Source organism: Colletotrichum aenigma, assembly GCF_013390185.1.
Source record: "Colletotrichum aenigma strain Cg56 chromosome Unknown KSG_Cg56_contig06, whole genome shotgun sequence".
NCBI lineage: Eukaryota > Fungi > Ascomycota > Sordariomycetes > Glomerellales > Glomerellaceae > Colletotrichum > Colletotrichum aenigma.
In genome coordinates this window covers 2,766,206-3,034,572 of record NW_023500912.1, presented here as the reverse complement: position 1 = coordinate 3,034,572, position 268,367 = coordinate 2,766,206, and the positions used below count along the sequence as shown (strand labels likewise).

Here is a 268,367-nt window from a genome sequence, read left to right as displayed (position 1 = left end):
GTCCGTCGGGCTCGCCAGATCGCCCACTCAGGGCAGGCACCCACCCAACACCCACCCCCCGAGGCGGAACCTAACCCAACTCTCTAATTTTAGAAACGACCCGTGGACGCCTTTTTCTTCCTTTGCCCACCCGCAGGGCCACCACCACCAACGCCGTTATGATTAAGCTATCCTTGAAAGCCCAGAACACCACTTTCCGCAGCGGCCCCGAACCGCAATCGCAAGGCTCAACTCCAAAGATGGGGCCAACCCGAGGGGCCTTCAATTGATTAAGGTTGCCGACATGCCCAAACTGGCCATCTTGGAATCCTCGCCATTGGCTGGAGAGCCCACAGACGACCGACGACGCCATCACCGCCACAACAGACGAGCTCAAAGTCCACGTCAGGCCCCGGACCCGGATCCGGACCCGTGAGCTAATTCACCATCTGCCGTCCAGCCTCGGAGGCAGGTCACCCTGACGGGTAACGCGACCCAGCAGCTTATCGATCTTCGGAGAGTGGCACCCATTGTTCTCTCTTCCCGTTCGCGCGCGCAGGGTTCCAACCTCAAGAGGGGGGCGATGACTGTCGACACAGACGAGCCGATTTTCAGGGTCCTGTCATGTCGGCAGGCTCTTCCCGCAGTGGCTTGACTTGACAGCTTCCCCCACGAGTTACGCAACTTGCATCTCGGCCGCGAACGCCATCGTGGCTCGGTGACCCAAGCTTGCTGTCACAATCGGCATCGTGGAGCTGACTGGCCAACCTCACTTTTGGCTCGTGGATGTGTGGAGAGATGGACCAGGCTCTCGTAGCTTCGAGATGCCCTCTGGTTCGTCGCAACGGAGCCTGCCCAGACGTCTTCGAGAAAACACGAAGAAAAAGTTTCCGTCAGCGGGCCCTGTGAGCCTTTTCGAATATCTTGGCGAGGCTATTTCGGCAGCCGCGCTATTTGCGTTCTATAGCCTACGAACCCCTCGTTTTTATTCATCTCATGGGTGTTTTGCTTCCTTCCACATTTGGCAGTTCTCAGGCGACTGAGTGAGGCGTCAAGCTTGGCTGCAACTCTGGTTTCTACCCAGCGAAAGCGACAGCCCACCTGCCACGGAGATGAATGTTTCCTGGGGGCAAAAGCATCAAACAATTCGCTGGGCCCCGTCCCACTCACCTCACGCCGCGACTGCAAGAGCCTCGACTGAAAAAAGTCAACCTGGGTTGAGACTCAAAATCCGTTTCAGCGGACACGGCGAAATGAGATTCGAAGGAGACCCCTCGTCGACAAACAGGCAAGGGAGGCCTGTAATAGGCCGCCCCGAATATAGCGCTGCCATTCTGTGCCGGCCCTCATCCCACTGCTCAAGCACTTAGAAGAGACAGGCTGAGCCGAGTCGCCGGCGGGGCTAAGATCAATGCCCCCGATGCGGCGAAGCCGGGTGGACGCGCGGTAGACGGCAATCGCATTGCAAAATGTGTGCCCATCCGCAAAGTCTCATCGTCGCTCTCGCGCGCCGACTAGTGGCGTGGTCCTCGGAACACCGACTTCTGAGCGTGATGGGGCCGAACCCGAAAGGCGGCGTTTGTCGGTCTTAGCCAGGAGGTGATCCCCCTTGAGACCGAGTAAGAGGGCAACTCGTCCTGGCTTAGGCTGTATGTGTGCGCCGGACTGCATCTCAATACGCACTTGTGGCCCCCGACAGCTGCAGTTGCAATCCATCATCGCCGATACATGGTGCGCCGCCGGCCACTCCCGTTGACTGATTTGAGCAACGTGTGCATTATAGGAAGTACAAACCCCCACCTTTTGGAGATTGAGGCCCTCGATGGTTGCACGGCAGCCAGTTACAGCACGTGCTCGTGTGGACGCGGGGACAACGCACTGCACACGAGGAATGTAAGAACGTTGGGAATGCGCACGCCGCAAGAGCGGTCGGTGTCTGGGTCTGCATAGGCGAACAGGAAGTTTGTCACAGGCGCCACGACTGTTGAAAACAGGCGGCGTTGCGGGGTTGTCGCGACCGGTCTTATCGTCGTCTGGCGTCGTCTCTGGTTAAACGGGGGTTGGCGAGGATCTCCTTCAGAGAAGTCGGACGAGAGTTGACGCGTCTATGTGGAACTGGAGACTGGAGACCTCGACATCCGATGCCGATTCCGAATATTCGTTCCACTGAGATTCATCCCGCTCACACATGCTCACCAGATTCACATAGCAACTCAGTGCTGTGTGGCGGCCATGTTCGTGGCCGTGGCGTGTGGGGCGGCCAGTGCACCTCGTACCGCTGTACCGGACCCAGCTGGAGCTGGAGACGAGAGATCGAAAACACCGAGTGAGAGAGGCAACTGGCGATTTGAGTACTGACTTAAGTGGTAGTAGGCGGCCCTTCATAAGCTGCATACTAGACATCCCTACACAAGCGTGTATGAGCTTTCGGTGTGTTTGATCTGGCGGATCTCTCGGAGCATCTCATGTCAGCAGAGGTTTAAACATGATTATCAAACCCCGGGCTGAACACTAGGCCATCGCAGGATTGTAGCGGGATGCGGGATAAGGGGAAGCACTGGATGTTGCCAGCCGTTCCTCGCCTGCATCTGCACTGACGGAGAGGCGGTAGGTTTTCCCCTCCTCTCCATCCTTCCGTCTCCTCCTCGCCGTCTCGTCTTGTTCCTCCCCTCCCCTCCCCTCTCCGCCCAGCTGCCACACACCCACACACATACCTCTAACTCAAAGACACCTTCACAACCGGGAAGACCCAGCGAACCCCGCGTGCAATGCCATCGGTGGCCACGAGTCGACAGTGTCGAACCTGTGTGAGCTTACAAGTTGGAGGCCGGCGGTTTTCCAGGAGCGGACAGGCGGCGCTAAAAACCGGTGACGAGAACTACTCGACGCCAAGTGTCGTCACTGGGGGTTTTCTCGAATCCATATTTGACCCAGTGGGTGGTGGAGGAGAATGAGGGGATTGGTGGCATGCGCAAGAACGCGTGTAATTATGTATTGTGACAGCAATAAAACAGAGAAGAATACTTCCAACACGTCTTGTGTCTCTGCGGGCAGCAAATCGGCTCAGTTGCAAAACCATGCGACAGGCCATGTCCAGGCCCAGACCCTACGTTGAGGCACCTCACCTTCACTACGGCGGAGTCTGTCTGTAGAGCCCACGCTCTTCCCGACCGAGTTGACGTCCTAATTGGCACCTGGCTAGTCCTGTTATGTGTTCGTGGTGACTCCCAAAGCAGCACGAACTGCATCAATCACCATTGCGCTGCATGTCGGAGTGGGCATGGAATGGTCCAATCCGCTTGCATAGCTTCGCGGTGCACCTGGTCGAGTTGCACTGCATCCGCCCGTTCCCATCTGGTTTCCCTTATTTCCCATTGGGCGCAGGGCAACATTGGCCCAAGGGTGCTTCAAAGGCCTGGACCAGGTGAGCACGAGGATTGAACGTGACAGGAGCCAGCTTGGCCGACAACCACCTACAACGAACGGCTGCAGGACGACACATTATGCTGCTGTTGCGGCGGCAGCGTAAAGAATGGCTGTTCAGTGTGCCCCTTTCCCACATAACTGTACGCAGAAGCTGTGGATTGGGCACGCGAGAGAGAAAAGGGAGGAAAACGACTTGGAGCTCCTTCTTACACGCCATGTGTTTATTCGCAAGTCCCTGATCTACAGCTGCTACGTTGGTCCGGTGTTCCGCTTACGCCCATCTTTTGTCTCCGTCGCAACCTTGTTTGCTCTGGCGTTCACATCCACCGCATCCACATTCGACATTCCACATCCACCTCGTCCAACGTCGACACAGGGGTCAAGCGCCCGAAGCATCTTCCAAGCACCTCTGGACTTTATCTACATTACCCACGATCTCTGGACTGGTTGTCAACGCATAAAACCGACGGACGACAGCCAGCCGTTAGGCTTCCATGTCTTCCAAATAAGCACCAGAGCTGTAATAGCATCTCGACTCGACCACTTTACATCCCACCTCCTCCCTTGTCGTCGGTAAGGAAGAGCCCCACTGGCCCCCCGGCAAGCAAGGCCGTCGAGTTGCAGCCCAAGCAATACAAGGCAAGGCAAGGCCGAGCAGCCAGCCAAGACAGTGTCGCCGGCTCAACGACGAGGAAGCAAGAGCCCAAGACGACCAGGGCAGACGATAATTACATAGCACACCAGACACAAGACAAGACAAGACAAGCCAACTCCCAAGCGCGCACCGAAAACAACAAGCCTGGTCAGGTCAGCCCAGGACAGTGGACCAGGACGGGTTTCAGGCGGCGTCAACAGGGAAAACAGCGACAGGAAAATAGCGAGACAGTCGCAGCACGGCTCCTCCTTGAGACCTTGAGACCTTGGGACCACGACCCAAGACCCAGGTGCTCCAACTCCATCTTTGGATCCTTGGCGACGGGAAGCCAAGGCAGGCCAGTGACACTGGAGCGTGTAAGGTAGGTCTGTACATACGTAGGCATGTAGGTAGACAGGTAGCGTGTATCCGTAGCCCAGGCCAGAGAGAGCCAGTGCAGCCGCCGCCAACCACCACCTTGGGACACTACACCGGCCGACCGCTCTCGCCTGCCTGAGGTGGGTTGAATGAATTCCATTGGGTTGAATTTGGGTCGGGGGATTGACTGCACTTCCTCTTTGCAGAATCTGATCGGCCAACTTAACTTTCTCACCACCATCTTCCGCCACGCACCTACCTACTTTGCGTACGGATACCTACCTACCTTACACCTCACCCACGCTCTGGACCTACAGTACTGCACCGGGACCTACGCACCACACACACACGTCGGGTCGACCTTTATCCCAAACCCCATATCCAATCCTCAGCGCCTCGACCAACTCTACTTTCCCCCGTCTGAATTGCCTTTTCGCAGCACATACACCGCCGCACGACTGCCAACCACCGACCACCAACTCGCTCTCCGCCGGTCAATATTCTCCGCAGCCCTCTGCTCTGCTCTGCTTTACTCTGCTCGCTTGCCTGCCTCACGTCACCTCCTCTCCATTCGTCGTCCCCCCGCATTCCATTGAACTTGCGTCTGCATCCGCAACCTGCATCCTACCTGACCCGCAAAGGTATCGACTTACGAGATAGTCTCCTTTCCATCGAGGTACGAATCCGAACCTAAACTCCACTGGCTTATCCCGTGCCTTTCGCCTAAGCACCCGCCGCCCGCTGCATTCATCCCTCCTCACCAACGGCAACTCGGCCCTTTCGCCTTATCTCCCGTCCATGCGATCCGAACGAGGCTGACTCTTGAATTCTTTGCACCACAGTCCTTGACGAATACCTCAATAGCTTCATTACATCCTCGCCGCCGTTTCGTACCCATCTCCTCTCGCTTATCCCCGGAAAACTCCCGCCCGCCGCGAGCCGCGTCGACGTCACCCGCCCGCTTCTTCGCTTACAGACCAACCGACACATCCTCAGCAATCGATCAAAGGCCGTCGCCTTAACGCGCCCAAAACGGACAATTCAAGTGGACGCCGCTCTCCCTCCCGCATCCGCTTCCTGTCCATCCTCGGTCGTTTATTCCATCCTCCCTAAGACTGTCATTGCAACGCAGCATCGCCTTTCATTCCATTCCGAGCCCCCTGCCAGACCACGGGTGTAGCGGCGAGACGAGCAGGCTAGCCATACATCAGACGAAGACGAGGCCAGCCCACGCTCGCACCCGATCGACAACAGCTTCGACCGCCGTTCCCTCCATCGCGGCCAACACAGCTACATCATGGGAAACCAGCCATCCAAGGAAGGCGGCCATGCTTCTGGCAAGGGTGCCGGCGGTGAGCGCACTGCCGAGGATCTCAAGTCATACCCTTCGTTCGGCAGATCCGATACCAAGGATTCATCCCGCTCCTTCAAGGCCTTGCGATCCAAAATCCCCGGTTCCAGCAACAAGACTGACAGCCCGAGGAACTCTGTGATTGCTTCTCCCGCTGACGAAAAGGCCGACGCTTCTTCGGGTAAGTCCCGAGGCCGCAATGACTCCGCCACTTCTCCCACGTCGCCATCAGGCGACATCGAATCCCCGCTTGACGACTCCCAGCCGCCCCCGTCTCCAACCCAGTCTAGCACTATCAAGAGCGGGCATCACGACGTGAGCGCTGCTCAGGCATCCGGCGAGGTCGACCATGTATCTGACCAACCGCCTTGTGCCGGAGGCAGCCTCAACACACACATGCAGCAGCCCGGCAAGTCCATCTTGGCTAAGGGCGGTGACGGTGCCGCCACCCCTGTTGCCAAAACCTCGTCGACAAACTCTGGCGATAGGCACGAGGGCGGCGTGGCCATGAGCGACATCAAGGACATTGATCTCGACGACTTTATCAAGCGACTTCTCGACGCAGGTTACGCCGGCAAGGTTACCAAGAGCGTGTGCCTCAAGAACGCCGAGATCGTTGCCATCTGCCAGCGCGCCCGCGAGGTTTTCCTCTCCCAGCCTGCCCTTTTGGAACTCGACGCGCCGGTCAAGATTGTCGGCGATGTTCACGGCCAGTACACGGATCTGATTCGCATGTTCGAAATGTGCGGCTTCCCTCCTTCGTCCAACTACCTTTTCCTAGGCGACTATGTCGACCGCGGCAAGCAATCCCTCGAGACGATTCTCCTCCTTCTGTGCTACAAGCTGAAGTTCCCTGAGAACTTCTTTCTCCTTCGAGGCAACCACGAGTGCGCCAACGTCACCAGAGTCTACGGGTTCTACGATGAGTGCAAGCGTCGATGCAACGTCAAGATCTGGAAGACCTTCATCGACTGCTTCAACACGCTGCCAATCGCCGCCATTGTTGCGGGCAAGATTTTCTGCGTGCACGGCGGTCTTTCCCCTGCTCTGAGCCACATGGACGATATTCGCAACATCGCTCGACCCACCGATGTACCCGACTACGGACTCTTGAACGATCTCTTGTGGTCCGACCCGGCCGATATGGAGCAGGACTGGGAGGCCAACGAACGAGGTGTCAGCTACTGCTTCGGCAAAAAGGTCATTCTTGACTTCCTTGCAACGCACGATTTCGACTTGATTTGCAGAGCTCATATGGTGGTTGAGGACGGGTACGAATTCTTCAATGATAGGGTCCTTGTTACAGTTTTCAGTGCTCCCAACGTAAGTTTGCCGGCTTCAGATCAGCTTTGACTACATGCTAATGCCAGAAATAGTACTGCGGCGAATTCGACAACTGGGGCGCCGTGATGTCTGTCTCTAACGAGTTGCTCTGCAGCTTCGAGCTGCTCAAGCCGCTTGACTCCAGCGCGCTGAAGAGCCACATCAAGAAGGGCAGGAACAAGAGACAGAGCATGCTCAACAGTCCGGTATGTTGGAGAAATATCCAAGTTGGTACAACAGAAGCTGACTATTCTACAGCCTGCGCACGTCGAGCCGCGAAGCGTTTGATGAGCTAGCGTGAAGGGGAGAAGGACAGCGTTTATTCCATCATAAGTTGGATCATGTTGAATCAAAAGTAACGGGCAACCGGGCAAAGACTCAAACCAGAAATATTACGGCGGCATGTGCCGCTCCGGCGACATCTCGAACATCCTCGGCAGGTGGAACTCCCCGAAGGAAATAGACGCCAACCCGAGTCCGGAGAGACGAATGACGCCTACCGAGGCGTAAAAGCCGAGTCGAGGGATGGCCAGGTTGGGATACCTGGCAGGGTCAACCTCTTGTAGGCGCCGTTCGTCGGTTCAGGCCCCATCATGGCTTGGACAAGATTGGGAGGCAGCTGGAGACGGGACGGATTTCTTCGATAAGACAAAAGGGGGCAGGTAGCGCCCGCTGTGATCAAAGTCTGCAAAGCGACAACCTCAACCAAGGTTGTCTTGGACAGTCACGAGCTAGCGATACTGTGTACAATCAGGTCATTTTGTGGATTTTGGTCGATGAGGGGCATCGACCAGCTGGCTATCATCATTAAATAGTTAGGGATATGGGACTGACTTTCACCTCCATCTATTCACGCTCGTCACGCCTGTGTGAGATTTTGGCTAATTTGTGAATCGTCGGCATAAACTCTACAGTGGCTCTAGGGGCATCCTGAGTGACACGAACCTCCATTGTCAAGAAACAGTCTAGATATCTATGGGATTGGTGATAAGACACGCGGGATGGAAGTGAGGCAACTGCTGAGACTTTACGTAGATGCCTATTTCAATGTTCGACCTAGGCAGGAAGGTATCTTTGGGGGGAGTACCCCTTTTGGCTGTGGTATCTGGGCCGTGGCTCCTGTGCTTCTGTCGTCGTCGTCTTTGTCGTCTAGCTTCTTCCCGCGGCAGGCAGGTGCCCCTCCAAGCCGCACGTAGGCAGCCCCACCTTCCGCCCGCAGCTTAGGTACCGGGCCAGTGACATCAACCTCTTTTTTTTGCGCGACCCGCTTGATACCTTCCCTTTTCTGACCTCGCCTCCAAATACCACTGGTCCCGCCGTCGTTCCGACTTTTACCCATCACCAAAAAAACTTACAACAGGTCAATCGGCGGAGGGTTCAAGCAGCACAAAAATGGAGAGCCACGACGAGTCCGACCAGCGCGCTTCGAAGCGTCTTAAGGTGGACGACTCCTCGGCGCAGGTCGGCGGGACCCAGGATGCATCTGCCGCCGTCGTGACTGAGGCGCAGGCCCCGAGTGAGGAGCGTGTCGCTGTCGATGAGGCTACGAAGCGTGTGGAGCCAATTGCCGCAAAGGAGAACGGTGAGAAGGCGGCGGAGGTGAGCAATGGTGATGTCGCTATGACCGATGCGCCTGCCGAGAAGAAGACGGACGGCAAGACGGACGACAAGAAGACCGACGACAGGGACAGGTCACGTGGCACTGCTCCCATTAAGGCTGAGTGAGTTTTACCATCAACGGAGTCCTGAGTACCATTAACCCGAAGACAGGTTTCTGATCCACAAGGAGAACCAGTCAAGAGATCAGGATGAGGTCGTTGATGATGACGACGCCGCTGAGGGCCGTGGTGAGGGTAACGAGCAGAAGGGAGACGCTCGCGACAACCGCGACAAGAAGAAGAAGCGCGAGAAGCGTGAGAAGGGTCAGAACAAGGAGCGTAGTTTCGGCCACTTTGACGATGCCCTCCGTCTCTGCAACAGCCGTGCCTACACCTCTGAGTTCTCTCCGCGCGAGTGCAGATTCGGTGACAGATGCAACCTCGTCCACGACCTGCGCAAGTACCTTGGGGAGGGTCGCCGCGAGGATCTCGACACCTTCGAAGGCAATTGCCCTGTCTTCGAGGAATGGGGCATCTGCCCTTCCGGCTGGAAGTGCCGTTTCGTCAAGAGCCACATGAAGGAAGTCGAGCACGAAGACGGCCGCAAGGAACTTGTTCTGGTGGAGGAACCCAAGAAGACTACTGGCGATGCTCCCGTTGAGGCTGGACGTGAAGATCTCAGGCCAGGTGTTTATAACAACACCGAGAACCAGCTCAAGATTGACCTCAGCCGCAAGCGGATTGACTTCACCGAGACGGACAAGTACATCACTTGGATGAACAAGGACACGAGGTTGGGCGATGAGTTCCACCAGCGCCGCAAGGATCAGAGGATTGGCAACAATGACGACCTGCGTGCGCAGTACGTCGAGCCGCCCCTGAAGCCGTCTGAGAAACGCAGGCTTTACTTCGGCAAGGAGACACCCGCACTCGCTCCCCTGACTACCCAGGGCAACCTTCCTTTCCGTCGACTCTGTGTCGATCTTGGTGCTCAACTGACCTACTCCGAGATGGCTCTGGGCATGCCCCTTGTCCAAGGAGTAAAGAACGACTGGGCCCTCATGAAGGCTCACGAAAGCGAGATCAGCCCGCCCAAGGTCAACCCCGAGAGCTCCAGCATTGTGAAGGGCTACGACAACTCCCGCGATCTCAAGTTCGGTGCCCAGATCTCTGGTAACCAGGCCTGGCATTGCGTCAAGTCTGCCGACCTCCTCAGCAGATTTGTCCCTCACCTGCGCCTCATTGATCTGAACTGCGGCTGCCCTATTGACATGATCTACAAGTCTGGTGGTGGTTCTGCTCTTCTGGAGTCCCACGGCAAGCTCGAGCGCATGGTCCGCGGCATGAACACGGTCTCTGGAGAGATCCCCATCACGGTCAAGCTCCGCACCGGCGTCAAATCCAACCGCCCGACGGCCTCTTCCATCATCGGCAAGCTCGCCTTTGGCTCCCGCGAGAACCGCGAACGCGCAGGTGCTCCCGGCTGCGCCGCTATCACCCTCCACGGCCGCAGTCGCGAGCAGCGCTACACCAAAAAGGCCGATTGGAGCTACATCGCCGAGTGTGCTGTGATGATCAAGGATTATAACGAGCAGAAGGACAAGCTCACCGACACGGCTCGGGAGCCTGACGAATCCACCCTTCCCAACTCCAAGGACGGCCGCATGTTCTTCCTCGGTAACGGTGACTGCTACTCCCACATTGAGTACTATGAGCACATCGAGAAGGCCAAGGTCGATACTATCATGATCGGTCGCGGCGCCCTCGTCAAGCCGTGGCTGTTTGAGGAGATCGAGAAGGGCCAGTACCTCGACAAGTCGGCCACGGAGCGTCTCGCCTACGTCGAGAAGTTTTGTAGATTCGGCATGGAGGCCTGGGGCACGGATGAGCTGGGCATAGGATTCACCCGCCGCTTCCTGCTCGAGTGGCTCTCCTTCGCGCACCGCTACGTTCCTCTCGGTCTGCTGGAGCACCTCCCTCCCGATCTCAACGACCGCCCGCCTGCGTACCACGGACGCAACGATCTGGAGACTCTTCTTGCCAGCAAGAATTACCGCGACTGGATCAAGATCAGGTATGTTGTCCCAAGAGAGGTCTATGTTTATATCTGCTAACGACCGTAACAGTGAAATGTTCCTTGGACCTGCTCACCCCAACTTCACCTTCCAGCCCAAGCACAAGTCCCACGCCTACGAGGCCGAGGGTTAAGGTGGTGATGCCATGAGAAGATGATGTAGACACGGGGATAGGCACAAATGGAAAAGAGAGACCTTGCTACCTTTGGCTTTTTTTTTAACGAAGACGACGCATGTTCGAGGGCATTGCCAGATTGGGGAACATCACAAAAGCAGAAGTTGATGTACCCCAGAATTAAAATGGGCTAGACAAAATCAAAAGTCATTTCACGATCACAAATGCGGCGTTAAAATGAGGTGTTCTTTTTGACTTAGTAGCGACCCTACTTTTCGTCCCTCGCCCCTGTCGATCACATCCATGACGTCCTTAATGTTCCTATCGTTGTTGTCGGCCTTGTTGTCCTAGTCAGTCTTATTCAGTCATTCGCTGAGCAGTGGAAGGGTTCCGGTCGGGTCACGAACTTCTGGTCAAACATCGAATAACGCAGGTTCTATCCATCTTGGGCATAACATGGCAAATTGCTGCTTCCAGACGTATCTAAAGGCCCTGAAGGAAAGATCTTACGAACAGCCCACCGCAATTCGAGTCGGTGTAGGGGGTGTAGTTCTCGTCGTGCGCTCAACCTGCGTTCAACAGCTTACGAAACATTTGACCTTCCTCCGGACGAAGCTCATTTGAACCTTGCAGCCGACACCGTCTAGTGTTTCTAGTATCCAGAGTGAGTCTTAAATTATTCATTGTAGTATTCGTACAGGAGATGTTATCCACGTTTCCGAGCACTTTTAGCTTGGGGGAGTTGGAGAGGGATGCCAGGACCTTTGGCGATTTAATGAACCTCCAAGCAGCCGCAAATTAAGTACTAATTGGCTGCCTTTGGCTTAAAGAAATTAATCGGTCATATGTGAGTGATCCTGATATAGAGATTGAGAACCATCGCCACCTAGGGTGGTCAATCATGAAGTTTTCCACGTCACGCAGCCCACCAGGCTGAAACTCCTGAGTCTCCCATTCTTCGTCGGCGTCTATCAACAATGACCGTTAGCCACTCAGTGAATTCGGGATCGATTTATTTGCTATTTCCGTCGGCACATTGGGAAACCTTTCGACGAATCAGTCCCAAGCCTGCAGTTAAGGACTGAGACTTGAAGGCAGTCGCGTCACCTCTGCGCCTTCTTACGTACCCAGCTTCTGGCTGCTGACATTGTTCTGCGTGTCACCCTCATAGGATTTTTTAGTGTCTCACACGGCCTTGTGCTTATGTATTGGTATCAATACTGGCATTTTTTGGGGACGATTGACCGTTTTCCTGTCCCTTTCTTCATGGTAAAACTGCAGAAGTTTGGCCCTGGCGATGAATCTTGACCACAACCAAGGCTGAAGGATCCATGCCTCAGACATTGTTCACCGGAATCCAGTTGAGCAGTGGCTAGGTAACATTTGGTTGCGATACATGACCCCTTTAGACTTATATTTATATGCCCGTCAAACACTAGGGCTTAATAGAGATGCAACACATCTCGCTGTGTCAAATCGTCCCCAGGCCTCTATATTTAAGGATTACACGGCAGCTATCGAATTCAGTCATCAATGTCTTTGGACTCTGGATCACTTCTACATAACAGTGGCTACGTGAGGCACAAGTGATAATGACCAATTTCACTTGCCCAACCACCGTTGCTCAATCGCAACTTCCCAATATGCTTCATCGCTCTTCAGTGCCGGTGCTAGCTAAGTAAACTGACTGAATACGCGCGAAAGAGGGCTAAGCAATAATGACTTGACGATTATATCTTTGACTGCTGTTTCCGAGGTGTGACGGTGGAATTTCACACAGAATTCTGATATAGAAGGGATCAGATACTCGCTCTTGCTCGAAGGATTTGCTGCGTCTTTCTACAGGTGCATTTCCTACTCGATTGTTTTAATTGTTGTTGTTCCTTACACGCCTATTGTATCTTGGCTCAAAGCCTAGTGATTATTTCCAATTTTCAAGAGATGTTTATCTAAAGCCACATAGCCTTCTCGTTTTCTCTCTCTTTGATGGCAACAATCATCTCTTCGGACGAGTCATTCTACTATAACATGTATCGACTGGCAGTTTGCTAAAGTCATCTAAGTATATTGCCTAGCATACTAGTTTCCTGCTCCTCTAGTTCCCTCGAAGTATTCCTCAGGCACATTAACGATGGAAAAGGCCCCTCATGTTCAATAAACCATGCGGCTGCTATTGTCCTCATGATGACTTCGACCTTCTGGTAGCTTTGATCTGAGTTGCTGAAGACGAAGCACATTAAGACGCATGATTTCTTCGGTTCTGAGTTTTCACTTACGTTCTAGATGGGTGGGTTTATATGTCTCAGCCGTTCTTGATTTTCAGGCAGTAGACGGACACTCACGCGCACAGTTTATAGCAGTTATCCTTACACTTCTATGATGTGAGCGTCTCCTAACCAACGTCCAAGAGATGATTTCTGGAACGGAGATCTCACTGAATAGTCGGGTTCTGCATGCCGACATGATCCGTTCCCATCGTGGAGTCGACTTTTGTGATCCTGGTTGTGACCGCCCTCCATCTCTGTCCATATCTGCGCTAAATACAAGCAAGCCTCCAATGTGGCGTGGAAGACCCAGGTACAGCCAACTGCCAAGGTGTGGCTATCAGGGTGAGCCTTTAAAGTTCCTGTGATATACAAACTCTACCGCGAAGAACTTCTTTTCGGAACAGAATACACAACACAAACAGGATACGAAGATCAAGGCCAACAACCTTAACGCACCTTTCGATCATTAATGATGTGGCCAACAGGATACCCCCCTTCCTCCAAGGAGTATTTCGAAAGCTTCCTTTTGACTGAACCCGGCTCATTCACCGCCTCCGGGATCGAACCTTGCTTCAACGAGTATACCGAACGCTACATGCACCCTGGATTCGGCCAGCACGTGGTGAGCAGTCCGTCGTCATACATCGCCTACGAGATGGAGTATGGCCAAGAGCCGTACACAAACCAGACGTACCCTCTGCGATCCCAATCGACAAGCTACAAGCTCGCCTCGAACGAGGACAACAAAGATTTGGACTGGCCCGAGGGCGTCAACATTGACCCCTTGATAGCTGCGATATATCGCAACGCAACGAAGAGCCCGCTTTGCGGGCTCCCTGACCACATCTTGGTCAATATCATGCAGCAAACTGATCTGACCACCGCCTGCCAACTCCGCCGCGCCTCGCGAACATTCATGAGGATCTTCTCTTCGAGGCTCTTCTCCAAATGGCATAAGAACGGCGACGGGTACGGCTTTTAATGGAAATCGCCTTTCCAAGCCAAGGGCTGGGTGAAAGCCCTTTCTTTCGCGGCACCAAAGACAAGAGGATTTTGCAGAGGCTGCAAAACCAACCGCTTGCCTAGACGTTGGTCGTCTGATCGCGCCAGAGCTTTCCTGTACTGTTCTGGCTGTGACCGACTCCATCCGACAAGTGTCTTCTCCGTTGCGGAGCGCCAGAAGAGGTCACGTTCGAGAGTCTGTATCGGTCGAGAAGGGCACATACGCTTGTGCGAACACAAGACCTTCACATGGGACGATTTCGTGAGAGTATCTTCGAATACGTCACTTCCGGCCTCGATAAGAAAGAGTGTTTCCACCATCACTTGCGATCATGCTAGTCACAAAGAACGGTTTGAAGAGGTGAAGGCGGAATTTCAACACACGAAGGGCAACGCTCCCTGGGCTAGTCAAGTGGCTCTTCTGAAGAGAAGAAGACATTGCGTTTCCCCAATAGAAAATGCCCGGTCACTGCTGTCGAATTTCGACGCCGGATTGCTGAGCTGCGAGAACTATCACCTTGTTCATGGTACCCTGAAGAAGGCCCCCGACGGTTAGATCCTATGCTATGTTTTGAGCCCAATTCTTGTCACTGTCTCCATTACGAAGGTATCGAGAGATACGGGATTCCAGTCCATGACCGAGTGGCGACCAAGAGTGATGCGGAGCGCCCCCGTAAGTTGTCTAGATATGATATGGGTACCAATGCTAACGGCAGGCTAGATAGTCACAAGTTCTACCGATGGACAACGGACGAAACTGCCTACTTTCAAGCTAGTTTCCGGAACTGCGGATCCCATAAACACTGCTGGGAATTCACCCTTGATCGCACGTTCGGCGCTTCGGAGGACTCGGGCCAGTTGAGTCCGTCTAGTCCCCAGTGGTACCTTGCGTTGGATCCTGCGTCCTACAACCTGAAAGACGACACTGAATTCAAAGAGATAACTTGGTGCAAAGATCAGGCTTGCCGCAATTATTATGGTCTCCGAGAACATTCTAGCCTTGGAACCACATGCTTGAAGGACCGGGAACTCGTTTAATACAATAAGAAATCCCGACCCAGGGGGTCTGCTTTTAACGTATGTGAAGATCTAGTAACGGAATGAAGGCCGGATGGCATCTAGCACACGGCCGACAAGTTCGACGAGAATTCCAAATGGATTGGTATGGCAGATCTCTTACCCCGTACTGACCGGACTTACGGCTGTGAAGGATGTTCGCAGGTTCTCGGCATCAACTGGGTCGAACAATACAACTGCATGTGAACATCAAATCCTGCTGTTCAACCGGATGATTATGTTGATCACCTCTGTTGTGTCAAGGCGAATGGATCTTCCTTTCCGCTCGTCGTCGTTTGTGGTCTCCGCTGGTCCATGTCGTCCGTATTCGTCCATAGCGTTGTCGTCTTCGTCGTCTTCGTCTTTCGGGCACTCGCTTGAAAATTTGCGGCAAGTCAGGGCCAAGAACAGTCAAGATCGAAATTGCGTCGATCGTGGTCGGGATAACTCTCGAGGGCGACCAGAGAACCTCATAACAGCATGAGCATTCGGAAAGTGGAAGTAGTTTTACACTACTTGCTGTGAAGACGGTATGGAACCCGCGATGGGAGGGTCATGCCCGCAAGTGTGCCTTCGTGATAGAATGTTCCCAGCCGCATAACGCCAGTCGCAGTTTGCCCTAAGTGCGAGAATATCATCGACTTGAACAAGATGAGCCCGTTTTACAACGACCACAAAGGCGACCACCGTCTTCTCTGTGACATCAGTAATTTGACCTGATATATAGGTTGCCGACGTCAAGGTTGCCTGGGTACTCATACTGCCGAGACAGTGACGGCCCTGGTCAGGCGTCAACTACGCATTTCGTTCAAGTAATCATATCATGGCACTGACATAATGGACGAGAACATTTCATCTTGGACTGGATCCAATTGCGTCGAAACTCAAAGCTGATATATAGCTAAAACGCCTCGCCGTGCCGGCGAACCCTCCCAACCTTTAACTTGTTGGATCCTCAGAGCTGTCCAGCTCCCGGCCATCCCTCACCTCATCACCACCGCGTATCAGATTTTATTCCGCAGTCGTCTTCCACTTAGAAAAAAGTCGTCAAGTCGATTTACATCAAGGCCTTTTACTGTGCCTTCTTGTCGCCCTTGGGCTGCGTCTGACCGTACTGCTCGGAGAGCTCGTCGTAGCTCTTGTGCAGGCCGGCGCTCTGCTTCTTCAGGGTCTCGATGTCGCGGTCCTTCCTCTCGAGCTCCTTCTTGAGCTTGGCAATCTCGCCAGCGTCACCGGCAACGGCGAGCTTCTCGCTCTGCTTGGTGTTGCCCTGGGTGCCCTCGTAGCTGCGGACCTTGTCCTCAAGACGCATGACCTCGAGGATCATGACGTAGGTGCGGTTGAGAATCAAGGACAGGAAGAGGGTGAAACCGCAGAGGTACATGTTACGCTGGGAGTAGAACTTGCGGGCTTGCACCTCGAGGCGCTCGTGGCCCATGACGGCGGCTCTGTTTGGAGAAATTGTTAGTGAGTCGATTGTCCTGAGGGGCACCGCTTTGAAGGTGGGTATTCCAGGGGACAGATTGTGGGAGGGGGGCAATGATGTACGCACCCGCTGTTCTGCTTCTCGGTAGCAAGCGCCAGCTCGACCTGGACGCGGTAGACGCGGTTGACGCTGTCGATAAAGAGAATGAGGATGAAGACAAACGTGATCTTCATCCAGTACTGGACCTTGGCGACGACGGGGCTCTCGGAGATGAAGCTGCGGAAAGACCGGACGGTTAGCTTCGAGCTCTTTGGGAACGCAGCATGCAGAGAAAGCGGAGGGAAATCACGTACGTAAAGAGTCTACGCTTGATGGCGAAGGGAAGGGGCACGATCAGGAGCATGAACAGGCCCATCTCTGCCATGAGCAGCATAAACACCTAGATCCAGTCAGCGGCGGCTCTCCTCAATTGCCCCTCCCCGATTGCAGGAGAGGCACGACGCCAGTGTTATGCACGGTCAAGACGTACGAGAGTGTAGTAGAGAGTCATCTTGACGATGCGGGGAAAGCTTCAGCTTGTGAAAGGTTGGTCGTGTGCTTCCGGTCGAAGTAGGAATTGGTGGTTGTGGGAAAGAAACACTCGGAAGCCCAAACTGACTTGACCGACGGTGTTTTTGTGTGTTGAGCTGACGAAAAAGTTGCGTGGGTATTGGAGATTCGGAGTGCTGTGATTTGTTGCGAGGGAAGCGGCAGGCGGACTTGGGAGGAGCTGGCCTTTTGTACAATGTGCGTGAAAGGTGACGATGGTGGGACTGGATCCGTAAGGTAGAGGTGGCAGGACCACAAAGCGTGCCTGTGTCTGCCAGCAGGTAAGGTACCTGTCTACTTTCCCTACCTACGTGCCTGTCTGCCTATCTTCGTGCGGACGAATACCTACGTAAACGTTACGGGGAGAGCTGAGCAACTGAACCTGGGCGGGTCCCCTCCCTCTGGCTGCGCGGTGCTCCTGTGTGAGGGACCTACTGCAGCTGGGAGGAAGCTACCGGGTACAGCAAAAAAGACGTAAGTCAACAACGTCATCGGTGGCTCGTGCGTCGACTGGACGGAAGCTGAGGGAAAGCTAAGAGTGCAGTCTGCCTGATGCGGGTGTTGCGGCAGCTGCCGCCAGATGGATCCGGGCCTTGCCAGGCTATGTTGTGCCGCCGTCCGTAGGAGGACACCCGAATTGACTCCAGTCATCCAATCTGACGTCAATGTCGACATGGCACGAGGAATGGGATAGGACACACGAATCAGGTTTGGGCACCAAGCCACATCCTGTGGAGCCGCGTTGGCGCTGGTCTGGCCATGTCTGTTCTTCATCCACGCGGAGCGTGTGCCTCATCATGGTCTATGTTTTCATGATCAACTTGTGCAAACATATTGTATGCATTCTCTTCGCTATAGACAAAGACTGCTTCGTAGGCATTACCTTGGGTATTCATAGCATACTGAGACCAAAGTAGCCAACCAGCAGCAAACCGCTCCCAATGCCACGGGATCCAATCGTCAACCTGAACGCCCAGCTTTTAAAGTCCTCAAGGACAAACAACGGCCCCTAAACTGAATGCCAGAATCGTACACTCTTTACAAAGAAAATGGATGGTTTTATAGACGGGCTTTGCGGAGGAACTTGCGAAAGCCCGGTGAGAGGCTCTCTGGCACATGCTCAGATGAGCAGCACTCGCAGCACTCCGGCGCGAAATCAGATGAGGAACTGTCTGGCGCCTACTCAGATGAGCAGCTCTCTGGCGCCTAGTTATAGAACACGCTCTTCTGGAAGCTCTCGGGCGACACGTCACCAATCTTGGTCTTGATTTCCGGGGCCTTCTCTGGCACGGGGGCAGCCTTGATCGCGGCCAAAGGCTGTCCGGGTCGCTTAATAACCTCGAGGTAGGTCGAAGGAAGGTAGCCCATGCGGCCATCGCGAGCGCGGCATCTCCACCACTCACTGGGGTTGCCCATGGGGTCGCTCTTGGACAGAACGGCGATAAGTTCGCCCTTACGCACCTCCATGTCCACATCCTTGACGGCGTTGCCGGCTTGGGGCGTGAAATCGTACATTACGCGGCAGTAGTCAAGCTTGGAGGGGTCCAAGGCTTGTTGCTCGCCGGCAAGCGCCATGCGACGGCGTTCTTCTTCCTCCGCAGATTGGGCCATGGTGTTGATCATCTTGCGCATCAGGTACGGGAGGCCGAACGCAGCAAGAATGAAGAAGAAGAGGGGCTTGCGAGAAGCCTTGGGAGGTCCTAGGGGAGCGCCATCGGGGCCGATGGGCGATCGGCCTTCAAACTTAGCAAAGGCAGCCGGTGTGAGAGCCGTCGCATCGGCTGGGGGTGGACGGCCGGTAATCTTGGCGATGAGGGTACGGATCCAGCGCATCAGAGTGAAGATGCCCAGAATCGAGCCCAGGGTATCTCTGAGGTTACTAAACTGTTCCGCTACTGAAACCATGGCTGTTTTCTTGTCAGTGACGTGTGCTGTAAACGATCCGATGCTGAAACTTACCGAAAAAGCTGGAGTGTGTAGCCATATACGTGCTCTCCAACATCTGAGCAAAACCGCCAAAGGCGCCGACAATGCCCTCCAACATCTGGAACGTAGCCTGAGTGCTGTTGTTGAATCGGTTCGTCAAGCTGTTCGGATCGTTGGGGTTTCCGGGCATGCCTCCCATGCCCATTCCCCCCATGCCGCCGTACATGCCTCCTCCGTACATGCCGCCACCATATCCGCCATAACCTCCGTACATGCCGCCACCGTAGCCGCCGTAGGAACCCATCCTTGAGTACGGGCTGCCGTAAGGCGAAGAGTATCCGCCGCCGTAAGGGCTTGCTGCACCAATACCGGCTCCGAGTCCGGTCCGGCTGTATGCCGAGGCGTTCTGGTTGACCGCGGAGGCGAGGGAAGCTGGCCGTTCAGGGACAGTGGGCGCCGACGATGGTGAGGTCGTCGAGGCGATCGAGGCCGCCGGTGTCGGGGTCGCGATGGAAGCGGCGGTAGGAGCTATTGATGAAACCGTTAATAATCTCGATCTAGAGGCTGGATTGGCAATGTTGGTGCTGGTAGACGCACTTGACGCAGCGGTAGTTGCGCCGGCCCGTTCCCAAGGCTTTGGTGGTGATGCCATTTTCTTGTTTCACGATAAGGAAGAAGTTTTCCTTACAGTCGTTGGTGTCGCTCGGCGTTATCTCGCAATCTACCGGTCGGGGTTGGCTGGTGGCGACGTTGCCGTCTGCTGCTTTGTTTTCCTCTATATCGAGCACCGGAAATGCGACGGAGGATGGCTTTTCGCAGCCAGGTCGGATGGAAGATGGCAATCGACCTCGATCAGCTGCGATGTCGAAAGACGATCCGACGACGTTGGCGATGGTAGGAGCGGAGGAGAGGGGAAGGCAAAGTCGGGGTAGAGGAGAGGAAGAGCGTCGCTGGGATGACGGACGCGGATTGGGCTGATAGTGCAGCAGACCTGAGTAATGGGGGTCAGTCGGCGGACGGGGTCGGGGACGCAGCCGTGCGTGCAGTTGCCAGTCGCAAATGCTGGCGGCAAGTGACCCGGAGCCTGTGCTTGGCGTTTACACTGAAAAATGTGGAGAGGAAATGCGAAGGGCGAGGGTACTAAAAGGTAAAAAAACATGGGGTCGGGGGTTCAGGTGCCATTTGCCTCGGTATGTCGGCCGGCGGCCGGCGGCCTGGCTTACGCTGCTTCGTTGCCGCTGCTGCGCCGCCCCAAGAACCAGGCCTCGGCATCTTTCATCAGATCGCAAACATTGTCATTCAGGGTCTCAAACCGTTCTGGCGGTTTCGGACTTATGTCGTCTTTATTTGCACCGAAGGCTATTCGCGAGACCACCAAGTTTTTGTGCTAGAGTACCCAACTGCTTTTCCTCGCTATCGTCGTTCCCGCCGCCGTCGTCCGCTGCCGTCGTCTCTAATCGTCTCGCTTGATGTCACTCTCGTCGCTTCGACTACCGTTGTCGTCGTCTCTAATCACTATGATTTGTGATCGTTCTTGATCGAGCTAAAGCTTCAAATTCACGGGTATTGACTGCATCGGAAACATAGCCGTGCAGACACAGAAAATTGTGGTCCTCTGCTCGGTGACTTGCAGCGAGATCCCCAGATCCGCATCAGCTACACGCAGCCACCAATGACGCTGCAAAAGCGTGTCGTGCGTCCCCAGCAAACCGACCCTCTTTGCAACGAAGCACAACACAGCACGCTTGTCACGATTTAAAGTGTCTAGACCATCTGAGTCATCAAGGGTTCAAAATCACAAACTTCAATTTCTATCGTCCTATCACGTTTCTTCTCTCCCACCTCCACGCTCACTGCAGCCCGGCAAAAGCCTTGGCGTTCTTCACATGCTCTTCCCACGTGGTCAGCTTGTCCTCGACAATGGCGTGCGACTCGTCCAGCTTCTCGCCGCCGTAGTATCCAAACTCATCCAACAGCCTCATGTTCTGCAGCATCTCCTCCGCCACGAAGTCGGGCATGCCCTGGCCCTTGAGCGCCCCGCGGAACTGGTCGTGCGTGAGCTGGTTGTACTTGGCCGTCTTGCCGGCCTCGGGGTACACCTTCTTGAACACCTGGACCATCTCGCCGGCGGTGACGTACGCCGTCGCACCGAGCACGCGCTTGCCGAGGACCTTGTCGCGGTTCAGCACGATGCCCTTGACGAACTTTCCGGTGTCGGCCACCGTGTCGAAGAGCGGGATCGGCGCGGACGCCGGGATGGGCAGGTTCACGGCCCACGCGTTGTCCGGAGGCGTCTGGCGGAACATGCCGCCGGGGAAGTTGGACATGTAGAGGCCGGGGAGGAAGAAGGTCGAGGGGAGGGAGAGGGTCCGGATGTATTCCTCAACAGCGGCCTTGCTATCAAAGTGGTACACGTCTGGAAGGACGCCCTTGGAGACTGTGAAGGTTTTGTTAGTGAGTTGCGTTATGCCATAATGTGGAAGCTAACAAACTTACGCTTGTTGATGTCGAGCAGAGAGCTGAAGATGAAGTGCTGGACGCCAGCCTCCTGCGCAGTGTCCGCAATATTCTTGCCCTGCTGGATTTCCAAGTCTGCCTTCTTGTTAGAAAGTGTTGTCTCGCAAGCCGATTTGATAAACCCACCCTTGTCCAGCTTATCCCAGTAGTTGGTCACCGCGAAGACGGCAGTGGCACCCTTGACAGCAGCTGCCAACGACGCCTTGTCTCCAAGATCGGCCTGAGTGGAAGAGGGTTAGCTTTTTGCCTCGTATACCGTTGGGTGAGGTAACAATAGTCGAAACAACTTACACTGACAACCTCGACGCCCTTGGACACCAAAGCCTTGGAAGAGTCCTTGGTGGTGTCACGGGTGACACCGCGGACTGCCCACTCTGCCTTGAGCTTAGGATCGTTGAGGAAGATGTTGACGACGCTGCCACCCTGGGCACCAGTCGCTCCGAAAACTGTGATGATCTTCTTGGACATTGTTGATTCTGATTTGCGTAACTGCTATGCGCGGGTTTGTTTTCGTAGTTGGAATAGGTTGGATCGAAGCTTGTGCTAGCTGCGTTATCAAGTCAGGATGGGGAACCTCCGGTACTTGTACGACGATGGAGTTCGGACGGACCTGAGTGCTTCTATGCGTGGAACGTCTCACAATTCAATATCTGAGTGCCGATTGGGAACAAAATTGTAAGACAATGGTATTTGGATTGCTGATGCTCTTCTGCTTCGTCGTCATTGAGGGGCAGCGTCGTCCAAGCTTAATATACCCCTCGTCCAAGCACTCCAGCCTGCTTGCTTGCCAAGCACACACAGTCTAAGACATCGCGGTGCCACAACCGCAGTAGACGCATCTCGACATGAACTACCGAATCAGGCAAAGACACTGGCGCAAGAGAGGCCACTCACGCTCCATCGCCCAGTAGAAATTTCCGTCCAATTCCGCAGACCCCGCGCCGCAGAGGTGCTGCGTGGCTGTTGCCCGCGAGCTTACTTACATGGAGGAGGTTGACCTAAGCAGACACTAAGCAGCGCCGGACTGCCCTCCGACATCCGAAAAGTCCGTCCGTCTCGAGCTGCAACTCGACATTCCCGCACTTGGTCGGGCACCGGGGGACTCGTGGTGCTTACTCATGGCGCATACTCTGTACAATGGTGAAATCAACCAGTGGCCCTGCTGGAGAAGTCTTATCAACGCGCGCTACGCTGTTTGGCTTGCCGCTGATCTTGGTCCAAGTAGAGCTTACCAATCGAACCAACATTAAACAACGAGCTTCCCGCCGTCTCCACCTGTACAGACGCGAGGCGCGAAACCCCGAATACAACACCATGGAAAGTTAGCAATCATTGAAACAATTTCTCGACGAAAACTTCAGAAGCTGGAACTTTCTTTGCGTCGCAAGCCGATGATGTGAACTTCTATCTTGACGATGTCATTTGTCACAGTCGGGTAATTGGTTGGCTCGGACTTCCGATCACGTCCGCAGTCTCCAGCGCGAACCGCCTCTTGGCCTCGACCAAGAAGAAATGCTCCAACATCGATAGAACATTCATCAACATATGTGCATTCTTTGCAGTAGGTGGAAGTGCTTGGGGAAAACCTGGTTTGCAATCCTCCGCAACCTACGGCGTGTGCCCTCGGGAGAGCAGGCTGGCCGTAGGATCAAGAGGCGCTTCAGCCTGCACATACTACACCATGCAAAGGCATCTTCCGACGTCTCGCGTCTGACGTGGTTGTTTGGTGAAAAGCCACAAAGCTTGTGCCCTTGTAGCACCAAGATAGACGGCTTCTTCGACAGAGGGAATTGCCAATATCGTCGCGTTAGTATAGGAACAACGGCTTTCCCTCACCCGAGACTTCACAACGAGGGGCAACACATCACACGAACTGAACTTATTTGAACTTTCGTATCGATTCCAAATCATCCTAACTGCTTGCAGAGAAGGACAAAAATGCATTACTTCTCTAACCATGCCCCATTCCTGAAATCAAAAAGGCGCACTTTTCCGGGGCCGGGTATCATCTTGGACGCCGTCTAAGAGTCATTTCGTTTTGCAATCCCCGCCTGCCTCCCAATGCGAGGCATCTTTGCTGTTCATCCCCGAATAAGGTATCAAAAGAAGTGAAAAAAAAAGGCGTCGTTGAGTCATCAGATACCATGATCCAATGCAAGCAAGACTTGCTCGACTCGGCGAGCCAGAAGAAGAGAAATTTCGTCAAAAAGGGGTGTCGAAAAAACAAGGCCGTCCCAGTCCCATATATGCAATCGTTGACCTCCCAAAATCTCATTCAAATAAATCTTGGCGCTTTCCGCTTAGCTGGAGAGAGCGAAGAAGCTGACCTTGTTGTTGCCGCTCGTGGAGGCGATGGAGGTAGTTGAGAGCCAGCCCTCAACCTGCTCGCGTGTGAGACCGGCAGAGAAGTCGACGCTGCTGTCGAGGACCTTGACAGAGACCTGACCGGAGTCGCCGTCGAGAACAGTCGCAACCTTGATAGGCTCGCCGGTGGGACGGTCAAAGTAGTCGGAAGAGCCACCAGGGACGTTGGAGTGGAAGGTGGACTTGCACTTGGTGTCGCCAGCAGCGAGAACCTCGAAGATGTCAAGCTCACCGCACGCGGGCCAGCAAGAGCAAGAGTTGTACTGGGCGGTGCGGGGAATCTTGGCGTTCAGGAACCAGAGGGCCGGCATGTCAGCGTTGAAACCGGCGGTACCGTCCATGGGCATGTTGAACTCGAAGAGCCAGACAGAGTCCTCGCCCTTGAAGCCGTGGTAGGCAACAGAGCCCGGGCGGTAGTACCCGCAGCTGCCGTCGGTGCACTCCTTGTCGCTGTAGATGGCGAACTCCTTGTTGGAGGGGAGGTATACGGGGTTCAGGACCTCAGGAGAAGCAGCGCCACCGCTGGCATCAGAGTTGAGGTACGACAGAGAGTTACCGAAGACGTTGTCGAACTTGCCAGAGCCCTGACCACCGTAGTTGCCGAGGAAGACGAGGCCGTCAGCGACACCCTGGTCGGCGTTGTAGTAGGCAACACGGCTGTATTCGCCGCTGGAGCTTCCAGTGGAGGTGCTGGCCTTGCTGGGGCTGGCCTTGCTGGAGCTGGAGGGCTTGGAGGCGGCGGCGGCAGCAACAACAGGAGGCTGAGAGACAGCAGCAGGAGTAGGGGTGGGCGCCACGATGGGAGCAACAGCCGGAGTGTTAGCCACAGGGGCAACGTTCGGAGTGGCGGCTGGGTTCCAGTTGTTGATCCAAGACTGGACAATGCCGTCGATGGTAGCAGTGACCCAGACATCGCGCTTCTCCTCCTTGTTGTCATGAGCCTCAGCATGCTTCTTGTGCAAGTGATGGTGACCGTGGCGGCGGGCGTGAGTATGAGACACGGCGGGAGAACGCTTGGCGCTGGACTTGAGGTTGTACACAGCAACTTGCTTGAGGTTCATGGGACCACGGAAGAGAGGGGTGAGCTGCGGCGATGTTAGTACCTTTGTGCAATAAATCCTTTTGAAAGGTTGGAAAGAAACTCACCTCCTCATTGAAGGGGGCCAACGGACCAGAGAAGGCAACATCTTCGAAGCTGCAAGAGCCATCGTCGCCCATGTTAGACACAGCCTTGTAAGTGCCAGGGTGGCCGACGTTGGAGTAGAGGATCTGTTCCACAACGCCGCACCACCAGTTACCACCCTCCTCGGTGGCAGTACCAGAGGAGCACTGCTGGAGAGCCTGCGCAACAGAGGCCGAAGCCAGGAAGACGGCAGTAGAAGGCTTCATGGCTGTTTGTAAGACGTTCTTTGGAATGAGTGTTGGATGCTGAGATTGCTGGGAAATTGCGTTCGTTCCTTGAGTATTTGACCGGCCTCAAAGAGAATCGCAACTGGCGGGTAAGAATGTTTCTGGAATCTTTTGAGGGTTGTTCGACGGCCCAGGCTGTTCTTTGACTCAACCAGGAGGCTTGTGACTGGGTGATGTTGGAATGTAAAGTACTCAGTGAACCCTGTTCAACGGTGTGGTGTGGGATGTGAATCAACGAAGCGTTGGTGCGTCGGAAAAAGGAATGTCTGGTGACTGAGTAAGTCTCCAAAAAAGGAAGGGCGATGCTATTCAGTGTCCGGCAGGTCGGAACAGTGCACCAACTTTGTTGTTGATCGTGAGGATGGAAGAAGGGGAAGCAAGGGGAGGTGGGTGAGGGCAGGCGGGAAGGTTAAGTAAATAAATTGGCCGAAGGAGAGGAGGAAGAGAGAAGGATTATCTCGGGGGACAAGGTTGATGGAGGTGTGGGATGGAGTGCTCCATCTGGGAAGGCAGGCAAAGAGGAGACCGGTCCCGTAAGGCAGGAAGCAAGAAGCAACGACCAGGTGGACTTGCCCCAGTGGAAAGCAGGAACCAACAGGGGCAGGAGCGAGGCAGGAGCAGGAGTCAAGAAGCACCTTCCCAAGTGAATGGAGTGCAGCTCTACGGATACGGATATTGCCACCCCCTCCTTCCCTCCTTCCTTCCTCTCGAGTGAATTCAACTGCGAGGTGTGGGTTGCTTCCTGCAAAAGAAGGGGCCAAGAACACGAACAGAGAGGCAAAAAAGCCGTTGGATAATTGGACGAACAGGGAAACAGAACAGAGTTGGCCAATCCACTTGTCAGGTTCAGTTGAAACAACGGCTCGGCCGCTCATGGGGGTTGTACCTTGCAGCGCCTGGAGGTCTGGGCAGGGGGGGGGGCTGAGTTGATTGCACCTCTCCCACTCACCGTGTCACCCAACTCGCTCGCGAAGCGGCCACCACACTCGGCCTCCAGAGGTGAGCGAGTCGAGAGCAGCCCACCGGCTGCGCCAAGAGCCAAGTCAACTCGCCCTGCTCTCATCGTCCAGGTCCCAATAGCATGGCCAACCACCGACTGGCACGAAACCTGGGCTTCCTCGGCGTTCTGGGCTCTAATCTCAACCTAAATGAGAGACCACCTGGCTTTCCTGCACCACCGTGACTACGTTTCTGTCATTGCTTCGCTGCCCTTGGGAAAAAGTGCAGCCTCGAAAACGACATCCGGGGCAACCAAGAGACCAGCTGGCTGTCCAACACAGCAACGAGACGAACCGCCGCTGACCCAAAAATATAGGGCGAGACCGGTCGAGCTGGATCGGCGGACCAAAGTGCAAAACGGTCTACAGCAACAGCTTCACTGGCTCTTGCCTAGGGTCAAACTGCGCTCGCGAATCGCACACTGCTCAGACAACGGCCTCCGCATCTATCCTGGTGGCTGGTGGGATTCTGCACCAGAAGAACTTGGGGTCCGGCGCGGATCTATTCTTGATATCGACACAAAGAAGATTGCGACAGAGCAGAACTACTGGAAACCACAGTCTGGCGCCTTGGCTTGCCGTCTTCTTCAGGCGGTCCAAGAAATGAGCCAGCGCCAGAATAAGGCCTGTGAGGTGACAAACAGCGCTCTCGGGCCCTCTGTTCTCGCTGCCAGGGAATATCGATCTCCGCCCATTTCGGGGAATTTGGGGGTGGCAGTGTGACAGCCTTGGGCCTCCAGCTCTGCGCTGAGCTCGCACCCGGCAAATCAAGCTTACCGTGGTATGAGCCGGCCGAGTCCACGGTGTGCGCCCATCCGGAGTCTGTGGGGTGCCTCTCTCACCTTGGTTCATCTCAATCCCGGTGACAATGTCGAGCTTCCATCCCATCCCTCAATCTCGACCATCAGATGTGCCAATCATCTCGCTCGGCCACTGTCAACAACCCACAGCACGGCCCATTTCATCCGATGTTTAATCGCGCAGCGCCCTCACCTGCCGGCCACATCCCAACTCACCGTGCCGTCGAGCCATGTGCTGATACCGCGGAAGATACGGGTTGGACTTTTTTGCTTTTGCCCTTTCCCCGTTCACACGCGGCAGAGCAAATGACGATCACTCCGCTCCTGCTCATTAACCCGCAATGTCACTCAGACCAGCTAGAGCGTTCGAGATCCGCTCTGGTGACGGATGCTTTGGTTGCCGGCCCAGCATGGGAAGCAACAAAAAACAAAACCCTTGGACGAGCGGCCCGGGGTCGAAACAAAATTCCAAGCGAGAAGCAAAAAAGTCAATTATTCAGAGGCAACGAGAAAACCGCTCAAACGGCCCCATGGCCCCCGCGTTGTAACGTCTCGCGGTGGACGGGATTGGTTCTCCCCGCGACCACGTCGACGTCGTTGGTCCGCAAACCCCGTCGTGGGACTCGGGGCAATATGCTGTAGCCTGTGTGGCAGGGCAGAAGGAACAGTGAAAACAAAGTCAAACGAGACCCAGTCTATTGAGGACGGAATCTGACATGAGACGGCGAGTAAGAATTATTTCCAGACGTCAGCCGGCAGCGCCTATTTTACCCAGAGAGCAAGTCGAAGCGGGAGCTGAGAATCCTCGACGAAGGACCTTATCATCACAACATTTGGGTTGGCTGTTCCTGCATTAGCGGAACCGCTCACCCGCGACGATTTGGTTGGCTGTTTTCCAACTCTGCCTGCAGTGATGCACTCTATTCTTACCGTGGCGACTCCTTATTCGACGACATCTGCCCGTCGCGCCTGCGACCTCGGGGTGCACGACCTTCACATGCCGGCATATCAACCGGGGTTCCGTCGACTCTCGAGGCACAGGAACTCTGAGAACGACAGCAGCACGTTTGCGCCTCGTCCACGAAGACATCACCGAGTCGTGAGCGTCACCTCTTGGCCTTGTGGACCGACCCAACCCAAAAAATCTTGTACTTCTCCACGTTACATGCGGTGCAAGCGGAATGCTTCTCAGTCATCACCCGTCAACTCGCACGTCGACCCAGAATGATCTTCGCCTCGCAACTGACACCCCGCCACGTGGAAACGCAAGAGAATTTCAACGTCCCTCGTCCTCCGATTGGGGAAACTTTTGTGTGTCCCAGCTGCTGTACTTTTGGGCCTCGCACACGTGCAGGTCAGGAATGTTCAACGGCGTACCTGAAAATCACTCTTTCCCACCCTCCTTCTAGGAAAAGAGCGGCCTGGATTGACGTATGGTTCAGCCCTGGCGGACCCTCCATCCACAACACTAATTGCCCCGCGGGACAAGCAGCTGGAGAGCAAAAAGTCCTCTCGGCCAAACCAATGCAACTTGCATGGAAACCACCGAATTTTCTCTCTTTTCTTTTCTCATGATGGTGCTTCGGCCAACTGCCGTCTGGAACGTGACTCACATAATTCTCAACTTTTTCCCACCCGTGGTCTTTTGCACAAACATCGCCACCGCAAAAGCCATGATATCATCTCCAAGACAGGGATGCTGAGTCGCAAAGGACTTCTCAAGACATACCGCCACTTCCCAGCCCTCGTCGCAAGGCTCGGAACAGCCACGCGAGTCCTCGGGATCGGGGGATGTCCTGGATCGGGCGGCCCCTTGAGCATGTTCTCTGATGTCCACTTCACTGACCGCCAGCAAAGAACTGCATGCAGTGACCGGGCACGACTTTCAGAAATCACAATCACACTCGTAAGACGAGAACGGAACGACGATGAACACAATAGTGACACATGGTATACATCTATAACATCTAAGCAGAAGCCTTGGCCTTCTTTCCCCTCCTCGGTCTAGCACCGCGAGAGCTCTGTTCCTCGTCAACCTCCTCCTCACCGTCGTCGTCCACAAAGTCATCTTCTTCCGCAGCCACCGTCTTGGCCCTCGACTTTCTCTTCCCTGTGGTCTGGGCCGGTGCAGCAGGCGCCTCAGCCGCAGCCTCGCCATTCATATTGGCCCTTAACCTACTGACAGCGTTCGCCATCCTCTTGCTCGTCGTAGTCTTCTGTCTCGGCGCGAAGGCATCTCTCGCGCCCACGCCCACAGATCCCTCGAAATACCGCGTGATGTTCGCCTGCGTACCCTCCATGTCGCGTTTATTCATGTCCCGAATGACAGGGACGAGAACCTCGTCGGTGCGCTCTTTGCTCCATCCAATGGTCGCCATCAAGAATTGTCTGAGGCCCTCAAGATCTGGAACGCCCCATTGGAACTGCTCCGGGCTGCTATCAACCTCTGGGCGGAGATAGGCGTCGGTCACGGCAGGGTTGGGGAAGCCCGTCGGCAGGAATAGTTTCGTCGCCTGTGACTTGCGGAATTTTCGACGGAAGGGATTAGTTGCGTCCGCTTCTTTGGGGCGGCTGTTCATCTGCACCTCTTGCCACCAGTCCCGGAACTTGGCCAGCCCGTCCTTTCCGGGAAACTCGGACAGAATCTCCACTGCCGTGACCGGGCCGACACCCGGCAGTCCTTCCGTGTAATCAGATCCAAGAAGCTGGGCGATGGCAATCAACTGGTCCCGCGATAGCGAAAGCTCCTTCTCCAAGTCAGAGCCAAGGTAGCACTCGACGAACTTGTTGCTGTTGAACATGTTCTTGTACACGCGGGTGCCCCCAAAGAGAAAGGTATCGGAATCGTCGGTGACAATACCATCGACGAGACCGAGGTGCACGAGTTCCGCGCACTGCGCTTCGGCCTCCATCGGCGCTGTGATGTACGGAATACCGAACAGGCGGAGAAGGGCCTGGCATTCGGTGACCATGACCTGAGTAACCTCGTCTGCGTCACGGCGGTCCTTCTTCTGCTGTGTGCGGAGAGCCTTGAGCTCCCTTTCGTATGCTTCCCTGTTCTCAAGTTCGGACTTGTTGTTGAGCTCGCTGGCGAAACGAGCGTGCTCTTCGGCTTCCTGAGCCAGGTTGGCGTAGAGTTCTTCATCCTCGGGGTCACTGAACTCGTCGTCGCTGTTAGCGAAGACATCCGCTTCAATGTCCTGCACAGGGTCGCCGGCAGTGTTAGGGTCATCCAACGTAGGGCCGTCCATTAGTTCCTCAAAAGTAAGTTCGATCTCCTCGGCAGGCTTTGGCTCTTCTACGGCCGTCGTGACGTCTTCCATCTCTGGCTCCGGGGAGTCTGAAAGTTCTCTGACGGTGACTTGGATGTCCTCGTCGGCGTCATCCACCTGGACATCCTCAAAGTCAGGCTCGGGTGATAGTGAAGGCTTCGGAGACGGCGCAGCAACCTTGCTGGTGGTGAGCGCTGGTTGTGCCATATCTTCTGGCAACGCAGCTGTTTCGGCAACAGGGCTCTTTGTTGTGGCGTCCCCAGCTGGAGACAGTACCTCTGGAGCCGCGGTCTGCTTGAGGGTTGGAGGAGCATCGAGAATCTCAACATCACTATCCTCGCTGTCAGAGGACTGAATCTCGATAAGCTGGTTCTGTCGCTGGCGTTCAAAGCGGCGCTCTTCTTCCAGCGCTGCATCTCTATCTTCGGTATTGATATCCCTCTCAACCTGTCGCTGTTGTTTGATGGATTCACGAATGTCTGAGTCATCGACCATCCAGGGTGGCAGCGGCCTAGGCCCCTCTTCCTGCGGTTCTCTTTGGAAATCGCCTTCGTCATCGTCGTCCACGTGCTCGTCATCAGCAGCCTCAATGATGAAACCGCCGCCAAGGTCTGCGTTCTCAATCTCCTGACTTGGTTTCTTCAAATTCAGCGGAACCTGCGTAGTCGGAGCTGGCTCCGCTGGCTTTTTCGCTGGCTGGGCCTTCTTGGAAAACATAGAGAATCCCAAGTCAAGCTTCGGGAACGGCAAGGGCCCATCAAACGGGTTCTTGACGTTGGGCACTGCCGGCTTTGGTTGAGCTTTCTTGGCCTTGCGAGACGCTTTAAGAGCAGCTTGCAAGTCCATCTCATCGTCGCTGCTGCTGGCATTGCTTTGCCTTCGTTTGGGCACGGCGGCGGTAGATCTGTTGTTGACTATGTGAGCAACCATTCGTCCGCTTGTGGCAGTGATGCGCTTGGGAGCTTCGACAGCCTTTTGCTTCCATTCGGGCATTTCGACGTCCTCGAATTGCTCCTCTTCTTCTAGGTCTTCGGCATTTTGCCCGTGCTGGGATTGCAAAGACATAGCAATGGCACGGTTGATGTCGTCTTCCTCCTCCGGGTGCAGCCGCTCTTCGCGTTTCTCGCCATTCAACCTCTCGTGTTGTTCAGGCAAGTCTCCACCGACAAAGAGAGTATCTTCTTCCTCAAACAGACCGTTGACTTCAGCTTCTCTTCGGCCGTCATAGAATTGCTGTCTCCTGAGTGCTGCATCCCTCGATGGGTGTGAGGCGGCCGTCGGCAACCGGTTGAGACCCTCAACAGGAACGTCTTCGAAGTCATCATCGTCATCGGATGCTTCGGCCTTCTCCTTTTTCTGAAATTGAAAGTCCAGAGCATCGACATCAATAGGCTTGTGAGCTTCACCCAGATCTTTCTCCTTGCTCACGACACCCAAAGCCCAACCGCCCTCTGCTCCTTCGTTCCTGACCAGGATGTATTCCCTATCCTTCTCGCCAGCGATACGCCCACCCCCATTGAGGGTAAGATCGAGGCCTGTCATGCCGGCTTCCTTCATGAGTCGCTGAGTGAGATTGTTTCTTTCTTGTACACGTTCAATCTGGAACCGAGAGAAGTCCATCCTGTTCGGGAACATTTCGTCCAGCTGCTCCTTACTGAGACCCATTCTCAGACGACTGCGTAGCCTTGCCGCATTCAAAATGTTGTATCTGTCCGCCGGCGGCAGACTCTTGAAAAACTCGCCGTCAAAGTCGATCTTGCTGAAGTCATAAAAGTTGATATCCTCGCCGTTGTGAAACTGCCTTGCATATTCCTCCAATTCCTCGATGCTCATGATCCTAGGATCATCCGCCTTCGCCATTGAAGCAATGTCGCCATCGAGTTCCGGCAGGTGGTACGCGTCTTGCTTGAAGAACTTCCTTCCACGCTGGCGTTCCTGCTGCGACATGCCCACCTCGTCAACGTACACAATCTTATCCACATCAGGAATCTCCTCCTGCGGCTCCTCGCGCTCCCGACGGATTCCCCTCTCAGCATCACGTCGCCTCTTGTCTTCCTCTTCCTCAGCAATCCTTTGCATCTGCACGGCAAGAAGCTTACCCGCCGTGCGGACAGCATCTTCCCTGCGCCCCTCACGCCGTCGCTTACGGCCCTGTATCGTCTGTCGCTTGAGAACAGGGGCACCGCCATCGAAGACGAAGACGGGCTTGATTCCGAACCAGAGCAGCTTGCAGATACGACGAAAGAAGCCGACAACGTGAGAGTTGCGCAGCGCATTGCCTTCCTTGTCGCGCACGGCTTTCAGGAATTGGTATATCCAGATGGAAGCATCGACAGCGAGTCGCTTGCGGTTGAGTGTTGCGAGGTTCGTCGGTCGCGCGCATGGCTGAACGACCGTCCAGAGGCCGTTCACACCCATGGCTGTGAAGGGGGTTGTCGGACGAGGGTAGGTTCGGTCTGTTCGGGATTCACGGGGGTGTTCGGCTCAGCGAGGTGCGAAAGGGCACGAGAAGCGGTCTTCTCATCCACCGAGTGAATATGGCATTGTCGTTGATAGGCGCAAAGTCCCGGTCTACTCAAGAAGAGGCAGCTCTCGAGTGTTGGATTGTAAAAGTGTTCTGAAGTTGTGACTCTGTGAAAGAGGTGGGAGGCCGTGGCTGCCTGCAGACAGCATTTGACATGGAGGAGCTCAGGTAATGACGCGCTTTCCTCCACTAGAGGCGTCGTTATCGGTTCTTATCTAGTGGCCCCGCAGTCGGAAGTACCACTGCGAGCAGACTTGGGAACCGCCTTGACGACCTAGCAAGCCTGGGTCGGCATGAATGACAACCTGCGAACCAATCTCTCTTCTTCTCACCATCTGACCTAGAGACTCAGCACGGAGGCTGGGAAAGGCGATGAATACAGTCGTTACTGCTTCGCTGCAATGGACAAAGAGGAGGCAAGAGACTTCTTGACCTCGCTTCTCAACAAGAACTTGCGCATCTTGGCCACTGATGGTCGCATGTTTCTGGGGATTTTCAAATGCACCGACCCTGTGAGCGACGCCCTCTGCTCATGCGTTCGAAAGTTTTCTGACCCTCTTGGCCATGTCTAGGACCGAAATGTCGTGTTAGCCCATACATACGAGTATCGCCAACCGTCAGCGCAGCAGCGGGCGGAGGCAGCGAAGAATGCCGCCGCAGGCACCGGGTCGGTCTCGATGGACATGACTTCCCGTTACCTGGGTTTGGTTGTAGTACCTGGCCAATACATTGCAAAGATCGAGGTGGAAGAGTTTTCTAGCCAGCTACGAGGACACAACCCATATGCCGACGCAGCAGTTGTCTAGGGCCCTGCACATTAGAAGACGGCAGGTCAAGGGATAAGAAGTGACGACTAAAGATAATAATGCCGATAATGATAAACTACGCAATTATTGGACATTACAACTAGGAGAACCAATGTTTTTGCCTTGATTACCTTTCCTTCCACGTTCGCCGTAGCAAACCTATCATAACCTCAATTCGTTACCGAGGCACCAAACCCCTAACACCAGAACCAAGCGCTGTCCATGAACGTGGAAGGAATATTATCGCGACCATGAGCTACATGCTCGCTGCCTTCAAAACGAATATGATTGAGAGAATCCGGGCGAAATCGGCATGACAAGATGCTGCATCTATGCGACAACGCTCTCGTGCTGGCGTCCTCGGGTTTCACCGTTCAACCCGTCATCAGTTCCAGCAACGGAATGGTGGATATCATCCTCATCGTCTTCCTCATCATCGTAGTCCGTCTCCTTGTTATGGGCGGGCATCCAAGAGGAGTCGTCGTTCAAAGGGGCATCTTGTCCAGACAGATCATGGCCTCCCTCAGCGCGTGCCTTGATGTTGTTTCTACGACGAGTTGACAGAGTGCGAGCGCGAGTTGACAGCTTTGAGGACACAGCGGCGTTGGAGGTCACCCAGTTGGTGAGGGCATCCTCGCAGTCCTGGATAATGGCCTTGCTGGCCTCGTAACCATCATATGCAGCACGGGTCTCGCCAGGGGTGACGGGGGTATCATCGATGAGCTCCAAGAGGTGCTTTCCGTAGCCGGCGATAATCGCCACCTTCTCGCAATGCTCTCTTAGAGCATCAAATTGATAGGTGTAGGCGGCTTTGATCTTCTCGCGCGTGATGTTTGACAGTTGAGCCTCAGCGACCAGTGACTCCGCCTCAGCTCTCACAAGTTCCTGTTCGAGAACGACAATCTTTGGCGAGTTGGGCTCCTTGTACTTGAGCTGAGCGATCTGATCGGTAATCTTCTGTTTGCCTGTGAACGCTGTCAGAATAGGCATGGCATGGGAGGCTTCGATTGTTTCTTACGGTCTCGGCTTGGCTGGACTGAAGCCTCAATGTTGCGAATGCTCTTGATGGTGACGCGGTATTGGTCATATCGATCGACGTATTGGTCCTCAAGCTCTCCAATTTCGTAGAGCAGGACGCCGAGCTTGTCGGTGACATCGGAAACATCTTCGTCACATGCCTCTCCCCAGATGGAAAGTTGTTGCTGAGAGGTAAAAATTAGTATACACATTTCGGAATGCCCTCGGTGCGGGTTGACCTACTGCGACCTCCATACGCTCTCTCGCGACTGTCTCGAGGCTGCGCATAACATTCTTCTCCATCTTCACCAGCTGAGACAGCTTTTTAGCAAGGTCTGGCCCGAAGGCACCGGCAGACTTGTGACGAAGGGCATGACCTGATGTGAACTGTCAGTCGCCGTAAAGATGACAGTGGCCGCATTTCGAACGATAGACAGGACGGCGCAAGCCTTGGAGGGTGCTACATACCGAAGCCACCGCGGAAGAGGCGGCCAGACTTAGTGGTTGACGGCGGCGGGGGCGGGTTCTGCAACAAGAGTCAGCATCTATCTTTTGTTCTTGGCGACGATTGGTGAGAAGACAGGCTCGCGGTGTTCGTACCTGGAGTTGAGAGGCCGTGGGCGCCCTCGTTTGGCGCATAGAATAGGTGCGGTGCATGATGGCAGTGGTGTCAACGACGACAATGTCAGTTAGGTTATCAACGTGTGTACTGTCGCAATAATCAATCAGGCGACAGAGTGCGTGTCAATATGCCAGTCAAGGGAGGAGGGCGGTTCGCAAAGAGGGTATCGCGGGGTGGAACAAGGGACTTGTAGAGGATCGAATGACGGTCGAGGCGTCCGGACTGGGATGATGCGGACTCGAGTGTTTATATGTATGCGCCGGAAAGGGTCCAGAAGACATGCGTGGATGTTGCGGAGGAGACGGGACTCGAAGTGGGCGGCCTGTTGGGCTGGACATGCATGGGTAGTAGAAAGGTCAGGCAGGTGAAGCGGCAGCACCCAGCACCTCTCAGCGCAGTCCCCCAGGCCCCCCTCTGTGCCTCATTCGCCCTGGCGACGTCATCTGTTTCTTTAGCTCGTGTTTTTGGCGTTGTTCGCAGCGTCACCCAGCTAACCACCCACCCAGGTGCCTGCATCAATAACTTACGCGGGTACAAGCCGGAAGCCCCACATTCTAGGTACCTTGTGGCGCCATCTTGAGCTGAATCCGTCGCAAAGTCACCCTTGAAAGCTACAACCCCGGAAGCTCTGGCCAGTGTCACTCCTCATCTCTTCGACCTCGACCTACCATGATCAAAAGGAGGCTACGGTTATGCAATGAGGAGGCAGGCCTCACACAGCCAGGACGATCGCCATCCGGGATGGCGCCGGCTCTTCGAGACCCTTCGCCCAATGTGGGCTCATGAAACAGACGGCCGGGACTCTTGGGGCCGACTTGGGACGAAGAAACAGGAGGAACCAGCAAGCTTCGATGCAAGCTGCAAGAAAACCCCATCACCCCACGCCTTTATGTTCCCTTCCGCAGCTGCAGGTCCAGACGGAACTGGGCTCTGGGATGATGGAGAGAGTGGGCGATTGGTTTATGATATAGCCTCCTACGTTGTCCGTCAAAAATTCAGGGTTGTCACTCCTTCATTATCTTCCTTCGCAAACTGGTGGGCGAAGGATCTTTAATTTGCCAGCGGATGACATATCTGCATTCCTAGCCACCGGCCTCTCAATTTAGGTCAGTATTCGAATCGAACCTGCCCATCTTTGATGCCAAGGAACAGGACCGTATTTTTCTTCTCTAGCGCTGGATACATATTCGTACTGTCGAGCGCATATCGGCATGTCCAGATTCTTTGAAGCTAAGGGTCGTCTACTAGTCCCAGAAGATGAGCGATGATTTCATAGACTGCCTCTATCTGTCAACTCGCCAACTAGCGCAATCTGTGCCCTGCGTCCTGGCGGAACACTTGATTAGTCCAAACAGCGGCCGCCAGAGTGTCGGTGCAGCCGGCTGTCGGATTAAGCACGGTAGGCTCTGCCAATTGACTTTCTGCTCGTTGCTTTGCGGGCATCTCCAGACACTCCCTCATGTTACTTGCTGCATATAATGTCGACTATGGCCATGTCCTTGACGCAACACCACTGTTGACTTGCTACATTCTCGTTAGAACGTCGACTGTAGACATCTAATTCAAGGCTTACGAGGATTTTTTTTTTTTTTTGGCAATGTCGGGGTGTGATGCATAGCTGGACGTATTGAATCAAGAGACTTTCTCTAGTACCTGGGCCGCTCAACTCCAGACGGCCATGCAACCCTAACCCTGGCCCTGGCCGAGTCACGTCGACCGCTACTGCGCTGAGTTGAGCTTAAATGACTGTTATACTATTTTTTTTTCCCCCGAGGAACTCGAACATCTGGCAACGTTCAACGCAAGGCAATGGAATATGGCCGCCTTGGCTGAAAGTCCCTTGCGAAAATTTGTGATGCGCGCTGGATTGCGTTTGTAGCGTCCAAAGCGAGACTTGCCTCATTTTGGGGTACAAAGTCCGAGCGCAAGCCAAATGTCGAGTTTCCTTGCCCTGGCTTATTGTTTGCCATTCTCTCTTGGGAAGAAGTGTGGTGGGAGACATATGGCAGCGTGGTATCCTCAAAGACGCCTGAATATAAAACAAGGAGACGCCGGCCGGGAGAGTATTCCGTAAGGAGACAGCACCGAATAAATCGAATGGATAGAAAGACATTGTTCTCAGAGTGCGCTCCATCATGACAAAGCCCAAAGTGTAACATGAATCAATTGCAAGCCCGCCACCACCACCCGCTAAAACGAGAGAGAGAGAGGGGGGCAAAAAAAATGTACTGCAGAAAATAGCCATAGAAGGCATGATGTCTTTGTGCATCTCTTGTGTGTTTACCCAGACTGCCTGAAATGCATCGGAACCAACGGGCAACTGATACACTGGGCCGTGAGGTGCTTGGTGGGTTATTGTGGATAGGTGCGTTGGTTGCCTGAGTCCTGAGTGCAGTTCCTGAAGCGCAGCCCCTGCTCCCCCGGTCTCGTTTGGGACTAGCGCATTGCAATCTCTCCCTCGATGTCCTTCCGCCCATGAACGCGCTTAGCCTCGCAATTCACCAACGCGTCTCACATATCTCATCTCTTCTCTCATCATCAACCTCATCCAAGAGAGCGTGCTTAAGCGGGAAAGTGACCCATTCGCCATCTCGACTGTTGCGTCGCATTTTTTTTTCGACTGCGCAACGTCACCGGGCGCTTCTTCCTGGCCGCCTGGCATGAGACTTCCGTAGTCAATGTTTACAGGCTTTGCTGACGCTGATCTCGGGGAAGAGGACATGAGCAGCGACCGTGTCTGTGTTTGCGCCTGCAGCAAGTGAGGAGGCTCGAGGCCAGAACCGCCGCCAGACAAGCTCCCGACAGAAAGCCACCGCCTTTGCGCCTTCTTCCTGTCGCTTTTCGCCTCGTCATTTACCGTCATGTCCTTCTTTGCTGGGTCCGATCGGGACGCAGCTGCTCAAAGAGGTCCCTACGTCGACGAGTGCGCCAAGTTCCACCTGAACCAAGAACACGATCCTTCAAACCATCACCCTCACCACCACCACCACCACTCTCATTCTCAACACGATCAACGCGCCTACCAGAAGCCCCCGCTCCGTCAAAGCTCGGGAAACGCTTCTAACAACTTCATCGACCTGACAGGCGACAGCGACAGTCCTCCCATCTCCCCTCGCCCTAAGCACTTTCCTCATCTTGATGCCGATCGCGCGACCCCCTCCAGCTGGAAATCCAAGCCTGAGACCAGCCAACCCCCCAGTTCAGCGTCGCGTATCCCACTAGGTCTAGGTCCTGCCCATAACAGTAGTGTCCTCTCCGACCCAAGCGGCGCCTCAACCGCTGTTTCCAGCAATGCAGCCTCGGTCTTGGATCCTTCGCCGCCGCCTGTCTCAATCCAAACGTCAGTCGATCTCGACGACAGTTACGATGCCGAGATGCCACGACTCGCGCGACCAGACGCTCCTCTAGAGACTGCCCAGCAAGTCACTCCGCCATCTTCTACCCGCCTTTCGAGCAACCAGTCTCCCAAGGTTGCTAAGCATGTCTCCAACTCCAAGAAACAGACCCCGAACAAGGGCATCTCCGACTTCAATCACATCACCTCGTCACTCACTAAGTACTCTCATGATATCCGCAAAAATCATGTAGAAATGGTTCTCTACGCACTCAAATCTACCAAGCCCAGGGAAACACGTGTTTCTACCGGTCACGATTGGTTCGCTGACGTCGGCATCTCACCTACGACTGAGGAGAAGGGAACGACCATGAAGATTCGGGTCAAGGTAAGTACACATCGATGGCGAGACGTCTGTCTTCATCATTCTGCCGCATCTCAACATCCAAAGTATGGATATGAATGCTGACTTCGCCTCAGCAACACTTTCGCGGGAGAAAAGCGGATCAGGGCCGAGATGCTCATTACCTGCCAGTTTGCGTCAAGTCAACCAAGGACGCCGTGCCTAAGTACCGATTTCATCACACGGAAATCGTCAAAAACGTCCTTTCTCCCAACTCCATGCTCAAATTTGTCCCTGTCATCCGCGATCTGGAACCGGAAGAGGAGCGAGACTACCTTCTATGGCTGAACGAGCTTGAGAGGATGGATGCAAGCTGCGGGTTCAAGACGTTAGGCAATCGCGAAGACCGAGTCAACAGGACTTTTCGCAAAGAGCGCACCGCCACCCTGTCACTGTTCCTGGATTCTTGGCTCAAGAAGCTCAACATCGACAATTGTAACCGGACGACACTCATCCGTCATATGGCTAGTTCAGAGTCTGATGACGCCATCACGCCGCAACAAAAAACGAGTCTGGTCAATCTGCACAGCGATGACAATTTAGCCGCCACACCGAGAGCTTTGAAGGCAGCAAGAGTTTTCACTGAGGCTTTCGATTACGTTTTCTATCAAGAGGTGCCAAAAGACCGGGGAGTTCTGTTGCGCGACGTGCTGAAGCTCGATAAGTCTGTTGACGAGATTGTCGAGTCCAAGAAGGCGGCTAAAGGCGACAATGAGAAAGCTTCATCTCTTGAGCACTGGATCGAAACCCATACAGTCATGGGTTGTCTCATCTGTTACAGCAACTCTTGCGAACATGGAGACTACAGCATTGAGAATCACAAGCGCAACTTCTCCATGGATTGCATCGGGATGTACGGACGGATGTTCTCGGCGAACCGCGTTATCTCCTCTAAAGAAGACACCGAACATTCGGATCCCCCGCCCCCATGTCAGCGGGGATGCTTCCAGATCAACATCAATACTCCTGATGCATCTTCGCGGCCTTGGACGGAAGACGAGACGAACTTGCTGCGAAGCCTGTTCACAATCTTGGATCACAACAAGGTCAGGGTCAAGGCTCAGTGCGCGACTGCTGAGATTCTGAACAGGTCCTGCTGGGACGTCAACCACCATTTACAATCTCTGGGCATTACTCTTCCCCCCTTGGAGACCTTTGAACCGGCAAGGGTCAAAAATCTTCCCTGGTATGATCGGAAGAAGAAGATGCTCATCGGCGACTGGCAAGATCACACAAATTCCCACGACACCAAGGTTCGCCCTTCGAACGACCCATGCCACCACGACGGGCCCTGCACTGCAGAAAATTGCACCTGTATAATGAACGACATCCTCTGCGAGAAATTCTGCCGCTGTACCGAGGACTGCTGCGCGTATAAGTTCACCGGCTGTGCTTGCCATGCCAGCGGCAAGACTTGCTTGCAGAAACAGAAGGAAGGCCGCCCCTGCATCTGCGTGCAACTCAACCGCGAGTGTGATCCCGACCTGTGCGGGACTTGCGGCGCTGTGGAACGCGCTGACCCTGCAAATCGGCATGATGATGCCCTGTTCCAAACGGGCTGCCAGAACATTGCCATTCAACGAGGTGTCAGCAAGGCTGTTGTCTTGGGAAAGAGTCAATTAGAGGGCTGTGGCTACGGCCTCTTCACAGCGGAAGACATTGCTCAAGACGAGTTCGTCATCGAGTACACTGGAGAGCTGATCGTTGCGGACGAGGGTGTCAGGAGAGAAGCAAGACGCGGAGAGGCTTTTGCTGTTGAGAAGAGTACTTCTTACGTGTTCAGTCTCTTGGATTATGAGGGTATTTGGGTCGATGCCGCTATTTATGGCAACCTCAGCCGCTATATTAATCATGCTGTGGAAGCAGCCAACGTCCAGCCTGGTATTCTCTACGTCAACGGAGAATACCGCATCCGCTTCTCGGCCACGCGCAGTATCAAGGCGGGCGAGGAGCTGTTCTTTAATTATGGCGAGAACTTCCCCAACCTGACTAAGAAGATGATTAAGGAGAAGGCAGACAACGAAGATGGCGAAGTGGGCGGGGAGGAGAAGGCAGCACCGGTCAAAAGAGGCCGGGGCGGGAGACGTCGAACAGAAAAAGCTGCAGTCAAGCAGACTACACAGAAGTTTGCCAAAGCCAAAATTGCCAAGGGTGTTCGCACTGGAGCCCGCAAAGAGGCGCCCAAGCTGACAGCCGACGATTACGAGGCATTGGCTGATTTTGAAGTCGTGTCGGGCCCAGGGCGGAAAAGAAAACGGGCTGCCAGGAGTGACGATGAGGAGGAGGAATACCACCCGTCCCTTGAGTCTGAGGATGCGCAAGACGCTAGCAAGCGCAGCATTCCTGCTCAACGAAAGCATCGTCGTATGAAATCCAAGAATCTACACACGGATTCAGAAGCGGATGATTCCACGCAGGCATCTCCACGCATCAAACTTGGACGAGGACGCGGACGTCCTGGTGCCTCCAGAACTGCGAGTAGGGCCAGATCAGTTGCGAAGACACAGACAGCTGCCGGGAAGTCAGAGGCGGGCTCGCCCGTTCAGAAGAAACGTCGCGGGCGGCCACCCAAGAACCCTCGACCAACGAGCCCGGTCGAGAACGATGAGGCTTACATGGGTGACGTTAAGAACGAAATCCACGCAAGTTTCACTGCGTCCTCCAGGAGCCAGGAGGTCGAGGGTGATTCGATTTCGGTCGGCCTTGACCCTCCGAGATCCGCCCGTGGACGTAAGCTTACCACGCGCGGCCTCAGCCCTGAGATCCATCACATGGATATTGACGAGGAGCTTGATGTCATCGCAACCCCGTCTCGCTCAAGGGGTCGAAAACGGAACGACGCGAACACGATCACAGCCAGGGGACCGTCGCGGTCTAGACGTGCCTCAACATCGCAAGCTCGCTTAGCTTTGATCGATACGGATGATGACGTTGTGGTTCGCGCACCGGGTTCGCAGCGCAAGGGGCGACTCGCTCCCTTCTTTGAAGTGAACGATAGCGAATCCAGTTATCAGAACAACGGCGTCGAATTCGACTCGGAGGACGATGATGACGAGGATGACATTGTCGATCCCTCTTTGCGGCGTGCCGCTAGGGCTAGGAAGAAACCAGCTCGCTTTCGCGTGTCGGATGACGATGAGTCTTGAGGTGACGGATACGTGGCCGGTTCACCGCGGCTATTACGAAAAGCATCATAGGAGTCAAGAGACATGAGGCGTAGTTCTTTTCTGGGGAGCTGCAAGAACTTCACGACACCAATGGATGGCGGAGGGTAATTCGATTTTCATATTTTTGCATCAAAGTTGGCATCCAGCTGGTTAAACTCACGGAGCCTTCCCAAAGGGCTGGGAGTTCTGAGTGAAATCAGCTAGTTGGTGGGGAACATTCTGCTTGGCGCTTCAGGAAAATCCAGGGAGTATAAAGCATACATAGTTAGTCCGTGGATACTGGATTCTGTGACGCAGCATCACAAAGCCCTTTGCATTAGTCGCCAAATATAAGTAGTTGCATTCGGTTCTTCGGGAATGTCTGAGACGATGACTGGTGCTGAGATATGTACAGGTCAGTTTAAGTAGCAGTCAAGCTTTGGCGGGATAGCTCCCAGATCTTTTCAATGTCGAAGATTACGAATACTGTGATGGGCAAAACTCTGGTGTTCCAATGAGAGTTTGAACAGGTGGGGCCAACCCTCTCGGGATGATGAGACGAAATCTACCCGTTACTTGAACAATGTCTCTATTCCAAACAAACACTGACGCATCTTGAAGTAACGGAAGCTTAGATGAAGTCTTGATTGATGTTGTGCTTTTCCCCCCTTCTTCTGGACCTTGCTTTAGTTATATCTTGAACAATCTTTAGTATAATGATAAACGTTCAGGAGGTTAGCTCAGAATGTTATGAGCTCTTTCTATCACATTAAAATTGTAGACTTCTTTAACATAGATAGAAGAAACATCACAATAGGTAGAAGGTCTTATACAAGAAAGGTTAGAATAGAGTAAGAAGTAAACCGTCAAATGCAGAAATAAAAAGGAAAACAGTATGTTATCATAATATATACTAACAACATATTTTACTAAATTAAGGTGACTATTTAACATCTTAGCTTAGACTAAGATTGAGAACCACTTTCACTCAGTTACAATAGATTCAATAAACGTGAATAAGGCAACTGTTCGACTTGATTTGCCGCACTAATAGCGTAAAATCTGTCCAGCAGCCCACACGTAAAGATCAAGAAGACGCAGATAAAAATGACAATCTTCGACATTGCATATATTTATGCATTATAGGAAGAAATGAGTATCTTGAGAGCAGTTTTTCTTTCCAATGTGACAATGTGATTTAGAACCGTTTAGTACTTTCAACCATTTACTATGATTTAATAACGTTAGTATTATCTTCTTCAATGGCTAAAACCTCATTTGGAAGAGATGTAGCGCTAACGACATGTTATTTGTCAAGTTGTGCTTGTTATATCCTTCGCCCAGCAACATGAAAGCGGCACTCAACTTACGTGTACGGAACGTAGCAGAGACTCAATCTCAAGAGGATTGATTATTTTAACATTCACATATGGGGCCTCGCGGTGCGAGCAAAATGTAGTCGAGGCTTAGGTGCTGAACGCGTCGATGCTGCTGCGTGTCAACAACTACACAGACTTGAATTAGTAACGGAATGTTGGAAAGGGACACTCTAAACACTTATAAGAGTTACGGTCATAGCGTTAAGCGATCAAGGAGGGAGACATAAATAGTTGTGGTTGAACATTGCAATCGGAGTCAAAGCCCACGTTGGTTTTTGCAATTTTCAATCGGCTCGCTGGTATACTTTTATCTAAGCTAAATTATTCAGAAGTAGATTCGGTCCGCCATGCAAGTGCTAGACAAATAATGAGCGACGTGCCCAGCTCATGTACTGAAAGTCGGAACCCAAAATGACCCAGAGCTTTCTTTCCCTGTATCGACGCCCAACACCGTAGACGCCACAGACCTTTAATGTGTACAACGCATCTTTATCATACAAATCATCCCACACATGCCGCCTGACATGACAACAACTACCTCTTGAAGAATTTCTTCTCGACGACTCTCAACCCGGCGTATGAAACCGCCGCAAAAGAGAAGGCAAGCTCGAAACCAATGTCGCCGCCAAACGCGCCGCCAGCAAGCTTGCCGATCGGGCCGGTGAACCACGTCTGCGACATGCCGAGCACGGCGCCCATGACGCCCATGAGGAAGGCCACGAAGGCGGCAATACCGGGCGGCAGGCGCGAGGGGTCGTCGTAGTCCTCGATGTCGTAGCCGCCGAGGCCGCGGCGGAAGACGACGTGGTCGGTGATGCTGATGCCCTCGTAGATGGCGAGCCAGTAGGCGATGATGAGCATGAAGTTCTCGAGCCAGGCCTCGAAGCGGTCGTAGCCGGGGATGCTGATGGCGATGTAGACGCCGGTGCCGGCGAAGACCCAGATCCAGCGGGGCACGCGGGCGGTGTGGCGGGAGAGGACCTGCAGGGAGAGGGAGACGGAGTAGATGTTGGGGCAGTTGTTGGCGATGATGGAGAGGGCGAGGATGACGAGGCAGAACTGGCCGAAGCCGCCGAGCTTGGGGACGAGAACGGCGGCGAGCAGGCCGCCGATGCCCGAGTCGGCGTAGGCGGCGCTGAAGGTGGGGTCGTTGACGCTGGCGGTCATGACGGCGGCGCCGAGGAGCTCGGTGAAGCAGAGGGTGAGGAAGAGGCCGGAGAAGGTGACGAGGAAGACGCGCATGCGGGAGGTGGACGGCGGGTAGTAGCAGGTGTAGTCGGCGGCGTACGAGGTCCAGCCGGTGGCGAAGCCGAAGACGCTGGCGGCGAAGGAGAGGACGGAGCCGGCCTCGGAGGGTCCCGTGTTCAGGGGCAGCATGTTGTTGAAGTTACCCGAGTGGGCGAAGACGCCGAGGACGATGAGGAAGATGATGAAGCAGGGGATCCAGGAGAAGCGCTCGTAGGTGTGGACGATGCGGTAGCCGAACGTGCAGATGACGAGGGTCGACAGCGCAATGATGATGATGCCGGCCCATCCTGGCATGTCGTGGTTCACGGCGTTAAAGAGCTGGGCGCCGACGATGGAGTTGACGGCGGACCAGCCCAGGCATGCGAGGATATTGAAGACGGCAACTTTGGGCATGTGTTAGTGGCGCCCACCCTGGAGAAGAGAGGTAGTGTGCGACATACCAAGCTTGACGACGTAGTAGCCGTACCAATACCGGGACAGAACCATCTGTCGAAGACCAAACTTGGGACCAAAGGTAGAGAAGAAGCACACGGGAAGGACACCGAGGAAGTTGATGAAGACGATGGTCAGAGCCGTGTCAGCGAAGCCGAGACTGAAAACCGGAATAGCAAGAACGCCGATGGCAAAGGACGAAACGACCATGTTGGCGGAGCACCACTATGAAGACTTTCGTCAGAACCACCGTATCTCTTGGTTTTTGCGCACACATTCACCAGCGAAACTCACCATCGTTCCAACGTTCATGATGGCGTCGTCGGTACGCTCATCTTCCGGGACTCTTTCGATACCTCTCTGTTCCACGCCAAACTTGCCCGCCAACCTTTGAAGTTTCGCATACGTGCTGGTGCCCGCCTCGAAGTCCTCTTGGTGGACGCCGTCGGCCCCCACGAAACCGCGGGCCACATCTTTCTTCTCCCCGTTCGACTCGACGTCGCTTTTGGTCTCGAATATCGCCATGGTCGGTATCCCGGTCTCTCTCGTTGGTTTCTTTTGGAGTTTGTGTAAGCGGTCACCGGAAGTTCATAGCTTGGCTTGGCTCGGCACAACGAAGTAAGGCGGGATGACGGAGGACGGTGGTGTCTTGTCGACGATGGGCAAACTCAATTCAAGGCGCTTTGAAGCTACCGATCACCAGTGAGGGGGAGGGAAAGGTCCGCGACGGAAGATTGGACGATGAGCAACAGCAGCAACATGGTGGCGGACCCGGGGGCAGTAATATCCCAATTCCGTCGACGGAAAGTGGAGGAGCCCTTATCAGGGCGATGGCGACGCGCGCGAATTCTACGGGATCTTTCGTACCCAGATTTCGGGGCCTCGAAAGACGGCAATGACCATTTTTGCGCAGAGGTGCAGCAGAGCACACACCACGTCCTAGCCTTTCTGACGCGAAACTGGTGGGGGAGCAAAAGATAAGGAACCGCGGCATTGAAGAATCAATCGACATATCCCCACCAGCGCGTCCCTGGAGTATGAGTAGCGGGTACTTGGTGTGGCTCGGAAGTCAGCCGGCAACTGGGAGCCGTTTGGGATAGGTCCGGTAAAGGGGGGCTGCGCTGGAGTCTGAAGGCAGAGCTAGAAGACGCAAAGAGGCGAATTCGGGAATCCCGGGTTGCCTTTCGTCCAATGGCGAATTTCGAAGGAGGAAAAATTCGGTGAAAATGGAGGTCGTCAGGCGAGAGTTGCGGAACTGAGCAGATCGTCTCGTCTGTCAAGTACTCGGTACATTGCACTCTGTATGCGCAGCAGCAGCCTGGACAGTGGCATCACGAGACAGGGCAAAGAGAGTAAGGCGAGGTGAGGTGGCTCGAAACTTGGCGATGCGATGGTGAGGGAGCTGGCTGTGTGGCATTCGCGCGCATCGCTGCCATCCGCAGACACACACTACCTTACCCCAGGTTCTCCCCGTCGGAGCCAAGAGACAGATGCAGAAGATAAGGCGGGATTGCCCACGCATCGTTCAAGCGCACCACGGCCATGTCCGCGAAGCTGCAAACGACGTGGGAGGTTGTCAAAGACGAAAGAGAGAGTGTACGTAAGGGCAAAGAGTCGAGGGTTTCCTGCTGAATGACTTCCTTATCTTCAGGCTTCAGAACCCCCCGTTGGATCGTCGCGATTAGATAGGGTATTGCGAGTGTTGCAATTGGTCGTGCGAGCAGTCAGGGTTCCCGCAATGGAGACCAAATCTTGCTGGCGCTGCCGCAATGCCGATGCCGAATGCATGGAAGCAGGAGATTGGTGACGACGGGGCAATTTTGCTTCAATCCTGCAGCGGGAAGCAATCAACGAAGGGCTGGGGTGCCAAGAAGACGAATTGTCCGAACTCTGGAGCTAGATGCGAATGGGAGTCCTGATCCATTAGTCGTGACTTCAAATCAGCGCGCAATACGAACTATTGGTGATAGGAAGCCGCCGCAAGATTCGGAGTGTGTCGAGAGGCTCTTTATGGGCGCGAACCCTGACCTTGCGACCGCGGGTAGTAAAGCTTAGCTTTCCTGGGCAACGGGCCTCTTGAACTTTTACTTCAACATATTCCATTCGTCTAGGGAGTTGCAGCCACACTTGTATCGGCGTGGCGGTGCGAGACGGCGGTTCTTTCCGCACATCGTTCCGCGGTCTTGTATTATGTAAGGCACGGCTCCCCTCTTGTGTTATGTGAGGTTGGAGAAGACGCATCTTGCTTCCTCTCGCATCAAAGAAGGTCACCACCATCATATGCCAGCTTGCCTTGGCGGCCAAACGCAAACGCACGTCATACTGTCGCGAGGAATTCCTCCAGCCCGCCATTGCTCCCATTCAAATACGAGGACGCCGCGAATCTCGATAGCCCCGCAAAGTTCCAAGCCTGGCTTCGATCATCGGACGCGAAATTGCTTGGCATTCCTCGGTGAAGCTGGTTTGCCATTGTCGTCAACCGCGAGGCTTTGGGACCTCCACCACAAGCAATGAAGACCCAAATGAAGCCAGCGAGGGGAACGGGTCAGCCATTTTCTATCAATGTCTTCCAATACTCCTCACATGGCAGAAACCCGGCGGGCGCGTGATGATAAACCCTCGCAGTGATCGACAACTTAATCACCTGCTGGTTCTGTCTTGCTGTTTCTTATTCCCTACTTACCACGCTCCCTGGACGTTGCGACAGACGCAGTCTTCCAAGACTTGACGGCAAGAAAGACCTCACTGGACCGGCTTCCAAGAACCAAGACTACACGCCCAATCACACCCACTCCAAGGCCGGTTGCGAGCACTAAGCTGAAAACTAACCGCATTCTGCGCCATGTCTCGCAAGCACGGAACAGCTCAACGAAGTCAATTGCACGAACAGTACCTCGCACAAACGGTGCACGGCATGGTCGTTGGCAATGTTACGGCGGGGAAATCGGCAGCGTCCATGTCTCCAACACGACAGCAGCCGGGCCAGATCTCGAGCAGACAGATCCTGTCGGAAGCCAAGTCCAGTCTAGACCTGCCGTCCTTCCGTGCAGTCGTCGTTGCACAGGTCCATCTTCATCCTGAAACTACGTCAACGCAGGGAAGTAGGACACAATCTACCGTCTGATAACACGAAAGCTCCCTTCAAAAACTCATGGCAGCCAAAAAGCAATTTGAAAGACAACCACTCGAGCTGCCCATGTTAGTTCGCACTACCTCTCCTTGCACCGGCGTCGCTGCCATTGGCTCGGCCGCTCAGGGCAACGTTGCTGTGCTCTCCCCCAACACGTTGGACGACGCCGTTTGCGGTCGGCCTGATGCATGGACTCGAACCATGTTAGCAAGGCACCCCGCCTGACGGCTGAAGAAGCGCAAACCTCCTCCGCGGTGGTGCCGTACGGATACGTTGTTTTGATGATCGCAGAATAACACTTGACGATCACGAACGTGAGAGGTTTTTGAGTTTCTGGACAGGCAAAACCCACGAGCCCATGATGTCCCAAAAGCGCGCAATCTTAAAAAGGCGTGCTTCGGGCGTAGCCACAACTAATGTTTCGTTTTGCGGTCGTCTGATGTTTAGTACACGCAGAAGCGACTACCTTAATCCATGCAAAAGAAACGAAAGAAATGGCACACTATCTGGAAGCTTTTCACCTGTCCATTCTGCAGTAGGGCTGAGATTCGGGCTCCCTGGCCGCGGCTCTCGATCTGCACAGTCTATTACCCAATCGTCCACCACGACTGAGCCGTACATCATCTTTTGCCCACCTTCAGCCACAGTTTCTATTCTTATTTTACTTTTTCCAACGCTTCGGTCGGCCCTGCCGCGCCTCATTTCCTCGTCACGGTTTTTGCGTGGCCTCAGCTTCCCTCCACCAAATCTGCGCTAAGCCGAAGACCACCCTAGTCTCTCCTCGTACCTGATAGCACACACACACACACACACACACAGGGCGCGGGCACCACCAGGCCAATATGTCTCCAGCATTCTCGGTCCCTGCCGAATTGCTAGCCATTCCCAAGAACCTGTTGAAGACGGACTGGCATTAGCGTCTGGTTCCCTTTTCTCGGGGTCTCGGTGCGGGCGAATCAATGTTTTCATATGACTGAATCGTCACCCGTCTCCGTACTCACCCTACGCACCCATAGTCCCTCGATGGCAGATCATCGGCGCCTTGGCAAGAACACAATCACATACATGCACACAACCCCCCGGACAAGCTCTCTATCCCGCGCCCGTATAACGGGCGCACATGTCTGCTTCCGCAGGTGCGAACCCGTCGGAGGCAGCTGTCATTGATGATGACTCCGCAACAGCAGGGAACATCAACCACCCCGCTGCGGTGTCTCAGTAACGCACGTTAGAATTGACGAGATTTGAGATTCGAGGGGAGCCAGAGGGAAGCCTCCCCCAGTCATTACTGTACCCAGCAGCATATGGCGCGATGAGAACGCCCCTCACCCCTTGCTCTAGTCTATTGTTTCCTTCCGGAACCCCTCGACTCTGGACGTTCCGTTGGTCTAAACCCAAGCTGATCGATCGCGCTGCCAGAGCGGGAGATGGGCGTTGGCCCAAAGTCGTAGCCCCATACCCAAGGAGCAATTAAGCTGCGAGAGGTGGCGCGGGCTAACGCCGTCACCCATGGCTTCCCGTCGGGCTTTCCTCAACAGCCTGCTCGCCCCATGTGGATGTATCGTATGCATGTGTGCGTGTGCCTGTGTGCGTGGTGGGTGTGTACGAATATGTGCTTACTCGCAAAATATGTACATGTTGTTTGTTTGGCCCCGTATTGATAAAGGCCAGCCCTTCCCGCCGGGCCTTCGTCCGAGTTACTACCCATCCGACATCAGCAACATTCCAGCAACGACCTGGGCCGTACCAGAGGGCTTCACTGCAGAAAGGAAAGGAAGAAAAAGACCGTTTCGTCCCGTCCTCTTTCACTCGCTTTCGGCCTAATCATATAATAATCCTGTCTCTCGCTCAACGCCAACATTCCGCACGCCTCTCGCTCTGCTTCAACTCTGAGAGCTCCTTCGCTTATCGCAGCCGTCCTCGATCACCAATCAGCCAAACATTTCCTTTACCTGCCTTGCCGTCCGCCACACGCGCACACACACACACACACACTCTCTCTCTCTCTCCCAACATCAGCGACCATGCAGTTCAACACCATCGTCTCCGCGGCCGTTGCCGTCTTTTCCCTCGGCGCCGTCATCCGAGCCAGACCTCTGCCTTGCACAGATGTTCGTATCCCAACTACTCATATATTATCTGCGGATGCATATCTAACATCGTTCACCAGCTTAAGCGTGACCTCATCCTCAGCGGACAGGCCAGCCCCGAGATATGCTGCACATACGGCATCTGCAAGGGCGACGTCAACATCATCAGCGGATGAAAAGTTGACGTCTTGCCCTGCGGAAAACAAACAAACTCGAGAACACTCGCCGGCGCTCGTCATGACGGAGACGTCCGGTCACACCAAAACAAGCGAGCACATATTCATCAAAGAATCACTCGCGCGTACAAATGCATACGTTGGCGTTCATCAATAAGGAGATACGGATGTTCAAACGGTGTTTGGGGGGCGCAACAGGGCGTTACACAACTTGAGAACCTCTCTCTTTTTTCCTGCTTTGTGTGAGAATTTGGTGTGTCAGGGTGGGATGGGAAAGAGGTCAGCCCCGATGCACAAATCGGCATCTCCAGATCTCAATGGGGAGTTTCTTGGTCGAATAGGATGCCTAGGTCGGAGTTCCGCTGCTGTCATCGTCAGCAGCGCCCGCCCCATAGGCAAGTGTGTATTGTCGTGCATAAGCTGCCACGGCGGCGCCGCTGAGGGGGGGAGAAATGACTGATGAGAGGTTTCCAACGGTGAGATAGCTCTGGACGACGAATTGAAGCTCATGAATACACATAATTCCATCCTCAGTTGCGTCTTTGGGAGAATGAACTGTTAGCCAGGTCGACCCCCAAAAACATCGTGAGAGGCAACGCAAAACCAGGACGCCGTTGCCTTTCCAGGTTTCCCTAAACCTTTTGCACTCACAACTACACTAGAACTCGGAACAAGGTGAGCAATACCCGACGCCTGAAGACGCCCTCGTGGTGCTGACGGGGCGGTTTCTCTCTCTGTCTCTCTCTCTCTCGCGGAGACAATTCATCCACCCCACGTGGTCATCGATTGGTCGCCGTCTCGTATTGCAGCCGCATGCGGCCATGCGCCGCCGTTCGTAAAAGATAAGCCGTTGCCCTAGTAGAGTGTTTACAACCAAAATGAGCGCTATTATCCACGATAATAAGACGTAATAGTAAAGTCACTTTTACGAGGTAGTAAGTTTAAATAAATACTATAAGCTATCTTATAGCTAAGTAAGTAGTTTAATACTTATAAGAAAGTTATGTAGAAAGATATTTATACTCTTATTTAGTAAAATATAAAATTAGTTTAATTTTTCTTAGTTCCTATTTTAAATACTCCTTTTAAATAGTAAGATAATTTAAACTAGTTTCTAGTTTTAATATATTTTTCTATATTTAGTATATCTAAATAATAAAGTAATTAAATATTTCTTATTAAGTTTTTCTTTATTATATTTTAGAGTTTTAACCCTAAATATATACTTATTATTAAAAAAGCTTTATATAATCTTTCTAAGTATAATTATAGCTTTTAAAACTTCTAATTATTTTAAATAGTTAAAATATTATCTTATTAAATATATTTTAATTTATAATATTATTAAAATTATAAATTAAACTTTAAATATAGTAATTATAATAATCAACTAAAACAGTATATTATTATGCTTTGTCACGGGCTAGAGCCCGGATTGATATCTCCGGCTTCGCCGGAGCAGTTACCGAGATCCGGCTCCGTTGGACCCACTATTCTGCCGCAGTACGCCGCCTAACCCGGCCTGCTTCACCGCTGTTAGGTGCCTACTCTTGTAAAGTCCTTTCTTCCTTCTTCAGCTTAGAATAGTCAATCGACGGCACCTCTACGTTGAACAAGCCTAGGGGCCAGCCCCTTACATGCTTACATATAAAAAAAATAAAAAATAAAAATAAGATAGCTTTAATTAAAAAGTATAGAAAATATAATATATAATATATATTAATTAACTTTATTATTACTTTTAATTTATAGCTTATTATTTACCTCTTTTTTAACTAATAAATAAAAAAATTAGTATTTTTTTTAATAAAATATGAAAAAACTATTTATTAAGAAGCTTTTTATAGTTATTATTATTAGTTAAATTACTATTTAAGCTAGTTTTATAGTTAGTTAAAATTAATATATGTATTATATATAAGATATAAAAATAAATAACTATATAATAAATCTTTTTTAAATATATATAAGAATAACTAATAGCTTATATATAAGGAGTTATAAAGATAAAAATAGAGAGGTTTTATAATATTAAAGAATTAATATATACTATTATATTAATTAGAAATTAATTTTATGAATATATATAGTAAAATAAAACAGATAAATATTTAATAACTTTAGATATATTTCTATTGAAATTGATAAATTTAAACTTAATACTAAACTATTTTACTTAATAAATATTATTTAGTTCTTAACTTTTATATTAAATTATTATAGCTTTATTACTTTTACTTAATAGTTAATATAGTAAATATATTCACCTTTATTCTCTTATTTTTATTATACTTTAAATTCTTTTAAAGTTAATATAAGTTAACTTAATCAGAAAAGAGCAAGACTATTCTTCTCTTAGTCTGACTTACTGTAGGCTAAATTTATCGGTGTAGCTAAGATCAATATGGTGGTCAGGTCATCCATTGGTCGTCATCTCGTGCCGCAGCCATGCACCGCCGTTCATAGAAGATAAGCCATCCCATGTTTCCTCCCTGCTTGACCTGATCTACCCAGTTACTCATTCATTCGCTCGCTAATTCACATTCCCGTCGGGCAAAAGTTGTAGAATCACAAGGCGGCGGGAGGGAGGGCTGGCAGCGCATCATGTGAATAACGTCTCGCAGAATCCTCTCATCACGAACTCGTGCCCGCAAGAAACGTATCGCTGTTGATAACAAACCCATACGAGCCCTGACAAAAAGTCTTAATAAGCGACTCATAGTCCCATGAGAGCATCTCGTAGTCGCAACCACTGACTCAAATCCAAACGGAGGGGAGCGGTGACTTACAGCGACGTTGTAAAGACACACCTCCGGCGCCCCATGCGTCTTCGTCCCGCAGCAGTCCTCGACCATCACGCAATCCCAGCCGCCGTTATACGCATCAGTGAGGGTCCCGAGCACGCACTGGTCCGTATTGACCCCGGCGAACAACAGTGTCCGCACCCCGGCCCCGCCGCCGTCCAGATACCTCCGGAGCGGCTGCTCCGGGCTCCACATGCCGGACATCCTATTCTTGTCGCAGTGCACGTCCCCGGGACGGGCGAACCGCTTCAGCGGCTCGTAGATGTCGGCGTTCCAGCTGCCCTTGACGAGACACCGCCCCTTGCCGTCGCCTAGGTCTCCGCCGAGACCGAGACGTGCGACCTTGTCGTCGGCGGAGGCGCCGTGGATGAGTGTGCGGGAGAAGCCCCGCTGGACGCTGGCAGGCATCACGGCGAGATCATCGTCGGTTAAGCCCCAATTCAGCCAGATTACCTGCCCGATTCAAATCAATGAATGACTTGCGTGCAAAGAACAAAAACACGAAGCCAACGTTACGCCCTGCTGTGTAAGCCGCTGCCGTCCAGCTTACCTTACCCTACCTTGCCTCTCCGATGCAATGCGGGTGCAGCAGCAGCTCTCCCACTCTCTGCCGGGCACAGAGAAACCCCGGCGTCGAGTCCGACTGGCGGGGAAAATGGAGAAAAGACAAAAAAAGCGCGGCCGCCGTACCTGGACGCCTAATTCGCGGCATTTCTCAATGACCTTCTCGGTCTTATCGACCGCGGCCAGCCTGGCGGGATGGTCGCGACAGTCTGGGTGCAGAAAGTAATTCTGCATGTCGACAATCACGAGCGCCGTGCTGTGGGGGTTCACGGATATGAAGGTCTCCGTGGGGCCCTGGGAGGTGCCGACCGTCCAAGCCGGAGACCGGCCCCGGGTGAGATCATAGGTTCGCGACGATGTCTCGTAGCGCCATTCGTCGCCCGGCGGGCCAAAGACCAAGTCTGGGCGGCGCATGACGAACATGGCGAGAGGGTACAAAAGGTCCGAGTTTTCTCCTCGGATATTCTAGTCCCGAATGCGCTGCGCTGCGGGCGGGTATACTCTAGGTCTTTCCCCGATTGCGGGTAACACGATGCGGTCAAGGTGAGAGGAAGTTGGGTCAATCGTGGGCCTCACGTCAGGTGAAGGAAGAAAGACGACGACTACCATTCATGCGACGCCTGAGAGTCGCGGTAGATAACCAACCGTGCAGCGGTGTTATCGGGCGTAGGTCTAAACGTCAAGGCCGCTGTCAATCTTTTCTCTCTAAGCGACTTTGAGCGCCCTATTTGGCAGGCCGTAGAGACCGGAGCGGCTATCGCCCGATCCCGGCGTGTCAATGTAACAGACGGGGTATCATAATTCGAACGCATGCTGCAGCAAAATTTGGGGGTTAAAAAACAACAAACCAAAAGCCAAAGCACTTAAACTCCAGCTGCGTGTGCTGGCGGTTGAGATGACCACAGGCGCATCCATGCAAGCGATATCAAACAGGTAGGTGACCGACCGAGGTAGGTACGCTGTCGCATTCGATGCACCCGGACTCCAGTGTTGAGGACGAACGGAAAACAAGTCAGGGCCAACGCCCACGAGTTCGGTTTGTTTGGTTCACACTAGGCACGGCGGATCTGGTGGTAGGAGGGGCCAGTAAGTGTCGGGGAGACCAAGGGATCTCGCGTCGGGCACCGTCGCGATTCGTGGAGCGAGATGCGCTTCCCCCTCCCTCAACAAGAAGCGACGATGTTACGGGATAAAGGCAGGGGAAAAAGCAGAAGGCCCAACGACGTCCCCGGCTCTCCCACCACGTGAACGCACTCAGAAAAATCTCCGCGGGACGAGTGAGCAGTTCAATGCGGCCAATGCCCCTCCCGGCGCGCCTGGACCTGCAAGGCGAAAGGGTTGGCGCTCCTAGAGACTTGCGGCAGACCAAAGGAAACAATCGGACTGGGCAACGCTGGGCGACTATCGTCAAAGGTGTCGCGGGGGGGATGGTCGTCGTCGGGTGAGGATCGGCGTCGTGATTGGAGCGGGAAGTCGCAAAGAGAAAAAATCGGTCTTACAGCGACCGAACAATTCCCACACAGCGGCGGCGCCCCACCCCCTGCCAACAAGCTTCGACCCTGCGTGACGTTGCGACGTGGGGAACTGGGGTTGACTATTCGCCTCGACCCCTCGAGAAAGGAGGGGCTGTTAAAACATCGAGGGGCGCGGGAGAAGCTCGTCGTCAGTAGACCATACACTTGTCAACAAGTTATATATCCAGCCGAGCCCAGAGACTGTAGACCAGACCCCGTCCGGCTCGATTGACCCTTTGCTTCGCTTCGTCCGTTCTGTCCTGTCCTGTCCCTCCCTAGCCTTTACACACTGCTCTCGTTGCTGCCAGCCGTCTGGTCTCGTCGCCGCTGAACCATTTGGAGCCCTACCGGAGCACACACACAAACACACGCGCACAGCTTCCACAATGTCTCCCTCGGCTGTTGATCCTCCCGCGTCCGTTGGCGCCGTCAAACCGTCCAAGGCTAACATCGGTGTCTTCACCAACCCCGCACACGATCTCTGGATCACCGAGGCCGAGCCCAAGTTGGAGGCTGTCCAGGCCGGAGAGGGACTGCAGAATGGCGAAGTCACCATTGCCATCCGAAGCACCGGCATTTGCGGGTAAGTCACCAGCTCGAAAACCGGAGAGACTTTGAACAAGGCTGACCAGACGCATAGGTCCGACGTTCATTTCTGGAAGCACGGATGCATCGGACCCATGATCGTCGATGGCGACCACATCCTCGGCCACGAGTCCGCCGGTGAAATCATTGCCGTCCACCCCAGCGTCACCCACCTCAAGCCTGGCGACCGAGTTGCCGTCGAGCCGAACGTCATCTGCAACGAATGCGAGCCGTGCCTCACTGGTCGCTACAACGGTTGCGAGAAGGTGCAGTTCCTGTCCACCCCGCCGGTCCCGGGCCTTTTGCGGCGATATGTCAACCACCCGGCCGTGTGGTGCCACAAGATCGGTAACATGACATACGAGAACGGTGCGATGTTGGAGCCGCTGAGTGTGGCGCTGGCTGGTATGCAGCGTGCCGGTGTGCGTCTCGGTGACCCGGTGCTCGTCTGCGGTGCGGGACCCATCGGTCTCATCACCCTCCTCTGCGCCAAGGCTGCCGGTGCCTGCCCGCTGGTTGTCACCGACATCGACGACGGCCGTCTGGCTTTTGCCAAGGAGCTGGTGCCGACGGCCATTACCCACAAGGTTGGGCGCGGCACTGCTGAGGAGGAGGCGAAGCGTATTGTCGAGTCCTTCGGCGGCATTGAGCCCGCTGTGGCCATGGAGTGCACCGGCGTTGAGAGCAGTATCGCTTCGGCCGTGTGGGCGTGCAAGTTCGGCGGCAAGGTCTTCATCATTGGTGTTGGACGCAACGAGATCAGCTTCCCCTTCATGCGTGCCAGCGTGCGCGAGGTAGACATTCAGCTGCAGTACCGCTACTGCAACACCTGGCCCAGAGCGATTCGTCTGGTGGAGAGCGGCGTAATTGACCTCAGCAAGCTGGTCACGCACAAGTTCAAGCTGGAGAATGCGCTCGATGCGTTCGAGACGGCCAGAGACCCCAAGACGGGCGCCATCAAGGTCATGATCCAGAGCTTGGAGGACTAAGCTGCGGGTAGGGAATGGTTGGTGTTCTGGGCATAATACGGCGGTGCTGGCGATCTGGTGTCATGGATGGTCATTTGATATATTTATAGAGACAATTTTCCAATGATTCGTAATCTGCCGTTATGTGAATGTTTTGCTTGTAATTGTTTTGGTTGGGTGATGGTGGTGGTGGTGCTTGCATAGCATTGGCGTGGAAGACGTTCGTGAAAGTTGGAAGACCATAATGATGTGAAGCCACCAAGAGTGAGCTGTGGAATAAAATCACGAGGAAATCAACTTTTGGCAAGCGCATCATGATAGAACCCCGTTCTTGCCCGTTGCCCTGCGTGTCCTTCAAGGGTAACTCCCTTTGGTGCGCAACTTCCGCCCAAGGAGAACCCCCACATCCGGGCTAGTCTCGCAATCTCATTGGCTATGTGCCCTCAAAGCGGCATAGCCCGTTGTACCGGCCGGCGCGCCTGTTCCTGCCCTTGCGGAAAAGGCAAGGTACATGGAAGGAGTGGCGCACCGGGAGCTCAGTGTGGTAATTGAACCATTTTTTTTTCCTTGTCTTTTCAGGGTTGGTGCAACTGGACAGCCACAACTTGGGCAGCAGCACAGCACCAACGACACCGCGGCGACAGCAGCAACAGCAATAGCAACAGCACCTCAGCGAGTCGTACCTTATAACGCACGGGCCACCTGTCCGGCTCGCAACAACAGCACAAGCGAAATCTTCCGAGAGGTCGGAGGCAGAGACTGACAGTTTGTGAGGGAAAGAGCTCTTTTTTTCCTCACGCAAAATTACCCATCACCACCAACTCCCCTCCTCCATCAATTGGCCGCCAACGAAGCTCCCCCCTCACCCCCGGAGCCGTTCAATTCGATCCATCCCCGACCGACTTCAGATCCACCGGTTTTGTTCCTCCAGATTTTCGATCCCTTCCCTCGGCCAAAATGTCTTCCGCCCTCGCTCGTCCGTTGATGCGGACCACCGCCCGCACTCTCCCTTCCCGCGCTGCCGTCCGCTTCGAGTCAACCGCCTCCAAGAAGGCCACCGATGCCACCAAGGATGCTGCCGCGAAGGCCAGCGAGTACTCCGCCAAGGCTGCTCAGGGCCTGAGCCGCGCCGCCAGCGCTGCTGGTCCCGCCATCTCTGGTGCCGTTAATGCCCTCGGCAAGGTCGGCGGCCGTACCGGCAAGGTTATCGGCTTCATCGAGAGTACGTGACATCTGGGATATGAACAGGAATACGCTCCGAGGAAGCGTTGCCATGCGTATCCCGAGCGTTGTGACAGGATCAAGTGCTGACCCAATTGCGCTTACAGAGCAGGTCCCCTGGGTCGTCTACTACTCCCGTGTCGGTCTCGAGCTCTCCAAGATTGTCTTCCACGGCCAGAAGATGGCTCCTCCGTAAGCTTCCGTGAATACGCGATATCAAGGCTTTCCAGCGTCTGACTGTCGTCCGCAGCCCCGTCTCCACCTTCCAGACCTACTTCCAGACTGCCGTGAACTCCCTCAAGAACCCCAGCGGCCTTCTCAGCTCCGCCTCCGCGACCGCCAGCTCCGCCGCGTCGGCCGCTGCCGCTGCGAAGCCCGCCAACCTGGCCTCGCGCATCAACACCGCTACCGTCGCCACCGGTGCCGTGGTCGCCGCCGAGTGCCTCGGTTTCTTCACCGTCGGCGAGATGATTGGCCGCTTCAAGATCGTCGGCTACCACGGCGAGACCCACGCTGCCCACCACTAGACGAAGCAACCGTCGGAACTCGCCCATTCTCGAAAACGAACCTGTGTAAAAGAAAGGGATGGAGGAGATGTGTTTCTAATTAATTCACCAGCATCTAAAGAAGGAGCGGAAATTGGTGATATCGGGATATAGACACCGGGGTTAGGGGGTGTTATGGAACCAAATACGCATGAATGCTCAATGACCCGTGTAGGAGGTTCATGTAACCCAGAAAGCCGCGCCCCCTAGGTAACTAGGGGGCGGACATGTCTGGGAGCGCGAGACGAGGAATTACGCTTCGTTGGGACCTTGGATCTGGTTCCTTTGAGCGTCCTCAACAGGCACCTTTTTATTTTCCTTATGTAGAATCTGTACATCACGTCAACGCAGCCACCCAAGCTGCGAAACCCGCCTCCTGTGGGTAAATATCAGGAAACCCTTCAACAACGCCTGTTTGAAAGTGCGCCCCCCTGAATTTTGCAATATCGAATCGGACATGGTCGCAGAGGCACGACTTGAGCGGGCGAAGAGAAAGTCCATGGTCTCTCCGAGTATTCTATGGCTACTGCTACGACATTCCCATGGCTTCTGCTCATGTTGTAACTCACAATGTCGTAAGACGTTCTATGTTCACTGTTAATCGTCTGAAACCCGACAAAGGGGATACGTTGAGCCAGCTCTTCTTCACATGGATGGAGCACTTGGGTGAAACTATTTTGCTCATGAACAGCTTGTCCACAAGATATTCCACAGAGCTAAGTACCGGTTTTGGATGGAACGCCCAGGCAATCCGAAGATATTAAGCCTCTAGAACGTGGTTTTCTTATCGGTAAAGACTGAAACTTCCATGTGGCATGTTGATGCCATTTCAGAAGTCCTTCCTTAGCACGTTATGCCTCCTTTCTTGGAGACGCCTTCTGGTTGACGAACAGAATGGGGCACCTGACGGATAGATCATCTACAAGTAGAGTGATCGAAGAGAATGAAATCCTCTGCCCGCAGGATACGACGCGGAGACGGACTCATGATGACCATGCTAGCTTGGCCCTTCACCCAATCGAAGTCCCCTGTGTATTTACATAATTTGTCGACAAGCCTCAGAAGTGTCTGAGAAGCATAACGAAGCCCGCATTCTATATGTAGTAAACGGAAATCGTATGATACTGCAAAATGCCAGCTCCGTTCTGAACCTATCTCACCCACTGTCTTTGTCTCTCATTCCCTAAACTTCTGCACGTACTTCAAAGCTTGCAGGTTTTCATGCGTAGCTGTTACGGCTTCTTCGAAGGAGACTTAGGTTAACTATCAGTGTAACAGGTCCTATGGTTTCTTGATGAGTTTTGTTGGCCGGGCAGTGTTAGTTGGCTATTCACGCAGTATCCACACACACGGACACGATTTCCAAGCGACTATATTTCCTTTGTTCTCGCTGTCGTCGTCATCTATCGTCGTTAACATTATTACTACCCTATTTGTTTTCTACTATGATCAGCTTTATAGAAGTGTTGGATGTGCCCGGCTAGCAAAACTCTTCTTGATACCTAGACGTGCTGCGAAGGAAACCCGGTAACAGTAAACATCCCCGTGAGACCTACATCATTTCACTTCAATAACCGTCTAACAGAATGAAGTCGTCTCCAAGATGACTAGAACAACAACGAGAAACCAGCAGAGGGCTACGGTGAGTGTATATAGACGTTGTAGCCGAGGCTGCCGCTATCTCCACGGTAACTTTTACATCAGCAATACCAAATTTAGTAACACAAACCATCTCCATCTCCAGATTTCAGGATGCACACTCTCAAGTACAGGGTGGACTATGGAAGTTCATCAAGATGCACATTATCACCTGCTTATCGAACTTATATTCGCAACTGGTTATACGACGGGCTCAGTCCTTGAACAATACGGGTTGCATTGGAAAGTCTCTCGTTTTTCACTCTATAGGGAACGAAGCACACGGTCTACGAGAGTGCTACCTTGGCCTTTTCAGATGTATCGTGAGTAGAGGCTAGATCTTTTTGTGAAGAGGAAACTAGATTTGCCCACCGTTTGGCACAGACACTTGGAAGATTCTCAATCTGCAGAACATGTCTACCTCATATCTTTCTCCGTCACGGCTTTTCTGACGTCGAACAAACCATCTGGAGAGGGACCGTAAGTTGTCAAACGAAGACTCGAAATGTTGCAAAGCCACTTCATCCCCATCCAGATAAAAGCTATGCTGGTCGCCGCCGGTTAAGGGTTTTCTGGGATGTGCTGTGTGACTTTATGTGCCGTTTTTTGAGGCATTCCAGTTCCACTGACAAGTTGAACTAACTGAGGTAGGAGGAACGAGATGCCATTCGCGGACATCCATCATCCGTAGAATGAGGATTTTGACTCGGGGCACCCCGGAACGTCACTGCATTCTTAACCTACAACGTGTGACAGCAAACTGACCTTTGTAAGTTTTGCTGAAGTTCTATGCTGGCGAAGACAACGCCGGCAGTAGCCACATGTTGCGACATCACAAAAGCATTCAAAGCTATTCACTGCGTACACAACTCGGTGTCAATCTTATGTGACAACGCCAAAGCTTTGAGGGAGGCTTTTTTATGCCGACTCGAAGGTATTGGCGACAGTTACCTGCCTGATTCTCCTCTTCAACCTCACACTCTCTGATACTCTGGGCTATGTCCGGGTTCGGGACCGAGATGCCCGAGAGGAATGTGATGCCTGCTTGGGCGAGATGCGTAACTGAGAACACGGCACTCTTGACATTAACCGTTCAACCGCTTATCTTAACGGTATGGCCTTGGCCGCTTCCTCACCGACGGCCATCAGAAGACCTGATATCGTCTTTTGACGGCAGGTCACAGCTTCCGCAGAGCATGCTCTATCAAAGTCATCAACCGCGTACCTCCCATCAACACGGGACGGGAGCGATATCACACGTCCATATAGGGGGAGTAAACGTATACGCAAAACGACCTTCCGCAAGATCCCAGGATGCCGCTGGGCATCAGTATCAGGGGTGAGCGAGATGAGTGTCGACGTGTAGTCGACTTCTCACGTTACACAAAAGGAAAGCCCCCCTGGACCCGCGACGCCTCCGCTCTCCTGGGCAGCGGCCGCCGATCGATGCTCCCATGTTCGCGGGTGGATGATGAATGATAACCTGGCCCGCGGGCCTGGTACATGAGCAACCAGGAGGATCCTCTCCCCTTCCCTCCCCGTGCCCACTTCTCACCAACGTCCCTAATGACTTTGACAGCCACAACGGCAAGGCTCCTTCGCTACGAAACAACGAAGTATCAACAAGCCTGTGCCGCAGACTCGCCGACGGAATCTCGACGACCGGGGCCAGCTGGGGGCCAGCTGGGGGAAGAAGAAGAGGACAGGGAGAGTACTTCGTAAGACTGCGTGCCCAGTCCGAGGTGCCCGGCCCCGCCTCATCAACTACATCCCGTTGTCTTCCCCATGCCAGCCCAGACTTGCGGCGCGCAAGGCGCCTTTCATTGTCTATCCTAACCTAATGAGGTAGACGTTGAGTCGGCCGCGCTCGAAACATGCCCGTCAACAGACCAGGGGTTAGGCTTGCATCTTTACCAAAGTCCCAAACGAACCAACAGACAAGAAGACCACCGGCAGGGGGGCTGGGAGAAGAGGAAGTATCAAGGCAGATGAGATGGGAGGGGATAGGGGGGCCGATGTCCAGGTACAGACCAACACCGCCAGCCAACGCACCAACAACACACCACCAGCCACCAACGAACAACACACACACACACGCAAACGCACAACACCCTCCTCCTCTCATCCACCCGGCCAACTTCACGTGTCTCCTCCGCTTCCCCTAACCAGGTTTACCCTCCTCCCCCAAATTCGCATGCCACGAGGGGCAACCCCTGACTTACATCGCCCCCCCTCCCCGAGGTGGCGTCCGCCGACCAATGCCTCTCCTCCGTCCGCACCCCGGTCGCCCGACGTTGCCAAACCGTTCCGCCGGGCTGCCTAACCAGCAAAGTGGGTACCTTTTACCATCCTGGCGGGTTTCTCGTTCCAACGATGTCGACGACCACCCGTCCGCCGAGGCAAACAGAAAACGTACGTACGTGCCGTGCGTGTGTGTGTATGTCTCCGTATATGTGCCTCGCCTGTATGTAAGCCACACCCCAATGCGGGCTGTCGGTTCGGACCAGCAACAGGACGACAAGGGGCGGCGGCGGCGGGGGGTCGTTGGTCTTTTGGGCTTGCATGGGACATGTCAGCGAGAAACGACGGAAAGAAAGGGCCTAGATTTTCGTGTCCGAATAGGGCAGGGAAAGCGCTAGCGTCTCCACGACCTCCCTGGTCGTGATTTTGAACGTTCGTTTGGTGTCTCTCCTGCGGGTCGTCATCGCAGGCTTCTCGAGGCTTCCTTAGGTTTCAGGTGGGTGATGTAGTTGGGCCTTTTTGCTCCCCTGATGCAGGATCGTGGCTGGGCTGCCCGCGATGGATCTTCGCCGTATCAAGTATGATGTTTCTGTGAATCGTTACCCGTGCCATGCATAGGCCTGAGCCTTGCGAGTCTCGTCAAGTAGGAGAATGTGCAGGCCGAAGGAACACCATGAGAAAGACAAGGAAGATCTGGGCAACCGATACCAAGCACCATTACGTCCAAGATGTCCCTTATCCCGAAACTTGTGACTGATTGAGAACTTTTGTGTGTTTTGACTGCTTCCAGAACAGACGGGAGTAGGGCATACTCATTGACCCATACGTCACTTTCGCTCCACACTCATCCAACGGAGGTGATGGCGGCACTGGAGACCCGGGAAGTAGGAAACCAACCAAACTTGCGCGGGCGTATCGGCTCAAGCGCACGTTTTCAACCGCTCTGGAAGGGCGGGGTGGGCAGGCGCAGATCATCGGGGGACCTCCCGTATCATTCGGCATCGTGGTCCAACAACTGCAAGAGTTCTCCGTCGACCGAGGACGGATACGAGATAATGAATGGCAGAGAGATACGGCCGGAATGCACACATGCGTCGTCTTCAAAGTGCCAGCCGGTGCTGCTGCTGCTGCTGCTGCGCTCCTTGCCTTGCCCGCAATGGAAAAAACACCACAAATCACATATATTGATGTGATAATATGACAGAAAGGGACGAGGTTGGGCGGCCGTTTTGGAGAGGAGATGGGTTAGGATGGATGCACATGCATGTACGTGAGTGCGGTTTGAGCACACCGATCCGGGTTCTTTCTTTGTACCTCCCCCCTCCCACCCCAGCCGGTCCAGTTAGCTCGGGTTCCGTGTTCCTGGAACTCGGCCCAGCTAGTAGGAAATTGTCGGAAAGTACTGGTACAACGGGACATCAAGGGGGGAAGGAGGGGAGGGGACGAGATGCTGCTGGCAGCGGGCGGCGGGCAGGCGGGCGTGATGGAGGGTATGGTGTGGAGACGGAGCAGTTCCATTCGAAAAAAAAACCAAGGTTTGGCTCCGCGAATGAGCTGGGCGAGTTGGACCGCCCCTCACCCTCCCAGGACCGCATCTCGGAGGTGGAGGTCGTTTTCCGCGGATGCAAGGTTGAGAAAGAAAAGAGGGAAAAAAAAAAAAAGGAAAAAAAAAAAAAAAGGAATTGTCGGTCAGCCTTGCAACCGGCCCCCAGCCGATGGCAACGTTGTCACGGTTGACGGGAGTCGCAGCACGGGAGAGGAAGAGAGAGAGAGAGAGAGAGCCAACATCGGTGCTGGACTCGAGCATGGGAGGAGGCAGGGGGACGGTTCAACCAGCTTGTCGGAGACGTGTGTTGGCTACGTGGGCAGAGTGAGAAAGAGTTGCTGTATGTTTGGGCTGGGGCGTGATGCGCATGAGAACGCACCCGTGACCTGTTCTGTCATATGCAGGAGGGACCAACGGCGTCGTCAAAAGTGTTGGTGGTTGTGGTTGTTGTTGCTGTTGTTGCGTACTCCCTAATGCGATGCATGGCACTGCCTTCATCGCCCATCGTGTTAGGAGATGTTGATCGATGATCTACGCGAACGCCTTGCGGTCGTTGCCCGACACAGCAGGCAGGGGAGAACGGGGTGCCATGGCATGGCATGGCATGGCATGGCAATTAAAAACACCACGTTGCATGGGGGCCTGAGAGAGAGCACAAAGGGGACAGAACCAACAGGCGACGGGGCTTGCGATGGTCGAGTGCGGTGCGGGTGAGCATGCGGGAGTAATGTGCTCCTGCAGGGTGAGGTGGAGATGGATGAACGAGCTGTTGGCAATGAGAAAGAGACAAAAGAAAAAGAAAACGATAAACGGGAGTTTCTAGGCAATATTTCTCACCGATGTTCGGATCGAGAACGCCAGTTTGCTTTCCAAAGCCTCAATATGAAGAAGAGCGCCTGGCTACATGGCTCCAATGTTACCCACCATCCAGCCGTGCAGATGCCTCCGTGCCCGGCGCGAGCCTAACGAGCCTTGGATATGGTGTCATTCGTTTTGGTAATGCTCGAGTCACCGGGTCTGGAAATGCAATGATGGACGAAGGTCGTCATTAGGCCAGAGGGTCGGCCTTGCTTTATGCGGCCGTGACTTTGGGTCGCTCATATGGCTCTATTTACACGACTCCATCGGGGAACGAGGAGGGAAAACAAACGGAGGCCGTGAAGACCAGCCAGGCGCGGCCCGAAACGAGTAGCCAAGATCACGCTTTCATGCCGAGAAAAAACATGCCATTTTTTTCCCTGCCTGCTTGCTTGCTGCCCAAGAAACCACCAGCGAGCTCATTGATGCGCCCGTCCACACCACACACATGCATGTTGATACACAATTGATACCTCGGGGAAAGATCCTCCCAATGTGAAGATAATTCAAGATACGAAGATTGTTCGAGCTGTAGGTAGAAAGTGCTTGAATTCCCCAAAACTTTTGCCAGACACAGAGGAAGTCCCCAGAATCGGCCGTGTACAAATGAAAGAGGGAAAGTAAAGTGGGCAGAAAATGCAACTGTCAGCCTTCTTCCATCCGCAACTCTGCAAGGCGAGGCTTCAGTGGCTCTCGTTGTGGCATGTGTTGGGATAATTGCAATGGCTCAGGGTATATTGGTGAAGTAAGGAAGCCAGTGACGACGAGAGGGAAATAAGGCGGATGTTGACTGCTCGCGGGGCCCTGTGCTGCAGGAGACGTCTTGGCGAAAGCTCAGATCAAGTCATGTGGTTGAGCTGGAACGGCCGACAATCACGGCCGACTCAGTACCATCTTCCGCGCCCTCAGAAGAAAACGCCCGTCTGCATCGGACGAGTGGGCATCCGGCGAGTCCAGTTTTGGGTGACGTGCAGTGGCCAGTGTTCAACCACGGAAGGCCATCCGATGCCTTTTTTCTGAATATGCGAATTAGGTGTGATGCCAGCCGTCGTCGGCATGAGAGTGAAGAACAAAATGACTCGACGTAATTTGGCTCTGTCGTCTTCGAAGAGGAGAATTCGGCGCGTGGGCACTGCCTGGCCTCGTCCGTTTGCCCAGCCCCATTGAATGAATGCAGGCCCCCCGGAGAACTGAAGTCCCTAGACTGAGCCCATCTTCGGCCCCCTGTCTGTAACGCCCTGTAGACACCAGGAAGGGCACCAAGGCCTCGGATCGATGCGTTTGGTGTGCACAGGAAAGTGTTCGCCATAGTTGTCCAATTGAGCGGCGTCGCTTTGAAAGATATCAAACGTGGCAGTTTTTGCTCGTCCCATTGCGGGCCAACATAGGTTTTGACGGGAGGGTGACAACAGGAGAGAGCTGCTAACGAGAGCCTGCCGCGACGTAACCAGCGAGGCCCAATCTGCGAGGAGGGATGGTTGGAGCCATCGGCAATCTGGTTTCCTCCATCTTGAAATCATTGGATCGGCTTTTGTGCCGTCCACACGTACCTGTGATAGACAATCAGTACTTGAATATCCATACACACGATTGGCCGTTGCAGTCACCGCAACGGCAATTTGCATGCGGAAACTCACATTCTGCAGTAGGCGTGGACGCTGAGTCGGCAGAGCTCCTGCTTAAGCACTTCCACGAACTGGTTTATTTGATTGGCAGTCCAGGGTTCTGGCGCGTACCGGGTGAATGGTGCCATTGTCATCGCTTGGAGGCCGTGGGTAAGCCCGAGATTGAACCAGCGGCCGAGTTCCTCCTCATGTTCATCAGGGCGCACCCATGGGTTGATTGGCAGGTTGATCACCTGCTGGCTGAAGTTTGTGAAACCCATGGATTCAAGGGCGGCCTTCGTGTCGAAGATGTCGATGGGAGCACCGAACCTTCTCATCGCCTGAGACAGCACGACGCCCCATTGGCGGAGAGGTGAATTCGGCGAAAGGGTATTGTCGTCACAACGGAAAACCCATTCGATTTCCACCTGCTCAATGAAGCCTCCAGGCTTCAGGTGCCTGAAACTTCTGTTGTACAGTTGTTGCCAGTCTCGCACGGAGCCGAGCATCATTTGCATGTGGACGAAGTCAAAGTATTGCTCAGGATACTGCCACGGATCTTCGACGTCGGCACGCACGAACTTGACAGTCGGGGGGATGCTAATGGCGAAAGGTGAGCCCACGCCATGGCTACGTTGAGCACCGCAAAACACATACCTGCCGGGTTGAATTAAGGAAAGATCGAGTCCGATGATGCTCTCGGGGGCCTTTTGGGCCCAATGAAGCTTGCTGAGATGGTCCTTGTCAGCTATTTCAGTCGTTTGAGCGTGGGAGGTGTATCACGCAATGGGTGTCTTACTCGGCAACCTCGATCGCCCAAAACCCAGTGCCTGCTCCGAGATCGATAATGCGAGAGCCTGCTGGTGGGTCGGGAATGCTGTAGAGTGCCTTGTTCCTTGCAATAGAGATCATGTTGTGGAAAATGTCAAGTCTGTCTTGTTCCTCCTGCTCATCTTGTCAGCTTGAAGACCTCACGGAAAGGAATCATTGGAAACGCACGTCATCCACGGGAAGCAGGTATTTACCACTACGATATCCGCCATAAGTGCGCCCATTTTCAGCATAGTCGCCTGGCACCTCTGAAGTCCCACTATTGCGCATCAGAGTCAGCGTCTTGGTACTCAGTACGAAGCACGCATGCTGCGGCCTGCCATTGAGGAGCTACATACCTTTGTTGAGACATGGCTACCATGCGTGTGGATTTTGGACAGACGGATGGCGGTGACGAATGGCGTAGCGTTGTATGACCGTACAGCCTGAAGGGTGTCTAAGAGCAGATGTTGAGCAGCAAATACTGGACCAGACTCTGCGCAAGTTATTGGGTTAGCGTCGTTTGAAGCTAGAGCTGCGAGGACTTGGAGAAGGGCTGGTGTATGATGTGACACTGGCGATTCTGAAACATGGAGAAAGGGGAATTGGGCTGAAGAGGTGGGAATGAGACAGCAAAGCAATTTAAAGTAGGTGCAGTAGTGAGTCTGAGAGGGAAACGAAACGAGATGACGGTGGTAGCGCGGCAAGGCGAAGACAGCTGCAGCAGCAACCTAAAGTTAATGGGATGGGAGCAGCACGCACACACGCACAGAGCCAGGCTGGATGTCATTCATCCAGGGGGAAATGGCCACCGAGGGGCAGGCTTTTTATGGGGAATGCGACCCAAACGAGGGCGGGCTCGAGTGAGGGTGTCGAGAGTGACGGGGAGAGAGAGGCAATAACCCACGACAGATGTAACAGCGAACAGCAAGAAAAGGGGCCGATGGCTCTGGGAACGATGTAGCGGAATTGGTTGCTGCGAAGAAGAAGCTGGGTAACTCGACTTCTTGTATTCCAAGAGCCATGGTACCTTACACTGACACCGCCCTCCCTCTCACTCACACAGACACACCTCGACAACAATACACGATAGAACACTCCCGATTAGGCAAGGATTCCACCACAACTATGGCAGGGGAAAGCAAGTTGCTGTCTGTCTGTTGCTGGCATGACCAGAACAAAATTGGACGGGCAAGACAACGCCATACTCCTGCATTTGGCAGTGCACTTGCACTGATGGCCGGACGACACGCGCAGGCGCGGACGGACGCGCGCGTATACACAATCTCTCTGCTCTCGCCATTACAGCGGCCTCTTTGACAAGGTTGCTGGCGCGGGACCACGACAACTCATGGCCCAGCCAACAGGTCGGCTGAGAAGGATGCGACCAAAGAAAGAAAGTCAGAGGAGAGGCAAAAAAAAAAAAAAAAAAAAAAAAAAACCCATCAAGTCTCGTTCCGCTTTCGAATGATGGGGAGGGTGGGTGACATGGGGTCGAGGTGGTGGTAACTCGCATGCTAGGGCAGGGAGAAAAGGGCCGCGTGCTTAAAGGCTGGCCAGCGTGCGAGTACATGTACCTGCATGGGAGAGGTCGCAATCATGGCCGCCAACATGGCATAGGAGATGAAGAGTGGGAAATTGGTGCAGGTTGCATATGTATGCGTTTGTGTGTTTGTCTCCGTGAGACGGAAGCTCGTCTTGAGATTTGAGATGGACAGACAGCGATTGAGGCGGGTGGGTTGGGCTGGGATGGGATGGGATGCAAGGCAAGACAAGACAACGAAGGTTGAAAGCAAGTAGTTGTTGACATACCTTTGCACAGAGACTAGTTGGTCGAGATGCTGGTGAAGTAAGAGAAGACCGGGGGTTCGTTTGGGATTGCACAAGTCGAGGAGGTCGTACAGACGGGGACCGGTGCTGCGGTAATCGGCCTTTTTCGCCCTCGTCGTGTGCAGGTTGGCTCGAGGCGATAGGTTGCGAAACGATGGGCAGCGTCGCAAGAGGCGAGAACCGTTGGTCGGGTCGGGCTGGGCTGGGCTGAGTCTGAGTGATTGATTGTTGGGGTCGAGTTCTCGAAAACGGCTATGTCAAGAAGCCTTGGCACAAGTCGTGTGTAAGCCAGCCTATGAGTAGGGCCAAGTTTGTGATGAGCTGGACTCGAGACAAGGTCGTTCAACGGGCCCAAGTTTGCGATGATGAGGTGAGGGTGGTGCGGCAGAAGCAAAGAAAGAATGGCAGAAACCAAGGGCAGAAGCTGAATGGTGGTTGAGATTCGGGGGCCGTGTTTGAGGTCGAAGTTGAGGCCGGTCGAGGTCGCGGTCACGGTCCAGGTCGAGGTCGAGTTCGAGGTCAGGGTCGAGTTGAAGGTCAAGGCCGACGCAAGGTGATGTGATGAGGCGTGTGTGATGCGAGGTAAGGTAAGGTAAGGCGGGGAGGTTAAGGTGTGGTGATGTAGGTAAGGTATGGAGATGCAAGGTGTGTGAGCTACGCTACGGTCGTTTCGGCGACGGGCGGGAGCGGGAGGAACAGCGATCTGGCGGGATGGGATGCACCGAGTATTAAAAGGAAGGGGGAAAATGTCCAGGCCCCAGGTTCTTGTACAGGATCTGTCTGTAAGTGACGGGACGGGGAGGGTAGGGGAGGTGTCGGTCGGTAAGTGGAATCCAGGGCAGCATAAAAGCAACAGCAGCACCACCACCACCACTACTACTACTACCACGACCAGACGGCACCACTACTAAGGTACTAGGTAAGGCACTGACGGGATGTTGTTAGATCCAGAAGGCAGGTAACTATCCGTTAAGGCAAGGTACCTCAAGGTAAAGAGAGGTACACCAGAGAAAAGGTACCGTACCAGGTAGTAAGTAGAGTAGCTCCAACCTGGAAGTCGGTCTGTGTCTGTGAGCGAGCTGCTGCACTGCACCACGCCCGGCAGGTCCCCGTCTGTCCACAATTGTTATATGTATGCGCCTGGGCTTGCCCCTCTCTCCCCTGTGTGGTGTTGGTGCAAAGACAAGACGCGGGAAAGGATTGGCGCTGCGTGCTGCGTAGTATTATCTGTCTCTGTATTGTATCTGTCTCTGTCTGTCGTCTCGTCGGTGTGGTCTGGTTGGTATTGTCGATGGTGCCAAAGACAGCAAAAGTGTACTGCCTCAGTATGTTAAAGACAGATTGCTCAGCCTAATAGTCTGTCGTCGTATGATGTTCTAGAAGAGAGGAGGAAGAACGAGAGAGGTAAAACTAGACTGCGGACGCCTCCTCTCCGCGTCTCATCGTTCGGGGGACTTCCCACTGTTAAGTACAATTAGTGGGCATGTTTTTTTCTTTTCAAATTGTCCATCTTCGATTCCAATGCCTTTCTTTCTCTCCCCTGTCCCCTGCCCACAATCGCTCGCTGCGGTTGCCATTTCAATCATGTCTGTCCTGTCACCGCCCCGGGGCTTGGGTGGGAAGGGGAGGGGGGACAAGACTCTCCCGAGTCTGCCTCCCACCCCTGGTGGCCCTGTGGGTGTCGATGTGATTGATGATGGATGGATGGAGCTTGGACACGACCAGGCTTGTAAATATGCAATGCCTCCAAGTCGTAGTGGTGCAAGACAGGCAAGGTCCAAGGTAGTCGATGGCCTCTCCTCCTCTCTTGTCTCCCCAGTCCTGCAGTCCTTGTCTCTCTTTTCTTCTGCCCCAGAATACCATCATGGCAGCCCCGTTCAGGCCCGGAAATACGCAAGACGTGTGCGGTAAGGGCTAGTCATCTCAACCTCGCTTGCAATCTCACCTGACCCCGGACTAGAGGTCACGACTATGACACAGCGGCCGACAATTCTACTTGGTCGAGAAACGCGAGTACGCAGATGGATAGACAGGGTCGTTATAGGTAAGGAACGGGACGGAGACTTCAACAATATTGATTAGGACGGACGAGGTCGAGGAGGGCAAAGTCGTTCACGGAGGGGGGAGCCATGACATGGGGCCGAATCCACCAACAGGATCGGAGGGGCGTAGTGTAATTCAATTCGTTCGTTCGATTGCGGTAAGGGTGGTGTGTGTCCTGCCCTGCCCTGGAGACTGGAGGAGTCCAGTCCAGGAGTCAGGGTATGACGACGGCAACATGCAAAGGGGGATGGACGGATGGATGGATGGATGCTGGTAACCCGTCTCCCGGGGCGTTGATTTTTATTTAGCACTGGAAGATTGTGTGCATTCTGCCATGTTCCGTCCAATCCGCCAGCCCTCCTCTCGTCGTCCCCTCTCTCCATCCCACCCACCCTACTTCTCCTTCTACTACTTCGTTCGCAGTACCTTGGGTACGGAAAGTACAGTTCCTGAACATATCCTTCTCCTGCCTCGGAGCTCTGCCCTAAGCCATCCCGCGGCGGTAGAAGGTACAGTCGGTACGCAGGTACCGTACACTGCGTCTGTCTGCACCTTGCTAGAACTTGCCTTGCCTTCCGCAGTAGTGATGGCTTGGCCCCCGCTGAGTGCGAGCCTTTTGGCCCTGTGTGGCGTGTCATGCCTGAACCGTCTTAGTGCGCGGCACCCTCGAATCCTGTCTTTTCCCTCTCTGTCTAGGTCTCTCAAAGTCCGTTGATGTCAAGGCAAGGCGAGGCAAGGCAGACCGAGGACGCACATGGCTCGCTCTTTGTGTGTCATACGGGGCCATCCGCCTCTCAGTCTCTGTTTGTCTGGTGCACTCATTTCCTTCCTGCGTCCAGACTCCAGCCTCCCCTCCAGAAGCCCGGTTGGGATCAACTGCATAGCCATGCAGACCACCGCACTACGCAGTACTCCGCGCTACTGTACGTCTACCAGTAGGGTAGTTTGGTGGAGAGGGCCAGGGGAGGGTATCCGCCTGCAGATTTCAGATTCCCACTCTTCATGTTCCGTCACCTCACCTCCTTGGGCTAGTTTACCAGACAAGACCAGCTGCATAGGGCAAGGAAGGCAATGAAGACATGGCCTGGCTGGGGGTTTCAATCATTTGCTCTTCTCTGGTCTTCTCTGGTCTTCTCTGGTCTGCTCTGGTCTGCCCTGCTGTGCCCTGCCATGTCCATGGTATATCGAACCCGTGTTTGCGTCAGCAATTGACTGACCCCTCTGTCGCCTTTCCCAACGTAAGGTAAGTAGTAGCAGCCGACAAGCCTTACGATGGACTCAAAATCACTCGGGACCCGACGCCTGGCTGTGGACGACGGTTTTTAGTGCCCGTTCAGACTGTCTTGGTCCTCCCTGGCAAGGTCAAGGTCCCAGAACCCGCGGCTAGAAACGACCAGGAGCCCCGGCAAGCCCTCTTTGCCCCGGCTGGTTTCTTTTCCTCCCCCCTTCTCGAGAAGTTCTTTCATAAGATTCCCTGTAAGCCATCTTGGGTCGTCCACTAGGGGGGCCCTTGCAACTCTTCCCGCGCCTCCATACCAATCGTGCGTCCCTTCTCTCGACCCTGATTCGGTGAAACATCCTGGATTCCCTTGAGAAGCCAGTGTCACAGCATGACATGGGATAGGTGGGGAGGGGAAGCAAATGCAGACTGCAGACTGTAAACTGCAAGGCGAGAGAGACTACGGATACCTACCTTAGGTGACCTTGCGCTACCTTACTATGTATGTCTCCGTAGGTGTTATTCACTTGCCCATCCCGCTGGACTCCTCCCCTTACGCGTGACTCGGGCTCGTCCGGCTACCACTACCTAGGTTAACTTTATGGAATTCCTGGGTTGCCCTCCTCCACATGAGTAGCTTCCCAAGACTTTTGTTACTGATGCCAAGCATTGGGAAAGGGAAGTGGGATGAGGCAGGCGCGCTTGCGACTCACTCAACAGCGCAACAGCGACCTGGCCGTGGTTACTAGGAAGGCAGAGACGGAGCTTCCGACTTGCAGTGGGAAGAGTTTCGGACCGCAGTTGCATGTGTTAGGTTGGATGACTGCCGTCAGGCTCGATGTCTTGCCTCTGCCAACCCAACCGGACCAACCCGTCGTCTCTGCCAGGTTCGACTCTGCAGGCGCGCGCTAGAATGCCTTACGGATTGAGATGATTTCACTCTAATTTTGGAGTGGTTGCCCTTCCTGTCTCTGCCTAAGTCGTCCTATCACAGTTGACGGGCAGTCTACCGTAGCGAATGAGAGAGCAGTCGGGCAGGTAAGGTATCCGTAATTAGGTAGGTTGGTTCAGCCAGCAATGCTCTCCAGCAAAGACATGTCTCTTACTCCTTCCATCAACCACCACTTGACCGATGCACCTCTCAGACAACATCACATCACGCCGCACATGGCTGCGCACTCCGGTCCACGGTCCAGCTCACGTCGTTGTCTCCGGTTTTCCTTGGCCCCTCAATGTCAAGGCTGCAGTGCAGTGCAGTGCAGTGCAGTGCAGCAGCGCGAACACACCGCATCCACGTCACCAATAATGATAGACGCTGCCGCCGCCGCCTCCATGCGCATTGCGGATACAAACTTTGCCATTACATTAGACATGGACCTGGACGCCGCTCTGCTTCTCCAGACCAGCGGGACACCCTGGGAGTCGAGTCTGGATCGACCACCCTCCCGGCAGGCGACGGCCGGATCAAGCAGAAATGCCGCCTCATTCAACCAGACAAAATAGCTCATCGATGCGCGCCATTCCAGGACAGTCGCCCGAGAGCCCAACAGGTGCTGTCCTGAGTTAAGTTGCCGATCTCGTCCAACAGATGCGACGCCGCAGAAGCCGTGCATCATGCCAGTCGGTGGTGTTGTGATGGTTGGTGGCTTGCTTGCCCTGGCCAATCGAGTGGAACGTCGACTACGAAACGAACGAGGCACATCCCGTCAATTTGCATCCCGCGGTACCGACTCACCGACCCGGTCGCTTCCCTGATGCCACCTCGGCCCATTCGACCTGTCGAGCCTGACTGGCTCACCACCGTCATCCTTGTGCCTTGTCTCTCGCGGAAGGCCATGAAGGCTTTCCGTCGAGAAAAGCAAGCTGGCGGGAGACGAGGATCAAGAAACGGCCCATGCCCAAGGGACTTCCTTGGTGCAGAAATTGGCAAAGTACTTCGCCATCACCCAGTGTCTCGGGACGAACATTTGTAGAGGCACTTTGCAGAAACAACAGCGACAAAGACCAGCCAAACCCAACCATCGCTCTGTCAACTTTTACGTATCGTTCTGCCTCGGCCACGACAACATCCCAGTCATTACTTCCGCTGCGTATAGGCTGCGCCGCCGAGTTTCACCAAATTCTGCCGGCATTCGCATCCTTATCTGTGCTGATGGAGAGTCATCACAATCTCCAACCGTATACCACACCCTCAAGATGACGTTCCAAGCGAGTCTCATGCTCGTGCCAATCGCTGATGGGCATGTCTAGACTGAACTGATTGTCATATCGAACGGCGTCCCTCTGTCACGACATGAATCCCGACACCGCGACATGCCCGGCCCGACTTGGGTAGTAGCCTCCAGGACAAAGCGAGGTTCGCCTACGAACACAAACCAACGGACAAGCCCATTCAACAACACCTCGTACACCTCGGCCTCGTCTACCGCGAGGCGAGGACGAGGTACCTCGCCTTGGGCAATACGTACCTCTTCTGCTCTGCAGGGGTGACGTCGGAGCACCCAGGTTCTCGGAATTCCCACCCACCAATGCCCCACGAGGTGCGATTCGGATTTCCAGGGACACTGACGACTATTGCATCGAGCCCAGCCACTTAGCTTGCGACATCACGCGGAAAACGCGCCGACAAGTTCATTACATGATAACCAACCTCCCTAGGGAGGTCTGAGACCTACATCACAGTCGCTCCATTGCAGTACGAATCTGGAAGATCACTGAGACAGTTCGGAAACCGCCGTAGCAAGGCCTCCAAGGGGGTGTTCCCCGTGCAAGCTGCAAGGCCGGAGAGAGATCTTCTCCTCATACCCGTCAACATCCGTATCGGGGCGTCGCTGGGTCCACGAGATCCTGCCAGGTTTTGTTCCTTCGCGGACATTTGCTGTGACAGTCGATGTTACCCATCCACAGAAACGCATGCACCGCTGTTCGTTGGTACCCCCCTCGGATCCTTGACACGGGTCCTTGACGCCAGAAACAGAGTGTTGGGGAGATGGATCGGAGCTCAATGACACCGAGCTGTGTTCCCAAGAGCCTGGCACGCCTCGGTGCATTGCATCACATCATGCAGCCACTTGTTTCTGCAGCACGGCAGGCACCTCGTTCGCAGCGACATTCGCGTCCTGTCTGTCTGCGTGGCGCAAGCCACCGAGTTTGCAATGGCCGAGACGAAGATCATGCTCACAAATTGTTGTACTGCGGTATTGCTTCGCTACCAAGTAAATCAAATGGCAAAATCACGTCCGTTGACGACCACCGGCGACGCCTGGAAGTCACGCGTCCCAGCTAGTTGGCGTCGATCAGCGGGAGCGGTAATGCTCCCGCGAGGGGGCGAGCAAGTCCTTAAGCGGTCAATGTACATTTATCACGGTCTACGCCATTCGACGTCCCCTTGTCCTTTGTTTAAGCTAGCCTCGGACCCGGAGAGTGTTCGATGAGGATGGCCCCTCCTTTGTCCCAAGTTGACCCTCGGCTTCCAAGATTGAAATTGAAGTCGCGATCCTTCCCAGCATGCTGGACCGAAGGGGTGGGTGGTGGCTGTCTAGGGCACCTCCGGATGATTGGCCTTTGCTGGCGACTATTCCACGCCTTTACTCGTTCTGGTCGGCGGTGCATACAAATACAACCCAGGGTCCGTAGGCGTGTCTGAGGCTGACGTCGGGGTTAGATGAGCTGGCAGCGGTGATGATTCTCGTCGACCCTTGACCCCTGAGCCTACGGACCCGACAATCTGGTTCAGGCGCTACCGGACTTTGCACTTGGAGCAGCCAACGACACCCCGGACACCGCCACTAGCCCGTCACCTGAGTCACCTACCTGGGCGGAAAGGAAGATGAGCAGAACGATGTGGGCCTTGCTTGGGGGCCTTACAACAGGCTTACGAACCCGAGGCACCGCGGACGACGCGCATCGAAGCACCTCCTTTAGACTCCTCCTTTCTATCCGTACCTCATCCATCCCCTTGCCCGGAATAAGACATCATCACACCTCCTTCTCGTCTGCTGCGCCGTGATTGCGGCTTGCAGAACCGACACCGTACCGTAGCGACGGGACAGCCAAGTTACGCTCAGGTCGGATACAAAGCTCTACTACGAGAGACATTGGATGGCATAGACGGCGCCAAACTTTAATCGAACATAACCGGTGTCAAGGGACTTTTGCTTGGACCGCAGCTACCTAGGTCTGGTCTGGGGGCACCTTTGCCGGCCACACAGACGGTCGATGTTTTTTCGAGTCATCTTGGTTTCCCCGCAAACCGAGCGAGCCACCGTTGTAAACCCACGGTCGCGATTCGCGGCTGAGTGTCATCGTCACGCGCTGTTAGATTCACAAAGTCACTTTTCGAGCCGTGCTTGCTCGCCTCCTGACTCATCTGTCCAAGGACTACAGCTGGACACCTCGTTCTGCCAGCCAGTGGTTCCAAATAGCTGTCTATGCAACACAATAATGGTGTTGGTTACATCGTCCGAGAGGCCAGGCCTTTCAGCTTGACACGCAGCTTACAGCCTTTCCGGGGTGTTGGCAAAACCCTGGCTGCCACAGGGGCTTTCGCGTTGGAAAGCAGCCATACCGCCAGTCTGGCCGAATTCGCTACATGCCGTTCTACACCCGTGGTTGGCTCTCAAGACATTGCGAAATGAGCAGGCACGAATGGGTCATTTGTTGCACCGTATTGGAGTAGTGGTTGGCCAATTGCTGGGGCCGAATGAAAAACCCAGTCGAAGTCTCCCGTGGAAGCAGGACACTTGGCCGTGCGAACATGGACTAACCCTGTGATGCTTCCAACAACGTTCGGCAATTACTATTTCCTCATCCCATGGCTGCAAAGGGACATAGGCCAGGGAAAACAATTGTCGCAGCCAGAGGTTGGAAAGAAGCAATTCGAACGGATCTCACTGCTTTGCACTTTGGGAATACTCCCCGCCAACTAAACTTTTCCGGAACCTGCCAAGGGAATGTCACATTCTGCCAGTCACCCGGTTCTTCTATCAACATACAGAGTACATACTTACTAAGTAACAAGTCAAGGCCCGGCAGCTCTGCTTCAGGTGCGGCAAAGCAACGCCGGCGGTGCCTTCTTGTTAGCCTCGACCGCCGATCGCAATGCAGCCAACGTCCATCTCGTTGTTACCCCAACGTGAGACCGAGAATCTAGGCCAAAGTCCTCTGAACTACCGAATTCTTTCGCGATGTCCTAGCCCCCCAGGACCCCGGCTTGGATGACACTAAACATGGCGCAAATTCACCTTCTACCAAACACCGAGTGGCCTTAGACACGATTGCAATCTGCAAGTGTTGTTGATCATACATAGGTTTGGGAAAAGGGTGGACAACAGAAGAAGGAATGCGGCACAGCATGGTCATCCGTCTTACGACCGGGTGAAGTTCCATCACCCAAACCCACAGTTGATTACATTAATTACACTGTTTCCATTTCAAGCAGCTTACAGCCGGCGCAACGAACAGTGAAGAGCAAAATCTCCGACCGAAGCTGGGAAACAAGGCACAGGATCCTGGACGGAATCCTGCAATAGCGGTTCCAAACTCCCGGGTCCAAGTTCGCACTCTGGCGCAACTCCAACATTGACAGGCAGCCGCGAGAACGTGTTGCCAAGCCCAATTGGCTCGTCCGTTTGCTGTGCCTCTTCGCTTAACCCGCTCAATCTCCCTAGGACTTTTGACTCGGCTTCGGAACCTTGGGCCAAACTGTATCGGTCGATGCTGAAGACCACGGGAACAGGGTTAGTATGAGGACAATACAAACGGTGATGTTGGTCGTAGGCGCTGACACATCAGATTGCCAACGGGCGGTCGGCCGCCCATGGTCCACGCCGGCCCCTCGTGAGGGCGATTTGCCGCCGCCGCCGCCGCCGCCGTGTGTGTTTAAAACAGAACCGGCCTCGTCACGCAAAGTCGGGGCGGCGGATTTTAGCGCCTAAACCACGCCGGGGTTACCACTTGTTGGAGAGAGTGGCAGAGTTGCAGGAAGAGCATGTCGGTGTGATCCATGATCCGGGACCAGGCGTCTCGCCCACCACTGGGCAAGCATGTGGGACAGGGCTCTCGTCTGCGAGTCTCCCGTCGAGACCTTCCCTGTCCTGCAGTGGTTCCTCTGCGCTGCACGCGCATCAAGGCCCCTCAACGGGCCGTACCAGTGTCAGTGTGCTTTTTGCACGATACATGGCTCAGAGGCTGGAGACAAAGTTGTGCGCGACGCGCGCTCGATGAAACGATAGCCATGGCATTGTCCACTTGGGTCGATTCCAGCCTGTCCATCGATCGATACGTGCTTGTACGGATACCGTTGAGCAATCGGACACGAGCATGGGGTGCGGAATTTGAAGTCGGTGGGCCATCATGCTCTCCTCCAAAGAAAGGTGAGATGGGGTTGGGACGGGGTTTCGCGCATTCAGCCATGGTCAAGCCCTTGATGAAGCGCTCTTCAAACAGCCATACAATTTAAATGAAACCCTGTCCTCGCGGAACAGCGGCCCCGGTGCAACTATATCGCTGTCCTTCTGCACAAATACCTGCTGCGGGCTGTCATCACAGCGACGAGGATCTTTGAGCACGCGGAATAAAGCACGCGGTTGGGTCTGGAGATCAAGTGGGCACCGCTCGACGACAATGCTTGTCCATCAGATTATGTACGTATGTGCAGAACCAGCCCCTTCGAGACTGGAGCAAGAAGGCTCGCGGTTCGCCATTTCAACATCCCAACCTCCTCGACTTTACATTGGCCCCCCGGTAATTGCTCGGTGGTCACAACCGAACTTCATCGGGGGACAGCCGCTGTTTCTTACTCTTTTTAACATTGCAAAGTAGCAGTTTCCTTACGGCCTGTGTGTGTAGCCCGTAATGCAGGATGCAACGTCGGTACTTGGTTGCGTTCCCCACCGCATTCGGAATGAGGCCGAAATAGACGCGTGCCTTTCGACTCTGGCCACGACACATGTGTACGGCTCGCCTGCTTCTTCGAAGCAAGCGGGGAAGGAAAGAGGCTCTCTGGTTTGTCGTCGGTTCGTTTGTGGTAGTCTCTCCCGGCTTTGCTTCGGTAACGACGACGGCAACGCGCGAATCTTTCTGCCCGCAATCTGGCTGCCCACCGGCTAGTTTCTTGGGAGGGGTAGTCTCTTACTCGGTTGATGGGGATGGAAAGAGGTTACCAAGCGAGGTTTCGTGGGCGTCGCCATCGAGTTTAGGGGTGTGTGAGAGGCGGTGGGAAAATTCGATGATCAGGCTGTGGTGATCGACGTTGCGTTCCGGTGCGGGACCCTCGCCAAAATGCCTTTCGTGGCTTGCTGGCAGCTCTGGTTTTTGCCACGGGGTGAGAAGGGGGGCTTGCTGCTCCGCGGAGCTATCGCTTGTACAATTCACGCAGTCGTAAAACCGTTTTCCGCGGGATCAAATGTCCGTTTCGTGACATCGTGGCATTTCTTGGCGGCTGCGAAGAGGGCGGTGCCTCGAAAAGAGACCTAAGCATCATGGGAGGAAGACGACGTGCCTCGGTGACGGCTGGAATGAATCAAACTCATGCGAGCAGCAGTGAAGCGTTTCTTTGAGTGTGCCATTGAAAGCTGTCCATGGTAGCTAATTCTCGGTTTGGTATAAAAGCGGCACATATCACGCGGTGTCTAAAGCGGAGTGGAAATCTGAGCTTTCACACATCAGGATGCTCAAGCGTGTCAATGATGGGTCAAAATGCCTTTGGTATTGAAGGACAGTGCTGCAAATTGTCTTGGTCATCTTGTCACTTGCTTCGCACATACACTGGTGACGGAATAGGTTCGATTCAGCCTGTGTTGCAGGTATTCGTAACGTTCAAGGACGGTGAAGCCCATCTTCTTATCGACTCTGTCTCGTCCAACTTCAACAACTATAGAAGACAGCAGAACCGTGATCTGGGTACGGGCTTACGTAGTCGCTCCAAGCAGGCGTCGACCGATGGACTGGAACGACGCGGTGCGGAGCGCTATGCCATTTTCCCTTGATAATCGTTGCTATCATCTACACCGAGCACGGAGTTCACACATGGTTAGGACAGCACAATACCATGCCGTACGGCCTGTAGATTAGCAGCAGGAGATGTATAATGTGCATCGTCATCGGGTCGCGACAGAACGCCGTTCCTCGCACCTGGTTCGAGACGCACGACTAGCGAGAAAGCTTCCCGTGAGAAGAGATTTCTGACGGCATTCAGATATCCAGGCAAGACCACGGAAAGGAAGACAACGCTTGAGGGCCGCAGCGTATGCTGGTTTCGACATTGCTATCACCGTCGTGTGAGATACCGTGCAGCTTTTTGTGAAAGGCCCAACTCCCCGAGACAGCAGCCATCCCTCACCAGTCTCAAGATACCAAGGCCTCTCGAGCCTCAACTATACCAGGGATATATCCCACTCAGTGTTCCATTCCTTGGTCAAGAAGACTGTGAGCGACTGAATTCTGTAAGTGAACGAGGATCGACGTGCCCCTAAGAGCTAGTAGGACATTGGGTGCTGTCTGATGCTCGATCGTGGCATCTGCAGCCTGCTTATTTTTGATCCAGATACACGGCCAGTATTTGACCTCCGAGCAGCTGCCCGCGATAGTTCCAAGACCAAACATAATCACGTTTCCACATCTGCTGGCATCATCTATCCATACTCCCCCGTCTTCTCTTGGCCCCATCACCAAGACGGACACGGAGATTTCAGAGGACCGAAGCGCACCCTGATAGCAAAAACACCCAGAAAAGAAGAAAAAGCAAGCAAGCAGACTCGAGCTGGCACCCGAAAAGCTCTTAGCGATGCCACATGTTTCAAACTCACGTTCAGATAGCGCCCACCACGACGGCACTGAGGGGGCCGCCCGCGCGGGCCCTCCCCGGCCTCTTTCTTCCCATGATGATTCAGAAGGACAGCATCTCGCGTTCCACAAGACTCACCTTCCAAGAAGCGGTGACGGGTTGAAGCGAGAGCGTGAGGCATGTCTCGGCTTCAATGGAAGGGCGGGGGGGGATTGGAAAGAAGGCCCGACGGGCGTTTGTTCGCTTCAACACACCACCACCATCAGCAAGAGAGGGAGAGAGAGAGAGAGAGGGGGGGCTACCTCCGCAGGATGGGATGTGTCGTTGGCTAGACCTGTCTCTTGTCTTAAACCTTAACAGAGTGATGGAATCATATGTGCCAGAAAAGAAAAGAATCGCTAGCCTTTGGAAAACGTCGGTGGGGACTCGCGGGCTCCCTTTCTGAAATGTCACATTCGAACAAAAGCTTGAACAGCTTAGCCGCCTGCTAAAGACGGACCGGTCTCACACCGAGGCACGCGAGGAATGTTGTGGCAGCAGTTCTATTCTAGAGAAAACCCATGGGTGCTGTTGTACACTTTTTTTGGTTGTTGTGTTGTCGTAAAAAGGAGGCCCGCATTCCATAGAAAAGCCTCCCTAACGCGAACGAAGAAGGAAAAGAAAACTCTGTGTCCCTTGCACCTCTCCCTAAATGGACGGACCAAACTGCCAGACTGCGTTGCTCGTCGTCCCTTTCCGCGGTTAAGAAAACTTTTAATCATACTCTCGCCTTCTCGCCGCTCGTGACTACGCACCCTTGACCACTTCGTACTTCGTAACGCAAAAATTTTGAAGAGCGAAGGAAGAGGCTGTGGCCAAGTCGAAGGTGCTGATCGCGAGGTGCAGTCTTTTCCACATTTCTCGTTTCCCATGCCTGCGCTGTGACGAAGCGAGAACCGCATAGATGATGAAATTGATATGGGCAACTGTCGCAAAAAGAGACCAGAACTATAGCGACGAGGCTCTGGCGGGCGAGCCATTTTGGCTTCGTGCCAGTCTATAGAATCGCAATTTCCAGCTCGAGATTCGACATACCCGAGGAAGCAAGTCGGTTTGCCTAGGTGTGTATCTAGGGTGTGTGCGGAAGGGCCGCTTTACCACTCGTACTCGCCGGTAGCCTTGTGGAAAACGTACTCCTTGCCGTTCACCGTAAGGACACCGTCCTTGAGGATACACTTCCACTTGTTCTTGACGCGCTGGACCTTGTCGTACATGCAGAGCATGATGTGGCCCAGACCCTCGTCGTCGACTTCGTCATCATCCTTATCCTCATCAGGGTCGTCGAGATCCGAGTTGATTGCATCTTCGTCAAGCTCATCATCGTCATAGCCATCGTAGGGGGCAACGCCATGTTCCTTGCCCTTGGAGCGCGAGGTGGCCGCGGCCTTGTGTTTCGTAGCCTCTTGGAGAGGCAGCATAAGACCGCCACCCTCCATGCTCTTTGCGTTGGCAGCAATTCGCGCATGGATCATGCGATCAATGTCGACGCGGCCGAGCTCACGCTGAGTGCCGTCAGCGTTGCGCTGCATCAGGACGCCTTCGAAGTCGAATTCATCATCGGCGCCATCAGTCTGCGAGGGGTTCACGCCAGGCTGACCGTTGCTTGCAGGCCGCTGTTGTTGGCCCTGCGGCTGGGGTGGGCGATATTGTTGCTGGGCAGGCTGGCCGGGCATTTGCGGCATGGGAGGCTGGCCGGCGGGTCTGTTTGTAGCAGAGGACTGAATCGCGTTGATTGAGCCGGCACCCTTCTCGCCGAACTGACCTCTGATGTGCTGGGCAGCGCGGAAGGCAGCCTGGTTGCTACCTTCCTGTTGAGACGGGTTCAAGGCAACATTCTGAACGCCAGGCTCGGGCTTGATGTATGGTTCCTCCTTAATAGCAGGGTTTCCGGGGGCAGGACCAGGAAGCGGAACGCCTTGCAGAGGCAGCTGAGGACTCAACTGGGCCTGCGAGTACTGGGCGGCTTGCGGTGGGGGTGCGGCAGGTGCGGGTGCCGGAGCAGCGGGGGGTGCAGCATCTGGTTTGGGATCCCATGGGAAGCTTGCGACCTCGAGTTGCGATAACTTCTCCTGCCAGCCCTTCTTAAGTTCCTCCAACACGTTCTCGTCTACACCGCCCTCCTCGAAATCGACGCGCGATGAGTTGATTACCTCATTGATAATCTGCTCGTAGACGTTGCCAACGGCGTTGTTGGACATGTTGGCGTTGGTGGGCGGGTTATCACTCGGCTAGCGGAGGAACGTCCGGTGGTGTCTCGGTGAAGGTTGCTGATGCTATAGCGAACTGATGGATGACTGCGGTGTCACGGGTACCGGATCGGAGTTCCTTCTCGATTCTTGTTTCTCGGTTGAATCGATGTCGCAATTGATAAGCACCAAACTGGCTGGGTGTGCTTCCTAGATTCCAGGTTTTGGTTGATTTGCCGATGGAGGATCGCTTGCCTGGTCCACCACTCTCACTGCCCAGAATGGCACGCGCACGCAGGGAAAGGAAACTGCAAGCCTGGTATTTGTTTTTGTGCGATACGCTCTCGTCGGAAATGTGAGGCTCGGGTCGGGGCAGGACGTCTTGTTGGGGCCCTGTTTTCGGCGGTGGTTGTGTATGGGTCTAGGTTGCCTTTGTTCGGTAGATTTCCTTTCGACGTTGAGAGAACGGGCGCTTGATATTAGTCAGCCTCAGCACGTTAGGCGGCAGCGGCAGCGGAAAGGCTGAGGATCACCCGAGCCCCACTAAACCGATTATCTTGGGTGAATTGGATAGAAGCTGATAACGCGATAAGATGGCATCTGCATGGATTATCGGGAACGCGGGGGAGAAGGAGGGACCCTCCACTTGAGCCCCTGCCTTCTAAGGTATTTTCACTGCAAGGTACCACGACCCAAAAATTGAAGCCTTCACGACACTTTCAATGATGCATATTGAAAAAAACCCCGAGTGTTTTTTTTTATTTTTTATAGTATTTGTTGCGAGAGGCATCTTGTTACTTAACCGATGCTGCAATCTCGAATACGTGAAGCACGTAGCTGTAAACCGCACAATTCCATTCCCCAAGCAAAAAATTACAAATCCCCGTTCTCCAAAGCCGAAACAGCTATCAGTGGTGGTATCGTGTGCCGCAATTCATGACCAAGCAATTTCATTTCCCGTCGTGGAGAAGCTCTTTCGTGCCACGTAGAGTCGGATGCAAAAAATCCCAAACTCCTCGCTGAAGATGAACCCCAACCCGCTAGGAACCCATGACCGACAAATGCCAGAGGGAGATATACCTACATTTGTTGACGTCGTTGTACCGACATTCGCCAGGCTTGGTCAATGAGACGTTTACCGGATGGTCATCTGCTTGACCATGTCTGCCTTGGCAGAGGAGCCGCTGCTACCCACGCCAGCGCCAGCTCCGGCCTTCTTCTCGAACACCTTCCAGAACTTCAAGCTCTCGTCGGCAGCTGCGGTAGCAAGCATCTGACCGTCGGGGCTGAGGCAGCTGTGCAAGACCCTACTCTCATGCGCAGGGATCTCAACGTTGCGAACCAAAGTGGGGTAGCTCCAGATGCTGAGAGAGTTGTCAGGGAAACCACTGGAGCTGACAATCTCACGGTAGTGAGGGCTCCAGCGGAGGCTGGTGACCTGGGAGCCCGTGTCGATGCTGTTGACGCGAGCACCGGAGGTGGAGTTCCAGAAGTGGATGTGGCGATCGTACGAACCACCACCAGTGGCCAGAAGGTTCATGTTCCACGGGCACCAGGCGAGAGCCTTGACGGCGGCCTTGTGGTTGGTCTTGGTGAACTTGGGGACCGACAGAGAACGGGCATCCCAGATGGACACGAGGTTGTCGTTGCCGCCGGTGGCGAGCTGAGCACCATCGGAACGCCACTCGAGACCACAGACTTCAGAGGTGTGCGAGACGAGCTCCGCAACCTTGTGCTCCGCAATACGGACATCGTGGTTGAAGACGAGGCCACTGCGGGCGCCAGTAGAGAGAAGGTGCTTGTTCCAGCCCATGACGCCAACGCGTGTGTCATGGCCAAACATGCTGCGGACCTTCTGACCCTCAGCAACGTCCCAGATCTGGACCTCACCAGTGCCGAGGCCGACGCCAACGTATGCGCCATCGCCAGACCACTTGACGCTGCTAACGTAAGTGTCAGCGCTGGTCTCAAGAAGACAGCTAACGCTTCCCTCGTCGGCAGACCAAACATAGACATTGCGCTCAAGACCGATGGCGACCTGGTTGCCGGAGCTCCAGTCGAGCAGGTTGAGGTAGTAGTCATCGATAAGTCCGGGGGCGTCGAGAACACGCTCAGGGGCTGTAGCGACACGACGACGGAACTGAGCAGAGGTTGCAGTTGCAGGCTTGAGAGGGCGATTGTACTGCTGGCGAAGGTCGATGGGCTTCGAAGATTCAGGGGGCGCGGGCTTGAACTGAAGAATGCGAGTGTTGAGGCTGACACCACAAGCGTTGGCGAGGGAGTCTTGGTAGGCGACGGTGTTGGGAGAAGGGCGGGAGTAAGTGACAGGCTCTTCCTCGTCGATATTCAGACCTTCCAAGGCGGCGATGGCGTCATCCGTAGCGGATGAAAGGACATTGGAGGCCTCGTTGGCGCTCGACTTGGACTTCTTGTCAGGCCTGTCGAGCTTGCTGCTTCCGGCGTTGGCAATGGCAGAGCTGGCGCCGCGGTTGGGAATAAATCTGTCGGCACCGTAGTTGACGGTGGTCTTGGCGGTCTTTTGCCTCAGAGAGCCCTTCTTGGCCTTGGAGCTGGAAGGAGTCTTGATTCCGGTACCGGTCAACGTGAAGTCAGAGACGCCAAGCTCAAGGGCTTTGCGGGGGGTGGAGACGCCTCTGGCAATGTTGGACTTGGGGGAGTCGCGGTGAGACGACTTGTTGGTGGTGGATCTTGCGAGGTGTGCGGTGAGGTTGCCACTGTAGGTGGGCTTGCCAGTTGCCCGGTAGGTGTCATTGCTCGACTGCTTCTCAGGGGTGAACGGGGAAGAGTTCAGGTTTGCTGAGATGGAGGTGGTGGAGTGCTGACGGGGAGAGGGGGTCAAAGGCATGCGTCCGCCAGCGGTACGGGAAGAGAAGAGCCCCTTGTGGGACTTGATAGGAGTCGATACTGATGCAGTGGCCATGTTGGATACTGTATGCGTGTGTGGTGTGTGGGATATCGTAGCAACGATGTGTAAGTCTCCAACGAGGACAACGAAGTCCGTCGAAGGAAGAGGTATGAGTGTGAGAGCTCCGAATGTCGAACGAGCTCCAAGAGACTCTAGCTAAAGGTTCCTGGATTTGTGTTGTTTGTTAGTATTTTGTCGTTGTTTTAATTGTTCGAAAAGTCGAAGTGGTGCAGTCGCAAGAAGTGCTCGAAGTCGATGGGGCGATCAAATGGCCGATGACAGCGATGAGATCTAGCGGACTTGATTGTTCTTGGAAACAGAGGTTTGATGGAGAGAATCACCAAGCTCAAGAGCTTGGATCGAGAGCGATTGAGGAGGTTTGAGGAGGTTTGCGAAGTGATGAGGTTGGGTACAGAGAAGAGATGTCTTCAAGCTGGTCAGGAGCTCTCGACCTCTTTTATTTACTTTGTGCCCCACCATTGTTGCGGCCGGGCAACGACGCTCGGGCCATGTTCACCTAGAGGACGGTGGTGGATGTCACGACTGACAGAGTGGAGCCTCTGACGCCACCAATGACAGACTGCACCAGCGGTGGACGGGCAGTCAGTCACGAGCAGCAAATTTTTGAGGGCCGGCTGCTGCCGTCAACCGGGCTACCCAATTAGAGGAGGGGCCCCTTCCCTGGCAGTTGCCACGACAGAGGTGCAGCGCCTGCGCAATTGTGCAGGGTGCGGCATTGGTGCAAACGTGCCCAAAATTAATAGAGGCCTCGGATTGTCAATGCAGGAACATTTGACCTCCACCATCGCAGCGTGCGACGGCAGCGCCATCTCGTTATCGCCTGTCCACTATCTCTATCGAGATTGCACTCGCGCCTGCACCCTCCATCCGAGTCCCCCATCCGCATCTGCTCTTGCCTCGTCTCTGCGAATCCGCAACCTCGAACAGAGACGACGACAAAACACGACACGACACGACACCAGGCGACACTGCACTACCCACTGTGGTGTCAACCTCCTCCAAGACTCCTCTTCCTCGCTGTCGGCCCTCCACCTTCGTACCCGCAGACTTCAAGGCCTGCGAATCCTCGTTGCGACCTCGGCCACGATTGGGATGATTTTATAGCACTCGAGAACTCTACCCTGTCCGCTCACCATGGCTCAGCCGCAGCCTCAACCAGGAACTCCAGTGCCCTCTTCACAGTCTCTTTTTGGCGTCCCGACGAACCAGGCTCTACCAGCGTCGTCCTCTTCTTCGACGCCATCGCAGCAGCCGACGCCGTCGCCGATGGACCAGACTCCAGGTTCTGCGGCATCAAGCAACAATACCTACATCATGCCCAACTCCCCTATTAAAAACAGAGGAACGCTAGATGGATACCGACCTCGAATCACGAGGACCCTAGGCCAGCGCCCTGCCTGTCTCGTCAATGCCTCCGTCACCTACTGCGGCAACAATCAGATATACGCTTTTGGAGGCTTTGACCAATACACCGATGAGGTGTACAACCATGTTCTCAAGCTGGATTTGATCAGCCATCAATGGAGCCTGGTAGACAACTACGGCGATATCCCCGGTGTGCGTATGGGTAAGTAATTGCAGCTTTCATCCCGCTGCCTCGTCGTCGCCTAACAATTAACTGCAGGCCACACGGCTACCTTGTACCAAGGCGACAAATTGCTTGTCTTTGGCGGCGAGAACGAGCACAGGACGTATCTTTCAGACCTGATAATGTTCGACTTGAAGACGGCACATTGGACACAACCGCAGGTGACGGGCCCCGTTCCAAAAGGACGAGCTAGGCATGCCGCTGTTCTCCACGAAGACAAGTTGTTCATAGTCGGCGGCATAACTGGCCATGACAATTACGTGCTCGATGATATATGCTACCTCGACTTGAAGACCTTCACATGGTCTCGTTCCTGGCGGTTCGTGGGGCGCTTCGACCACTCCGCTTACATCTGGGGCGACCGAGTCTGGGTCTTCGGCGGCCTCTCCGAGGACATGGACAAGATTGGAGATTTGTGGTGGTTAGATCTGAAAGGCAGTCCAGCCTTCGAATCTTCTCCTCATGTCGGCATCTTCGACCGACAAACAGGCACAAGTCGAACAGTCGGCTCCCCGAGACAGCCATACACACTATCCCATCCTCCCCCAGCCGTCGGAGCCTCTGGTTATGCCGCCAACTCTCGCACCCAACAGGTCAACCCGCCATCTTTTCAACTCAAGACGTTCGCCCCGATGGCACCTGGAACGATCTCGTCTTTAAAGTTTGTGTCCGGCCCCAACATACCCTCTCAGGGTTCTGGGATTCACTTTCATGTCTACTCGTCAGGTGCACTACTTGATTTCGTCACGCCATCGACAATCATCACATCTAAGGAATGCTCACTGTCGGCCTTAGATCTCCCAACACTAAGGTGGCAAAAGCTCGCCGAAGGTCGTGAAATATTCAAAAACGGGTACCGCTGGCACTACTGCACGATGAATGAGGATGGCACGAAGGCGTGGCTCCTCGGATGTCCCACCGATCCTGCCGCAGCCGACCTTGGCCCTAATGGTTTCGAGGAATATCTAAGGTGAGCTGCACCGCTCCTCATGAGCCGGATACCATACTGACTGTGACTAGTGATATTATGGAGATGGATCTTCGTCGGTACGGCTTTCTTGGAAGTAATATCTCTTCCGAGCCGCGCACAGAATCCAGGCCAACTACGAGAGTCATAGACCAGCCGTCCAAAGGCCTTGGTGCCGACCTAGCCAAACTTTTTGACCAGCCTCCAGAGACAGGCAGCGGGACCGACTTTAGTATCACCGCGTCAGAGGGCGATTATGAGGACGACGATATGATGAGCCGAAATGTCAACGCTTCAGCAGATCAGAACTGGCTCGCCCCTGATGCACCCACCTCACAGCCTATTCACGTTCACAAGCTTATTCTTCAGGCTCGCTGGCCACACTTTGCCCGCCTCTATAACTCTCAAATGGCTGAGTTTCACACGAAGAGAATGCATATTCCGGAGCCCTACACTGTTGTGAAAGCATTTCTCTACTATCTCTACACAGACAGCATTCACGGTACATCGGTGAATGAAAGTGGCGCCACCACCGAATTGTCTGATGTGGCCGGGCTACTCGTCATGTCTAACATCTACGGAATACCACATTTGCGGTTACTCTGTGTGAACCGGCTGTCGAAGGAGCTGGATGTCGACCATGCCTGCATCATCTGGCACTGTGCTGGACTTGCCAATGAGGATTGGCTGCGGAAACGTGCGGCACAATTCTGCCTCCTACACTGGGGCCGGATAGTTCGAACTCAGGGTTTCCTTCGCTTGCCGCGTGCGGCACTGGTCGAGCTATCACAGGAGATAGACATGGAGGGGCGTGTTGTTGGTGGCGATGAGCTTGAGTACGTTGGTGGTTTGGCTGGCACCCGCTTCGGCGATGGATGCTCTATTGTCAGCCGAAAGGAGAGCATCAGTAGCAACCACACGCAGCTTCTGGACAGCGAGGCCGATGACGAAGACGGGATGGAGATGACATGAGTTTTGCCATGAAGCCAAGTCGATGGATTTACACCAACATGGGGTGGTTCTCATCGGGAAATATGAGAACATGCGTCTAGCTAGGCACTGCCTGTGCTGCGGTTCGACGGCTTGCAATTGACGACGGAGCGGTTCACGTGGGATCACCAATGGGGCGCATGGGTAGTTGTTTATCGCATATGCTGGTGTTGGGTTTGCTTGCCTTGTTCATTCTTTATTCAAGCTGCTTTACAGGAGGGACACGCGCTGGAGTTGAGGACCTGTAGACGAGATATCCCATACATCAATGTCAGCACTAGATACGATTATTGTTCTCTTTTGCGAGAGCTCAATCCATTCAGTCTATTTTTTTGATAAAAAAAACTTCGCAACATACAACTTCAACTTTTCCCAACCAGTACCCGTCGTACAACGCCCGCATAATCACATTCATCAACCAACTATCCTTGCCCTAGCTACAAACGCTGTCGAGGGGAGATCGCCATCCCAGAAAAGGAGGCCAGGCCGCTTAATGACCCAAGTTCTTTGTAAAAACAACCATCCAGCCCTTTTTTCTCCTCGTCATAGTCCAAACTCGTAAAGACCCGTCAGGCCAATGTTCGTTCTGCACTTCATGCAATTCTTTTCTTCCCTTTTGCTTATCCTTCTTTCCTTCGTTCGTATTCCTGGACAACATTCTGTGCTTCCGGGAAATTGGGGGTTACCAGTAGCAACCACAACAGTGGGAAAAGGTCAAAAAGACACCCCGACATGAGGTTGTCAACTATTGACAAAGAAGACTGAAGCGCTGGGAAGTCGAGCAGCACTGGTGTCCTTCCATTGCCCGTAGCTGTCTGTCCCCAGTCGTCTCCGAGGCTCGTATTAATTCTAGAGGAGGGTGTATCGTGGTCGGTCGCAAAACGTCACTGGTAAGTCTATGAGGGTATAAAACGGATAAGAGCAGACTTGGTCGAGCTGATAATCGACCGAAAATAAAATGTCCGCGAAAGCAATCAAACGCCGCACGATATGCTGCAAACCGACTCCGTGGGAACGGGTTTCTGGTTGGACGCTTCCAGGCCCCAAGCCGGGATGTTGCTGAGAATTCAATAAATCCCCTTGACCGTGGCAAAGTTCAGTACCACGTGGGGGATGAATCGATCGGGGAAATCCCGCCAAAACGACGTTGCCGCTGTGCGCCTACATCATCTGGTCCTCGCCGATCCCAGGAAGGTTTGACATGGAATTCTCCATGAGACCCGGTAGGCTAGTGAGGTTCTGGAGCCCCGCAGCCAGGAACTTGAAGTCGGGGTTGCACGGTGCGGAATGTCCTTTGTGCTGTGCTTCGGGTCAGCCTCGGCGTCTTGCCAGTGCGATAATAGGGCACAACTAACGTATTTGAGACCGTTCAGGTTCTTGTAGCGCTTGCCACACACATCGCAGGAAAACGGCTTCTCCTTCTCCATGCCCAAAGTGCCAGGGTAGGGTGCACTGGTTTCGGGGTTGACGATAGAGAAGGTTCCGTCGCCGTTTTCGTGCAATTGTTGTGTTTGGTGGCCGTGAGTTTTGTGGTACCTGTTTGAGTCATGGTCAGGCACAAGTTCCACACCAATAGAGTCATTACAAACTTACTTGAGGCCATTCTGGTTCTTGTACGCCTTTTCGCAGCCGATGACGGGACATTTGAATGGCTTGTGCTCCTCGGGAACCATCATTGCGCCAAACTTCTGGATAAGGGCCTTGTTGGCAGGGCTGTTGGGCTGGCTTGGATCGAAACCCATTCCAATAAGGTGCTGCTGAATAGCCCGTTGCTGGTTGCTAAGTGCGCCGCCAGGACTATAGAGGTGCTTGGCAGGATCATTGATGCAGAACTCGGGGTTCGTGCTGGAGTTGCCAAAGTTCACATCCCCAAAGTTTGACCCATTCAGCTCCATGTTGCCGCCCATTGGCATGCCGGGCAGATCCTCGTCCATGTCATCCATAGACTGCATCTGAGAGTTCTGGAGAAAACCGTTGTTCGATCGTTGCTGCTGAGGCGTTTGCTGCGTGGTGAGCGTGGGCGTGTTTACGGAGGAAACGGTGGGGTTGTGCTGCAGGCCAAAGCTCGCGGCTGCAGGCGTCGCTGGCTGAGATGTCCGCAATCCTTGAGTGAGGCCCGAGGCGTTGACATGCAACTGCGGTCTTTGCTGTTGACCGAACATTGTGCGAGTTTGGGACATTGTTCGCTGCTGGGTCTGGCTGTCGTCCATTTCCATGTGCCCAAGCGCGTCATCCATCTCCATGTCGCCGACGGTCTCCATCTCATCCAAATGTGACATTTGGCTCTGCTGGCCCGACATGTTTTGCTGGCCTAATTGCATGCCGATGCCTCCGATGCCGCCACCCAGGTTCGAACCCGGACGGCTCTGTTGGCCGAGTTGAGACAAGGAAGCCGTATTTTGTTGCTGAGTCTGCGGTCTTACACTGCTTGCTCTGGAAGACGGTTGTGTAGACATGACCGAGAAGGGCGCATTGCGCGCAGTATTCGGGCTCGGCTGAGTATGCGACTCCTCATAATGCTGAAGAAGATCGTGCAGGTTGGGTAGGTTGAGGCCGCAGCAGGTGAAGTCCTTCATGAAGCTGGCCTCCAGCTTAGGCAAGTACGAGCCGGAGTGGAAAGATGGCGATGCCTGGTGAGCGAAGGGCGAGGTGCCGGCCATGGCAATACTAGCGCAACAAAATCAGCGATCTATTGTTCTGTAGGAGGTGAGGGGATATTGTATTGCCCGAGTCTCACGAAATTTGTGGTTTTGGCGACGCCGAGGAGGCGCGTCTCTTGAGGAGTAGACAGGATTAAACTTACTCGTCGCGAATGAAGCTACCGAAGGACATGGGGGCCCAGCTGGAATTGCCACCCATCAGGCTGCCAGCAAGACCGAGACTCTCACGTCTTTGGCGGTTGACATGATCGCGATTGGGGTTGGCCATAGAAATGGGCTTGGGGCCAGCACTGACAAAGGAGTCCTGACGACTCCGACCCATGGCCGAATCCATGGCGGGGCCAGTGGTCATATCGATGCTCTTGGTCGGGATGGGAGGAAAGTTGAGGAGTTCGTCGGGCAGCTGGAAGGGATTTCTTTCGAAGCTGGATTTGGCGGGGACAGCTGAGGGGGAGCGTGAGAGATCGCGAGTGGGCGTGGCGATGGTGATTGGCTTGCACGACCACACGCTTGGACGGGAATCAGGCACGTCAAAAGAGTCGGTGGGTGTGAGGGGTTGAGGGGAAGGCGAGTTGGGGGTAAGAGAGGTTGAGTTGGAGGAGCCTGGTGAAGGAGAAGCGAAGGCGTTGTCAGAAGCAGACGAGGACGCCGACGCACGATAACTAATATTATCGGCGCTGGCGCAGTCACTTGTAATGGGCGTGCGCCTGTCTTGTCTGTTGTGGGCGGCGGCGGTGGACCGGTTGGACGGGTCCTCGGTACTTGTTGGGTTTAACCAGCGAAAGGCGCTCCTCATGTCAGCTGGGAAGTAGCCGTTGTATTGGGTTAGGTAGGGGACCGTGGCACCCAGAACGTTTCTCGACCCTTTTTGTGGGTAGTTATTAAATCGGGCTACCTGCTGCAGCCGGCGGATGCGCCCCGAAAAAGGAGATCGAGTCCGGTCTCGACTAGCAGTGAGTGTGATGCAGATGGGAGGGGTTTATTCCGTGTGTGAGGAGCTGGTGTTCCTGGTTCTTGCGTTGCCGAGTAACTTTTTTTTTTTTTTTTTGGTTACTCTCTCGATCTTTTTGTTGTCGCTGCAGTCGCAAAAGGTCAACTGCGTTTTGTGAGGAGGACTCGACAAAAGGTATATGGCCGTTGTGTACCTGGTCGGCTGCTGGAGAGTTTGGGCCAATAAAATAGTATGCGTACCAGAAGCACTGGGCTGCTGGCAATTCACCGTGGGTGACCGGGGAGGCAAATAAAGGTGGGCTGGGGGGCCGATGGGGGCGACAACGGGAACGTCGACGACACGACGACGACGGACACGACGGAAGAGAGACGGCTCGGTATTGGTAATGACCAGTAGATTCGGATCGAAGGCCGGCAGAGGCGATTTCTTAACCAAGGGGCAACACGTAATGGAGGCACGCAAAGCCCTACGGTTCTTAGCGTCCGGTGTTCGAGGAACTAAATCCGACCGGCGGCGGCAGTGTTGGTGACAGCGGAATTGTTCCTTTGCAAAGGTGCTGCGACTCGACGGTAGGTCCGATTCTTTGATTGTGTCTTGTTGAGGAAGAAGAGAGGGCCCATCGATAGTTTGAGATGCTATTCGACCAGGTCGCAGCGGTCCAAGGAGAGGATGATGTATGAGGTTGCGTGGACGACGACGCTGTTTGTTGTGATTATAAGTGGTCGTCTTATAACCGGTTCGTTGCAAGGCGGTAACGAAGATATGCTGCTCGTACGTGGGGTAGAATGATCGTAATAACAACAAAGATGTATGTGCAGTCTGTCAAAGCTACGAGGGGGCCAGTCCAAGTATATATGATTTGGAAAAAGCAAACCTCGGGGTAGGTAGGAGTGGAATGCGAGAAGGGTAGGGGCGACGGGATGGGGAAGGGGTTAAGAATAAGAAGGCTTGCAGTATGGGGGAGCTGGAGATGCGCATGCGAGTGTTGACTCGACTCAAGATTAGATCCAGGTTGACCCAGTGTCGAGGTACCTGCACCTGTGTAGCCAGTCCGGGCTCAAGGTTCCATAGATCGGCCCAAGATGAAGGAGGTGAGGACCACGCGCGGAGGGTATCCGTAAGGCAGAGCTCGGCCGACGTTTGGGGGCGTTGGACGGAGGGGACACTACGAAGGAGAGGAGAAGGGCAGCAGGGGAGTGACATGTACTCTGTACGGAGCAGGAGGACTGTTTGTATGTAAATGTCTAGCAAGCCATACGGGCACTACGGTGGTTTAGACTCGGAAGGCAGGCGATGGTGATGCGGGAAGGGGCATCGTAGTGAACCTGGTTGAGCCGGCTGGGCCTTAGGTTTCCATTGCTCTCCAGGTAAAAGTGAAGGCTCCCTTTTGGCTTACATCGGGGCACGGCCAAAGAAAGCCAATGCAAGGCAGGCAACCAAACAACCAACTGGAGGACGACGACGACGGGAACAAGATGCGGACGAATGGCAGCCGCCGCCGCCACACAGACACACACCTTAACGGTCAGTGACTCTTCGACGGACCATAGTGTGACTCGACAACAGCAAACGGTGGGCGACTAGGGACTAGATTGGCAGAGTAAGGTTCACGGCGTTTGGTGTCTGTTCTGGCTGCCGTCCATTCCCTCTTTTGCCTTCAATACCTAGCCACCTACCTAGCCTACATCGAGACAGGTGTGGCAGGTAGTTGGGAGGGAAAAAGAAAAAGGACGAGAGAGAGAGAGAGAGAGAGAGGGACGGACCAGACACACCACGTACTCGGACGAGGCAGGAGTGACAGTGCTGCGTGGGTAGGAGGTAGCTGCGACATCCGAAAAAGTGAAGTAGCAAGTACACTACCATGGAGCACCTCTCCATTGCCCCTGCCCGCCCGTGTTGCTCCAGTTCCAGCTCCAGCTCCTGCTCTGCTTCGGCTCCGCATGAACGACGGAGGCGTCAACATCAGGAAAGAGGCGCGGGAAGCCAGCAGGAAGGAAGGAAAGAGTTGGCAGGCAAGCGCGTCCTCAAGTCCCCCAGTGCAAAGAGCCCAACCTCGACGAATGATAACACGCGAGAAGGTAAGGTAAGGCAAGCAGAACAGGCGTGACAGGGTATCTCAGTCGACAACAAGCATGGCACGCCCCACCAGCGGAGGAACAACAGACGAGAAAGAAGCAACGACTCGAACTCGCTGGCGGCTCTACCAGGGGCGCCAGGGCATCCAAAGGGAAAGGGACCTTTTTTCTCCCACGGCCGGAAAAGAAGCAATTCTGACGGACCACCCATTGGTCTCTAAGCACCACACTGCGCATGCTCATTAATCGAGACGTGGACCTGCCTGCGACCACTGCCGTCCTCACCGCGCGGCGGATGTGCCTCTTTTCCTAGCACCCATCAATCCATCCACCTCCATGCTGCAGCTTGCAAGAGAGAGTCGACACTCCTCCATTGCCCGAGTGTCCATAACCTCAACCACCTCACCACCATCAGCATCATCGCCCTCTGCCGCTGCACCACGCTAGGTATCCGTACACCGCATCGAACCCGTTCCTGGATCTGCTTCTCGCCACATATCCAGCCGCCAGCGGCACCCGTTCCCAAGTACCGGCACCATCCCAGACGGCCCCCAAAAAAAAGGTCCCCTGGGCCCTCTTTCGAGACGGCGCGCAAGCGAGGGTGTGCCTACACATCCTCTGTCACTGTCCATCCACCGCAACCACTTACACGCATCACCGTCCAATGCAATCTCAACCACCACCTGCTACTTTCCGTCACAACTCTTCAACTCCGAGAAAATTACCAGCAGACGGCTAAGGAGGGGCTCTGAGGCCAAATTCCCATGTTCAACCAGCTCTCAGGCACAGGGGACGGAGCGGGATCCAGCCCGTTACGTGATTGACCCAGTATCTTGGAGACCTTCCCTGGCCAGAGACAAGGTCAAGGTCCTTGTGTTTACTGGAACCCGTCGATTTGCAAGGCAGCTCCAGGCTTTGCCATCCCTCGCCCACCGCCTACGACACAATGCTATGCGGATGGATACGTACCTGGGACAGCGGGACCATTCCTGATTTCATCACCTCTCAAGTTCAAGACCAACATTTCGCGCACAGGCCCGATCCACGTTGCCCATCATGGCCATGCGAACCCGCCCCTTCGAGTAACCCGGTACGCTGGGCTATGCGAAAAGCAGCAAGGCAATTCGAAGAGGCTGGCTCGGCGCCTGTGCCGCTGTTGTCTGAGATATCCGCTGTGCCTGAACCGCTCCAAGCTGGGCTGGGAGGGAGGGAGAGAGGGAAGGAGGGAGGGAGGCTGGTGGGCGCTGTCTTGCAAACGATCGTCGTCCTGCCTTACCAGCTGAGACGTCACCACGCGCAAGCCAATTGCTGGCGTCAATCGTCCGATCGGCCATGACCCCACGATGAAGGGTATCTTGGAAAGCACTCTCTCTAGTACTATGCGTACTGCGCAGCGAGCTCATGCCAAGCCCAAGTTTCATGGCAGGCGATTTCCACAAAACTTTGAACGAGAGCTCCGGCTGGCAGTAAAGGTCGTGGCGGTCACCAAAGGAAATCAACGTCAAGAGCTACGAAATTGCCCAGTCTTTTTACTGCGTTGGTGGATCTTACGGTACCGACGGATGAATATTCTACGACGTGAATGGACAAGGCTGCCGCACAACCGCATTTACGCTGCCATGCTTGACTCATAACCAGACGTTTAGTGTCGGGGGGAGGCCTGTTGTTTAGCCACCCCATGCTCCATGACTGTCTCTCGTGCATACACCAGCCGCTATCCGTCTTCGGTGATTGACCGTCTAGAACGACTGCAACAACTTTTTGGCCAAGGCACACAGAAGAGAATGTCACTGAGGAGCAGGCGCAAGACGACCGAGGCTTCTAGTGTATACGAGATGGGGGGCTCGAAGCCTCCGGCAAAACCGAAGTCTACTACTCAGACAACGACAGATGCTGATATACGCACTTCGGAGACAAGCTCAAGATATTGCACCCACCAAAAACCCCCGAGACGTCGGCAAGCATGTCACAGAGGGTTAAAAAAAAAAATTAAAAAAAAATTGTGGCAGAAACGCGATCTCATACTTCACCACTACAGTGAGGAAGGCGGTCTGTCGGTCGAAGGCTGGGCTTAGGGTCCTGGTACAGGCGGGAGCGCGCTGTGGGTTGGCAATGTCGAGCACCCTGCCTCGCCTTACCAGTTACCGTCATTCCTCACGGATACGGTGGAGGCAATGGAACGCTGGGAACACGGTGCATCGAAGACCTGCAGAAGCAGAGCAGAAGGACAACCCCCCACCCTCCCATGGCGGTCCACGCCGGGCACGACGAATGACAGCTTCGATAATGGCACCCCAAAAGCGCAGCCAAGCCCAACTTCGGGACGCCAGGCCTCTGCCTGGCTGCTCCATCCCTGCTAGCCGCTACAACTAAAACGAGCCTAACGCTCGCCGTGCACACCCTGCTGCCTTTCCCAGAGTTCGCTCCCGCTCCGGATGAATTCACCGTCGCATGGGTGGGCTGCGCGAGGCACTTGACACTTTGCTCCTCAGGGACGATATGGCCCCTGGCGCTGCTGGCTGGCAGAAACTGGCAACTTGGCACGCCGCCTACCAAGTCAACACTAAGCGCTGCAGGCCCGAATCCCAATTTCGCCGACGGTTCTGCCATGTCTCAGAGCCAAAGAGCAGGAGCGGAACCAGAGCTGGAGCAACGAGGAGGAGGAGGAGAAGCAGCAGTAGCAGCAGCAGCAGCAGCGTGCATTGGCCTCCAGGGCATGCAGCATCTACAGCGTGGAAATGTTTCGTCGCTGAGGTGCCACGGTGCGTATGCTTGAAAAGCGGTGTGGGACATTTCTCCCGGAGATGGACGCATTACCTACCGTGGTAGACACTACCTATGATCGACAACATGTTGAGGTGGTAGACGGATATGCATACTCCTCCGGCCCATCAGCTACAGAGCGTGGGTTGTTTGGAGAGTCCGAGGCATTTTTATCGTTCTTTCAAAACTAGAGGCCCAGGAAGCCATGGGTTATGGATTATGGAGCAGTCCGCGAGAGATGTCGTCTTTGCTCCTCAGCCGCGCAAAGCGAGCAATTACAAACAGAAGTCTGCCGACCCTTGACGGGACGTGGATAGCTGCTGCACCGCTGCAAACGACCCTCGTTTTCGGCACATCATTTCCTCGTCCAACAAGCTTTGGATCGGTTACCATGTTGGCATGCATGCGCATCGTCTAGGCGTAACTAACGGTCACTGTTCTTGATCCAATGATGCTCAACGCCGTCGGTTATGGCACACTCCTCCTGCCATGATTCTTCCACGAGTCCTAGCTCACCAAGAATCATGGTGCATGGTGGGGGCTCCAAAGAGCTGTAGATCTCCAGGGGACTCTCTCGCTTATTGTCCTCAAGTGAGTTGCAACAAGGGCTTTCAACGTCGTGCCCGCAAGACACCGGATCTCTATGCGATCTTGGTATGAGCTTCGATCTCAAACCCCTCCACCGGACCTCTGTCCAGTTCAGACTTGCAACGTCGAACTCCACAACTGACTGCATCCTGCATGTGATGGCCACGCCTGGATGCAAACGTTGGATCATGCCTTTGAGGCGATCATGTCTATCATCGATATCGGTTTCCCTTAATCGTCTCCCCGACCCAGTCGACCGTTACGACGCACACCTTGACTGACGCCCACGCACGCGTGGCTGACGAGCCACTGACACTGACACCACCATCCACGCAGCACCCCGCAGGCACGGAGCCCCCAACGTTCGTGTTACATCTTATCAACTTCCCGGCCGAGATCGCGGAGACGGCAACGGCAATGTCAGCGTTTGCCCACCGTTCGGCCGTCCTTCAAGACGTTGAGAGCCAGGCGCCGCAGCGGGGTTTGGCTTGAAATGCCGCAATCTCGATACTGCATGGCACGCCGCTCATCACTCTTCACCAATACACGTGTGGATACTAAGGGTCCCGCCGTACGAGACGATCGGTCTCTTCTTGGCAGGAGATTATTGTATGCATGCAGACTTTGTGTCTCGATGCTGCAGAGCCATTTGGCCCTCTGACTTCTCGGCCATGCACACGTCTGAATACCCTACAAGCAGGCATCTGATATTGTTAGGATACCCTGGGAAGTAAAGACTTGACTTGCGACTTCGGTGCAGACGACCGATCCCTGAGTATGACTTCACAGGAGGAACGGACTCGCTTCGATAATTCGTCTGCAGGCAGCTGGATGCTACCTCGGTTTCAACGTTCTTCGTTGATCATCCTCAGCTGTTCAAACATTTGATGTGCAGGGTGAAATGGGTCCTTGGCCCTCGGGATTTGTGCGACTGGCTCCCTTCCACAGCACTAGAACCAGAGCAGAGAGACAGATACGTAATGTCTTCAACGCCGGACGCGCTCCGGTCGAATGACTCGGCGCCAGCCGATCTAATGAGGCTTGGTCCAGGTTCACCCAAGATGGAGCTCCGGAACGCGGCGTATTGGGTAGAAAGGACACTGCGCCCAATAATTCAAGACAAGCAAGCAGCAGCCTGTGCGCACGACTCCCACGGTGCATGAGACATGAATCAAACAAGAGGAAGTCTGGTCTGGAGGGCCAACGGTTCGGATGATTGAACGAATAGAGCAACGCTCGAGGCTGAAGAGGCAAGACTTAAGGTATCGGCGAGCTCCAGAGGTGGCGCACAAAACAGAGCCACCGATGAAGCCGCAATTTAGTTGCAAGAAACAGCAACAGCCTTCTCGGAAAGCCTTCTAGATGCGTCAAGATGAAATGCCAGGACATTGTTGACTGCACGGGCAAAGGCTACCAGTCGGTGTGAAGGGTCCGTATTCTTCTTCGGGCTTTGCTGTGGGCGAACGTGGCAGGGCGGAGGCGCACAGAGGACCCTGACCCTAGCAAGGATTGTGGAAGGTTTCTAGAAGACGGTTCGGGCTGAAGAATGAGGCGGCGCAACCAGATTGGACTGCCCCTCACCTCATCAACAATACTCCGTGCGACGGGTTTACGAATACACTAATCACATTCGTAGGGGACCTGGACCTTGCGCGTGGGCGTTCTCGCTGCTACCAAAGTAGACTCGTCGGACGCGGCAGCATGCTCTGCCACGCCATGCCATGCGTACCTCGGAGAGAGCCAGAAGGCTTCATCCAACCAGCGGTGAGCACGGGGTGCAGACTGCGGATGGATGCACCGCATGAGGACGAGGACCCTGAATCGGAAGTGTGGAAGTGCTGTGGGATCATGGACGTGGACTGCATGACTAGGTCCCTGAGTATCTAGATGGTCTGAAACGCAAGGACTTTCGAAACTCGTCGAGGGTTAACCTAAGGTAAAGTCACCTCCTATTTCCGCACCGACCCCAACTGTGCACACACGATGCCACGCTGGAGAGTTTGGGCTCGGGCAGTTTGAAGTTGCACTGGACGGCGACGGGACGAGTTTCGTTCACCGCCCTTGCATTCTGACTTAGCGACCGCCAAGAACAATGTTTAGAGCTTCTTGGTTTTTTTTGACGCCCAAATGGTCACCATCTGGTTGACGTTGCGAAATACGGTCTTGGTCCTGAATACGTTGGCATCTCCAAGCGCCGACATTGACACCCTCGGAAAGACAGACCACAGCTGCAGTTCCATTACAACGGAAATACGAGGAGGTGAGATACAGGATTTGCATTATCCGTCAATTTCAACGACTGAAATCGGGCTCTTGGTCCGACAGAGTCGCATTCAATCCCTTCCTATGGATATTTACCTGAGAAATTTCAACTTTTGCAATTTCCGCCGAACATGGCCGAACCCGGCGGTTTGGCCAGCAATTGTGAGACAAAGAACCAATGTTATCAACCTTCAAGGGGGGGGGGGGGGGGGGGGGAAACAAAAACTACAGATTACCGACACATGTCAACACCACGTTCCTGGATGACATCTGGGGTACACCAAGCAATTGCACCAACCTGCAGAGTGGTGTCAAAAGGAAAGAATGTCAGAAAGCCCAGGCTGAACATCAGCCCATTTGCATCCTGACTGATCGCACCTGACGAACAGGCTTCTAGAAGAGTGATGGAGGCGGCTAGAAGCCGGCGAATACTGCCGAAGACCAGGCGCATGCTCTCGGCCTCGCCCGATCAGACGGGCTGGTTTACTCAGCAAGTGCTGGGGCTTCACCTGAGCCAACAATGATGATTCACGAATAGCTTCAGTGGTCACAGGACTGGGACCAGCGCCAGCAAGCCGAAGAAAGTCATTGTAATCCACAGCCTCAAAGGACAAAAGTCGGCGAGCAGAATGGTCCCCGGCCCAGAGGTTAGTGAAGTTACGGACTCCCCGCGGCATGGTTTGGCTTTCGGCATTTGAATTACATAACGCTCTTCAGCTGCAGCAAACGGCGAAAATAGGAAGCGCCGCCAAAGTGGCCAGACTGCCAGCCTGATGGGAATTGGAGGCCGGGCGCCTTGTGTCTTTCGAGGCAGTGGGTTTTTTGGTGTCTAGGCCAATCAGAAGCATCTGTTGGCTGCTTACTCAGACGACGGAAATTTCTCGGTGTCTGCTGGGAAAGTTCGCCTTTCGCAGAGTCCACTGAAGGCGGCTGCAGAACCGCTACAGTTCTACCCGTACTGCGCCGTAGGGCGCTGAACTCAACGACGGCCGGGCGGCAAAGACCGGGCAGCTAGGGCCCATTACATCATGCCGGAGCTCAACCTCATGGCACGATTCTGGGTCCTGTGCGAGGTTTTTCGTCCCCGCGGCGTGGATTTTAATCGCCGTTCGGCGTGTCACCAGCAATTTTTTTTGCCTTCCAGCATTGAATGCCAGATATAAGGACCATTGGGTGTCGACTTCAGCCTCGTTTGCTTCATCCGCCTCAGTCACAACATCCACTGAAGAAGAGAATCAGTACCTGTACCTGCGATACCGAGAAACCAACTCAGCACACAAACACGGGACCAACCAAGAGCTATATTCCCAGCTAATCCCCGATCTGTCATCGATCCGTCACCGGCGCTATCGTACGACATCATCTTCCCCACGACCAACAATCCAAATCCCGACGACACCAAAACCCTCAGTCGCGCACACCTAGAACCACTTGCGCGCAACTTTTTGCAACCACCTAACGATCAGCATTTCTGTGCATATCAGTCTCCCAACCAACGCACATTACCAAACGCAATCATGAAGGTCCTCAGCAAGGAAGAGGAGGAAGCCCACTACAAGGTCGTCGTCAAGGGCGGCCTCATTGGCGGTTCCCTCGGTCTGGGTGTCGGTCTCGCGGGTGTCATGATCGCCTCGAGGCGCTACCAGTCCTTCCGCTCGTTGACCCTTCCCTTCCGTTCCTTCCTTGTCACGTCGTCGGCGACCTTTGGAGCCATTGTCAACGCCGACCGCGCATCCATCCGCTTCGGCCACGAGAAGGACCCCATGTTCGGTTACCAGGACGCGACGGCGCGGGCTGTCGCCGAGGCCAGAGCCAACGAGACGTCGATGCAGAAGTTCACCGCGTGGGGCCGCGAGAACAGATACTCCATCGTCTTCACCTCGTGGCTCGCCTCCATGGGTGTCGCCCTCGCCCTCGTCAACCGTAACAAGTACCTGACCGGCGCTCAGAAGCTCGTCCAGGCTCGTGTCTACGCCCAGGCTCTGGCCCTCGTGATGCTCGTCGTCACCGCCGCCTTTGAGATGAACGACGTCAAGACCGGCTCCGGCCGCTGGGAGACGGTCATGATCATCGACCCCGAGGACCCGGAGCACAAGCACCTGATCGAGAAGAAGATCCACAAGGAGGAGTACGAGGGTCAGGACCTGTGGAAGGGTAAGTTCACCTACGTCATACCCCCCAACACCAAGCTATCTCTCCCACGTCGAAACCCATGCTAACGTATGTCGCCAACAGACATGGTCGCTGCCGAGGAGCGTCGTATCGCTGCCCGCAAGGCTGCGGAGCAGAAGTAAACGCCTCAGATATCAGCACCGTTACGATATGGCCAACCTACGCATCTACCCTTAACCGACATTCATCTTGTACGATGGCGAGCCTTTGAATTTTGTTTTTATTCCCTTATTTGTCGTCACCGCGTTAAAGCAGCTCTTCATGAGCTGTAAACGAAAACGTCTCCTCTCCTGGAAAGTCAGAGGAGTAGAGAGCTGGACTGGAGGCTTGCGTTGCATTGCTGGCGTTAACGGAAAGGGCGGGCGACTGCGCAGGCTGTGAACCTCACCATGATGCAATACCCCGTCATGAGTGAAGCCGATTTCAGATTAGAAGAGATAGTCGACTTAGACGGTCCGGGGTTACTACAACCTGACGATTCCAAAAACGGTCAGAAAAGGAGCTCTGTAATGCAATCCCTGTTTTAATGTTATCTATTCTGCTATCCTGCCTCTGTTGTCTTCTTTTGATACGCGGGTGCGTGGTTGATGCTTGAGCTGCCTCGAGAGCTGGGGTGGTAACGAATCGAACTTGGCGAGCCCCTCGCACTCTGTCCCTCGTTTCCGTGAGCCGTGAATAGAACATGCAGTATGGTAGATCGCTGTAATGTGTAACCAGGTATCCTTTTGGAGAGCATTCTCCAACTCTCGAGTTCCCCGTCGTACACAGGAACCCCAAACCGGTGACAACGGCAAGCCAGGCGCACCACCCCCGCCGTCGATCATCCAGTCTCTGAGTCGCGTTCACTTCAACCCCAACCAACCCCTCCCCTCCTCCGGCCTACGGATGGATAGCTGCTGCAGACATCTTCCCCGCTCACCTCCCCCTAGGTCAATATCCTCCCGCGACGAGACAGTTAACAATCTCCTGGGAAGTTCAGCCTTTTTTTCTTCATGTTCTTCGCCTGAAACATATTCGGTGATACCGAAAGAGAAAACGAAAAAGGGACAAAGTTTGATAGACATTGTATTTCTCTCTTCATGTGCGTACACTCTGCAGTACGAAAGGCCAGAGACAGCTTGCTAGGTTGTCCTGATATCCTGCAGTGCCAACTACCAATACCTCAAGGTGAAAGACAACACCCCACCATCTCAGTGTATGTCACGATGGACCCATGTCGCCTGGAGTAACCTATCTCTCCGTCTCCCTCCTCACCGGATAACCACTTCGAGCTGGAGCAAGTGAACCGGCCCGGTGGCACGCTTCTCAGATGACGTACCTGCCATTCAACCTCAATGTAGACTGACTCGTTTCCTAGAGATATGATGATATGATATGCAAGTCACGTTTGATCTGCCCAGCGGGCCAAATTAGACAGCATTGTCACGTCTTTTTTGTCGCAAATTACAACATCACTTCTAAACGGAGTTTTTGGAGTGTTTTTGTATTGGTTTACAGTATTCCAACCGAGAGATAAAGAAAAATGCATGCCTGCCTGCCGCCCACCGGGGTTTTATGAAGCCGTTCCGTCATCAAACATAAATACTGTAGTAACTCGGAGGGTTTGTAACGATACAGAGTAGAACAGGATACGAAACACCACACACACGCACGCACGTTTAGTTGAGACAAAGAGAACAACTAGCTAGTATAGATAGCAGCAATAATTAGACGCGCGCGCGGGGAGGGAATGGCCTCAAACCTCGATGGTGAAATGGCTGATTTGGGAATAATATGCATGCACGGCCAGCTCCAACATCCATACGTCCGAGAACACCTCGCTCCCGTCGAAGCCACCAATGATGAACAAGCGGCTATCATAGAGGACTGTCCCATGGTACCCACGGCCGCTGGGCGGCAGACCATAGACGCGGCGGCGGTCCCAGGTCATGGTCACGAGGTTGAGGAGTAAGACGTCGTTGGAGTACTCATTGCCATCGTGGCCTCCGATGACGAACAGATAGGAGCCGACGAGGGTGGCCGTGTGCGATAGGCGGCGGAAGGTGACGGGGATGGTGACGGCCTTCCAGATGTGGGCATCGACGTCGTAGACCCACACGTCGTTGAAGCACTCACCGCCGTCGGAACCGCCAAAGATGATGAGCTTGCTGCCCACCATGTTGGCTGTGTGATAGCCGCGGGGCTTTGGGCGGGTTTCTCGGACCCCAGGAGGCGGGGCCCGCTCAGGGGGGGAAACGAGCTTCCACGACATCTTGTTCATATCGCTGACGTCTAGGCGCCAGACGTCGTTGAGGGCGCGAACACCATCGCCGCCGCCAAATATATAGATGCCGTTCTTGTACAGACAGGCGGTGTGGGCGCGGCGCTTGGATGGAACACGTTCGCCTATAATCTTGGGCCGATGCCATCTGAAATTTGTCGTGTCGAGTACGTAGATATCATTGTAGTACGCAGGCCCGTCGCCGCCGCCAAAGATTACCAGCTTCTTGCCAACGGCGGTACAAGTCATGGCGCGTAGAGGAACGGGTATCTCGCCGGTGACGTGGGGGACAGACCAGTAGAAAGCATCGGCATCAAAGACGTATAGCTCGTTGAAGCAAGCTCTGGAATCGCAGCCGCCAAAGACAAAGATGTTGGATCCGACAAGCGTTGTGGTATGGGCGCGGAGGGAGGTGTGCGGAGCACCCGATACGGGTGCGCGAGACCAGTACATGCCCGACGATGGAGCTGGAGGCACGTCTGGCGCCGTATTGGGGTCCTGGAGAGGTGGAAAGGGGACATGTGCCCCCCTCGCGGCGACTCGTGCGGCGGCGGCGGCGGTTGATAGCTGACGTGTCGTTGTTGAGGAGGAGGGTATTGAAGCCTTTCCGGCTATGGCGGATGTAGAGCGCATGGCGACAGGACGGCGGCCGTCACGGTCTGAGCCGGGGCCGCCGGCAGACTCGGAGCCGTCGTTGGTGTTGCTGGAGTTGGGAGCATCGACGCCAGTTGGTCGATATGAGGTCGGCGGGGGTTTAGGGGGGTTCGCGCTCGTTGGGGTTGTGCGTGTCGGGGGGACTTGAGAGGGTGCTTGCGAGGCGGATTGGGAGCGTTGGCGGATGGAGAGCTCGGAGTGCTTGCGACGGCGATCTTGACTCTTGGAGGAGAGATGGCCTGGGGTGTGGGAACGGGGGAGGGTGCCACCCGGAACGGAGGGTAGGCGGCGGTGGTGCTCGACGTCACGGTCGCTCAGCTCCTCGAGGTCGTCAGGCAGGCCACCGATGACGCCCGGCGGGGGAGTCTGTGCCGGGCCGGAGATCCTTTGCGAGCGGACGACCTTCGCCTTGGAGGGGGACCGGGGAATCTTGTCCGATGACCTGGCCGAATCAGCCATGGTTCGGCGGGGGAATGGTCATTGCCCCCCTCTCACGAGAATGTGGATTGTCGATGGCGAGCGATTGCGGGCTCAAGGAAGGAGAGGTGGTAGCAGCAGAGGGAGAGCGAGGGAGTAGGCTCGGCTCGTCGTCAGGGACAATTGGTCGGGATCGGTGGTGCAGAGTCGAGGTAGACGCACGTGAGTCGTGAAGGAATTGTTTGCCTGTCGTTGTTGCAGTTGAGATAACTCGGGGGTCGAGTGCTTCTGGTTGTGGTTTTTGGCTGCAGAATGCTGGAGGACTGGAGCCCACCTTTGGTTGCGGCTGCTGCTGCTGCTCGCTTCCCAGTGTTCCCGCCCTCAGCTTCAGGTCTGGTTCGTCTAAGGGAGGTTGATTAGGTCGCGGGTCCATTCATTGCCCACTTCCACAGCTGGAGATTTGCAAGGAGGTGTCTGACGGGGGTGGACCACTGGGTGCTGAGTGTGATCGTTGGTGCTGAAGGAGGTGGTGCTTAGTGGCAGCGCAGCCCGACGAAGTTGCCAGGTGCTAGGTCATGGTAAGGTAAGGCAGGTTGGCAGGGCCGGGTAAGGCCAGCCCGGGCAAGGAAGGCAAAGAAGGAATGGAAGGCACCGGGCTGGCTGGCTGGGCTCAGGTGGGCTGGCCTCGGTGACGGGCCCTTGTTAGTGCGGTCCCATGTCGGCTCAGTTCACCACTCACTTGGGCAGCCTCCATGGGGGGCATTTTAGCTGTCTTGGTCCCTAATTCTATCCACGTATCAAATCTCCAGGTCAGGTAACCCCCTCGCCAAACCCAAGCTCGGACCACCACGGCCCCTGCATTGGCCTGTCGTGTTCCCCGACCCTTCTGTTCCGCGCCGCTGTCACCGGTCGGCCGGGGTCCCTCTGATTGGTCGCGTGCGCTGTCGACAGTGTGCACTTTGGCGCATCAAGTCTTGGTTATTCAAACTTCAGATGGAAGTTGTTCGGGGGCTGCTCGTGCTTGGCGCTCAATGTCATGTAGCCACAGCAGTCTGGTACGCTGTCAACCTGCCTTTGCATGCAGTTAGCTAGTTGGCATGGGGACTGGCCTTAAACAAGAAAAGCAATCTTCAAATTGATTGCAGAGGGTCCAATATTACCCCACGTCTTAAGTGAAGTACCTACCACGTCGCGTCTCGGCGCGTCTGAGTGGTGACATTCGCCAAATAATTGTTGAAGTTGCCTTCGAGACACCTTTGCACGGAATGTCGGCTACAGTTTATCACCAAAATCATCTAGATTCCTTCAACATCCTCCTCACTCACAATGGCCGGCACCAGAAGACCCATAGGCGTCTCCAAGAGACCAATGATACCAATGAAGAGACCTATCGACACTTTCGACTTTGCAGAGACATCCCCAAAACGTCATCACCCGGACCCGCATTCGACGGAGGGCATTCTGTCACGTATCGCGCTATCCGAACTCAAGTCATGTTTCCAGGAAATGCTCTCTGATCCCCTCTGCGGGCAGGCCGTTGAAGCACATCTCCAGGCCTACGCCAGCAAGGCCTTGAAGGCGGAGAGCGAGCGAACCAAACGGCGAGCAGACGAGATTCGCAAGAAAGCGTCCAGGGCTGTAGCCAAAGCCACAGAGGATGCATACGACCCCCAGAACCGCACATTTCATATTGAACATATAGGGAAGGCAGTCGTTCCCTTTGTGAGGCATGCTCTCGATCTTTGGCGCTCTGGCTCCAGGGCAAATGCGCCATCTTTGGTTTTTGACCTGTTGATGGACTTCGCCGACCGGCTTATCTGGAAAGAATGGGACTTCAGCGTTTGTGGGGACAATGAGGATAACGACTATGTTCATCTCGATATCGAGGACATTTTTGTAGGCATCGTCCGGGAAGAGCTTGAAAGGTGTGAAGATCCCAAGCAGTGGCTCCAGCGTGATAAAACGAAAGACTGGGCGTCAAAGGTCAACAGACTGAACACGAGCATCGACGAGAACAACATCAATAAAAGTTCTTGCCACAAGTATGTGCGTCTCAAGCGATTGCTTGAGACCGGCACTGAGAAGGACTAGGCATTGCCCCTCAATGCGGAGCGTCTCGGTCGAAAATTGTGGCCGGATTTGGGGAAACGATGTGTAGGTAAATCTACGTTCGGGAGTACGCTTGTCCAACGACGATGACCTGGTCGGATCAGTGGTTATCAAGATACTTAGGATGAGAGAGCAAAATCTTCGTGTAAATGCGGTGGGCATGATAGTATCTGTATACCTCTGAAGTTTTCACCAGCGTGACCCACTGCTCTTACAACTCTCGCAATGAAATTCACTGGCTCCCTGAAAATACGCATGGGCTGTACGCCTATCACTTGGCACTATTTGCGGCCGGGACGCACGCTCAAGTAACAAAAGCCTTTGGTAGGCTGTTTCTTTCCGTCCAACCGGACTCATAATCATCTAATTATATCCAGCCTGGCCTATGACAATTCATCAGTAATCCCACGCTGTATTTCCAGTAGCTCTTAGACTCATTCAAATCGCGGAATGAATAAATCTGGTTATTCTCTATACCAACAAATGAGAGTCGCCCCAAGAATCAGATGAATCATCATGAAAGCGCCAACCGCCCACGCAAGTAGAACTTCTGCCCCCCCACTCTGACGATACTAGCATTGGTCAAACCCCACATCATCAATCCGGGGTAGTTCAACCAGAGATACACTTCCAACGCCCTTCAAAAGACGCCCATCGGCTATCTGGCTTGTGTAACCTAGCCTCATCTCCGAAAGTAACTCCTCCACCAGACAGCTCATGAACGTCATCTCAGGTTTGACGTTACACCAACTTAACCTCCGAAGCCTTTCCCCATCGGAATAAGAGGGCAACCCGTGCCGCCCGTCGGAGTTTCATCATATTTGCAGCGCAGAAACTATGATAAGCTGGCAACTCATTCTGCCCTACCGACATTGGATGACGTAAATGCTCTCCACGCTAGTCTGGGTGCTGGCCAAGGAAGTTGGGGAGTCTCGACTCAGTGAGGGTTGGTTGCTGGGCAGTGCCGCGGGTGCTCGCTCTATCACGACATCGTCCACCGTTATATGCGAGTTGTCGACTGCAAACGCTATCCAAACGGTGAATATTAGAGGTTAGATCCGGGTCATGTCCCCAAAGCAGATCCCCTCGGATTCGGGACCCCTGGAAATAGCACATCGTACGTGCTCCAACCAGGGTCCTGGAGACACACGCAACCTGGTCCCACGTCCGGAGCTTTTTAGGAGGTCTTGGAGAGAAGTCTTGGAGCGGAGCCCCGGAGGTTGGATATGGGAAAACAGTCCGCAGTCGGGGGACTGAAGATGCCGCCGAAGCACGGAACATGATTCAGTCCCAGCTTCCTGCCAAGGCCCGGGGCGGGTTCTAGACACAACGTGTATTGGATGGGGCACAGGAATAATAAACCGCACCGGAAGGAATTCCCCATACAACGTTGATCACCTCCGTGCAGCCCACGCGGGCTCCGATATGATATCTGACTTGCGTCATAATCTTGCCAACTCTGACGAGTCTGACGAGCACACGATGGGTCGGCTAACGGTGCCGTGCAACTTCCACGACTCAAGCCACGACACACTCATGAGAGCATGAAGCAGCTGATGTACGCACGTTGCAAAGTCTCCAGCGTTATCATCCAAACTCGGAGCGTCCCGCTGACTATCGATGGGGAGACGAGATTAACAACAGTTCAGACAAGGTACGAAGCGAGGCCTAGCCAAGAAACGAACATCCCCTTTACCAAGATGAGAGACAAATGTATCGTATACAACACCCTCCCAAAGCCGGAAGTACCATCTACATTCGCCCTCGCTTGAGCTGAATCCTGGGAGAACATCACCACCTTTCTCCGATGAACTGCAGAAAGATCGATCTACGTCACTCGTCCCCACCAATATACAACCCACCGGCACCGGTTTCTGCTTCTGGTCTCTCCCCAAGAGCCCCGGGGGCGGCGGGTGTCCATTCGCTGGAGGGTGGTGGGCAAATCCCACCTCTCGAAATATCCGGATGTTGGTGTGAGAACCGACGGCTCGGATGCGTTTGCGAGAATGGCACGGATACGTTCCGGCAGGCAACGGGATTTGTGGACAGACGGTCTGACATGGGATGTGAACTGGTCCATGACTCGTTTGCACCGAAAATCCGGTCCACGTACGACCGGCGGAGGTCGTCGACGCTTGGGGTTTCCCTGGAAGGGTTACACAAACTCCCCGCTAGCGCGGAGTGGGGCCGACAGCACCAGGTCCTTAGAAGTTTCTGTCGCTGGTTTTTTCATCGCTCTCCGATATGGTGTAGTGGCCAACATGATGCCCTCTCAACCTGATGAGAGGTTAGGCATAGCCCCGAGTTCGATTCTCGGTTTCGGAACGTTTGCTTTTGCTTTTTGAATTTATTGCGTCAAGCGTCCCGTTGGCGATCATTTGCCATCGTCCGAAGTCCCTCCTCCAAGTGAAGGCAGCAGGTATTGACTTGGCACTCGTTATACCTCTTGCCTTTGGTCGGCCTGAGTCCATCAGGCCACCTCTCATGACGGTCTGTGATTTTCAGAGAAAGACCCTCTCCGCTAACTTTCCTCAGCCCATTATCTTGACGTGTTCCAAGACGTGCGGGAACATCTATCCGAGAGGGGCATGATGGAAGCCAACGCTACCTTGGTAAACGAAACCAGCATCTTTCATCTACGCAAACGTATCGTTGCTGTTCCTATCGATGTATGGAACGGTGAAGCAGCGAGCTCCCTCGGACTGGTCATATTTGTAAAAGCAGAGAGCGTGAACTTTCTAGCTGGAACAACCAACCTCCTTACCTGCTCCATCGACGCATGCTGGGTAAAGGCCAAAACGTTCATCGAGATGTCGCCGTCGAGTGGCGTGATCGAGCACGACTTCAATAACGGGAGGGTCTATAGCAACATCGAAGTTGAGCTAGACACAAGACTGAATAGGCCTTTGTGGCGTGTTCCACTAAAGGCCCCTTCGGCCAACTCAACTCGGGAAGGTATAATCCGCCTGAAGCCTAGCTGGTACGAGTCGCTCCATCCACCAGTTTACGATACTCCCAACGGACTTGCTGGAAACATTTCAGAAGGTCGACACAGGACCACCCTAGAGAGAATTCTGGACTTAGGCTTTCACAACGATGTGATGGATCCGGTCTCCATTCAGGAGAGGATCGTCACAACCATCGTGGAAGCCCTATCGAGATGCGGCAGTACTCCTAACAGCGATTCAAGCAGGTTTCTGGAACCTTTGCAAAGATGGCGTGTCGGAGATATTCTCAGCCCTCCGGATGAAACCGCTGCGAGAGCTCTGGTTAAGAGAGGTAAGCCTGCAGAGAATTTTCTTCTTCCCAAATCTGTGGCAGGTTCGAACGAGTTCGGCTCAGCACGAATGATTGTAGAGGCTCACTACGGAGGGTATGCCATGATGACGTCTGGCTGGTTTGGGTACTTTTGCATTTTCATTCTCATGGCCCATGCGGTTATGGCGATAACCCATCTGCTAGTCTGTATTTACTCGCGACGGACGGGACACGCCTGGAGCAGCATTCTCGAATTCATCGCCTTGTCGTACAAATCGAACCCCCCGCCGGAGCACATTCTCAGCAATACTTGCGCTGGTGTCACATCCTTCAAGACAGTTGAGTCAATGGCATGGGTGGAAGAGACACAAGAGACCGTAAACATCGTCCATGCCTGGATGTTTCCATAGACCGCTGTCATTATCAGGCCTCCTGGCGCGATCGGAGACTGATAGATCCAAGAACGGTAACGTAAGGTTGCCAGGGACTCCATAATCGACCACACCATTCGATACACACACAGTTCTAGCTGCGGGTATCTGGGTCTCGAGAGTGTATCTCTGCTTCGAAGAGAATTTAAGATTCGTCAGGCCGAAAGGAGTTCGCGCCTGGCGGCGATCTAGGAAGTCAAGAGACCTCAGGTGCAGAAACCGCATGAGATCGTGAACACGGGCTGATGAGCCGTCAATGCCCATGTGTCAGACATGTAAGCTGCGGATGGTTGGACGTAAATGCTTTTGCTGATAAGCCCAGTCGTGATTTGATAGTCAACATGTGTCCTGGGGCGCGCGGTACTGGCGAGATAATGGCTGTGAAGAGTCGAGAATCCAGGTACCTGACTGAATCTTGGCAGCAAGCTGTATAACGCCAGATTTGACATCGTCCTGATCTTTATTTCCCTGCAGCTCTGAACCGATGAAGTATCCTTGTAGGTTGAAGGAAGTCAGAAAAAGGGAGACGGCGGTCGGCAGTATATGTATAGCGCATCGAGATACAGCAACAGCCCTAGACTGGCTTATGAGAACCTTTGGGGGCTCCGGCTTGTCTTTGCCGATGAATGCGACGATGCCGAGACCAACGGCTCGTAGAATTGGTCGCCAGCGCCCCCGGAAACCGTCAAATACCCTCACGACGAGCCTCCAGACGATCTATAATGCAAGCGTCAAGTAGAATCGAGCCGAAGAAGATGACATGGCCGGAATTTGTGCAGGGTAAGGCTGCGAGAAGACATTGCGCTACTCTTCTGAAGAGGCTGGCTTCATATATAAGCTTGTGCGTGGAGCCTTCCTCGGACGTAAAAGGCAAGGCTGCATGCCTATTAATCCTCGGCGGCTACGTCCAAGGAAGTTGGGGGCCAAATGAGTGGCTAGGCAGTGGTCACCCGCATGTTTTCTGCAGAGCATTTGGGGATAATGCAGACACGCCGCCGCTGGATGCGCAGGTGGGGTTGCTGCACTGCCCTGTGTAACAGCATCGTCTAGGACCATTGGGCAGGATCTCACCGAAGAGGAGGGTTAGCACCTTGGTAAGAAAGCCTCGTTTTATCAACGAGCTCCTTGAAGGCCACAAGCGTCAAGAACCAGTAGAGGCATCTATTACTCGATCAGTGGCTTAAACAGCCTTTTCAATCTTGCCCTTCGCCGTGGGCTTTCTGAACTTGCCAGCCATCATCCCGGAAGCCGCGATGGATACCGAAGAGCACAGAGGTATCAGCTCGGTTTTTTTCCCTCTTCTCTAACGCCGAATAAACCCTCAAAATTGCCATCATAATTTCCATCAAACCATGTCATACTGATCCGGGAACAAAATAGCGTTCGCCATCCCGACCAGAGCTTTCACTGTTGGGCTCCTCCCCTCTCGATCTTCCCAAGGCAGCAAGCCCATAGCCCTAAGCCCATCTTCGCCGCCCGCATCGCTGACCTCCTGAACACCAGGTCGACCAAGGTGAGAAATCTCTCCGCGTCCGCCCCCAAAATCCGGACTAGGTTGGCCAAGGAGAAACGCCTTTCTCTGGCGGGCGAGGTACAGAGCGTTCGTTTGTGTAAGTGGGCAGGCAGGAATATACATGATTGTTGCGGGCAGGGCCGATGGCGGCACCCTGTCGACGCCATAAACCATATCCGGGTGCCATACGACGTAGTCTCCAGGCCGAACAGGGGGGATGCGAACGAGGGACTTGTCAAACTGCAGGTGAGGATGGAGGGAGGCGTTCAGCTCTTGCGTATACGACGGGACGGCACCCTGGATGATGCTTGTCTGCATAAAGTCGAGAGACCAATTCTCGCGGGCGAGAAAGTTCGCAGCCTCAGGAGACGGGTTCAGTGGAGAAAAGAAAGGTCGTAGAAGGAAGTAGGCAGTTGCGAGCTGAAGCATCGGGCATAGCAGCAGGGTGCCGTCAGCGGGATTGATGTCTGACATGGAAAGCCAGCCCTGGAACATGCGGAACATGCTGCATGAGCCCGCGCCATTGTAAAGATCCGATGTGACCTTGAGCCGGGTGCTGCATTCCCAGGGGTCGTAGTCCTCCCACTTTCCATCCCATATGCGTTGATATGTGCCGGCGTTTCCATACCCGTCACTCTCCCATCGTTCAACACTGCCGCCGTCAACGTGGGCGTTCAAATGCCAGAACTCGTCGCCTGGCGCACGAATTCGCAAACGGTCTGCGTAGGCCACGGGCAAGTCCACTGCCACCGAGGCGTTGGGGTTCCTCGAGCGCCAAAGGCCCATCAAAAACCGCTGCGCTGCAAGGACATTTGGATGAGCTCGACCCTTGATCTGAGCAGGCGACCAGTAGATTCCAAACAGATGGGGGTCACGCGTCGGCCACCCTCTGGTCTCCGGATTATCGGCGAGGTACGTCTCTGTCTCCTCCCGCCAGTCTTGAGCTTGGTCCGGCGGAATCATGTTGCGAATCACGGCGCCACCTCGGCGTCGGAGCTTTGCGGCAAATTCGGAGACGCGGGCATGGTCCTTGAGTTCCGAAAAGTCGATGGTGGGGATGATGTCAGACTTTGTTACTCCTATCAACGCAATCTCGGCCCGGAGGGCAACCAGCAGCCGATTCCAAGAATCCACTATCGCCGTCTCCTTGCCCGCGATGAGGCTCCGCTTGATCTGGGCGAACCTCGGCGGGAGTGGAATTGGCCCACCGTTCTCTGAGAATATCTCATCTGCTCGCATGAAGCCTCTCGGGCGGTTGTCCATTGCTGGAGGAAATGATTGCGACCAGAGTAAGCTAGGTGTGTCAAACGGCGAAATGTATTGTGAAAAGAGGTTGGAGGAGTAGGGCATTGATGAGAAATCTGGTGGTTGTGGAGGCGGCATGTCGCCAGCGGCCCCAAATTGGGCCTGCCCTCCGAATAATTCATCGTCCATCGTGTGGGACGAGAAACAAGTTGCACACGACGTGGTGGAAGACCTCCGTATCGTCGGTGTGCTGGTGGTCGTGTGAATGGATTGGATATGCACTGGAGTAACGGTGGTCTCGGCGCCCGCCGTCTGGGATCCGGGGTCTTGCAGATCACGCGTGCCGGAAAAAAATCGGGCGCCTGAGCTGGAAATTGTGCTTTGCTGACTGCGCTGTGGCCGGGCCGCTGAGCCGCTTCAATCGTCGTTCGACCCAGCTCTCTTTATAAACCCAATGGGAAAATCATCGCCCAGAGAAGACGAATGAGATCCAACTTGCAATGCGGAATCTTGGGCAGCATTCGTGGCCTCGGGACGCATGATGTACCCGTGATACCCTCCAGCTGGATATGCATGCACCGCGGAGCTGGCCCGGTAGATCCACGGGCTCCACGGTTCCGTATTGGGTGTAGCCGCCCCGACTGTGGCTATTATGTGCCGTGATGCAAATACGGGACACATATTCCGCCAGTGATCGCCATTTCTGAGAAGCTTATCATGTCGCCTTCCCGCGTTTCGACCGTCTAACTGGACCCTTGTCTTCTACGATCTCGTCGGTGCTCTTCTTTCTCTTCGAAGACGCTGCCTTCGTTGCACCCTTTGGCTCATCCTTCGTGACCTTGGGGCTCGAGGAAGTCTTTGCCACAGAGGCGGTTCCCTCTTGTTTGAGTAAAACATATGCCACCTTCTCAATATCCATTGCTGAGACGTCCAGCCTTTTCATCAGCTTCCGTGCCTCGGCACTGAGAGACTCATACTCCTTCATGTTGTACTTAAGCGACGCTTTCTGGCCCTTGTTGCATAACCAGTAGTACCCCTCATCCGAGAAGAAGAGGACCTGCTCCGGATAGTGCACCGCCAGAAGAAGCGAAGCGGTCGCAGGACCGATTCCTTTGAGTCTGGTCAAAATGTTGAGTGATGCCGATAGGTCTGACACGCCTTGATAGGCCTCCACTCCCTCTTTCACGGTCTTCTCTGCCGTGGAAGAGTCATTTGACGAGACAAGCTTCATCAGAGTCGGGCGAAACTTGCCGTGGCGACTATTTGGGTGTGTCAGACGGACATTCATTCCACGACGAACGTAATCAAACCATGCCGTCATCTCGTGTTGACATCGTTACACTTGCGACTTCGCTATAGGCCGTGAAGTGTAATCAAAGAAGCATGCACTTACAGCTTCCAGTCAACGAGGACCTTGATATCATCATGGTTCATGAGTCGTTTAGGGGCTTCCTGGGAAAAGAGGGCCGGGGCCTCGACGAAACGGAACTGATCCAGCTGTTGCAGGGTCTTCTGACTAGACTTGGCTATATGCGGCAGTTAGGGATACCGTGGGAAAGACTGTTATGAATGCGGGGGAGGCCGCGATCAAGGGCCGACGTACCGCCTTTCGAGGCTGAAATGGAGTCAATCAGAGGTTCATAGTTAGCGAGGAGCTCTGCGAACTCCTTGTTCGTCACCTTATCAGGCGACACGAGCTTGGAGCTTGACATAGTCGCCGTAGCTCAGGAACCGGTGATCGGGGTTGACGTAGCTGGTGGATGCGTTTTCCCAATTAGGAAGAAGCTTCAGCTTGATATGCCAGCCGTTATCTGGAAGGATGAGGTAAGTTGATCAAGTCCCTTTCTCTGCAGGTCGCCGTGTTCGTGAAGTTTGCAGGAAAACGCGATTCGAAGGAGATTACAACGCGTCGCAGGCAATCTTGGAATTTCAATCATCCGTCCCGGGTTGGTATGTTGCGCGTCGTTTTATCGCGTAAGAACTCAAGTACCCGCGACAAGTACGTAGTTCAGCGCTCAGCGGTGTAGGAAAAAGACGAAGCCAACCGATGCAGCGACCATGTGAAACTGAAGGTGCCCAGAAGCTTTCCCCTGCTCCTGACAGTGCTCAGAAACATTGTGGGTCGCTGAAATGAAACGGGAAACCCATCAGCACGTGAAAGCCTCTTGCTCCTTATGTAAGCATCAGTACTACACCCACCTAGTAGACACGGTCTGCTCTTTAATTGAAGCTATCCACACACAAAGTCCCTTGCCAAAAAAACATGGCAGCTGATCAGAAGTTCAGGAGACGGCGATAGAAACGACAGAGACAGAAGTGGGCGGGAAGCAACAGGGGGATGTACAGCTGGAAGAAGATTGGATGAAACGGTCTCTGAAGAGACCTGGGCCGGGCCATTCTATCGGAGCCGAACACTTCAAGATACGTTTTCTGATAGGGAGACTGAAGTGTTTCCAGGCGGTCAAGCTCTGCCCCTCAGTGGAGGCAGCCCGTTGGTCACCGAGTCTGGGGGTCCGTGCATTTTCTTCGCTGAGTCTAGGCTGCCGATCCATGCAGAAGCGCTACGGGGTCGTCCGAGGGAGAAAAAAAAAGTGTGCCGTCTGCGCCCGCTTCAGCAACTTTCGTCCTTTCTCCTCCCGAAACCCAACGATCTTTCACATTACCGCTACCGACTCGCGCTACCAGCTCTCCGGAAGACAACGATTCACCACTTATCCGACTTTCGTCAATCACCAAGCAGTCAAGATGGGCAACGTACGTTCCATACAACCACCCCTCTGGCCCCCACCGCTGATCAGGGTCTTGGTGGAAACAATTTGAGGGGCAGGCTTTTGCTGACATGCCGGACTGTAGGGAGCGAAGGCTCAGCAGAAGCGCGATCGCGCCCAGAAGGATGCGAAGCCCAAGGGCTCTCAGCTCAAGGTGGTAAGTTTGCGTTTCCCCTGAATATGTTTCTTTCGCTAGTCAACATGCGCTCACACGAACAATGACAGAACGCTGCCGCCAAGGACATCCAGTGCCAGATCTGCAAGGCCACCTTCCTCAAGACCACCAAGGCTCCCGCGTATGTCTCCTGTCCCGATACTCAGCGGGCGACACGTTGCCGCAGGTTTTTGCGCGCATGTGCTGACGAATTGTGTCCTCCAGTCTTACCGAGCACGCCGAGAACAAGCACAGCAAGGGTCTTGCCGACTGTTTCCCCTCCTTTGTCGCCGCATAGGCGGATAAAAGCCATATGGTGTGTGTTAGGCGTTGGTGGTAGGGTGTTGATGTCTGGGAGATTGGCGCGGGATGAGGCTGAGCAGCGAGGCGTAGTCTGGTGAGGCAGGGCATTCAGCGAAGGCGTAATATTGGAATTTTGCTCTCTTTATATCGGAAAAAGACAAATACGAGTCCGCGATATAACAAAACCTGGCGATGCTTCATGCGATCTGTTGGAACGTCTATGACCGACATCTAGAACCCAGCCTCACTGCGCTGGCACCGCAACCGCTGCTCTCTGCTCTTCCCGAATAGCGGCAAGAATATCAGGATACCACCTCTCCCCAACATCCGGATGACTCTTCACCCGGTTCCTCAAAGTCGCCTCCCCAAGCGTCTTCGCCACGCCGCCCTTGCGAAACGTAAACTCAACATCGTCAAGCCGGCCCCCGTTCTTCTCAATCACCTGGCGCCTCTGCTCCTTGACCTCTTCCGGCACGCTCCCCACCCCGACGCTTTCCAGATCCTCAAACTCCGCGTCACCCCTGACCCCCTGGAAGAACGGGATCGAGAACCGCGCGCCCTCGCCTGGCCCGGGGCTCAGCACGCGGTGCGTCGTCGACACGCAGACGCCCTGCGTCAACGCCTCCATCCCCTGCCCGATGGCGACCACGAGCGTCCCGTCGATGGGCGGCGCGTCGATCCACTCCCCCTTGACGTTCTGCGCCTGCAGCCCGCGGTGGTGGCTCGCTTGGAGGAGGTAGCTTGTCAGCATGCTGTCCTTATGCGGGCCGACGCCCTGGCCCTGCACGCCCGACGCCGCGTCGATGCCCAGCTCGCTGACGTCGGGGTACTTAACGATCTTCAGCTTGTGCTGTTGGTCTGTGTCGAAGTACTTGTTGAAGGCATTAGGCGGGAGGCCGATGGCCTCGGCGATGAGGGAGGTGAAGGCGATGGAGATCTTGCCCATGCGGTCCATGTAGTCTGTGAAGGTGTCCCGGAAGCCGGGTAGGGCTTGTTCTGAGGGCCACTGGTTTGGTGCGAGCAGGTTGTAATAGAGAGGATCTTTTGCACTTGGCACTGGATGCTCCGTCGAGAGGTCGATTTGTTCGCGGTGGTCTATCTTGCCAGCTGTGATCTCGGCTGAGAGTTGGGAGTATCCCAGGAAGGACTTGGCGTTCTTCATCTCAATCTTGAGTCTGGTGAAAGGTTAGTTCGTCCGATGCGTCGCGCTCAACGTGTGTGTGAGCCATATAGATGAAGTATGTTGTACTTTTCTTCCGTGGGAATGTCGAAAAAGGCCTTTCCCTCCTTGATTACCCTCTGGAACAGCTCATCAGGGATACCTGCATTTTTGAGATACAGGAAGCCGATTTCCATCAGCGCATGGCGGAGGTCTGCAAGAAATTGAGGCTTCGTTTTGGGATCCCGAGACAACGACAGGTCGAGGACTGGAATGGATGTGAAAGACATTGTGTCGATGAGACAGAGTCCGAAGAAGTGAGACACAGAAGTTGTGGTGAGATTCTCGTCAACATGCACAAGGGGCCGTTTATAGCAGCAGAGTTCTCCGCACGTGCTGCACGCAAAGGCGTAAGGAGCGTATGATAGATGCAGATATCGGAAGAAAGGAAGTACGACCGTGTATGTCAAGTAAGCCGATGGCTATTGAATTCCCAATGACGTGACGGGATGGCGTGCTGCGGCAGCGGGGCTCTGAGCGTCGGGTTCTGCCCCGCATCGGAGCCGCGGGGTACTAATTGTACGGCTGTCTTCGGGCCAGACTAGGCCTGATTGGGTGACGTGTTAGTCCCCTGAGACCAAAGTCAACAACTCCAACGGCACAGTCGACGTTGTTCCTGTAACCAGTCTATTATTGGGTATATTAAACAAATTTTGACAACTTTTAAGTCTATGATGATGCCAGAGGTTTCGTCGCTAGCATCCCTGTGACCTTGTAGAACATATCCTCGACAGACGGCATGGCAAATGCTGGCGCCGCGTCGAACAACTCCGCTAGACGCTGCCTGTTGATAGTGGCGGGCTGCGCGTCGTCATCGTCCAATTCCATCTCTTCGCCAGCTCCGTTTACCTCGTAATCAACGGCCATCTCCTCGTCTTCTTCCATTTCCTCGTCTTCGATGGCATCTTCCGCAACAGGCTCACCATCCAACTGCATGTCCTCGAGTGGTCTTGAAATGGCCACTGCGGCAGTGTCGGAAGCCTCAGCGATGGTCCAGACCTGGGCCGAATCGTCAACTGCGACAAAGCCAGAGGAGCTTCCTGTGGAGACCAAGCTCGTGATTCTGTGGGGGATGCGCTTGACGCAGAGCAATTCTGGCTCTTCCGGCTTCATGACAGCAAGTTGCGAAACTTGGCCGCCGGGAACAATGACGGCGAATGTTCTTGACTTGCGGTCAATGGCCAAGTGGCTGAACTCTCTGGTCATGTTGGCATTGCGCCCGCGAGGCAGCTGGATGCCATACTGCAACTCGTCGGCAACCACATCGTACACTCTCACGTCGTCGGAGAGAGTGATGATGTAAGGAGAGAGAACTTGCAGGCGGCGGATATGTCCCTTCCACATGTTTTCCAATGTGAGCCTGATTTCACCAGATTTCGTGTCAACGACGTAGACGGTTCCGTCATTTGAATTGCCAAAGGCGATGAAGAGAGTAGACCCATCCTCGGAGAAACAGAGGCTGCCGCTGCGCTCACCAGCGTTTTCGCCAGTGATTGCCAGAGCGTCAGATCCCACGCTGCTGCCCAAAGCCACGGCAACAGCACATGACCAGGACTGCAAAACTTCGCCGGATGTGCCTTTAGATTCGACGCCATCCTGCTGTCTGACCTTGGAATGCCATATCCTCGCCATGCCGTCGTCGCCCAGGGTGGCAAAGCGATTCGAGGTGTGGTCCGCAGCCAGATCCAGGACAGTCTCAGGTCGGCTGGTGATGTGGGGGTTGTTGATCCTGGAGGACAAAGCGAAAGGCTGGTCATCTTCGCCGACAGCCCAGAATTTGAGATACACCTCGCGTCTCGCCCTGATAAACTCCTCGCGAGCTTCAGGAGCCATCTTCTCCAGATCGCGCTTAGGGGGTTGCCAGTCGTCAACCGTGGCCAGCCAGCCACCATCCTGAGAGAAAGCGACGTGGGTTATGCGAGGTTCCGAAATTGGGTTTCCCTTGGACGTGATGTTGACATCCGTAGGCTGGGTTCTCGCAAGGGCTTGCTTCGCGACGCTTCTGAAAGACTCCATGTCGAATGACTGCAGCAAGGGCGCAGACTGTAGGTCACCAGCCAGCATGGCCTGTTGACCGGCACCTGTGCAGACGTACAGTCTTGACGGCTCTGCCGGGTTGAGAGCGGCAGGCACATGGTGGCGTACCTCACGGTCGGCTGACCAGACGCGCTTGACAAGCAAGTCTTTGGGTGTTGAAGTGAAACGAGCCGCCGATTGGATGCCGGAGATGTAAGTTTTCGGAACCATATCGGCAGTCGAGACAACCATGAGGGAGTTGTCATCAAGGTGCAGGGCGTAGGAGGATCCCGCGGGCGACACAACCACGTTTTCGATGCTTCCTGAAAGATGGGGGAAGTGGTTCAGCTTGCCAGTGTCCATCTGCCAAATAACAAGGACGTTCTCAGAGCCGCCAGAGAGCATGTAATTGCCTGAAACCCACAGTGTCAGTCAAAGCTTCAAAGTGAATCGAGTCTTATCACCACTTACCATCCTTGGACCACTTGACGCTATGCACTGCTCTCCTGTGCCAATGGTACTTGCGGCCTTGCAGGCTGTCCCTCTTCGATTTGGGCGCATTCAGGTTTTGGAGCTTCCTGAGGATGTCGTTGTAGTAGTAGATGGCACCTCGAGCACATCCGGCAATCAGATCGACAACAATGCCGTCATCTCGGTTGGTAATCTTGAAGTCGAGGGAGCAAACGATATCGGTGGTGTTGAAGGCAAAGAACTCGCATTCCAAGCCGAGGTCCGTCTTGGTGACATTGGGTGTGACTGTTCCGACGATAAGATTGTCTCTCGTGGCACCAATAACCGTCTTGCCATCAGTGCTTGAGCGTAGCAGGTGGATAGTCTGTTCTGCCTGCTTCGTCGTGAAGAGAATCTCACATGTCGGCTGGGTAAAGTCGGGCCCAGAGTACGCCACAATCTCGCCCTTCAACTGCACCGTTGACTCCGACACGTAGATGACTTCGATGCTGTTCTTCTCTCCCTGGATTGCTGCGACTGACATGTCAAGCGCAGTTTGCGACTTTGTGCGAAACTCCCGGTCGACTTGGGTTCCCTTCTTCCAGTTGGCGCGCCAGACTCTGCCGTCGGAGCAGGCCACCCAGACAAAGTCTGGCTTGGTATGAGAGAGGCATGTGGCCACGATGTTCGGCGCATTGGACTTGTCTCCATACGTATTCTGGACCACTGGGAGAGCAATTCTTCGGATAAGGAGGGATTCGGCAACCGAGTAGATTTGGAGAGAGGTGTTGTAAGTAACGATCAAGTACCTAGTCGCACGTCAGACAAGTCAACCAACACAAGGCGCGGGTGCTCTCACTTCTCCTTCTCGACGAAAATGGGGTCGATATCGGCCATGCGGCCACCCATTGGCGCGGAAACCTGCCATCCAGTCGCCTGGGGGTCTGAATTGCCCAGGTTGGAGAGCTCGGTCTCGATTTGGTCGTCCGTAAGGTTCTTCTTGAGCTGCGACAGAACGTTCAAGGCGTTGTCACGAAGATCCCCAGAGTCGGTATCACCGTTGTTCGTAGGCTTGCTTCCCTTGTGCCGTAGGCGCTTCGTCTGGCCGTCCTTGTCGCTTAGGTCTCTCTTGCGCTTCTTCGTGTCGGCGTCCCGACTTCTCGGGGTAGAGGGTGCCATTTTTCTTTTGTACAGAGGTCGACAGAAAGCAGAAAGAGTGGCTGCTGTTGGATTCGGGGCGGTAAAGAGGGAAAAATAACTTTGCAGCCGACCTTCGACGATTTGGCTTGGATTTCCTGCTCTGTTCCGCTCGCACACGACCCTTCCAGAAAAAAAGTTCGGAGAGTTGCTTCCCAGGAATTTTTTGGTCCCGCTGCGTCGCCGGGCCATGCAATTGGTGGATATCCCCACAGTGGATCCATTTCTGATAAGATAAGCGGATAAACTAGCGGACCGCTAAATTTTTGTTCAGCACGCCGCAGTCAGCGGGCCCGGTAGTACCTCTTTCACAGTTTCTTCGGCGACGGCGACTCCATTGCGATCGACTGCGCGACCGAATTTTCTACGTCCAAGACGACCGCTGCTCCACGCTCAGTCTTCCGATTAACGGACATCTTGACACCCCGAAAACACCGCGAAGATGATCATTCCCGTTCGTTGCTTCTCCTGTGGCAAGGTTAGTCGATGCGACGCCCTTCCGCGCAAGATGCGGTTTCTGACGAATCACGCAGGTCACTGGCGACCTTTGGGAGCGCTACCTCAAGCTCATTGACGACGGCATTACGGATGGGTGAGTTGGAGCGGCTGGCCTCATCAGGCATGTTCGAGCGCATCATTGACATTTCACACAGCGACGCCATGGACCAGCTTGGCCTCAAGCGCTACTGCTGCCGTCGTATGGTCATGACCCACGTTGACCTTATCGAGAAGCTTCTCAAGTATGTTTCTCCGTATCTTAGGCGGCGTTGTTCCAGACTTCTTACGCGTAACTTCAGGTACACTCCCGACGGACGTAACGAGAAGAAGATGTCCTTAAACCCGTAGATTCAAGACGGGGTGACGGTATATTAGGAGTTTGGGATATTCAAAAGCATTGCAAGGCGTTAGGGAACCAGAGTGCCTGAAATAAACAACGGTTTACAACCCGCGCACGACGGAGAACCGGCACCCACTGTGCCTATCAAGCCGATCGAGTTACAGAGCAACGTTGAATCCCTGGTATTCCCACCCGCGATGAGGTTTCTTGCCTTGGTGATCAGGCAAACGCACGTCCCCTCGCAACCAAGAGAGACGGAATGAATCCGAACTAGGCTTGCGTTTTGGGCTGTGAGCGGAGATTGGGAAACTCTGCCTCGAGGATGTTGCGATTTCAACATCATTCTGCCGCTTGGTGTACTTTTCATGTGAAAAGAACGTATGTCGGGACCTGGTTGATTTAATGCGACAGTCTTTCGTCTAGCCATGTCTGCTGTTTTACTTGGGCTTTTGTTCCAACAACTGTGGCATCGGGGACTCTGGTTGAACAATCTAGGCGGGTATACCAAGCGGATTATTGGACAGGCATTCCACAGGATGTCGCAAGCCCACGCCCAACTTGGCTGCAGTGCGTTAGTCGACTGTTGGTGCTTCAAGTGGGATCAGAGGAAGTCTTCGATCTGGCGGTCAAGGTAGAAATAATTGTCCAGAACTTTCAACGTAACACCATCGCTTCCCCGACTGGTTACCTGTCGCTGACCACCAGTCCGCCACTGTATGTACTCGAATCATGAGGGCATGATTGCTGAATTTTGCATCTTGTCTCGGTCAGAAGAGCCTCAATCACTCGGCAGTCTGGGTATTGGGGGCCAAAACGTCGTTCCTCAGTGGCTGGTCAGAGCCCCGTAAGATGGATGAGACAATGCGTCTTCGTAGTCCAACAGTCCAAGAGGCTTGCCAATTGCTGCCCGAAAGGTGTGCTAGTCGATGTGGATGCATTGAGTGCTCCGCCGAGGCTCATCGTCTTCCTCAACCATGCAAATCATCGTATATCATCAACCGCATGGGTCGGCTAGCAATGGCAGCAAAGTTGCTGCGCAAGTCGTAGGATGAGTCCGGTGGCCGATTGAAGAACCCGAGGAACTGGAAATGACGCGGCGATTTTGCCGCGAAGAGCACCCAGAGCACCAACACACTTTCCAGAACCGGATAACATCCGCGGCCTTGGGGCCTGGTCTTCATTTCATGGGAGGTAGTGATTTGTCGGTGGGACGCAGGGAAGTACTACACGTCTTGGATTGACGCACGGAGTGCAGAGTATGGAGATAAGTCCGCCTGATGGATGCATTGTGCGTAAACAAACAACGGTTAGAAGACAAACTTAGGATCAAATCCCACAGCTCCACCCATGAAGTTGATACTTTCGCGCAAGACGACTCCGTCGTAACCGCGATAGAGGATCCAACTGGCGCGCAATGGCTGCTGCGAGTGGCTCGCTAGACCCAGAAAGCAGAGAAGCTCAGCTTCCTATCGGTCGCACAGAATGGAGGCGTTGCCCGAAATGGGAAGACTGAGCCGTAACAATTCATAGAACAGAATTGTTGGCGCCTATGCGCGTTGGCCTGCATGCGTGATGCGGTCGTGGCGCCAGGGATACCAGCGCCGACCCCAGTCAACCATGATCCATATGTCGGCGTCCGAGTTAGGAGCAGTCTGTGTGGTGTTGGAAGGCCGGAGAAGTAGCATGCATACTCCGCGAGGCCTTTGATAATCTTCTGCGATATCAGAGAATCAGGAAACGCGGCAGCCCGGCGATATAGAGCATCGTAGCTGATCCTTCCAGGCACCGCAGACGAGGGTTTTGGATGGTGTGAAGTACAACCCCATCACCCCTCCCGCCTCCATCGGCGATCAGCAAATGGTGCCCGGATACAGATTCCTGGGTCCTGGAGCTGGCACCCCGCCACATCGCCGGGGTCACCTCCGCTTGTTTACCAGAATATTTGCTAGCGCTGTGATCAGTGGGAGGCACCGACAGTTATCACCGCACTAGGTGAACAGCTGGGAAGGAACTCATCAAGGATGACGAGAATGACCAAGAATGCCATGGCGAGCTCAGGGCCAACAGCATGCGGCAGGAAACATGGACCCGAGTTTCGGGACAGCTTGGGAAGCGAGGTTTTATCAGGTGATGATTGTGGCTGCGGGACATCGACACCTTGCCGGGGAGGTTGGCCAGGGCCGCGGGTATTTCGAGATGAACTGGAATCAAGCTGGTCCGCCTCATGGTTCCGTATTTCCGGGTTCTGAGACCGGGGTCAAGTTGCCAACAATAGGAATCTTCGTTCCGCCGCATGATCCCGAGGAGACTCCGGGAGGGGACAAGAGGACGCCGTGTTGTAGCTGTCCATTGCCATAGTGGCTCTTGACCCTTTCCCACTTCCGTCCCGGAGGTTCCCCGGGCCCTGAACTCGCCGGCATTTGGAATGTCGGTCAGTTGCCATAGTCGACTATCGTTGCGATCACGCATGAGGGACGAATGCGGTTGGAGGTGAAAAAGAAATGTGGCACGACAACAGCCATTGAGAGAGAGCGTCAAGTGACGAGAAGAGAAGCAAGGGCAAACTCTCAGTCGGAGAACCAACAGTTGCCATGGGAGGTGAAGGTGATGGGAAATACGTACCTGCCGTGCCAGTAGGGATCGAAGCCGTTACTGGGTCCGGGCTTGTTCCCCAGCGTGTCAGTCAGTACCTGAGGTACCTTAGGCGGGAGGTCGATCAGTGGGAGAGCGGGTCCACTTGATTTTCAAGACGTGCCAACAGCGAGAAAAACCGCCGCTGGCCCAAATCGTCGGAATTGCTGTTACCATGAATAGAAGAAGCGGGGATTTGATTTGGAGCGACCAGGAAAAGACAAGGTACTCGCAAATCGGCTTGGGAAGTGAGTATACCCAGGATGAAGAATGGAAATGTAGGCTGATAGGCAAGCGTCACAGACGACAAGATACATACGTAGGTCCAACCTCACGACCACGATCCATTCCGAGTTTACCTGAGCTGACATCTTACCAAGAGTTCGGATAACGCTAGGCCTAACGCTTCCAGACCTGATTAGGCAGACAGACTATCACCAAGCAAAGCAATAGCAGTGGCACGTTGGTTCGGACAATGGGAACAGAATGCCCGCCCCAGCCACTGGTTATTTGTTGACCGACCGACTCGGGCCACCACCAGCACACCCCCTGTCGAGTATCGCGGTCGAGGCCACTTTCGGTTCCGTCAGTTTGGAGTCAGCAAGTAAGAAAGGTGTGTTGGAGCTAGTGCAGGTGTACGAAGGTGTGTGAAAGTGTGCAGGTTCCAACAATTGTCCCCGCGCCCAGCAAAGCGGAGCCTCCCATCGGTCTCACCATCTCACCAGGGCGGCAAAGGGCGGCCGAGACAGGCTGAAGACATGACGGACGGGCAGAGACGCACGCGTGTCACCGCCCCCAAACGCAACACAGACGCACTTGGAGGAAGCGTGACTGAGTGCTCGCATCTTCCATGACACGGCATCAGCGGATTGGCTCATGACAGTATTTGAATGTCTGAATGGTGGCTAGGAGACCATGAGAAGAAGGTTGTTGCGAGATATCCGCCCATCCACCCTTGATGCACAAGAAGGAGCAGGCACGCTGCAAGCAATCGAAAAGGGCGCAAAAGTCCCAACTCAGCCATGCAGACACGGTCGATACCGTCGGGCCCAACACACCGGCTCGGCCTAAGAACTCGAGTCTGCGACCTCATCTCGTCTCGTTGACGCAGACTGTGGACAGCCAGGCAAGACATTGAAAGGAGGACAGATGCGGCGTGGCTGGCTGTCTTACACACGACCTACCCGTTGGAATTGAGACTGCTCACTGTGATGAATGACGGCGGGCACCTCGTTCAGTACCGCCAACAACAACAACAACAACAACAACACCAATGCTTGAGCCACGTTGTTAACCGGAGGAAAGCAGCCATTTACACCTGCGCACCGAAACTACCTACTTCAACGTTCATGTTCTTCTTACCTTCAAGGCTTGCCTTCCCTTCCCTTCCCAAGCTCCCTTCCCCTCCGAGCACTAAGATGCCCTCCACCTCCGGGGGCCATGTGGGGCTACCGCAGGGCCAGGGCAGGTTGTGGTTCGCTGGAGGATGCGACGCCCACCTCTGCTAAGCGCCGACGCCTGTCTGCTTCATGCAGCCCACAGCTCGACGATGCTCTTCTCATCCACCGACACAACGCTGTGCTCACGTCTGACTGGTCGAACCCGTCAGGAGGTGTCTGCCATGTCCTTGGGGAAACACGCGCAGCTGCACATCTCACTGGCTCCTTCTGCCTCCCAAGATGCCTGCAAGTGCCTGCCCTACCAACTGCCCCTCCAGAGCCTTTCTTGGGTCAGAGAACGAAGAGGCCGAACAAGCAGTCCCACGCAGCCCACGGATTGGATCATGCCTGGGTCCCAACGCCTCCCGTCCTCTTTTTTTTTCTGTTCCCACGCTGTGGTCCTCGAACCTGAGGGACTGACGGCCATGCCAACAACACCCTCTTTCCGTTTGTCCTGCCGAGCTGCTCATCTATGATTCGGCCAGCAAAGCCAAAGCCGATTGCTCTCGGTCCCTTCTTTCCATGTGAGGTGCCTGTCCATAGGGCGGACCGAAATTCGACCAGCCATTCAGACAACACCAGAGAACTCTGACATCTGTCTCATCTAGCTTGCAACTCGTCCGTCATCTTTGTCTTGCACCGTCCCGGGTACCTTACCATCGACTCAGGTCACGGAACATAGAGCACTCACTTCTGTCTCTTCGTTTGCAACAACTCCACGCTTTGCTGCCGTCCCATCACCTCCGACCTGTGCTACCAAGCTCTACCCGCCCTGAGTCTTAGGACCCTGTGCGGCACAGGCTTGACATCCACATCGGCTGTCGTCTGTCCTGCCTGGCTGTCTGCCCGTCTTCTGTCTTCTGTCCCGGCTGCGCGAGACCGACTGGACGACTAGGCATTCGGTGGAGCCGTGCTTGTCATCCGTTTCGTCGAATCTTAGCCGCAGGTCTTCTCAACCGCCCCTCCTACAGATGCATTGCGGCATAATCGCAGACACGCGCAGCTCAGCCTGATTCAGTGCTTCCTCGTCCTCTCACTTTCTTTCATCCCCCTCCGAAGCGGTAGTCGCGTTGCCCGCAGGTCGTTCCAACGCTTCCGCCCCATAATTTTATCCTTCGGTCTTCAGAAGCTAGAACCACGGGTAATACTGCTTGCTGCTTGGGTCTCCCCTAGCCGTTCGACCAGCAGGCGCAGAAGACCCGCCACGACGCTGCCAAACCCGCCTGACCCTGTCGATACTTCGCGTGAGCGAGGTACAGACAAGAACAACCAGGGCCCCCGGTTCCCTACCCTACCATTCCTCAACCCAGAATTGAGGTAGCAGCAGTAGGCACAGCTCCTCTTAAACCGCCCTCCCCACCCTCGCTCTCTCGAGCTCTCTCGTTTTCAAGCCAGCCGCTATTCGTCTCGAAGCTTGGTGATCCCCAGGCCGTCGTCAACGAGACCCGAGCATCCAGCACAGCTTGATCCTTCGCCTCGACGGCCTCAAGGATCGAGGCCAACAGCCAACACGGCCCTGGAGACGGCCTAGTCAACCTACAACTGTGCTGCGTCGAGCTCCCGAGGCATTCTTTCGACTACCATCCGCCGTCGCAGTTCGCCTGAAATCCAACCCTTGAGGTCGTGAAGGACTAGGACGTTGTCTTTATAGAAAGGGACTTCAGACTGATCATGGCACTCGAAGCGCCCCTGCGATCGTCTATTGGAAGTCAAATGTCGGCCTACTCGCATCACAACGAGATGTCTGTTTCTTCTCCAGACAACGGATCATTCCAATCGCCATTCTCCAGCATGTAAGCTACGTAAATCTCCAATTTCGCAAAGCAAGCACTCACACTTCGCCAGGTCATCAGCTGCTTCAGAACAGTCCAACTCTAATTCCCTCCGACCGAACTCAATCCAAAGAATGTCGAGCGGCATGCATCTCATGAGCCCAAGCGATATTGTTGGGCCTTCACCTGTCACCTCGACTGGCACAGAGACGACGGAAATCGAAGATGAAGAAGCAGAAGAAGCTCAGGCTCGACCAACAATTGCCAATCCTTTGCCTCAGCCCCAGGTATGCAGATTGAACCGCGGAAATGGTGTATAGTAATAATAGTAACATGTGCCAGCTCGTGATGCTCACCACGAATATCCCCGATCACGTTCGACAGACTGGCAGCGAAGAGGCTGTTTCGGTCATCCATGCGCCCGAGAGCTTCCACAGCTGGGTAAGTCGCAACTGGGGCATGTTAGATGACCAGTGACTAATTTTGAACAGGTTTCAAATGACCCTACTGTCAAGCCAGACCAGGCTAGCGAGCAGTCATCGCCAAAGTCTGACGCGAAGTCGTCACCGAGGCCTGCAAAGTCTGCGAAGGCTGATGTCAGAACGTCGCCGAAGACTGATACAATGAGCCTTCCGCCTGTTACAGAACATGCATCCAAGGTGCGCTACCAACTGACTTCAGGAGAGACAGGTGGCTGACCATATTCACAAAGTCGAGATCTCCCGGACTGCCTACTCCTCCTCCACTCTCCACGGATGTCAGGCCTGTACGCTACAGCATCGACAGTGCCACGCCACGAGCACAGGATCTACAAGATATGCTGAGCGAGTCATCAAGGCTCCGCTCAAGCAGCACTAGCAGCCTCGAGAGTACGCATTTGGTTCTGCCGCCCGCTCATGGTTCTAACTAACATGGATCAGAAATCGATGAAAGGAGGGGAGAAGAAACCGACGCCGAAACTTACGATGAAGACTACGCCACCCCCGGTCTGCCATATGAGGCCGAAGAGATCACGGCACTACGAACTGCACTTCACGAGTGCTGGACGCTATGCAACACCTTGGCAAATCTTAGCTCTATCCACCGGATGAGGGTCTTCAACAGCTCAGGAACCCCGGACGCACACGAGAAGGCGTGGATGGCTTGTTGGAAGCTGTGCCAAAGGCTCTATGACAACCAGGACGAGGACTTGTATGGTCACAACGTACGAGAGAATCTCGACCTTTGCCGTGACTTCTGTCAGTCCCTCTTCGATGTCCGACAGAAGAAGGATGAAGTTGCCGATTCAATTCTCCGGGTTAGCTTCGAGCTCAATAACCAGTGAGTACGAGCGCGTCACGGTATCATGCATGAATGCATACTGACTCTCTTACAGTCTGTACAGCGCTCAGGATATACGAAATTTGCCAGAACAGTTTCGGGAACGAACGCTGGATTTCTATATCACACTTTGTCATCGGCTGATGAAGCAACGAAGCGAGTTGGCCGAGGAGACTGACTCTTTACTGAAAGCCTGCTGGTCACTAGCCGAGATGCTTTTCAGCTTGAGACAGAACAGGCGAGATGGAAGGGCCCCCGACGAGGAACTCCTGGGGTCAGCAGTACAGGCTTGTTGGGAATTGTGCGATCTCTTCAGAGATGGATGGACTCAAGTCCGTCCAGATCGCAACACCCCGAGGCCAAGTCAGACAAATTTCTTCGGCCACCAACAAAACTTTGAACAGCCGTCAGGCCGAGATAGCAGAGCATCCAACCGTTCTTCCTACTCGAAGCGAGAAAGCCACAAGAGCGTGGTGGAGGAGCGCACGAGGAAGCCTCCTCCAGTGCCCGAGACTCCAGTCACGGAATTCGAAGACACCCCAATCTCTCCAGAGAGTCAATCGCCACGAGTTCCCAACATCTTGGTCCTCGGTACCACCTCCGACAGTGGCCGTGGAGGCCGTTGGTCGAGCAGCGCTTCCCAGCTGTCAAGCTACTCGCAAAGCAGCAACAAGACATCAAGCACGGCCACGACAACTACTGCAGGCGACGACAGCAACACCAGTAGAATCAAGGCTCTCGTTATCAAGGCGGCTATGAACGTTGGCTACGCCCGAGATCCAGCGCTCGACAACAAATCCGAGAAGGCCGCCTTGCAGGCCTTCGTGAAGCAGATGCCCACGGGTTCTTTCGGTTCCCTCCCGGCTCATGCTACGTTGCTGCAGAACTACAAGAACCTCGTACAGGCGGATGCATCGTTCCGCGGATCTTCGCTGCTTCCGATTCGAGGAAAGCGTATCGCGGCAAACGACATGGCAAGGAGTGTCAACTACATGGCCGGCCGTGCTGCCCAATACGTCTTTCTACGCGACCTCTACAAACTGGTGTTCAGTTTCCCCACAGAAGAGGGAGACTCGAGGAAAACAGTCAGCATTGCCATTTGAGTATTTGTATCACGCATCTAGGGACACATTCTGTTGGCATTTCACGTTGGGCTTCCACTTATGATTGCCATGAAAAACACTGCCAGTCTACACAAACACACCATATAGGGCGGAAAGCGGAGGGTACTCATTGAACGCAAACAACTGTTTAAGCTTGGAGAAGGTATCATGTTTTTTTGGGGAGGAAAGCGGCCCCGTCTGTTCGTTTCTGCTGCACTTAGATACCCTCTCGTAGATGAATTTCGGCGCCGGAGCTTGGACAATGTTTTGGGGGGCTATAAAATCGCACCTGATTTTTGTGCTGCGTGAGAGCAGTAAGGAGGCAAGCCTGAGGGCCATCATCATTCGTTTCATCGTGCGTCAAGATGGATATCGTGCCTTTGTCCAAAAGAGAAATTATATAGTTTATGTCGCAATGACTACCTAACCCCTATCTCATCTATATCTTTTGCCGTCCTCTGCGGCGATCTTCAAATGAGAAGGGATTCAATCCATTCGCATAAGTCGACTGATCCTGCTTCGACTGCTGTCCTAGAGATAATTTTCGACTTTCGCGCAATGTGCGTGCCGCGTCGCACCAACCTCTCAGTGTATGTGATATTTGATCCAAATTACCTCCTGCTCTGTCCCAGAAATCAATCCTGAGATTGTCCACTTTCGTCGTTCGTGCTGCTTCCAAAATCGAACATGTCCTCCCAGTCGAAGGTGCCGTCTTCGTCGGAACGCATCGTGTCTTCTTCCTGCTTGACGGCATGATCAGAACATTGCGTCTGGCCCGTCTCTGCGCCACTCTGGTCGTCATCGAGGAGAGCCGGGTCCATGTACGGAGTCAAGTCCTGATTCAAGGCCGGATCAAACATTGGTGTGTTGAGAAGGGAGTTCTCCAAAGGGCTGGAGGTGTTGTGCCAGCCGTCCTCGTTCATGTTGTCGAGGTATGGGGTCGTCCACGAGGACGTTGTCTCGTTGCTTGGAATTCCAAAATTCTGATTGGACGGCGAGGGCAAAGAGTTTGGAGACGATGCCAGTAAGGTCCCATTTGTGTCCATGCCGGGGTACCAAGTCGCGTCTGGGTAGGGGTCATAGTAGCCCATTTGGGGAGTCTGGAGGTATGAGGTGGAGATCGGGGCTGCGGTCACTGCTCCGGTGTATGGATGACACATTGGCAATGCTGAAAAGCTAGGCGCCGTAGACATTGCGAGGGAAGAGTTGCCTTGAGCCAGAAACTCTGTATCAATTTGGTTGAGTAAGCCGGTGAGAGGCGACACAGCTTGAGCGACGTTCTCGTTCATCTGCGCGGTCTCAGACACCTGGGTCTGGTACCAGGAGGAGTTGTGGGCGGCGGCCGGATCGTAGTCGGGGTATGCGTACTGGAGATTCATGACCGGTGACTCCATCTTCACACGCTTGGCGTCAACGGCATATTCTTCTTGGAGAGATGCTCCATTCGCCTGCTCCCCAAAGTCATCAGAGTCTTCGCGCTTGCGCTTGGTGGCCGGCTTGCTTGAGCCATTGAGGTTGTACTGAGTCTTGTAGTGCTCCAGGACGGGTTGATAGCCGTAAGGGTGGTCAGGATCCCAGATTGGCGCCCACGCTGGGTCCGGCTGGGGTGGTGGCTGATGGCTGGATATAGCATTGTTCGTGATACCTGTGGGCTGAGGATATGCTTCGTACCAAAGTGAAGATTGGGTTCGTATCGTTTGCTGGGGATATCCGGTGAAGGCGCTGTCTTGGCAGTGAAGAGGAGCATGGCCAGTGGTAATGTGCTGAGGACCGCGGTGTTGAATTGGCCCTGGCAGAGTTGGGCAGGGTGAATGCGTGTTTGAAGAACCTTGGTTGATGGAGTTGTTGGGCCTCTTAATCACTATTCGGGTTTTCCTGTGACTCAGTCAGATAATGATATTGGCCCCTTGTGATTGATGGCATACTGCTTTGGCGGCGGCGAAGGAGGTGCTGTCTTTCTGGCACCCCCATTTGTGGGAAGAGCTCCATTGATCAACGCCGTGCTGTTTGTCGTTAGTAGAATGTTTCATCAAAGTAGACAACAGGCTTATTGACACGCGCACACAAAAGGCGCATCATCCGCTTGTTGTCCCTTGAAGAGAAGCACTTACCCGAACTCGGGGTCATGACCGTACTTGCCCTTCACATACCGAAGCTGTGAAGCAGTGAGAGGCTTGTTGAAGCGCTGGTGGTACTGTCTCAGGATCTCGTCGCGCTTCTCGTGCTCAAGAGACAAGCGCAGAATGAAGAGAATCTGCTCCTCAGTGTATGTGATCTGGCCTACCATGGTTGAAGCTTGTGTTTGTTGGTTTTGAGAATGTGAAGGATATGGTGGTAAAGAGTGTGGTGATTAATTGGAAGATTGATTGAATTTTTGTTTGTGAACGTGAGCGAGAGTAAGATTGTTGAAAAGAACGCCGAAGTTCGTGATAAGTGAAGGTGGTGGAGGTGGAGATATCCCACGAAGGAAGGGACCACAATATCGTTCCTGCAGTTTGTGCTGTGATTCAGTTGGAGTTAGCAAAGCTGGGGAAGCTGGACAGCTCAGCTGACAGAGTGTTGGGGAACGGAAGGAAACTAGACTGGTAATTGCATCTATTTCATCCGACTTCTCGTCTATTGCTGGAAAGCTTCTGTCTATCGTGTAGTCTAGATCTAGGTCTACTTCTTAGTACCCCCGCCTCTTTATGTCTATGTTTCTAATGGGTAGTATGCAAACAATCAAATACATCGCTCGCTTCAACAAATGCTTGCCGTCCACGCCAATGACTGACGCGCAAAAACACCCCACCAACAGTTTACCGGAGAGCCCTCGTCAGCTTCGCCCCAATCGTCCTGCCCGTCAAGAGTTCCTTCCTCGATGCAGGCAAGCGGGCGTGTTTGGTCCTTCATCGCGTCTCTGAAGTTCTGCAAAAGTCTTTTGGTTGTCTCGTCTCTCAGCGGAACCATAACGACTGCACGAGCATCCTCTTCAAGGGAAAGCTGCTCTGAAAAAGCACCGGCCAAGAGGCCTGGATGGATGTCGTCGTAGAGCGGATCGGCGGCAAGGACGACCTGTGATATCAGTCAGTCATTCTTAAAGACGCCCGGTGGGATCACCAACCTTGAACTGGTTCTTCTTCTCGAAGAGATTTTGGTCAACTTCGTCCTCTCCTGAGCCTCCCCACGTAAGAGCCCCCGCATCGAGCGACCCACCGAGCTTCTCTACAGTTGCACGGTTGGCTTCGACATTGAACCGCAGGTTATCCATGATATCGGGCAAGTCGCTCAAGATAACGTGGACCTTCCATAAGGCAGCTGCCGCCAGACCGAGAAGCCCAGTACCGGATCCCAGCTCCAACACGGGCGGGCGAGGCTGGCCAAGTGACTCATCAAAAAGGCGGAACAGAGACGTAGGTCCAAGACTAGGTAGGTACTGAGCAAGCACATAGGACGAGCCCCAGGTCTTGAGACCGAGTGAGTCGCCAGTCAGGGGCGGTTCCCGAATAATGAGTTCAAACGTTGGAGTGCGAGCATCCTCTCTGAAGGGCCACCGCCTAGTGATCTCGCCCATTGCTACTTCTTGTCAGAAATTGATCCAGCATATTGTCTCCCTCACGTACCTGTCCGTCCACAACGCTCCGTCATCCTTTTGCTGGCTTCCGTCCAAATCGCCTCCTTCTCATCGTCATCCTCGATCCATGCAAGTCCGCTCTTGATGATGGAGGAGAGGTACATCGATACCTCACGCCGAAAGTAGGCCGTGGCTTCCTGCTCGTGAACAATCTCCGATCGCTTGCGCTTGTGACTCCATATCGGGGGGCTGAGTTCCAGCTGCTTCAGGGTGCTGAGTAAGTCTTCACTTGATGGCTTCTGCCACATTTGAGGGAAATCCTTGGGCTCGAGTGACATGTTGGCGGTTGAATCAAGGTTCTATTAGGGGCTCTCTATTTTATGTTTTCTAAAACACCAAGGGACTCTGATAATGAAGAAGAAGTGGTTGCCGAACAAAGAAGAGGCGCAAGGTGATCCCGAAAGTTTATGGGAAGGGGGGTTCAGCCACTGGAAAAATTCGCTGGCGGTCTGGACTTTCCGCTAAGGTACCCAAGGGACCCCATCGCCAAAAGCACCCGACACACTGAGACCAACCAACGTTAACGCCGACAGGGACCCTTATCGTTATCGGATGCGCCTGGCCCATCAAACGTGGGGTTCAGATCACTGATCTGGCAGGTGGGGACCCACGTCCCCAAGGGTCTTTCCCTCGCAAGGTTCGTTCCTGCCGTTGTTGTTGATTGGTTGGCCTCACATGCAAGGCTGCAGTGGAGTCACAAATCAACCGACCCCACGTCACAGTATAAAATAGGCTGCAATTTCTGCGGCGCTTCCAACCTCTCTCCTCTTTTCCTCTCTTCAAGCATCGTCCTCTTCAACGCTGCGTTTCTATGCTACGAACAGAGAGTTTGTGCGCAAGCACGATCTCTCGAGAAGCTCGTCTTTTCAGAATGGCATATGAGAAATTCGGAGTAACATCTTCACTACCACCCAATGTCTCCTGCCCCGCGTGGGATGACGGGTCTGCCCGCGAGGGTCTGGCGTGACTTCACGCTTGCAATTGGCATCAGAAAAGCAGGGCCCGCAGCCGTCCTCGTGTATACCCTTCGGGGGAAGACGGGGTTCTGGACTCGGTGACCCTTTGGGAGAGTCATTGCGAAGATTGTGCACAGCACTTGAGTGCGATACGCAGCGTCTGGGATCCCGACTGGCTTCGGCTGGCCGGGGGACTTGACAATTCAATTCCGATCATTCTGTTGAGGACGGTGCTTCACTTTTTTTCTTTTCCAGGTAAGCTCTTCTATGCTCTCTCTCATCGCCCAAGTTCCAAGGATACTACTAACAATCCAAATGTATTTTCATCTCCTAGCTTCATTCGTCAACATCAACGACCACATCACCACTCCGAGGGCGCATTAGTCGCACTATTCATCTGCTGCCACTACGCATCCTTGTTGTCGGCCTGCTCGTTGCTGGTATCCTCCTCTTGGGCATGCTCCCCATTGTCGTCACCATCGCCACCATCCACCGTTGCTTCTGGTGTCAGTTGTGGTTGACGCTGTTACTCGTCGGTGGGCTCACCTGGGCCAGCTACGGTAGGTAGGTCGAGGTCTCTCCACAGGTGTGCGTTGGATTTGGTGAGATTGCGTGCCCAGATGAACTTCTCGATAGCCTTGCTGCAGGCCTCATGATCCTCGTCGGCATCTCTAGCGAACTCCAAAGCTTCCTCGACAGCGTAGATGACGCCGTTGATGTGACTCTTGATGACTGTATCCTGATCCTGTGAGGTGGCCGTGGGTGGAATCTCGTAGCAAGTGGCGTTCGTTAGACTCGTCAAGCCATGCTTGACCTGTGCTCTCACGCTTCTAAAGCTGGGCGCCTTCTCTCGCTTGCCTGCGGCCTTTCTCTCATCCTCCTCCTTTCGCGCGTTCGTCTGCAGCATGTCGGCCCACATATCCCCCAGTGTGCCCTTCTGCACGAATTCTCTCACGTCGGGAGTGATCTTGTTGTCGAAGTCGTCATGTGCCTTCTTGTACATCCAGTGAGCCGCACTGAGTTGATCGTGAAGATGCTCCAGCGAGAACCTGGCCCCCAACAGCCACTCCTCGCGCGCTGCATTGTCGTGGGTGGATGCAGCCTTAACTAAGTCCTTGCTGGCGGTGCTCTTCTCGCTCTTGGCGCTGCGACGACTGCCCTCGCGGCTGCTCTTGTCCTTGCGATCCCGCTCAGGGCTGTCGTTGCCCTGCTGGCCTCGCCGAGAACGTCTGGCTTCCTCGCTCGACCTTGGAGATACTGGAGGCGAGCGTCCATTGTTGGCGTTGGAGACGGTGGGTGCCGCAAAGGCGTAGACGAAGCCATTCCGGGGCAGCGGCACAGGCAGCGAGGACTGGAGGGCGTCGAAGTGGAATGCGTCCTGTGTCATGCGACCGTACTCGTCCATGTAGACTGGTCGGCTGTGATGCGGGATGAAGCGTTCTCGTGACATTGCGCTGGCTGATGGGGAGAAGACTTGAAGCGGCTTCGAAGACGGCGACGATGTTGCCTTGGATGATCAGAGTCACGGCTTTTGGATTCTGGTTGGGACTTCGGTGGCATTGCGCCAGTGAGGGAGGTATATATCTGGGGTCGGCTGTGGCAGCTAGCTGTCTTGTCATCGCAGTGAAGCTTTTTGAACCTTTGTGGTGAATGTTGTGGCAGAAGCCTGCCATGCGATGCCGTCCCCAAGCACCATCTCCCACAAAGCTGCATAGACATATGCCTGCATACAAAGGAAGCCGCACAAAACCGATGCGCCGGCACAAGACATACATTTCCATCCGGACGCAAGCATGTTCATTCCACAGAGTCCAAAAGCTCTTTTGCCAGATCAACTCTGAGAGTAAATAAGCCCCAAGTTTGTCCCACTTTACACCAAACGCACCCATCGCTTGCTGGCTTCCAACAGAGGAGGTAGCAACCTCTTCCAACAAGAGAACTTGCAAACCCGAACCCCAATCTCTCAAATGCCATCTCCAGGAATCTTCGAAGGAATAATGTGACCCTTGACGAAAGCATCTACCAATGGCCCCGTCCGCGGGTATCCGCGCCACCCAAAGGGCGGGCAGGGTGACACTGACCCAAGTGGCAATCCGGGCTCAACCGCGCCATCATCCCGGGGGTTGGCCCAAAGCTTAAAAAACGACAACCAAACTACGGCGGCCCGGAAGGCGCGGCGGCAGCGGGGAAAAAGAAGAGGGACGCGCGACCCGCGGGCACGGGCGGGTGGACGGGCGGGCGGCCCCTCCTTGCTTCCCAATATGCCCCCCTGCTCGTTATTACGGTCTTCCCGTGCCACCCCTCCCTTCGTTTGCCAACATCCAACATCCAGCATTCGCGCATGTTCTGGAAGAAAACGAAGGGAACACCCCCCGACAGAGCCCATCCATTTCCTCCTCCACGACAATTAAGTTTGGGGGAAAATAAACCTCGGATGTGATCGACTACAGAGAGAGTACGAAGACGATACATTCAAGAATATTGCCACCAAAATTCATCATGTTCGGCGGCGGCGGCGGCGCGGCTTGGACCAGAAGCTTTCAGCGGCGCAGCGCACGCACCCCTGCCCTCTTCTTATGCGTTGTGCCACCTCGGCTTACACACAATCCTTCCGTCAGCTTGTACGAGAGCCTCGTGTGATGTGTGTATGTGTCTCTCTCCATGGCTCTAAGACGGGGAAAGGACAAAAAGCAATCTAGCCTGCTGAACACGAACTTGCGGGGTGCCGAAAGGGGTAAGAAGGAAGCAGGAAACACACAACACACGCAGCTCATGTCTTCAACGGTCAACCCCGAACGACCTAGTTTACAGGTAAGACAAGCTAGGCAGATGGAATACCAAAAAAAAAAAAAAATTACCAATCCTTCGAGGCGAATCGATCGCCCGACACGAAATACGAGCGATGGAAAAAAGGGGCCCGTCACGAAACAGAGAGACAGACAGAGGGCGCCCCGTCTTATTGCCGTTGAAATCAACTTTAATGAGCCAAAACACGAAATCCCTCCCGTAAATATTGCGGGGAGCTCTGGTGGATTCCCATCCCATCCCGCGGCGCCCCCTTTCCGTTCTGTACGTATCCGTAGTGCAGAGAAAGAAAGGGAAACTAGCAGAGACCCGGTAATTCGCAGTAACAGAAATTTTGGGGACCTTGATTTTTCGCGAACCTTATGTGGGGAAAAGCGAAATGATCGACGTCACAAACTGCAGCATCGACAACAACAACAAGCACAAGGAAGGACGGAGGGGATGGGGATGGATGCTTCCCCTTCTGTACTGTTGTTTGGATTCATTACTTCCTGGGATATGCATCCCATCTGCATATGAAATGCAAGCTGCAGCTGTGGATATGGCCAAAGGATGCTGCAGCGCACGGCTGTTTGCATCGCTGCAGAGCGGGAATGACGTTGACAATTTGCATAAAAAAGCGGCAAAGATCAGCTAGACGCCGTTGCACAACATGGGCTGTCACTTGGGAGAACAAAGGACGTGTTCATCATGAGGATATCATTTTCGATTTTTAATTTTTGTGTGGGTGGCTACCTCGTGGTATCAAAGAAAATGGAGAAAGGGGAGGGAAAATAGAGTAAACCTCCCCCGGAAACCAAGAGACGATGTCAAAATACTGGCCCATATCCACGGTGTTCCAGCTCGGTTTCTTTTGTCCATGCAATCCTATATGCTGGTCGCCAATGCCGCCTGACCTTTGATGCAAATGCCATCCAGTCCAAATAATATGAAAAGAGAAAGGGAAAGAAAGAATCATTCGCTGTTGCTGATGCTGGTCTCATGTGGCCGTCCTATCCAGGATCTGGCGAGATATCCCCGTGAATTAACGCTTGAGGGGAAAAAAGAAAATCATTCAAAAAAGCCACCGCAAATCAAGTTTGCCTTTTCGCCTCATCCCTCTTCGCTGATCTCGTCAACACGTTCCTCTTGAGCTGTCTGGGCTGTCCGTTCTCAGGCGCCTTCTAGGCGACCGCGATGGGAGGCGGGCACTCCCTGTAGATCTCCGTCTTCATGACCTTCAGTCGTTCGCGCATGTCGAGCAGGTCCGCCATCTTGTCCTCAGGCGGATGTGACATGTCGGCAATTTCCCAGTGCAGAGCCTCATACTTTTCATAGAACAGCTTGAAACGCTGGGCCTTGCTGACCAGGTCGGGGCTAAGTCCGCGTTGGCGCTTGGGGGCGGTCTTGGCCCGGGCGCTGTCGATGGAGGAGTCGGAAGATTCCATGGCCTTGCGCTTCTTGGGTGCTGACTGTTCGAAGTCTGAAGCATTCGTAGGCGGTGACGAAGCCAGAGGCGAAGACTTGACTGGCGATGTGTTCTTGCTCTTGAATGACACACCGGATGAATTGCGGGGCGAGGCATGCGAGACATCCGCGGGACGCTGCTTGAGGTTGACGGGTGCCTTGATGGGCGCCGCCTTAGGCTGCTTCGCCCGTTTCGCAAGGGGCGCGCCAGAGCTTGAGCTGCTGTCGTCTGCTTCCTCCTCTCGATGTCGCTTAGGCGGCTGCGACTTGACCGTCTTGATTGCCTCCCGCTCAACTGACCTCTCCTTCGGTCGCTCAATTGACTTCTCCACCGGTCGCTCAATGGGCTTCTCAGGCCTCTCGGGCTTCTCAACCGGCTTCGGCCTAGGCTTTGGCGCGGCAATCTTGGGCTTCGGTGGCAGAGAGGTATCCGGCTTCTTCTTGGGTGCAGGGACGGGGGCGGCTGCCGCGGGTGCTGGTCTGGGTTTGGCTGCCGCAATGCTCGCCATTGGCTTGTCCTCTGACGATTCTGAGTCCGAATCCGAGTTCGTGATGAACTCAGCGGAAAGAACCTTTTTGCCGGGGGCAGGCGCCTTCTCCTTCTTCTTTTCTGCGGCCGCCTTGGCTGCGGTAGCGGCCTTGCTTTGCGACTTCCACTTCTTCGCCGGGGGCGGGTCGGGGGCAGCCTTCTTTGGCTTCGGCGGTAAGGGGTTTGATGAAGATCTTGACATGGTTTCGCCGCCCTTCTTGGTTGTTTCCTTGAGAACGTCTTCGTTGTCGTCGGCAGGCTCCTGCACCTGAATCTTCGGTGGTGGAGCGGCAGAGGCTTTCGCGATGTTCGCTTGCAGCTTGCTGAGAATCTTGCCCTTGCCTCGCTCCTCCCTGGGCAGGAGCTTCTGCCACTCGGGTTCCGTCGTTGCCAGTCGCATCTTATCGAACTGACGGATCGCGTTGTCGATCGCTTTCTGTCGGGTATCTTGGGTATCATAATCGTACTTCCACACGTCCAACTCTTTCCAGTAGTTTTTTCTCAGAGCCCACTTCTGCGCGTCCTTCTCGAACTGGGCAACCTTCTCCAGAGCTGGCTTGAACTCTTCCTCCTTGCCGCTCCATAGGTCTTCCAGGTAGTCTTCCGACCGGTCTTGCACAGCAAGTTCGTGGACGATCATGGATCGCTGCTCCTTGAACTTCTCGACGACTTGCTGTGAAGATGAGAAGACGGCGTTCGTTGACGGGGAGCTGACGGCTACCAGAGCCGGCGATGATGGCGAAGACTTTCCGCCTCCATTGCCGTACGAGGCCATGCTCGACAGCAGTTTCGACTTGGCTTTGGTTCCCGCAGCCTTCTTCGTCGGCAGTGGCTTGTCCATAACCTGCGACCTATTTGCCCTGTTAGTTGTGCCACGGCCAGCTTGACCCATTCACCGTCCACATACGTCTTCTTCGATGCGTTGGCCGCTTTGATGGAGTTCTGCAGGTTCTCTGTATCCGAGTCCATGCCTGACGACGAGGTGGAAGGGGCAGGCTTGGCCTTGGCTCGCTCGGCCTTCTTGGGTGCCTCGGAGCCGGGGAGCTTCTTCCATAATGACGTTGGCTGCGGAAGTCGTGTGGCTCGTTTCGTCGAATCGAAGGGTTTCGTGAGGAAGAGGTCGGAAGGAAAGGAATCGGAAGTCGGAGAGAGGGTATGCGCGCTTGAGCCGTAGAGCAGTGTCTTTGCAGAAAGGTCCCGTCAGCATACATGAAGATAAACTCCCTTCGAAGGGTGGGTTACGCTCGGGAACAATGCTGAGGCTCGCCGCGGTTGACCTCGACTGGTAGCGACGCAGCGTTTGTCATGCATGCAGGCTGGCCCAGATGGTGGTTGCTCCCGTCGGCGAGACAATAGGATTGTGGCCGGGGTTCTCGGAATGCAAGGCAAAACAGTGGTGATTACTTACTGGGCTGCTCCCCAAGGATAGTTGGAGGTCTTCACCACTCTGTACGCACTTGATCAAGTCCTCGAGGACATTGTCGGAGAGGTTGATGGTGAAGGCTTGAGGGGGCACGGGGTTGCCCGAGGCGGCCGAGCTCTCAAGAATGAGGCCGGTATCCGGAACCCTGATCGAAGGCATCGTGGATCTCGAGAGGTCACGCGAATCGGTTCGGTTGAAGGCGGGTTGCACCTCGCATGCTCTGGCTCGAGATTCCAAGGGAGCAATGAGAAGACAGACGTGTTTAAGGTCGGATTGGAGGCTCGGAGAAGGGAGTTTTGCGTCGTGGGAGTGAGTCGGCGGTGGTTCGTTGCGGGAAACTCCCGGGTCGTTGCGTATATTATTCTCGCAGGTGGACTCTGGGGCAGGTAAGTAAGGCAGGCCAGGACGTCACTTTTCCATAGCCAGTGGACTGGGCTGCAGTTGGGAAGTGAAGGCCGGTTGTGCCGGTGAATCACTTCTCGTCTGAACAAAAACCCAGAAACCAATGTTGCAAAGCAGTAGAATAACACAGTAGAGGTTTGCCCCGGAGGGAAGAGTGGTGGTGAGGAGGTGAAAGTGAGAGAGGAAGTCGAGATCAGGAACAGGAGGAGAGAGAGCACATACGCTTTGGCCGTGGTCGTGGTGGTAGGTAGGTACGGTATTACGGGATGGGAAGCACAGCCAGTCAGCCCAGCCCAGCAGCCCAGTCAAGGTGCCCGCCCAGGTTCCGCCCCAGCCAAAAGGTATCCATACGGGCCAGGAAGAGAGCGACGAGAGAGACAGAGCCAACTTGGGGGTGAGGTGTGAGGGACCTGACTGACACTGGGAGCCCAGCAGTCCAGCGCACGCCGGACCGCAGCAGGGCCATCCACCACGGCCGCCTCCAGACGCAACAGGGCACCCACCGGCACTAATTAGTCCGGGTACCTCGCGAGGTACTTGGACACTCCGGAGAACATGACCTGCAGCCCGCTGGATCGACCGCTAAAGGCCGCTGGAGGGAAATCGATTTACTGGCAGACCAAGTATGCATCATGTACTGCCCCCCATGCAAGACAGGGTTGCGGCGCCTGGGCAACAAGTGGTACTTGGCAGGTACTTTGCTGAGTTCATCGGCTGAGTTCCCAGGAGAGTGAAGGAGGGAGGGGGATGGGGGGGGGCAGAATGAGGAAGAACAGACCCACTCTGCTTGCGATCTCATGGACAATCAGCGTCTGTGACTGGCTGAGCAGCCGGTCGCGGTCGGGTGGTCTGGTCACCGGCGGCTTGTACCTCAAGTACCTCCTACCTTTTTGGCGGAACGACAGGGGGATCGGGGATACCCACGACAAGGGGGGCAGCCTATGGGCGATACATCCCTCAGGTACCTTTCTGCTGCGAATGCTCCCCAGCCAGCCCCAGTAAAGTAATCCGCAGTGCACCTGAGGTAAGGTAAGGCAAGGAAGGCAAGGGCATGGTATTCTGGCTTTGCAGACAATAATAACTTCCGACCAGCCTAGACGGGGGAACGTGAGGCAAAATTCGGGATAGAGCGCGTGGGCTGGGCTGGGCTTGGCTGGGCTGTCATTGTACTACAAGACGGCACGGTTTGGTTTGGGTGCCGCTGAGGGTGATGACTGATGGGCCATGACGAGGTGGTGAGTTGGATCACTCAGAGCCAGTCACGCACTCATGGTGCCACATGGGCAGAACACATCATGGGCCCCCCCCCCCAAGGCAAGTCGGCCCTGGATATGGAGATGGAGATGGTGATGGATCATGGAGCCGTGACCGCAAGATCAGAGAGAGAAAACAGAGAGAGAGATATGGAGAAAGACTGGCCATGGCAACAATAACAGCAACAACACCACCACCACCGCAATGACACGACGGACCAAGTGGGCAGTCCGCGGGCGAGAGTGGCTAATGGCATGCATCAAAACGTCCGCCGCGGCAACTGGGCAAAGCCTTCCGACAGCGGCCGTCGAATCCCGCGAACCTCGTCCCATGCCCATTCATTTACCGTATTTGTTGCGTCTCTTCATTTCTGCCCGTCTTCCCGACCTCCATGTCCTCATAAGGGTCCACACTTGACAGGACGACATTGAAGATGTGAAAATAAAACCGTAATAGATGAAGAAGAAACTGTAAAACATACCTTTCCGGCCAATGTAATTGCTCTCGGCCTTGAGCGGGAGAGACACCGGAGACACATCAAACCTGCTGCATCGCACTTACGGGAAAACAAACTACACACAAACTAACCAGACTGGCTTGCGCAGGGTAGGTGGTATTTGAATTTGTATGTATTTTGGGCCTCACCTTCCTCCTTTCCCTTGAACTCCAGACAGGTCCCTGAGAGGCTGGGATTGATTGGATCTGTCGTCCCGCTGCCTGGTCCTGTTCCCACCAAATGGAAAAGTTCCTTGACCCCCTGTCGTTATTGACCTCCGATTTCCTCGCCCTCCCTCACTACGCCCGCTCATTTGTGATGAGATTCCAAAAGGGAAGTAAAAAAGTTCAGGTCGGGACGAGCAGTCGCTCGACAGATACAGCGGTTAACGAAAACGGCATACCAGGCAGGAAGGGACGTGGCAAACCAAAACCGCTGCGCTATTTGTCTTTGTCTCGCTGTTTCCATGGACCGCTGCCATCGTTCCAATATCTTTGGCCGATGTTTCTGGTCCTGTGGGGAGGGACAGAAACATGGTGCAACCGTCCGCCGGCTTGGGTAAGATGGGCATCTTCCCTTGAGAACGGCAGGCTAGCCATGCAGCAACGTGAAGCGCTTCTACAGCGCCATTCGGCTCTTTCTTATTGTTGCTTCTTTGCCTCAAAATGTTTGAACGACGGGCTATCCGTCCAAACTTGACACACGGCCGCGAACCTTAATGGGAACTGAACTGGAGCAGTCAAGGGCAGAACCGCTTTGTCCGGCTCAGCACAGTCCCAGGTCGACCGTAGCTAGCGGATCTGCCACCCGAACGTGGCTCTCGCCGTCTCAACTGTAACATCGTTACAAACCTCCCTCCAATCCCTCGCTTTCTCTCGCCGGCCTTTGCCATTCTGCAGCATGCGCACAGCATATGCTTGAGCATACATAGACCACCTCGTCATCTGGTAATCCGCGGATATATGTGCTTCCGTAGGCACGCGGTGCACATAGGATGAAATGGTAGAGACCACTCGGCGTGCGTAGTGAGAACGCATTGATTGGAGTATCAACGGCCCATTTTTGGCCTCGCTCCCCGACCGTTGGCTGTCTGCTGCGGCAGAGTCCTCGCACTCTTGACAGTCCCACGATTGCATTCGTAGGGACGACGGCGATCCACTTGCATGCTACTGTGCAGCGCTATCCTCAGGTGAGAGACGGCCGTCTCCTGTCTTGGCCTGGTGATGCAGTGCAGTGCTGCCCTCCTCCCGAGTGGGCTGAGTACCCGGGACGTACCTTGACTGCAAAACACCGCTGGCCCCTACCAGACGGATACCCGCTGCGAAGGTTCCAAGTTGCGTAGTGGGTGCACTGGACCAGGAGCGGCTAGTGCCCACCTTGCTGGGCCTCGAACAGAGGCAAATGTCGCTGGTTTGATGATTGGCAATGATTGCTGACTTTTGATACCGGGGGAACTATCCCGCCAGACTGGTCACCGATAGGGCAGTTGGCCGGCGTACCTTGGGGCATTTTCTGGCAATGGCGCAGATTGAAACGAACAGCAGCACTCTTGGGTCGAGTCAGGGGTCAATCGTGGACGGCGATGACAGGTCCTTCTAGAAGTGTTTTCTACCCCTTCACTTTCGCTTCGCCCATGCTGCTGTTGGCAGAGCCTGGCAGGGCGTGACAGGCTGACCATGGTGCTGTTGCTGACCTCATGTGGCCCTGCGCTGTGTTCCTTGGCCTTGCTTGACTCTTCGGTCGGTGGCCGGCGACTGATGGGATTTTGTCGCGCGTAACGTTGACTTGGCAGATGGTACGCAGTACTGCGTCGTGCTACACGCCGCATGTTGTCACTGGTGCTCCGATGCGTGCCTGACGAGCCCCATTTTGCGGAGGGTACGTCTGCTTCAGTATGTGCTGTACCCGGCTCTGGTGCACCTGCCCAAGGCCGCCCGCCACGACACCACCCACGCCATATCCATGCCACGCAGAACGCATTCGTTCGACTTATTGTCGGGAAATGCTGAGAGTCATCTGTGTTTGGTCGCCGCTGTTATTGCGGCTGGCAGAACTGTGCGGTTCAATAGGGCCTACGGCGGGTGGGACGGAAGCACGACCTCGAGGGACCGAATGGAATTGAGGTTTGTCTCTTGTAGATGGTCCCGGCTCTTGCTCGGCGCAGGGGCGGAAAGCGAGGCGTGGCATCCGTCGTCCGTCCGTCCGTACCTTAAAGGTAAAGACAAAGTCAAAGTGAGGCAAGGTGAGGTGATGTGAGGGGGCAGCACGCGGAAGCAAACAAGCTACGTCGTCGAGGTCGTCTTGTGTTGAACGGAAACTGGAGTGACGAAAGGGCGGCTGTAGGTACTGCTGTATGTAACTGGGGTTTCCAAGTTCCCTCTTCTCTGGCTTCCGCAGCGACGGCTGCAGGAGAGCGGACCTCATGAGGGTCCGTTGGGTCTAGCCTCGCTTGCTCTGTCACTTGATTCCCCGCTGCGGGAGTACATTGTTGAGCGTGTAGATGTACTCGCATGTATGCACACATGGCCTCGGAGCTTCTGCGTCGAGCTGCGGTTGCATGCTGTGTTGTTCCTGGATCCTGAGTCACTGACGACAGCGATTGGCAAGGTGTAGCATGCGCTCATTCGTGATGAAGAGGTCGAGATGGGTGACTAGTATTAGAGCCACACAAATTTCGGTGAGATGAGAATTCGGGCGGTCTGCAAAGGGAGGCAAGAGCGGTCTGAAGCTGTGTTAGGGGTCAGTACGAATTTTCGCTTGAGATGCCCAAAAGAAACCAATTACAAAAAAAGGAGACAAAATGGCTGACTGGGAGAAATGCAAATCGCATGGGGTGAAGTTCGGTGGCCTTCGACACAAGACAATATTAATGAGGCGGTCGATAGAGCAAAGGCTCTCTTTCTCTCGCTCTCGCGGCTGCCATCTGCCATTCGCTCCCGGGAATACTCGAGGCACCAATGGCGGATGAATTGTCGACCGCATGAGTTCTTCCTGACGAGGTGGTCGAGGATACTTTTGCCGTAGTCGCTGTCACTGTCGCAGTTCGCTTCGCTTTTGCTGGTACCGGCGCCGCTGCCGCTGCCGCTGCTGGACTTCCCGCTCTCAGTGCCTAAGCACCCAAGTATCTCCCTCTCGCCTATCCGTACAGGCTACAGAGAAGGTAAGGTAACGGCGATGATGTGCCGGGGGCACGGGAGGACCGCTTTGGTTGCAGCCACGAGGTCATGTACCGCTGCAGTACCTCTCGATGGAGACTGCAATTGCATATGTGGATCCAGCGGAGGTACGTACCTACTACTGTACTTACTAAGGTACCTTAGCAGGCACTCACTTGGGTGGCAGCCACACTCCTCGGCTGGCAAACCCTTGGTCCAGTGAGCTCTTGGCTTGACAACGCCTCAAAGACTCCATGAGCCGACGGTGTGTTTCCCCGGAATGACGAAAAAGAAAACTCCAAATCGATGCAGCAAGACCCAACAACTGAGCTGCCCCGCGAGGGGTACCTGCCGCCCGTCCATTTCTTCTGTGCAGCACGGTATGGATCCGTATACACGCAGCAGACAATCAACTCTTGACGTCCTCGGTCGCGAAGACCTTTCTTCTTTCCCCACGTTGCTGCCCCCTCCTTCCTCGGACGGTTTTGAAATCACGAGTTGAGAACCTCTCTGGAGTCCAAGCACCTTGCCTTGCCGCGTTGCTGCTGCGTACTCCGTACCGGAGGTAGGGAGCCGGGGTTCGGAAGAGCTGCGACTAATAAGCCATTCGGGTCCCCGTGCTGCCAAATTGAAAGAAAGACCCGTTCTCGTCTCCGTAATAGCTTCCTGGGGCTTAGGAGCATGGTGCGCGATGATGGGTGATGCCTGAATTAGGGGTCCGCTGGTTCGTCCTCTCACTTTCTGCGCTCTGCTCTTACTGCGTGCGCAGTAAACCACCCGTCTTGTTTCCCCATCAAACCACTCAATGAACACTGAGTTCGGCCAACACAGCCGACACAGAGCAATGTGTCGATGCCCAGGCGCTCCTGGTCAGAATCGCCCGTATGGCCAGCCTGCGCCCATCCGCGGACGTCACACGGGATATTATCATGGCTGGGATTGGATGCCTCAGACCCAAGTTGCGTACCGGTACTGACTGAGGCTTGGTCTCTAAAGAGGCGGATGATGGGCAACCTCTCAGCGACCGAGCCTCGCCCAGATGACGAGGCAGCACACCCAATCACCTTGGCCAGTTGGTGCGTCTATCCAGTCCAGCTTCGGTATAAAACACGGCGCAAGGCGAGCCCGTCCATGATGACTGGGGGCTGCCGTAGCCTAGAGGCTGCCGATCGATCTTGGTTGACGACGTCTGGCAGCAATCCCGGTGACAGGCACACACACACGAGTTGGCTGCACAATGCCACATGCAGAAGTGAATTGAGATGAGCTGGGTTGCCTTGTCCGACCCAAACTCGTCTCTGCCAGGATGACGGCTGATGGCAGCTGGAGATTCGGCTCCGGCGGAAGGTGCTGCACGTCTGGATCGCCTGCCAAACACACCCAAAGCCGTTCGGCGGGTGCATTGGCCTTGGGGAGGTGCATGTCCTCGTCCCAAATGCCACTGAAACACTCTTCTATCGCGGCCTTGTTTTTTTCTTCTTCCTTGTGTCTTGTGGTCGTCCTTTTGCTGTTTTCCCTAGTGACTGACGGTAGAGACACGAGCGGGGACCCTGTTTCTGTTCTGTTCCTGTTTGAGACTTGGGCCGAATCGAGCAACGGCATCTTCCTGCTTTCATCCAAGGAATAACGTCTTTCTCAGTTAAACCGTCAATAGTGGCCTCCCCACCTGCTCCTGTCACGAGATGGAGTCCTCGCTGGCAAGAGGTAGCAGGTGACAGTCGGCATAATGGGCCTCTGGGGTAATGGCTCGACGAGGTGAGAGAAAACAGTCCGGGAAGACCAACTCAAAACACTGGCCAATATTCCCACCACTGCCTCGTTACCGGCGTGACAGAGTAGCCTGTGAGCAAACCTGAGGTGCATTTCAAGAGGCTGTTGTGGTGGTACACCATCCATCCGTCACCGGTGCCACGACCAAGTTCATGTCAGGTACCTCACATTGTCTCGGCGCCACCAAAGAAGGAATTCACCACTTTACTGGCCTCATGCCGTCATCTGCAGTCTCTTGTTGACCAAACTTTCTTCCACCAGCCGCGCTTGCCTGCTTGAATAACGCCCCGGAAGAACCAAGCGAGTGGTGTTTGAGACGATGCAGTCGATGAGGCTATTGGAGGCTGCCGACGAACTGCAAGCTGCGAACTGCAAACCCCCAAAACCCAAAGCCCAGGGCATTTACCAGCACGGACGGCATGGCTTCAGCCGGACAATGCATTAGCACACAGTTCGCCTCTCCTGCACGATCCAGACACAGAACGACGGACGCATCGACGATCCTCCGCGCCCAGGCAAGAAGCAACCAACGACTCTCGATCGCCCAAATTCATTCCAGTTGCCCGACCGTCGCCAGATGTCTCTACTTTTGCTGCCGTCTTCACTGCAATGCCGTGGGAGACTGCCCCCATTTCAGCCAGCCAGCCAGCCTCAATCAGCCTTCCCTGGCGGTCCCGCCCCTGGCCTCCCCGCCCTCCAATCACCCGCCGGACCTGTCGTCCCTGGCTTCCCGGCATGGCGTCTGACCCGTCCCTTTTATCGAGACTCACCTTCATTCGCCACAACCGACGCAACCCCATTTCACCCCGGGATGATTCAGCCTTTGAAGGCAGTCAAGTCGGGTCGACGCCGAAAGGTCTCTCGGGGGCTGCGAAAGAGAGAGAAAACCCTCGTGAGCATCGTCGGATCCTTTCTTCACGGCGCTGTCTCGGCAAGGAACCTTAATACGGGGTTTCCATTACGCGAGACGTCTGCCAGCAACAGGTACAGATAACCTTACTTTGAGCACCTTAACGCTGCCCTGGTCTGGGACCACGAATGCCACACTCACAACGCAGTACACGTTGTGCACGTCGTTGTACTCATGCTATCCTCCCACGTCTCGGGCCGTTAATAAGGAGACAACAACGACAGGCCTGCTGAGCCTCACTGCAATAAGCATTGGACGTAGTCAAAGTTCAGACGTCGATGGAACAGCCCAAAAGGGCAGCGTCCAGGAAGCCAGCATAAACATCCAATTTATGATATTCGCCGGCAGCACTCTGTCCCTCAGACGTTTTAATCTATCTGCCGTCAATTGCACGTTTGATGATGTCGCCCAAGCTTGAGGCATGGCGATTGATGTCCGTTGCCACGCCTGTCCATGTCCTGTAACGGGAAAACAGAAACGCGCGCAGGCGGTTGGCGGATGCTGGCTGGGTTCTCTGAGCCTCTCTCGCTCTCTCTAATCTTGCCTATTGCAGGGGTCGGGATCTTCTGCACCCAAATATATCCTGCGGATCCCTTGCTGGCTGGCGGATGATGGAGCAAGAGCAGAAACCCTCCGTCAACGGCACGACAGGGAATCGTTGAGCCAGCGTCTGTCAATCTGATCCGACCACACGCGCGAGTGCAAGCCACGCTTGCCGGCAACAGCGTGGGGTCAAGCGCCGTCTTTCGAGATATCACAGAACAATCACATCAAGCCCTCCCAGTCACACTTGGTTGACAAAGCCGCTCGCTGCATGCCATCAGCTTACTGGGGGCCCGAGATACCACCGACCCCCGACCCCCAGCCAAACAAATATATCGATGGTTTCTGCCTCCGACCTTTGGCTGGGTGCATAGTACCCTGCACTGAAGGATCAAATCTTCAACGAAGTCTAACTGGTATTCCATCCGATGCATGCGGTCGGCCCCAGCTGAGGCGCCGCGAGGAGGCGCCGCGAGGTTGCGTGGTTGCTTGAAAGGCGATGGCAATGACTCGGACCCCTTTTGACGGAATCGAGCAATGTCTCACTCACGCGCCACGGGTCGACCGCATGCTTCAGCGTTGAATCTCTTCGTCTTATGCCCTTCTAGTGAGCTCCAAGCCAGTGCTGGGCAGATATGCATCGTTATTTTCTCCGTCAAGCCCCCTCCTTCCCAAACCTGTGGATTCGATGCAAGTCAGGCAGCCTTCGCCCTGCACCAGAATACATCCGTTCTCCCGACCCCAGTACCTGTCTCCTCCTTCTCCTCTCCGGACTTGGGCGAGACTTGTGATTCTAGCTGCGTTCTGGCAGCCTGTAAACTGGCCTGGGAGAAAACCAGAGTACATTCCCGCCTCAAGATGGCGGATGCAGGCCCGACCGAATGGGTGTAGGTACACGCGAAATACATGCCTCGTTCCCCCGCCTCGTTGCCGACTTGGGGCCTAGATGCCGTAGCACGGTCAATAGACTCGTGCGTTGCAGGACACCACCCCCAACCTCCGATTGACGGCTGCCCCTCGGCTCGCAGGAAGAAGAGGGAATTAACTTGCGCAGAGCAGCAGAATCGAGGAAGAAAAGAACGATGCTCTCAAGTAACGCTGATGTGCCGTTACTCCCTGCTTCGAGCCGGCTGTTGTCCGTCCCAGGGAATCAACTTCGCTTTCCAAGCTGGAAGATCTGGAGTCAAGCCGGCCGGAGCCAGAATGTGTGAGACATTGCAAGACAGACCGGTAGGACAAACCGCTGGAACGGGTTACTCCATCCGAAGATGGCGGACGACCTGGACGGCACGACGGCTACATACAGGAACTAGCGTAAGGTGCTGGAGGGCAGCACCCAAGACGCAGAGAAGAAACCTTGAGTGCCTTCCTCGAGGGCAGAGACAAGATGAGGACCGGGGCCCAGAGTTCGGATAAGCAAGACCGGCAACTGTCCCGTGCGCATCGAACCTTTTTGATGGGAAGAGAGGCGGATCAACCGACTCGTGAAAGCCAGCCGGGCTGCTTCCGCTCCGTACACCACCACCACATCCTTGTGAACCCAACGAGAACAGTCTCTTTTCTGATGAAGGACTCGAGGGATTCAACGCAATTCGGCAGGCAGCAAGCATGCCCGCCTATTGCCGGGTAATACACAACGCAAGCAACGTGGTCGTGGTGGTGGTGGTGGTGAGGGGGGCGAGATGGGATTCATTCGCACTTGACCCTTTTCGCTTGACGTCCCTCCGTTCCGGGTGCTCGATTCGGGCCCTGATCTTCCAGATCATACCCTGCACCGGACCCTGAATTGACTGTCCCTGAACCCTCACGGAACGCACCACGTTGCTCGGTGCCCCTTCCCCCGCCCAGTGGTGCACATCAAAACGTCCGCAGCGAGGTTGTCAACAGATTGACAGTCCATCAGATGTCTCTGTATCCGCCAAAAAAAAAAAAAAAAAGACACGGGAGAAATAAAGCGGTGGATTGAATGCTCCGGAGGCGCCATTGGCCCTGCCCCTTCCAGCTCACCACGAGGGTACCTCGCGAGTAGTGTGCGGCCTGGCCCATTTGAGTTTTGTGGAGAGGGGCACAACGGCGAGAGACGGGCAGAACGTCTACTACACTAAATACGACCATCACCACCACCACCCTCAGACCACATCAGTGTTAACGCTTTATGGAATGGCCTATCGATGAGGATGCTAACGTGCCCGCAAGAAGAGAATATCCGGAAGGTCGTCGAGAGCACCTCCCCCCGCCCCCCCCCCCCCCCCGACCTCGCAACATCCTTGGCGCGAATGAGAGACGGGAAAAAGACTCTCCTCGGCCGTCACCCGTTAATGTCTGCGACAATCGCACCTGGAGGTCATTAAACTCGCCGACTCCTGGAAAGAAAAGAAGAAACAACTCCTTGACATCCAAAGTGGCCCCAAGGACCATTGTAGAGAAACGAGTCCCATCGTCGACGCGTCGCAGATCATTTTGGAGAAACATCCCGCCCGCTGCTCTCCACCACGTTTTCGACGAACCACTCCCGTCGCATTTCGCCGGCTGGCTGCCCATCCCATCCGCCCCCGTCATGTCGATCCGGCAGCAGCCAGCCATGCGGTCGCTCGCTGGCTGAATTGTAGAGCAGCAGCAGCCCTCCCGTGGTTGCTTCTTTCCTCGGGAGCGTCTTGGTAGTCGCATTATTAGCGTGGTTATGGGCATTTGGTGCGTGAGCACAGCGCCATCTTGGCTTCATAGCGCATCCCTCTTGAAGTCTTGACCGGGCCTCAAGAGTTTAAACAGTTCGGCGCCGGACGCGGATGCAGAAGGAAATGTGTAGCATGTAGTTGAAGGCTGAGAGTCAGACTCTACAAGAAGGGACATACCTGGGACATGGGGGTCCAGCCAGCCAGCCAGACAGCCAGCCAGCCGCTTCTGGCGTCAGGTGAGTGAAGCCGCCGAGGAAATGGACGGGTCTCCGAGACCTGCCACCCGAGTGCCAAGATCATCCACCACTCTTCAGAGGAGACCCCGGCCGACCCGACCCCCCCTTGTCCCGTGTGCTCCGTCCTCCAGTACGTATCTTACCTCAGAGGTACCTGCGATTACCTCACAGCAACGAAGCTGATGCTGGGTGCCTGAATAACAGTCATCTCTCTCTCTCTCTCTCTCTCTCTCTCTCTCTCTCTCCTCAAAGCCACTTCCAATGCAACCTCAATTCAACCCGGGGTGGAGCATGATGATGATTGATCAGCTCTACCTTCTTCCACCTTTTGAGCCCAGCTATATCCAATTTATAGAGGTTTACGCTATACTATGAAAATTCTGTTTATATTTTAATAGATACCTACTAAGTATCGTAATACTATTTATAATAACTAAGAAAGCTTCAATCTAAATTTGTAAAAATATTATTAATAACCTTAATAGCTTATAGATAACTTATTATACAAGATTATATAAAAAGAAAAAAATAAGTTTATTTTTCTTTTATCTATTAATTATTTTTAATAAAATTAATTTATGATATTAAAATTTATATTAACTAGAACATTAACTATAAAAATAACTAATAACTAGATAAGAGTAAAATATTTTTTTATCTAAATAATAAAAAAACAAAAATATAAATTTAAATAATTTATCAATAATTCTTTTAATATTTTAAGCAAAAATAATTATAAAAATTACTATAAATACTTTATTTATATCTTATAAGTTACTACATATCTCTTATATTTATAAAATAGTGAGTTAAATATAAATTATATCTATTTATAATTCTAATAAATATATCAATAAATAAGAACTTTATAAAAACTTAATAATAAAGAATTTAAAAAGATATTAATAAATTAAAGGAAATTTTATTTGAAATTTTATAACAAAAGGATTATATAAATAAAATAAGTATAGTAATAGCTACAGTCTTTTTTAGCTACTAAAAATAGGAAGGGAGAAGTAAAGAGGGAAAGGGGGTAGCTGTAAAGGTAGCCTGCGTACTAGTAGAGTTTCTAAAAAAGTACACTTTAATACACTATGTCACTTCAAAAAGATCAGCTCTACCTTTGCTGCGACGCAAACTGCCCTCCCGCCCTTCGCCTGCTGCTCCAAATTACCAACAGCTTTCGGACCATGTTCCGCGGGCCCGAGACCGCTGCGTCAGTGTCCATCTGCAGTAGAAAAAGAATGTAGACAGTTACGCGTTTCGTAGGATCATGATGCATCTGTGAAGACGATATGCCACAGAAGCAAGCGCCATAGGTTCATGGTCCAGGCTCAACGAGTGCCTCCTTTCTCCCTCTCTAGTTGATCGCTCCTTTACTACTTAATAGTACAAAGACGGTTCTGTCGGCCGAGGAGAACCGGGTTTCCAACGTGTCGGGTCGTCATTTTACATGATTCAAGGGTGAGGGAAGGATGATCAAACTGCGGAGAAGATGCGAGCAAAACTTGAGACGAAAAAAATACACACACAGAGCACAGGCCTCGGTTTCGGCTGCTTTGCTCCATCTCTCTCTTTGTCTCCCTCTCAACCTCGCCCGCGTGCCTGCATTAAATCGGATTCTGAACCATTATTGGTGCTATTGGTGAGCGTTAAATTGTGTTGGTTTGGACCTGTTTGGGGTTTCCGCAGCGGATGACCCTCTTTCGACGATCCAGGTCCTACCTGCCTAGGTGCAAAGCAGATGTTGACAGGTCCCTTTCGGTGTACACAATGAGGGTGGGAGGGACATGCCTTATTTTTTTTTTGCTCTCGGTCGTATCGGCTTCGGCGCCGGATCTGTGAGAGGGATGATGGGTGTGGCTAAGTCGATTCGACGCAGAGCTCATCTGAAACGACGACTTGGCCGCGATGCCCTTCCTCGCCATGGACAATACCTAATGGCCTATAGAGATGCCGAGGAGAGTGGGCGCGATTGGCTTGTGTTTGCGATGGGCGTTAACGACGGATGGCTGTGGTTGGCTGTGCGCTTCTGACAACCCGTCGAAACTCGTCGTGATGGTTTCCATAAGAAGTTCTATACTCAAGTCCTGTTAATCCTTAACCTTCCGCTGGCTATGCACACCGAAGCTCGCAAGCCCGCGCCCACCTTGGTCTCTTAGTCCGCATGGAGCATCAACTTCTTGTTGTTCATTATCGCTTCCACCTGTTCCGAAAGGGTTGTGACGACAGCCCGTCCCTCCGCTTCTCAACTGGACGGGTTCGCATCCATGCAAAGTGCAGGTCAATGTGTTTTCACTGGCTGGTCAGGACAGGGCATACGCAATAAACATCTGTATTGTGACGGTGGATAAACGGGCTTCCTTGCCCTCCCGAAAAGATGGCGATGTTGAGATGCTCGACAGACGGCATTTCAACTTCCTTTTTGAGTCTCTCCCGACAGCCAAGCAACCCACATATGCGCCTTCGCACAAATATCATGTCCCATTAACCCATATCAAGCCGGTAGTCGGAGAAAGTTGGCCCCTATCCTGTACACTATATTTGCAACGCATCGTCTCAGGGGGCTCGTATTTAAACAGTTGGTTCTCGGCTCGTCTCGCTTCGTTCATTGAGTCTTGAAAAGGAGGATGGCGCAGTGACCGAGGTAGAAGTAGATGAAGTGCTTAGTCTCTGCATTCGAGTGAAAGGTCAGCATATGCCATCAGAATATCTTCCATCATGCTGGAAGTCTCGATCTGCCCAATAGGGTGGCTGAGGTTCCTTCCCCGAGCCTTGCTTGCGCAAGTAAACGTACCGTGCGTCACAAAGCTACCGAAGTTGCGGCCGACAATACAGTGCCATGTAGGACCCTTGCGCTCGTCGAACTATAAGTATTCCCAGGTGAGCTTAGGCAGGACGCGCGGTGGCAAGGCGAAGTGAGCTTACAGTGCGCTTGATGTGCTGGGCAATATCCTGCGATTTGTGTCAATGCAAGGCCTCGAGAGAGTTGTCTGGTTGAACGTCTCCAGTTGACGATGCGCACCTTCTCAATGGTGAACTTGGCCATGGCCTCCTGGGCTATAGAGGGGTGGTCAGTACCGCAGCGGGGATCCAGGAGGGGCTTCCGGAGATGACGTTACGTACCGACTTCGATGCACTCTTGCTGCATGTCCTCGGTCTAGAATGATCCGCGTCAGTGCTGTACGGAGGCGCTTGAACGGTATGTGAGCCTTACCATATCAGCGCTCTTGACCTGAGCTAGATTCCTCATATGTCAGCCTCGCCGGGCCCATAGCCAACATCGTAGACCGCTCCGGATCGGCAGACTCACCTTCCAACTTTTCCCGGGGAGCGGGCGAGGTGCTCTTAGCGTCGGCCATTTCGAAGTCGGAGAGATTGAGGAGGTTCCTAAGGTTGCGATGCTGCTGTCAGCATCGATACGGAATGTCCATCGTGCGTAGTTGAGCCTAGGCCCCTTTTCTCGTTCGCCGTCGATTGCTGCGCCATGCAGTCGGCAAGGTACTCACTAGATCAGAAGTCGACTTCGCGAAGCTGTCAGCAGTTGCCTGGAGCAGTAGCAGAGATCTCACTTACACTGACGGGCTTGATACGGAGAATTGGGTTCGTTGAATGTTGTCAAAAGCAAGTATCGTCGCGTGTTTTGGCCAACCTGACAAAGTGCCCGCGACGGGAAGGGTCCCATTTGGTCGAGTCGGGTTGCCATGGGCACGGGCCATGCGTCCTTCCCGGCACCTCAGTCATGCGCTAAACTGTTGACAGCCACGGTCTATGTGGGCACTGCGGGACAGGTCACATGTCGATAGCGATAAGAGCAACTGGGGACGAAAAAAAAAAAACTTCGAGACAAGTCCCGTTCGCAACCTGGATGTCAACAAATCCTTCTACACTCTTCTTCACACTCTCGACAGCATGGCCTTGGGTTTATAGCAGCAACATCCCAGAGCAGTCTACGCTCATAATATCTCTTCCTCTTTCTTATCAACGTGTTCTTTGTTTCTGAGATACCCTTTTCTTTTACACCATGGCTAGCATCGACGCTGCCACTCCTGCATTGGAGACCTCCCGGATCTTCGTCAGAGGGCTGCCACCTAAGATCACCGATGCCGAGTTTCGAAAGCACTTCTCGGCTGGTGGTCGCGAAGTGACCGACGTCAAAGTCATCCCACAGAGGAGGATCGGCTATGTTGGATACAAGACTCCGGACGTTGCTGCCAAGGCGGTCAAGTACTTCAACAAGTCTTACGTCCGCATGTCGAGAATCAATGTTGAACTTGCAAGGCCGGTACGTTCGAGAAACCTCCAGGTAAACACACTATGACCCCTATATGCTTACGTCTTTGCCATTTCAGATTGCAGATCCCGCCCTTCAGAAGACGAGGGGGGTGAGCGGGCCGTCATTTGTGGCGAAGATGTCAGATTCAGCAGCCCCTCTATCACCTAGCGCCGAGCAGGATGATGGCTCGAAGAAGAAGCGCAAGCGCGAGGAGGTGGATGAATCCAATCCCAAGCTGCGCGAGTACTTGTCAGTCTTTCAGCCTGGGAAGAAGTCTGCTGCCGATGAGATGGCGGATATGATGGCCCCTGCTGCTGTTAAAGAGCAGAAGAAGTTGCTTGAAGATGGCGAGAGTGACGATGAATATGAGGCCATCCCGGCTCGGCCTGAGAAACGGCGGATGAGGGAGGCACAGAAGGGAGACCAGCGCCCCGCGGAGCCTTTGCCTGAAAAGGACGAGCCCATGCCGGACGCTGCCTCTGTCGCCGACCCTGAGCCAGACGCGACTCAGGAGGAGGGTGCTGTCCCCGCTGCTGGTGTCAATAACAACGCGGCAACTACAGACGATGATTGGCTCCGTTCGAGGACGAACCGTCTATTGGACCTCGTGGATGACGACGAGGTACCCCAGCCGGTACCCCAGCCCTCAACTCAACGAGACAATCAAGAGACAGTCGGAAGCGCATCCGCGGTCAACCACGAGGAACCCGTGGAGTCCTCCGAGAAAGCCGAGACAGAAAGTCCAGCTGGAGCCGGCGACGCCCCGGCCCCCTCTGAGAAGAAGGCTGCGGAAGACGAGGACGACACCCTTGCCACCATCAAGCGAACCTCCAGACTTTTTGCGCGTAACCTAGCCTACAGTGTCAACGAAGAGGATCTGCGGGCGCACTTCGAGCAATTCGGAGAGCTTCAAGAGGTAAGCAGCAATACTTTTTTACATTTGGAACCGCCACTGTGCCCGACAATCATGTGATGAATCCAGATAGGGACAGCTGACATCGAATGATGTTTGATGCGAACCTTGGATCAGTATTTTAGTAGATGCATTGACTTTCTGAAAAATGATTTATTCTCTCGGCTTTTCATGGACATTTCATGACAAGACTTTGATTGCTAATCTTCTGGACAGGTACATCTGCCGGTGACTGCTACTGGCGCAAGCAAGGGCTATGCCATGGTCCAGTTCACGAATGCCGACTCTGCTGTCACCGCATTCCAGTCCTCGGATGGTCAGACTTTTCAAGGGCGACTTCTACACATCTTGCCCGCTGCGGAAAAGCGCAACACAGGGCTGGACGAGTTTGCAATCTCCAAGCTGCCCTTGAAACAGCAAAACCTGATCCGAAAGAAGGCGGAGGCTGCGTCTAGCTCCTTCAACTGGAATTCACTGTACATGAACCAGGACGCTGTCAACGCCTCGGTCGCCAGCCGCCTGGGTGTGTCTAAATCAGAACTGCTGGATCCCACGTCGGCGGACGCCGGTGTCAAGCAGGCCATCGCCGAGACGTCGATCATCCAGGAAACTAAGGCATACTTTGCATCGAATGGCGTAGATCTCGATGCCTTCAAGTCACAAAAGCGGGGCGACACGACCATTCTGGTCAAGAATTTCCCCTTCGGGACGACGATGGAGGAGCTGAGGACCATGTTTGAGGAGCACGGCACTGTCCTGAGGGTGCTGATGCCACCCAGTGGTACCATTGCCATCGTCGAGTTCGCCCAGGCCGCACATGCTAAAGCAGCGTTTGCCAAGCTCGCTTACAGGCGGATCAAGGACACCGTCCTGTTCTTGGAGAAGGGGCCTAAGAACCTTTTCAAGAATGATGCCTCAGTAAACATTATGCAGGGCAAGGAAGATCGGCCCGTAGGCGTGCAGAAGCTCAGCGTCACTGAGCTTCTGGAGCGTGGTGAGCAGGGCGAGGCAGACATTCAGACAACGTCGCTGTTTGTCAGAAACCTGAACTTTTCCACTACGACGGAGAAGCTGGCCGAGATGTTTAAACCGTTGGACGGTTTTGTGTCCGCTAGGGTGAAGACAAAGATGGATCCCAAGAAGCCAGGGCAGGTGCTCAGTATGGGATTCGGCTTTGTTGTCTTCAAGACAAAGGAGCAGGCTTCAACGGCTCTCAAGTCAATGGACGGGTTTGTCCTCGACGGTCACACCCTCGCCGTCAAGGCCTCCCACAAGGGCCAGGATGCGGCGGAAGAGCGCCGCCGTGAAGACAAGGCTCGCAAGGCGGCGGGCCAGCGTACCAAGATCGTCATCAAAAACTTGCCCTTCGAGGCAACCAAAAAAGACATTCGCACGCTGTTCAGCACTTACGGCCAGCTCAGAGCTGTACGCCTGCCCAAGAAGTTCGGCAACTCAACTAGAGGTTTTGCTTTTGCAGAGTTTGTCACCCCTCGGGAGGCGGAAAACGCGCTCAACGCTTTGCGAGACACCCATTTGCTTGGCCGCAAGCTTGTTCTTGACTACGCCGAGGCGGAGGCAGTCGATGCCGAGGAGGAGATTGCCAAGATGCAGCGCAAGATCGGTGGCCAGGTCAGCAAGGTCGCCCTTTCGCAGCTCATGGGCCAGGGCAGGAAGAAGGTCAACATCGGCGAAAATGCCGACGAGATGGATATGTGAAAAGGGAAATGATTCGAGAACTAAATAAATCTAAAAGAGAGTCCATCTGCGCCTCTGTTACGGCACCCAACGCTTCGCGCCAGTCTGCTCCTCATCGATGGTATCATATGTTGTGTTATTCCAAGTTTCCCACGCAGTGGACCCGAGAACATTGTACTCAAATTCGTAGGTTTTGCTTTTGCCCCTTGGAAGGTCATACATTTTCTTTAAGTCCAGTGTCTACCCAGATTTGTGATTCTGTACGCACGTCTGTCTTGGTCATCCCTAGCTCCGAGACTTGATCTGCCCGATCGCACCCCGCCCTGCCCTTTTCGCCCTTGTTCCCTTCTGACCAATTTTACCTCCCTCCTGCAAGAAATAATCCGTCCCGCTATTGGCTTTCCCCATATCATGCAGAGACGGGAACCAAGGAGGCGGCCAACGGTGGGGTTGCAGAGGGCGGCTTACCGTTCAATATGCTCCTAGCTGCCTCCGTGCACCCAAACAGCAATGGCAATAGCTTCAAGTGCGAGGTTCATTGCCATCCCCCATCACCGTCATGATCAAGATCATCAACACTGGCGAGTATGATGAAGGGGCAAAACAAAACAAAACGCTATCCAAAACTTTAGGTTCCTCATCATCGACCTCTGGCCACCCTCGCCTCCTTTGCCCCGCTGGCAGGAATGCGTCTCTCCCCTTTCTTGAGCTTTGTCTCTTTCCAATCATGGCAGCATGCCAGAGCCCGGTGCGCTATGCCCTTTATCTCTGTCTGTTTTTACCTCCACGTGCTGATTTTCCAGCCCTCTCTCCGTTGCTCTCTGATCCCGCGCAAGGCTCCGGGGAGTTCTGGGTGGTCACCACGAAACAGCCACACGCTCTCTCCAGCCATGCGTGTGGTCTTGCCTTTCCTCTATGGATGACCTTCTCTCTAAGCCAAAATGGCAACGGCTGATAGACAGATGTGGCCGGCAAGTCGTACTGGTGCATATGGTGGTGGGTGGGTGGTACGTGCAGATCTACCGAATCGCACTTCAAGACCCAAGTTGATCTGTTCCCATGAGCAAACGTTCCTCGACCAACCCCCTTGCATGCCATTGCCTCGATTCGGCCACCCCTCCAGCTCAACTAGCTTCACGATTTTCCATGTGGGGTTACCCTTGTCGGAGTCGACGTACGTACATGCACACACACTTTTGGGTCCGTCCCAGGGCGAAGGGAACCAACGGCCTTTTCCCATCGACCTCGATGAAGCTGTCAAGTCATGTCAGTCAGGTTCCGACGGTGTTGAATCGAGCCTACCACCACGCTATTTGCACCCTTCTCCCTAACTTGCCTGATTGGATTCTTTCTCTCCTCGCTCTCTCTCTCCTCGACCAGGCATGTCTCCAGCCCTGCCTGTGCTCCATCCTCTTACCAAAATGAACCCCGCCCTCTATCCTTCCCCTCGCATCCTGTCCAGCTCCCCTCCGGAGCCTCGTTCCGACCATACTGGCGGATAGCTTACCCTCTGCACCCCAACGCCTCACCTGTTCGCTGTCGTTCTGTGCTTACTTCTCTCTGTTTCCCCCACCAGGTACCTCCCTTCTATCAGCTGATCCAGGCCTCTCAAGTACGGGAAAAGTGGGATCTCCTCTCCCCCTCCTCCGAGCACTGGCAGTTCATGTGGGGAGACCGTGGACCACAAGCTCTATTTTCTGCCCTGAAGGGTTCAGGGCTGGGCCCAAGGCCCCAGACGTGGCATGCTTGGGGAATGGAAGAGGAGGACGATGAAGCAGAGGGCTAAGATGAGGGGTGTGTTGACATCGATCTGGACCCCGGCGTGTTCGACCAAACGGTGACAATCTCTCTCAGACCTTCTGCTCTTTCGGCAAGCTGCGGGTGTGTTTTGGTACTGGCCTTCAACGATCTCACCCGTTCCCTCGCCTCCCCTCTGTCAGACCTCGAGCGGGTGTACCTGACTTCAGGAACTTATATTGACGTACATCCCATGCCAGTGCCTTTCCTTTCAAGCACCACCAATCTGTCTCTTCTGTCGACCAGCGTTCTTCCACGCCTGCTCACCCTTGGCTCTGGTCATACAAAGCAAGAGCACGGGAACCATCACAACAACCAGCTGGGAGCTGCGGAATTCAAACCCTCACACTCCTTTCGTTTCGCCTATCGGCAAAACACCATACTCACTCTCACTTTCCCATCATTCCGCTTCATTCCACTCTTTTCCGTATTTTGTATAGCTTCCCGAGGAATCTTGCCCCGGGGCGAAATTGGACGAAGACACAAAAAAACGAGCTTGCACATGTTCCTGCCCTTCTCTTAACACAAACAAAACCCTGTCCAGCCCCGCGAAATTCCTGAAGAATCATTCCTTTTCTTGCCTCCCATCCTCCATTCTTTCTCTCGGGGGTTCCGTTCTTCTCAAGGAATCCGTTTACATTTCAGTCGACCTCGCCAACGCATACCGTTCCCCAGACTCCAGTGGGGGACGATACTGAGAAAGAACGGAAACGAACCTTACCACATCGCCGGAATCCGTCATCGACATACCCAGTAACGAACGTTACGCTGCAAGAAGAAGCGGAAAGAGATTCAATATGGAGCATCCGCGCCCCGTGCTCCCGTCTCAGCGTTACTCCCCTTCGCCTGTCTACAGCTACGATAGCAGACGATGCACACCAACCGGCAGGCAGCCACTGAGGGAGTCAACGGGCAACGCCCAGACTGGATCTCACTTGGGGAGTCTGGCCTCGTCGTGCCGCAACAGCCCTTTGGGCCTCTTCTCTCCGGGGCTTACCAACATCCCTACTCCTCCTGTCGTGCCTTCGCAAGCTGGGGCAAGCTACCGGAGCAGTGGTAGCCTTCGGAGGCCAGATGCTCTGCACCTAGCTGCGAGACGAGGACGACATGACATCAACCCCATCTACTATGCTCCCGAGTTTCGCCCTTACCGGGACAAGCAGGACCAGAAAGACCCCAATGAAAAGCAAATTTGGCCTCGTGTACTGGAGGATGCGTTCCTTGACTGTAAGTCTCCTTCCACTGGAGAACTCGACGTATCTCTAACCCAGGCTTCCAGCACTGCTTATCATTCCCCACATGGGAAGGAAGAAGTATAGCATGCAAGGAAAGCAATTTGGACGCAACATGCTCATCAGCGAGTACCTCTGGATTGCCTACTGCTGCAGCTTGCAGCCCGGGCAGAAGGCTGAGGAGAGAAAACGAAAGCAAGTATCCAGCCACATTCAAGTTGTAAAGAAAATGTTTGAGAAGCACAGATGCTGTAAGTCAATTTTACTGGGCCAAGTCGACCACGAACTCACATCATGTAGATCACTTTTTTTTCGTCAAGGATCCCGACAAGAGCGAGGCCCGTCTTAAGGACAACCTGGAAATGGCCTCCTTCAAAGACAACCCAGTCCTGATTGCCCTTTCCGAGAGCCGTCTCCCAGACGTCCGACCCAACTACGAGTACTTTGCTCAGATTCTGGCCATGGACTCTCTCGTTGTCATGCGTCCCAAGACGGCCTGGATCTTCGTTGCGTCGTCCGGCGTGAGGATCGAGGAAAACGGCGACGCCTACGACCAGAACGGCAAACTCCTCGACCACGAGTACTACCCCCACTTGGAGAAGAACCTGCACAAGGAAGACGGCCTGTCTCGCGGCCTCAACGGCAGCATCCTTCTGCACGAGTACAACCGCGAGCTTGCGCAAAAGGAATCTGCCGCGGTGACAGAGCTGTCTCAGGAATGGGAAGCCAAGTTCACCCCTCTGCACAAGTCGCTCGAGTACGCCATCGCCGACAACAAATGGCTCGACATCCTGGAGATGACTGTGACTCTCGAGATCCATCCCCGCAGCAACTTTCCCGCTGGCTCCGAGCTCAACGGCTTCGTCGAGCTTAGCATCTCCCAGCCTGCGCTCCAAAACCACAGGTGGAAGTGCGTCACCAAGCTCGCGCGACCGGAGGAACTCCGCCGTGGCGAGAACGAGCCCTGCGTAGTCGAGCAGACGAGCGAGGTCGGTGTGCAGTACACACACAGGCCCGGATGCCAAGACAACAAGTTCGACTGCGACTGCCGCTCTCGCCCCAGACAAGACGTGCGAGTCCCGTTCCCCGCAGCCGAGTGGGCGAGTATCCTCAGCACCTGCGCCGGATACCTCGAGCCGGTCGAGAACAAGACCAAGATTGAGGATGACGACGAGAGGGTCAAGGCCGCCGAAGAGGCCGCCCTCGAGGCGGAGCGCACCACGGCAGAGCTGATCCAGCAGGTCGGCATGTTCCAAGAGCTCTGGTCTGCTCCACCGGACAACAACGCCGACCGTCGTGTCTGGACTCGCCGCGGCATCATCCTGTGGAAGTTCCGCACCATCCACGCCTTCGACGACAAGTGGAACCCCATCTTCGAGAAGCCGGCGGCGCAGAAGGGTAAGCGCCCGGCGGACGAGGAAGGCGACGAGCACACTGGCTCCTCTCGTCGCGGAGGAGGAGGCCGACCCAAGCGGGTCTTCAACCCCCCCGGCACGACCTGGCGCTTCCTGACGGCGCTCGACCCAGTCTCGCAAGCCCATCAACAGAACGTCTGCGTCAACCCCGCCGCCGCTCCGAGCCGTGACATGCTCATGGCCCCCACACCCCCCTACTCCCACCACCTTGCCGCCGTCATGAACGACAACATGAGCTCTGCCTGGGAGTCCGTCACCATGCCTGGCCAGCTGCCGAGCCTCGCATCAACCGGCACCCTCGGCCTCATGGACAGCTTCTCACACGGACTGGCCACGCCTCCCCCGACGGCATCCATCCACTCGTCTTACGCAAGCAGCTACGACGGCAGCCATGAGCTGGCTGGCGGGTCGCACCATCAACTCGACTTCCTGGCCGGGACTTGCACGACGTCCATGGACAGCCAGAGCACCTTGGTCACCGACATGGCGCCGACCCCGGCCGACCCGTTCCTGTCAGCGACGGCGGGCATCCAGGTTTCAAATGGCGTTGGCGTCGGCGTGTACGACGACGCGGACTGCGAGGGGATCTCCGAGTGGGACACCGCGCCCTCCTTCCACAGCCTGCCCCAGTGGAACGGATGGAGCGAGGCAGCATCGGACGCAAAGACGCAGCAGTGGCAGAACGAGAACCAACGCGCCACGGCGGCCAACTCCAACCTGTGGGCAGGAGATAGCAGCAAAGACCACCACCACCACCACCAACACCAGGCTTGGAACCAGCAGCCGTGGGCCCAGGCCGTCTCGGCAGTCGCTGCCGTGGCCGGCACGGACGGCAGGTCCGGATGGTCACCTGCGGATGGGCTGCCTTCCCTGGACTCGATCAGCCCGCTCAAGTCCCTCACCGGCAGCAGGAAGAGGGCACGCTCCAACAGCCTGGACATGGAGAGCCGGGAGAACTTCCCCGCGACCGCCATTCAGAAGCTGGTGCATCACCGAGCGCCGGCAGCCGTCATGGACGAGGGTAGTCACGGACATCGGAGTTGGGACTGAAACATCTCATGGTCGGCCGACGGCGGCAGACGAAGAATGTAACGTCACCTCGGGAAACATGCACGTGTGGACTGCGCGGTGGGATATCTGAGGCGCAAAGGATGAGAGAAATGAAAAGGGGGCTGGGAAGGTTGATGGGGGTGGGATGATTGACGGCCGACTCATGTGTGAAACGCTCAAGAAAGGTATCTTGGGGAGGGACGGAAATGTGTTTTGACGTATAGAAAAGAAGAACCCTTTGATACCATAATACAGGCAAGAGAGAAGCAGGCAGACAGAGAGAGAAAGAGAGAGTTACGGCATGTGTTTGCTGCGGACCACACACACACACCACCACCACGCAAAAACAAGCGGGTAACAAAAAAAGAATTGACTCGGTTTCTACCTCGCAGTTGCATTGGCCCGACAATTGTCTTGTTTCTCCTGTCATGCCTATTGTCCGGACGAGCGAGTGGTTCAGAGAGCTTCTGCAGGTGATGAGATGAAACGCAGAGAACGTGGTTCAGCCAAAGGGACGTTCCCTGGTCCGTCGTCGTCGTCAGTCGGGGTAGGGGGATTGGATTACAATCTCTGTGGGGTCATCTCTCTCTCTCTCTCTCTCTCTCTCTGTCTCTTTTCTTGTTCTCATCAGCGTTTGAGGTGATGGAAGCTTAAAGATCAGACGATCCTCGATGGGCTGCCAAGACCTGATGTTTTGCGTTTTGCGTAGCTGTGGTTCCTCCGTTTCGCTCACGTTACTTTGCTGTCGCTAATTGGAGACCACAGTCGTAATACTCGCGCGCTGCCGCCCGGGGGCCGTAGGGGCGTTTAGTCGCGGGACGGCTGATAACGATCTCCTGGGAGGATCAATCGCCCTGACGGTTGGACGGTGGGACGGAGATTCGTGGAGTTGGAAATGTTTCACTCGAAGCACGAAATATGCGGAGTGTGCACGCGTGGATACTGCAGCAGCAGGCGAAAGGACCATCTCGAGAAGTGGGCGGGGCGGGGAGGAGGAGTCGACGTGCTTTGGAAGCGAAAAGATGATCAGTGGGAACCAGAAAAGATGTTCGCAGGGTTTTTCTTTCTGACTTGGGGGTTGGGACGGACACACAGGGGGCATTGAACTGGAGTGCGAGTGCGTGTGCAGTGTATTGAGTGTGTGGTCTGAACAACATGGACGGCAGGCGAGATGAAACGCTGCATGTCTGAACACTGGCGACCGAGGTGTGTGATATTGCGAGAACGGTGGTGGCGAAATAGGGGCCATATGGGCCGGTGAGCCTTTTGGCATGTCTCCAGAGATATCGCGCAACGGTCCGTTGACGATGTTTCTTTTCCCAAGAGATTGTGATGTCCAATGGATGGCATGAGGTGAGATTGCGGCGGCAACGACAAGCGCTGTCAAGACTAGGCCTCACAGCCACGATTTTGAAAGGAGCCGTGATCCGGAGATGGCGCGCCGGGGAGCGGGCGGCGGACGGGTTTTAGTGGCTGTGGAGCCGGCGAAGAATAGCCCCAACGCCCAAGTGGTTGCAGTGAGCGGGGGATGCGCACAGACGATGAGACGTGTGGGAGGATTTGCAAAATTCCCACCACCACCGGGGGCCCACGAGAGCGAGGGTAGACGAGCACTTTCCTGCCCTCGAGGGTTGGGGAGGAAGATCATGGACGCTCGCCAGGGATCGCAGACTGGGGGGTTTGAGAATGGGCGGGCGAAAGATCTGGGTTCTAGAGCATTGAGCACGGAGGCGAAGGTGACAATCTCCAGACAAGACAAGACTGGGTATCGTTGGCTTGGTGTTTGGGTGCTAAGGTAGGGGTCGTGGGCCCGTGTTTCGCGTCGACTTGAAGTCTTTTTCCCCTCCTGCTTCTCGTCTTTGGGTTCTGCTTCTAGACGCCGTCTGACGTTAGCGTACAGATCCAGGCCCAAGCTTTCTGCAGCAAGTATCAAGAGAGTATGTGAAGTCGACTGACAGCAGATATCGTTGGTGGCCGTACTCGGTCCATCTGACACGACCAAGGAGCGAAGAATCGCGCAAGATAGGAGACGTAAGGTTATTGAGTGAGCAAGATGTTGCTGGGATGATGCTGCTGGGATGCGGCGACGCTAGCGTTCGTCGAGTTGGTCGGGTCATGGATGGTGACGGGTAATGGGTGGGAATTTGGAGTTGGTCGAAGCTCCGAGGTGGGTTGAATTCTTGTATATCCGCGACTCCATCCGCGGCAAGAGAGACTGGGATTCTTGGCTTCAAACAAGGCATTTGGCAATTGCCATTGGGAGTGCCGGCACGAGACGCTGTACTCTAGTCGCCCGGACAAGAGACGACGAGAAAACAGCCTGCGGGTTCGGGTCTTGGCAGAGAGATTTCGGTCCTTTCTTTTTCAAATTCCGTTTTAGACCTCGCCGTCACTTCCGGCGGCAGTGTGCGCCAACGGCAGCCAATCGAGCACACGGGCAGACCCATGATCTCTGGCTGCGCGGTAAAGATGGAAAGAAGCGGTGGCTGAGTCAAGAGCTCGGGGACCCATTACGGTACGTTACTGAGAACAGGTACGGGTAGCGAGGGGAAGAAGAAAAATGGTGAAGAAGCGGGCGGGAATGGCGTCGAGTGGCTGCCCAGGGAAAGAGCGGCCTGCAGCGATGCATCTCAACCCGACTGCTTGAGTGAGTGAGTGACTGACTGAGGAGTCCAGACTTTCATTTCTTGGGATGCCAATTTTGGCAGGCGCCGCAAGGTGCAGGCAGCGCCTGCCAGTCGAAGTAGTAGCGGACCCTTGCGTCTGGAGCTCGCTTAATTCGGGCAGGGGCCGCATGGACCTGGTTGACTGGATGAGGTGCATCGATCCTCAGAGCAGCGCGAGCCCCTTGTTCCAGATTTTGCTGTGAAGCATCGCGACCGAGGTACTGCAGCCATACAATTTGGGCGGGGAGGCTACATGTTTCGGCGTTCGCTGGTGACCCCTGGTTTCCAAGGCAAGCGTGGCGGCTACCCAAGAGTCAAGATCGCTGCAACCCCACGAGGACCGGTACCTTGCGGCGGGAGAGCAGCGCAGAAGGGTACTTACGGGCCAACGTCCCCACTTGGGCCTAGGGCCAGGTACCCCGACCCACCTACCCACCCACATCAGTACGTACTCTATCCACACAAGCGTGTAGCGCAGGCCATCTCCCGTCAGTCAACGTTGTTGCTGCTGCAGCTGCACTCGCAAAGTATCGGTGCCAAGACTCGCACTTCAACCTCAACCCTTCCCTGTCAAACACCAACCCGGGGCTCTTGTACGCAACGACGTCGACTGGCGCCCAGCACTCCCCATCAGAAACACGCGCTCTTTTCCCTGGCTCTTCGTCCCATAACGAGACCCGTCCGACCCTATGGCCGGCCCCCCGGCATTCGAGTGCTTTTACACGCTCTTTGGCCAGAATCCCCCTGTCCGAGTGCCATCCCGCCCGCGTGCCTCCACTGCTGTCGTTTTGGATCGCGACTTCCAAGATGCGCCGCATGGGTGTTTGCCTGTCGTTCGGGTCCCTTCTCCGTCGATCATGGCTCGCTCGCCCACCCTGCAGCGGCCGAGAGATGTAGAGTGGAGGAAAAAACCATGAGTCTGGGCAGATGAGTGACGGTAGGGATGGCATGGGTAAGGCGGCAGCTCGTCGTGAGGTGCCTAGTGCCTGGTGTGGTGACACGCTCGTGATATTAAACCCAACCTGGGCCTCGCATCCCAAAACGGTCTTGACCTCACCTCCTCACCCACCCGCCATCAACGCCTCTTTCTTCTTGTGCTGGCCACCGCCTCGCTAATTCGGGACGAACAAGGCAGAAACAATCGCATTGTTTCCCTTTTCCCTTGAGGCCTGTTATCGAGACCGCCCTACCTTAATCTCCGTCGCTTCTTTGTCGTACGCGCTTGAGGAAGCCAGGCCTCCTGCCTTTAACCCTCCATTGTTCCTTCCTCGGATCAACTCGACTGTTCGCTCGCCTCACCTCTCACCTCTCACCTGACCTCGACGCTCGAATTCACCTCTACCGCCGCCCCACTTCGACCGAAAGAAAGAGATAGAATCGACTGCTGGCCTCGACCGCATGTAGTACACAAAGACGGCCGCCCATTTCCTGTTTTCGTAGCCCTCTTCAGTTCTTGACTCAGCTGGTACCTGACTGCGCCGGACGTCTTAATCACAACAACAGATTTACGCCTCGGCCACCACTCACACAACCCTTCTCTCACACAGCCTTCCATTCAGACTTGCTCTGTTCACTTCTCAGTCTCGGCCACCTCAACTCAGTATTTCTGGCAGAGCTAGACCTCTTCCTTACAACTTCTGGAAAAAGTTTTATCTTCTTTTCAAAAACCTGCAGGAAAAAAAAACAAATCAGCCAACCCAACTTCGATTCTTCTGGAAGACTCGACCAGCAGACGCTCTTTCCCGCGCTAGACCCTGCCTCTCTTGGTTTGTTCACCTACCTCCCGTTGTTCACAACAACCAGCCCTAATATTTATTTTTCTCAGCCCATCACTCACTTTTTTGTGATCTTCACAAAACACTTCCCTGATTCACATTTCCAGAATCAGGCCCATCACAAGAATCATCTTTTGATCCTCAGCATCAACACAAATACCCTTATCCCCTCACTTTCCTTCTCACACCACTCACACCCACATCACAAATTTCACAATGGCGCGCAGTAACACTCTTGCTTTCGTCGTTGCCTGCCTGTTGGGCGCGCCTCAGCTTGCCAGCTCCCACACCTGGGTTGAGCAGCTCAACCGTGTCGCTGCCAATGGCACTCTTGTCGGTCCTGCTGGCTTTTCCAACGGCTGGCACGGTCGTGATGCCTCCTTCAACGACGAGGCCTTCACTAACCGCATCCCCAACGAGGGCTTCAACCTTTGCAAGCAGAACCTTCAGGGCACACAGAACTCTCAGTTCCCTCACCTGACCGCTGCTCCCGGCGACTATGTCTCCCTCCGCTACCAGGAGAACGGTCACGTCACCAAGCCTGAGAACCCCCCCAACAAGCCTCTGAACCGCGGTACTGTCTTCGTCTATGGCACCACTAACCCCAGAGCCAACGACACCCTCTTCGACGTTCATCGCCAGTGGACTGCTGATGGCAAGGGTGGTGACGCCCGTGGCAAGCTCTTGGCTACCCGCAACTACGACGATGGCCAGTGCTACCAGGTCAACGGCGAGTCCATCTCCACCGACCGTCAGTCCAAGTTCCCTCACCAAGCTGCCCAGCCCATGGGAGCCGATATCTGGTGCCAGTCGGCTGTCCAGCTCCCCGAGGATGTTGCCCAGAACTCCGAGTACACTCTCTACTGGGTCTGGTCCTGGCCTACTCTGAAGGCCTCTGCCGTTGCCAACTCCAAGAATGGCCAGTTCGCCGACTTCCCCTCCGACTTCAAGGGCGACAAGCGTGCCGTCACCTCTGATGATGTCACGACCGCTGAGATCTACTCTAGCTGCTCCACCATCAAGGTCCAGGGAGAGGCCCTCGTCAAGAGCGCCAACGCTGCCTCTGCCTCTACCTCCAACAAGCAGCAAGCTAACGCGCTGGCCGCCTTCAACTTCCCTGAGAAGCCCAACTACAACGCCATCGCCGTCAAGGACCAGATCCAGAACCAGTTCCAGGTTGACGTCAAGGGCGACGATACCCCCAGCAACTCGACCATTCCCGGTAACGGCGCTGAGAAGGTTGTCTCTTCCTCTGCCCCGACCACTCCCACGCCTACTCCCACGCCCACTGGCGACAAGGTCCGCACCGTCACCGTCACGGCCGCTCCTGTGACTCTGTACTCGATGCTCACCGTCACCATCGCTCCTCAGGCGACCCCGACTCCCTCGCAGAACCCTGCCAACCCTGCCAAGTTCGTCGACGGCGCTGCTCCCGCTTCGGTCAGCCCTACTCCCTTCCTGAAGGGTCGCCACGTCCGCGGCAAGGACTCCTGGAACTTCAATCCTCGCATCTAAGCCACGGAGGTTACTTGCTTGAGGAAGGGCCACATTATCCTTTCAGCAGTCTCACCAACAGACTTCACTCACAGCAATGACTTCCCTGCTTGAATGTTTCTCTTCTCACATTGCGGTCCTGGTTCGACCGGTTTCTTTTCTTTCCTTTCTCGTCATTACGACTCATTGACGCTTCTGACCCCACGCATTCCATGAACACCCTTGCCGCAATACCACTTTTGGGCATTCTTTCATTTTTCATCGGCCAAACAGTACATACAAAGGATACAGGGCATTGTTTCTCTTTCAACCCCCCTCTCCGGATTCACGGTTACGGAATTGGACAACAGTCATGAGGTCAACGGAGTATGAAGGGCATTTGAATTTTACAGGATACACCCCCAGGCGGAACGGGGTGGGGACGGAAAAGGGTTCAGGTTTTTCATCACAATTGGAGGGGCATACAAACGGTACTGGCATGTGCTGGGGCGTTCAAAGGGGGATTGACCTTTTCGGATGATACCACCTCTCTCTTTCCTTTTTTTCTTTACTTTTCAGGTCTCTCTTCAAGGATTCTATCATGTTTCTGGTCATATGGGTCTCCCACGAGGCCTCATCTTTTCTTGTTTTCTAGATCCTTTCCAGATTTGGGTGTCCCCCTTCCAGGTTGTGTGGCTCGACGCGACACTTAAGGGACGTGGGATGAAACTTGGAGGATGGCTTCGGATGAACGGGGGACTCATGGATGGAAGCCAGTACACTGGGCTAGATGCTCCAGTAGGTAGTCAAATGGAATCAAGTACAATCACTTCTTTGTTGCCTCGTGACACGCCAAGGTTATCGTGACTAACTTCCCAGTGATGACGTACCGTGACTCAGCCCTCGCTCTCCTGGACTTTGAGCGGGAATGTGCATTAAAGTGAGCGCCCAGGGAGTTGAAGTGAGCTTGACCTTGGCCTCTTTGACATGTTCCAAGCTGACTGCGCGCTTTCCAAGCTCACACCTGAATGAACCCAGGAGTTGGATCCATGGAGATGGGATGACTCAAAGCTGACATCAATGCGAAATGGGCCAAGGTTTGGATGACAATACTCTCTCATGGGGACTTGTTTGCTTGGATGGTTGGCTGATGGCCATGGCTTGAGCTCGCAGAGCATTATTATCCCACGCAACATCAAGGACTTGGACGAATCCGCGAGCGCTGATTGCTTGCCTCCATGACGACGAAGACAAAAAGTTGTACCTGGGAGCGTGTTTTTGTTCCGTGGAAAGTTGGATGCTATCTAGGCTTGTCTGGCTTCTCAGCTCTAGGACGGAGAGAACCATCACGTCGGCAACGGCGCGAAAACGATTATCATGTTTTGTCATCAGACGACTACCGCGGCTCTTTTAGTAATTCCAGTCCAGGAATAATACATGGTGGGAGGTCTAGAAAAGCTCCAATGGATCTGAAACCAGCCTTGGGCGCCCACTAAACCGGGATGCTGGGGTTGGGCATATCCATGGGAAACATGTGACTCCAGTCGATTGCTTCCTCCTCCGAGGCGTCCCTGAAAGCCCGTAGCTCGTCTCGACCCCTGCAAGACCCGTTCATTCTCTGCAAAGCTTACATCTCGCCGCACTGGGTGATGACCACATCCTGGTTGGGCTGGTCCTTGCCGCGATAGCCCGTCTTGGTGGCTTCCATCATCTTTACGACATCCATGCCGTCGACGACCTTGCCGAAGACGACATGCTTGTTGTCGAGGAAGGGCGTCGGGACCGTGGTGATGAAGAACTGGGAGCCGTTGGTGTTGGGGCCGGCGTTCTGGATTTCGGTGTTAGTGAAACTTGGTCGCGAGAAGCCGTCGCCGCGAATCCCCCGGGCTGAGACAGAATAGACGGGGCGCAAATCAGGAAAAGTTGGGTAGAGAAGAGAAACATGAGAAAATCACGCCATGGGAGGCCGGATGGGAGAACTTACCGCCATGGAAAGCAGACCGGGTTGGTCGTGCTTCAGGTTGAAGTTCTCGTCGGCGAACTTGGTCGTGCCGTAGATGCATGTGCTCCCCGTCCCGTCGCCGTTCAGGAAATCGCCGCCCTGGCACATGAATCCCTGGATCTACACGTCATGAATCCGTTAGCACCTCTGTATTCCCAAACTTCATCGCGCTTCTGTTTCGACATGCACGACTGCGGGGAGTAACTGACTATACGGTGGAACTTGGAGCCCTTGTAGCCCTGCGGCCGGCCCTGGGCGTTCTTGGACTCGCCGGTGCAGAACTGGCGGAAGTTCTCAGCCGTCTTTGGCACAACATCGTTGAAGAGCTCGAACGTGATGCGGCCCAGAGGCTCACCTACGCAGCACAAACGTCAGCGAACACCGCGGGGAAACGTGGGCCCGCAGGCTCGGGATGACCGGGGTCGGGAGGGAAGAAAAGAGGAGCGGGCGCCGGAGACTGGAAAGTCAAAAAGAGCCAAGCCGGGGCTGAGAATGTCAACGCCACGATCTCGTCGGCGATGACAGCAGTCAAGATAAGAAGGAACCCTCCCCTGTCGAACCGCCTGATCGGTGGCAGCGGGTAGTGCATGCAGCACAGAACCTTCGAGCCCAGGCCGTCCGTCTCGGCGGGTTGCCCACGTGCCCGAGATGTGCGAATGGCTTCATGACTTCACGACTTCCAAGACATAGTGTCTGGCCGACGGCTTCACTAGTCCATCCGGCGCCGAGCCCATTTCCCCCATCCTTCACGTCCCCGCACCGCCGAGCTGGTGGTCCCCAATGAGGAAAGGATTTCACATACCGCCAAGCGTAATATCAAAAAACACCCTGTTGACGCGATGTGTTAGTCTCTTGGGTGCTGCCGAGGCGTGGGCGCGCGACAATAATGGGCAAGGTCGGGGTAAACTCAAGACCCTTCTTTTTCGCTTCCCCGCCTTTGGAGGTTGGGGTACGTTGGACGCGTGGAGCTCAGCCACCGCGATACCTGCAGCCCATGCTTGCGCTGGACGAGCGGTCCCCGTTTGTAGAAGTGGTGGCGAGAGGAAGAGCAAGAGTGAGATAAGGCAGGTGTGCGGCGGAGCTCAATGCAGCCAAGGGGAGGTGCAAGTCAAGATCTTGCGGGGTGTAACATCAAAAGAAAGAGAGACAGCGGTTGAACAACTTACAGCGGGTTGCCGGATTCCGGGAGCTTTGTGGGAGGCATGGCTGGTAGAGTCGGCCGCGCGATACGTGTGTGAGTGAGTGTACCTGTGGGTGGGTTGAGCCAGAGAAATCAAATGGCGCTTCTTCTTCTGCTGCTGCTGCCTCCGTGGTCCTGGTCGTCTGGTCGTTTTCCGCGCACCCGGGAATGGGGCTGTGTTCGGAACTGGTGGGAAGGCGGTCGAGAACTCGCCTGAATCTGAGTTGGTTGGAAAAACGATTCGTCGGCTGGTGAGATGTGGGAACAGAGTTGTGAGGGGTACCTTGGAGGGGACTGGAGCCGAGTTGTCGGAACGGCTGGTAAAGAGTGGGTACCTCTTCCGCCGGGGCACAGCCGTTTGCATGCCCGGGCGGAGGTGCGGTGAGTACTCAGTATGACCTGCCCAAATGGGTCAATCTTTTGGCGTTTGGCATTCCTTCGAAGAAATGCCTCAACTAGGTACCGAGGCTTTCAAAGATCGTCTCCATTCAACGTTGGCGTATTCGAAAGGTCTCATGGTAGGTGCGTGCCAGTTTGGACAGTCCTTATCTAAGTTACACCCGGTCTTGTCGCAGGACGTCAAGACGCGAGGCCCATCTTGATGCTTAATACAGCAATGCCACTTTCCAAAGCCAAATCACCGTGTATTACTTGTAGCTACCCAAAATGATGCTGGTCAAGTGGAAGACCCAATAACCTCATATCCTCGACATAAACGCATCCATTTATGCAGCCGGGGGTTGGCCGTGCCCAGTTCTCAATGGCTTCCGTCCGTAGATCGACCAGCTAGCAATGTCAGAAAAGCTTTCACGACAGGGGGCCCCAGGTGCCTGCGGGAGTCTTACACATTGAAATAAGCGTGAATGCTTGTATCGTTAAGTTCCTTTCGAGCCTCCATCGCAATTATGTGAACCTCTGCTTTGGACATATCCAAAGCTCGCGTCAACGGAGCCATGAGAAGTCCATCCAGATTAGGCGAAAGATTCTCGTTGTTCCATGCTCCTAGGTTCTTGTGCTTCTTGTCCTGGGGCCAAGAGTTCGTCGGCCATTTAAACCGTTTCACGTTAACGTCTTGGAACCCGATCTCTGTGAGCATGCTCTCAAAGTGGCTGACGTCTTCAAATGGGGACCCGAGCTTTTCTAGCGCCTCAAAGCAGAGAGAAAAAGCCCTCATAAGTTTGCTGTCCTTCGGGATGGTGTCATCGTCTGTTTTCGGGAAGAAGTCGATATCGTTCAGCTCAAGATATCCTCCGGGAGTGAGATTTCTGATAGCAGAGAGATTAGTGGTCAGAAGAAGTATCAAACCCGAGTAAACTTACTCGAAGCAACTCTGGATGAACTTTCTCCAATCACGAATGCTACCCTTCATCATCCGGCTGTGGATATAGTCAAAGGGCTCATTGAAAGTCCACGGCTCCTCGATGTCGTCGATCTCGAAACGAACATTAGAGGGGACACTAAAGCCGCAGTCAGCAAGCTAATCGCAGAGGAACCCCTTGGGCTTCTTACAACTCGGGCTGAGAAGGAGACAAGTCAACGCCAATGACCTATATCAGACTATTAGTGTTGTTTGCATTGGAGGTGCCGTGGGATTCATTCACCTCGGCATCGGTGTGGTCCTCCCCGAATTCGATCGCCCACATGCCAGTGCCGGTGCCGGCATCCAAGACACGTCCGACTTTCGAGTTCTTTTCATTGGGCGGCGCAGTTCCCAGGGCATAGTCAAAAGTCTCAAGGTAGAGATTGTGTACAAGGTCTGCCGCGTTGTAAGCGATGAGCCTGATACCCTACCAAAAAACCATACCGAGTCTGTCCAGCTCTGTGTCATCATTAGGTGCCCAGTACTCTGCTTGAATCAGCCTTTGCTCGATCTCGTAGGGCTCGGATGTGCGCATACTCCCGTCCTTGTATCTGTGGTAAGTCCTTCCATTTTCCAGCCTGGACTCAAATATCGATTCTGCGACGGTTGAGGTAGAGCGCGCGACACTGCCCTACAAGCCACGATATTAACATCTGCTCGCAAAAGGACTGTCCACTTTGGACCGGATTTCTCGGCCACTCACACCATTCAGCGATACGTTGTCGTCCGCATCCTACAGCGAACGTGTCAGTGTGTGCGCACGTCACGACCGATTCAGGAACATCTCACCTCTTCAGCCGCAATTGCGGCCGCCGCAGCGACATCGCCCTCATTCGCACCGGCCGCGGTCGTCTCGGCGGCAGCTCCCTGACCGGGCTCCTGGGGTCGCTCAGTTCCCGTGGGTGCGGCGGCAGTGGGGCTGTTGTTGTCGGACATTTTTCTTCCCAGGCGCGAGTGAATGGCGCCCCGATTTAAAACTTGTCGGCAAAGTGAGTATGTGCGCTCGAGAGCAGGAGAAAATCAAATATTGCAAGGCCGAGATTTCGACCTGGGAGATCTTGGGTATTGAGTAACGTCGCCCTACCCCTCTTCTCGGCTGGAGACGAATTATCCATGTTTGCCCACTTCCAGATTCTACACGTATCTGCGACGAAACCCTGGTAAATGGGGAGCATTTACCAGAAGCGGCAGCTGGCGTGCGGCACAGCAATTGACGGGCCTGTGACATTGATTCCTCCATGGCGGTGTGCTTTTTCTTATCATACGTACCACAATGTTGCCATCGCTTTTCTCATTACATCTGACGTAGTGAATGCCCAGTATGGATCGCAATATCACCTTTGTATATCTCGGATCTGTCTACCAAATTTTGGCAATTGGCATTCCGCACAAGCCCAACGCCAGCCGCTGGCTCTGCCAACGTTCGCTCATAACCTGTCGCCTGCCACCACTATATCACATACGACCATATCCATCGGAAAATTCGGGATCCCGTCCGCTCTCCCAGGGACAAGCCGATGAGAGCCGGAGTAGTAGTCGGGTCGGTGACGACCGGCGAATGCCTGGTGTTGTATGTCTTTTTGGCAGTTTTGTTGGCTTGAGGCTGGTATCCGTTCTCAAACACGGCGGCCATTTGGGGATAGGACAAGCACCATCTAGCTGGGTAGTGAGTTTGGTTATGGCCCTTTGAATGCTTGTAATGCTTATATAAACTCGACATACGTTTTCGCCGTGGTTGTCGAACGTACGCGCGAGCCCGGTGACTAGACACGAATCCACCATGATAATTGTACACAACCACGTGTTTGCCTTGGTAGGCGCGGGTTGACAGTTCAAAGTACATACAGTTTCGGTGTTCAATTAGCAAACAAGGAAGTAAGTCTACGACTGGTTGATAGCTGTCATTCCTTGGTTTCGTTGCTGGAACACATGGCATTTGGAGAACGAGTTCTCAACTCGCCAAGTTCTGGATCGCGGAGTAGTGTCAGTCGAAGCGAAGCCGGCCCTCGTCTCGAGTTGCCGCTCTGCAACCTGACTGGAACTGCATGCCGCAGGCTGTCTATACACAGTCAATCCATCGGGCACAAGGCAGCCTACGTCGCATCATGCTTGAACCCCTTATACTCCCGAATGGGCCGTCGCAAAGAGCTCGTCTGAGTTCAACCCCAGTAGCTTGCGACCACTCGAAATTACGATCGAGACGTCCAGAGACCCCCGCGGCGAGGGTGTCGTTGCCAACTTCAGGGGGCATGATCACCGAATATATCTGAAATCCAACAATACAGAAGAGACCAAGGATCGACGGGGCCCCATCCGGCGCAGCTCGCGGAAGGGTCCTCTTCCGTCGGGCCTCCCTAGCACGGAACACCCTCCGTTCCGGAGCCGGCCGCGTCCGCGCAGGCCACCTCAATAACTATGACACTTGACAGGAATGCTTGGCCCTTCCGGACTCGAGTAATTGAACAGCACTGACCCCCTGATAACCCGAGTAAAAAAAACCATCTTCCCTGATGTCGGAGGGTTCCCCATGACTATGAACCCAAGGGAGGGCCGCCGCTGTACATAAGCTTCTTCACCTGAAAAAAGCTTGGTGTCGCAGTTGAAACAATAGATCAGCCACACGAGCTAGACGTGCATGTCTGCAGCTCGTGTCTTTCGCAGACAAACCCAAAGTCTGTCTGGGCAGATTTTAAATTGCACGACACAGGCTAAGAGGTTCTCGCGAACGAACTTCTCATCCCAGGGACCTCCCTCCCTGCGGACCATGAAGACTTTCCGTAAATGAGCCCTGCGAGGTCTTCCCGCTCTTCTCAGACACGTTATTGGCAAGGATGCCACATAGGAAGCAAGTAATACGCAGTCTCGCGTGCCAGTCGCCCCACGCGTAGCATGGCCTTTTCCCGCCCCTCTTCCTTTCGTCGTAGCCGCCCATGAAGTATCTTTGCTGCCGCACTTCTCTCCGGACGCCCAGAAGCACAACCCTCCCGCGGCTTGTTTAACCGCTGGCCGGTGGGGAAAGGAACGCAAAGGAAGGAGACAGGCACGGAAGCGGAGGCCCAGGATTCGGACGCGTAACCGGACTTCGGGTTGATTGAATGACTGCCCCGCCCAGCCCTCGGCCAAGAGAGGCTGGGAACGGGGCCAAGAGGACCTCCTCATCGCTCCACACCTCCGTACCAACCATCGTCTCCGTCGTCGCACACGACCAGAGATGTGGACAAAAAGAACTGCGCCATGTCGTGCAATCTGGAAGGACGGAAAGAATTCTTGACCCGATTTCTCGCATCAAAGTTCCTGAGTTGACAGCAGCAAGTGTCCCATTCTGACAACGAAACTAAACCGTCTCCGTCGGGCGGCGCGGAGTTCCAAAATCTGACCGTCCGGGCGTAGACCATCCTCGCCCTTTGCCGTGTTGCCCGCCGCCGCCGTTATCGCAGGGGCTTGCGCTGGGAAGCTTGATTCCAGCAAGTCCAGCCCGCTCCCCGGATGGCGCGGCGTCAAAGATCGACAGCACCAGCCAGGGTGTGCGGAGGGGACGAGGGGGGCCCGCAATGTGCACAAAGGAGTTGGGGTTCCATCGAAAATGATCTCATCCATTCCTGCCGACGACCAATTGGCTCATGGCAAGTCTTGAACCAGTCCAGTTCTTTTTTGCTGCAGACTGCAAGAGCAGCAAAACAACCCGTAATAATGGCATCGTGAGACCCCGTCGCCCTCACACGACCGGGGGTGCTGTTATGTTTCGAACGCGGTTCCCCCACATAACCCACGCATGGCCGGGTTGACAGGTCGCCTGCGCGCTCTCGCGCGCGCCAGTTGTATCCGTTTTGCGAAGTGATCACGGTTGCGTCAAGACAGAGTGCCGGCGGCGAGAAGGGCAAGACACGGCGAAGTCTATTGGACGCCGGTGCTCGGCAGTGGGAGTAGCCAAGATCTATGATTTGCGATTTTGGAGGCATGATTTGCAATTCGACATCGGGACATGTAGGTCGTCCGTGAATATTATCACAAATGGCCTGCATAGCCCCTCGCGCCAGTCGTGCCCCGCGAGAGACAACCAACACCGCATATGATGGCATCTGCATTCCCCCGATGAACCCGCGACGAAGGAGAAGCTCGGGAGCCTCCAAACGACTCGTGGCCTGACATCACTTTCTTCGGGATCGAAGCTTGGGTCGTATCATTTCATCCTCGGGAACCTGTGGGCAGAAAACGGGTTTTGTCTCTTTTTACCCGCAGCGCACGGGAATGGTCAGATGGTGTGCAAAAGATTAAGCTTGCGGGTGTCGGCATGTTGCGATAGCTGACCACGAGTTCCCGGCATTCCCGCTGGGAGACTCGTGGTGTGTGTTCGGCGCCAGCCTCTGAGATCTGGCGACGATTCCCTCCAACGACGATAAGAAGGTCGGCTGGTTTGTTTAAGGCCGTTCAGGGTCCACCAGCACCCGAAAGAACGCATGCTGCGGTGAGGATGATGATGGCATGATCCTGGCTGTTACAGGGTCCTTCTTAATAATCATCCAGCCTTCGCAACATTCCTTTTTTTTCTCTAGCATTTCGAGCTTGCTGCTTCAACGTAGGTGAGTCGCCTGCCAGCACATGAGGATTTTGCATGACGAGTAGTTTGCCGAATCGACCACCACCCCAGCCGACGCGCCGAACTCTCAAAGCGTACGGGCGAGAAGAACAAACAAGTGCCGGTTGTGATGATGATTGACACGGAGGCGCAGGTCTGGACAATGGCCATAGTCCCGAGAATAGGGGGCAAGGCCATACTAACTATGGCCGAATTAACGGGAGCCAAGCCGTTCTCGTCGCCGTCATCGACGGGGGATTGGTGGTGTGTGTCCGGAGTCTGCGGCACTCACCTTCGGTCAGCGTCATCTGTCGAATCAGCCTCCCTGGGCGCTGGCCATCAAATCCCCAGACGCACCGTGAAAAGACTAAATTCTCATACTGTCGGGCTGTTAGCGACGGATCAATCGGCCTTGCTTCCTTTACACGCATCTTACAAGTGACACCGGTTCCTACGTCTTCTTACAGTAGCTTGTTGCACGTCTGGAACCCTTTCAGTCGATGGAACGAACCACGTCTTTGAGCTATGGAAGCCAGCGCAGCGTTCTCTGCAAGCTATCTTCTCTCGACCGGTGAAAATTGGTAGAGCAAGGAGCGTTTTTTGGTTTTCAATTGCATTAGCTGGGCGCCCCCGGAGACTGCAGTGGTCCTGGCGTCGGCCAAGCTTTGCTAAGAAAGCGTCTGGGCTCCTCACAGGGGGTAGAAGGCTTGAGACGGACAACAGTGTCTTGAAGGGACTCGCCAGTGAGGTGAAAGAACTCGCCGTTTGACATCTGATAAGACGTTCGAGACACGCATGTGCTGCATTGCCAGCGTTGCGCTATTATGCTTTTCTTACGTCTGACACCTTTGGTCGGGCCTAAGGGACACTGACTTCCAAGACAACACTCAATTCCTCGACTAGGTGAGTGGCACTGATAAGTCAATGAAGAGGCGCCAGACGGAAGTTGCAGATGCGCCTTTTGGGAGTGCCGACGGTAGGGCCCGAGGAGTTGAGGCGACACGTACAAAGGAGGATGCATTGACGGTGCCTGAATCAAGTGCGATACAGAGCACACCGCTGAAGATTACATCGTGGCGAAAAGCGTCGTCTTTGTCTGTGATGCTGAAACATTGGAAAACTTGGGGTGAAATCAGTTGCCCGTCGGTCTAAGCGTTCCGGTCAGGACCATCTGAACTTCCCACTGGCTGCAGCGGTATACCACACGCGCGTTGTTCGTCATGGGCAGAAGTCAAGAGCTATTAATTGCTCTCGTAAGATTTGAGCTGACTGATCGTGCGTTAGATCGCAACACTGAGATGCAGGTTCCATATCGAACGTGTCTGAGGTGTTCAGATGCCTGCCTCCCAATGAGGCGCAATTCAGGACGTCGTATTCCGTGCGAGGCGGGGTGCGTTGTTTCTCCTTTTCGTATTGCGCGGATACGTGCGTGATGTAGGTACTCTTCTCCCGTTCATGCGGGAAGACGAGCCGCCATCCTGGGTTGGGTGAAGACAGCGACAAGGGCCTCGAATTACCGTGTTGGCCTGGCCGGGCCGGGAGAGCCTAGTGTCGGCTCGCCGAAGCGCTGCCGACGATGTAATCGAACCGACATGGTTTTCTTGAGATGGCTTACCGTCCTCCGCCGGGAAGCACGTTCTGGCCATTCGCCATCCGAGGCTTCTGAGTCTGACGGGTTTCCTGACAGTGTTTGACTCGACGGCAGTGTTCTTGCGGAGCTTGTCCGACACGGAAATAATCCAGAGACACCGAGCTAAAGAATTGCTTTTGCTTGTGAAGACCGGGGCGTAGAGTTAAAACAAACTGCCACGGCTGGAAGAAGCAAAAAGAAAGAAAGAAAGAAAATCAGTCTGATTAATCCAGGCCGTGTTTGTAAGCTTCCTCCCTACGCAGAGAAGCCTGTGCCAGCCAGCAGGGGTTTCGTTGATGGCGGCGGAGGATGAGAGCAAGTCGCCAACGTGCCATTTTGATTTCAGGCCCTGCCTATCGTGATACTCCCTAGAAAGCGGTTCCATGCGGCATGATCATCGGAAAGCAATCGGCGCGGCGTACACGCGGTGATTTTGGGCGGGCAAGTCGCGAATGACGAAACACCGAACCGTTCAGATTCTCGTTCGACGCACTAGACTCCAGCCGGTTTTCTTTCTGGCGAACGCGCGCCAGGGTGTTGAAGTTGCTTCCTCGCTTCTCGGACTGGATGCTACTGCATGGTGTCGCGGCCTCTTCCATCAGCCGCCGCAACCCCACCCTTTACCTCGTTCTTTGGGGTTTGGGGATCACCAAAGTGTCGGAATGGGGCGCCGGGGCGGTTGGCGGTCGGCGGTGACGGTAAGGACCAAGTTTGAGTGGCTGACTGCCGTGCTTAGTTCGGGGGCGAAGGCGGACGGCAAGGGCGAAGAACAAAGGCCTTTGTTCGAGTGAACACACAAATCTGTTTACCGCAATCTCTGGAATTCGATACTTGGCCACTGATTGAGATTGCAAGACGGAAATATGGAATGTGAATGCTCGGCCGTAGACTGGGCGGCGCGCGATGGCACGGATACCATATGCGGCCCATTATATCGGCATGGAAAGACCTCTCGGCCGGGTTGTAAATCGTGCGGGCGAACGTCTTTTCTGGAATCTCAGGCGCTCTGGGCGACGAAGCGCGTGCCCGTTTCGCAGAAGCCCATGGCGGTGCGATGCAGGAACGCGTACCTTGTTTGGGAGACTTCGTATCAAGTTGGCCCCTGGTGATATCTCCTCTGGGATAGGGGTCGTAACATGGAAACCCCTTGATTCCAGGCGGTATCAGCCTCCGAAGCGGGAACATGACGACAAAGGGAAAACGGTCAGCCCGAGAACGGTTGAAGAGTTAGAGTGCGCTTGCTAGAGGTTCAAGGAGAAGGTAATTGGAAAAAGGATGCAGTTGTGATGCCATTCAGAAGACGTTGAGATGTGAGATGGCCATGCAAAAAGCAGCATGGTGGCAAGACCAGGCCAGCCTTTCCGGCGAACAGGTGTTGGCTGCCGCTAAGGCGTAGTATCGGTAGAAATAGCAGTCAGCTCGATGGTGAACCCCTGCTCTCAGCGGCTGCAAGGCCCTCCACTGCATTCTCAGTCCTGTTGTGTGGTTCCCCCGCCTCTCTTTCTTGGTTCCCCAGCCAAGGGCACGATGCCTGCTGGAACTTGGAAGCAAGCTACCCACTCGACAACTTGAACACTTTAGCAGTCTCGATGCTAAGCTTGAAGGGGGATGGTGGTCTGCTCGAGAGCCCGTCCCACCACTCATAATGTGCCTAGCGTGCCGTTATCTTTCCCAAACAAGACTAGTTCGGCTATCCCGTGGACTGGAAACGAAGTGATTGACGGGGGCTTGGGTCCAAGTGCTTGACTTGCCTGACTGGCGCCCGGACTCTCTGGAGTTGAGCCCATGTCAGGTCGCTTGGGGTTTGAGAGAATTGTTGGTCGCTCAGCGTCTGTACTCACGCTGGAGAGGTCAGCTAATCAAATCAATAAGGCTGTCAAATCATCCAGACCACGGCATTGTGATTCGCAAATTGCAAATTGCAGGTCACAGCGGAAGGGAAGGGAAGGGGAGAAGGGGACTTGCGACGTACTCTCTCGAGAGGCAGTGATACCGTCCGGTGTTCATGGCACCCTCCTCTGGCCTCAGCTCTCTCACACTCAGGCTCTCAGCTGTGGCAGGGTGCGCGGCAACAAGGTGCGAGAGGTGAGATGGGAGGTGCAAGCAACAAGCAGAGGTGGTGGTGGTACGTAGTCACGTAGTGTAGTGGTGGTGCACTGGTGCGCAAATTGAAATGTTAATTGTTCAATTGTCTGAGGGATCGCAGTAGCACAGTGCAGCCAACACGGGTCGCCCTCAACCTCGCTCGCCCGGCCTGCATTTTGCGGGAAAGAGGCCCCAGGTCTCCACTCCTGCCTTCCCAGCTCCCCCTCCACCTCCTTGCAGCACCAAGTCCAGTGCAGGCAATGCCCAGGCTCCTCTTCGCTCTTCCCCGTCATCTTCTCCCTTCTCATCCTCGACTCAGTCAGGAATTTAAGTATCGGTTACGATAGTGCGAAGACAACAACTGAATGCAATTCCCTCGTAGCCTTCCTCCCGCCTGGCCGAGAAGGCAAACGGAAGCCAGCCCCGGGGAAAAACACAACAAGGAACCAAAAAGAGCCCGCAGTGTGTTGGCTTGCTCTTTCCGGTCTAGGTGGTGTACCGGGGGGTGTCCCCCTCAGTGAAGGTGTGTGTGTGAGAGCGTGTGTGTGGTGTCTGGGTGTCCGGGGGGTCCTTCCTGCTCCTCGCACTCACTCCCCTTGCCCGTCGGCGTCGCTCCTGCCTCACACTCACGACGCTCTTTACCCGCCCGCCGCCTCGCATTTCCACTTTTATTTCTCCTACGTCGACCCGACCGGGGGGCTGTGTTACTGTCCTGTCCGTCAGAGAGTGAGCGTCCCACAGCACCGTTCCATACTTATCCCACTCCACCTGCACTCTCCCACCCTCCGCACCCTTCCTGCCTGCCTCTGTCAACTCTCAACCTCCCCCATCCGACTTTGAGTCGTGAGTTTTCTCTCGTTTCAATTTCCCTCTGCTCACCGCGACCGCTGTGCAACACGGCTTGAGTGGATTGGGATATCGACTCACTGCCATACCCTCTGCCCGAGGGTTTTTTCCTTTTTTTTCACTGCGACTTGCGTTGATTGCAGGCCGCATGCGATCGAGGGTTCAGGTCGACCATTTCCGTCACGAGACGCTGTTTTCGGATTCCGCGTTTCACCTCTAGGCTCTTGCCTTCCCGCAACAGTCAATCAATCAATTCATCGATGCCCTCGCCTTTCCTGCGACCGTCATTATTTTCCGATATCAACATCCGCTGGTGTGCGATCGCTCTTCTTGACGACTCCGCCTCTCGATTTCGAATCGATCAAGTTTATCCGTCATCATGGCAGTCATCAATCAAGTCCTCGTCGAGGTCTCGCGCTTTGTAGTGCGGCAGGCAGTTTCGTCGGACACTCCGACTTCTACCCTCCCGTCATCTGCAGCCTCCTCTGCCGCACCCTCGACGACTTCACTCGATCCCTCTTCCATCACCCCGACTACATCAAGTGACCCTCAGTCAACAACCCCCGCTGGCGGCAATGGAGGAAACGGAGGGGGAGGTGGCGGTGGCTCCACGAGCTCGCCTCTACTCTTCTTCGTGGCTCTCGGTTTCGGCGTCGTATTCACTAACCTCTGGTGAGCCCTCTGCCACTTTGGCTTCCTACCGGGGCCATCAGTATCTAACATCTGCTTCAGGATTATCGTTGGTGTCAAGTACTGCTTCCGCTACAACGCTCGCAACCGCGCTATGCGTCTGAACGAGGACGGAGAGCCCATCAACCTGGAGAACATGCCTCGCCCGCACCGTCGCCGCCGTGAGAAGAAGTTAATGACGATGGATGAGGTGAACGACAAGTTTCCCATGATGAAGTACAAGGCATGGGTTTCCGAACGTGCCAGAGAGGGTCTCCCTACGGCCGGCGGCGTCTCCGCCCCGCCGAGTCGCGCAAACAGTTTGCGTTCCGTCGATGGCATTGTTCCCGAATTGCCTTCAAAGGAGAGGCATTCGACTGAGGAACGCCCTGCCACCAGTACCGGTATCAAGGCAACCACGTCCGAGAAGCAATCTGAGGATGCGACCAAAAAGGAAGGCGATAACTCGACCGCGATTGCTGACGCTACTGGTGCCCCTGTGCAGTCTCCGACTTCTGCTACTCCCCTCCAGCGTGTCCATAGTGAGGATGACGAGGAGGATGATGAGCACATCAACGCTGCTCTGCCTCCTGAACTGATGGCCACGAGTGGTGATACTTGTGCCATTTGCATCGACACCTTGGAGGACGATGACGACATCCGTGGTCTTACTTGCGGTCATGCATTCCACGCTGTCTGCGTCGACCCCTGGCTCACAAGCCGCCGTGCCTGCTGCCCTCTTTGCAAGGCCGATTACTACACCCCGAAGCCTCGTCCTGCTCCCGAGGGTGACGCCAACGCTAACGGCGACATGGCTCGCACCGCATCTCGCACGAACATGCCCAATGCTCCTCCTGCTGCCTGGTATAACCTCAGCGGCTCGCGCCTAGGATTTGGTGGTCGCAACAGAGGCAATCGCCAGAACAATGACCGCGCCAACCGCCGTCGACGTGCTCGCCAGCAGACTGCGACGAATCCCAGTCCTAACCCCCCTCAGTCACCCCCTGTGGCAGAGAACCAGGAATCCCGCGGTCTGCTCTCCAGCTTCCGCATGCCCGCATTCCGCAATCCTCTCAGACGAGGGGATCAGCAGCAGGGCGGCTCTCCCACCGCGTCTGGTGCGAACGTTACCCCGTCTCAGCTCGAAGCTGGTACTCAAAATGCCACCGCCACGACTACGGAGGCGCGGTGATTACTCATAAGCGACAAAAGTCGCCCGAAAAAAAGCGACTGTGATCTTTTTCCGTTGTGCTACTCTTGTACATCATACCCCCGAGACCAATTTGCAGATCTCAACATAGACTGCGATGTGACCGCATCTATACACGCTCACGACACCACTTTTCATACCCACCTTTACATATAACGTGTGTTCGGAGGAATAGCCCCAAGGAGTAAGAGGGGAAAGAAGGTTTGGCTGCCGCACCATGTGGCAGAAGGGAGTTGCATTACAGTCAGGGCGGACTGATTTGGCTTGGTTTGTATCCTCTGAATTCTGAGGAGAGCGGCGGAGTTGCGGCGACATGGGCATCACTCGACATGGAATAATGACAATTGACAATGTTCACAAAAAACTCCTTTTGATGGCTTTGTGCTTCTTCTGTGAAAATCTGTGGTTGGGCTAACTTGGTTAACCCAACCTGCTGCCGCCTATGTGGCCCTTTACGTTCGTCAAAGATATGACCCCTTTTGAAATCGGCCACCAAAATCTTTGGCACGGTTGAGCAACTCCCTGCGCTGAGCTGTACCGATCTTGCCGCCCAATGCCATATCCTTTTCTCTATCAAATGCCCTCTTGCTAGGGTCATCCTCCTCTTCGCCGTCCTTTCCAACCTTTGCGCCACTCTTCTTGTCTGTCTGATGCTCATCATACATACTCTTCCCCCGGGTTGCTGCGATGTTCTCGCTGATGCGCCTATCGCGTTCCTCTTCTTCTCTAGTACGACGCGGTTTCTGCTGCTCTGCTCCGCCGACTTCCCCTCCACGACCTAGCACAGCATCTTCGAGTCGCTTGCGCTTCTGTTCTGGCGTCTCTGTCCAGATGCTGCTGATACCCCCACCGCTGCCGCCCGCAGCCGATGACGATTTGCCGCTGGCGAATTTGCGATTCTTGAGCTTGGTCGGGTCGCGCTCTTGGTAACCAGATTGTGTCGGTGGTGCGAGCATCCAGTCATCGCGCTGAGGTGCGGCAGGGCCCGAGGCTGCCGCCGCGGCTGCTGCTACTGCGGCAGCTTGTGCTCGTTGAGCGGAGGTTGTTGACGAGGGAAGAGCAGGACCGTAGTCATCCTCCGAATCTGACGAAGAGTCGTCTTTCCCGCCCCGGTGAGCCGCTGGGGGGAGCGTGGGTCCTATAGGCTGTTTCGGAGGCAGAGTAGGACCTATTGAGGGCTTGGACTTGGAAGCATTCGGTGATGCCGCGCGAGGAGCGGATAGGCCGTAGCCGTCTTCTGAATCAGAGCCGTCGAGAGGTATCTCATTTGTATTCGTTGTGCTGGAAGGAGGCATTGTTGGACCAACGGCAGGATTAACGGTCGGCGCAGGTTCCTTGACTGATGCGCCAGGCACACTAGGTCCAAAACCAGCGTCATCGGAACTGTCGTCGAGATCGATCTCGTCGGTGTTTCGAGTCTGCTTTGTGGGCGGTGAGTCGGCGCTGACGTCGTCTGGGTTGCGCTTCCTCTTGGTGAGATGAGGTGGCAGCTGGGGCCCAATGGAAGACATAGTGAATGCTGCGATGTTGGCCGGGTGGTGGAGCGGTGGTGTTCAGTTTGAATTCGGGATATGTTGATCTGACAACTCACGACGCGTGTGGAGATTGGTCGCATTAAAGAGTGTGACCAGCGCTGTAAGGTGATGTAAGTGCTAAAGGAAAGCTCCACCGGGCTTGCGCCGTGACGATCAGAGGTCACTGCGACGTTGCTAGGCGCTGTCCGGCCCGCCGGAGAAACCGCGGTCCGTCGTAGAGCTCTGGGTGGCTGGAATGGGCTGTGCGCGTCCAACTGCGTAATGCGCTCCTACTAAGTGCAACTGATCATCCATTGACAAGTCAGCTTCTCCTCGTCTGATAGGAGCTTGAAAAGCAGAATCACGTTTCGAAAGGGTCCTCGCCTCATTTGGCCAGCTTCTATCATCCTCCAGCTGCTGTTTCCGATCGAGTCAGGCCCTCTCGCTCTCCCTCCCTGCTGAGAGCACTGGCCTAGCTTCCGAACCCAAACCGAACTCTGGCCCGACCGAAGACATGTGCTTGATGAACCGCCATTGATGACCCCACCACCGACGGAGAGAGATGGTGGACCTGGAGACACAATGGCAGATCCAGACGACCGGTCCTCCGCGGACGCACAAGCTCCCAGCGATGGAGGGATGGTAAAGGCCGAGGGGGAGGAGGACGGCATCGTTGGCCTTCTGGACGATGAAGAAAGAGAGGCCTCCGATGCCTCTCCCGCAATTGAGAACGGCATTATATCAAATCGGTATCGGCAAATATTACGAGACCAAGCCGACGATGCGTCTGAGGAGGGATCAGTGGATGCGGCGCCGAAGCGCGTGGGAAGTCCCATCGATTCCCTGATGTCTCTGCCCGACGATTCCCCGTCTGTTCAGGCAAGTAGCCCTATCAGCTTCAGGCTGCACTAGCTAACCACAAACCTCAGGGCTCCGTGATCTCCTCTCCAAGCAGCAGTGTCCTCCCATCCGTCGCTTCTCGACCAGGCCTCAGCAGTCCAACCCCGTCATTCCGTCCTTTCGATCGTCGATTCCAATCCCGTATCTCCTCCGCCAGCTTCATCAGTAGCCCGCGATCCTCCTCACCTGCTTTTCTCACCGGCCATAGCCGTTCCGCTTCCCTGAGCTCAGGACTGCTCGACCGCGAAGATACCGATACCCCCTCGCCGCCGTGGGAAGTTGTTCGATGGACGAGATTGAAGAAACTCAACGGCCAGGCCTTCTCCGAGGCCGGCAAGCGCAACTTCGGCGCTCCGACCTGCATCGCCGTCTCCGCCTCGATTGTGTTGGGGACGAGCAAGGGAATAATACTAATGTTTGATTACAACCAGGTCTTGAAGACCATCATAGGGCCCGGGACCAAGGCCGTCGAGTCGGGCGCCATCACGGCAATCGCTGTGTCGGCAGATCACACCACCATTGCTGGGGGCCATGCGAATGGAAGCATCTTTACGTGGGAGACGAACCGAGCGTCCAGGCCATTCCTGTCCATTCCGCACCTAGACCAGTCGCAACTAGAGAACCGAACCATGGATGGCCATCTCCCTGGTGTCGCGGTCACCCATCTTGGATTTCTGGGGACCAGGCACACTGCGCTTGTGTCAGCGGATGATCGTGGCATGGCTTTCTCCCATCTGGCAACTAGAGGCACTGGCTCTCTCGGCCGAACTGTAAAGACAACGAGGATACTCGGACGGTACCCGAATGCGGCGCCTCCTGCCGGAAAGCCTCTCAAGCCCAGTACGGTACTGGCATTTAGTCCGTGTCCTTTGGGTAATACCGAACGCGCCACGGATACCCTCGGCCTGACGGCCATGCTTACACCATATCTGTTGGTTATCGTTTCTACCACACCCGTCGCCCAGACACAACACAAATCGGCCAGACCAAAAGACGTCGCCTATCACAGTGCAATGACCGGCTGCCTTGCGTGGTTTCCTGCGGTGAAGCTTAAGGTTCCAGATCCCGTTACAGGCAGCGACATCTCCAAAGTCAAATTGGTGTACTGCTGGTCAAACGTCCTGACCGTTCTGGACGTAGACGAGATACCAGCAGAGAACAAGGACAAGCCGCCCACGCTCAAGTTCAAGGCCCGGAGTCGGTGGAAGTGTGAAGAAGCCATTGTTGCGGTCCAGTGGCTAAGCCGTTCTGTTCTCACAGTTTTGACCATTACTCAGCGCCTAATCGTCGTTGAGGATCGCAGTATGCGAATGACCGAGGGTTTTGATCTCATCAATAAGTTCATTTACCACTCCGACCTGTTCTCTAAGCAGTTACATACATTGGTCGAGCAGCTCGACGAGGACGACACATCGATGCATGGTGTTGTGGCCGACGCTTTCTACATGAGCTTCAAAACCTACAAGGGCAAAATTTTCCTGCTCGGTTTCAACGATGTTTCAATTGGATCGCTTTCGAACTGGGCTGATCGCATTATTGCTCTGATGGAAAATGGTGATTACGTTGGTGCTATTCAGCTTGGAACATCATACTACACAGGTGACGCCGATAAACTCACAGTTGGCCTACCCGAAGATACCGAGTTGCGCCACTCGATGGTGCGAGACAAGCTCATGGAGATCATGCGAGCTTCTCTCAAATATGCCTTCACCCAGCGGCAAAAAGACCGAGCTGCAGCGGACGACGCCCACCTTCGAGAGTTGGCTGAGACTTGTTTCACGGCCTGCCACAGCGTTGGCGACGTCGACTTCCTCTTCGATGAAATGTACGAATGGTATGAAGACGCCGGCGTGGAAGGCATTTTTCTCGAGACCATGGAGCCTTACATTCTGGAAAAGAACATAACGGTTGTGCCGCCAACCATTGTCAAGGCCACAGTTAACCACTACGTCACCAAGGGTTGGGAGAGTCGCCTTGAGGAGATGATTGTCCACATGGACACAATGACCCTAGATTTGGACCAGATTACTCTTCTGTGCAAGCAGCACAGTCTTTACGACGCCTTGATTTATGTCTGGAACCAGGCCTTGAACGATTACATTACACCATTGATCGACCTACTAACCTTGCTTGTGCCACTTATGAGCAACGGCGACTACATGTCTTCAGGGAACATGGATGACGAGATTTACGGCGTTAACGCCTTGAAGATGTTCCCCTATCTCTCATACACGTTGACGGGCAGAGTATACCCCACCGGGGAAGCCATGGACACCGCCGTTGCCTCCAAAGCCAAGGCTGAGATTTACTGGTTTCTGTTCTCAGGAAATAGCGTCACGTGGCCCAAGGGCAGCACTCGGCGGTTTCTCACACGGCCAGATCAGCACACTGAGCCGTCGTTCCCATACCTCAGGTTGATCCTGAAGTTCGATGCCCCAAGCTTCCTTAGTGCTATAAACGAAGCCTTTGAAGATTCATTGTTGAACGACTCTCCTGAGAAGCAAGTTAACGGCGGCATTAGGGGCGATGTCCCTGAAGAGCAGATATTCGGGCTCACGGTCGATCGTCAGTACATTGTCTCTATCTTGTTGGAGATTATGAACCCAGCAGACTTCGCATCGGAGGACACCATTTACCTCGATATGTTCATCGCTCGCAACCTTCCCAAATTTCCTCAATACTTGCTCTTCCCGGGCTCGACGCTTACGAAGGTCTTGACCGGGCTTTGCAATTACCCTGGAGCTGACCTAGCCGAAGACGCCCAACTAAGTGCCGAATACCTGCTCTCGATCTACCAGCCTCCCGATGTTACCACGCTGATTCCCATGTTCAAGAAAGCGGGCTTCTATCGGATATTGAAGAGGCAATACAAGGTTGACAAACAGTATGACAAGCTTGTCCAGACGTACTTCGAAGACCCCGCTGACCGGGATGCCGTCTTTGAATGCCTCGGGGACTGTCTTCGGCCACACAGTGGTCTGAATCGCCGACAGGTGCAAGAAGTCCTCGAAGCAGTCAAGAACAACGCCAGGGAACTCCTCGGAATTAACCCCGTCGAAGCGGCGAGAGTCTTGGCAGCTCAGTCTGTGGACGTTCACCAACACATCCTGGATTCTGCCGAAGACGCACCCGAGCTGCAGTTCTTTTACCTGCGGACGTTGCTCGAGCCCGAAAAGCGAGACATCGAGACCCCATTGAACCCAGACCGAGTCCTCATCGAGCGCTACGTCCAGCTCATGTGCAAGTATGATTCCGCACATGTGTCGGATTACATCGGCCTGGTTCAATCCGTCAACCTCAGGTTGGATGTCTTGCTGCCTGCCATGGAGGAGACCGGCGTGATTGACGCTGCGGTCGTACTCATGGCTCGAGAAGGCCAAGTCAAGGATGCCATGGACAGGCTTGTGAAGCACCTCGGTACCCTTGAATCGGCCTTGCAAGGTATCTTGTCTGGCGCTCAACAGGAGAGTTCAAATGACTTGCAATCAGGAGCCGAGGAGACTTTGCGAGCGTTGCAAAAATATGTTCACGTGGGCATTTGGCTTTGCCAGGGCCAGACCAAGTCATCGAAGAAGGCGAACGGCGTCCAACAACGAAAGTCAAAAAACACGTCAGAAGTTCTCTCGCCAGATGAGGAGCTTTGGCTCAGTCTCATCGATGCGGCAGTGCAGACCACGCGATCAATCTCGTCCACCATCGAGTCGTCGAAAACCACCCAGAACGGCGTTTCGGGGAAGGCAAGCGCTATGGACAGCTTAGACAAAGAGAAGCTCTTGACACTGCTTCGATCTTTGGTGCAGCATACTTTCACGGCTCTCCTGACGACGACTTCAAGTCCCGCAGGAGCCCAGGCTGGTGGCCGACTCCTTTCCAACGCAGGGAACAATGTGTCATTTCTTCGAATTCTGCGTGCCTTTCTGACACGAGCCGCTGCATCGTCCCCCAATCTCGCAGATCTGCGCTCGGTGCTGGCGTCCATCTTTTCCGCGTACGCCTACGAAGAGTCCATCTTGCGACTTTCAAACCGTCTGTTGGAACGAAGCTTGTTCGTGAACGTCAAGCAAGCCGTCGACCTCCGACAACGCGGTTGGCGACCCAGGGGTTCCACGTGTGAGGCGTGTGGCCGTCGTATATGGGGCCCAGGTGTCTCTGGTAATGTTTTTGAGGCCTGGGAAGAAAAGCAGGCCCGCAACGAGCAACACAAGGCCGAAAGAAAGACCGCCGTTGACGAGCGCGGTAAGGGCAAAGCAGCCCCTGCCGCCGGTGAGGCATCTCAGGCTGCATACAGTTCGAAGGGAAAGGGGAAAGCCGCAGCGGGTGTTTCTGCACCAGCAAGCGTTGAAGCTGCCGCGGCAGAGGAGGGTGTGGATGCGCAGAAAGATGCGATCGGAAGGCCCAAAGAGCAGCCCCTCGGGCCGCTCGTTGTGCTGGCTTGCAGGCACATCTACCACCAGACCTGCCTGGATGCATATCAGGCCCGGCCGGAGGTTGAAGGGGAGACCCGCAGAATTGATAGCCATGCGAGGGAGTACAGATGTCCGATTGATGGATAGATGAGTTGTATCTTCTGTGTACGATGTACAAATTTCATGAATTCACGAATGACACTTGATCGTGTCTACGATTTCTTTAAAGTTGGTTGGCATCCTTGGGAAATTGGCCGGCATCTCACCGTTCAAGTCGTGCTACTCCGATGTTGTCTTCTGACTGCCCGTGTTCTGTGTAACGGGCTGCAAGTGCCGCCTGCACCTGAAAGCTACGCGTTGCCCTACCCCACGGTTTTTGCCCGAATACATTTCCGGACGGCTGCCACGTAGGATATCAGATGGTCACGAGCGCAAGTAGAAGGTGTAGTGGACGAACGAATGCATCAATCTTGGTTCCACGGTATTTAGAACAACACAGAAGATGCGACAGGCGAACAAGACGTCGATATAAAGATGGTCTATGTGTCATATTGCAGACGCCAAGTCTTGACTAAGTAGTCGGGCGTTGCAGTCTGTCGTATCGTTGACTGATGACATGTCTTGGCTTTGTCGATCAATGTGTCAATCAGAAACAATTTCTCTGGGTAGTCGGGCTTAGACGGATGCTCAGCCCTATCAGCTCTTTGGTGTGAGACTGAAGACGTGACACAGGGAAGAACAGGAGATATGAGACCCGAAGACTTCGAACGATTTTCCGGAGGGCGCCCGGGGATCGGCGGGCGGGGTCGGGTCCGAGTGGACTTCGGGAAGATCGGGCCTGGAGCTACGGCGCTCTGTTGATCCCGGCACTGCATGGGACGCATTGCGAAGATGAGAGCGGTCCTAGACGGTGTTTCTAGAGACTGTTTTGCAATAGTTCACCTTGACTTTCAAATGATCCGCCGTTTTCGTCGCCACCCGCCATGATGTCGCTGTGATGATGGTTTCGGACTATCGGGCTGATGAGTGGTACTCATCTCCATATGATGGAAAAATTCGCATGACTCGAATTGTGAGGTGGTCCCTGAGAATGCCGAGTCTGTTCAGTGGGTCTATTGACTTGGGAGGCAACGGTTATATGAACTCTTCCGAAAGAAGACGCCAAGAGCCGAATTTCAAACTCAGTCACCGGAAAAGAGTGCTTGGTGGACCTCAAACTTTATAAAGGCCCGCTCGTCACATAGCGTAGTTTGGAATGCCATGTCGAGAGAGGCGCGACTAGCGAGTGTGCCAGCTAGAAATGCCGGAGTCGTCAAATGAGAAGTGAATAACACGCATCGTGGCCCATCTCCTCGGTAGCTCGACGCGTGGTAGCGGAGCTGTATTCAGTGGGCTGAGTGGGGACAGCACGCAGGCACTCGGTACTGAACGGAGGATTAGCCCCGACCTAGTTGAGTGCCGCCAGGCGGAAGGGTTCAGGGACAACGATCGGCATGTGCTGGAGGCCGCTTACCCACGAAGCATCTGAAGAGCAGAATCAAGCCTTGGATCTTCGGGCGGGTGCAACCCTCAGGCCAAGGACTCGTCGGCAGTCAGACCGAGACCTCGGTGGAAACATCCACGAAGTTTAAGAAGATTGCGGGACAACGATGAACTGCCTAGTTCCAATAAACAATATGCTTGAATACTACCTTAAATGAGTCAAGGATGGAGGATGACGAGTACAATGCACAATAAACGTTGGTGGTGCGTTGGGAGAGCGGAGGGCTCCCTCGAATTCCACCAACCCGCTGGCACCTTTCACGGACACTATTGTTCCACGATTCTTCTTTCGAATGACAAAAAGGATCCTAGACGATTCGAAGGGGGTGATTGTGAAATGGGCAGAAAAAGCACTCTGGGAATCTCGGAGCCGGGGTGATGGGTGTGGACCGGATATGATAAGTGGGGGGTGAAGGACCGCGGACTTGAGGCCCGGTAGGGCTACTGCCTCCGAGAACCCATGGCCGGCAGAGCAGCTTAAGCACGCACCACATCCTCTTCCAGTGTAACACCCAATCTATTCCACCAAAGACGTCTCATCAAGTGATCAAGCCTAAGGGGGGTTTCCAAGCACGCTATCGGCCGGTACGGCAAAAGATGTGGTCTTAGGAGCGGGCGGGGCGGATGGGCGGACAGGCAGGCACTTGTTGAAGCGTTAGGGAACAGGGCCTCCTGGGGATATGAGAAGCTAATATAATGGGACACCGCTGCCTTCCCGCTCTCTCTCGAAGGGGAGGGATCTCCTTCGTTGCTGTTGCTCTCGTGGCCCTCTGTCGTTCCCTTACACCAGTAAGACCACACTGCAGCTGTGGCTCTCTCTTCACTCGTTGCCTGGGATTTCGTCAACAACAGCAACTACCATGTTGTTTCTCTCCCTGTTCTTCTCCTTGTTCTTCCTGCCCTCCGCCGTCTTCGCGGCTTGGGGCTGGACTGACAACGGCAGCGAATATGTGATCGACTCCGGCTCCGACCTGGTTATCAAGGTCACCAAGTGCTGCGGTGACATCTCCTCGCTCAACTACAAGGGCGTCGAGTACAACGGCTGGGGCGGCAAGAACTCTCACGTCGAGTCTGGTTTGGGTACCAGCACGGTCAGCATTACCAGTTACTCTAACGTGATTAAGGTCTCCGTCGTCCATGGTACTCTGAAGCATTGGATCTTTGTCCGCTACGGCAACAACAACGTCTATCTCTTCACCAACAAGGCGGACGACTCTGTGTCCGCCATGCGTTACATTGTTAGAATCAAGGTCTGTGATGGGTCGAGAATGTTCGTCGGGAGTCTGAATTGAACGGAAATGACAGGGCGGAATCTTCAGCCATGCCTCGACCGAGAGCGACTTCTACGATGCCGATAGCACCATCATCGAAGCCCAAGACAGTTCGTAGTTTCTAAACATGGAGATGGTCAGGTTGTGCTAACTTTTGAAAGTCAATGTGAACAGCGCGGGTCTGACCAAGAGCAAGCACTACCAAGGCTCTAACTATGGCCGAACCATAGACTGTAAGATTTGTTTCGAGGCTCTCTTGGGACATACTGACTGTCTGAAGACGATTACGTCGGCCGCACGAAGAGCGATGTCGGTTTGTTCATGATCAGAGTAAGTGTTGCGGTGCAGATTTGCCTTCATGTGTCACCGCTAACATCTCAAACCTAGAGCAACCACGAGAAGGCGTCCGGCGGTCCCTTCTTCCGATCCCTCGTTCGCCGTGCCGATCCCACTGGAGAGGACTTGTACGACATCTATTACTATAACATGGGTCACACCGACCCCATGCGCACTGGTCTCCAGGGACCCTCCGTTATCTCTTTCACCAACGGCGAGGCCCCCAATAGCAATCTCTTTGCTCGCAAGGCCGACTGGTCCTGGTTCGATGACCTCGGTGTGAGTACGAAATCAGGCCTGATCCATGATCAATAGCTGATGTTTGTTTAGCTGGACGGTTGGGTCCCGGCTTCCGGCCGTGGTTATGCCAGTGGTGTTGGCCTGGCCAACATGAAGAGCGGCAAGACGTACGTCGTTGGCCTTAGCAACTCCAACGCTCAATACTGGGGCATAACCGGTTCTGGTGGCGCCTGGTCTATCACAAAGGTCATTCCGGGCACCTACACCTTGACCGTTTACAAGGACGAGCTTGAGGTCGCCACTTCGTCTGTGACCATTACTGCTGGCAAGGGCACCGCTGTGAACACAATCACTTGTATTGACCCTGAAGATGATGCTACTATCTGGCGTATCGGCGAGTGGGACGGTAAGTTTTGGCACTGGAAAGTGTGGGTTCCGGTCTGACTATCTATGACAGGAACCCCCAAGGGCTTCCTCAACTTTGAGGATACCCCGGTAAAGCTTACATACATGCATCCCTCTGACACCCGCATTTCAACTTGGAACGCTGGAAACTTCATTGGTGAGTCTTCTGGGCCCAGCAATCACTCTTGGGTATGGAATCTAATTCCGCAAAGTGGGCACACACTCGGCCAACCGCTTCCCGGGTTACATGTGGAAGGAGGTCAACAGCGGCTACATCATCTACTTCAAGCTCACTACCGCGCAACTTGCAGCTGGTCACACTGTTCGTATTGGTATCACGGAAGGCTACATTGGCGGTCGGCCCTCCATCAATGTCAACTCTTGGGCCTCTGCCCTCCCTGCGGCCACCAACCAGGCCAGCACCCGATCTCTCACGTAAGTTCTCAAGGTTACACATGCTTCATTTAGAAAGTTTGAAACTAACAAAGATGCAAGTGTCGGAACATGGCGCGGCAACAATGTGAAATTGACTTACGCTGTGCCTCAAACCGCTTGGGTCCAGAGCACAAGCGAGTGGCAGGTTCTCACTATCAACGTGTATGTCCACCCGTACTCCGACTAAGTTTTTGTGGATCAGACTAACTCTTCATAACAGTATTTCCGGCAGCTCTGGAACAAAGTTTCTCAGCCCTGGTGTCTCATTTGACGTGGTTGAGTTGCTTGCCTAAACCAGGCAATGTCCACAGATAGTCAGGAACTAAACGAGCACCCACGTTTCGCGGTTGTTTTCACCGTCAAACTACTCCTTATTTTCTTGTCACATACATTTCTTCAAAGCTGTACATACTTCAGTGAATATATCATTCGGGGCCTTGAGCCTGCGTATATACCAATCACATGCTCCTTGGAGACGCAAGTTTCTACATGTCTATGTGCTCTGTCGGGTCGAAAACTTTCAGTTCATATTGCAACAAGTTTAAATCCTATAAAAGTTCAACGAGCAATGTCTATTTCTCACTTTAAAATCAGATGTTTTTCCCAAATAATTCTATTTCATGTGAAGCTCCACAAGGTAATCCGCCGTTGCGTCATGAGCATCCTAGGCGTTTGTCGTTCCCGCATCCTCTGAATGTTGTAGCATGTGCTACATGGGAAAATCAAGATTCTGTCTCCGTTTCTGCCCCCGGTCCATCGCTTCATCGCAGAGGTGGAATGTAAAATGACTCATCGTGAATCAGACGTTACAAAAGCGCTGCCAGATCTCGCACATTGTTTTGGTCTTTGTAGGGTAGACTGGAGGCGGTATAATCGTCCCAGCACCAATAAAGCCGAAGCCGATGTACCTAGGTTCGACGATGGCAACACTGATGTCATTCGAGATGGGTGATTCGTTGAGTCAAAGATGCGTTATCGTCGCCAGTCTTTTTTAAAAAAGAATAAAAGAATTCTTGTAGTAGCTATGTGATATGAGTTAGCCAAGGCTCCGAACAATAGATCTGTGGTCTTTCCAGAAGACGAACCGGTCAAACCTCTATAGATATGAGCTTTTCTTCTAGATTCCCATTCCATTCATACATCGCATGTGTATGCCCACTGTATAAAGTCGGCGTCTCCGTTTCTCACATCTTTTTCTATCTGTGTTCATATAGACGTCAGCTCCGTTTCGACTCATGCTATCGTTTTCCTTAGTCTTTTTAGGGTCTGGCCACAACTCCCCTAAAACCTCGCATCAAGATCAAATTCATCAAGTGAGATCGAGCCACCGAACCCCAGACGGCCATGAATGCTCTCCAACAACCACTTCCGAATCTAGTGGTCCGACACACTAGCCATTCGAGCCACCCGGGGTTTTCAGACGTTCCCTGCCGCATGTTGTGCGGGGTTGGTCGAGGTTGAGGTTGTCGACTGAATTGGGGTCGGCCATGAACCACATAGTCGGGTCGTGACCAAGTGCTTGGAGGGAGGTGAAAGGGAGTCGAGTCTTGTGAAGCGCAGCCAGAACAGTCCTGATCAGACCATGCACTAACTCCTTTGAACCTTTCGCAGCCTTTGGGTGGGTTAAAAGGTGGAAGATCGCGTCCTATGTGTCTGTGCTGACGCGGTTGGTTGGGGTTTATCTGACGAGCCCCAGAACAGACATCGATGAGTCGATCGCAGGGATATTGGCAACGACGGCAAAACCAAGTATTGATTACACACATTGTGGCCGGTTTTGGCTGAGAGGCAGACGCGATGATGATGGGGTCTGGTGTTCGAACGAATAATCGTAGAAACGATCATTGCAGACAATGAGGATGAAGAGAAAAGTTAGACGACCGGTATTTATGTAACTCGTACTGACATCAATGGACAACCTCTCAAAACCGCGGAGGCACCTTTCATGGTTGAGCCGCGGGATTTTCTGTCTTGAACATCAAGGTAAATTATAATGATGGTCAAAACGTAGATGTCCACGATGATGATCGAGTCGGTGCCTTGGGAGTTCTTAACACGATATGGACACCTAAAGGTACCGCAAAGCGTCCAATCAACTACAACTACCTCACCGGTCTCGCCTACAATTGAATAAAACTTTTGCCTAGTTACCCTTTGCTGTCCAAATGAGTTGAGCCCCTCTTGTTCATATCAACTAGACTTCATACACTGTACACTGTACAGTTAAAAGTTTGCCCTCTCAGCCTGCCAGAAACCTAGGACCTCCATTACATCCGGCCTTTCATTTGGATCTTCCGCCATGCACCGATCTGTCATGCCCACCCACGCCGTGGGTATGTCCTCGGCGCCTTCCCAACTGGTTTTGAGCTGGCTCGGATGCTCAATCTCATCGAAATCCATGTCCGGCTGACGCAAAAGCATCCACACCGCTCGGCCCAGGCTGAACACCTCAGCAAGCTCAAGAGCCAGTGGATGTTCTGCACTCCAGCCAGGAAACACGTTCCAGGTGTTCCATGGATAGTCACCGAGTACGTCTTCCTCAGTATTGCGGCGCGGTGGGCCCTCATGCTTGGTGTATTGAAGACGTGGGCGATTCCACCCATTGCCAGCAAGGCCGCCGCCCTCTTCTTCCATCTCAACGTCCCAAGTTCCATCGGCTTCTGGTGCGATGGTCGTTGTTGGCGCATCCGTCTGCTCCCAGTCTCCTAGGACCAGGTTGCCGTCTTGGTCGATCAAGAAGTTGCCAGGTTTGATGTCCATGTGATACGTCTTGGCCTGTCGATGAGTGTGGGCGACCGCCGCGGCCATGTCGGTGCACCACCGGACCTTAGTAGTAAGGGGAATTCGGGCTCTCAGGATGTTGCTCTTCTCTATGCGAGATCCCACATCGCCCCCCTCGTAGAATGGCTGCAGTGTGCCGCAGACCACCCGGTCCTGATTGCCATACGTCACTAGCTTCGATGGAGCTGGAAGCACATTGGGATGCTTGGGCATATTGAGAAGTAGATTATTGGACCTGTGCCAGCCATGTATCATGTGGCGAATGGTTTTGTCGTCTTCATCATCAGTGTACGTTAAGAAGGTACGAAAGTCGATGCCTTTGAACACCATGAAGTCCTCGGAGCTTTTGTCCATGCGACGAATTCGAGTCGCACAGCCTCGCCCACCCAGCTGATCGTAGCGGACTATTGCGGCAAACTCAACTTGCTCGTCGTTCGGGAGCAGAGGGGTCTTGCCAACTTTCACGGTGTAAATTACGGTCGACAAAATGCCAGAAAGTGAGGGATGCGAGAGAGACGAAAACGGGAATAGGGAGAAAGACTGGAAATACATACTTTCGTTGTCGCGAAGATATTTTATGTAGCGTTGAAAGAGTGGGTGAGAATAAGCATTCCAGTGCACATCACTGGAAGAGCTTGCATCATCGTGATGATCGACGGCGAAGACAACGTCGGGTTGCGAAGCCCGTTTGTCTGTCGAGCAGGCTGACCATACATCGCGAACCGCGTTCCACAAGGCCTCGCGCATGGCAGTGCTGTCCTTGAATGATTTCGAATCATCATCGACCTCAATTCCATGCATACAAGCGCAGATGCGATTCGCGAGAGAGGTTGGAGGCTTGGATGCGTCAAGAGAGAAACTGAAGATGACGGTGCGATCGTTGCCGTACCCTTGGGCGAAGACAGTCGTTTCGGCGTCATCGCCCCAAATCCACTCAGGGTGAAAGTCATTCATGGTGTTAATAGGATCGAGGTGATTGAATTGCAAGCACCACAGCCTTCTATGAGAAGAATAAGTTGGTAGACGCGGGGAAGAGAGCTGAGCGGGCGAGGTATGAGATGTCGCAGTTGGTGATGTTGGTAGTTCAGTGACCAGTCTCTCCCATTTCAAAATTTGGCGGCCATAAGCGAATTAAAAAGCAGGTGCCGCCCCTGCCTGCTTTGGGTGGCACCTGCCTTCGAGCATCAAGATGTCGCACAAGCATCTCGGCCTTTCACTGAGGCAAACACACAGAAGTAAGACAATTGCATCCACAATCAACGAGCAAACACCTCAGCCATTCACGTGCATCAAAACGTCAGAAGGAGAGAAAGAATGACGACTGGCATTTCCATACCTCTCGATCCTTCTTTTCCATCTAGCTATTGTTGATATGAACTCGAAGTGACACAGTCCTTTACTCGATAATCACCAAATACCGGGCTCATATCACGAACCTCGACGAACATCTACTTCCTTGTCGTCTGATGGATGTTGTCGTGCACCTGCTCCGATCTGTACGGGTCGTCACGGGTCGGCGCAGGAATTGTTCTGAGCTTATAGGCAACCTTGTACTTCTTGAAGACGACCGGCTGAGGGCCCGAGGCTGAGCCTGTTATGGAGTGTCAGCGCATCTGACTTGACATGCATTTCAGAGACAACTTACCATCGGTGCCAAATTTCCATATGACATGGATAAAGCCGTCGTCCTCTCGGGGGTTGACATCAACATCTAGAGTGATGGTCGAGCGGCCGGACTCGATCTCGATGCGTGGGGGCCCATTCACGTTATTATCCTCCAAGACCACAAGCCCGAGGACATCTTCAAGCCCCAATCTCGACAGCGTGGATTTGAGCTCTAGGAGAAACGGTCCGTGGCTTGAGTTCGTCAGCTCTGGGATGTCCTCATGCCCATGGGGACTCGAGTATGTAAACTCCCAAGGTGCCAGCCCGGCCTCGACAAACCGCCATGCCGTAGGAACAATGTTCCTAACATCAGCCGAGTTGAGCTTTGTGTCCCACGGCACCGCAGCGTTGCCAAATTGGACAAGCATCTCGGAGGCCGAGATTTCGAAGTGGTTGTGAAGGAGAATGATTCCGAACGTGTTCTCCATCCCGTACTTGATAAACACCTGTCCAATGTCAGATGTGAGAGCCTCAATCGCTCCGGAAGGCTCGGCATTGCGACCAGCTTCCACAACGCCCGGCAAAGTATCGTAGTACTTGGGTGACTATGGGAGGAGAGTGAGAGCCATGGTTATTGCTGTTTTATCTGCTTCGTGATGGTAAATTGAAATTCGGAAGAACACGAGAATCTTATCTTGTTGAGATGTTGTTGACGATATGAATGAGATCTCTCTAGTTTTCAACCTTCAGAATGGCGGACTTATATACTTTTGCGTTACCATTTCAAGCTCTAAGGGCAACATGCCTCCAGAAGTTTGCCAAAAACATCAGGAAGCTGTACTACCGAAAGGTTGTCGACAAACAGAGGGGAAGAGGGTAACACGACACGAACCATCCCTCTAAGTTACACCACATCGCCCAAAACGTTCCTCCTTTACCGATAAAAGGGTCTCCGCCTAGATTCATACCGTAATAGAAAGAAGAACAATGCAAAAGCCCGCGGCAATTGTTCGTGGCAATACAATGCACAGTGTGGTCAGCGCAGCAGACCTATGTAATATGGAAGCAGGCGGTTTGTCTTAATCACGCATGGATACGTAGTGAATGTAATCAGAAGACGGCAGTTGATCCTCCACATCAAGTAACCTCTGTGTGGGTAGGTCGTACTAGACTGACCATAATGACTGAAAAGGAGGTAGACCGTATTATAAGGTAGTATTAGGAAGGAAGCAAGTAATCAAACCATGCGTTAGAATTACGCTAAGAACAACAACAACTTTCTTTCAATTAGGGTTTACAGTGAATGGGAAATTTCTTCGTTTGGATGTATGGCCAAAGTGAGGTGAATAAGTAGTTGCCTTTGAGGAGGAAGGAGCGGAATTTCAGCTAGGCAATCCTTTACCGGGCTCAATAAACAATCTTTACACATACATTCCATGCCCCGATAGAGCACAAGAAGATCCTTATCATGCGCTGTCCCATCTTAGAGGAGTCCTAGACACCATTTTCAGAAACGAAAGCCACAAGGTCGAGGAAACTTGATCACAGCCTTCCATCTGCTCTTATCATATGGGCACGAAATCTTGCAGATGTTGTGATCATCAAATAATACAGATCCTTCTGATAGGGCCCTGCAACAGAGCCAGTATCCCGTTTAAGTGCGTTGCACTATAATCAGGCTGTTGTTTTGGGAGGGCTGACGTCAGTCATGCATGACGATGGATGGCCACTCGCTGCGATGAGCTGCATCTAGGCACCCAGAATGTGCCTTGGCGGCTGTGTTATTTAATGACCGGAAGTGAGAACCTGTCAAACCGTGGAAATGAATGTCATATTCACTCCTTGATTCACAGTCTAAGGGCGATGGCTGTTTCGCAGACATCAGACGAGGTCCAGCTCCGAGTGCAGGAGTGGATGCAAGCTACCTCATATTCTGCGGTCTCACTTACGTCGCTTACAGGAGGTCAAACCAACTTCACCTACCTCGCAAGGCTGAGGCAAGCATTTGACGACAAAGATGGAAACAGGGCGATGGAAGTTATGGTCAAACATGGAGAGCCATACATGGCCCGGCATCCCGTCAACTCCATCGCGATCGAGCGTTGTGTAGGGCGATCTTTGCTATCTAGCATCTTAGCTAACACTTGATAGAACGTGGAGGCGGCTTGTCTAAAAGAGCTCGAGGCGATGTCTCTCCGCCTGCGTAGCCAGGAGAGCTCCAGTATCACCGTCAAAAGCCCAAGATGCTACGTCTACGACGAGAAAACGAAGACGCAGATTCAAGAGTATCTGCCGAATGTGGTACACTTGAAGAAGCACCTTCTCAAGTTCCCTCCATCAGACACGCCCATGGATCTGCGTCCGCAATACCAGAATATTGGTGGCGCCATGGCTAAATACATTTCCAAATTCCATGAGCTCACGAACAGCATCTTGGAAAGCGACGGGCCGGATGGGGCAAGCTCATCACTGAAGGAGGCCCTTTACAAAGACAACCAGATGCAGAAGTTGAAGCACATGATCAACTACGATTGGCTGCTCGAAAGAGTCGCCCAGTTCCCCTCGATCCTGGGCCACATGCGAGGCATATTTGAGGAAGTAAAGGGGCAGGCCTTAGAGGAGATACGCGGGGGTACTAAGACCTTGACGGTTATACATGGGGACTTCTGTCCACAGAAGTGGGTTAACGCCGATACCTACTACCTCAAACTTTTAGAATAACACTAGAACAGTGTCCTGATTCGTGACACACCACTCGCGGCCAACCTTGATACGTCTATATATGTGGTAGACTGGGAGAACGCCCAACTTGGAGTTCCAAGCATGGATCACGGGGAGATGCTGGGAGAGCTATTCGCAATCTGGCTGTGTCAGGGGTCAGCAGCAAGCCTGTGGATTGCGGAGGGCTACTGCAGGGGACTAGATGACCTGTCGGAGAGCTCAGCTCTCCGAATCGCCCTCCAGCTGGGGGTCCATCTCGTTAGTTTTGGCACCATTTCGCGAGAAATGGAGACCCTTGAACAAACCCGAGATATTGCTCGCATCGGTAGTGAGTCTATTGTCAATGCTTGGGGTAAGAAGAAGGCGTGGTTCGAGCAGAGTGATATATCCTTTTTGTTCCCGACGGTTTCTGGGGAGTGAGATTCGCGAGTACAAGAACTTTCAACTTGGTAGCAAGGATATGGTAGTCAGTCAGAAAACACCCCGAGGCCCTTACTATCTCAAAGCCCCGGATGGTCATCTCTCTGCATCTTCTATAGTCCAGATGCTGCCATATCCTTGAGTAACTGCCCGAAAGTTAAATCGAGAACTAATTCTATTCCTGTTATTGAAAGGCCAAAACAAAACTTGAGGCTTACGGTGGCTTCAAATCAAGTAGGAGGGCGGTTCAGAGTCTAAAAGGGAGACTTGAAAGCAAAAACATACAACACCGGGCATTCGCCAGTCGTCACCGACCTGACTACTACTCCAGCCCTCATTGGCTTATCTATGGGAGAGCGGACGGGATCCCGAGTTTTCCAATGGGTATGGTCGTATGTGAAGGCATCGTGAAGTGAATTTGCCTATAACCTCAGAGCTGTGGTCGGACTTGAGGAAGTGGCCGCATGTTTGGCCGCTTGTTTCTCCCAGTCGTGAGCCATGACAGACCTGGTAATATTCTTTGTTTCGAAGTTGCTCCTTGACAAAAAAGCCTTGTGGCTTTCTAATGTTACCTTCCATGTGAACACGAAGAGTTGATTCAGGAAGTTGAGGAAGTTGACGTTGCGCGTCGCAGAGTTGGCGTCTCATGATTGGCAATAGTTTCACGCCATTGGCCAACCAAGCCTCCCCAAAATCTGGTGCAAGTGCAGTGCAGCAACCGGGGGACCGAGGCACAGCGCATGCGACCTGAGGCGAACCCTGAACCGGCCCCCAGTGCAGAAAAAGGGGTATTGTCGATCACCCCCGCCAATTGGGACGCTCTAGAAGGCCAGAAATGCCCCGAATTTGCGGGCGGTGCAACTGGCAGGTTGCGCATTACGGGGGTCCCACGTAGCTTGTCTGAGCTTAGCTTAGCAGCCCTTCCAATGTCTCCAGCAGCTTGCTTCAAAAATAACCGTCCCGTCAATTGGACACATGGGACGGAAATGCGATCCACGGACACGAGACATCCCACGACGCCCCATTTCGACCGCCATCTGACCGGGAGAAACCAACTCGCTTCTTCCAACAACACCAGTCCTGGGGACTCTTCGTTATTCGATTGACAATGATCTAGAACCGTCACCTGCTGTCCTTCCCCCCCTCGTTCCCCACACGCGTCGAAGCTCCAAGCAGAGCAGCTGCCAGCAGCAGCAGCAGCAGCAGCAGCAGCAGCAGAAAGCCCGCCCGCCATGGGTGGCCCGCTCACGTTCCTGAAGAGCATCTACGATCTCGACAACCTCGATACGCGCTTCACGAACTCCTCCTCCGTTCCATACAAGACCGTGATCGAGTCACGCAATGATCCGGCGCAGAGCAAAGAGTCAGCCAGCAAAGCCCACAGCCGCGCGCAGCCGTCAAAATGGAGGCAACCCGAGTTTATCGTCTACCTCGCCTATATCGCAGGGGTGATACCGTATATGTTCTGGGTGGCCTGGGGAGTGTCGAGGCGTGAGTGGCTCATGGAGAGTCCTGAGCTCGTAGCTATGCTAACGATATGTCACTGCAGCTTCTGACCCCCGATACCACAACTACGAGCGCTTCCTATCTGACGGCTGGATCCCGGGGCGTAAAATCGTAGGTCGCCCTCGACACCCCTCTACGAAGTGAAGCCTCCTGTAACACGATCACTTCTAGGATGTTTCCGACTCGCAATATCATACCTTCCGCCAGAACCTTCCTTACATGGCCCTGCTCCTGACCTTCCACCCACTCCTCCGGAAGCTTTGGAACATCGTCTTCCCGATCCCGTCAGACCTACACAAGAAGTCGGTAACAGAGCAAGGCGACGCCCGCCTCGAGCAGCGCGCTTCCTTTGACTACCGATTCGCCATCGTGTTCCTCATCGCACTGCACGGCTTCTCTGCGTTCAAGGTTCTAGCAATCCTTTACATCAACTACCAGCTTGCCACGCGGCTCCCGCGAAGATACATCCCCGCTGCGACATGGATCTTCAACGTCTGCATGCTCTTCGCGAACGAGCTGAGCCAGGGATACAAGTTCGCCAACATTGCGCGGCACATCACACCACCCTCTGCGCACAAGGACCTACTAGAGGAAGACCCCTTCCTGGTGCGATGGGGTGTCTGGCTCGATTCGTACGGGGGGTTGATGGGCCGCTGGGAGATTCTCTTCAACATCACTGTTCTACGGCTCATCAGTTTCAACCTGGATTACTATTTTAGCCTGGACCATCGTGGCGGAAGCGCTCTCGAGGTAAGACTCTGTCCACCGCCCCAAACACTTTGTTCAGCACTGAGATCCTTAAGAAGAAGCAACTTGACCCCGCCAATCTCTCCGAACGTGACCGCCTGGCCATTTCCGCCGCTCCCAAGGATTACTGCTTCCGTAATTACCTCGCCTACGCGATCTATGCGCCGCTGTATCTTGTTGGGCCCATTATGACCTTCAACGACTTCATCCACCAGCTCCGACACCCGCCTGCCTCTGTTGAGACGGGCCGCACCCTGCGCTACGCAGTCCGCTTTGCTCTCTGCCTGCTCGCGATGGAAATCGTGCTCCATTACGACTATGTATGCGCCATCTCGCACGCGGGGCCCAATTGGTCATCCTACACGCCCTCTCAGCTTTCCCTGCTCTCCTACTTTAACCTCCACATCATCTGGCTCAAACTCCTCCTCCCATGGCGCCTATTCCGCCTATGGGCCCTCCTCGACGGCGTCGACGCGCCGGAGAACATGCTGCGCTGCGTCTCCAACAACTGGTCTCCGAAATCCTTCTGGAAGGCCTGGCATCGCTCCTACAACCGTTGGCTGATCCGCTACATATACATACCCCTGGGCGGTGCAAACTTCCGCTCCTGGGCCACGACCGTCCGCTCAATCGCCACGTACCTCCTCGTCTTCACGTTTGTAGCACTGTGGCATGACATCCGCTTGCGCCTGTTGATCTGGGGCTGGCTCATCGTCCTGTTCCTCCTACCAGAGGTGCTCGCGGGAATGCTGTTCCCCGCGAGGAAGTGGGAGAACAGACCGAACCAGTACCGCTGGCTGTGTGGCATCGGCGCCGTTGCCAACGTGCTCATGATGATGACGGCCAACCTTGTCGGTTTCGCTGTCGGTTTAGATGGCCTGCAGAGCATTCTGCACGGTATCTTGCATGACTGGTCAGGTACGCTGCCCCAAAAGAACTCGCGCTCTACCTTTCGAGAGTATCATACTAACACATTGCGTAGGCGTCATGTTTTTCGTAGGGGCATGTACCGCGCTCTTCATCGGCGTCCAAGTCATGTTCGAGATACGCGAGTCTGAGATGAGAAGAGGCATCTCATTGAAGTGCTAAAACAAAAGAGAGCCCGATCATAGAAAGCCACTTTTTTACGTCTTAAAATTACCTGTATTACCATACGAGACAGCTGACGCTGTTGTACACTACTACTACTTCTATATCTGTCCTGTTCGTGCCTAGGTATAGATGGTGACAGGGACACCGATACCGTCCCTCGGGGTATAATGATCAATGCAGCCGCTCCCACCCGAATGCCCGACTCCTTGCAAGTCTTCTTTTTATGAACGTTCCCGTAAGCGCCGACCGTGTACTCGGCGCGGACAAATGGAAAATGTACAGACACACATGGACACATACACAAGCCATGCATATCTAGTGCTTACTGTTGATGGTGCCCAGCTCGGTGTCGTAGTTGCGGAAACGCTGCTGGGCAAACTTGCCGTCCATGCCCAGCTTGCGCTCCGTCACCCACTCCCTGAGCCAGATGAGGCCCTTGACGACGAGGTAGAAGACGATACCGGCGACGGCGATGCCGATGATGTACGCCGCCGTCTTGCCGCTGCCGTTCTTCTGGATGTCGAGGAAGTCGTACGTGTAGAAGCCCTGCGTGGCGTGGGTGACGTAGGCGAGGGCCAGGTACAGGGCGAGGACGATGATGAGCCAGAGCATGTGCACCCACTCGAGCTGGGCGGCGCTGGTGCGGGGGATGATGATCTCGAACAGGGCGAAGCCCGAGTTCATTGCGTGCTGGGAGACGTTACTCCATGCGTTGAATTCCTCCTCGTACCAAGGACCCGAGTAGATAATCGCCCAGTACACAATCGTGACGATGAACGGGTAGGTGGTGATGGTCGTGTAGTAGAAGGCGTGGAGGGCCTGCAGAGGGCGCGGGAAGCGGTCGAGGATAGGGGAGCCCGAGTGAGCGTAGGTGAAGGTGTGGATGGCGGAGACGAGGAAGTAGAAGGCTAGACCCCAGTAGGTGAGGACGGTGAAGTATGAGAAGCTCTGGCCGACAATCGTGCAGCCGCCATCCTCAGCGTGGGTGCATGTCCAACCGATGATGAAGAAGCGGGTGACGAAGATGTAGAGACTCTGTGGGGGGTCATCGTTAGCTTCCAATTGAGAAAGGCGTAGAGCGGGGTTGGAGCCAGGGAACGTGGTACAAATCCGGGAGGATAGAGAAAATAAAATGAAGAGTCGTCTCGGGGATGCGAGGATAGGAGAAAAGTAAACACTCACAATCAGCGCGCGACAAGCAGCCAACAGGTAGGGAGGCAGAAGCCACGAGGTCTCGAAGCGGTAGGATGGATCCCAGAGATCGTTCCCGAAGCGGAAGGCAGCGAACATCTTCATCTGCCCTGGAGGGAGGGGTTTTACACCGCTTGACGAGGTGTAAAAACCGTTATTTTCGCTTGTTGACGATGTTCAGGTTTTGGAGTTGAGCCCTGGGAGTGGGAAGATCGAGACCCAAGAGGTTTTTGAACGTGGTGGGCCTTGGCTCTCGGCGCGGGTCGTAAGGTCGCAAGGGTGTGCCTCCGTCGCCAGGAAAAGCGCAATCATGTCGCTGCCGGGGTGACCTGGCAGCCCGGGGCTTGCTGAGTACCGCGGTAGATGGGTTCGGTGTCGTGTGCAGCTTGGCGTTTATGAATGCCTGTGTATTTTGTGTATTCGCGTCCTAATAGAAAACACTGACTGCAGAAGGATAGCGACAGCGGCGGAATGAATGCGAATGGGAAAAAGACATCTACGATATGTCGATGTTGAGGAGGAGCATTCCAAAGACGTCTCTCACACCTTTAGAGTGACCCGGAATGCAGTGCCGAGCTGATGATGGTAGTGTTCTATTTCAGCAAGCACGTCGGGACGCGATTAAGACACGGCCCCGGCGTTGTGGCTGATGCCGACGGGAAGTGGCCGTTTTTCACTGCCTGCTTCCTCTTTCGATAGTCGGGGCCAGGGTCCTGGTCCCGAAAGAGGGTCTTGACCGTTGCTGCAGCTTGGTGGCCGGAGATGATGTGGGGAGCGAACGGTTCAGCACACATTTAGATTTAGAGCCCGATGTTGGGTGCGTGGTTGCTGAAAAGGGATGGAGCTACTTTTCAATCTTCCATCCATCGAGGGTAGGCTTTCTGATGCCATTAACCGACCATATCTCTTCATGATGATGGCCTAGTAGCATCTCTCAGCTGCAACCAGAATATAGCTCAGCCTTGGTAACTAGTCCGACTTCCAAGTGCCCAAGTTTAGAGCCGGCTGCGCATCGCTGACGCCGGTCAGCACCTGGGATGTGGCTGCACGTGGCATCACTGAACTGGACCGCGATGAGGAACGTGTGATACCAGCGAATCATGAGTGGGCGCCGTGACGCCCAATGGCTTTGATTGGCAAGGACAACCAGCCAGCCAGCCAGCAGCAGCCACAGTGATGGCGTGTCCAACGTGTCGGAGCTGAGAACCATCAGGTTGCGGCTTGGACTAGACGCGCAGCCCGTCTCCCGTTGACCAGCGTGATCTTGAGATGCGAAGCCCTCATCGACGGGCTCGGAAAGCGTGCCTGTTGCGGGGTGAGGCTGATGCAGTCTTCGTGCAGGAGGCAGAAAAAGGGACACATCTTGGGTAAGCAGATTGCAGATCGATCCCCAGATGAACGGTCCGTCGATCAGAAAAGCGCTGCTCGGCTCAGCCCAGGGCGAGAGTGCCACAGGGGAACCACTTGTATGACGGGATCGAAAACCAGGACAGCCCTGGCACCTATCCGTACGCGAGCCCGCCGCGCTTGTCGTGAAGAGACTGCTGAATCGTGGGCGTCCGTCATTTCCGCGCTTGCGTTGGGGGGGACGGAGAAGCGCGATGCATTTGCACCCGCCACTCTCCGACCCTTGGAAGAGAGCCACCACGAGCCGACATGGACTGCGAACAGCAGGCGGGTTGCTGCGCGAGGGGCAGCCGCGGGCCGAGGGCAGAGACCACTCAGTGCAGACGACGACTGCTGCCACTGGGGCCACTTGATGTGGCATCAATAACGTCCTTGGCGACGGTAAAGCGGAATCACTATCGTGCTAGGACTCCTTGGATAGACGTGGATAGACAACAGATAGTTCCACGGCTAGTTCCATGGTCCACCTGCAACGGGGTCTGCTGCAGAATGTGGCCCGTTGCGATTTCTCATGCTCGTCATCTTGCCTTGCCATGTCCTGTCTGTCCCCGTTGTGCAGAGCCCCCTTCCAAAACTCCAGAAGTCTCGTGTGAATGATGATGTCGTATCGTAGATCTCCAGAGGTGGGCTAAAAATCAATATTTTGCCAGCCCAATATCAACCATTGCTCATTGCAGCCGTGTGAGCAACCCAATTGGTCGCGTCAATCTGACTCGTCCGGGTCATCGGGTCAGACAAAATCGTCAGCGGGCCTCTTTGGGTCATTTATTGATTTTAAGAGAGGTTGTGACAGTCGCTTCCATCAGCCTCCAGGTCCTGGTCGCCCTCCAGCAACGCCGGCCGGATGCAACGGGCGACTTGATGTCAAGGCTGAAGAACCATGTACGAATAGCTTGGCCTGCCTCAAATGGAGCCATGCTGGTTCCTTCGCTGGCTTTCACCGGCGGACTTCAATGAATCTCGTCATCGCAATTAGCACTGGTGTCGTCGTTGCCCGCACAGACTCGACCAAGGCCAAAGTCAAAGGCGTTGGAACGAACCAGATGAGGCTCCCTCGTTCATCTCATCTTTTCTGCTCCTTCGTCCCTCCTCATCTCCCCTGTTGCAGCCACGTCAAGGATATCGTAACCAAATTTTGAAAAGCGGTCAACGGCTGGGGAAATAACAAGCCAGGGCCCAAATAGGCCATTGCCAATGCCAACGGGGGCCTAGATATCCAATTTGATCACTCCATCGAGAAGGCATCCAGGGGGCGGCCATGGGGCAGACAGCGGGCTCCGTGGACGGGAGGCAAGCCGATCGATCGGGTCAATGAGCCTATGTCCGGAGATGGAAATAAGCCCAGAGGGGAAGGGGGCCGGTCAGGCGTGGATGTGACCTCGTACAACAACGGCCAAGTCCAGGAGACGGTGAGCATCATCGTTGTTGAGCGACACAGTCGGCGGTTTGAGACTCAGGAGTAGCTTCGCGATTTCGACGGCGGCGGCGACGACGGCGACGGGCCGTGCGGTCGGAGACAGGGCATGTCAGCAGCTGCCAATCGAATGGCAGCAGGGCACAGATGGAAGATGGAAGTGCTGTGCTCAGGTGCTGTGTTGTGCGCTGTGCTGTGCTGCCCAGGCTGTGCTGAATGGTCGAACAGTCACTGTGTGGCACAAGCCGCTCCGTGACCCGTGCCGGTGTTGGCGGGCGATAGACGGCGACGGACGTGCCACCGATGGCGAATAAGATTTGGAGGGGGCATTGGTGATGATCACCGTGAGACCGAGGCCTTCAGAGGCCATGTCGACTGGTTTGTTGTCTGCCTACCTATCTGAGTAAAGACAAAGTGCGGCAGGATGTATGGATACAAGGCACTACCACCCAAGGTATCTTGCGGTGAGCGATGGATGCCTCTGGTGCTGCGTAGGTCGGCCGCTGACGACGTCCACCTCAGTGCTATCTGTGTCAGCAAGCCAGGAGGTTCGGGATGTTGGCCCGGGCTCCAGAGCAGAAACAGGCGGCGAAGCAGCAAGCAGGCAAACAACAAACAACCTACGACAGTGCTCCCCCAGACCCTGTCGGCGCGGTGCGGGCGGGAAGGGCACGTTTGGCAGGAATACCGTTGGCACCTTTGAAGATGGGGGGTTGCATGTTGCATGTCGCAGTGCCATTCTCATCTCGTGTCGGCGGCCCCAATGGAACGTATAACGGGGATTCCATTAAAGAGTCTTTCGTAAGTTATTGCGCCTCGGTGCACCCCCTCTTGGCTTCGTCGGCTACCATCGACAAGGCGTGGGAACCATTCTTCGCGCTCTTGCAGACGGGTGTGGTAACGTAAAGACGAATGAGCGATGGCGCGCGACCAAAGTATCTGCACTTTTGGGCGCGAAGCAGACAGAAGAAGGAAGACGATGTCCCAGGCTGTCAGTCACCGGCAGGGGTCAAGCCCGATTGAGACTGGTTCCTGCACAAAACGAATAGTACGATGGGCCTAAGGTAAGGTACCTTATCTCCCTATGGCGACGATGCGATGCGGATTGAAAATGCAGTAAATGCAGATGCGGGCAGGTCAAGTGCCCGTCATACGCCAACTGTCGCGCCGGTGACTTCTGCCGTAGGTGGTGGCTGACGACAGCCTGGGTCTTCTGGCTTGGCGCGCATGCAAGAGTCTGCATGTCGCGATTACTGCGTCAATGGCGGCCGGTTTTTGTGTATCCTGGCTCAGTTGAGTGGATATCCGTGCATCGATCGCATACGGTACTTTGTTTGGCAAGGCCATCAACCGAGTATCTCCAGTCCCGTATGCTGAGGAGCATGCGTGAGCGAGCAAGCACAGCGCCGTAAATGCGCAGAACCTTGTGACAGGAGGATGAATGATACTCTGAGTCCGGTACCGATCCTCGGGCGTAGCTAGGTTGGTGGTTGCAGGCAGAGGATGCCACGACGGGCATCCCAAGGGCATCCCACGGGCATCCAAGGTCTGCCCATACGGGCACAGAGGCTCCCATCCCACTGCAAGTAAGGGAAGTGGGCGGAGTGTGCAGGTCGTCTGGCGGCGGCGGCAAGTAACGCGACTGGAAAGTTCAAAGTCAGAGTCATAGGAAGTCAGAGTCAGTCCGAACGTCCGTCAGCATGTGTGTGTTCTGGTCTGGATTCGTGAGTGCCTACCTTAGGTAGGTAGGTAGGTACGGATGGATATTGACCACCTTACATAGCACATGAGAGAGCTTGTCGGTTGTTCGAGCGTCGCGGCGTGCCTGAAGCTAAAGAGTCCAGGGCCGAAGACGGCTCTCCGGCGGAGATGTGAGCTGCTGGAGCTGAAGCTGGAGCTGGAGCTGGGCTGGCCTGGCTTGGCGTGCTTGCCTGGGTGAAAGTGGAGGGTTGCGAGAGGGGCGTGGGACCCTGGGCTCCTGGGAAGAAAAAGAGACACTGAGGTGGTTCACGGCGTCGGGGCCCCTGCAACAGGGTGAGCGTCGGGTGGTTCTGGGCCCTTTCCCTTTTGCCATGTCTTTCCCCGTTTTGTTCAGGGGTTCAGGGCCCCAAAAGACGCTAAGGTGGAAAAGAGGAATGGCGACAGGGGTTGGAGAACGATTCAAGGGGGGCCGGCGGGTGCATGCTGGGTCCTTCCTTTCTTCCTGTTGTTCAGCGCCTTTTTTTGCCATTCCATTTGGGGAGCCATGCGCGGCCAGGAGACAGGAGGCGACGGACGGGGCAATGAGAGTCGAGCCAATGGTCTGATATTAAACGAATTAGTTGATCAAGATATATGAAGTTGGGCAGACCACACGGAGAGCATCGGTCGGTGCTGTTGGTCAAGTATCCGTACACGGGTGCTCGTATCTGCCCGTACCTATCTACCGTGCCTTACCGTACCTTACCTTAGGTAGGTAGGTATGGTAGGTGGTGTAGCTAACCTTGCCTTGCCTTGCCCTGCCCAAAGCCATTGAAGTTGAAGCCAAAGAAAGGGAAGCAAAAAGAGAGAGGGAAAAAAAAAAAAAAAAAACAGAGACGCACAAAGCAAGGAGTCTCGGCGCGTCTATGCGACTGGCCAATTCCCAACCTGTGTTCGTCCCCACAGTCCCAGCGGCGGTCACAGGTGTCACTGCAATCCGACAGTTAGGCTCCATCTTTGACTCGAATGTTGCTTCCTTTTTTTTTTTTTTTGCGCGACGCGGGCAATCTGAGGCCCAGACAGGCGACAGGCGACAGACAGCAAACCTACCTACCTACCTTACCTTAAGGTACCGTACCTGCCATTTGCCGATGTGCCTACCTTAGGTAGGCAAGGTAGCTAGCGACAGCGGCATGCAGGTACCTAGGTACTGCAAGGACTGCGAGGTTAGAACTTAGCACAGGAAGGCAAGGCAGGTAGGTGGCATCAAATGTACGTACCGGCCGCGAAGTGACAGTACCCTGCCTGGGTCCTTCCTTGCGCCGCACAGTAGCTCCCGGCATTCAGGCCATTCATTCATTCAATTCAGTGGAGGAGAGGACCGTCTGGCCAGGGCATGGGATGGGATGGGTGATGGAGGGGGGCCCATCCCATCCACCCCGTCCACGTCCATGTCCACGTCCACGTCCCCAACCCATCTTATCCCGTCCCATCAATCAATCAATCCATCCCTCCTTCGGCCGGCCAGCAAGCCAGACAGACGGACGGACAGACAGACAGCTTCTTTTTCGGCTGCGCGTTGCGGCTACTTTTCCCCATCATACTTCCCCGAAAGCGCATCCTTCCGACGCCTTGCCTTACCTTACAACCTTCGCCTCAACTCTTCTCTCTCTTTTTTCTTTTTTTTTTCTTCTTTTTTTTTTTCTTTTTCCACTCTCCCCCCCGTTCGTTCGCTCGCTCACTCCTCCTCGGCCCTGACTGAGCACCGTCAACCCTTCGCCTCTTATCTGGAATGCTCTCTGCTTCCCTCCCCGCCATCCTCTCTTCCTCCGCCTAAACCTTCGGCTCCGTCGTCATCGCTTGGCCTGTCCCGACTGGACTCTTCTCTTCGCTTCCCAACCTAACCCTTTATTCGTAATACTAATATTATCCCACCTCACTATAATCTATACCTTACCCTGTCGGGCCTGACCTTGCCTTACCTTACCTTGCCCTCCCTCCTTACTCACCCGCCCTTTTTCACCACAACGACGACCCCGGACCTGTTCTTGTTCGCCCTTCTCGCGACCCCCCTCCTTCAACCAGGGACTCTCCTGCCTGTCATGTCTATGTGCGACTGTTGAACACGACGACCTGGACTTCTTCAACGCGGCTCCCACCCAGCTGCACAACGTCCTTCTCTCTTTTCGCCCACCACAAACTACACCAACAGCCAACAGGTGCTTCGATAAGCGCCAGCGTCGCACAGGGTTTGATCGCTCCAAATTCGCCCATTCGCCCTGCCGCGCCTTGCACGACTCCCATTCGTACTCGGTGCGTTCTGTCAAACGGCTGCGGCGGTCGTCACACACCAGATGGTCTCTGCAGTCTGTCAGTAGGTACCGACACACACCTTGTACACCATGGCTACTTCGACCGGTCTCCCGCGCATGTCCTTCGGGGCCAGCAAGTCACTCGACCTTTCTCTGGACCTGCCCATTGTCCTTTTGCCTCCAACAGACGACCCGCCTTCGCCAATTGACGAGAGCGACGACGAGGATGATCAGAGGACACCCACAACTGCAACGATCCCACAGATTCCTGAGCGAAGCATACGCCGCGACAACAATGAGTCTCCGACACTCGGCAGCCCCAAGGTCCCGCGCCATCCTATCCCCTCTATGCAATCTGCTTTCAACGAGTCCTTCCTCGAAGTCGCCGATGGCAACCCCGCCGCCAAGCCAAAGTTGAAGACTGCTGACGCAAAGATCCGTCGCGAAGAGCTCATAAGCCAGGAGCGCGAAGATGACCTCCCCGACATGCTCTGGCGTTTCCGTCCTGGCCAGCAGCAGCACGAGCTTCACAAGCTCATGGCTCAAATATCATTTGGCGTCTACTTACTGCTCAATGGCATGGCCAACAGCGCTGCTCAAGTAGTTAGCATTCTCCAGGGACACATTGATGAAGTGGACGAGTTTCTTGAGGTTGTAATGGAGGATTTTGAACAGGCTTCCAAAGACTTGAAGGAGAGGATAGACTACCTGCGCTTGCCGATGGAAAATCTGGAAGTGTTTGAGAAGCTATTGGAGGACCGTAATTTTCGACTGGAAATTGTCCAAGGGAACGAAAAGATTGAGCACATTGTCGCCCGCACCAACATCCAGCTCGAGCAATACGACAAGGATGTACAGCATGGCTTAGCTGCGACGAAGGAGTTTGCCATTTACCTAGCCCAACAAAACGCCGGCATATGGCGCCAAGATCGACCAGATGTCGTCGACATTTACGCCGCCATGAAGGGCAACACGGAGGGCTGGTATAACGCATTTGTTGAGTTGCAGGCTCAAGGGAAGGAACTGAACGCTCTGGTTATCAGGCTTGGCAAAATGGTGGCGGAGATGAGCAGGAAGGCTGGTGAAGTCAGCAGGAGAACTTGGGTGAGTGACAACGAAACGATTGGGACGAAATTTAGAGCTAACGAGGACGCAGGCGAGCATCCCACCATTCACTTTGCCGATTCAAGGACCTCGAACTGATGAGGCCTCACTCAACTCCCCGCCGGCTTCTCCCCCTTCTCTCAGGAGCGCAAGACGATCAACGCTCCGCGCCAACAGCGTCAGTGGCTCCATGTCCACCGGAAGATCAAGCTCGAATCCAAGTTATTTCGAAATCCCTGTACAAAGGCCGTCTCCAGCGGCTTCGCCAGACCGACAATCCACGCGCACCGCCCAGACATCGCAAACAAATAAGAGCATCCATACTGCTAGAAGTACGCACACTAGCAGAAGCAACCACACGACCAGCAGCTCTCGTACGACCGACAGCTTCCACACTACTCACAGCAACCATACTGCACCCAGCTCGCATTCGGTTCACAGCTCAGTACATAGCACGCACAAAGTTACACCGAAGCTGACCTTGGAGACGCCTGATGGTCCGTCGGGGTCTTTCGAACCCGAAGAAGTCGAAGTCGCCATTGACGACGCTCCGCTCTATATCCTGCAGCCTCGGACATATACGCCTCAGCCCCCGGAACCTCTACCCTCGCCTATGGTGACTGAGTCGCCCAAACCTGAGCCGCAACGAGAGGCCCCCGTACCAACAAAGAAGACTTCGCTCCGACAACGAGTCTCGCTCAAGACAACGCCTCCGGAGTCCATTCAAATCCCTCCTCCCGCTACAGACCTACACCACTCCCATGCTGAGAGAGAATCGCCCCGGCAATACCAGGCTCCCGATTCAGCGTACGGCTCAGATATCGACCAACGACCGCGCTACCACAACACCAATGAGCTGTCTCCGCAGGTGCAGCAACCGCCAGTCCTGCCCTCTCCTCGGTCTGAGCACCAGTTTTACCGCCCGGTGCAGGCAAGCCCGCATTCTCCTCTGCAGCAAAGGCCCCTTACGGCTGGTGCGCAACCTCGGTCTCCTTATGCTCAATCTGGGTACTATCCCTCCCACCAGAGGAACGCACCCTCCCGCTTGGGTGGCGCAAGTATGTTGAGTACCGTCACGACTATGACTTACGATTCTCAAGCCACGGCTAGCGGTGAGAAGCGACTGAAGAAGAAGCGAAGTGCATTCGGCTGGTTGAAGAAGGCATTCTCTCTCGATGAGGAAGAGCGGATGGCATACGAACAGCGGAGGCAGCAACAAACGCCGAATATGTACTACGATGCCAGAAGCCCCAAGTTCTTGGACGGCAAGAGAGTGACGCCGCGCTGAGACGGTGCCTGATGGCCATGTGGCCCGGCCTCACACCGACAACATGGGGCCTGGAGGCTCTCTCCGTCAGCTTGACACGCTGTGGCCCGGTGCATTTCCTAAACTTGCCCTATTGCGTCTCTTTACCCAGCCTTGGCATAAAGTGCGACATTGATACCCGGGGCGTCCACTGATCATTTACCATTGCATTTATGCGCGTCCATCACACTCGCTACTGCCCCACGCAACCACCTTGTTTGCAAGAAACATCAGTATCCAGCATTTTCTTTTACATTTCTACATGTGTATTGCCTAGGAAAAGGAACTCACAACTTGGGAAGGGAAGCACTGAACACTGTCATCCTGCCAGGTGTTGGGGCGTTTTGCAATAAGGGGGCGAACTGTTTATTTTCTGATGCATTTGAAAAGCCTGGCTACCTTTTTCTTGTGCCCATGATTGGGCCGTAATGTACGATTCGATGAGAATCCGAGAAAAAAGAACGGCCAGAAAATCCTCGGCCCACTATAGATAAGAGATCTTCCGTGGTACGGGTTCTTGATTGACATACTTCTCCGTGCTTGCCTGGTTGGTGCATGTTGCCTGCAGAACCTCGTAAGCCATGTGTTACACGAAAACATGACTGCGTATCCAAAGTGTGGAACAGACAATTCCTGCACGCCTTTCTGCGCCATAAGACTGAGAACGATACATTCTTTAATAGGCTAAGGCTCTGGCCCATGGGACCCTTTCACCTCCGTTAACTATAAAAGGCAAATGCGAGTACTCGAGTCGGTACAACTGCTGATTCTCACCTTCCGTCTTCTAATGAGGGCCATGTTTTAGCGGAAAGTAGGACGAAAGTGGACATTGTTTGCGTGTGATTTATCGTTGGTGGCATGCCAGTGCAGACAAACATGACTGGGGTGGCGTTGCTATCACCAGCACGAGCTTACACCGGATGGTCTTTAAGATCTGCTTCCTCCATTCTCTCGTTCCTATCCCTGAAGGACGAGAACCTTGGCCTGCATCTCTCTCTGTTCGTGATACCATGGCTACAGGCGCAGAAGCAACGAGAGTACCCAACACCTGGTTCATCACAGGCTGCTCGAGCGGCTTCGGCGAGATCCTCGTCAGGAAACTATGCGCCGAGGGGCAGAACGTCATCGCCACGGGCCGCCAGGCCGACGTCAAGCTCGCGCATCTCCAGGACACGGGCGCGAAGGTCATGGACCTGGACGTGTCGGCTTCTGAGGGCGTCATTCGGGAGACGGTTGCGCAGGCGTGGGCGGCGTTCCCCGGCGGCGTCGATGTTGTGGTGAACAATGCGGGATATGTCCTTTCTGGGTTGGTTGAGGAGTTGGCGTGAGTTTTGTTCTTTCTGTACATGACCTTGGGGCATGGGGGGAGTTGCAATGGAATGGATGAGGCTGATGAATGAGAGGGAACAGACAAGAACAGATGGAGGAGTGCTTCCGCACGAATTTCCACGGGCCGCTGAACATCGTGCGTGCGTTTCTCCCGTTCCTGAGGGAGAGGGGGACGGGGACGCTGGTGCTTCTCAGCTCGCAGGCCGCGTGGCACGTCGACATTTCTGCTGGGGCGTACTGCGCCAGCAAGTTTGCGTTATCAGGTGCGGACCTTTCCCTTCCTGTATCTCATCAACACTGTTGGAACTCTCTGAGAACATTGTGCTAACCAGGAGGTAACCCCGAGCTAGCCGCCGTCGAGACGCTCGCGCAAGAACTCGCGATCCTGGCACCGGGCTTGAAGGTTCTCATGGTCGAGCCGGGGTACTTCCGCACGAGGGTGTTCGTCAAGCTCGCGCACATCCCGCTGCGGATCCCAGAGTTTGCGGGCTTCAATGCGGCTTGTGTGGAGCAGGGGGCCAAGATTTACGGGACGGAGCCCGGGGATCCGAAGAAGGCTGTTGAGCGGATGGTGGAGCTGGTCCGCGGCGAGGGAATGGGCGCGGGGCGGGAGATTCCGCTGAGGGTTCCGTTGGGGACTGATGGGTGGGGGAGGATCAAGAAGAAGTGTGAGGATATGGTCAAGGTTTATGAGAATTGGGAGGATGTTGCAAAGAGCACGGATTGGTAGGGCAGTGGATGGGCTGTTTCTTTGGTGTTAGTCAAGCTCAGGCCCTTGGAGTTGCATTTCTAATCGATGGTTTTAAATGAGAGCCGTCCACGCTCTTTGTATACTGATGAAGTATTAAGAAAAGATCAATGCTGATGAGAGCACAAGCATCTGATTGTATTTATCTATGGCGAGTCAACTCACTGTCCAACGCCGTAGCTCTTAACCCTGCTGAAATAGAAGGGCTTATCGTTCTTCAGGGCGAACTCGCCCCAGTCATCCGTTAGCTTGTTATAGCTATAGAAGCCCTTCCAAACGAGCTTCGTGTTCCGCGCCCCCTTACCAGCGTTTCGCATCGACATGTCCATCCTGTACATGTACTTGGGCGCGACTCCCTCCGTCTCGACGAAGAGGTCGCCTTCTGTCTCACCCAGAGGTGCATCAGGATGATCTAATGCTGACGACAACCGCCAGCGTCCCTTCAGGGCGTCCTGCATAAGGATAGAAGGGAGATGAGCTGCATTGCCACCGACGTGCTGCTCCAGGTGGCTTTTGGTCATGTAGTGCACGACGTCGCCCGGCTCGGCGGTGGTGAGTAGGCTGATGACTGTACCGTCGCGGAAGAAGCGTAGGTAGCGGTAATATGTGACGATGTGAACAGGACTGTTCCAGGTAATCTGGTTCGCGTTGGCTCCACCGGCGCGGATGTAGTTCACCGTGGAGATGTAGCACCCGTTGAAGCGAATGCGAGGTCGGTGCCGCCAAAGCTTCAGCCACGACGAGGAATACAGTTCCGGTAAGAGAACAAGAGTTGTTGCTTCCTTCTCTTCTTCACGATGTTGGTTGAGCTCCTCCATGCTGACAAAGTCTGTGTCTTCAATTTCCTCCGCCGTGCCCAGGGGCTCCCACGAGATGCCCTTCTGCCAGTGGTAATGCATTCCAGCAAAACCGAACTCGGTGCCCATCGCGATGCGACGCCAGATGGACTGCTCCGTGGCGGCAATGTAGGCAAAACGCTTGCAAACGAGAGACAGACGCACGTAATCACCAACATCAAGAACAGCCAGGTCCTTGAAAATGTGAACTAAAATTTCCTCGGGTAGTTCGGCGATCGGGCAAGGAGGCGCCGGGTCTCCCTCCACTGGAGGAGGAGCTGCTGCCACAGAGAGACCTGAGAAGCTCGCGATGAGCTCACTCATAGTCTGCTGCTGCGTCTCTGCTGACTTATCGGCCGCACTTGAGGTGGCGGCCGGCGTGGCTGACGTTGCTGTCTGCACAGGCTTCCCCACAGCTGCAGGGAAATGCTTTTTCCTGTAGGCCAAATCCACACGGGTGTCCATCTTGATGGAGGTGTTAGATATAATCACTCGCGTATGAGAACCAGGCTGTTACTCACCCGGAAAGCCTTTCGGTAGAGCTTCAAGCTATCGCCCAAATTACCAATCGCCTCTTTCTCTACCGCCTCTTCAAAGTGATCCAAGGCCGAGACCAGCTCCCTTGCCTTTGGTGGTTCCGGCTGATCCAAAGTCCTCCCTGAAGACGACGGAGGTGCCGGCTCATCGAATGTCAACTCACGGGCATATTCCTCGTCCTCTTCAATCTGGGACTTCTTGTTTGTTGCGGTTCTGGAACTTTCAGGGGCTACAATCGCCTTGGACGATGAGGGCACGGCTTTCTTTGAGTGAGATCCGCGCGGCTCTGGAACCGACTTCTTGGACTGAAGCTCCGTCTTCCATTGTTGGCGGAAAGACTCCAGCTCGGAGTCGAGCTTTGGCGGGTTGTCTTCCATGGTAAGGTACTTGTGGGTTGCTCAGGAAAACCTGAGCTCTGGAGCAAATGCTAATTCTATAATAATGTCATGAGGGTCGACTGAAAAATAAAGAAAAAGTTGTGCGATGGAGTTGAGAGCGTGGTTGGCCCAGGTGGTTGAAGATGTACCTATTTAAGAAATGAGATGTAGTTGAGGCCGACCACTCATCATCGACTCTGCGTTGTAAGCACGCACGCCGACAACTGGAGTCATCCGGCGTCAGCTCCACCGGGCTGGTGCTTATCGGTGACATTTAGTGCAGGTGTGGAACATCGGAGGCACCACCCGATGTCGAGCCAATCATACCCCATTTTCGGTTAGTGACGTCCTGAGCTCGGCTCGGCCAGGCAAGGTACGTGCCCCAACGCCACCCATCTCATTATCTCCGGCCCAAAATTTTTGGGGAAGAAGGACGATGACGGCCGGACTCTGGCAAACGGGGTAAGGTCCATCTCGCCCATCTTCCCCTGCTCGAGCGAAAAAGCTCACGAAAGCTTGTCTTCCCCTCATCCGTCTTTTCTTCTACGACACGACTCGCAACCCTTTGGCCTTGTACGACGTTACACAGCACTTGCGACCGGATGGGAACTTCCTCTTTCTCCAGCTCCGATCTCTCCGACCATGCAACTTGGTCCGCGATGACTACCATACACCAGGCTACCGGCGGCCAGGACCACGACAGATTCGACCCGGATGACTCCTTCGCCATGGCGCGCATGATTCCAGGCAAGGACAATGGTCCAGGAGGCGGTGACGAGGACATCAGCGCGTCTCAAAAGATGATCTCGGCCATGTCGGGCAGTCTGTTGACGTCGCTTCTCGGTAAGTACAGCTTTTGCATATCGATCCAGTCGCCTTCCGCTAACGCGGCTCACCACAGTTACGCCGCTCGATGTTGTACGAGTTCGTTGGCAGTCCCAAACCGTCACCCCGCCTTTGGTAGACTTTTCCAAGCTTGCGATGACGACCAACACCCTGAAGACCTTTAATCGAGAGACGCTCGGAGTTACTGCCTGCTGCAGGGAGGTCTTCTTCATGAATGGCAACTCTGAGCTGTGCATAGCCATGCCCAAAGCGGAGGGCGCCGCGACCGCCGTGGCGGCCGATTGTGCCGTCGAGGAGGCGGAGCGAAAGACAATTAGCTCAACCATGGACGGACTTAGGAAGATTGCGCGCAACGAGGGGTTCACCAGCCTGTGGCGGGGGCTGTCTCCGACGTTACTCATGACGATTCCGGGAAACATCATCTACTTCACCGGCTACGACTACCTGCGATACAACAAGAAGAGCCCGATCGCGCAGAGGCTCAACGACGACACCGCTCCCCTTGTCGCCGGCTCCGGAGCTCGCATCCTTGCCGCCGCCGCCGTCAGCCCGATCGAGCTGTTCCGCACCAGAATGCAAGCCAGCACCGGAAACTCTGCAACAGGCCACCTTGCCAACACGTTCCGAGGCATCAAGGACATGGTCAACGCCAGCGGCTACAGCGCGTTGTGGAGGGGCCTGACCTTGACGTTGTGGAGGGATGTGCCCTTCTCGGGTATCTACTGGTGGGGGTACGAGACGATCCGGGGAAAGCTGACGGACCTGCGCGAGACCCGCCGTGGCCGAACGCTGGACGTCAGGGGTTCTCGGACACAGGCGCGCCGTAGATCGCAAAGCCAGGAGAACCATACGGAAACCCTGACGGATAGCTTCATTGCCGGTGCTGTGTCTGGTGGATTCGCATCGATAGTGACGATGCCGTTCGACGTGGGCAAGACGAGGACTCAAGTCTACCGCGACTCCCCCAACGCTACTAAGATGGCTGCAGCTGAACAAGGCACAATGATTCGCCTGCTCTGGCACATATTTTCGACCGAAGGTATCCAGGGCCTATGGAAGGGATGGATTCCCCGCACTCTAAAGGTTGCCCCGGCCTGCGCCATCATGATCAGCAGCTACGAAGTCGGCAAGCGAGTGTTCAGGAGCGTTAATGAGAAGTCGAGGCGGGACATGGACTGAAGACATAGCATCACCACTCTTTCCCTTTCAATGCATTGTTGGGCGTTAAAACGGCGGGCTGCTATTAATGAACCGGAAGGAAAAGAATCCGGGCCTGGAGTTGCACGCCAAACGACACGCAGATGTCGTGGTTTGGGTTTATTAGACACGGGAAAACCAAAAACTTGTACTATGTAGCGAAAGATGTAATGATACCTCCCCCACAACACGACTTTTTTGTCTCTTGATGTGTTTAAGCTTTTGATGCCAAGTTGGACGAGAATTCGCTTGACGAACACCAAGATGACAGGATGCACCGGCCAATGACACCCTCCCGATGCCGCGTCGGACGCCTATGAAGTCACCACTTCGTCCCAAACGACGCCCATCTCAGGGGGAACATGCGGGTGCCGCCGAGCCAACCTAAGCTGGGGGCGCTGCAGGGCTGCAGCTCCCACGCAGCTCCCCCGCGCCCCTACCAACCACTAAAACTCGTGGCAGGACGCGCCTGAAAGAGCGGGCCACCGGGGGTTTTCGCGTAAATGACTTCCTTTTTTTTTTTTCTTTGCTCTTACCGGTAGCGCGTCGCCCCACGCGACACTGGACGGTCCGCAGACCGGCACTTTCAGCTTTGGCCAGGCAAAGAATTCTACTACGACGTCCGGCACGCCAACCTCACCTCTTCTTCTCTAGCCGTTCTTCCCCTTCCAATTGACCTCGCCATTATCCATTTCTTCTCTTGTGACCTTCCATCTATGCTCCAACTTTGATTTACGAACCCATTGACGACCAGTTGACGCCTTCACGACCACCCACACATCTCACCACGATTACCCGCCTACGCCTACGCCTGCCCTTCCAGCTGCCAGTTCTAGTCCGCCCTTGCCCAGATCAAGGGGCACTCCGCATCACCACTTTCTCCAAAAAGCCGTTCTCCTTCCCCACAAAGACCAAAATGTCGACCCTCAAGCGCAAGGCCGGCACGCTGTCGTCCGCGGACAGCAAGAAACCCAAGCAGGACGGCAGTATCATGTCCTTCTTCGGCGCCCCGAAACCGGTTGCTAAGGGTTCCGCCGCCGCAGGGAGCGGCAACGGCGCTGTGGCTGCAGCCGCCGCCGCCGATACGCCGGCTCCCAAGTTCGACAAGGAGAAGTGGGTCGCCGGACTGACAGCCGAGCAGAAGGAGCTGCTCCAGCTCGAGATCGACACCTTGCACGAGAGCTGGCTGGCACACCTCAAGGATGAGGTCACGAGCAAGGAGTTCCTCGACCTCAAGAGGTTCTTGAACAGGGAAACTAGTGCAGGAAGGAAGTGGTTTCCTCCAAAGGAGGATGTGTACTCTTGGTCCGTTTCCCAATTCCACTACCCCAGCGCACTCAATACGTGTATGCTAACACAGCTTCAGGTCCCGTCATACCCCCTTCAACAACGTCAAAGTCGTCATCGTCGGCCAAGATCCCTACCACAACCACAACCAAGCCCACGGCCTCGCCTTCTCCGTCCGCCCCCCGACCCCGGCCCCCCCTTCGCTCAAGAACATGTACATTGCCCTCAGGAAGGACTACCCGAGCTTCAGCCCGCCTCCCAAGAACGGCGGCCTGCTGACCCCGTGGGCGGATCGCGGCGTGCTCATGCTCAATACCTGCCTGACGGTCCGCGCGCACGAGGCCAACTCGCACTCGAACCGCGGCTGGGAGCGCTTCACGCAAAAGGTCATTGACCTCGTCGCGCAGAAGCGCTCTCGCGGCGTCGTCTACATGGCGTGGGGCACGCCCGCCGGCAAGCGCGTCGTCAAGATTGACGCCAAGAAGCATCTCATTCTCAAGAGCGTGCACCCCAGCCCGCTGAGTGCGTCGAGGGGCTTCTTCGACTGCGGGCACTTCCGCAAGGCCAACGACTGGCTTGTCGAGCGGTACGGCGCTGGCGCCGAGATTGACTGGGACCTGAGCGGGGCCAAGAAGGTTGAGGTCCCGGCCCCGGCCCCGGCGGAGAAGAAGGAGGAGGAGGACGACGATGAAGTCGACGAGGACGCCATGGCGGCTATGGCGGCTGCGGCGGAGGAAGAGGCCGAGACGAAGGCCTCGCCCAAGAAGGAGTAATACTATGGAGGTGAAGACGGTCGTTGGGCCGAACTGCATATGGTTGTTCCCGACGACACGCTTGCTATGTCCAGGCCATCTTCTAGGAATGGCCCGGATCATGACTTGTTTTACTAGATGATAAAGCCTGCTGTTGGCATATGAAGAATCACGTATAGATGCATGTCGGGATTGGCTAAGTTACGAGACGGTGGTGTTCGGATGGCTCAGGAGAAAATCGAAAGAATACCATGATTGGAAAATTCATTGATACAGGCCTTGTATGCACACGTATGGTCACCAATAAGCATGCCTCCTCAGCGGACCTTGGAGACAGTTCTGTTGTCGTGGTACTGGGCTATGCTAACGACTGATCCACCACACTGAGCGCTTCTATGCGCAGACGCCAGAAACCATATCTAGGCCCAGTCCGAAGAGCCATATTCTTCATTAGTGTCGCTGCTTGTCCTGACACAGCTTTTATAACGCTCGCTGCCCGAGATATCCACAGGCAGTGCTACAGCATCCGTACTATGCTAGCCTCTTACACTTATGAGGCAGTGCCCGGAACTGGGCATATCCGTCGCGACGTTTACTCGGGGTCGTAAACTACTGGTTCGCATAGAGCTGGCTTTGTGGTGACCACTGCTAGGTATGCCGAAGAAATTTATCGCTCTCACTTGCAGTGTGATATTTTTCCGGGCCAGTTGTAAACACTTTCTCATGGTGAGCTTCTGAGTTGACAAAACCGGACGGGCCTCCGGGTTCTGGGACCCACATCGCGGTCCCGATTCCGGTGCCGCCCGGGCCGGACGCAAGGACGGAAACCTAATGCGACCGATTACGCAATGCTGGTGCTCAGGCAGGTGAAAGTGTCTCGCGGGTTCATCTTAATCGTGTGTCGAGCGATTGGTCAATGTGCGATTTTCCTTGTTCCCTCCGCGAGAGCGCACCTTTTCGCCCTACATTCCGTCGAAATTGTTCTTGCAAGCCAGACGGGTTTGATATTCCAATTACCTTATATTGTGCGTTGCAGAAGTTGAAGCGCGTTCCGCGGGTCACATGCCATCTCACAACCCTGATGAGTCTAAATGACGGACAACTTGCTTATGTCATTTAAACAGGGAATTTAAGGGTCTTGTCACGTTCGGGGAAGCCATTGGGTTGGTTGCAGCGCCATGCCACCGGGACTTTATGCCGGTAAGTCAAAAAAGAGACATGCGGCGGTAATTGGCATGCTGAGATTTGGGTTGTGCAGTGGCAGCCGCTGGCGTAGCGGTCGAAGGGTTCATGTTCGCCGCAGCCGTGGAGGGAAAGCTGGAGAATTGGTGACGTTTCTGTGTAAGACACTGGCGGCTCGTCTCCCCAATTAGAGCCGAGACCCATAGAAGACATCGTCCGATAATTGAGTTGGTCATTCGGTGGAGTATGGACAGACATTTCTGACGTTGATCGATCGGTAGTGCAGCCAGCAATTTTTCTTCTTCTTTTTTTTGTAATCGACAAACCGGGAAGAAGTTTCGCATCTGATCTGGCCAGTCAAGACGCCGGGATCAGACGCGCAAAGGCAAGCAGGTCCTTGAGCCCCCAAGCCCCCCTTGGAGGTGCGTTCATGCGGCCCTGGCACGACCGATTTGAATGTGCGAGAGGAGGCACAGAAAAACAACGGGAGGCTCGAGCGCCGTCGCATTCGCCGATGAATGGTTTGAGGGAGCCCATGGCACCTTGCAGTGCCAATTCGTGGCATCTGCCAGCTCGCTTCCGTGTCGTATCCTGTCAGTGGCATCATGGTGATCTGTCACCCTCAGCGGTACCGATTGTACATCCGCCGAGGAGAAGTCTCCGGACGGAGAAAAGAGCGGTAGCGAGATTTCATCGGCGCGACATCTACTGGGGCCTAGAGGGTCAGTGACGCGCACGATCAGCCGAAATGCAAGTAACCAGAGAGCTGCTGCCCGTCAAGCCTGACAGGACTTTGTGGTGGGTGCCAGCACACGCCGATCAAGCGCACAGAACACAGCCAATGACTTGTTCCATCGGGGTGCTCGGCTCTGAGGATGTGAAGAAAGCCGGCTGTGAATGGTGGATGGGAGTAGCGACGAGGATGTGCTGGCAACGGCCAACTCATGCACGGCGAAGCGACTTCCCTCACGCAGGAGAATTGTCGTCCTATTGTTGGCAAATCCCGGTGTGCTGGGAGCTGGCGAGTCGCTTTAGATTGGGTGTCAGAGGCAGATTGTTCTGAGTAAGAAGGCTCCTCAGGGCGGCCGAAGTGGCGTCCTGCCCGGACCGTTGGCGGCGCTGAGTTGGGGGTTTCCCACATCGCTCTCGGGCCATTGAGGCGGCACGGCGGTGCCCCAGACTCATGGTTTCTTCCTCGGATGTCGCTTCGAGTCTTGCTATTTCTTTCTGGGACAATTGGATTCCTCCAAGGTCGTCGACACGAGCATGTTGCCGCGTCCTGTGGCTTGCCGGGGAGTGGGGCAGACGGGCGGGCGCCGGAAGCCAAAGTAACCTGGCGGCAGGTTCACATTCGAGACGCGTCTCGTCGTGTTAGTGGTCATCATGCTATGCCTTGTTGCTTTCCCAGCTGAGGATGCTGCGAGACATGAGCTCAATGAGGGTGCTACAAAAATGCGGTAGAATTTACGCCGTGATAAGTCCGTACCTGGGTATGTCGGATGTTCCTGACATGAACACAGGCCGCGGGGAATGGACCGGAGGCGATTACGTACAGCGACCGTGGAAGATGAAGCGATGTCAATGGAACGATAGACTGGACCTGTTGAGGTCGTGTTAGTGTTGGACCGAGCACCGAAAGCGAAAACACTGAGAGGGGGCTTGAGGCATCGCGCTTTCCTTTGGGCTGAGCTGCAGGCGACGAGACAAAATCATGGTCGTGTGTACACCCTCCAAGCCCAAGGTATTATGCACAGCTGCAAGGTGATGTGTACTTGGATGGTGATGAAGAGGGCAGTTTTGTTGCTTCGCATCTCGGGATCGCAACGCTGCTGGATCTTGGTGGGAAGTGAGGGACGAGTCAACGAAGGTCCGAAACGAGACAGGGTCCGCCCCCACTGCCAATTGGTTAGCTAGCAATGCTCCTCCTGGCGGCAGGGCCGCTGGGTGGGTTAGAATGAGGTAAGGGCCCAGAGATGATGAGCGACAGCGACAGGACCACAATGCACCACTTGAGAAGTAGGAGGAGACGGCTGTGGTGGTGTGGTGGATTGTGGTGCTGGGTGCGGTACCGTGGTGCCTTACGGGGAAGGAAGGGGGGCAGGCCGGACCAACAGGGTGCCCTGCTCTCAATGGCTGAACATTTTGATGGTGGATGATGAAATGAATGAAGACAACCTGAGTCCTGAGCCTGGACTGGACCGCACCGCCTTCTATCTCATTAATTGCAATTCTTGCTGCTCCCGATTTGTATCCCTCTGCTCCCTTCCAGATGCAACGGCCGGAGCAAAGCAGCCTGTAAGACTTGGACAAGAGACGCGAAAGACTCGTTCAGATTCAAGTTCAGCCCAACACCCAGCGCCGACCGGAACTAGCGGGTACAGGGGCTCAAATAAGGTGCACTCGACAGATGGGATGTCCACGCTTGCCCATACCAAGCACCGCGCATCAGAGACAGCTTGTCTCAAGCCATCCATGGTCAATAGCAAATGGACTTCACCTCACCTCGTCTCGTCTCGTGTATACATAGTAAAGTCAGAGGAATGCTATGTACCTCATCTCTGGGAGCCGAGGAGCTGAACAAGTTCAAGTCCGACTCAACGAGATGGATGGCCAAAGTAGAGATACAGATCCAGATACCCGACGTGCTCTTAACGCATCGCATGGTGCCCAAGTGGTGATGGATGTTAACCTTCTTCAACCTTGTCGATGACAGCATGCCCACGCGAGATGAAGGAGTCTGCATTCCCGCCATCTCTTTGAGTGGTTGATAAGCAGCTACTGGCTCCCTCTCTGCTCGTCCAGTGTGGCCGCCGAGGCTGGTACTGACGCCGGAACTGCTCCATCGTCTCTTTCGTCTGAGGTTTTCCTTGCCGGGGCATTGGCATTGCATCTGCATTACACACACCTTCTTATCCCGGATGCATGGAAGTAACTCATGTTGAGACTTGCGCGGCCGGCCCTGTTCTGGATTCTGGATTCTGGATTCTCTGCCGAGTCGTCATTGCCATCAACACCACCCGTCCGCCTCTTGTGAGTCGTCCGGGCGCGGCGACGCTCCCACCGTCTTCTACGCCCATACTAACATCGTCGCCTGAGATCTTAGTCTGCACCTTGCAGCCCCAAATTCTTTAGCTCCCCCACTACTCACGAGCACCTTCCTTGCCTGCTTCTCCGCCCAGCTGCACATCGGACTCCATCGACTGGTCGAGATTGCAGCGAGCGTGCGGTACAGAACGGTACGGTGCCTGACTTGGTTACCTGCCCAAGGTCAAGGTCGAGGTCTCGAGAGATCACCCGCACCTCAACTTGCAAGCCTCGTTCCATCAGCGGCGGGCGGTCTTGTGGCCCTGTAGGCTGTGGCACTCAGCCAGGGTCCTCTATCCAGCGATCTAATTTCATTTCAGGGCCTGCCTGCCCCTCCTCCTCCCACCACTGTGTGTTGTGCCTGATCCTTAGGTGCCACTAGCATCACCCGAGAACCTGCCCTCGGTCGAGAGGTCAAACAACGGCCCAGAGAACTTGCGAGCCTACCATACGCCGCCAAAAGCCCCTCAAACAAGATCCCAGTGGAGGCTGCTGCTGCTGTTGTTGCTGCTGCCGCCGCCTTTTGCTGCACACCACCGCTGCAGTCACCACTTGCACGCAGCACTGCTGCACCTCTGCACGGAGCACAGAGTCCCACGACCCACACCCGCGACCCACGGACTGGAAGCCTCCCCTAAACCGCTGCATTGCCGCTATCCCCTATTCGGCTGCCACCTCGGGGTCGCCCTCAGGTACCCGTCTGCTGTGACCGTCACACAAAAGATACTTCAGTCCACAGAGACGCAGACAGGGGAGCCAGATCAAAAGCAGAAGGAAAAAAATACAGCAAGCAAAAGCAAAGAGAGAAAAAAAAAAGAAAGAGACAAGCACCAGCAGGAAGAGCGCGGGAGCCAAGCCTCCAGGGGACCCCCCCAAATATTACCATTTCCCGCTTTCTCCAATTAATAGCCCGCCGCTTGTTCGCCCGCCCCTGAACCCAAGAAAGAGAGAGAGAGAAAGAGAGTGAAGCTGCCTCTTTCTTTTGGTTCTTGCCCAAGCAGCCCGGCAGTCAACACCACAGCCACACCTTTTTCCTTTCTCCTCCTCTCGCTTTCCCTTGCTGGAGAATTACTTTCGTTTCTTAGAATCTCGGTTCTTTCCCCATATACCCTCGAATCTCTTTCTCTTTTCCCTTTCGCCGCAATCTCCTAGCGGAGTGTCTGCGTGGGGAACTGCAACAACGCCGTATTATTGACTTTCGACAAACGCGCAACACCGTCCTCCGTCGACGATACCTACTCCTCCTCGCCCCCCTATCGCGCATCTTTCGCGACTCCCCCACCAATTCCCACTACCCGAGGCGAGGCGAATCCGCAACCTTGATCATCTTGGCTCCCCGTGTCTCAGATCCCTTTAACGGTCTCCGACCCCTCGTCGACGCAGCAGCCACGACGACTTCGTCGACCTCTCCGTCCGCTCTTCGAATGCCGCGCGCCTCCCCCCGCTTCAACAAACAGTCGTCTTCTTGAAGGCGATTTCTCACCGCAAAAATGCCCAGCCTGTTTTCCCGCCTCAAGGGCAAAGACGGTGCGACCAAGAAGAAGAAGGGCGCGAACTTCGATCCTGCCGACCATCTCCCCGCGAAGCCACGATGGGACGACGCTTATACACGAAAGACGGTCGAACCCGAGGAGATTCAGGACCTGATCAGACGCTGCACTGAGGAGCTCAAGGCTCGAGGTACGACCTTCTTGCATATCTTGCATGTGCACGCATCAATCTTTGTGCCCAATGCGACCTATCGCGACTGCAAAACTGACATGCTACCTTCCGTCTCTAGCTCTGGACCACCCTTTCCTGCTCCTTCCATTCCGTCCCACCTCGGACCCTAGTGCTGTCCGTACCTTCATCCGCCATTTCTTCGATGGCAATCAACCGCTTCGCGGCGAGTTCTTGTCGCAAGAGCTTCGCATGACCGAACCCATGGTATGTGTCTTGAGAATGAGGTCCCTTGGGTCGTGCTAACACCATCGAGGTCATCGCCGGCGTTGTAAAATGGTGTTGGAGCAGATTGCCGGGTGGTGTTGTTGGTTGGGATGCGTATGAATTGTTCAAAGTTGGCGAGCAAGGTAAGTCGCACACAAGGATCAGCCACCCCGTGCCATACGACAGTGGCTCATGCGCCTTCCAGATTCGAACATGGCGAGAGACTCGTTCAAGACATTCATCCCCCTCAGTGTCGACAACGGCGCCCGATCATGTATCATTTTCGACTTTTTCGACCTTCTTTCCGCGATTGCAGCTCATGGAAAGATGAACGGTTTGGGTGGCCGCAAGCTCTCTCGTATGGGTGCATGGTGGGCGTTTGAGCACAAAGATACGGGCAGCGGCTTTGAGGGTGGCTATAAGTCATGGGCGAGGTGAGTATAAATTTTGCAATTGCGAATCGTCAGCGCTAACACGCTACAGCGCCGCCGATGCTACGAGCCATCTGTTCTTCGCATACCTCAGGTCGCTCGCTCCCCAGAAGCCTTCCCAAGGCAGCATCTCCATGTTGCCCATGTCACTACAGAAGCTCTTGCAGGAAACCGAGTACCCCCCTCAGAAGCCCTCGCTGATGCAGTCCTCCACCTACAAGGTGGTCATGATTGTCGACGCAGTTTCCCCAACGCCTTTCGCCCTTTTGAGGAGGGCAAACCATTTCCAGTATCGTGACGAAGATCGAGCTCTGCGAGAGTTTTCCGAGTACGAGGATCCCGTCAAGGCCCTTACCGAAGAGTGCCGCCGTGTCTTGAAGGCGATTTCTTCGGCCAACCAGTCCCAAGTGTCTAGCTCCAAGCACTCCACCAGCTTGCGCGATGCCTCCTGGTCACGTTTCGAAGACATTGGCTTTACCAGTGCTCTCGAGGATGAGGACGATGACGAGGAAGCGGCCGCCGCCGCTCGCAAGCCGCAGGGCTTGAGGACGACACCGGCAGCTGGAAACGTTGGTCTTGGCCGACCAACCACACCGTCTTGGGCAGACTTCCTGTCATCGGGCTTTGTTGATGACAACCCGAACAACCCTAACATGCTTTTGCCGCCCGATAAGGTGCTGCCGCCAATTGAGACAGCTGTCCGCCAACGAAGTTCTCAATCCCACAACCCTAGACTCGAATCGGATCGTCTGGAGCCCGGTGAATTGGCAAGCATAGCACGTTTCGACCTGGATGAAGCGTTCTGGTGGGTCTGGATGAGCAGTCTTGCTCCTGAGGAGACGCCGGAAAGAAAGTCAGCCTTCGGCCGCTGTGCCGTCATCGAGACCGCCATTCGGTCTGGAAGATGGCTTGTCATGGAAGAGATGGTGGCCGGAGCTGCCCCTGAACCTCAAGAAGGCGCCTACATTGCCGAAAAGAAGGGCTTTTTCAGCTGGACCAGACGTAACAAGGGCGTCAACCGCCGCAAGTCGACTGGAAAGCACGCCTTGGAGAAGGGGAGCAAGAAGGAGGACCCAAATGTCAGCAAGTCGAGCATTGGTCCAGATCAACAAGCTCGCATCCAGGCAGCTGCCGCACAGCTCCAGGCGCGTCAGCAACAGGAGCAACAACTGAAGCAGCAGCAAATACTCGCAGCACGCCGAGGACGCAATGATGCATCGGCCATGGAGAAGACTACTAGCGTGATGACTCTCCAGCCCGATATCATGAAGCAAGCTTCTCCGGCAATGAAGTGGGCAAACAAATACGACAAGGAGGCGATTCGGGAGGCCTATCTCGCAAACAACACTGCTGGTCGCGGTATCGGAGTTTCCACAATGCAGAGAAATGGAAGCCACGGCCAAAACGAGTACACGAACGGCCACGCCAATGGTGACGAGCTTCGCCCTGAAGTTCCGGAAAAGTCACCTTCTTTACAACCTCAGCCTTCGCCATTGACCATGAACTCGCCAGGCATCCCCCGAACACCCTCGCCGCTGCCGTCCCAACACAACGACGAACCGCCCGCGCCCATCGAGAGGGATACTGAGACACCGAGTGGCCTCCAGCCCGCCGAACGATTCGACTCAGGCGGACGAAGCTCGCCGATGCCCCCGCCGAAGGACTCTTTCGACCTGGGCCGCGAAAATATGTTCACGCCGGAACCGGACACCAGCCCCAAGGACAAGAAGCAGAAGAAGCTTCACAAGGAAAAGACTGGCGGTGGCGGCCTGCGAAAGCTGTTTGGTCGTAACAAGAACCGGAACTCCAAGCTCCCTGAGAACGCCGCCGCGGATGTGAACGGTATGCTTCAGCGCGAAACAGCAACTCCCGAACCGCCAAGACACGCTCCGTCTCCCGTTCCCCAGCCCACTGCCACTGAGTCCAACCTTCCCACACCAACACCTATCGAGGCTTACGCCACGCCGATGGAGGCGCCCCAGCCAGCCCCTGTTGAGACCCAAGCTCACGAGCCGCAGTATGAGCCGTCGGTTGATGAATCGCTCTCTCGCATCGATACCGAGGACGCCAACGAGGCTCACACCGAATTTTCCCGTTTCGATCAGGGTCCCCTCCAGGAGCAGCCCGCGTTCGTGCCCGACGATTCCGATGATGATGACGCGGCTCCTCCCCCCATCGCGAGACACAAGACGCCCGAACCGCCCGCGAAGATGTCCCCCGTCTCACCCGTGTCCCCGACTGATGGGTCCCGAAGCCCCCAGGCGCAGGATCGATGGGCGCAAATCCGCAAGAATGCTGCAGAGCGTGCGGCCCAGCGCCAGAGCGAAGAGCAGAGTCGGGGTGGATACAGCAAGACCACTGATGGTGACGACGACACCAGCGGAGAAGAGAGTAAGTGCAATCATGTTACCGGGTATCCAATCACCAGCCAACTGACACTGTTGCAGCAATCGAGTCTCGCGTCGCACGCATCAAGGCACGGGTTGCGGAGCTCACGGGCAACATGGAGAACTCCACCGCCCCGGGCGCCCGCACACCTCCTCCCATCCGCCGATAGATTGACGGGCCCGATATGAGGCCGAACGATTTGATTTTCAGTTTATTGCGATTCTTTGAATGACTCCCGCATCGCCACCCCCATCACGAGAAAAGCACCATTTCTTCCGGTCTCTAATTCTTCGAGATAAAAACGGATGTCTCCGGCTTCACCGGGTCCCTGGCCGGATCTAGGCTTCTCAGTAATTAGTCGCTAATACCTTGTCTGCTGTTTCTTCTTTTTTACGTTGCGGGTTGTTACACACAGAAGATGATACCACTAGAACAGCAAGCCGGTACGCACAATTTTCAATGGCAGTTTTTCAACTTTTTCTATCTCAACTTCTCCACATCTGCGGCTAGAAAATGAGAGTCCGGAGGGGAACGGAGCGTTGTCGAATGACGTGGGGGAATCAGTTCGATGCAGTCGCAATTCATTTTTGTCTTCCTCCATCAATGAAGCTAGTTTTGTGTGCCAAAAGAAAAGCGCGAGTGAATTCCGTCATCAGAATATTAAAAATCTACCCTTGATGTACACGACACAACATTTTTCGTCCGAGTAGCACACGTGTGACAGTAGGTATATAGGCCCTACTTCATGATATTCAGTGACAGCCTCTGCAACTCGGCTTGCGTGCACAGTTCTAGTCAGAACAAATGTCCATGTCACCCATCGACCTGACTCTTCACTACTTCACACTAAACTAAAGGCTTTCTACGATAGACCGCCCATCTTTCCTGGGCTACAACAACTACTTTGACTATGCCATCTTCTACCTTACGGTCGTCGTCGTCGCCGCTATTATTACTGCTTCTACCGGTCTTCTGCATGAGTGTGTTAAATACATAGTAAAAATAGCAGCGCAGACACAAGGAGATTGGGCGGTTCCTCCTATTGCGCCAAGTGGCTATTGATCGTTAATTTGATGTGTAGGGCACTCAGATGTTTCCATAAATCTAGACCAGGTCGCCGGGAGGACGGATCTCTCTATGACCAGTCACCAAGAAGGTATGCCTTAGTTCACCAAGGGTTCATGAGGTCATCAGCACCGCGTCATTCGTCAACCCAAATCCTCAAACCACACAGCACATTATTTGCGCTGCTTCGCCCGTGAAAGCGACGTTGACGAAGCGGCCAGTGTAGACCACCTCCTGCTCCTCCAGGCACGGCCATCGGGAGTTCTGAGACTTGATTGACCTTGCCTAATCGAAATGGTGAGGCACAACGCCTTGCTCTTGACACCGTCAAACTGAGTATATATCTGCACGGGCTGGCTTCCGGGACCATTTCCTGTTTCTTTTTTTTGCTGCGTGTGGTGAGCGGTCGCGGCTCGGGTTTTCGGGGGAATAGTGACGCGATTCGGGGGGAAATGTGCCGCGATTTGGTCAGTGGGGAATCAGTCGGCCGAAAGAAAGGCGGAACACCCGGATGCCGGCATCGGCATGCACGTGAAGAGTCAACTGACTTGGCGCCGGCATGGCTAGGGTTACTACGTGACAGTCGCGTGCGAAGAGATGAGCAACAAGGTTGTGAACAGAGAAGTATGGAGTTCCATTGGATCCAAGAGACTACAAAATGTATCTATGAATACAATCCCGATAGTGACTACTCATGAAGAAAATGCCCAAATCAAAAGTGCGCCAATGCGCACCCAGTACTCCGGTTATCACTATTTTACCCAAGCCAATGCCATCGTTAAAACGTCCGTCATCCTAGTACTTACAGCTCCAAGCTTGGCTCCTGGCCCTTGACGCGGCCAATCACCTGCTGTGGTGCGTACTTGGGAATGACCTCGTCGTCGTGCAGCATCTCAAACTCCTCAGTCGCGTCACGACCCATGAAGTTCATGATGGCCTGAGGACCACCGGGGTGCTCCTCCAACCAGTTGGAGAGATCCATCACAACGCCCTTAACGACGACCCACAGGTCCTCCTTTGTGTTGTGCTTTGCGACCTCCTCCATGGAGAACTCCTTCTCGGGAATGGTAAACTTCTTGGGGTCGTTGGGCTTGTCGGCCTTCTGTCCGTTCTGGACGGGTGTGGGGCCTGCCGCCGAGGTGGTCTGTTGGGCAGGGATGCCCTGGCCACCAGCACCGCCGGCGTTGTTCCAGTCGATCGTCAGACGGCCAGGCTGGGCAGGGTCGAGGTGCAGCGAGATCTGTCCCATACGGGCGGCAGCACCACCAGCGCCGCTGAGGGCCTGCTGGAAGAGGTAGTTGCTGGCAGTGTCACCGGCAACACGGCCGTAGACGACACAGCCAAGAAGAGAGGAACCACCAAGACGGTTAGCACCGTGGACACCACCAGCCAGCTCACCGCAAGCGTAGAGGCCGTCGAAGGGCTTCTGCTCAGAGTTAAGGACCTGGGCCTTGTCGTTGATCTCGATACCTCCCATGGTGAAGTGGAGGACGGGCTCCATAACGGCGACGTGGAAGGTGTCGTTGATGTCGAAAGGCAGGTTGTGGAAGAACTTCTTGCCCCAAGGGTCCTTCTGTTTGCCATCAGCGATGGCGTTGTAGGTCTGGAAGGACTTCTGGAGGTGGTCAGGCGAGCAGCCAATCTCCTTGGCCAAGTCCTGGCCGCTCATCTTCTTCATCAGACCACGGCCAGAGTAGTGGCGAGTGTGGAAGTCAAGAACGTTTGAGGCCTTGGAGTTGAGGACAAGTCTGATAGGAAACTTGTTCTTGTCCTTCTCCTTCCACATCATACCGGAGACGTAGTCACGGTGGCCAAGCTCGTCGCAGAAACGGTCACCGTCAGCGTTCAGCAGGAGACCACCCTCACCACGAAGAGCCTCAGCAGCCAAGAACTTCCACTTGGAACCGGGGTCCTTGGGGTCGACCAGACCAGTAGGATGGACCTGGACCTTGTCCATATCAATACCGTTACCACCGATGGCCATGACCATCTTCTGGCCATCACCAGTGGCGTGGGAGCCGTTGGTGGTGGCGAGGCCAAAGGTATCGGGACGGTGTTGCTTCAGCAGAGAGGTGTCGCCGAAGTCAGCGGCGTAGCCACCAGTGGCAAGAACGACGGGGCCGTCGAGCCTCTGCTCCTCTCCGCCGAACTCGTAGTTCACACCAGTGATGGTGTTTCCCTCCTTGTTAAGGCCGGTGACGCGGGCCTTCTTGATGATCTCGACTCGGTGGGGCTCGGTCTCGGCGAGTTCCTCGAGTCTTTGCATGAGAGCGTAGGTGATGGCCATGCCGGGGAACTTGGCATCGTGACCACGGTGTGTACGGGGCTGGGAGTGACCACTGATGAGAAGTTAGTAGCTGTTGCGGCGAGGGGCGCGCAGCATGCAAACTTACCCTAACCGCGAAACGAGGGTGAGGTCCAGGTTGAAGACATCCTGAAGCCACTCAACGGCAGCAGCGGACTTGTATGTGAGGACCTTAATGAGATCGGGGCGGGCCTTGTCACGGGCAGACTTCAACGTATCATCGTAAAACTGCTTGACGCTGTCGGCAATCTTGGTGTCGACCTGTGTGCGGGTCAAGGCACCGTTGATACCGGAGGTGGCCTTTGTGGAGTTTCCTCCGAAGAAGCCTGATTGCGACGGAGTCAGTATTGCGACTGTTCGCGGTGCGCAGCGTGAGACTTACCCTGCTTGTCGAGAACAACAACGTTGCCACCAGCGAGGTAGATGGTGTGCGCGGCACTCAAGCCGGAAACTGAGAACACACGTTAGCATGTGACGGCACGTTCGAGAGCGAGGTTGGAGAGAGATGCCACTTACGACCACCGCCAACGACGATAACTCTGGGTGCCATGTTGATTGATGTGTACAGATGCGCTCCAAGAGAAAGGATGGAGAATCAACAAAGAAGATGGCGAAGATGAAGTTTGTGGGGGGAAGGGAGGAGAGTTTATGGAGGTCGAGGTTTAAGAAGAAAACGGGGAGATGGACGAGAGCGTGTGAGAGGAGCGTCCCAGTCGCCTTCGTGTCTAAGCTACGCCGAGGGACGATGGAGGTACCTCACGACAGGGCCAGAAAGGTACGGTGTATGCGTACCGAGTACCTTGCAAACAAAGGGTGTGTTGCTGCGGCCTTGGGCGTGGTGCTGGTCCGGCGGTGCGGTGCGGTGCGGTGCTGACACGGCGAGTCGTGAGCCGAGGTCGAAGCGCCTGGGAGGGAACAGGGGGATTAGCACTGGGGATTTTCATGGGACTCGACTGGGCCGCCCGCCGTGGTGCTAGCGGGTTTGGGGCCAGTTTGGGTCTGGGCTGGGGTGCCGTCTGGGGCAGATTGGCGTCACCCGTCGCGACGTGCCAGTAAGAATGCGCGAGTTGGTAAGGCAGTCCAGCGGTGGATTCGGATCAGGTACTTACAGGGACAGCAGCAGGTCGGACAAAGAGACAATGGGATGCAACCGGAAAACACAGATTCTGGACAGAAGGGAAGCAACAGCAGCCTGCGCACACGAGGCAATTGACTCCGGCTGAGGAGGTTTTATAAATATTTTTGACGACGCAGCAGCAGGCGTAAAGGGGCCCTCTGCCTCTCGCAGCAATTCTGGCCGAGTAGTACCTGGCTTCGCTCCTTTCGGTGGTGGACCGCGAAGAGCAAAACTGGGGGAAGTGTGGGGGGGAACACCAAAACTGTTGAAGCTCCTACGGGGCCGCGATACGGGGTACGCAACAGGAAACTGACTACGGCATGCACTGGACTGGATCTGTCTTGCTGTTGTTGCTGGGGAAGCTGGCCACGACGACCAGCGGTAGGAGACGGATTGGAAAGAGAGCCGGCTAGAGTGCTACAGTGAGCGAGCGAGTACCCTACGGTCGGTCGATGCCCGTGGCTGGAGGAGGGATGGCAGATGGCAATTCGACGAGTCCCCTATCCGTATCCGTGGCGACCCGTCGTCGACTTGAGGCGTGCCGTTGAGCTTTAGGTTAGCTCTGACGGGCCACCCGACTTTCACAAGGCAATTGAGACCACGTTGGCGTGGAAGGCCGCGAAGAATTTTTTTTTTTTTTTTTGACAGTTTCAGGCTCTTCCATTCTGACATGTGAAGGTTGTCGGTCACGGTCATGCTCGTGGTCACGCTGACGCTCATGCTTTATCCCAAGCGGAGGCGAAAGCCGCTGCGCTGTCTGTGTATGCGTCCCAAGGTTCCCAATTACCGGAGGCATCCCGTCACGCCGTCACCTCTTACAGCGAGCACAGGCTTCCTGTCCCCACCGCCATGGCTCCCGTCACGCCAAAAGGCCAACCAAATGTCATGCCTAGTGTCAAAAACGATGCAGAAGAACCCCCGTCTTTGCGGTGAACAGGTGAATCTTGATAGTCTTCAACGCCACCGCCCATTGGAGACGGGACAGTTTCCCAAACCCTTCTCTCCAGCCTCCTTGCAGACGCGATCTAAACAATGCACCAACACTAGAGGCATTGCGGCTGCATCGAGCACCTATTTGCCCCCTCTCTTCACGGGCTACAGACACACTAAGGTAGTCTCACCCACACAAGCCTCTTCCCCCACACATTCTCCCAAGTGCATCAGGTCAGATGATGCCGGTCCGGAACTTTTAGCACCTGACCGAGGATCTTCCACTCCCACTGGCACTTTCCCCAGCTCGGCCAGCCTGTCACCTGCATTGCCGTCCCCTCTTTTCGGCTCAGCCTGGCTGCCGGGCGACCACTCAGTCTTCCAGCTTGTCCTCCACACTTGTGAAGGACGAGTTCTCTCCGCCTCTGCTCCGTGCCTCCCACGTAAGGTACTACCCTTTCCCCCCTCCGTTCTGGGGCATATTTGGGGGGCATTTGGGGGCTGGAGTTGGAGTAGGTACTTCGAGGCAGGCAGGTACGGATAGCCGTGCAGCGCTGGACAGCCCAGGACAGAGACGGAGCAGAAGCACTTGCATGTGACAAAAGAGCTCGGGACAGACGTGCGGGCGGAACAGACATGGTCAGATGCTGCTCCTTCACGTCGCCGACAATACAACATCCGACTTGCCACCTGTTCATTCGTTTCATTCGTCTCTTTCATGAATCATGGATTTAATAAACGGTGCTGGAGGTTCGGGCTCCATTGCGCTATTCAAGAGCCAGTGGCTATCAATTTGATGGTCAGCGGTTCTTAGACTTTTGCAATGCGAATTGCTGGTTGGTACTGCTGCGTCTGTTGCTGAAAGCCCTTGCTTTCCTGTTCGAATGTAGCAATAAATCCCGACCTCTTCCCGTCGCGCATCTTCACCTTCTCCGGCCGGCCTGGCAAACCGCAACCTGGCAGTGCCCGCACATGTGGAGATCAAAATCGAACGAGCCGTCTCCGCAATCGCTGCTCCTGCGAGACAAAAGGCTCCGAAGCCCTGCTTCACATCGTGAGACAATGTCGTCGTGCTCGGTGAATCTCGGCGACTTCACTCACTTTCCGCTGAGGAAGGAAATGAGGTTCTCGTCAGACGCAGAAACGCCGGTCCAGGCTCGGAATCTATGCGATTTGTACTGAAATGCTATTTTCGCATTTTTAGATGTGTCGCGCAGTCTACGTTACTGTTTGCCCCCCCCCCCCCCCCCCCCCCCCCCCAACGTCGCAGGCGCAACAGCAGGCGGAAGGCACTGAACACAGCAGATTAGGTGATGTCATGAGACATGCAGCCAATCAAGACCTGCAGATTTCCAAAATTCTGGTCCCGTGGAGAATCCAGCCGCCGCATCATCCTGCGTAAGGAGCCGCCGCCAAGCACCTTTCCAGACTGCGTTGCAGTGACGTGCACCACCAGAGGCTCAAACCAGTTTTGCTGCCAGTGCACTTGCCTCCGTGAGAACCGCTTGGGACATTCCTTTTTCTGATCTGACCATTAGATATCCGGCCCTGAAAGCATCATGAAACGGTCAACCACCCTTCTTGTTCTCCTATCATGTTCCGTAGCCACGGCGCAGTTGATGACCTTGCCCGTTGAACGCTCCGGTCCGTACGCTCCCCGCATTCTCCGTCAGAAGCCGCTCGCCCCCGTGAACCCTATCGGCCCAGCCATGCCGCCCTCAGACCCCTCCGACTCCCAGCCGCCTCCGGCACAGGACGGCGTCAGGCTCTCCGATGTGATGGGCCGCGACAGGAGCATCAACGTCTTCGCCAGCTTCACTCGCGACATTGAATCAGCTTCTCGCAGGTTAGACGACCAGACTCAGAACACAACGGTGCTTGCGCCGCTTAACTCCGCCGTCGAGAACTTGCCGCGGAAGCCCTGGGAAGACCCCAAGGAGTACCAGCACTTTGGCGAAAGCGCCTATGAGGGTGGTGATGGGCAAGAGAGAGCGCAGAGAAACATTCGCAGATTTGTTGAGGCGCACATGGTCACCGTCAGCCCATGGCCCGAAAACCACAAGGCCAAGGCGATAGGTGATGATAGAGATATCTGGTGGGAGAGCAAGGACGGCACCAAATTTGTGAGTTCCCTGTTTCACTGCTTGTTTTGCGCAATTACTGAGTGTACCCTCAGATCCAGCCTGGCAACATCGAGGTTGTCAACGTCGCAAGCGCCGTCGCTAATGGTGAAGTGGTAAGTTTTCCAATTTGCCAGCAAGCCAACCTAGGCGCTCCGGATCACAAGACTGATTGGTGCGCAGTGGATCATCAAGGAAGTCCGCAACTATGTCTGAGGAATGCGCGACGTGAGCTGGCAGGTCCAGGTATGAGTAGGACGACTGATGAGAGAATGATTGGATACCCGCAGTCTACAAATCAATGGAATATTTATATCATGTGCTTCTTTGCGCGCCGAGGTGCGGGAGACAATGAGGCGGACGTCGCCGGTGCAAACACGACGAAATGTGAGCGATGCATCTCCAAGGGCTCAAGCCACGGGCAAGCTGGTGGAGCACGCATCTTCAGGGAACCAGAGCATACGTTTATCGTTACACGGCATAGAGTGAGGCTGTCGTCATGGCATTTTACGTCACAACCAAGCAAATCGGAAGCATCGCGTATCCGCGGCAAAAAACGGGAACATCAGATGAAATCGCTACTGCTCCAAATCCGGTTAGCGGGTCACAGAGCTTGTTGATAAGATTCTTATCTCCACGTGATACGGCAAAAGCCGCACCCGGGCAGGCTCTCTCATTCCAATCAACCAGGAAGGGGTTTGAGCAAGGTGCAAGCTCATCACGAATTTTCCAAGCGTGACGTTATTCCTGATCTTCATTCCCGCCTCCCGAGACCCATCCCCCTGATCCTCATGTAGACAGAGAATTAGCTACAGTATCATCAGTCTGTAAGTCTCGCTCGACCAGTGCGCAATCCTCCTCCCCTAAGCTCCCGGGCGACGCAGCAAAGCTTGCGCGGTTGACGATCCAGCCCCCCCCTCTTGGGACGCTTGCGCCAACTTCCACAGCCCCTCCTGTCTCGCTATCCTCCCGCATTCGCGTCGCTAACTTTTGCATTCTCAGAAGACGATCGATCTCAGGATGATGAGCGGGAAACCCGCCGGAGAGGGCGTTCTTGATCCCATGGAGGAGAACCGTCGCCTGATGGCCATGGAGGCCGAAAGGATGGAACGACGCGACAAGGAGCGACGTGAACAAGAGCGACACGAACAGGAACAAGCCGAAAGACGACTTCGCGAGGGCTATCCTGCCGGACCTCCCCATCACAGCAATGCCGGCTCGATCCCAATACACCAGCCCGTCGCATCACGCGCCATGGGCGCAATCCACAGCCCTGGCGGTCTGCTGGCAAACCACGGCTCAGGCTCCTCCGGTCCTCCTATGCCCCTCGGCGCCCCAGCCGGTCCCGGCGCAAATTTCGGCGGCCCCCTTCAGCCCGACAACAACAGGCCGCCGCAACACGGTGGCCCGAACAACCCGAATGCCCAGCATCAGATGTTCGCCCCCATCCCACACACGACCGGGCCCCCGAGCAACTCTCTGGGGGCCGCCAACGGAGGCCCCCCTGTCTTCGGCGGACCGCTCCAACAACGCGAAGGCCAACCACCGATGCAACAAGGTCCCTTTGGCGGCGGCGGCGGCGGTAACAGTAGCAGCGCCGGCGCTGGCGCTGCTGGAGGCCAAGGCCAGATGCAGCAGCAAGGCCAGGGCGGCATTGCCCATGGCCAGCAGCCAATTTTGAACGTAAGTCTAAATTTGCTTTATGAATTTCGCTCAACCAGAAGACACCATTTGTTGGCGCGCCTGCTACCTGTGGCTTGACCATCCAAAGTGGAAACCAGTGTGGGCTGGTGCGCCGATACGGCGCAGGTCAGGCAGGATGCATGGCCGCCCCGCGTGCACATTCCCGTTGTCGCCCAGGGTCTCGCGCCTCGCCTCGCCTCGTATTCCGCCTTTGTCTTTCGCGTGTACACTTCATCCGATTGTAATCACTTCTGTCGCTTCATTATCTCATCTCCCTTCGTAATCCAACAATCGAATGCATCCTCCGCGATGGCGATGGGAGAGCACGGCATGGTTCAAGTAACGCTTGGATTTCGGCCTGTAGGGGTTGCGACTAAGATCATGCGCTGACGATGTCTGACAGGATGCCTTGACGTATCTGGACCAGGTCAAGGTGCAGTTCCACGATCAGCCGGATGTCTACAATCGATTCCTTGATATCATGAAAGACTTCAAGAGTCAGGCGTACGTGTAATGAAGATCTTCCTTTACCGTGGCATCACTGACGATAGTAGCATTGATACTCCCGGTGTCATCAATCGTGTCTCGGAGCTTTTCGCCGGCCATCCCAATCTAATCCAGGGCTTCAACACATTCCTGCCGCCCGGTTACCGAATCGAATGCGGCGCTGGTAACGATCCGAATACCATCAGAGTAACGACACCGATGGGTACGACGGTTCAATCGATCGCTGGCCGGGGCGCGCAGGTCGATGGCGGACACGCGCATCCTGGAGGCGCTTCGCAATCGCTCTTTCCCCAGCGCGGCCCCAATTGGCAGCAACAACAGCAGCAGCCTCAGCACAGTATCGAGAGTCCCGAGGCCAACTTCAGCACGCCTGTCCAGAACGGCCCTGGTGGTTTTGGCCAGCAGGCTCAGAATCTGGCTGCTGCCTTTGAGGCTCAGGGTGCTCAGCAGCGTGGCCCTCAAGCTCAAGGTGCGCACCCTGCCAACTCTCAACAGCCGCCTCGCAACGCGCATACCCCTACTCCGGTCACCGGACCCGCAAACGTCAACGGCAACGCAAGCCAGCAGCAACAACAGCAGGCAAACCTTGAACGCCGCGGTCCTGTCGAGTTCAACCACGCGATTAGCTACGTGAACAAAATAAAGGCAAGTTTACCTGCAAAATCCACCCACCACCGCCGCGTCGAATTCTGAGACCTCGCGCGCTAACCACGCTGCAGAATCGCTTCCAGGACAAGCCAGAAATTTACAAACAATTCCTCGAGATCCTTCAAACCTACCAACGCGAACAGAAGCCTATTCAGGACGTGTACGCTCAAGTTACTACTTTGTTCCACACCGCACCGGACCTGCTGGAAGATTTCAAGCAGTTTTTGCCCGAGTCCGCCGGCCAAGCGAAGGGTACACCTGGCCGTCCAGGAGAGGAACAACCGCCTGGTCCTGGTCCGAACCAAACTCCGCAGCCCATGGGTGCACAAAAGATGCCCCCGTTGGGCAGCTTCGCACCCCCGAGTGCTTCCAAGGAGAATAACAAGAAGCGCCCAAGACCCGACAAGCAGACGCCTGTTCCCGCGCCTGCCGTCTCCGAAGTGCCACCCCCAGTGATGCGAGCCGCACCCGGCGCAGCTCCCCCAACCAGCGCGAACAACAAGCGAGCGAAGCTTGCACACAATAAGGCTCTGACTGCTGATGCGCCAGCGGTCGAGCCGACGTTGACGCCGATCCTACCTGAGCCTCTCGGACCGCCTACGGCTACCACGTCGAACTCAGACGAGATCGCCTTCTTTGAGAAGGTGAAGAAGTATCTTGGCAATAAGACAGCTTTCAACGAGTTCCTCAAAGTCTGCAACTTGTTCAGCCAATCCATCATCGATCGCAACACGGTCTTCCACAAGGGCAGTGTCTTCTTTGCTGCCAACCCTGAACTTATGGGATTCTGGAAGGCTTTCCTGAAGTATGAGCCGCATGATGAGGTCGTCGACAACCGCCCTGCCCCGCCGAGCGGCAAGGTTTCCTTGAGCAACTGCCGCGGCTACGGTCCTAGCTACCGTCTCCTGCCAAAGCGGGTATGTGTCAAATTTAAAAAGAACCTGCGCCTGTGCTGACTCTTGAATAGGAACGACTCAAACCCTGCAGCGGTCGCGACGAACTCTGCAACTCCGTCTTGAACGACGATTGGGCTTCTCACCCTACGTGGGCCTCCGAGGACTCAGGATTCGTTGCCCACCGCAAGAACGGATTTGAAGAAGGCCTTCACCGTATCGAGGAAGAACGTCACGATTACGACTTCAACATTGAGGCGAATTTGAAATGCATCCAGCTCTTGGAGCCTGTTGCTCAGCAAATCAGCGTCATGTCGCCAGTTGAGCGTGAGCATTTCCAGATGCCGCAGGCGTTGGCCGGCCACAGTACGTCTGTGTTCAAGCGCGTCTGCAAAAAGATCTACGGTGATAAGGGTCCTGAGGTCGTCAACGATTTGTTCTCGAACCCGCTCAATGTGGTTCCGATAGTTTTGACTCGCATGAAGCAAAAGGATGAGGAGTGGCGCTTCTCGCAGCGTGAGTGGGAGAAGGTGTGGCACGCGCAAGTTGAGAACATGCATCTCAAGAGTCTTGACCACATGGGTATCTTGGTGAAGCAAAATGACAAGAGAAATCTGTCTGCCAAGCATCTCGTCGACGTCATCAAGACGAAGGCTGAAGAGCAGAAACGTCAGCGCAGCCTGAAGGGCAAGGCCCCACGCCACCAGCTCGTCTGGGATTTCTCAGACAAGAAGGTTGTCATCGAGCTTCTCCGTCTGATGATGCTCTACACCGTCAGCAGCGGCCAGCACAGCGTGCCCGAAAAGGAACGCATCACGGAATTCTTTGAGACCTTTATCCCCGCCTTCTTCGATATTCCTGAAGAGGAAATCGAGGGACGCCTACCCAGACTGCAGGATGTCTCGGAAGAGGATGATAACGAAGAGTCTGTCCCGGCGGAGTTGACCAACGGCCGCAGCCGCCGTACCGGTAGAAGGGGTGACTTGCTTCGTGGCGTTCTGGATCCTGGACGTAATGGCTCCAAGCCTCGCGGGCAGAAGGAGGGAAGTGCGGCATCTGGTAGCAAGGAAACTACTCCTGAAGTTGGTTCTGCCAACGAAGAAGAGATGCCCGATGCACCCGAAGAGGGTGCTGGACCGGAAGTGTCCAATGAGCGCTGGATGCCCATCGTTCCTCAGCCAATCGTCACCACAGGCGACGATACTCTGTTGACTGCGGACGGCGAGTTGAAGGCAGATGGCTTCTTTTCCAGGCCATGGTACAACTTCTTCTGCAACCAAACCATCTTCGTCTTCTTCAACGTCTTTCAGACTGTTTACACCAGGCTGAGAGACGTGAAGGAGAGCAAAGAAAGCGTCATCGAGGAGATCAATCGCCAAAGCCGGCCGCGTCCTGCCAAGGACATTGGGTTGGCAGATAACACCCTGAACTACTTTAGTCCTCAGGATGATGCTTCAACGTTTTGGCCAAAGACTCTCGACCTAGTGGAGGAGTACATTGCCGGCGACATTGACGAGGTCAAGTACCAGGATGTACTGCGCCACTACTACCTCAAGAGCGGGTGGAAGCTTTACACCATTCAGGACCTCTTGAAGACTCTCTGCCGTCTAGCCTTGACCTGCAGTAGCACTGACGCCAAGGAGAAGACACCGGATTTGATCCAGCAATATCTTCACAGCCGCGAGAAGGACGAGACCAACTACCAGGCCGAAATCGCCGCCAGGAAGTATGCGGAGAAATGCGTCAAGGATGGAGAGATGTTTGTCATTTGCTGGGTAAGTCTGATTCAACAACGGGTTTCATCGCCATCTAACCAAAATTTAGTTCCCGCAAAAGACTGAGGCGACTGTTCGCTGGCTTCAACGTGAAGACACGACATTCTACATGGACGAGATGAAGGCAAAAGACCGCTGGCAATATTACATTTCGTCCTTCATCCAAGTCGAGCCGACCGAAGGTGTGCCTCGCCACAAGCTTCAGAAGGCTGTCCTGGCCAGGAACTTGCCAGCCAGCGACGAGAAGTTCGATGAAAGCCAGATCCCCAAGCCGATTTCGTATGATGAGGACCTTTCTATCAGCATCTGCCTCAACACGAGCAAGATGGTCTGGAAGGCAGGTACGTCTGAGTACTTTGTCTATGACAACATTCCCAAGGAGAAGGAAGCTCGGGAGCGCCATCTCGAGAGACTCAAGAACGCAAGCAACAAGCGCGACACCAAACTTCGTGAGAAGTTTGTCTTTAACAGCCCGTGGATGAAGGGCATGAGCCAGGCGGACGTGCAGAAGTCCAATGAGGGCTGGTCAAAGTGGCTTAAGGAGGGCGTTCTCCCGTCTTCTGAGGCTGGCGACGCCATGGACACTGCGGATTGAAACAACTCTGCAAACGCTCGGCCACGTGCGGATTCCGGGAGGACAGATGTGTCTTGTGGGAAAGGAAGGGGACTGGGTGAAGAATGCATTTCACAATTACGAAGATACCAGGCGGCATAGCGGTGCTGGATGGCTGGCTGCCATGTTACCCAGGGCTCACATGGATTTATCTTTAAATAACCCTCATCCCGCCTAATTCTTTTTGGCCGGGGGGTTTTGGCATGGCGTGGGATTGGGTCATTGGCGTTTTACTTCATTTCTTCGTTTTTCTGTTTGTACCGCGCCTTGAGGTGATGGGTAGGGAGAGAGGGAGAGCAAGAAAAAAAGGAGGCGGTCTTCTCAGCTGGAGGGATACTTAGTTGTCTTTCAGTTCTTTTTCTTTTTCCTTTCCTTCACTACTCCCTCGATGTACAATAGTTACCATAGTTGCACAAAAGAGTTATGCATACGACGGACACTGCGAATCCTCCCGCGGCAAGAGATTAGTGATCCCCATGAGATGAGTGATCCTTGGACGTGTGGTCCACCTCGGCCGATGTCGCGACACCAAATAAGGTCTCATCGCTCGGTTTGGATCCGTTGCCTCCCCCCTCCACCCCACGAACTTGATTATCGAAAAAATCTGATAACTCGAGCAGCACTGCCACGCATGTCAGGATGCGACGCAGGTGGAGTATCACGACAGGAACTAGCCGCAGAAAAAAGGTGCAGATCACGGAAGATGGGAAGCTTTTGGGAAAAGATGCAGTCGTCTGATTCGTGATATTAGGTAAAAAAATCTGCAACGAGGTGGCCCGATGCGTTATATCTAAAACGCTGGTATACTGAAACTTTTTTTTTGCCGCGAGGATGATACGGGAACCAAATGTGACCATCTTCCTTCTTTTTTGGTGCGTCAAATAATCTGCAGAAACGGGCCGGGGGAGTCATGGCCGGCGGCGCGGCGCGCGCAAGTTGCGGCACCTGTGCTTGATGGAGGGGTCGTGGCCTGGTTTTTTTTTTCTTCAGCTCAGGAAAGCCCCGCCATGCAGCCAGTCCCCACGTTCTCCGAGTGAATTCAAGGTCCTCTCTAGTGAATTACAGACCCGCACCAGCTCGGAGCTCCGAGAACGTTTGCAGTTTAGCATGTGCTTTGCGCAGCTTATTGCAGGTTCTCGATGACAATGGCAGAGGCGCCGCCGCCGCCGTTGCAGATACCGGCAACACCAATCTTGGCCTTCTTCTCGCGGAGAACGGTGGTGAGGGTGGTGACGATGCGGGCACCGGAGCAGCCCAGAGGGTGACCAATGGCGACGGAGCCACCGAAGACGTTGACGGTCTCAGGGTCGAGGTTCAGGAGCTTGATGTTGGCGAGGGCGACAACGGAGAAGGCCTCGTTGATCTCGTAAAAGTTAACGTCCTTCTCGGTGAGGCCGGCGTGCTTGATGGCCTTGGGAATGGCCAGCGCGGGGGCGATGGTGAAGCGCTCCGGCTCGCGGGCGGCGTCGGCCCAGCCGCGAATCTTGGCGATAGGAGTGACGCCGAGCTCCTTAACCTTGGCCTCGGACATGAGGACGACGGCGGCGGCGCCGTCGTTGAGGGGGGCAGCGTTGGGGGCCGTGACGGTACCGCCGTTGGGAATGAAGGCGGGGCGCATGGCCTTAAGCTTGGCCTCGTTGAGGTTCTTGACCTCGTCATCACGGTCAACGGTGATGGCGGGCTTGCCGCGGCCACCAGAGACCTCGACGGGGGCAATCTCCTTGGAGAAGATGCCTGCCTCGGTAGCGGCCTGGGCCTTCTTGTAGGTGTTGATGGCGTACTCGTCCTGCTGCTCGCGGGTGATGTCGTGGTCCTTTGCGCAAAGCTCAGCAGCCATGCCCATGTGCTCCTTCTTGCCGTAGGCGTCGGTCAGACCGTCCTGGAGGACACCGTCGACGAGGGTCTGGTTGCCGTACTTCGCACCGTTGCGGAGGACAGGGAGGTAGTGGGGGGTGTTGGTCATGGACTCAGTGCCACCGGCGACGACGATGTCAGCGGTGCCGGTGAGGATGGTCTGGGCGCCGAGAATGATGGCCTTCATGCCGGAGGCGCAGACCTTGTTGACGGTCGTGGCGGCGACTCCCTGAGAGAGGCCGGCTCCGAGAGCACATTGGCGGGCGGGGGCCTGTCCGAGGCTAGATAGCGATGGGTGGTCAACATCTCGTTTGTTTTTGCAGCTTTGCAGCTTATCCGTGATATCAGACATACTTGGCGGACAGGACATTGCCGTAGATGACCTCCTCGACATCCTCGGGCTTGATCTGGGGAACACGCTCGACGGCGGCTATTGACGAGGGGTTAGCGGTGGACTGCCCCGCGCTTGCTCCGGACCGTTGATAAGACATTTACATACCCTTGATGGCGTGGGAACCCAGTTGCGTGGCGCTCAGGCTAGACAGAGAGCTGTCCAAGGCAAAACGTTAGCTTCTCGATCCAGGCGGTGAACATTTCTTCTTCTCCGACGGAGTAGGGTCCAGACTTACCCAAGGAACGAACCGACGGGGGTTCTGGCGGCAGAAACAATGTAAACGGGGGGAAGGTTGGCCATTGTGAATGTCGTGCAAGTGAGACTCGAGGTGGTTGTAGAATAGAAGATTGTGTCGAGGACAGAGCCGGGGGACCGTCTTGTTTATGTGTGACCTGGAGAGAGCAAGCGAACAAATTGAAGCAAACAATTTTGTTGGGCGGCAGGTCACTTATTAGGAAGACGTGCTTCTAATCATCCACCCCTCCCACCGCCGCCTTTTCTGATGTTTGGTGGGGTTGCTCCGACCGGACCCTAGCACAGCTGGGACGTTGCGGTGTCCCGTCCGGGTCCCTGTGGCGCAGTAGCTATCAGGAAGCACTGACCCCCTGCCGGTCCTAGTGTACCTGCTTCCCTAGCGCGAGAAGCGAAGCCAGGGAGTAAGCATATCGCAGCAGTGTTCCAGCCTCGCAGCCACACGTGTGCACTAGCCACACCGCAGCCTTGCAAGAAAGTTTGTGAGGCCAGGGTCATTCTAGGCGCGACTCTGCGACTGCGACCGCGACTGGGTCGAGATTTATCGTCATTAGACAAACCGCAACGACCAACTCCACCCGAGCATTTAGACGCCACAATGGACGACCTATACGATGAGTATGTCTTTTCCCCTTCACTTCGACTTTGGCATGAGACTAACTTTTCCTGCACAGGTTCGGTAACTTCATCGGCGAGGATGTCGGTTCTGAAGAGGCGTCTGAAAGGGGCGTGGATGCGGACTACTATGGAGACGATGCGAGCGAGGCACCTGCGCCTACGGGCCAGGAGCTGATGGAGATCGATGGTATTTACTCTGCATTGTTCTCCAGTGAAGTTGATGCTGACATGATGACAGACGACGGCCCGTCGAATGCGATCATCCTGCACGAAGACAAACAGTACTATCCCACGGCGCAACAAGTATACGGAGACGAGGTCGAAGTTCTAGTTAGGGAGGAGGACGAGCAGCTTCTTACGCAGCCCATCATTGCTCCTGTCGAGCAGAAGAAGTTCAACATCGAGGAGACCGATCTGCCACCCGTTTTCTTCGAGCGCAGCTTCATGACCGACCTGATGAACTTCCCCGATCAAATACGAAATGTGGCGCTGGCAGGACATCTCCATCACGGCAAGACAGCGTTCATGGACATGCTGGTCCTCGAAACCCATGACATTACCGACAGACTGGAGCGCCGCGTTGGCAAGAACCGAGACGAGCAGCTTCGATACACCGACGTCCACGTAGTCGAGAGGGAGAGAGGAGTTTCGATCAAAGCGGCGCCCATGAGCCTGGTGCTCCAAAGCACAAAGGGCAAGTCGCATCTGGTCAATATTCTTGATACGCCGGGCCACGTTAACTTCGTCGACGAGGTGGCGGCCAGCTTGCGATTGGCGGATGGTGTCTGCTTGGTCGTTGATGTGGTGGAAGGCGTTCAGGTCAACACAGAGCAGATCATCAAGCACGCGGTTTTGGAAGATATTCCGCTCACGCTCATCATCAACAAGATGGATCGCCTCGTTCTTGAGCTGAAGCTGCCCCCTAAGGACGCGTACTTCAAGCTCAAGCATGTCATCGAGGAGGTCAACACAGTCATCGAGAACACGATCCCGGGCAAAGGCGAGACGAAACGGATCAGTCCTGAGAAAGGAAATGTTCTTTTCGCTTGTACCGACATGGGCTGGTGCTTCACTCTGCAGTCATTCTCGAAGATGTACACCGACACTTACGGCGGTATCAACACCGAGGATTTCGCGAAGAGGTTATGGGGAGACATCTACTTCAACCCTGAGAAGCGCAACTTCACGAGGAAACCGACAGAGACTCACTCAAGCCGTTCGTTCGTCAAGTTCGTTCTGGAACCGATTTACAAGATCTTCACCCATACCATCAGCGACACCCCTGAAGAGTTGAAGAGAGTATTGGGCACACTGGGCATCACTCTTAAGCCATCTCAATATAAGGCCGATGCCAAGGTCTTGTTGAAGCTGGTGTGCGAACAATTTTTCGGTCCTTCAACAGGCTTCGTCGACATGATTGTGCGACACGTCCCATCACCGCAAGAGGCTGCTGAGAGATACCTGGAGAAGTACTACACTGGACCACTGGACACTAAGGTTGCCGGGTCCATGAAGGCCTGCAACCAGGACGGGCCTCTTGTGATTCACGTCTCCAAGTTGTTCAGCACGGCAGATGCCAAGAGCTTCTACTCTTTCGGTCGTGTCTTGAGTGGTACGGCTCGCCCCGACACACAAGTCAGAGTCCTAGGGGAAGGCTACTCTACAGACGACGACGAAGATATGGCAATGGCAACGATATCAGATGTTTTCATCGGCGAATCAAGGTACAACATTCCCACGGATGGTGTGCCAGCAGGCAATTTTGTGCTGCTGAGTGGTGTCGACAACTCGATCGTCAAGACGGCGACGATCTTCCCCCCAAAGCTAGAGGACGACGAAGATGTGTACATCTTCAAACCCGTCACTCATTTCACAGAGTCGGTCCTGAAGGTAGCTGTTGAGCCCATCAACCCCTCAGAACTGCCAAAGATGCTGGACGGCCTTCGCAAAATTCAAAAGAGTTATCCATTGATCACTACCAAGGTCGAAGAGTCAGGAGAGCACATTGTCTTGGGTACGGGCGAGCTGTACATGGATTGTGTTTTGCACGACTTAAGACGTCTGTATGCCGATATGGAGATCAAGGTGTCCGACCCCGTCACCCGGTTCTGCGAGACGGTCGTAGAGCAGTCGGCGACAAAGTGCTATGCGATCACGCCGAACAAGAAGAACAAGATCACGATGGTCGCCGAGCAGCTTGACAAGGGCATCTCAGAGGACATTGAGTCCGGCAAGGTCAAGATTCGGGATCCAATCCGCAAGACGGCCAACTACTTCGAAGAAACTTACGGCTGGGACAAACTGGCGGCGAGAAGCATCTGGGCATTCGGTCCTGATGAGATGGGACCCAACATCCTTCAAGACGACACGTTGCCCTCCGAGGTAAGGCCCAGTGGCTTCCTTGACTGACCCCTTTGAAGGAACCAACAGGCTAACGAGCTGCAGGTCGACAAGAAGCTCCTGACTACGGTCAAGGAGACCATCCGCCAAGGATTCAGCTGGGCAACCAGAGAAGGCCCCCTGTGTGAAGAGCGTGAGTTCCCCCATTTCCTTGCCCCTGTTCTTCCTCGCCTCCTGTCTTCGTGTCGTCCTTCAATGCCCTCGCTAGGCGCCGTTATTGGTCCCCGACCAGGCGGAAATAGCTCCCGGGAGGGTCCAACACATGGAACTGGGGTTGGGGTTGGGTTCTAGGCATGGCTTGCATTAGCAGCAAAGGCCCATCACCTACCCCGACCTGTCAGAAGAAAACCTGCTTCTACGCACGAAACCCTTTTCCCACAACCATGCCTCTCTTTGGTTGACCGGGATGGGGGCACGGTCCTTAGCAGAAATTCTGTCCCCACATCAGACCACTTCCCAGCCTCTGCTTGCTCACCGGTACGCTAACTCAATATCGTGACAGCCATTCGAAATACAAAGTTCAGAATCACCGATGTGTCGTTGGCTTCGGAAGCCATCTTCAGGGGAGGCGGTCAGATCATCCCCACCTCCCGCCGAGCATGCTACTCCTCCTTCCTGATGGCCTCACCTAGACTAATGGAGCCTCTGTACTCCGTCTCTGTGACTGGACCTCAGGACTCGGCCACGGAGGTTTACACGACGCTGGCCAGACGCCGTGGCCACGTTCTTCAGGACGGCCCCGTGGCCGGCACGCCGCTTTACCGTGTCAACGGCCTCATTCCTGTCATCGACTCGTTCGGTTTCGAGACAGATCTGCGCATCAAGACGAAGGGCATGGCCATGGTGAGTCTGACATTCGACAGCTGGAGTATTGTGCCCGGTGATCCTCTTGACAAGGAGGTCATCATCCGGCCTCTACAGCCGGCTAGCGCGCAGGCTACGGCTAGGGACTTTGTGTTGAAGACCAGGAGGAGAAAGGGCCTGAGCGAAGACGTTAGCGTGGCCACCTTCCTCGAACCAGAGTTCTACAAGAGCCTCATCGAGAGCGAGATTCTTGGCGAATGAGGGGGCTAGGGGTTGAAGGAAAGATGTATGGTAGCCGCAGGCGGAGCTCGTCGTCAGCTGTGATGCCGAGCCATTCGAGAATGATGGAGTTGGCACGTGCATACGGACATGTGGTCTTGCGATCCTGCAAGTCGCCGTTTGGGGATGGAAGGATGGAGTGATGCCTCCCATGTACGAGGCATCTGGTGAGAATGTTTGTTAATAGATGAGCCGCCCATGAGACACTACGTGCTCGGGCCGTTGTATACCAAGAAAAAAACGGGGACGGTCTCCATCTTTCACGTCTACATGAGGCCATCAGATAGATACCTCGACGAGACTTCTCTCGGATTGCATGGCTCTGGTTGCGGTCACGGGCCATTTGGAGTTGAGAGGCAAATCGAGAAATGTCGTGCTGAAAACTGTAGCCTCCTCACGGAACCCAGGATCTGGCTGTTGTCGGGGAACTTGCGGGCGCCGGATCCCAATCTACTCCGCTTCGGCGACCCGACCCCGGATATGCCGTGAAAGGTGTGTGGCGCATTGCTCATCCCAGATTGAGTTGGTGGACGTGCTCGTGGACGCGCATGTACGGGGTGAACGAGGACTCCTCCAGACCCTCTTGGCGTCTAAAATCTCGTGTTTCTCTAACTGACTCGACTCATTAGTCAGTTTTGGCGAACCTCCCTCATGAATCGGCAAAAACCGAAGCCGGAGGAAGAAGTTGAAGCAAACATTTCTCTGACGGTGGAATTCCCAACCGTGCGTGACCACTCGATTGACACGAGAAGAACAAAAAGTAACTGCCCAGAGGCGGATTCGAACCGCCGTCAACACGGTATCGCTGAGTGACGGAGACCACAACGTATCATCCTAACCAACTAGACGATCTGGGCGAATTGGGAATGAACCGGAGAAGACCGGGTCCTTGCTTGGAAGTCGCACCCCGGCAAGGAACTCATGTAGCCCACCTAGCGTGCGGCTTGCAGGTGGCAGGTCCCGCTCTGATGGGGCAGCTGGCAAATGGCGTGGCTTGTGGCTGCCAGAGGAAAACTGCAATTCTATGAAATTTCCAAATGCTTCGTGCATCTGATGAGAAACATTTGATTGGTATTAGTGTGGTGTTGTGGGTTTCAATGGGTGCATCGTGAGATTCAGCGTGCGATGTTTTGATGGTATGTGGTGTAGATCGAGAGTTACGATCGCCCTTGGGCTTCAACTAACATTAACAGCTAGCTTAAACAGTGCTATCACTGCCAGTCAAGCTGCTAATAGCTTTTTTGTTTCAATTCCCAGAGAGAAGAAGCAACTTTTTCTAGGTTAGTCAGTTGCAAACGAAGACAATCACTCTACTGGCTATCATCACGTTTTCGGTATGTTCGTTCTATTCGCCCAACTCCATCGATGTCAGGTCCTCTTCCAACAACAAATATCCGAGAAACAACGCATCTTTTTTTCATTTCATCTCATTATTCCGAATGATATCGAGCGATGAAAGTTTACAAAACGTGTTCTTCGGGCGCAGCGGCACAGAGGCGGTAAAAGAAATGCGGTTTTCGTCATATCACAAAACATACTTATATTATTTTATGCCGTGTGCTCTTCCAAGTCCAGTTACTTCCTAATCATGTAGAAAATGCCCTCTGAACTCACTGTGATTCGGCATACGTTGAAAATGTGTTGTTACTGCTATGTCGCAAGCTACTGTCCTGCCCCAACTTGATGTCTTTGATAATGGCGCATAACAGATTCATGAGTCTCGTGTATTGCGGCGATGCCAAGCATATTTCTCTGAGGAAACAGTCACAGAGCTTACCCAAGCAAATTCAGAACTGTTGGGCCTCAAGCAGCTCGGTGCTAGGCAGCAGACATTAAAGTCAACTGCATCAACTTGGACGCCGTCAGGACCGGCACCAAGCAGACTAATGTGCCATGAAAGCAAATGAAGCCTTCCTCCTTAGAGTTTGCACGTAGTGACGCTGGCCGAACTCAACTTTTGCATGCATTGGCGTGGTCCCCTGGGTGTAAGTCAGGGAAAGCCATCGCCGTGTCTGAGAACGTTGATGGTTTGCTAGTCCATGTACGGAAGCACTCTCTCAGGGTCCTTGATGTTCTTCCGTAACAAGAATCCACCTGACCGAATCTCCCTAAGACGGAGCAAGCAGCCCATGTCAATGTAGAGAACCTCCCCAGCAAATTCCACCCGTGCAGCCGCCATTTCCGAACGTCAGAAGACAGCTCCAGGCTGAATCCTTCATGTTTTCTGTCCTGGCCTGATGTTTCGTGGGTAAGACGACTTGAGCCCCATCGCGGGAACAGGCGCTTCCGTAACCAGCCTCCTTCTTGGCTGATCGAACTATCGTGAAACAGCTCCATATATAGCCCCCAAACAACCCCCGAGTTAAACATTAGAGAAAAAAGCTCCGTGACATCTGTCTCCAAACGAGCCCCCTTTGGACGTTTTGCCCTTGGCAGTGGTCACACACGTAGCAGAGCTTCACGATACAGTCGATCAAGACCCAGTAGCTTGTTTGGAGTGGACGAAGGAAAAGGCCGCGGATTTACAAAGCGGATTTAGACGTCCCTGGCTCCATACCCCGGAAAATGATACCACCCAACGCTGCTGCCGCCTTCATTCACACGTTTGGGCACAGCTCGAAGGACTAAAAATGCTGTACGGCGTAGATCTTAGAATCGACGACGCATGTCAACAAAGCTCGAATTGTATTGGTACTCGGGGCTATCGGAACAAACATGGCACGCCAGAGGGTGATACAGCCCAGGTACGGAACTCATCTCTTGGCCATCAATTGGAGACCCCGACCACCACACCCAATTCCTCAACAAAGTCCAGAGGGAAACCCCCGCCCTACTCCAAATCTCATCGTCATGGCCGGCCGTACGGAGCGCCGATCACCAACCGGGGGGTGTTCGTCCCTTTCGTCTAGCCGTCGAACGAATTCCCTCCACTGACATTCCTCAAGTCCAAGAACCGCCTGCGCCTGCGGCAGCCCCCGGAACCCGGAAGGGGGGACCAGGACCTGGAGTAGCCTCCCCCCCACCGCCGTCGCCGTCGCAATCGGGCCGTCCATTGCGGAGTTTATTTCTTCCCCCCATCTTCTTTCTGGTGACCCTATCCCCCGGTTTATCTCTGCTGCAACTCACTCCCCTCCCCTCACCGTCAGCCAGGTCGCACAAGGCGAAGAAAAACCACACACCGTGACACCTCACTTTCACCTTGCCTGGTCTTGCCCCCCTCATCCACTCTTTGCCCCTCTCTGGCGAGTTACACCCCAGCACACCGACTTTACTCCAGATTCCACCCCTCTCTTTCCCTCTCTTCCTCTAACGCCGAAACAGTTGACTCTTTAGGCTAGAACTTGTTACAGTTCGTCTCGGGTGCCATCAACGGCAATCTTGAATTGGACAAAGATTGACATTGACAATTGGCGCTACAAACATCTCTGATCAACGGCGCCGTCTTCTAAACGAGAGCCGTCTGTTGGAGCGGCTGTATCTGACGGGGATCAACCCTCCAGCTCAGTGTACAACGCTACCTTGTCTTAAACCTTTCTGTCGCCTCCATATCTTCACTTCCTTGACCCTACCAACACCACCATGTCGAGATACATGCACGAGGAAAAAAAAACCCCACGCGAGAATACGGATACCGAACCAAAATTTTAAAAAAAGACAAGCCAAACTACACCCGGAAAACCTTCTGGTCCCTTCACCACACCCCCTTTTGCCCCTCAAAACCCCCCACTGACGTCGCCTTCTCGAGCTCAGACGGTCGATTCCGGTATCCATACTGGCAAAACATCGGGTCGGCAGATGTCGAAAAGCCCAGATCGTAGACTTCGAGAGAGCCCACTCTAAGCCACGCGAGCTCATCTAGCGCAGCCACCGTGAAGGTTTTTTTTCCTTTTGATAGGTGACATTTTTTTTTCTTTGGCGCGCTCGTCTCCAAGGGATCCTGTAGTAAACGCCGCGCGGGTAAAGTGTCAGAGGCGACGAGACAGACGCCAGCAGCCCACGTATTCCCCCCGCCCAGCTCTTTGCGAATCATGAATATCGCCACGCTGAGACCATCATGGAGGGTACAACGACACGTATTTGTTTGGCACTTCCATGTCGCGGAAAAAGTCTACCTTGCTGCATGTTGCTGCTACGCAGTACTATTTTACCTTTGCATATGAAGCAAAGCCATGAAGAGCGTTATGCGACGCCACAGTATTCGTCGTTGTCACTGCTTTGCCAAGTTGAAGTTGACGCCTTACTTGTCGTAAGCGCATAACTGCAGATGGTAGATCCGCATGGGACTTCCCCTGGAAACGGAACATGCGTGTGAACATGCGCGTAGTGTCGCGTGCCCTGCGCCCTGCCGCATTGGCAGCAGGCAGACAAAGATACATTAAAAAGAAACAAGATTAGAAAGAGGAAACGGGTGTGTCTCTTCCGCCACCCGACGTATATTGAAATCCGACGGTAGAGAGTCGTGGCCCTGGCGCGGCGGCAGTGACAACTTGACAGCGGTACTACCGCGGAATTATCATGGTTTACCGCGGTACCGTTTTGTAAAGCGGGATATCGCCCGGACAGTTCACCGAGACTCTGTTCTGCCAGCTTTCGTTGTATCCGTAGGTTGTGTCGATGAACGACCAAAAACCAGGGTTCGCCGCCAAGTCCTGCTAGACGACGCAGAGAGACAAGAACGAGACAGGGTTAAGGATGGATGATCGGCGGGCTCCGGCCGTCCGCTTGGGTGAGCTGCACTTTTGACAACTTGCATCCTTAGGTACGAATTGCGTGAGAGAGCGGCAGAGAGACACAAGACAACTGGACCGGTTCTGCGAAAGAAGCGTACCTTGCCTTGCGCTATCTTCAGCATCAAGAGTAGGGTAGTAGATGACGAAGAGCCATGTGGGCAAATCGCGCGGACCGGGTTTCCAAGACTCTCAGCCTTCCTTTAGAGGAAACTCGAAAGCAATCACGACAACACACAACGAAGGCTTTCCAACAACAACAGCAACACCTTGAACACACACCCACCAATCATTGCAGAATCAGAGACATGATGTGATATGCGACTTTGGCAAGGACTCGTCGCTGCAAGTCAACCTCCTTAAACCTACCTCGCCATGCATCGCAACCCTCCGTATCCCAAGATCCAGGCCCTTCCTCTTTGCAACGCCGCCGCCCTGGCCGCGACCCCAGATGGCCGGCCGCCCCCATATCCCCCACCACCACCAACAACGACAAGAAAGTACCGTATCATGCCTACCTACCTGCCGGCCCAGGGACCTGCCGTTTTGACGCCTCGAGAGAGGTTGTCTGGCCCCCCTTCGGCACATGCCAACCCACACCCCGTTGAACACGCATTTTTCGTTGGGAACTTCCTTCTTGAGCCTGACAGATGTCCTCATTGGGCGTAATCTTTGTCTCTTTCCGATTCAGGCTGTGTGGCTGAGCGCACATTCCCCGTCCATCGCCTTCGTCGCCGTCTCGCCGATAAAGAACGAGAGAACCCCATGCGACCTTCCAACGTCGGACGCTTGTCAGGTTATCGTCGCGATGCTGCAGCGCCTGGCGGGAGACGGGAGAGGAAGCGGCTCCCTGTGTTGAAGATGCATCCCGCCCGCCGCCTCTGGTACTCGTCGAATCTCGACGGGCATGCCGTGTGACGCAAGCTCAATATCGCCGAGTGGCCTTCATTGGACACGATCGATCGACGTTAGATGGTGTGTGTGTGGCCCGCGGCTTACTCCTGCTGGGCATGGCCCTGCAACCGCGCATCCAGACCTGTCGCTGTGGTGGAGGCGCAGCCACGGACTCGATGTTTGGCCAGAATGCATTCTCCCCTCCTTGATCGAACCTGTGACAGCGTGACGACGACGAGTGTCGCTAGCCATGACGAGCCCCCCAAAAGCGAACGAAAAGAGCAAATCCAACAAGACGGGAAGCCGTGGACGAAGACGATGAGAATAGGGAAAAGAGCTTGGGCCACGGAGGGCTCGGGAGTTGCAGATCGGACGGGGATTCTTCATTCGAACCCTAGGTATCTGACCTACCTTACCTACCCCGAGCTAAGAGGGACCTCCGTCCACCAATTGCCTCGTGGCCGGGTAAACCACGAAGCTGACCCAACAAACATAATACGTCCGTACGTGTGGTCCCCTTCTGTCTGTTCAAGGCACGGGAAACTTAGCTCGTCGTGCCGTGCGTGGATTCACTCACTCCTACACGGTAGATCTGCAAAACCAACCTGCGTACCCTTGGGCAACTTACAACTGCTGCACTATGTATTAGAGTTTTGCGCCGCCAGAAGGGGGGGCGTGAAGGAAGAAATCCAACAATTGCAGCGTTACCTACGGCCCGTGGGCTTGCTTGCGCTGCAGCAAAAGGATGTGGTTTGCTAGATGTAACGCTGCTGGTGGTTGGTTTCTCCCCATGCCGTTCTTCGATCTGACTTGCACCCAGCAGCAAAACACTTGCCTACCTACCTACCTTACCCCCTCGTGTGGTTGGGTTGGGTTGGGGGCAGGGGCGCGGCAGGAGCGAGAGGACATGGCCAGCGCCACAAATGTAACGCCATGCAAGTTTTTGGTGCAGGCGAAGTTGGACAGGACGGTCCATTGCCTTGGACGAAGCCCATCCATCTTATTGCAGATCCGCATACCGAGAAACGATTTCTCGTCGTCGTCCCCTGGCGGCAGCAGCAGTAGCAGCCAGCTAGTGCGGAATGTTTGCGGGATAAACTTCATTATCTCTTTGTTAAAAAGACCCTGAACCGGTAATCACGTCGGCTGTCGCGGTGGGCAGTTAGCGAGCCAGAGGGATGATACCTCTGGCTCGGCTATTGAATGCAATAATATGGCAGTTGATATAGATGGTGGTAAGCACAATGTTTCCAACCATGTCGGAGGGGCACGGGAACATGGGCGGTGTAAACATGTGCTAGCTGTTCGATAGGTACGACGTGTTATTGCTACTACCCATTCCGACAATTTGTGTGAACAGATTATCCCGCTCGGAAAGCCATCATATTGCTCATGACATAGTTCCTCTATTTTTTCCGTAACGGAAACGTAGTGTGGACCACCACGCAAACAGTCCGAGCACATTTTCGTGAAGAGCAGCAAGAAACCTCCCCCTCTTCCCGTCGTCCCAGCCCTACCCGGAAAACGGCCGCCGGGCTTGCGAGAGTCATGAACCGTTGGCCGATCCCGCCCAGACCCTGCGAGCTTTCGTCAGGTGGGGAGAAGGCTGCGCCGCCGCCGCCGCGGATGCGAGTCCCGTAAGCAAAAGGACCCTTTTTGTGCACCCGTCGGTGGATGACGGTACCTGCCGATCCCGCCTTGGGTATGTGAGTTGCCAATACTGGGCTGGGTGGGTGAGTGTCTTCTGGTTTTGCCATGGCAGAAAAATCGATATACTTAATAATCCCCCTGCCAAGGTGGCGATGCCTTGGTCAAGAAAAAAAAAGGTACAGAGCGTCGATCACACCTATTTAAAGACACGATTCCTAGTTTATTTCCGGCTGTCAAGCAAATGTCGATTGTGGATAAATTTGCCATTTTACCATCTCATGTTCAACCTAGACCCAGATGGCGATATGCAATCTGCAGGTCTGCGACGTTATACGCCGATAGCCGTGACGGATTCGCACCGATCATACGCAGGTTTCGAGCATCTTGTCCAGAACCCCCCTGAGGGTGTCGTTCTCCAGGGCGGCAGCGACGCGCTCCTTGTCGCTCAGCTGTTTGTTGACCTGGTCATCCTGGGCGTGGGCGTTCTCCTTGACCCTGACGTCGACGCGGTAATTGGGGGGGAGCGCTTGCTCCAGACGCACACGAACCCCCAAGCCAAGGACGGTGGCGAGAGAGCAGTGTGATACGGTGGGCGTCAAGTCGACCTTGACCTGCACCAGCGCATTGGGGTCTGACGGTCCTGAACAGGGAGGTGGGTTGATGTAGATGTCAGGAAGGTTGACGACCGCCAGCTGGCCCAGAGAGAGGGGGTGCTCTGGATCAGAGATGGTAGATATCAAGTCTATGAAACGTCAGTTGCGTGATCCCTACAGGGTCTGGTAAGTGTGGCAGGGGATTCGCGGCGGTTCGGCGTTAGGTCGAACTGGAGAGAGAAGAATGGGCATTCCTCGCCTTGCGAGGAGGCGGAAGCGAAACCCACAACGGTGAGCATCCTCGTCGACGCATCACGCAGCAACTGAGATCAATGCGACTATGCATCGCGATGGTAAAGAGGGGCCAACGGTCTCGTGGTATGGCATGGCCGCAGCGCGTGGCGCTTGCCTCGTCTACCCTCGTGTGGACCATGACTCCGAGTGGACTTGTCTGGAAGACTCGGCATGGTGCACCTTTCCAGTTTTCTGCTTTACGCAAGGAAACGATTGTATGAGACGCGGGTGACAGAACAATGAATAGGTAGAGGGAAAAAAAAGGGGGAAAGAGGCCTCTCACCGTAGATTTCCTGCTCATCGATGGGCTCCTCAGCAAAGTCGTCATTAACAACGTCCCTGTCGGGCCATAACGAGTCGTCATCGCAGAAAGGGCGTGACAGGTAGGCAGGTTTGGCCAGAATGACATCGTTATATTTGGCATCTGGGCCCTTCCTTGGCGCTATCCTCTTGGTCTGACGCGTCGGCATCTGAGCCGCGCTCAGGATGGTCGGGTTCGCATTGTCGAGATCTTTGTCCATGGTGGTCAAGATATGCGCAACTTTTTCCTCTTTCTCTTCCTGGTGATTCGTCTTTATGATGATGTCTCTCAAGACTTCCAGGGTTACGTCTTTGGACACCCCAGCAAGTGCAATCAGTGGCCCTGAAGATGCTTCTCCGCTTGATCTCGGTGCCGCTCTCCGGCTAGCACAAAAGTCCCAAAGAGGAGGCCGACAAGAAAGATTGCTGCTGCTGCTGGTGGTGGTACTTTGTCGATTCGAGATGCCCTCTCAAAGGCCCCCCCAGTCGCTCGGTTAAGGCGGGACGAGGCCGCGGGAGTGAATTGAGATTGAGATGGGTGGTGATGGCGTATTGCTCTGCTGCAGCTGGTCTCGCAATGTGTTCTTTTTTCGGAAACCACCCTCGTCACGGCTGGTGTATGTGTGGGTGTGCTTGTTTTTCCTGATGGTCTTCTGGTCGTTGGCGATGAGGCTGTGGATGGGCTTGTGGATGGCAAAGAAATTGAGCTGGCATGAGTGAATCAATATTTTTGGAGGTATTGCCCCAGGTGCCCCCGCCCAACGACGAGGATTAGATAAGCGACGTCGAGGGGTCGAGGGGTCGCCAGCCAAAAAGCAGTTGGCGCATGAATCACTAATCTTACAGTGATGGCAGAGCGCTGGAATATTGCCCCTCACTTGCCGGAATCGGACAGCTCATCCCCGCTTTTCAGAGTACCTTACCTGCTCTGTGTCGGGCCCCCGTGTCGTCAGCAGAGATCCACCGTTTAAAGGATTCTCGATGATCTTCCAATAAATCTAAAATAACCTCTTGGATACCGCGCAAAAAGGAGCATCGAACGATGCCCATTTCCGTCCATCCCGTGCCCTCCGACCCCTCCAAAATGCCACTTGGGGGTCGTTTTCTGCGGGTTATCGCCGCTTATGACCCTGGGCTGCCACTGCGTTCCTGAACATCCATGAATCGAATCCAAATCCACTCTCGTCTCGTCTCGCAACTGCGGATATGGATACGAAAAAAAAAAGACCAAACCCAACGTGTCCACGACAGCTTGAGGGTTTCCTTTTCTCCCCGTCCCTTCCCACACCCATGCAAACCGCTATTTCGCCCCCATGTTACCACACCTCCGCGCGACGGGGAGACTTCTTGGAAAGCTAAGATCATCTCACGGCGCCTTGCCCATTCGTGGTCGTGGTAGCAGTAGCGTAAGGCTGACGGGACCCTTGACTGGAGAAAAAGGAGCAGCCTGTGCAAGCATCA

The 268,367-nt window shown here is 54.5% G+C and overlaps 60 protein-coding genes across 60 annotated transcripts; 28 read left to right on the top strand and 32 right to left on the bottom strand.

The window, feature by feature from the left end:
• Positions 1–5,714: 5,714 nt before the first annotated feature.
• Positions 5,715–7,379, top strand: pzh1 (Serine/threonine-protein phosphatase PP-Z; the record flags this gene model as incomplete). Its single annotated transcript, XM_037325093.1, has 3 exons — positions 5,715–7,091; positions 7,145–7,297; positions 7,350–7,379. The coding sequence occupies 3 exons, from the start codon at positions 5,715–5,717 to the stop codon at positions 7,377–7,379; spliced, it is 1,560 nt and encodes a 519-aa protein (XP_037177062.1).
• A 1,104-nt stretch (positions 7,380–8,483) lies between these two features.
• On the top strand, positions 8,484–10,897 carry CGCA056_v009845 (tRNA-dihydrouridine(47) synthase; the record flags this gene model as incomplete). Its single annotated transcript, XM_037325092.1, has 3 exons — positions 8,484–8,812; positions 8,862–10,763; positions 10,816–10,897. 3 exons carry the CDS (start codon positions 8,484–8,486, stop codon positions 10,895–10,897), a joined length of 2,313 nt encoding a protein of 770 aa, XP_037176926.1.
• Positions 10,898–13,741: 2,844 nt separating this feature from the next.
• Positions 13,742–14,128, top strand: CGCA056_v009844 (uncharacterized protein; the record flags this gene model as incomplete). Its single annotated transcript, XM_037325091.1, has 1 exon — positions 13,742–14,128. One exon carries the CDS (start codon positions 13,742–13,744, stop codon positions 14,126–14,128), a length of 387 nt encoding a protein of 128 aa, XP_037176925.1.
• Positions 14,129–16,276: 2,148 nt separating this feature from the next.
• On the bottom strand, positions 16,277–17,180 carry CGCA056_v009843 (Uncharacterized protein; the record flags this gene model as incomplete). Its single annotated transcript, XM_037325090.1, has 4 exons — positions 16,277–16,652; positions 16,757–16,906; positions 16,984–17,069; positions 17,160–17,180. The coding sequence occupies 4 exons, from the start codon at positions 17,178–17,180 to the stop codon at positions 16,277–16,279; spliced, it is 633 nt and encodes a 210-aa protein (XP_037177227.1).
• A 1,244-nt stretch (positions 17,181–18,424) lies between these two features.
• On the bottom strand, positions 18,425–19,796 carry PEX13 (Peroxisomal membrane protein PAS20; the record flags this gene model as incomplete). The annotated part of the gene is made up of 3 exons (XM_037325089.1): positions 18,425–19,125; positions 19,178–19,672; positions 19,742–19,796. 3 exons carry the CDS (start codon positions 19,794–19,796, stop codon positions 18,425–18,427), a joined length of 1,251 nt encoding a protein of 416 aa, XP_037177066.1.
• Positions 19,797–20,994: 1,198 nt separating this feature from the next.
• NMRAL1-0 (NmrA-like family domain-containing protein 1) lies at positions 20,995–22,129 on the bottom strand (the record flags this gene model as incomplete). The annotated part of the gene is made up of 4 exons (XM_037325088.1): positions 20,995–21,581; positions 21,641–21,736; positions 21,788–21,881; positions 21,953–22,129. The coding sequence occupies 4 exons, from the start codon at positions 22,127–22,129 to the stop codon at positions 20,995–20,997; spliced, it is 954 nt and encodes a 317-aa protein (XP_037177065.1).
• Positions 22,130–23,961: 1,832 nt separating this feature from the next.
• On the bottom strand, positions 23,962–25,414 carry CGCA056_v009840 (PGA52-like protein; the record flags this gene model as incomplete). Its single annotated transcript, XM_037325087.1, has 2 exons — positions 23,962–25,110; positions 25,172–25,414. The coding sequence occupies 2 exons, from the start codon at positions 25,412–25,414 to the stop codon at positions 23,962–23,964; spliced, it is 1,392 nt and encodes a 463-aa protein (XP_037177064.1).
• A 3,786-nt stretch (positions 25,415–29,200) lies between these two features.
• rad13 (DNA repair protein rad13) lies at positions 29,201–32,923 on the bottom strand (the record flags this gene model as incomplete). Its single annotated transcript, XM_037325086.1, has 1 exon — positions 29,201–32,923. The coding sequence occupies one exon, from the start codon at positions 32,921–32,923 to the stop codon at positions 29,201–29,203; it is 3,723 nt and encodes a 1,240-aa protein (XP_037176308.1).
• A 507-nt stretch (positions 32,924–33,430) lies between these two features.
• Positions 33,431–33,835, top strand: naa38-b (N-alpha-acetyltransferase 38-B, NatC auxiliary subunit; the record flags this gene model as incomplete). Its single annotated transcript, XM_037325085.1, has 2 exons — positions 33,431–33,541; positions 33,602–33,835. 2 exons carry the CDS (start codon positions 33,431–33,433, stop codon positions 33,833–33,835), a joined length of 345 nt encoding a protein of 114 aa, XP_037176310.1.
• Positions 33,836–34,165: 330 nt separating this feature from the next.
• On the bottom strand, positions 34,166–35,509 carry PIL1 (Sphingolipid long chain base-responsive protein PIL1; the record flags this gene model as incomplete). The annotated part of the gene is made up of 5 exons (XM_037325084.1): positions 34,166–34,800; positions 34,854–35,037; positions 35,096–35,229; positions 35,321–35,378; positions 35,453–35,509. The coding sequence occupies 5 exons, from the start codon at positions 35,507–35,509 to the stop codon at positions 34,166–34,168; spliced, it is 1,068 nt and encodes a 355-aa protein (XP_037176289.1).
• Positions 35,510–38,335: 2,826 nt separating this feature from the next.
• Ezh1 (Histone-lysine N-methyltransferase EZH1) lies at positions 38,336–42,357 on the top strand (the record flags this gene model as incomplete). Its single annotated transcript, XM_037325083.1, has 2 exons — positions 38,336–39,196; positions 39,289–42,357. 2 exons carry the CDS (start codon positions 38,336–38,338, stop codon positions 42,355–42,357), a joined length of 3,930 nt encoding a protein of 1,309 aa, XP_037176292.1.
• Positions 42,358–44,270: 1,913 nt separating this feature from the next.
• fcyB-3 (Purine-cytosine permease fcyB) lies at positions 44,271–45,941 on the bottom strand (the record flags this gene model as incomplete). The annotated part of the gene is made up of 3 exons (XM_037325082.1): positions 44,271–45,367; positions 45,425–45,641; positions 45,711–45,941. 3 exons carry the CDS (start codon positions 45,939–45,941, stop codon positions 44,271–44,273), a joined length of 1,545 nt encoding a protein of 514 aa, XP_037176604.1.
• A 7,505-nt stretch (positions 45,942–53,446) lies between these two features.
• Positions 53,447–54,603, bottom strand: rutB-2 (Peroxyureidoacrylate/ureidoacrylate amidohydrolase RutB; the record flags this gene model as incomplete). The annotated part of the gene is made up of 3 exons (XM_037325081.1): positions 53,447–53,503; positions 53,602–54,069; positions 54,307–54,603. The coding sequence occupies 3 exons, from the start codon at positions 54,601–54,603 to the stop codon at positions 53,447–53,449; spliced, it is 822 nt and encodes a 273-aa protein (XP_037176605.1).
• Positions 54,604–56,080: 1,477 nt separating this feature from the next.
• ard-1-1 (L-arabinitol 4-dehydrogenase) lies at positions 56,081–57,268 on the top strand (the record flags this gene model as incomplete). The annotated part of the gene is made up of 2 exons (XM_037325080.1): positions 56,081–56,277; positions 56,335–57,268. 2 exons carry the CDS (start codon positions 56,081–56,083, stop codon positions 57,266–57,268), a joined length of 1,131 nt encoding a protein of 376 aa, XP_037176606.1.
• A 936-nt stretch (positions 57,269–58,204) lies between these two features.
• CGCA056_v009832 (ATP synthase subunit g) lies at positions 58,205–58,995 on the top strand (the record flags this gene model as incomplete). The annotated part of the gene is made up of 3 exons (XM_037325079.1): positions 58,205–58,469; positions 58,576–58,660; positions 58,719–58,995. 3 exons carry the CDS (start codon positions 58,205–58,207, stop codon positions 58,993–58,995), a joined length of 627 nt encoding a protein of 208 aa, XP_037176607.1.
• A 7,817-nt stretch (positions 58,996–66,812) lies between these two features.
• On the bottom strand, positions 66,813–68,083 carry CGCA056_v009831 (Secondary metabolism regulator LAE1; the record flags this gene model as incomplete). The annotated part of the gene is made up of 6 exons (XM_037325078.1): positions 66,813–66,846; positions 66,934–67,500; positions 67,558–67,629; positions 67,700–67,845; positions 67,900–67,990; positions 68,070–68,083. 6 exons carry the CDS (start codon positions 68,081–68,083, stop codon positions 66,813–66,815), a joined length of 924 nt encoding a protein of 307 aa, XP_037176293.1.
• Positions 68,084–82,720: 14,637 nt separating this feature from the next.
• On the bottom strand, positions 82,721–83,824 carry toa1 (Transcription initiation factor IIA large subunit; the record flags this gene model as incomplete). The annotated part of the gene is made up of 1 exon (XM_037325077.1): positions 82,721–83,824. The coding sequence occupies one exon, from the start codon at positions 83,822–83,824 to the stop codon at positions 82,721–82,723; it is 1,104 nt and encodes a 367-aa protein (XP_037176294.1).
• Positions 83,825–84,947: 1,123 nt separating this feature from the next.
• On the bottom strand, positions 84,948–86,753 carry slp1 (WD repeat-containing protein slp1; the record flags this gene model as incomplete). Its single annotated transcript, XM_037325076.1, has 1 exon — positions 84,948–86,753. The coding sequence occupies one exon, from the start codon at positions 86,751–86,753 to the stop codon at positions 84,948–84,950; it is 1,806 nt and encodes a 601-aa protein (XP_037176924.1).
• A 1,140-nt stretch (positions 86,754–87,893) lies between these two features.
• ACBP5 (Acyl-CoA-binding domain-containing protein 5) lies at positions 87,894–90,286 on the top strand (the record flags this gene model as incomplete). Its single annotated transcript, XM_037325075.1, has 3 exons — positions 87,894–88,326; positions 88,384–89,317; positions 89,368–90,286. The coding sequence occupies 3 exons, from the start codon at positions 87,894–87,896 to the stop codon at positions 90,284–90,286; spliced, it is 2,286 nt and encodes a 761-aa protein (XP_037176923.1).
• A 1,179-nt stretch (positions 90,287–91,465) lies between these two features.
• Positions 91,466–93,760, bottom strand: SFP1 (Transcription factor SFP1; the record flags this gene model as incomplete). Its single annotated transcript, XM_037325074.1, has 4 exons — positions 91,466–91,603; positions 91,660–91,840; positions 91,898–92,971; positions 93,108–93,760. The coding sequence occupies 4 exons, from the start codon at positions 93,758–93,760 to the stop codon at positions 91,466–91,468; spliced, it is 2,046 nt and encodes a 681-aa protein (XP_037176664.1).
• Positions 93,761–103,121: 9,361 nt separating this feature from the next.
• Positions 103,122–103,898, top strand: CGCA056_v009826 (Respiratory supercomplex factor 2-like protein; the record flags this gene model as incomplete). Its single annotated transcript, XM_037325073.1, has 2 exons — positions 103,122–103,758; positions 103,840–103,898. The coding sequence occupies 2 exons, from the start codon at positions 103,122–103,124 to the stop codon at positions 103,896–103,898; spliced, it is 696 nt and encodes a 231-aa protein (XP_037176663.1).
• A 1,613-nt stretch (positions 103,899–105,511) lies between these two features.
• On the bottom strand, positions 105,512–107,149 carry HCFC1 (Host cell factor 1; the record flags this gene model as incomplete). The annotated part of the gene is made up of 1 exon (XM_037325072.1): positions 105,512–107,149. The coding sequence occupies one exon, from the start codon at positions 107,147–107,149 to the stop codon at positions 105,512–105,514; it is 1,638 nt and encodes a 545-aa protein (XP_037176666.1).
• A 1,284-nt stretch (positions 107,150–108,433) lies between these two features.
• On the top strand, positions 108,434–109,198 carry CGCA056_v009824 (uncharacterized protein; the record flags this gene model as incomplete). Its single annotated transcript, XM_037325071.1, has 1 exon — positions 108,434–109,198. The coding sequence occupies one exon, from the start codon at positions 108,434–108,436 to the stop codon at positions 109,196–109,198; it is 765 nt and encodes a 254-aa protein (XP_037176665.1).
• Positions 109,199–114,250: 5,052 nt separating this feature from the next.
• On the bottom strand, positions 114,251–115,681 carry ybiU-3 (Uncharacterized protein; the record flags this gene model as incomplete). Its single annotated transcript, XM_037325070.1, has 1 exon — positions 114,251–115,681. One exon carries the CDS (start codon positions 115,679–115,681, stop codon positions 114,251–114,253), a length of 1,431 nt encoding a protein of 476 aa, XP_037176107.1.
• Positions 115,682–116,378: 697 nt separating this feature from the next.
• Positions 116,379–117,375, bottom strand: CGCA056_v009822 (uncharacterized protein; the record flags this gene model as incomplete). The annotated part of the gene is made up of 3 exons (XM_037325069.1): positions 116,379–116,922; positions 117,057–117,189; positions 117,267–117,375. The coding sequence occupies 3 exons, from the start codon at positions 117,373–117,375 to the stop codon at positions 116,379–116,381; spliced, it is 786 nt and encodes a 261-aa protein (XP_037176908.1).
• A 1,033-nt stretch (positions 117,376–118,408) lies between these two features.
• On the top strand, positions 118,409–118,883 carry CGCA056_v009821 (Uncharacterized protein; the record flags this gene model as incomplete). Its single annotated transcript, XM_037325068.1, has 4 exons — positions 118,409–118,417; positions 118,517–118,588; positions 118,657–118,727; positions 118,811–118,883. The coding sequence occupies 4 exons, from the start codon at positions 118,409–118,411 to the stop codon at positions 118,881–118,883; spliced, it is 225 nt and encodes a 74-aa protein (XP_037176662.1).
• Positions 118,884–119,132: 249 nt separating this feature from the next.
• DIN11 (putative 2-oxoglutarate-dependent dioxygenase DIN11) lies at positions 119,133–120,337 on the bottom strand (the record flags this gene model as incomplete). Its single annotated transcript, XM_037325067.1, has 2 exons — positions 119,133–120,063; positions 120,138–120,337. 2 exons carry the CDS (start codon positions 120,335–120,337, stop codon positions 119,133–119,135), a joined length of 1,131 nt encoding a protein of 376 aa, XP_037176661.1.
• A 439-nt stretch (positions 120,338–120,776) lies between these two features.
• Positions 120,777–123,752, bottom strand: utp17 (U3 small nucleolar RNA-associated protein 17; the record flags this gene model as incomplete). Its single annotated transcript, XM_037325066.1, has 3 exons — positions 120,777–122,536; positions 122,595–123,382; positions 123,433–123,752. The coding sequence occupies 3 exons, from the start codon at positions 123,750–123,752 to the stop codon at positions 120,777–120,779; spliced, it is 2,868 nt and encodes a 955-aa protein (XP_037176557.1).
• A 460-nt stretch (positions 123,753–124,212) lies between these two features.
• On the top strand, positions 124,213–124,616 carry Polr2l (DNA-directed RNA polymerases I, II, and III subunit RPABC5; the record flags this gene model as incomplete). The annotated part of the gene is made up of 4 exons (XM_037325065.1): positions 124,213–124,248; positions 124,304–124,362; positions 124,424–124,510; positions 124,568–124,616. 4 exons carry the CDS (start codon positions 124,213–124,215, stop codon positions 124,614–124,616), a joined length of 231 nt encoding a protein of 76 aa, XP_037176558.1.
• Positions 124,617–130,349: 5,733 nt separating this feature from the next.
• On the top strand, positions 130,350–132,873 carry CGCA056_v009817 (uncharacterized protein; the record flags this gene model as incomplete). The annotated part of the gene is made up of 7 exons (XM_037325064.1): positions 130,350–130,471; positions 130,524–130,737; positions 130,793–130,891; positions 130,942–131,109; positions 131,163–131,319; positions 131,371–131,770; positions 131,826–132,873. The coding sequence occupies 7 exons, from the start codon at positions 130,350–130,352 to the stop codon at positions 132,871–132,873; spliced, it is 2,208 nt and encodes a 735-aa protein (XP_037176564.1).
• Positions 132,874–133,508: 635 nt separating this feature from the next.
• On the bottom strand, positions 133,509–135,160 carry CGCA056_v009816 (uncharacterized protein; the record flags this gene model as incomplete). Its single annotated transcript, XM_037325063.1, has 3 exons — positions 133,509–134,748; positions 134,799–134,876; positions 134,985–135,160. The coding sequence occupies 3 exons, from the start codon at positions 135,158–135,160 to the stop codon at positions 133,509–133,511; spliced, it is 1,494 nt and encodes a 497-aa protein (XP_037176565.1).
• A 452-nt stretch (positions 135,161–135,612) lies between these two features.
• Positions 135,613–136,764, bottom strand: EFM2-1 (Protein-lysine N-methyltransferase EFM2; the record flags this gene model as incomplete). The annotated part of the gene is made up of 3 exons (XM_037325062.1): positions 135,613–135,927; positions 135,977–136,428; positions 136,476–136,764. 3 exons carry the CDS (start codon positions 136,762–136,764, stop codon positions 135,613–135,615), a joined length of 1,056 nt encoding a protein of 351 aa, XP_037176566.1.
• A 1,084-nt stretch (positions 136,765–137,848) lies between these two features.
• On the bottom strand, positions 137,849–138,892 carry CGCA056_v009814 (uncharacterized protein; the record flags this gene model as incomplete). Its single annotated transcript, XM_037325061.1, has 2 exons — positions 137,849–137,943; positions 137,989–138,892. The coding sequence occupies 2 exons, from the start codon at positions 138,890–138,892 to the stop codon at positions 137,849–137,851; spliced, it is 999 nt and encodes a 332-aa protein (XP_037176567.1).
• A 2,518-nt stretch (positions 138,893–141,410) lies between these two features.
• CGCA056_v009813 (uncharacterized protein) lies at positions 141,411–143,804 on the bottom strand (the record flags this gene model as incomplete). The annotated part of the gene is made up of 3 exons (XM_037325060.1): positions 141,411–143,073; positions 143,130–143,404; positions 143,631–143,804. 3 exons carry the CDS (start codon positions 143,802–143,804, stop codon positions 141,411–141,413), a joined length of 2,112 nt encoding a protein of 703 aa, XP_037176560.1.
• A 13,890-nt stretch (positions 143,805–157,694) lies between these two features.
• CGCA056_v009812 (Dynein light chain) lies at positions 157,695–158,448 on the bottom strand (the record flags this gene model as incomplete). Its single annotated transcript, XM_037325059.1, has 7 exons — positions 157,695–157,759; positions 157,884–157,953; positions 158,015–158,041; positions 158,112–158,146; positions 158,213–158,246; positions 158,304–158,326; positions 158,400–158,448. 7 exons carry the CDS (start codon positions 158,446–158,448, stop codon positions 157,695–157,697), a joined length of 303 nt encoding a protein of 100 aa, XP_037176561.1.
• Positions 158,449–159,110: 662 nt separating this feature from the next.
• On the top strand, positions 159,111–161,991 carry mrd-1 (Multiple RNA-binding domain-containing protein 1; the record flags this gene model as incomplete). Its single annotated transcript, XM_037325058.1, has 3 exons — positions 159,111–159,371; positions 159,439–160,278; positions 160,492–161,991. 3 exons carry the CDS (start codon positions 159,111–159,113, stop codon positions 161,989–161,991), a joined length of 2,601 nt encoding a protein of 866 aa, XP_037176562.1.
• A 2,573-nt stretch (positions 161,992–164,564) lies between these two features.
• Positions 164,565–167,464, top strand: abaA (Conidiophore development regulator abaA; the record flags this gene model as incomplete). The annotated part of the gene is made up of 3 exons (XM_037325057.1): positions 164,565–164,994; positions 165,047–165,250; positions 165,300–167,464. 3 exons carry the CDS (start codon positions 164,565–164,567, stop codon positions 167,462–167,464), a joined length of 2,799 nt encoding a protein of 932 aa, XP_037176563.1.
• Positions 167,465–172,121: 4,657 nt separating this feature from the next.
• On the top strand, positions 172,122–173,420 carry CGCA056_v009809 (uncharacterized protein; the record flags this gene model as incomplete). Its single annotated transcript, XM_037325056.1, has 1 exon — positions 172,122–173,420. The coding sequence occupies one exon, from the start codon at positions 172,122–172,124 to the stop codon at positions 173,418–173,420; it is 1,299 nt and encodes a 432-aa protein (XP_037177144.1).
• A 1,585-nt stretch (positions 173,421–175,005) lies between these two features.
• CYP3 (Peptidyl-prolyl cis-trans isomerase H) lies at positions 175,006–176,584 on the bottom strand (the record flags this gene model as incomplete). The annotated part of the gene is made up of 5 exons (XM_037325055.1): positions 175,006–175,206; positions 175,363–175,500; positions 175,590–175,735; positions 176,183–176,208; positions 176,547–176,584. The coding sequence occupies 5 exons, from the start codon at positions 176,582–176,584 to the stop codon at positions 175,006–175,008; spliced, it is 549 nt and encodes a 182-aa protein (XP_037177143.1).
• Positions 176,585–177,285: 701 nt separating this feature from the next.
• On the bottom strand, positions 177,286–178,856 carry LAE1-0 (Secondary metabolism regulator LAE1; the record flags this gene model as incomplete). The annotated part of the gene is made up of 8 exons (XM_037325054.1): positions 177,286–177,346; positions 177,406–177,825; positions 177,880–178,017; positions 178,070–178,107; positions 178,162–178,316; positions 178,365–178,551; positions 178,624–178,653; positions 178,710–178,856. The coding sequence occupies 8 exons, from the start codon at positions 178,854–178,856 to the stop codon at positions 177,286–177,288; spliced, it is 1,176 nt and encodes a 391-aa protein (XP_037176981.1).
• Positions 178,857–185,766: 6,910 nt separating this feature from the next.
• On the bottom strand, positions 185,767–185,913 carry CGCA056_v009806 (uncharacterized protein; the record flags this gene model as incomplete). Its single annotated transcript, XM_037325053.1, has 1 exon — positions 185,767–185,913. The coding sequence occupies one exon, from the start codon at positions 185,911–185,913 to the stop codon at positions 185,767–185,769; it is 147 nt and encodes a 48-aa protein (XP_037176978.1).
• Positions 185,914–187,436: 1,523 nt separating this feature from the next.
• Positions 187,437–188,918, top strand: RNF13 (E3 ubiquitin-protein ligase RNF13; the record flags this gene model as incomplete). Its single annotated transcript, XM_037325052.1, has 2 exons — positions 187,437–187,729; positions 187,790–188,918. The coding sequence occupies 2 exons, from the start codon at positions 187,437–187,439 to the stop codon at positions 188,916–188,918; spliced, it is 1,422 nt and encodes a 473-aa protein (XP_037176976.1).
• Positions 188,919–189,397: 479 nt separating this feature from the next.
• Positions 189,398–190,447, bottom strand: GPALPP1 (GPALPP motifs-containing protein 1; the record flags this gene model as incomplete). Its single annotated transcript, XM_037325051.1, has 1 exon — positions 189,398–190,447. One exon carries the CDS (start codon positions 190,445–190,447, stop codon positions 189,398–189,400), a length of 1,050 nt encoding a protein of 349 aa, XP_037176975.1.
• Positions 190,448–191,032: 585 nt separating this feature from the next.
• CGCA056_v009803 (Vacuolar protein sorting-associated protein 8-like protein) lies at positions 191,033–195,903 on the top strand (the record flags this gene model as incomplete). The annotated part of the gene is made up of 2 exons (XM_037325050.1): positions 191,033–191,323; positions 191,380–195,903. 2 exons carry the CDS (start codon positions 191,033–191,035, stop codon positions 195,901–195,903), a joined length of 4,815 nt encoding a protein of 1,604 aa, XP_037176285.1.
• Positions 195,904–198,158: 2,255 nt separating this feature from the next.
• Positions 198,159–200,278, top strand: rglA-0 (putative rhamnogalacturonate lyase A; the record flags this gene model as incomplete). Its single annotated transcript, XM_037325049.1, has 10 exons — positions 198,159–198,548; positions 198,604–198,679; positions 198,731–198,802; positions 198,850–198,899; positions 198,957–199,184; positions 199,236–199,551; positions 199,603–199,707; positions 199,763–199,985; positions 200,046–200,147; positions 200,206–200,278. 10 exons carry the CDS (start codon positions 198,159–198,161, stop codon positions 200,276–200,278), a joined length of 1,635 nt encoding a protein of 544 aa, XP_037176974.1.
• A 1,930-nt stretch (positions 200,279–202,208) lies between these two features.
• Positions 202,209–203,720, bottom strand: CGCA056_v009801 (uncharacterized protein; the record flags this gene model as incomplete). Its single annotated transcript, XM_037325048.1, has 1 exon — positions 202,209–203,720. The coding sequence occupies one exon, from the start codon at positions 203,718–203,720 to the stop codon at positions 202,209–202,211; it is 1,512 nt and encodes a 503-aa protein (XP_037176269.1).
• Positions 203,721–206,234: 2,514 nt separating this feature from the next.
• CGCA056_v009800 (uncharacterized protein) lies at positions 206,235–207,512 on the top strand (the record flags this gene model as incomplete). The annotated part of the gene is made up of 3 exons (XM_037325047.1): positions 206,235–206,477; positions 206,523–207,049; positions 207,104–207,512. 3 exons carry the CDS (start codon positions 206,235–206,237, stop codon positions 207,510–207,512), a joined length of 1,179 nt encoding a protein of 392 aa, XP_037176972.1.
• A 1,232-nt stretch (positions 207,513–208,744) lies between these two features.
• Positions 208,745–210,854, top strand: GUP1 (Glycerol uptake protein 1; the record flags this gene model as incomplete). The annotated part of the gene is made up of 5 exons (XM_037325046.1): positions 208,745–209,003; positions 209,062–209,129; positions 209,190–209,768; positions 209,822–210,683; positions 210,748–210,854. 5 exons carry the CDS (start codon positions 208,745–208,747, stop codon positions 210,852–210,854), a joined length of 1,875 nt encoding a protein of 624 aa, XP_037177260.1.
• Positions 210,855–211,172: 318 nt separating this feature from the next.
• Positions 211,173–212,147, bottom strand: CGCA056_v009798 (uncharacterized protein; the record flags this gene model as incomplete). The annotated part of the gene is made up of 2 exons (XM_037325045.1): positions 211,173–211,892; positions 212,040–212,147. The coding sequence occupies 2 exons, from the start codon at positions 212,145–212,147 to the stop codon at positions 211,173–211,175; spliced, it is 828 nt and encodes a 275-aa protein (XP_037177259.1).
• Positions 212,148–218,951: 6,804 nt separating this feature from the next.
• Positions 218,952–221,253, top strand: CGCA056_v009797 (uncharacterized protein; the record flags this gene model as incomplete). Its single annotated transcript, XM_037325044.1, has 2 exons — positions 218,952–219,965; positions 220,018–221,253. The coding sequence occupies 2 exons, from the start codon at positions 218,952–218,954 to the stop codon at positions 221,251–221,253; spliced, it is 2,250 nt and encodes a 749-aa protein (XP_037177017.1).
• A 1,028-nt stretch (positions 221,254–222,281) lies between these two features.
• Positions 222,282–223,330, top strand: CGCA056_v009796 (Oxidoreductase BOA17; the record flags this gene model as incomplete). The annotated part of the gene is made up of 3 exons (XM_037325043.1): positions 222,282–222,595; positions 222,682–222,863; positions 222,933–223,330. 3 exons carry the CDS (start codon positions 222,282–222,284, stop codon positions 223,328–223,330), a joined length of 894 nt encoding a protein of 297 aa, XP_037177254.1.
• A 179-nt stretch (positions 223,331–223,509) lies between these two features.
• On the bottom strand, positions 223,510–225,098 carry HRT3 (F-box protein HRT3; the record flags this gene model as incomplete). The annotated part of the gene is made up of 2 exons (XM_037325042.1): positions 223,510–224,649; positions 224,706–225,098. The coding sequence occupies 2 exons, from the start codon at positions 225,096–225,098 to the stop codon at positions 223,510–223,512; spliced, it is 1,533 nt and encodes a 510-aa protein (XP_037177253.1).
• A 659-nt stretch (positions 225,099–225,757) lies between these two features.
• On the top strand, positions 225,758–227,123 carry slc25a40 (Solute carrier family 25 member 40; the record flags this gene model as incomplete). The annotated part of the gene is made up of 2 exons (XM_037325041.1): positions 225,758–225,941; positions 226,000–227,123. The coding sequence occupies 2 exons, from the start codon at positions 225,758–225,760 to the stop codon at positions 227,121–227,123; spliced, it is 1,308 nt and encodes a 435-aa protein (XP_037177252.1).
• A 934-nt stretch (positions 227,124–228,057) lies between these two features.
• ung1 (Uracil-DNA glycosylase) lies at positions 228,058–229,201 on the top strand (the record flags this gene model as incomplete). The annotated part of the gene is made up of 2 exons (XM_037325040.1): positions 228,058–228,446; positions 228,508–229,201. The coding sequence occupies 2 exons, from the start codon at positions 228,058–228,060 to the stop codon at positions 229,199–229,201; spliced, it is 1,083 nt and encodes a 360-aa protein (XP_037177258.1).
• Positions 229,202–234,936: 5,735 nt separating this feature from the next.
• On the top strand, positions 234,937–238,360 carry MSB1 (Morphogenesis-related protein MSB1; the record flags this gene model as incomplete). The annotated part of the gene is made up of 6 exons (XM_037325039.1): positions 234,937–235,126; positions 235,227–235,372; positions 235,422–235,515; positions 235,578–235,806; positions 235,856–238,194; positions 238,251–238,360. The coding sequence occupies 6 exons, from the start codon at positions 234,937–234,939 to the stop codon at positions 238,358–238,360; spliced, it is 3,108 nt and encodes a 1,035-aa protein (XP_037177257.1).
• Positions 238,361–240,058: 1,698 nt separating this feature from the next.
• osm1 (Fumarate reductase) lies at positions 240,059–242,111 on the bottom strand (the record flags this gene model as incomplete). The annotated part of the gene is made up of 4 exons (XM_037325038.1): positions 240,059–241,595; positions 241,650–241,887; positions 241,944–242,012; positions 242,078–242,111. The coding sequence occupies 4 exons, from the start codon at positions 242,109–242,111 to the stop codon at positions 240,059–240,061; spliced, it is 1,878 nt and encodes a 625-aa protein (XP_037177256.1).
• Positions 242,112–245,317: 3,206 nt separating this feature from the next.
• Positions 245,318–251,829, top strand: pst1 (Paired amphipathic helix protein pst1; the record flags this gene model as incomplete). The annotated part of the gene is made up of 8 exons (XM_037325037.1): positions 245,318–245,731; positions 245,785–245,844; positions 246,731–247,411; positions 247,815–247,915; positions 247,966–248,548; positions 248,638–249,483; positions 249,534–251,234; positions 251,284–251,829. The coding sequence occupies 8 exons, from the start codon at positions 245,318–245,320 to the stop codon at positions 251,827–251,829; spliced, it is 4,932 nt and encodes a 1,643-aa protein (XP_037177255.1).
• Positions 251,830–252,970: 1,141 nt separating this feature from the next.
• PACTA (Acetyl-CoA acetyltransferase IA) lies at positions 252,971–254,395 on the bottom strand (the record flags this gene model as incomplete). The annotated part of the gene is made up of 4 exons (XM_037325036.1): positions 252,971–253,982; positions 254,056–254,131; positions 254,201–254,250; positions 254,331–254,395. 4 exons carry the CDS (start codon positions 254,393–254,395, stop codon positions 252,971–252,973), a joined length of 1,203 nt encoding a protein of 400 aa, XP_037176660.1.
• A 550-nt stretch (positions 254,396–254,945) lies between these two features.
• On the top strand, positions 254,946–258,430 carry cwf10 (Pre-mRNA-splicing factor cwf10; the record flags this gene model as incomplete). The annotated part of the gene is made up of 5 exons (XM_037325035.1): positions 254,946–254,965; positions 255,022–255,152; positions 255,204–257,347; positions 257,411–257,498; positions 257,868–258,430. The coding sequence occupies 5 exons, from the start codon at positions 254,946–254,948 to the stop codon at positions 258,428–258,430; spliced, it is 2,946 nt and encodes a 981-aa protein (XP_037176286.1).
• A 7,651-nt stretch (positions 258,431–266,081) lies between these two features.
• Positions 266,082–267,127, bottom strand: CGCA056_v009787 (MIP18 family protein; the record flags this gene model as incomplete). The annotated part of the gene is made up of 2 exons (XM_037325034.1): positions 266,082–266,461; positions 266,890–267,127. The coding sequence occupies 2 exons, from the start codon at positions 267,125–267,127 to the stop codon at positions 266,082–266,084; spliced, it is 618 nt and encodes a 205-aa protein (XP_037176652.1).
• Between the last annotated feature and the right edge of the window lie 1,240 nt (positions 267,128–268,367).